This window comes from Tenebrio molitor, chromosome 1 (genome assembly GCF_963966145.1).
Source record: "Tenebrio molitor chromosome 1, icTenMoli1.1, whole genome shotgun sequence".
Lineage (NCBI taxonomy): Eukaryota > Metazoa > Arthropoda > Insecta > Coleoptera > Tenebrionidae > Tenebrio > Tenebrio molitor.
This window is the reverse complement of record NC_091046.1, coordinates 30,219,860-30,472,239: the sequence shown is the minus strand read 5'-3', so window position 1 is coordinate 30,472,239 and position 252,380 is coordinate 30,219,860. Positions and strand designations below refer to the sequence as shown.

General features: G+C 35.2%; 3 protein-coding genes and 3 long non-coding RNA genes across 12 annotated transcripts; 4 read left to right on the top strand and 2 right to left on the bottom strand.

Annotated features, from left to right (window-relative positions):
• The first annotated feature begins 11 nt into the window (after positions 1 to 11).
• Positions 12 to 1,984, top strand: LOC138141430 (uncharacterized). The gene has a single exon (XM_069062129.1). The coding sequence runs from the start codon at positions 138 to 140 to the stop codon at positions 1,914 to 1,916; it is 1,779 nt and encodes a 592-aa protein (XP_068918230.1). The 5' UTR covers positions 12 to 137; the 3' UTR covers positions 1,917 to 1,984.
• Positions 1,985 to 7,723: 5,739 nt separating this feature from the next.
• Positions 7,724 to 10,252, top strand: LOC138136841 (uncharacterized). Its single transcript, XM_069056167.1, has 5 exons — positions 7,724 to 8,613; positions 8,684 to 8,968; positions 9,021 to 9,228; positions 9,283 to 9,641; positions 9,702 to 10,252. The coding sequence occupies exons 1-5, from the start codon at positions 8,500 to 8,502 to the stop codon at positions 10,188 to 10,190; spliced, it is 1,455 nt and encodes a 484-aa protein (XP_068912268.1). The 5' UTR covers positions 7,724 to 8,499; the 3' UTR covers positions 10,191 to 10,252.
• A 557-nt stretch (positions 10,253 to 10,809) lies between these two features.
• LOC138130959 (uncharacterized) lies at positions 10,810 to 12,775 on the top strand. Of its 2 annotated transcripts, XR_011159680.1 has the most exons (4): positions 10,810 to 11,254; positions 11,306 to 12,275; positions 12,326 to 12,408; positions 12,485 to 12,775. It is a non-coding gene; the product is annotated as an uncharacterized lncRNA (long non-coding RNA). The 2 variants fall into 2 exon arrangements; XR_011159678.1 differs by having other exon boundaries at positions 10,810 to 12,275.
• A 14,289-nt stretch (positions 12,776 to 27,064) lies between these two features.
• Positions 27,065 to 203,990, bottom strand: Rcd2 (Reduction in Cnn dots 2). Of its 5 annotated transcripts, none has more exons than XM_069062235.1 (4): positions 203,661 to 203,990; positions 171,421 to 171,526; positions 41,441 to 42,556; positions 27,065 to 30,369 (listed from the first exon to the last, which is right to left on the bottom strand). In XM_069062235.1, the coding sequence occupies exons 3-4, from the start codon at positions 42,453 to 42,455 to the stop codon at positions 30,131 to 30,133; spliced, it is 1,254 nt and encodes a 417-aa protein (XP_068918336.1). In that variant the 5' UTR covers positions 42,456 to 42,556; positions 171,421 to 171,526; positions 203,661 to 203,990; the 3' UTR covers positions 27,065 to 30,130. The 5 variants fall into 5 exon arrangements, with proteins under 5 accessions (XP_068918336.1, XP_068918335.1, XP_068918334.1 ...); XM_069062234.1 differs by lacking the exon at positions 171,421 to 171,526 and adding an exon at positions 55,118 to 55,241; XM_069062233.1 differs by lacking the exons at positions 171,421 to 171,526; positions 203,661 to 203,990 and adding exons at positions 55,118 to 55,241; positions 116,393 to 116,465.
• Positions 78,391 to 80,608, bottom strand: LOC138141511 (uncharacterized). Of its 2 annotated transcripts, XR_011163179.1 has the most exons (4): positions 79,629 to 80,608; positions 78,897 to 79,459; positions 78,711 to 78,841; positions 78,391 to 78,660 (listed from the first exon to the last, which is right to left on the bottom strand). It is a non-coding gene; the product is annotated as an uncharacterized lncRNA (long non-coding RNA). The 2 variants fall into 2 exon arrangements; XR_011163178.1 differs by having other exon boundaries at positions 78,897 to 80,569.
• Positions 203,991 to 212,109: 8,119 nt separating the features above from the next.
• Positions 212,110 to 213,164, top strand: LOC138135025 (uncharacterized). Its single transcript, XR_011160858.1, has 3 exons — positions 212,110 to 212,304; positions 212,354 to 212,447; positions 212,505 to 213,164. It is a non-coding gene; the product is annotated as an uncharacterized lncRNA (long non-coding RNA).
• The last annotated feature ends 39,216 nt before the right edge of the window (positions 213,165 to 252,380 follow it).

Below are 252,380 nucleotides of genomic sequence, written 5' to 3'. Positions count from 1 at the left end.
CACAGGAAGAAATCATCACTGAAGTAGAGACAGCAATCCGTCATTTACCAAAGGAAGAAGCAGAAGAGATTCGTTTTGAAACTTGCAGAATCCTCAAAAAATCCAAACCACCTAAGCGAAACCTTAGTAGAGATGAGATGAAAGCACTCAGTGAACTCAGAAAAGATAAGGACATCGTCATCTTACGAGCGGATAAAGGCAACATAACCGTCATAATGGACCAGAATGAATACAATGACAAAATTAGCCAACTATTAGATCCCGAACATTACACCAAATTAAAGAAAGACCCCACACCTACAATAGAACGTCGAACCAGAGAAATTATTAAACAATCCTCAATCCCCCAACAGGAACAGCGCGCCCTTCTACCATCATCTACCAGACCACCCCGTTTATATGGACTCCCGAAGATTCATAAGGAAGAATGCCCTCTACGACCAATTGTGTCCACTATGGGAAGCCCTACCTACAATCTGGCAAAGTATCTTGCTAAACATCTTCAAACATACGTAGGACACACAGATTCTTTCGTAAAAAACTCATTACATTTTGTTGAATCAATCAGGAATGTGAGATTGGACACTACAGATATCTTGGTCAGCTTCGATGTAGTTTCCTTGTTCACCAACGTACCCGTCGAAGACTCGGTCGAGATAATCAAACAGAGTTTGATAACACAAGGACTACGGGAAGATATTCCGGAATTGGTACGGTTCTGCTTAACATCAACATATTTCCTATGGAAAGGAAATTACTACGAACAGAAGGAAGGAGCAGCAATGGGATCCCCACTATCTCCGGTCATAGCCAACTTATTCATGGAAACTTTCGAACAGGAAGCCCTTGAGTTAGCTCCACTTAAGCCGAAACTTTGGAAACGGTACGTGGATGATACATTTGTTGTATGGCCACATGGACGTGAATCATTAGATCAATTCTTGAACCACCTGAACAGCCTCCATTCATCCATAAAATTCACAATGGAAATAGAAGAGAACAACCAGATTCCTTTTTTGGATGTGTTGGTAACACGGGACAAAAACCAGCTTCGTCACACAGTTTATAGAAAGAAAACACATTCTGACAGATACCTCAATGCACAATCTCACCATCACCCACAACAGAAAAGAGCCTTGATGAAAACTTTATTCCATCGTGCTGAAACCATCTGTGATGAAGACAGTAAAGAACGGGAATTGAAACATATTAAGTGGGCGCTGAAATGCAATGGTTTCTCGGACAGGGACATTCGATTTGCAAGAAAAGTTAGACAACACACCGAACAACAAACTTACCAGAAATTTGCTTGCCTCCCATATGTGCAAGGAGTAACGGACCGTATTAGGAAAATTTTGGAGAAGAGAAACATTGGAACCAGGTTTACCACGGAAAAGAAAATCTCTCAGATCCTTCCAACACCTAAGGATAAACTCCCCCTGTTCCAGTCTGAAGGGATTTACAAAGTAGAATGCCTGTGCGGGAAATGCTACATCGGACAAACAGGACGTTCAATACAATGTCGATTAAAGGAACATAGTAGGGCCATCAAGCAGTATGATAAGGAGAAATCAGCATTGGCGGAACACAAATTCGAAGATGGAGACCACACGTTCGACCTTGAAAAAACAGTAGTTCTGGCTAAAACATCCAAATACCATCAAAGATTAATAAGGGAAGCAATCGAGATTAGAAAAAATCCAAATAATTTCAACAGAGACCAAGGGGTTGAGCTTTCTAGCACGTGGAATTCCGTCATTCGACCATGTACGCACCCCCCCACTAACTTCAGTCACCGAGCCACGCCTACCACCCCCACCACCAATCCCACGGGGACCACTCCCACCACCAACCATATAAATAGCCCAACACGGAATAGACCACACCAGTTTATTTACAAGCTCCGAAGAAGATAGCAGCATGGCTATTGAAACGTCAGCTACCCAGCAATCCAGACGACCGCGGCACAACCCGGAAAACAATAACCCTAATAAGCTACGGTGTGATCAAGAATGACTGAGTTTGTTGGTAACAATAAAATTTGTCGAATTTGAAATTTACCATCAAAGGTTCATTTTTGTAACAGCATAGGGATGGGACATCGAACACAAACATCGATGTTCAATATCGGTGTTGACATCGGTAGCGACCATCGATGGGTAGGAAACATCGAACAAAAAACATCGATATTTTGAAACATCGATGGTATTAAAAATTGGGGCGAAAATAGTCATTTGAACATATTCAATTAATAAGTTGATAAAAATAGCTATTTATGCACCAAGGGCGTTACAACGATGATTACGCCCGGAGAACGATGAATCCAGCTCGAGGGCTTTAGCCCGAGAGATGGATATCGTTCGATGGGCGTAATCATTCGGTGACGCCGTGGTGCATACAAGATTTTATTTTTCACTATACGTGTTCTTTAAAAAAAAAAAAAAATTGGCATCTTTGCATTACGCCCGCTTATTCTTATTACGCCCTGTTTTATTCCCCGGTTGTTATGGACATGTTTACGTATTTCGTATCCTAGGAGTTATCATGCAATTATACTAAAGTGAAAAATAAACATGTTTATCTACGGCTGCTTGGATAAAACCTTATAACCACATTCATTTATAGTCATTTGAGTTGCGTAATATAGTTCATTATCGTACTGGTTTCATTACGTAACGCATTTTTATTTAGAAGCAAACAGACAAAATTTATTGAAATACAACAATACAAAAAAAAAAAGCTAGGTACTTATTGTAAATACATAACACAGATCTTGCATTTTGTTCGCCCAGTAGCCGGCATCGACTTCGTTTCGGTCTTCAATCTCTGGGCTTGGCACAAACAGACTCACTTCCACTTTTAATGATATCATCTACTACTCTCTTTTGGGTTACTCGCACAAGAGATCACTTTGTAATACACGTCATACTGGAAAAACGACGCAAACTGCAGTGACACCTCCAGAGACGCTCGTCTCTTGCACTCCAGGTCGTCCTCGAAACAGGATCACACACGTTTCCGTTCCAAGTTCTGGTACTTTTCTCACTTGGCGTTGGGGTAACCCCAATGTACAAGTATGGCAACTATGTACGAAAATGTATGTGGCAACTGTGTGGGTAGAATAGAGCTGACATTTCTTTGACAGTTCATAGTCGCGCAATTTTGAAAATTGTCAAATCAATGTGCAATGATATAAAAAAAATCAAATGCACGCTATGAAATGTTTATACAAATGACAATTCTACCCCATCCACACGGTTGCCACATAAATTTTCGTACTATTGCGGGCAAAAAAAGTGGGACATCAAATTTCTGTCAGTTTTGAAAAATTCGATGTAGTTCAAGCTTTATTGTCATTTTTTTTGACACTATTCCAGCTGACAGTTTAAAAATTTATTTTATCCTCCTATTTTCCTTTTCCAAATGCCCTCTTCTTTTGATAAAGGTAGATTTTGATTGGAACTTTGCATTAAATAAATATTCACTACGTGCTTACTTACAATCGCTCCCTACAACGTACAATACATAATGACAACGTCAATCGATTCAAAGTAGGGTTAGAATCAGGTAAGGGTTATTTCACATTAAAAGTCAAGACAATGACGTTGATGTCCCACTTTTTTTGCCCGCAATAGTACATACTTTGACTCAAGTTGCAAAAATCCCAATTTGGATTTACAACAGCAATTTTATGGCATTAGTCCTTTGAAATTACTTTAAAACTGTAGGTACTTATATGGAAAATATTCAATCCAAACTATGATTTTCAGGTCCCTTTGTGCCTTTATTTGGTTCAAAAATATTGAAAAAATGCTGTTGCAAATGACAAGTGGTTTTTTGCAACTTGAGTCGACTATAGTTGCCATACTTATCCACAGTCATTTTGAATCACCCAATACTTCAAAGCTAAATAAATACAGTCTGATTTTGAATGTTGTGCAGATATTTTAACCTGAGGTAGTACGTGTTAAAAGAAGGCAAAATATTCCAAATTGCCTTATACAGGTGTTCCAGAACTTGCGGATCAAACTTAGAGTACGTTTTCCTTGATGGTAATGAAGGTAAAAAATGTTGAGAAAAATATTCAGGGTGCAACAGCTTTTTAGTTATGAATTAATAAAATTGACCAACAGAGCCCGATCTAATTTCCCTTTACAAGAAAATTGAGCACCTTCCTTCAATTGCCAAGTAACGTGTAATTCTTAAGAATAATAATAGTTATTTTTATACAAATGACATTAAAAGTGACGTTTTTATTATTATGACTGATCTGTTAGTTTGTCAAACTGAAGGTTTTCAAGCTGTTTGGCGTTTTCTTCGCCCTTTTCGTAACTTACAGATCATGACGCACTACCATAACCGATTTGTAGTACGCATTTCACTCTGGTGCATCCTTCATTTCCTAATTTTAACTTTGATTATCGCTGTCACGATGACAAGAATGACAAAAATCGAAAATGGGGTTAGTTGAATGTAATGCCAGCTTCACATTTTGATGTCAAGTCAATGACAGGCCAGCCTAAATTTATTGTCCACCATAGTACACCGTCACATTTTTCGTCGAATTGCTAGAGGAATTTCCTCGACTAATTCGGGCAAAACTTCGTTTAAAACAGATAATCGTCTACATTTAAACGGCGAGGTAAAATATAGGGCCCTACGAGGTAATTTTCAACAATCCCAACTCACACCTTAATGAATGATTTCGGGAGGAATGCCTTCTTCTACAACTAAAATGCGATCTTTTCCTTGGCGGCCAAGATTACGCTCATTCATTTCGAAACGCCCGAAATCGCGAAGATGCTGCACAACTTTTAAAAAGGTTCGTGCATTGGGAAGTATCCTTTGAGGGAGGCAACCTTTCACCGTTGATTTGGCGTACTAGCTCTGGAAGTTCACGGGCTTGGCCATGAATCAAAACCATATCGGTTTTCTCCAGGTTGGTGAAAGACATTTGTGATTTAAATTGAAGTTAAGATTGATGTTCTTGTCAAAGTGATTTAATTTTGAATTAAATGACAACAGAAAAAGCCTACTATGATGTTTTTTGACCCATTTTTTTCATTAAATTCAGTGGCTCCCAAACTTTTTTTGAATAACTTTTAGCCACTACCTCTCTCACGTGCGCCTTGTTCGTGGCTCTCTCGTTGAAGGTGCAGCCCAAGTAGTTGAACTCGCTCACTCTTGCTATCTTGCTTTCTCCTAATTTCCACTCACTCTCCTCACTCTTCCTCTTTCTCTTGTTAACACCATCATTTTCGTCTTGTCCACATTCACTTCCAACTTTTTTTTCCTCACATACTTTCCCAGGCTCCTCATCATATCTTTCCACTCTCTCGCACTCTTTGCCACAATCACCATGTCGTCCGCAAACTTTCGCCCTACCTACCACAACCTCCCTCTGCTTGCGAATAGCAGGGCCAGCCCTGTCTCACTCCCTTTGTCGTCTCAAACCATTCACTCTCTTTCTTTCCCACCTTCACCTTGCTTTTCGTTCTCGCGTATATCTCCTTGACCTTCCGCACCAGCCATTCGCTTACTCCTCTCTCTCATACATTCAAACATTTTCTCTGTGTCCACCTTGTCGAACGTCGCCTTCTTCACTTCGCTCTTTGCTAAATGGCCCAGGATGTACATATTGTCCATAGTGCCCCTTACCTTTCTGAATTCGGTTTGGCTGTCCGGCACCATTCCCTTTTCCTCGATCTCTTTCTTCATCCTTTCTCTCAACACTGACACATACAACTTATACCCCGTGTTCAGGAGAATTATTCCTTCGTAGTTTTCCGCTGTGTTTTTCTCTCCCTTTCAGATTACGCCCTCTCTCCAGTCTACGGGGAATTCCTCTCCTCTTCATACTCCTTTCATCAGTTCAACCATTCTCTCTATCATTCTTTCGGTCCCATACAACCAAGCTTCATTCTGCACTCCGTCCCTCCCCGGTGCCTTTCTATTTTTCTGCTTCCTTATCTGTCTTTCCACCTCTTCCGTTCTGGTTTCTGTTTCCTCCGGCGCCGTCTGCTTCTCCTTCGTTTGTGTTCCTGCCTCTCCTTTTTCCTTTCTCCCTTCCAGCAGTTTCATGAAGTACTCTTCCAATTCTTGCATTATTATTTTCTCGCTCACTGATTCCTTTTTCTTTCTCTCTCGGTTTATCTATTTTCACACCTGTTGTTCTGTTCTTATTTCCTTTATCTCTTTCTCCTCTCTCTCCCCCCTCTGCTTCTTCTTCTCTCTACATCTCTCTCTGTGTATTTTCTTTTTGCTTTTAGGAATATCTGCTTCTGTCGCTCTTGTTCATCTCATACTTTTATTGTCACCTTCTTCTGCTCCTCCCTTGCTCCTTCTTTTCCCCTTTCTTCGTGGTTCGTTCCTTTTATACTTATTTCCAACGGGAAACTCTACTCTCTCTCCTATTCTGAATTCTTCCACTCTTTCCCATGTTTCTTCGTTCACTATTCCGTAATCTATCACTATTTCGTCCCCTTGTTTGTTCCCGTTCAATACTTCCCAAACATTTTCTTCGATCCATTCCATCAGTCTCTTCCCCACTGAATTTTCCACCTAGTCTTTGGATTTTCTTTTCCCATCCCCCTCTTCTTCCCAATTTATTGGTTCTCTTTCGCCTATTCTCCCGTAGAAGTCTCCTCCCATGATAATACATTCTTCCCCGTTTTCTTTCATTGCGTCTTCGACCTGTCTTCTTGCTGTCTTCACCTCTTTGTTGTATATTGTCATTATCTGCCACCATATATTGCCTATTTGTACGTTTGTTTCCATGTATCCTTCTTCTTCTCCCTTTTCTTGTCGTTTTACTTTAATTCCCAATTTCACCCCGTTATTATTCTCCCGGCAGCTCTTCCCTTTTTCCTTTCTTTTTTTGCCCATTGGCCTTCCCATTTCTACTCTTTTGGTAGCGTCTTTTTTTATTTTTTTCCATTTCCGTTCCTCAACCCATATTTCTACCAGACCCACTATCTCGAATTGTCGTACGTAGTCCCAAAATTCTTCTCCTTTTTTATTTAATCCCGATATTATGTTCCAATATACCTAATCGCTGTTCAAAAATCAAAAAACCATTGTGGTGCAAATAACACACATTTTTCATGACATTTCCTATTACTTATCACAGTAACAGATAAGTCATTTGCACCACAGTGGTTTTTTGATTTTTGAACAGCGTTTAGTACTTTTGCTTCTCTCTCTTTCGTATCTTCTTTCTTATATGCCCCTTTGTGCTTCTTTTCCGTTTAACATTTTCTTTGTCCTACCTTTTTATTCACCTTCTCTTTGTACCTTTTCCCACCGGGTCGTCTTCTATTCTTCTTTCCTTCTTCTATTTTTTTTTTGCATATCGTAATGAAAGCGGCACTTTTTTACACGAAAAATCGTAGTGAAAGTAGTACTTTTTTGCATCATTTTGTTCCATCTCCTTGGAGATGGTTGTTAAAGCATACCTATTTTTTTTTGTCATTTTTCATAAATCCTTTTAGACCAAATTTCTCAACTTACATCGATATGCAAAAAAATATGGAGTGTGTACAACATGTTACAAAAGTCTCTTTTTTTCACTTGTTTACTTAATTAACTCGGGCTACGCCCTCGTTAATCAATCTGCGAATTCGTGAAAAAAAGTATGACTTTCATAACTAGTTGTACAAAGAACTATAGTAACACGATATTGTTTCTTGTCGTCATAGATCCACATTATGAAAAACAACTCATAACTAGGGCCCGGATTTTAGGCAAAATGGACTATTTTTATTTTTTAAGGCACATGTATGAAACTTGTCTATAAATGATTTCTGGCTTAATTAGAGTAATTAGAGCCATATTTGATTCTGCCTATTCGGCCTAAAATGCCCTTTAAATACCTATTTTACCTTTTAACTGCCTGAACATGCCTAAAATGACCAAAAATCAATTTCATTTTTGCGGTTTTTTCCCAATTTTCGAATTCTGGGAAGTTTACGGTATTGAAAATGTAAAAGTGGTACCTCAATAAAATTTACAATGCTTTATGATTTTAAAATTTAAGGAGATGTAATTACTGAAATGTACAAAGTGCAGTACAATACAGGAATTACTTTTTCGCTTTTACGGTTGGGACCATGATGTCAGCGGTAAATACTCCGACAATACCTAAGTACCACAAACCATTAGACTGGACTGGCATAAATTACAGAGTTTATCTGTTTGCCTCTGTTCGAAGGGGTGCAGGTATACGCGGTCTAATGTTTTCTGATACTTAGGTATTGTTAGAAGCTTTAACGTTTATAAAATGGTCCTTGCCATAAAAACGAAAATTAAAATCCCGAAGTGAAACAATAAGAGAAACCTTAAGGGTGTCATTTTCTAAAAATTTAAGAAATATAAAATTAACCATCTCCTCTGAAATTTGGTGGGAGACGTAAATATAAGCATTACAAATTTGTCATTTCTCGTTTACTTTATCTCCGTGCAGTGGTCGTGTTTCTTGTGAACCTGTTTAAAGTGAACATAATGCCGAAACAAAAAATTAGTTTACGCGAAAAAATATTACAGTGGACAAGCAAGAAAGATTTATATGAAATAAAATCAACCCGAGAAATGTTTTGTAAAGCTTGTGGTAAACTGGTAAGTTAAGCATAATTAAAAATATGTCATTTTATATTTTTTACTTATTTGAAAATTTTATTTTTTGTAGTTTATATGCGAAAAAAAATGTCACTTGCAACAGCATGAGCAAACGGCCATCCATAAAGAGAACATTATGACACCGCTTCGGCAAACGTTGCTGACACAGAACTTGGAGGAATCGGCAAATAGTACATTCAATATGGAACTTTGTAACGTCTTTTTAGCTGCCAATATACCATGGCACAAACTACAAAATCCTGCGTTTCAGAATTTTCTGACAAAATATTGTGGTAGAAAAATTCCGGATGAGTCTACTTTACGGAAAAATTATTTACCAAAATGCTACAAAGATGTATGAACATACTATCTTTTAATATTTAATTTAAAATTATTTTCACTTTTAGACTATTGACCGCATTCGGAATGAGCTGGATCCTTTTAACATATGGGTTTCAGTTGACGAAACAACAGATGCACTTGGGCGATATGTGGCGAATTGTCTGGTTGGGAAACTTTCAGAAGATGAACCTGGAAAATCTTATCTTTCGGCGTCTAAACAATTAGAAAGAACAAATCATGAGACAATAGCTAGATTCGTAAATCAATCTTTAGGTAAGGGTTTTTCACTTTTTTAAATTTATTTTGATTTAAAATTTCTATGCGTAGAAATCTTGTGGAGTACCAGAGTTGTTGCTGAAAAGTTTCTTTTGTTTGTAACGGATGGAGCACCATATATGATAAAATCTGGTAGACACCTTAAGGTGTTTTATCCAAAAATTGTGCATGTCACATGCTTAGCGCATGCTTTAAATCTAGTGGCTGAAAAAATTCGCTATCAATATGAAGATGTGGATAATTTAATTTCGAACGTGAAAAAAATTTTCGTTAAGGCACCTTTGAGAGTTGAAATGTACAAAGAAAAACTAAAAGAAATGCCACTGCCTCCACAGCCAATTTTAACACGATGGGGAACATGGCTTCAGGCTGCTATGTTTTACAGCGAACACTTTGATTCCATTAAAGAAGTAAGTATATAAAAGATAAGCAAATTAATTGATTGTTAAACTGTTTTTAACTACTCACAGGTTGTCATGTCCTTTGATGGAAGTTCTGCTGTTGCTATTCAAAAAGCACAGTCTATAATGAAGAAACCCGGAATAAAAAACCAATTAATTTATGTTCGCAGTAATTTTAAAATAATCTGCGAAAGTATTACTCAATTGGAAAAAAATGGGTTACCTTTAACCGATTCAATCAAAATTGTTGAAAACGTATTTACCTCCCTAAAAAAATCTCCAGGCCCTGTAGCAGCAGTAGCATTAAAAAAACTTGAAGATGTTACTGAAAAAAATCCTGGATACAAATTTCTTCTAGAATTGGCAAGAATTTTTAGAGGTGAAGATGTGCCGGAACATGACACCAAAATGGAAGAAATTTATTACAAATTTGCGCCCATTACCTCTTGCGAGGTAGAAAGAAGTTTTTCAAAATATAAGTCCATTTTGGTGGATAACCGACAATGTTTTAAAGTAGAAAATTTAGAGCAATATCTTGTATGCAATGTAAATACGTAACAATGTAAATAACTAACAAACTTGTAGTATTGTATATTAATTAATAAAAAATAATTAGTAAATATCTTGTTGTGTGTACCTACTTAAAACTTTAAAAACACATTTTTTAATTTAATTAACCACAACTTTAAGGACCTAGTATGGCTTATTTTCAGTTTTTAAGGGACTATTTGCAGTAGTTTAAGGGACTATTTTAGGCACCTATTTCCGACTTTTTAATTGCCTAAAATCCGGGCCCTACTCATAACTCTCTTGGGATATTTCAAATTTTTTCGCCCTTCCCATTGTTTACAACAAACTCATGAGAACCAAACTATAGCACCCATATAATATTCACGCAATCTTCCCTGAAATAGTTATTTGTATATCAAGGATGCGAAATCCTACTTTGACGAACCAAGAGAAAAATTGTCGTCAAGGCCGCTTTGCGGCCGAGACAAGACAATTTCGAGGTAGTCAAAGGATTTCGTAGCCAAGGTGTACACAACATTTTGTGTGCAACCCGAAAATGTGTAATTATAAAATGAAAAAGTAAAATTTCCTTCACTGTCAATAAAAATAAAGACGGTCTACATCTCGCTATGTCGCTATGGAAACGACATAAATAAAACAATTCATTTTGAGTAAAATTGGAAAAATGTCGCAAGAAAATCACAACGTTTTTGTTTCGTCTACTTCCCCGGAGTTAAAAAATATTGCAGATTGTGCAGTGTCCAATTTAATACCAGAAAAGTCCAAACGGCAGTACAATAAGTGTTACAATGACTTTAAAGAGTGGTGTAATAAAAATAATGTGAAAACGGTGTCGGAGAATGTTGTTTTGGCTTATTTAATGGAAAAATCAAAAACTGTGAAAAGTTCAACTTTATGGAGCACATATTCAATGTTGAAGCTCACGCTGAACATACGGGATGGCATTGATGTTACGAAGTTTCTGAAATTGGTACCTTTTTTGAAAAAAAAAGTCAGTTGGTTATCAGGCGAAAAAGTCTAAGGTATTGACACGAGACCAGATCAATTTATTTTTAGAAAAAGCTAGTGATGAAAATGATTTATTGTGGAAGGTAAATATTAAGTTCTGTTATGATAAGCTGTATAATCTGCCCTTTTTTAAGTCATTTTAATCATGGGAATATCAGGAGCCATGCGAAGAGACGAACTAACCAAAATGTCTATCGATGACATCAAGGATGAACATTCTGTATTAGAGATATTTTAATATTTGATGGCGGAAACAAAAGACTGAGAAATGTCACAAATTTGTATTGTCAGTGTCAAATTTCTCAAAGACGTTCGTGATTTCGACAGAAATGCAGCAAATTGGCAATAAGAAAGTTATTCATCGTCGAACTAGAGAAATAATTTTTAATACGTTTGATTATATGAGAATAACTTTTCCTTTTGAAGCACTGACAAAAACTGGTTTCCTTAGAATTTGTTTTTTCAATCTACGGGGTGATCAAATAGGACTGTTTAAGTTGGTAACACTGAATTGTATTTTAAATTGTATAACAGGAGTAACTTTCGGTTGTTGATGGCTTGTCGTTGTTAATGCTATACCTACATCAGCTATTTGTCAAATAAACCAACAAAACATACCCGGTTGCAGTGTTATAAATAACCGAAATATAAAATTTTCTTAATTGTACTGCCAACTTAAACAGTCCTTTTTGATCACCCGGTATTTAGCGAAAATTTAAATTTACCTAGACATTCCTTTTTACGGCGTTGATGAGAAATTTGACACTGACAATACATTTTTGTGACATTTCTCAGTCTTTTGTTTCCGCCACCAAATATGAAAATGCCTCTAATGGTGGCCATTCCTGACACAAAAACTGGTATAAAACGAACTTTTACTGTCACCAATCCAGAATTTGTAAGATTATACCGCAAATATGCAGCTCTTGTTCCGTGTACTCATCTAGAGTTAAAAAAATATTATAAATTGAGCAGTGTCGCATTTGAAACCTGAAAAATCGAAACAGCAATATAAAAAATGTTACAGTGACTTTGAGACTGATGTAACAATGTAATAATGTTGCATTGGCTTACCTATTTAGTGGAATTTATTTATTGTGACAGGTAATTGTAAAGTTCTGTTATGATAAGTTGTATCATCTGCTTCCTTTTAGGTTATTTTAATCGTGGAAATATCAGATGCCGTGCGAAGAGACAAATAATCCAAAATGTCTGTTGATGCCATTCAGGATTCAGGGTATGTTACTAGTTACTAGATATTTCCGTTTTTGACCGGCGAAATAATAAACCTAGTTCACACGTGTCTGTTCTAGATCGATAATGTGGATCTTTTTTACCGACTCGTCATTCATGAGGCGACCACTCCATTTGAAATTGGCGGGAACTTCAAACGGGATGAAAATTCTCTGCTAATAACGGCCGTTCCTGACATAAAAACTGGCATAAATCAAACTTTAACTGTACCCAATCCAGATTTTGTAAGATCACAACGCAAATACAGGGCAAGTCACATAAGGTTTATTTCTGAATTTATTTTGTTCGCAACCAAAAATACTGATGCCACTGACTCCTTGATACCGTTTATAATGTGATTTAATTTAGTAATCAACGTAGGTACTGTTACGATTTAAATCGCCGCGCGATTGTAAATCTTCGCGATTTTTCTAGAATGTTCTAGAATCCATCGCGACGGAAACGTACTCGGACTTCCGCCGAAAAATCTGCGCACAGAGGGGGTGGAAGCTATAAATCGGGGGAACCAGAGAGAGCGGGGATTTTTCACGACCTTTTGCCGGGAGTGTTGTCAGTGCCTGGGGAGAGTCAAGGGGACAGTGATCGAGTGAATTTGCAGGGCCGACGAGACGACGTAGTGGAGTTCACGAGGGCCGTTGGAGACGATTCGTCTAAGTACCACCGCCCACATCGCCAAGCGGATCACGGACTTCACTACGGAAGGTTCCAGACCGAACGCTTTTGCGGATCAGGATCTCGTCGAGTTCTGTCAGTCCAGGTCGTCCCCGGACTCACCGGAAGGTGCCGGATCTACCCACCAGCAAGTCGGGAGCAGTGGTGACACCCCAATTTTTACAGGCCGTAGCTTCTCAAAGTTTTCGGTTGTATTTTGTCACTCCGTCGAACTAATTGAGCGTTTGTATTTAACTATAGTCAAATTTCCATTGTCACTCATTATTTCGACGGGTGAAAAGTTCCATCAAATTCATTAATTTGTATATCGCGTTTAGGATTATAATTTGTTCCACTGTTAAAGTTGCAGTTTTATAATAAGGCGCGTCATTTCATTAATCGTACTAACTTAAGAAAAAAATTTCCTTATCAAGTCCGTCGGGTTTTTATATTCACGAACGATTATCAATCGGTGAGTGACCTCGCCAGGAATTGTGTATCGCGCTCACCGAACATTTTTTTGCGCGTGGTTCTTCACCGGTCCGTACCGGAGAAAAACATCTTAACTTCAATTTTTTTTTTGGAGCGAAGGAAGACTTGGAGGACCTCCCCGCTTATGCGGGCGGCGTAGCCGAATAGCGACGTTACGTAGGACCAGTCGGCCTTCCTCCTTCGCTAAAGAAAGGAATTTTTTTTACTGTTTCGCCGGTACTCGTTCGTTGAATATCTGGGACCCGGAGGACCCTCCGAGGAGTTAGGGTTATTCAATTTTGTACACGCCATAGGGCTAGTCAGGCTTCGTTGTTTTCTTTTTCATTTATATCATTATTTTCATTGTTTGACATCTGAATAAACGATTAGTTGGAAGATTGCGTATCATTTCCCGTACTCCGGGCTGTTCTCACCAATTTTTCAGCTTCGGTCGGCGTTTCTCGTGGTTCGCATTGTAAACCGAGTCGAAGCCACGACTTGTTCGTTATACCCCTGAACATTCCGGATTTGTAACCGGTAACAGGGTTGCCCAGTTTCTGGAGCGTAATTTATAACGTAACAATATTGGGGGCTCAACCGGGATAGAGCGAAACGGTACTACGATGCGAAGCGTCGGGAAGTTGAATATGCGGTGGGTGATCTGGTTTGGAAACGATCCTATCCGACAACCGATGGCACCAAACATTTTAGCGCCAAATTGGCAAAACCATTCGTAGGTCCGTTTACAATCACGGAGCGCCTCGGTAAAAATGTCTACGCCCTCGTGGACGATCTCGGTGTCTACAAAGGCAAATGGCATGTAAAGGACCTCAAGCCAGATCACACACGCGAGAGCGAGGACGATCATGATTCCAGTTGCCCGGAGTTCACTGGACGGGAGTATGAAGACTCCGACGGCGGTTCCGACACGAGCTGGAATGAATAACGTTCAATCGTGTTTCGCAGTCACCAGGACAATCTTCAGGTTTTCCTTCTTTTTTTTGAGTCTCACCGGACTTCACCGGGACCAACCGGAGCGAACGGCTAGCACGTGGCCTCGGTCCTACGTGTCGGGAGAAAGGACGGCATAAAGGGGGCTGCAAAGTTTTGTCGGGACCTGGAGTTCCCATTTTTTTTTTCTTTTTTGGATCGTGAATGTCGCCAGCGTCCTCGTCCATTTTCGATGTCGATTTTTGGAGTTTGGGAGGTTGGTTGGGAGTGCGGCAGGTCACTTTCGCGATTTTTTTTTTTTTTTCACCGGTTCGGCTCGGTGTCGAAGAGCGAACGGTCGCGTGGTCAACATTGGGGGTGACAAGTGAGTCGTTGCGTTTTGCGTTTCCGTTTTTCTGTCTGGTTGTTGCGTTTCGTGAATCCGAGGAGTTTCTGGTTCGCCGGGGACGGAAGTTGTATTTTCGGACGTCGTGTCGTCAAGGTTAAGGACCCGGAGGACGGTAGCGTGGTCGTCGGCGTGGTGCGCGGGCGGTCCGGGGCGAAAGAGGGAGAATCGTGGTGAGGTTCACTAGGGGCGAGTGTCCTCTGGAGGGCCGAAGTTGAACGGTCGAGGAACTCGGCGCCATAGCGCGGCGGCGGATTTGGAACCTCACGCACGGAAGACCAAGAGTGGTCGAACGCCTAGTTGCGGATTTAATTCCTTACTTTTGCACTAGATCCTCGCGCCGTCCACGCGACGAAGAAGACCTACCACCGTGATGTCGTCCCGTTCGGGAAATTGAATCGGTTTTTGACAAAGTCGCCAGTTTTTGAATTTTGCAACTCGGGGGAACGAACGCACGATCATCAATGTGGGACGCGGGCGAAGAGCGCGCCGACGGTTTCCAGCGGCTATTTCGAACTTGACCCACCAATGTTGACAGTCTTCAGGTTTTTCGTGTGTTGTTTTGAAATTCGTGCTCGGTTGTGGTAGCAACGGCTACACAGCCGCACATGGGTTATCAGTTTTGCAATTCTTTGGGAGGATGGAAGGGCGAGCGGAGGTCTCTCTCGGGGTAGCCAGACCATCAAGGCGCTCAGGAGTAAACCCCAAATTTCAGGGCAGTCCAGCAACCGGGTCAATTTGCACAAATGCCTATTGTTTCAAGCCGCTATATCGACGTGGCTGTCGGTTCCTTCAGATACGGTAAAACGGACCCCTTATCACTCCGAAACTAAATTTCAGCGGCTGCGGCTAAATAGCAGCAAGGGGTGTGGGAGAGTTTTGTTATTTTATGTTTGGGTTTTCAAGTTTTAAATAATTTGTATACGATCCTTCTGATCGCGTCAGTCTGGCAGGACTACAAACTGCTAGGTCTGTTCCAGAGACCTGGGGCTTCACCCCGAACAGAATCATCTACTGGACATTCATCTTGTAAGGTAATTTAACTCCGTGGTCGAGTTTACTACGTTGGGGGTCCACCAGTTTTCTCTATCGGTTCACGGTTTTTAAAAATTTCGCCCAGCTCAATTTTTATATTTTAGGGGGGGTCGCGTGTTACGATTTAAATCGCCGCGCGATTGTAAATCTTCGCGATTTTTCTAGAATGTTCTAGAATCCATCGCGACGGAAACGTACTCGGACTTCCGCCGAAAAATCTGCGCACAGAGGGGGTGGAAGCTATAAATCGGGGGAACCAGAGAGAGCGGGGATTTTTCACGACCTTTTGCCGGGAGTGTTGTCAGTGCCTGGGGAGAGTCAAGGGGACAGTGATCGAGTGAATTTGCAGGGCCGACGAGACGACGTAGTGGAGTTCACGAGGGCCGTTGGAGACGATTCGTCTAAGTACCACCGCCCACATCGCCAAGCGGATCACGGACTTCACTACGGAAGGTTCCAGACCGAACGCTTTTGCGGATCAGGATCTCGTCGAGTTCTGTCAGTCCAGGTCGTCCCCGGACTCACCGGAATGTGCCGGATCTACCCACCAGCAAGTCGGGAGCAGTGGTGACACCCCAATTTTTACAGGCCGTAGCTTCTCAAAGTTTTCGGTTGTATTTTGTCACTCCGTCGAACTAATTGAGCGTTTGTATTTAACTATAGTCAAATTTCCATTGTCACTCATTATTTCGACGGGTGAAAAGTTCCATCAAATTCATTAATTTGTATATCGCGTTTAGGATTATAATTTGTTCCACTGTTAAAGTTGCAGTTTTATAATAAGGCGCGTCATTTCATTAATCGTACTAACTTAAGAAAAAAATTTCCTTATCAAGTCCGTCGGGTTTTTATATTCACGAACGATTATCAATCGGTGAGTGACCTCGCCAGGAATTGTGTATCGCGCTCACCGAACATTTTTTTGCGCGTGGTTCTTCACCGGTCCGTACCGGAGAAAAACATCTTAACTTCAATTTTTTTTTGGAGCGAAGGAAGACTTGGAGGACCTCCCCGCTTATGCGGGCGGCGTAGCCGAATAGCGACGTTACGTAGGACCAGTCGGCCTTCCTCCTTCGCTAAAGAAAGGAATTTTTTTTACTGTTTCGCCGGTACTCGTTCGTTGAATATCTGGGACCCGGAGGACCCTCCGAGGAGTTAGGGTTATTCAATTTTGTACACGCCATAGGGCTAGTCAGGCTTCGTTGTTTTCTTTTTCATTTATATCATTATTTTCATTGTTTGACATCTGAATAAACGATTAGTTGGAAGATTGCGTATCATTTCCCGTACTCCGGGCTGTTCTCACCAATTTTTCAGCTTCGGTCGGCGTTTCTCGTGGTTCGCATTGTAAACCGAGTCGAAGCCACGACTTGTTCGTTATACCCCTGAACATTCCGGATTTGTAACCGGTAACAGGGTTGCCCAGTTTCTGGAGCGTAATTTATAACGTAACAGTACGTATTTTGACTAAAAATGTCAAAATGACGTTTTCCTGTTCTGAGTAATGAAATCAAAAATTAAATTCATTAACTGTCATTTTGACATTTTTAGCCAAATTAGATACCTACGTTGATTACTAAATTAAAACACATTATAAACGGTATCAAGTGGTCAGCGTAATTAGTATTTTTGGTTGCGTATAAAACAAATTCAGAAATAAACCTTACGTGACTTGCCCTGTATAGAGATAGATATGTTGTAATTGTGATAAATAAATAAATATTGAAATGACTTTTACTTTTACGGCCGTCGTCAAGGCAACGGCTGCGAAATTCAATTTCGCGGCCTGCTCTATGCACGCGAAGTGCTCATTTCGCGTACGGTTGCACACAAAATATTTTCAAGACAGTTTTAACTTAGCTTTTAAGTACAGATACTAAAAATAAAATATTGTATGCACCACAGGAAATATTCATGTTTTCCCCCTCGGTTGACTTATAACCACGTTAACCTCAGGGAAAAATCATGTTCATATCTCCCTTAATGCATAGGTAAATATCTACATATTTCAGTTTCTCCTCTCTCTCATCCCGTCTAAACCATTCCCCGTTTATCTGTATCTCCCTGTATCCTATTTTCACCCTTTTTCCTCTATCTCTCTCTTCTCTAAGTCTAACCATCTCTCTTACCTTCTTTTGTGTTTCCCTTTCTTCGTTTGTCAAATCGTCATCTACTGGGTGCCCCAAAATTCGTGGAACAACTCAACTGGGCAATGTCAACTCATGTTAGAAAATAATGAAAAAATTCTATACCTCTTAGATTTGAAGATATGGGGCCTCAAAAGATGCAACTTTGGTAACGTTTATTGTAAAAATATTAAAAAAGATTTTGACTCTTTGTTTTCTACTAGCCAGAAGCGTAACAATTCTGTAGGATTGTGATCAGGTTTGCAATTATTTTCTTCATTATTTCCAGTATTTCCAAGCGTATTACCGAAGTGGTACCATACACTACCATACACTACATACTCTACAAACGCTTGCAAGTGTTACCACCGGCCCTCTGGAGCGGTCGAACTGTCGAGTCCATCTTCGGGGCCGGTGTCGAGATTTGTTGACCGATGCCGTTTTAACGCCGGGGTAGCAAATGCACCCCGTCGAAGAAGATAGCCGTTTCGCAATCCAGCCGGTTTACCCGGACCGTCAGGCCCTTTGTGCAGAAGGAGAGGAGCACGGAAAAAAAAACAACCTTCTCCTCTTGGAGCAGGTAGAGAAGTGGCCAGTGGCCGTGCCGTTTCCGGCCGGCGTCGACTATTTTTAGAAAGTTGGGACCAAACGCGACAAAAGAACGAGCGGGGGTGGTTTTGGACCACCCAAACAGCCCACGGGTAACACACTCTCCCCCTCCGGAGGCCCAACTTTCATAATCGTTGACGCCGGCTTCAGCCCTCACCTTTTTTCTTTATTCAAATAACACAAAAAAGGACACATAAAACGACACGAAAAAAAAAGACAGAAAAATGAAAAAAAAAGATTTAAAAATACAACTAAAATTAAAAAATGGCACAAGATGGTGGTGCCGAGCGCGTCTCGGTGTCGCCGAACACTATGACCTGTAGGTCCGGGACATTGTGGGCTTCGCGGTGCGCCGTCTTCGATGGTGGTGGAGCCTGTCACGAGCTGCAGGGGTCCGACTTCTCAGCGGGTCCCTCTGAATCCCGGGAAGCCGGAACTGGCCTGGTGGACGACCTCCTCGATGGCGTTTGGGCGAGGATGCGGGAAGCGCAGCGACAGAGTTGCTCATTATCGGGCCCCCGGTCGTCGCCTCGGTGCACTAGTTGAGGGGCTGTCGCACGGCCCGGACGGCATCGCCACTCGGAAAATGACACGTTCCGCGAAACACGCACAAAACCGTTGTTGGGGACGCGCACAAAAGGGGGCACACACACCTGTCTCTGGCACGCCGGAGTCGATGTCCATGGGCGCTGTGGTCTCCAACCGTTAGCTCCTTGGGGCGGACGTGGGACCCTCGGTGGCGGCTGTGGTGGCTCGGGGACTCAGCGGCCCCGGGGTGACGTCCTAGCGGGGACGACCGACGGCTGGGAACGGCGGCGTCCTCACGGATCCTCTTCCGACGTGCAGGCTGGTGGTGGAGGAACCAGGTGTCTCGACGGTCGACCTTTGACACGCCAGCACCGAGAACTGTCTGGGCTGGCCGTCGGACTTGAAGGCCTGACCGGAGACGGAGTCGAACGGGCCCTGGGGTTCAACTCACCATCCTCTGGCTCCTTGGTGGTGTAGGTGTGACTCCTCTCCCTCCGGGCGACTCGCTTGACGATCCGGCCGAGTCCTGGACACGATGGGCAGCTGACTGGGTCGACGATGAACAGGGGCTGACCCACGACTTCTTCTTCACGTCTGGCTCTTGTTGACGGACGGGACGGCTTCCTGCTGCCATCCGGGACGTTGGCATCGGTCGGGGATTTGGGCTCTCCGACGCCTTGTCGGAGGAGAGCCCCACGTTGGGCGCCATTATGTTACCACCGGCCCTCTGGAGCGGTCGAACTGTCGAGTCCATCTTCGGGGCCGGTGTCGAGATTTGTTGACCGATGCCGTTTTAACGCCGGGGTAGCAAATGCACCCCGTCGAAGAAGATAGCCGTTTCGCAATCCAGCCGGTTTACCCGGACCGTCAGGCCCTTTGTGCAGAAGGAGAGGAGCACGGAAAAAAAAACAACCTTCTCCTCTTGGAGCAGGTAGAGAAGTGGCCAGTGGCCGTGCCGTTTCCGGCCGGCGTCGACTATTTTTAGAAAGTTGGGACCAAACGCGACAAAAGAACGAGCGGGGGTGGTTTTGGACCACCCAAACAGCCCACGGGTAACACAAGGAAGAATTTTTCGGAAAATTTCCAAATGACGACGACATCGTGGAAGCAAATTTAATTCCACAAATTAGAAGCATTGTGAATAGATTTGTGGCAACTGGAAGTGTTGAAAAAGGTAAAAGTGTAGGAAGACCGCCAGTGAATGAAGAAATTGTTGAAGATTTACGCCAACGAATGAACAAAGCTCAAAAAAATCTCTCAGGAAGTTATAACTTCAGGCTGATGTACCACTCTCCACTTGTCAGAAAACTGTTAGAAAAAAGTGAAAAAACCTGAACTTCTATCCATACAAAATCACAACACTTCAAGAACTTCGACCAGGTGATACTGAGAGGCGCTTAGAATACCTACTGCAATTGGTTTTTAAACGATTTGAATGATGACAGTTTCGTAATGACGAATGAATCAAAAAATTTTAGTATTAACTTTGCTTGCAGATTATTAGACATCAGTTTTTTTTTTTGGACGTAGCACAAAACTTTAGAATATGGAGTTCAGAATATCCACATGCATTTGTAGAAACCCGATTGCATCCTATAAAGTTTGGATTATGGATTGCTGCCTCACGAAGGCGTTTAATTGCTTTTATTGTAAAAATCAAAGAACCTGTCATTAATGAAGTTACATAACCTCTGTTTTTCTATTTGGTACCACAATATGCTACAAAGCGGCAAAAATCAAATAGGTATATTCAAGTTCCACAGGACTCTTGATATATGTTCTTTTATAGACACTCTGTATGTAAGATAATAATAAAACGATGTAATTTTTTGGAAGTTAAAACAAGTATTAGGGTAGCAATATAAAGTGGTATCGACGACTTTTGTATTCTTCTGTATTTCCAGGCTATGGAACCCATGCAAGTTTTTCTCGTCAGCTTTCGGATACCTCTAGTTTTGCATACTACACAAACTTTCCGCAGGGCTCTCTTTTGGCCGACTTCTTTCGGAAAATCGATCATGTCAGAGTTTTGAAGTTGATGGTTTATGTTGAATTGAATAACATTTGGTGTAACAAATGCATGCCAACTTTGGTGGAGCTTTTTCTAAGAGGGCTAGGAAGCTCAGTATCTTGGTTCACAACATTAACTGACAATTAAAATCACAAAAGTAATGGGTAAGTAGGATCATATCGGTTCTGTCATCGTTCGAAAACCTTTTCAAATACTAAATATTAACGAAAAAGGCAATACAGATATATCTTTCAAATTAATAGAATACCTACTTGGATTTCTAATTTAATTTTTAAATATCAAAACACAATGAATGCTTTGTAAAGTGTATTTTAGGTTGCATTTTTACCTGGTCAGGCTCCTCATCTTACGTGAATAACCTTGTATTTGTCAGAAGCTTTGGATTGTTGGAAGCTACTCTGTCCCGGCATTGAGATACCTGATTCACCTAGTTTGCAAAAACTTTGGGATGCTCCAATTATCAACAAAAAGTTTAATGAAATTTTGGATTCTTCTGATCATCGCAATAAAACAAGACTGCTAGCCGTTTCTGAATTGGATCTGGAGCCTGGTTAAAAGCTCTACCATCTTCTAATCTTGGTACTTTATTGGACAGTCAAATACTTCAAAATGCTGTTGCTCCTAGAATTGGATCTGAAATCTGTCATCCTCATATTTGCATATGTGGGTGGCTCTCAGGTGGATAAATGGGGGTCATCATTGTCTTTCGTGTTTAAAAAGTGCTGGTATAATTCCACGCTACAGTACGATATTTTAAAGCGTAGGTACCTTTTCTTCAGTTAACATTCCTTGTATCATTGAACCTCACGGATTGCTTCGTGAAGATGGTAAAAGACCAGATGGGGTTACTTTAATCCATTGGAAACGTGGTAGAATACTTGTTTGGAATGTAACATGTGTTGATACCTTGGCTGCAACACATTTAGATGGTCGTTCTAGAAAATCTGGTCCCGTTGCTCTTTCAGCTGAAAAATTAAAACACAGCAAATACTGTAGCATTAAAAAAAGTCAGACTTTTGTCGCCTTGTTTTTAGAGAGCTTTGGCTTATGGAGCCCAGATGCCAAAGAGCTTTTTAAGGATATAAGCAAGTTGCTCCTTTAAAAATCTGCTGTTTTCGAGTCCCCTAGCTATTTCCAGAAAAGAATAAGTATTGTTATTCAAAGAGGAAATGCTGCGAGTGTTTTGCGAATTGTGGCTAAAAGCTCAGGACTCGAAGAAGTTTTTTATTTGTTTAAAATTTAGTTTAGTCGTGTAATTTGTAAAACTTTACGATTGAAATTTATAAAAATGCGCTACATAATTGTAGCCTTGGCAGAGATAATATGGGCTTTAGTGGTGCAATGTGTGAATTTGCACGGGTATACAGATATTTCACGAGTGATAATGAGCCCGGCGGATTTGCAACTCTAACATTTTTGTATCTGTCTTTAAATCTAGTGTAACAACGGGTGAGTTTTGAGATGAATCAGTAGATTTTGGTTTACTGCACACATTCTCAATTTTGAAAAACCTTTCGAATTATTTATGAAGGTTGTCTGAAGAAATATTACAAGTGATAACCAGTTGTCTTGTAGCGGACCGATGTTCAAAGCACCGCCAATGATCCAACCAAAATGAGTCTTGTAAAACCTTTAACAATTAAGCTCCAAGATTGAAATTTGGATCTGCAGATCTGCTAAATTGATTGATTGTACTGATTCTGGCAATTTTAATGCCTCTAATGAAAAATTTGTCTCGGTAAACTTTCTGACCTTGTCGACTACCAAAAACTGCTGTCTTTTAGAAAAAATTGCCACGATAATTTTTTTTTCTTTGGGTCGGCTGCTGGCAATAGTCGCCGGTAGCTCAGTCTTGGGCCGGGGTCAAAGGGAAAAGTTAACTCGACCCAAAAAGAAAAAGGGTGCCAGGATCCTCCGGCAGCGCTGAGACGGGAGTACCCGGATCCAGTGATACTCCAAAGCCGGTACCCGCAATGAAACAAGTGCTTCGGTTAACACGTTTAATTACAAATTAATTCTGTGATACAGGTGATAAACATGAAAAATGAAACGAAAATTAAATGTAAAATTGTTTGATGTCCCCTTCAAAGATGTAAGGGGAAGGTGATGAAGGTGGGTAACAAGGTACATACAAAAATAAAAAAAAATGAGGTCCGGTCCGGTAATATAAGAGGGGTAATTTGAAACTAAACACTGACTTCTGAGTGAGTCGCCGACGAGACTTGTACAAGTTTTCGGTGCGACCGCATAAAAAAAATGGTATTCACCCCACGACACAAACGCAAATAATTATTACCGGAGGGGGATTTACAAAATAAAATGTGATAATTTCTAAAATTAAATGACGACACAAAACAAAAAAACTGCCACTAAAGGTGGCGAAAACACAAAACAGGAGAGAAACTGAAAAGTTGCCGCCGTAAAAACTTATTTTCCCGCAAAAGAACGGGCCGACAAGATGGAGGAGAATCGGATTGCTCTGGCCTGGAACCAGCGGGGTTCGTGGCGCTGCTGTTCTCCGGAGGGGTGAAGGGGTGCTCCAGATTACACTCCTTTTCGCCGGAACAACGAAGCAACGGGAAGAAAGAGTACGGCAGACGTGACGAGACGGAAGGTAGAAAGAGGAGAAAAAAAAGACCCTTTCGTGAAAAAGTTGACGCAAATTAGTACGGATCAGGGTTGAAAAACGTGACTTATTCAGTTGACGTGAGGTATTTTTTTGGAGGACGTGCAAGGTCGTGACTCCCAGAGATCCGGAATTTCCGCACAAGTTGGAGTTCCAAGGTACACAACAACTACGGCAACGGAACGGAGAACCACTCAACTTTTTTGTCGGGGTACGGGGTACGGGAGACTTCGCCCAGATCCCGAAATCGGTGATGTCCAAGCGACAATGGCGGCGAAGTGCACCCAGTGACGATACTTGCACGAGAAAGAGGAAAAATCGCGTCGAACCGAATATTTATCAACTACCCCAAAAAAAGCCTAACCAGTCTTGACGTAGGAAAACCGACCTTAATAATGACTGCCGACAAAAGGAAAAATCTAGAACCGGCAGGTGCGTTCTAGAATTTTCAACGCGCAGAAGTGAAACTGAGTATTCCAGGAAAAAAGGAAACGAGGGTCGGGAAAGTGAAGGGAATTTATCGGGTTGGAGTCCAAAAAGGGAAAAGGGACGTTCAAGCGACTTGCCCAAACTCCGATAAACTCTAGGTCGTGAAGAGAGAAGAAGATAGGAAAGAATTATTTTTTTTCTGGCACAGGGCCAAGGTTCGCGACCTGACAAACCCGACGGTATGTAGCTACCGTCCCGCTGAAATTTTGAGGGAAAAGACACCATTCCGGCCGCCTCATCGGTCGGGGCCAAACGTGAAAGAAAAAGAAAACCGGGAAAAAAAACTCAAAGGGAAGACTAGATAAAAAGAGGGATCAACGATAACGATAAACGAACGGGATGATGGGGGATAGGGAAGGAATAAGGACACGAACAAAACGGTCGCGGTAATTTGCGGTTACTCTCGGCCTAATTGTGAGCGAGCGTTTGCCGAGTTGGTTATTTTCGAGGTTACTTTCTAGGTGTTCGAGTAACGATGGTGCATCCCCAAGTGGAACCCTTGGGCCTTCCACTCCGGCCAAACCCGCAAAAAGCGATCAGCAAACGGAACGGAATTTCCGAACCGTGACAAAATATTAAATCGAGATTTAAACTTCCCGTCTGCTGAATCGATAGGTATGGTATTGCATGATTTATTGATCCTTTAGACTGTTAAATTTGTGTGGGTTAACGGTAGGTATGTTTAAAAGCTTGCATAACCCACTTGAAATTAAATTTAATAGCAAACCTACGTCTAATGCGCTCGACACGTGTGATATTTACCATGAGTGTCTTCAACGTAAATCTGTACTGTAGAATTCGTCTTACACCACAGTGGCACCAGTTATATACAATTTATAGATAATAACACATGTGGTTTCTGAAATTGGCAATGGTCACTATCGCCTGAAGGTTCCGCTGTCGGTGGTTCTTGTAGTGTGAAGTTACTCTCTTATAATGGAGAAGTGTATTGTGTCTTTCGTTGCATTCTTTACAATTAATGATTCCTGACAATTTATCCTGCGGCTACTGTGGTTTTTGACGATGCATGAACTCTAGGGAAGTAGAAAATCGTGTAGTGACACTTATGCGGCATCCATTTAATAATAAAGTTAATCCGGTTGTACCAAGTTCCTCCACTAAGTATATCTGACATAATCTATTTTCTTCAAAGGGTATGGATTAAGTCCGTAGAAGAATTCCTCCACTGAAAATATCTCTGTGCTTAAATCTTCTTATCCACTCTTTTTGAAATAAGGTTGTGCAGAGAAGGTCATTTTCTTACCTTCATTTCGTTTTTATAATTAGATTCAACCAATAGAATCTCATTTCTTCATAATTTAGGAAAGGAACGGGGCTGAATATAAATAGTTTTACCATTTTCAACGTGACAGCGTTCTAAACCTTGTTGAAATGGAGGCACAATAATTTATGTTTAGTGAAAAAAGAAAAAGCTTCTTGTAGCGAAAAAATTTAAATTTTTTCAACCACATCTGGCAAAATGTTAAAAAGTTATAGTTAAAGTATAATAATTTTTTAAACTAGTATACCTACACTTTTTTTTTAATGGAAATTCTTGTTTTACTTCTACCTTTTACGGTATCAGTTTAAATAAAAAAATGACAGAGTTAAGTTCGTTCGTAATTACTACATAATTACTTAGAACGTCAACAACCCGACTTCTCAAAAGCGCCTTTTAATCGCTATGGTCAACGCTGGTAGTGGAATTCGGCTATTGGGTTAAGGGAACAGGTCCAGTGGTGGAACTCGGATATGCCGAGTTAATCGTTTCATTAAATCGAAAGAACCCAGTTAGAAGATGTTACAAATATTAGGTATAATATGCTAGCGGTAGGTAGGTATAGAAACTTTATTGCTTTTTCATCTTTTAGTTATTTGTGGATAATAGGTAAGTACTTGCCCTTTAGAAATAATCTAGGTTCTACATGATTCTTGCCTAAAATTCTGACACCAATGGAAAATTTGCGTCTTTGACAGAGCTTCTTCCTCAAACTATTGGCGAAGTCTTATAGGAATTTCAACAAATCTAACAACTTCTTCTAAAGATATCTAATAACATTACTTTGCACGGAAGTATCGTTGTAAGCAGTAGGCAAAAGCAATTGTAACAATAACGATAGTACGCGGGAGCTTCAGGACAGTCAATCATTCAGTATCATCACAAAAAAAAAATAATAATAATAAGGGGCTGCTATTAAAAACAAAACTTCTGAAAATGTATGGCGTAGGATGATTAAACAATCGCGGTGAAGAAAGGGTTTACCGAAACTATACAAAGTTGGCACTATTTTCTTCGTTTCTACTCGTATTTGGAAAATAGGATTTTGTCATGAATATTTGTGTTTTCGAGTGAAAATTTATTTTTTATGTAAAATTCATACAAATGTGAAAATTGATAAGTGACAATTTATTAAGTTCTTTTGTTGATCATGTTGCATTATGGAAAAATTTCATTTTCTTTCTTTCGGGAGCAAAATTCATGGTTAAATTTGGACTCTCCTATATTTTTGTGGCATAAGAAATAGCACTTATAGCCAGAGGCAAAAAAAAGTTAAAATTCGTTACATTATGTTATCTATATTGCTTTTCATATTATTGTCTTTAAAAGCGTCTAATGTTTCACTTTTACTTACTTTAATATATTTTTTTTAATTTCTGAAATTGTAAACAGTTAAAGTTTATAACATTAAGGTATGTATATAATACATTAAGTAGTTTCCAGGTCAATTAACAAAATTAAACAGGAAAGATAAATTTAATTTGAACTTTTTACATTATAATATCGATGTATATAATATCTAATAATAATTTACATTTAACATATGATAAATAAGTGAGTTTACTTCCTGTTTAAAATACATGCTATACGTAATTAAATAGCCACTGTATCAACAAAAAAGATTAAAAGACTGGTGGAAATTATAACAAAATATACAATTAGGCGTTCAGTATATTTACTGACACGTGAATATGTTTAATAGCATTGCATACATTTTTATACATCATTTGAGGAGCAATTTTACATATTACTGTTTCAATTAAATAATATTGTAATAACTTTTAAAATTATCACTACCACAGGAACTATGATCAAGATTTGATAAAAAAATAAATTTGTCTCTATTCAACAATCGATGAATTTCAGCCTCAAATGATGTTCTCATCACTTTGCCTATAACTATTTACAAAACGGCACTCGACCATAGTAAATAAAAAAAAGTAAAAATTAAAATACTTCAATATAAAAAATACTTTTAAAATACTGAAAAATAAATTTTGCTAAAATTTAAAAACCTTAGAATTGGAAAATAAGTTAACTATAAAAATAATCTTATTTTTTAAATATAGGAACAACATTCGCACAGTTTACAGTTCTGATATCTACGTTTATAACTTTAATAATCGTTTCATTAATATCCATGGAAATGATTTTCCCATACAAAATATCTACATCTATACCTTCAATTTATAACAACTATTAAAGTTACAAACAGTACAAAACAATATGCCAAAAAGTAGGTATAAATGAATTAAGTTACATACTAGTGCCATTCATTGGAAAAGATATTGCGGTTATTACTTACACCAAGGACATAAAGTTACTCATTACAATTTTTCCAATGGATGACGGCAAGATAAAATCTACGTTATTATTATGTTCATTCAGTATAGGTAAACAGTCAGTTCTTTTCAAGATTTACAAGTTTTCTTTACAATTGTCAAAACCCTGGCTACCGAAAATTACTATAAAAATGAAGTTGTCATTAACCTATTACTCTACTGGACTTCAAGCATGTGAAGAAACATTGTTTAAGTTATAATTATTTGCACATATTTCTAAAGCATGTTGAAGAGGTACGTTTACCAACAATTGCTGATGTATCTACTACTAATAAAATATATATACATCTGATTTAGAAGCACGTATGTATTTTATTATAACTATAACACTCTAATAATTCTATCTTTACTATATTCACGCATTTTTGAAGTTATGTATTATTTAATAACTGAAGTTACCGGTATTTAACAACATATTTTAAAAAATCTTTTTTGTATAGAACTAGCATTGTAAATGCATCACTATTACAACAATAAAAAACTTCCTTTCAGCTAAGTGGCATAAATAAAACATAATCTAATTAAACAACATGTCGTAACTACATTATACAGTATTTTACACATGATCAGATTAAGAACTAGTTCGCTGAAACCCTTTTTGAGTATAATTTTCCTGATCCTGATACAATACTTAACAACGAAAAGATAGTTATAATAGTTTAGGAGAATTAGGACCATTTTGTGCGTCCCCATTTCGTGCGCTAATGAAAATATTCCCGATTCGGGCGTCTTTATCTGCTGCGATTGCCGTTTCGTACGTTGGTCCACTGATAATGCGAGATACGGTCATGTACCGAATACCTACCCAAAAACATTATACATATAGTGAAATTTTTTTAATAAACAATTGTCAGTGTCAAAATGAAGTAAAAAACCATACTGTACCACCCTAAAATTTGGACATGTGGACCAGCTGTATAACAATTTGACACCAAATCATGGTTAAGGTTATGTTCACTTCACTTCCCGTACCTTTCTTCCGTGAATTCATTTTCAAAACAAATTTAATTAGAAATCAGGAGAAACCTTTTCGAATTTGAAATAAACTCTCGCTCGTTAGGGCGCAGGCTCAGTTACATAAAAAAATGTTGACACTCAATGTAACCAATCGTATTATCATGAAAATCACAGTTTGGCTCATACCAACAAGACAAAGTTTTGACAATTGTTTATTAAAAAAATTCAACTATATATTTATTTACTATGTTTCGCTGTCAAATACTGTTATCCAAAACTCTTCAAGTTGGGACTGATTTCGTTAACTTGACTGTATACTTATTTTCTTAGGCTTTTGATGCTTGTTTGATTTCGCATAGAATAAGGTACTTTGCCGAAAAGGCTTTATGACATACTTCTATTTACTTTATACATACCTATCTGGAGTGCATTTAAGTACAAAATAAATGTGTTTTTCACATAGGACATGAAGAGGTTTTTAAAAACTTTTCGCTCAGCCAGTACCTATTCAGGTGCAGATATAAATTGGACTCCATTAGTATAGTGTTCCCATTTCTAATTTGGTTTTACTACCAGCCCTGTTGTCAGGGCGTTAAATACCCCGATAATAGGCAACTACCGCCATAAATCCTAGGACTGTAAAAGAAGGTCTGTCTGTTGTCTGACCAGGTTACAATATCTTCACTCTTGCCAAAACCACAACTCCAGCCCTTAATAATTACAATTGCACTGCCATAAAACCAAATTATAAATGGGAAAACTATACCATTGCAGAGAAATCCCTATAAAGGACGACGCACGAACTGGCACTACCTAAATGAACAGCAAATTTTTGGCGCCCGAAATGGCACTAATACAGGTAGGAACCCAAAAACACACCAAACGGGAAAAGACGGTTTAGGATAGGTGGTTCCACTGCCTTCCATTCATAAATTAGGAGAATTTTGGGTTGTGACAGTTTTACATTTACGACGTGAAATAGAATTAATTTGTTACCGTTATTCGACATCCCGTGGTGGAGTTAGTTACTATTTTTAAAGCTTAATCTGATCGGTAAACATATTTAACACAACTGCTTATTAGCAGTACCTACATACAATACTTCTTCAGTAACCTAAATTTAAATAGGTAATTAATTTCATCTATACAACAAAGCAGAGGTCTTGTTGCAAGAGATATCACAATAAAATATAGAACAAAACAGTACATAGTAAGTTTGACTATTTATACACCACCTTTGATATTCTTTTTGTTTTTATTATCGTTACCAATGTAGTTATTATTAAATAGTGCATCCTTTGTCAAATTCATTCTCTCGTAAATAGTAGATCCTGCTGGGTTCGTATTGTAGCTTCCTTTTTTTCTGTGACATACCCACCATGTAATCAATGCAAGAGTTATTACTGAAAATAATAACCCTCCTACCAATATCCATTGTATAGTGATATTGCGCGAACAATCATCTGTAAAATAATACAGTATATCAATAAATTATTTTTAACAAATTGCGAATAAAAAGTTTTCTTCACCAATTTGTAGATTAAAAAAATAAGATTTTCCCAGTCTGTCACATACCTACCCTTAGGCAATTTAAAAAAAGTGTGTCAATCTGTTAGCGTTTTAATCGTACGTAATAACCACTTTTGTCTTTTGTAGATTATTAAATTCTGAACAAATTTGGGCAGATCCAAAATTTCGGTGAGATTAATGCTGTTGAAGTTGCCTTATGCTGATAGGTGGTAACTGATTTTCTAGAAAGTCACCGATCACATTGTATTATTTATCGGAGATTCAACTACCTGGCCTAAACACAATTGTTTTCAGAAACCGGACCTAAATGATCGATAATTCAATTATCTCGAAGATTTCACAAGTTACAAGCGGTCAAATTGAGACAATTTTTTAAAGTTGTATACATTGTTGTAAAGCATATAATTTTTTAACGTCGGTCAAAAAAAGTGCAAGTTTTTTCATTCGTTAGCGTTCATAAAATATGCGACTTTTGAATCGGCCAAGAAGCGTTAAAAAAGTGTCGTAGCGTATCATTTTTTAACGCAATTATAAAATTTTTCATTCATAATTAGCAGTTTTTTTAACGAGTTTGTATGTAAATTGGGATTTTTTTGACATGAGTGGGCCAATTTAAAACGCTAGTAAAACGAGCATGTTAAAGGTCCACGGGTTCACACAGGAGAAAATTTTCAAATTTTGAGTGTCGAAAAAATTGTTATCTAAACTTACGGGTGCCAGAAAAATTTTGTATGCAACTCGTTAGTAAAGTATCTTTTTTTACGAGGCGGATTTGCGCACTCCTTCTCGTAAAAAAAGTATTACTTTACTCACTTGTTGCATAAATAACTATGTATTATACGTTACCTGATTCTCTTTCAATGATTTTAATTGGTGTTTTTTGCATCGAGCAATTTGAAGAAACATTTTTAGCTGCCAAATTTGACAAATGTCGTTCCCGTTTTAAAAGGATCAAAATAATCTGACAGGTTGTTTTGCTTTATATTATCGCTTTCATATACTCCTACTTAAGGTACAGTTAATTTCAAAATTATACATAGAGTACACCTAATTTTCTACAGTGCGAAATGCACTTACATTTTTTATCAATGGTCAATATCAATTTTGACAAACAAAATACATAATCTAGCCGAAAACATGAAAGTGCTCATTCTCTCCAAATTTTGTAGAAGATATGGATCTATTTGTAACACTAAATGTGGCAACATTTGAAAACATTCTATGTATCCCAATAGTCTGCAAATATGTATTTCATTTTTGTGGTATCCAAGGAAATAATGAACAAAAATCAAAGCCGTGTTGCCATACGTTATTTGAGGTAAAACCGACATAAAATCACTTCTTGGAAATGCTGGAAATAATGAAGAAAATAATTGCAATCATTCAAAATTATTATGGAATATGGAATTTTTAAATTATTTTTCTCATCATTTTCTAACATGAGTTGACATTGTCCCATTGAGTTGTTCCCCGAATTTTGGGACACCCACTATAAAAAATATGATGGTCGAATTTCAAAAAGGCATCTTTACATGTGGAAAAAATCGTAATAAATCGACTTCTTGATATCCAGATGTACTTCTATAATTTTGAACTCTCTACTACCCAATTTCGGCCGTTATCAAAATGCAAAGCGAGTGGCGTTAAATGTCCCATATTCATTTATTTATTATATGTATAAACTCGTAATATGATTAATAAGCGATGATACGACTCGTGAAACTGGAGCAGCACATTTAATTCGTCAAACGGACTCATTGAATTTGGTTTCATTCATCGATGAAAATTATACATACTACACTGCTCCCAGAAATTAACGCATCACTTTGGAAAATGTGAAAATAAATTTAACTCACGTTGGTGAAACCGGCCGAGTTTTACAAAAAAAAAAAAAAAAAAATTTTATTCAATCATTAAAAAAAAAGAAAATTGTCACAACTGCCTCTAAAAAATAAACCAGAGAAAATGGCTCAGTAGGGGGTATTTCCACCTCTAGCACGAATAACGGCTTCACACCCTCTACCCATGCTGTTAATAGTGGACAGGACATCTGCGATTATCTGTTCACCAAGAGCCCGGACTCGTTGCCCCATCATGTCCCACAAATTTTCTATCAGGTTAAGGTCCTGACTCCTTGCTGGCCATTGCATAGAAGCAATACCGACTTCGTCCAGATACTCGGACACAATTCTGACACTGTGCGGTCTTGCATTATCGTGCTGGAAGATGAAATTATCCCCGATAAATGAGGCAACTGGTACCACAAATTGTTCCAGGATATCTGTTACATGCTTTATTTTTGCCCTAGGGGCTTTTAGATTCCTTACAATTAAAAAAAAATATATTTACATAAACATAACTGAACAAAAAATGGCAATTCCAAAAACTTCCCAACATAACCTTTTTGAATTCGTATTCCCACCTCTCTCTTTCTCTCCTCTTCCACACCTCTTTCATCCATTCTATCCCTCTTCCGTCTTCGCTCAGTATTTCTCGCCGCTCCCTTCCCTCCCTCTCTCTTATTTCGTCGCATCCGCTCCACATGTGCTCTATCGTCTCACTCTCCTCGGGGCACATCCTGCACCTTCTCTCCTCTCTTTCCGTCCAATACCTGTTCTCTCTCTCTCTTCGTTCCTGCATCTTAATCACGCCATCATTTTCCTTTCTTTCGCACTCTCTCTCCCCAGATACACCGCAACATCCTCTGTCATGCATCTCTCGATTCTCTGATTCTCTCCCTTCTGTCTTGCTTGTCCGTATCTATGTCTCTCTCGCTCAGCTCAGCACACATCCATCTTCCTTCCGCTCTCAATCTTTCCAATTCCTCACTGGCATACCCATTCCTCCTGTAGCACTTCTCTCTCTCCTTCTTATCCGCATTCTTTTTCTTTTCTCTATAACACTCAGTCAGTATCCTGCACTCGTCCCTTCCGCCCATTCTGTCTTCGAACTTTGCCGCTCTCTTTCCCGCTTTCACTCTCAGCTTGTTCCTCTTACACTCTTCCCTCACTATGTACTCTGGTGTTTCTCTGTCCACTCCTAGCACCCATCTCAAATATTTCTCTTGCACTCTCTCCCTCCACCTCCTCCTGTTTCTTTCATCCAGATCTCTGCTCCGTACATCAGCACGCTCTCTACCATGCTCTCGAACATCATGATTCTCCTCCCGAACTCACCTCACCACTTTCTCTCTCCTATTCCCCAAACGCATCCAACTACCTTGTTCGCCTTCCTCACTACCTCTCCCACTTGCGCCTTGTCCGTGGCTCTCTGGTTGAAGGTGTAGCCCAGGTACTTGAACTCGCTCACTCTTTCTATCTTGCTTTCTTCCCACTTCCAGTCGCTCTCCTCATTCTTTCTCTTTCTCTTGTTGAACACCATCATTTTCGTCTTCTCAACATTCACTTCCATCTTTTTCTCCATCATATACTTTCCCAGGTTCCTCATCATTTCTTTCACCTCTCTCTCACTCTTTGCTACAATCACCATGTCGTCCGCAAACGCCAGGCTCCAAACTACGCCCCCCCCCCTTGCGCTTTCGTCCACGTCCGCCACGGATATCGTGAACAGCAGAGGGCTGAGCAGGCAGCCCTGTCTCACTCCCTTTGTCGTCTCAAACCCTTTGTCGTCTCAAACCATTCGCCCTCTTCTCTCTCACCTTCACCTTGTTTCCGCATATATCTCCTCGACCTTCCGCACCAGCCATTCACTGATTCCTCTCTCTCTCTCTCATACATGCAAACATTTTTACACTGTCAATCTTGTCGAACGCCGCCCTGAAGTCTACGAACAATGCGCACATCCTCCCCCCTTTCCTCAATTCATTCCTTGTTAAATGGTCCAAGATGTACACATTATCCATAGTACCCTTTCCCTTTCTGAACCCTGCTTGACTATCCGGCAACACTCCCTTTTCCTCGATCTCTCTCTTCATCCCTTCGCTCAAAACAGACGCAGACAACTTATACCCCCTGTTCAGAAGAGTTATTCCTCGGTAGTTTTCCGCTCTGTTTTTCTCGCCTTTTTTAAAAACTGAGCAGATTAACCCGTTTCTTCAGTCCACCGGGAATCCCTCTCTTCTCCATACCCCATTCATCAGTTCAACCATTCTCTCTACCATTCTTTCGGTCCCATACGTCCACGCTTCATTTTGCACCCCGTCCCTCCCCAGTGCCTTTCCCTTTTTCAAGTTCCTTATCTGTCTTTCCACCTCTTCTGCTGTGATTTCCGTTTCCTCCGGCGCCGTCTGCTTCTCCTTCATTTGTGTTCCCGCCTCTTCTTCTTCCTTTCTCCCTTCCAGCAGTTTCATGAAGTACTCTTCCCCTTCTTGCATCGTTATTTCCTCGCTCACTGATTCCTTTTTCTTTCTCTCTCGGTTTATGTATTTCTACACCTCCCTCTCTATTCTTATTTCTCTTATCTCTTTCTCTTCCCTTTCCCACTTCTGCTTCTTCTTCTCTCTAGATCTCTCTCTGTATCTTCTTTTCACTTCTAGGAATCTGCTTCTGTCGATCTTGTTCCTTCTCTCAACGCCTTTACCACTTCATTCTTCGATTGCTCACATTCTCTGTCCCACAACCCACTTTTCCTTCCTGTCCCTTTTGACCCCTTTACTGTCACCTTCTTTCTTGTCGTCGCTCTCTCGATCACTTCCTTCAGCTCTGCCGCCATCTTCTCCACTACCTGCTCCTCAAATGTTGCTTCTTCTATCCTCCTATACTCTTTCATTCCTTGTTCATCCCACACTTTTATTGTTACCTTCTTCTGCTCCTCCCTTTCCCTTTTCTTCGTGGTTAGTTCCTTCTATAGTAATTTCTAGCGGGAGATGGTCAGAGTTTACTCTTTATCCCACTTTGACTTTTTGTTGCTTCTTCTATCCTCCTCTACTCTTTCATTCCTTGTTCATCCCACACTTTTATTGTTACCTTCTTCTGCTCCTCCCTTTCCCTTTTCTTCGTGGTTAGTTCCTTCTATAGTAATTTCTAGCGGGAGATGGTCGGAGTCTACTCTTTATCCCACTTTGACTTCCTCCACTCTCTCCCATGCTGCCTCATTCTCTATTGCATCGTCTATAACTGTTTCCCCCCTGCTGCCTACGTAGGTCATTTCCCCTTCTTCGTTCCCGTTCAGCACTTCCCATCCATTTTCTTCTATCCACTCCATCATCCTCTTCCCCTCTGCATTTTCCACCTTGTCTTGTGTTTTTCTTTTTCCATCCCCGTTCTCTTCTTCCCAATTTCTTGCTCCTCTTTCCACTATTCTACCGTTGAAATCCCCTCCCACAAGTATGCATTCTTCCCTGTCCTTCTTCGCTGTGTTCTCGACCCGTCTTGTTGTTGTTCTCATCTCTTTACTATACACCGTTAATATTTTCCATCACTCGTTACCAATATAGACGTTTCTCCCCATGCATCCTTCTTCTTCTCCCCTTTCTTGACTCTTTTCTTTGATCCCAAATTTCACCCCTGTTATTATTCTCCCGGTAGCTTTTCCCTTTTTCTTTTCTCTTTTTGCCCATTGGCTTTTCCACTTGTAGTCTTTCGGTAGTGTTTTCTCTATTTTCTTCCAGCTTCTCTCCTCGACCCACGTTTCCACCAGACCCACTATCTCGAATTTTCGTATGTATTCCCAAAATTCTTCCCCTTTTCTACTTAACCCGGCCACGTTCCAGTATAGTACTTTTATTCCTCCCCTCCCTTTCGTATCGTCCTTCTTGTGTTCCCCTTTGCGCTGCTTTTCGGTTTTCCGTTTTCTTTGTCCTTTGTCGATTTCCGTTGTCTCCGTTTCCTCCATCCCATCTTCCTCCCTCGTCCACGCCTCTTGCTTAGTCATCTTTTCCATTTATCTCTTTCATTTCCTTTTCATCGCCTTTGTCATTTTTTATTTCCTTTCTCTTTTTTATTACTCCTTGGGGTTTTTTGTTGCTCTTGATATTGTTACCCACTTTTATCTGATGATAGTGTTCACTATTTTCCGGAGATCGTTCGGTTACTGTTCTTTTATGTATTGTCTTCCTTGCTTCTTCCCTCCCCTATTTCAAAGTAGTCTGTCCCGTAGACTTTACCCTCTATAGTAAGTTTGTCGTATTTCATCAGTGCTTTGTGTTCATCTTGCTCTGGTTGTTTGAAGTGAGGTATCAGTTGTTTCCTTTCTTGTTGTACTTTCTTCGTAAAATCCTCCGTGATCCATATATCTGTACCTTTTAGGCTTTTAGTCCTCTTAAGAATTAACAATTTACATTGCCTTGTTCTAAATTTAATTACGATTGGTCTTTTCTTTCTTGTTTCGTAAGAAGTGCCAATTCTTCTCACTTCGACTATTTCCGTGTTCACGTTGACCAGATTTTTCTCAAGACCTCTTGCACTTTTTCTCTTGTTTCTGCGTGGTCTTCTCTTTCTTGATCTACCATTCCTTGTATTATTATGTTGTTTCTCCTTATTTCTCTTTCTATCATCTCCAATCTTTCCTCTTATCTGTTATCTGTTACATAAAGTGTTCTATTCATTGTCCCTCTGGGAAAAACATGTAAATCGGTACGAGTCGTAGAACATACACCACCCCAAACCATAACCGAGCCACCTCCTTAAGGATGTCTTCCAAGAATGTTGCATTGGGCATTTCGTTCATTTGGTCGTCGAATTACTCTTACACGTCTGTCAGATGACTCCAAGCAAAATCTGGGCTCATCTGGGAACAGTATTCGTGCCCATTCATTATCATTCCATCTGGCATGGTTTTCAGCAAATTTCGAGGCCAATTTGAACGTTAGTTCCTCGGGCTAGCTGCATTTGCAGACGTCGGGTATTGGTGAGGCGTTTCCTGGCAGCGACCAATTTCAGATATCTGTCCTGTGCTGGTGTTGTGGCCCGATGTCTTTCTTGTCCAGGACGCCTAACATGGTTCTCCAGTCTCTCTATAACGTTGCATGACCCGAAAAATGGTAGACTGCGAAACATCAAACCTTTGCGCTAGCGCACGATGGAAATATCCTTCACCCGCTGATGTAGCCCATGTAGCCAATTTAAACGCACTCATTACGGCTTAAATTGTGAGAAATTTGGTTCATTGTGACCACAACTTGTGATTTTTTACATATCGCTAGCAAGACAATACAAATTATGAAACAGTTCGATCAAAAAGGACAACTGTTTACTGTTGTTACCACCGGCCCTCTGGAGCGGTCGAACTGTCGAGTCCATCTTCGGGGCCGGTGTCGAGATTTGTTGACCGATGCCGTTTTAACGCCGGGGTAGCAAATGCACCCCGTCGAAGAAGATAGCCGTTTCGCAATCCAGCCGGTTTACCCGGACCGTCAGGCCCTTTGTGCAGAAGGAGAGGAGCACGGAAAAAAAAACAACCTTCTCCTCTTGGAGCAGGTAGAGAAGTGGCCAGTGGCCGTGCCGTTTCCGGCCGGCGTCGACTATTTTTAGAAAGTTGGGACCAAACGCGACAAAAGAACGAGCGGGGGTGGTTTTGGACCACCCAAACAGCCCACGGGTAACACACTCTCCCCCTCCGGAGGCCCAACTTTCATAATCGTTGACGCCGGCTTCAGCCCTCACCTTTTTTCTTTATTCAAATAACACAAAAAAGGACACATAAAACGACACGAAAAAAAAAGACAGAAAAATGAAAAAAAAAGATTTAAAAATACAACTAAAATTAAAAAATGGCACAAGATGGTGGTGCCGAGCGCGTCTCGGTGTCGCCGAACACTATGACCTGTAGGTCCGGGACATTGTGGGCTTCGCGGTGCGCCGTCTTCGATGGTGGTGGAGCCTGTCACGAGCTGCAGGGGTCCGACTTCTCAGCGGGTCCCTCTGAATCCCGGGAAGCCGGAACTGGCCTGGTGGACGACCTCCTCGATGGCGTTTGGGCGAGGATGCGGGAAGCGCAGCGACAGAGTTGCTCATTATCGGGCCCCCGGTCGTCGCCTCGGTGCACTAGTTGAGGGGCTGTCGCACGGCCCGGACGGCATCGCCACTCGGAAAATGACACGTTCCGCGAAACACGCACAAAACCGTTGTTGGGGACGCGCACAAAAGGGGGCACACACACCTGTCTCTGGCACGCCGGAGTCGATGTCCATGGGCGCTGTGGTCTCCAACCGTTAGCTCCTTGGGGCGGACGTGGGACCCTCGGTGGCGGCTGTGGTGGCTCGGGGACTCAGCGGCCCCGGGGTGACGTCCTAGCGGGGACGACCGACGGCTGGGAACGGCGGCGTCCTCACGGATCCTCTTCCGACGTGCAGGCTGGTGGTGGAGGAACCAGGTGTCTCGACGGTCGACCTTTGACACGCCAGCACCGAGAACTGTCTGGGCTGGCCGTCGGACTTGAAGGCCTGACCGGAGACGGAGTCGAACGGGCCCTGGGGTTCAACTCACCATCCTCTGGCTCCTTGGTGGTGTAGGTGTGACTCCTCTCCCTCCGGGCGACTCGCTTGACGATCCGGCCGAGTCCTGGACACGATGGGCAGCTGACTGGGTCGACGATGAACAGGGGCTGACCCACGACTTCTTCTTCACGTCTGGCTCTTGTTGACGGACGGGACGGCTTCCTGCTGCCATCCGGGACGTTGGCATCGGTCGGGGATTTGGGCTCTCCGACGCCTTGTCGGAGGAGAGCCCCACGTTGGGCGCCATTATGTTACCACCGGCCCTCTGGAGCGGTCGAACTGTCGAGTCCATCTTCGGGGCCGGTGTCGAGATTTGTTGACCGATGCCGTTTTAACGCCGGGGTAGCAAATGCACCCCGTCGAAGAAGATAGCCGTTTCGCAATCCAGCCGGTTTACCCGGACCGTCAGGCCCTTTGTGCAGAAGGAGAGGAGCACGGAAAAAAAAACAACCTTCTCCTCTTGGAGCAGGTAGAGAAGTGGCCAGTGGCCGTGCCGTTTCCGGCCGGCGTCGACTATTTTTAGAAAGTTGGGACCAAACGCGACAAAAGAACGAGCGGGGGTGGTTTTGGACCACCCAAACAGCCCACGGGTAACACTGTACATGTTAACACCTTATCTTTTAGTGTGTTTTTTTTGACAATAAATACGAGTAAGCAGAGACAAGCTATCTACGAGTATTTTAGTTTCTGTATGTACTTTTTTAACAAATCATAGCATCCATGTTTGAAAATTTTTGTAGATTTTTCGATTATTACAGAAAATGTAAGTGATGCGTTAATTTCTGGGAGCAATATGTGTGTTATAAAGGTATTATTTCACGGGTGATAATAAGCCTGACGGAATTGAAAATGCAATTCACAATACATTTCAATCACAATCACATCACATTTGCATTTTTAGAGCACGACGAGCGCAGTGAGGAGCGCTATAAACCAAACAAGTGCGAAAAAATGGCTCATAAAACGACTGTAATTCAATCTTTTTTCTGTTTTGCCCCTATTTTAAATTTAAAAAAATTCAGAACATAACGCTAGGAAAATTAATTTGGTTGGGAAAACTAGTAAGTAGACGAACAATTGGAAGTTTTGAATTTAAAGTGTTGTGAATTGTAGTAATCACCTAGCAATTACTCACTGTGAGTCACTGTCAACATTAAAAATTTATGTAAATGTTTCTGAAACCGGTATCCAAAAGAACTCCTTTTCGAAACCCGTTTGAGTGTTATACTGACTGGTTGAAGGTGCAAAATAGAAAAAATAAATTGAAGTACAGTCTATTTTTTAACCAAAGAACCACGACCTGTTGATTTAGGTTTGTAAATATAAAATTTTACTAAATATAGGGAATTTAATGATATCTATTGGCTATACCAGCCAACGTCTGTCATTTTTAATGTCCTTGAAGGTACGCAAACTCGCAATTAAAATTTGAACGTGTTATAAAAAATGCCTCGCAAAGTAAGACATTTATTAAACTTTCAAATTAGTTGTTATTAGTTGTTATTAACTTTATTAACATGCTGCGCTACTAATATCTCTAATAACCTCAATTTTTATATGATGAGATTTTTCACCCTATGTCAAAAGTGTACAATGTTGTCAGCTCTATTTTGGGTGTAAATTGCGGTGTTGTGGTTCTTTGATTAAAAAATAAACTATACCTACACATAATGCATTTATACCATGCCAATCAGAGCATCAGAAATGTGCGTGACGTCTCTTCTCCCAATGGACCAATTCCATCAATCGGAACAATTTTTACAATTATTTCAAAATTTAACAACCACGGATGCGTCGGGTATAAATTGGTTGCATAGCATATACCCTTAATGCACTGATCTGTGCTTTTTAAAACTGAACATGGGGAATATGTTCAGAGTTAAAAAAATGTCCCGGGAGACATATAATTTCTAAAACAAACATTTCTAAACCCGTTAATCAAAATTTTGCTTGAATAATAAACTTTAGTTTAATTTACTTCGTAATCAGTGAGAAATAAACAATTACTTACTAACAAAAGTTTTGCTCAGTGCCAAGTGTACATTCGACGGACCAATATTCGTAACGATCATCATTCATCAGTATTATTTGATTGTAATTTATCGTCTTCTTCATCAATTTATCGGGAATTCGATTCTCAATAAATTTCATTTCAAACACCTCACATGGGTAACTGCAGGAGATATGACTGGTAAAGATAAGTATCAACTTTCAAAGTCTATAACTTTTGCAGATGTTGAGCAATTTCAACTGCTCTACCATCATTTTAAAGACAATTTAATTCATTTCAAAACAATATGTTAGAAATTAAAAATCTAACTATCTGTTTAATAATAACAAGCAGCTTCAAATGTGCGACGATATTTGGATTTATTCAGCTTTAACTTTAAGAAGCTATAACAAATATTCAGGTCATTCTCACGTGGGACTAATACAAATGACCCTTCCCCGGGTGTAGTGTGTGGCAGATCAAATTAGACTTGGAAAACATACGAGATTTTCATCCACAAACTGGACTATTATAGTTTTTTTTTTAAAGAAGCATTATTTTTATTATTATTATTATAGAACAGTAAAAGAATGTTTTACTAAAATCTTCTTACACTTACGTGTTTCACTGAGTGGTGTACTAAATTGATCATCTGAGGTGTTGGTGGTGAGAAGAGGAGTTGTTGGAAACATAACATTAGTCGTTGAATTTAACTCGTTTTTGTTATGGGCAAAATAATCATCAAGTATAACTACCAGTTTATTTTTGGTTATATTGTACTTTTGTAAAATATCGTCGAATTTGTGTGTATAATTGCATTTGCACTGTTTACATCCTCGTTTGTTCTGTTTGTATCCATTTGGGCACACTTTGGTGCAATTCAATGGCTGACACTCTGGTTTCTTAAGACGTCCTTCTGAAATTTCACACATGTGAGCTATGCATTTAATTTCGCCATTAAAACATGTGCAATTGGTGCAACTATCTAGCATCCAAGAATCGTTGTGTTTGTAAACTCTACCCTCTTTATGACAAGGACGAAAACTCTCTTCCTCATTTGGTTTTGAACAGAACGAAATGCCGGCTTGACATTTGCACGTTTGCGAATCAATGGTTTCCCAGGTATCTCCTTCGCCATAAACAATCGATTCCGCAACGCATGTTTTCTCCATAGCTTCGCATTTGTATATATCACAACAGCTGCCCGGAAAACTGTTCCCACGTTCTATTATCACAACTTTCTCGTTTGGTTCGCAGTCCTTATCTTTGCAAGGGTAGCAAACACACTTATTCTCGACTTCGTCGTCGCCGTTGTTAGTGACGAAACTGTCTTCAGGGCACTTGATGCACTTTGTTTTTGTGCAACATTCATCGTGCTCAGAAACGGAGACGTAGTTTTTGGCGCAGATATCGGGCAGCTCGCACCTGTCAGCATTGCAGACACATTCATTTTGGACCAAACTTTTATGAAGATCCACACATTCACATGCGCCCTTTGAATTTAAAATGGCGTCTGGTGCGCAGGGGCATTTGCCGTTAATGAGGGTGTCGTTGGGGCAACCAACACAGCTGTAAATTGTACAGCAACTGCCGGGGATGTCCGTTCCGTTTACAGAGACGTTAAGCTCGTACATGCAGGGTGGTTTGGAACAAAGCTCGGGGTTGCATTTGCAGATGTCTGCCACTTGGATGCTGTCGTGTGGGCATGGTTCAATAGGTGGGGCGGCATGTAGCACTGAAAAAGAAATAAATCGGTGAAATTTGTTTTCCGATTAATTTGACGATTGAACAATTTTTTTTTGTGAAAACAATAACCATCTCGGAGTCTTTTATCTCGGAGATCCGATAAAGAAATATTTGAAAACTTTCTTGAAATATGGAAATATAAACTTGCATGCGCCTAAACATCATCTTGAGACTGACTTGTACATTTAATTACTCGTACCTGGTACTTATTATTAATTATTTACAGTACGACCACTTTAAGAAAACTAATATGGACAAGTGTTTCTTCAATGAACCTTTTTCCAAATTTAAGGTTTACTGAATATGTCAAACATATTCATATTTAAAACATTAATGATTACATACGAGTATAATAAATTAACCTATTACATATAATGTAGATATAAGTATACAGCAATTATAGACAAATGAAACATTTTTTTGTTGTAATTTTATTTATTACAAACTCAAGTTGGTTTTGTAAAATGTTACGCCCACTGTCAAACGATTTAGACTTGTAACGTACATATTCGTAAAATATTTAAATTCATTAAAAATTATTTTCTTTTTAAACTTAACATACATACTTTAGGTATGAACGAACTAAGATGGTACAAATGTGCTCGAGTTTAATTTGAAGTGGAAAGTCAATTTTAATAATTTCTTTCTATTTGTTTAAAAAGCTATTATGTACTTTCTTTACGTAACTGGATGGGAGATAAACCAGTTCGATGTTTATGTGGTTCGCCCCCCTTTATTACTTATAATTAGACGTTCGTAGTTATTTAATTAAAATCGCGAACGCATGTAACGCGAATAATGGGAACTCAACTGCGATAATGAATACTAATAATTAATGTAAGAAGTTCCAAACGCGTTGTACTCTTCTAGACCGGCCATCATCATGTTCGTGGTCATGGAACGTGTTGCTGTGGTCTGCGAGGTCCCTCAGTTCCCTTAATTTAATATTTATACGTCCCACGGCACCGACTTCCCAACAAATAGCATTTGTGTGTCACTTCTAATATTGTGTGAACCAACACCAAACATCGGCTTATTTCTTCGCTTGTTTCTTCATGCCTGCCAAACCGACACATGAGTCGTGTCCACATTTTTTCTCAGCTAATGAAATCGTTACAGACGCTCGGGAAATCTTCTAATGCTTAACGTTAATGCATCTACTTACTAATTTTATAAAGATGCGATGTGCAGATGAACAATGGTCCGATTTATGCAGATGTAAAAATAATTCTGGCGAGTATGTTTATGTAACAGCAGTCCGATTTGTCAGTTCATCAAGAATGTGCCGCCAGCCGTTAAAAGTTTTAATTGCATTTTTGAATTCCTAAATATGTAGAGTTAAGACCAAATGACAAGTTAGGGGAATGCAAACCGGCATTTACATAAATAATTCAGAAGAAACTTTAATCAACCTTTTTCTCTAAATTTACCGCGTTGCCGTAACTTCAGTAATAATTAAATTGCTTGCAAATAGAATCTGTGTAAGATTAAAATGGTGACAATAGACAATTAAGCTTTTTCCGAAAATAAAGGATTATGGAATACGATAAAATAATGGGTTTATGATTCAAATGCAAAAACTGTAACTACATACATATATGTAAGTTTTTCTTAATAAAAGAGAACTCATGAAGATTTATGTTGAGTGGTAATGTGTTCCCAATTGTCTTCTATTAGTAGTGAAGTTATACACTACGTGCCAAAAAAATTGCACTTATTTCAGCGAAACTTTGACAAAATATACATTTTCGATTAAAGAATAAATGATAAATGTATATGGTCCAAAGGTCTTTAGATAGCATGAAAATATCAACAACGAGGAAAGTCTACGCTCTAACAGTTATTTCATCTCAATCTGATGTCGCATTTGTTCAACCATGTTGGGGGGCACTCTACGATCCATCTGGTCCCACACATGTTCTATTGGTGATAGGCTTGACCATTTATGATGCCAAAGTGGTAAGTTAACTTTATTGGCGTGAAAATATGGTAGTAAAACGGGTTGGACGAACTCGTTAAATAATAATAGTTTATTTGACGAGTTTGTGTGTAAATTGGGCCATTTTGGCACGCGTGGGCCATTTTAAAACGCGAGTGAAACGAGCGTTTTAAAGGCCCACGAGTGCCAAAATAGGCCCAATTTACACACGAACGAGTTGAATACAAAGTTTTTTTGTTCGACGAGCCTCTTAAAGGCCCCAAATCGCTTAAAATCTTTAAAATTAGCTTGACGTTTAGTTTGGACAAGTTGTGACATTTATCAAAATCCTTTCACATAGGAGAAAATTCTCAAATTCTGACAGTGTCGAACAAAAAACTACTATTTTGGCAAGTAATGAGTGATAATAATTTTCAATCGAAACAGAACAGCCTGCTAAGCATTGTGATGTAACAAGTGTTCAGCAGGTAGGTACGGCAAACGTGTCTGAATATTCATTTAAATTTAATTATTACTTTAGTTTTATCTTTACGATACTGGAGAGCTATAGGAAGGGAGAAAAAATGTCTGTCACAAAAATGTTGAGTGTCAGTCATAATGAAAATAAAGCTTAGGGTACATACGTTTATTCGAATTGACAGTAAAATAACTGACGAAATTCCGTGGCCGTAACTGTACGTACTATGGCGGCCAAAAAATTTTGGCCGTCACTTTCTTGACATTCAAGTAAAGTGTAAATAAACCTTTAGAAATCGTAACCCCACTTTCGATTCTTCTCATTTTGACAATCAATTTAAACTGTTTGAAGCTCAGATATTCCAAAAATCCGACATGAACGAACAAAATTAGAGCAATCGTACATAGATAACCTGAGGTAAACGTTCTGTGTAGTAGAAATGACAAAATAATTTTGAGTTTTGAAATTTACCACCCAAAAAATAACGTTCATAATCAAGACGGTAATCATGATGACAATAAAATACGGATTACATTTTTTTTTTGAATTGACAGACAATGACGGCCAAAATTTTTTGGCCGGCATAGTACATACTCGTATGCATACGTACATTTTTGTTTTCATACAAGATTTTTTTAATTTTAATCCTGTAACAAATAATTTTAGAACATTTTATTGGTTTCTGTTAAAGTTTATTAATAATAAAACGAGTAATCTGTTGTTTTTACCTTGGACGATTCTGACAAAATAAAGAACAAACTTCGACCAGTTACCTATTATGAAAAATTTTGTAATGTTTATGCTTGAATCGACAACTACAATTCTCATTTTCATTTACGTCTGTTGAGAAATGATTCTGACAGCCAAGGTAGGTAGCGTGACAATAAGAAAACGATGTAATCTAATCTTTTTCCCATTTCTGCTTTACGAATGAATTATTACTGAAAGAGGTAATTTGGAGAATTGCCTCCCCTCTGTCTGCAGCACCGAACGGGGTAGTTTATAAGTGATGTTCGTTCATTTTGTTCACTTTCCTCTGAGAGATGGTTACGTTATAATGAGAGTTCTTATACCGCTTACTTAATGAATTGGATAAGTTGGATATTATAAGAGTCAAACATGTGGAACATTTCCTAACTACAAAGTAGTTAATTATGTTAATATAATTAATAATTATGAATGGCATGGTTAAATGATTTAACTGAAACAAAAAAATATGACAATTAGGTTCGGAATGAACTTACACCCGTTACAGAGTATTTCTCGGAAGACTGCTATTGGGCCACTTTGTTGCAACATCGTCAAATGTTAACTGATTAACTGAAACGTTATCTTCACCAAATTTCATTTCAGCAGTACTACCGACGCACGGTCCAATACTTTACCAATTGTACAATATATTTCACGACATGACATTCAAATAGTAAGTATATGACACGAGTTGGTTGGGGCACGATCAACGTAGTGAGGAGTGCTCAACAGAACGAGTCTCACAGTGCGTCTTACCCTGCGTGAGCGACCAATCCGACGCGGTGCGGGCGATGCGTCCGGCGAAGCTTGAGTGTCCTACGTGCCGTTTTGCGGCGCGGCGAAAGAGTGGCGAACTGGCGATGGCGATAGGATCGTTGGTAACTATAGTTAGTAGTCACACAGTCTCGTAGAAAATGGGGTGGTCGAACAAACGTAAAATTTTAATGTGACAATGTGGTTTTAAAAATGCGAATTTTAGAACGTAGAAATCCGCCGAGGAAAAGAAATCCGACAACAGTTATTTACTTATTTGTATCACAAGGCTAGAAAATGCCATTTTGCAAGTGCAAGCACGGTTTGTGACGCAGAGGCGTCAGCTGAGGCGCCACAAGTGCGAGCACTTGCAAAACTTTTTGGGTCGACAATGTATTTAAAGTAAAATATAATAATTTTTGTTAAAATATCACCGGATGGGGTGATTTATTTTTCTTCCATTGGCAACATAAAGGATCCAAGAAGCGACTGTCACGACAAAAATCAACCAATTCCTCAAATATTCAAAACCGTCGTAGTCCTTTCTGTTATTCCTAATCCTAACTCATCGCTTGATACCCCCCTCGGCCTCTACTGCTATACACAATGTACAGCTTGCGATAAATGATATAAATTTGCCAGACATCAATATTTCACACTTTAAAAATTGTACAAAAATTCCACATGACTGACGTTTTGTGCTGCCAACCTAAAATCTTTCATTAAAAATTCCTGTTTCGATTTTCTTGCCTAGGCAGTGAAATGCTATTTTCCAGACAATTTAGACGAATGGAAAATCAGTTTTGCTAGACGGAGGCCGAAAAACTTCATTTTAGTGATTTCCATGGTTACAAAAGAATTGGAGCGGATATTGTCCAGCGAGAGATTGGTTGACATAAAAATCACTAAATTCTAGGGTGAGAAAGCTTAGCGCATGTAAAATTTGAAATATATCCTTCAAGCAGTAACATTTTTGCCCTGAAATTATGCTCTAAACAATGTATTCTAGTGCATTTAATACAATTTAAGATCTCCCAATCTCTCTCTGGACGAAGTTTAGTAAAAATATCAACGGATAAATTGTATTAGTCATTGAAGTGAATATTTTAAACAAATGAAAATCTTTGTTTAAACATTTTTTTTTTGCAGCGAAAAATGAACAGAAATATTATTTTCTAACAAATTAAAATGTACCATTTGAAAAACTGACAATAATGTAAGGAATTTTATTCATTAAATAGTCCTCCAAATACCATTCGTATTCATTTTTGCGGTGGTGTTATTTATGTCAACGACGCTTTCGAATTCGACTCGTGCTGCGCACTCGTCAAATTCATATCCCAGCACCGTTGACATTCGTAATAACACCACAAAAATATTCGGCGTCAGATTGACTACTCGTATTACAACTGAATTGTTATGACAAAATTGTGAGATCAGCGGCCGTGTCAGTTCTGCAAGGTAACAGTGCTTCGAATGTAATTCGATGAGATAATTTTATAACTTGATTGAACAATATGTACAAACATTTTGTTATTTTACAATATTCTTGAAATAAATGGTGTAGCTATAGTAAAGAACCAGTTTATTTCTTTAAATTGTAAGATTTGAGTCAGCGCACAGGGGGATATGATATAAGTTAGTATAAGTAATCGCTACGTCATTACTTCGCCCCCACTTCAAAATTTTAAATGACATCCTGTATTTTATGGTTATACAGGTGTCCCCAAAAAAAAGACGAGTTCATAACTCCCTTATTTATCGGAGGATAAAAATTAAATGGTTGCGAATAGCCTACAAAAGGGCCTTATAAATTCACGTATATCGCCAAGGGCTTCAAGGCTAAACTGTCAAAACATTTTTTTACATACCGGGTGTAGAATTGGTTTACGAGACATAGGATTTTACATGTAAAAATAAAATGTTTCAATTATTGGCTCCCCTAACAATTTTATGGCAAAATAGTTAAAATGAAAGTTAGAGAGAATTAAAATTACTGTCTAATTTCAATCTTAGTTTTATTCTAAAATCTTGTGGTACTGAAAAAAGGTAAGTAAAGAGTTAACACAAAAATACTGAAAAGTACCACTAGGCACGAAATTTTATTTCTTTCTTTAAATGATATTATGCAGGATCTTCTTTAAGAAACTTCCAAGCAACATTTGCTTCAGGTTTCCCAGACCGACCAATTTCAGCCATAGAAACAATTCGAAGAATTGGAGAGAAGTTTGAACATTTAATGGGAAGATACCTTTTCATTCGTCCTGTAGTCCTGTACGAGTTCATTTGAAGGGCAGATCAAAAGAAAATTAAATAATAGTGAAACCACCCGACAAATAGTTTTAGAAGTAAAATTTCATTACTAGTACTGCTTTTTAGTATTTTTATCTTAACACCTTTCTTACTTTTCTTTCAGTACCACAAGATGTTAGAAAAAAACAAAGAGTGGAATTAGACAGTACTTTTAATTCTCTCTAACTTTCATTTTAACCATTTTGCCATAAAATTATTAGGGGAGCCAATAATTGAAACATTTTATTTTTACATGTAAAATCCTATGTCTCGTAAACCAATTCTACACCCGGTATGTACGAACACATAATTTTTTTTTTTAGTAATTCTGATAAAAGATTTTTATTCTGAAAACAACAATGTATCGCAAGTACATACATACTTACGTACCAAAAATACAAAAATAAAAAGTAAAAAAAAAACCGCTACTGTCTATGCTCAAACTGCGCTTCATTTTGCGCTAAACATTGGCGGTATCTCTGCACAATCCCATCTGTTATTATTGGCATTTGTTTTTCTAGCTAACTTAATTTGGTAATTGTAACACAATGCATTTTGATAGCTTCTCGCCTGGTGTTCATCATTTGTTTCAAAAGGTAGTGTTATTAAAAAAAAATTATTTGAGGTTATACTTGTGATATATTGTTGTTTTCAGAATAAAATTCTCTATAAGAATTACTAAAAACGTATGTATTCGCATTTGAAAAAAAAAAAAAAAATTGACAGTTAAACCTTGAAACCCTTGGGACTTTACGTGAATTTAGTTTGTGTTTTCCTTGGCTTTCTGTAAAATTACCTACCTACATATTAAATTAACATTGAAAAATATTGGATAATAATTGTAAAAGCGACTACCAAAAATCGTATTACATACATTATAATGTATATTTAGTTCTACAAAATAGAGGAGTAGGTTGATGAAATATGCACGAAGCTCGGAGCAGCTTGTTCAGAGTGTCCCTTTTTGTGGATTTCGTCATCGTATGCGTTACCAGATTACCATGTTCTAAAATGGGCACTCCACCATGTTTACATACAATTTAAAAGCAATAAGAAGGAAATATTATACATTCTGCGCCTCGGTAGGAGATGTTTGTGCTATATACGCCTCGTTTGTGTCGCCTTGAACCAAGATAATAACTTTTACGCCTTTGATTTTTACACAAAACTTTTAAGGTAACGTAAACTTTTTATTATATTAGCTTAAAAGGTTTAATGACTTCTTGAAAATTTCAACAAAGAATCTCTAATTAGAAACTACTGACGCACAAAACATAGGTAGCCCACCTACCAAAACTAAATAAATCCGCACAAACCAAATCTTATATCATTTACTGTTATTTTACAGTTCAGTTCCTTTTCAATAGTATTTAGAAAAATCGACTACAGACCTATAGATACACGAGGGACGCTCAATTTAAAATTATAATTTAAATACCCCGCCCAAATAATGACACCTGCGCGGAAACGGCACTCATCACGGAATTCCTGCCATGTGCACAACAGCAACAGTTAATGTTAAACTCATCGACATATTATTATGTCGATGGTTAAACCGCAAATGGCGTGTTACCGCAAAGTTGGAGAGCAATGACAAACATGAGCCAAGAAATATCGGGTGTTTTTTAAAATTTCACCTTAAAGTTGGCGTTGAAGAGTCGATTGTGTCGTGTAAACGATTTAAACAGATGATCCGTCATCCGTAGTGCGTTCACAATCGACTCTTCAACGACAACCTTCAGGTGAAATAAAAAAAAAACACCCGATAGTTTATTTAGATAAACTATCGGGTGTTTTTTTAAATTAGAACAACGCATTGTTATGGAGTAAATAGAGTAAGGTCTTGAAGAAGATCGATGACTCGGCAATATGATACGCGAGGTGTTTTTATATTTAAATTTCCTCATAGAACGACGAGCAGTTCCTCTCTTACAGGAATAAGAGGTCCGTCCGCTTGCTACAGGACAATGTTCGGCCGCATACTGCAGCTCACACTAGTGGAATGTTTTCTTCCATCATTTAAACTTGCCCAACGGGATTTTCATTTATTTGAGTCCTCGAAGGAGTTTTTACAGGATAAAAGTTTATATGTACTATGTTCAAGAGTGGTAGCGCCTGCAATTGAACCAATGGCATTACACTGAAAAGTCTTATGAGGTAAATAGATGACTTCCATTTATTTTTCTGTATTCATTAAATTATAATTTAAACTATCCCCTTCGTACGTACAACCCTAATGGACAATTTGCTCACAAACTTGTTCTATGGAGAACATTTTGCTAATATGAATTCTAAAGCAGCCTGTTCCTTTTTGGTTAAATTTAAATTTCTATAAATGAATGTGGATAAGGGGTGACTATGACATCTGGTAATATTGTTGGTAGTAGCTACAGAAGAAATAAAATTCCTTAATAGAAATTGATAGTTTTCGTGTCAGGTTAATTTCAATTAAGGTTAAATTATCTGACGGAAACGGTAACATCGTTGCCTGCTTGAACGTATTTCGAGTTGAATCATAATAATTTGAGCATGAATGCCTCTGAAATTCGAACTTGAATATTTATAAAAACAAATGTGCAAGCTTTTTTTAATCACATTAAATTACACAACATTGTTCAAATTTGAATGTCGAAACAATCACGTCATATTTTTGACAGGAAAAAATAAACATTGAGTCAGTTTATCCAACATGATACAAATAAATCACAGTCACCCCTTATCCACATTGATCGTGAATCTATTATAAATCTAAACGAAAACATGTCATACATTATGTAGTGATTATTAGGGGTAAATTGAGTAGTGCAAGTTGTTTCAAGAAACGTTATTGTTGTTCGTTTTTTATGGCACGCGATCTCATCAAACTCTGTTCTAAGCAATATCACGAGGTTTCTTTAGTTCCAAAGCTTTGGGTCTTCTAGCTTGTTGCGAAATCAATAAAACATGGTTACTACCTTTTGATGCTTAACAGAAATCAAATTTTATCTAAGACGTGAACTTGGTTTTTAATAATAGTAGTTTATTTAACGAGTTCCTGTGTAGACTCCAGTCGCTTCGTGAAGGGACATTAGGTGGGAATGTGCAACAACGCTATTTCGTTCGACCGTTCTGTGGTAGGACCAGGTCCATTTATTCGTAAATAAGAGTGCTTGCTGTTGGTTGGATATTTGAACCGCGCAAGTTTCTCCCACCAATTGTTCCTTCAGCCGCTAACAGCACTCTAAATTGGGTTTTTTTTTGGAACGAGTTGAATTAATAATAAAGGCCAACGAGTTGAATACAACGTTTTTTTGTTCGACGAACCCCTTAAAGGCTCCAAATCGCTTCAAATCTGTACAATTAGTTTGAGGGTTCGTTACGACAAGTTGTGACATTTATCAAAGTGGGTTTACGCAGGATAAAATTCTCAAATTCTGACAGTCCAACAAAAAAAAATTGTAAAGTATAGTCTTTGCCAAAACCGAATAACCTAGTCTTTGCCAAAACCAAATAATAGGAAATAATAATAATAATAATAATAGGAAATCAATCGCCAACGTTGTGTACTTAGATTTGATTGGTCTAGAAACCTAGAAATATTAAAATTGCCATAACCACCAATTGTTGAATTAAGTTGGTTTTGGCACGGCTTATACACTGCGCCGCAAAATTATCGCATAAAGTAAAAATGAACCGTAGTTTTTTGTATTTTACTTCTTCTGCGATTTCCTTATGCTGAATCTCTTATTTTATCGTATTTCTTTTGTTTAGTAGAAAAAATCGCCATGTTGATAACTTCTAAAGTTGTTTATTATGAAAAGTTTGTATTAGTGTTATTGGTCAATTTCATAAAGCATTTTGATTGTGGATTTGAGAGACGGTTAGTAAGAAGTTTTGGTTCCTTCAGTCATAAATTTCGAAAATGAATCCCTACGAACGTTTAAGTTGACATACAACAGCCGAACAATGTGCACAAATTGTTGTACTAGCCGAAGACGGTATTAATCAACAAGATATTGCAAATGGTCTTGATCTGCACCAGTCAACGGTATCTAGAGTTTTGCGTCGTTTCCACGAGACAGGAGAATACTCTAGAAGACCTGGATAAGGACGCAGACGAACAACAACAGCTCAACGGGATCGTTTTCTGCTTTTACAGTCGTTGAGACACAGGACTCTGACTGCTCCAGCTTTGCAAGTTATGACTTTAGGAAGATATCAATTCCAAATGAGTGCAAATACTGTTAGAAGAAGACTTGCTGAATACGATTTAAGGCCCAGGATACCAGCAAGGGGCCCACAGTTAACAGCGGCTCACCGAAGAGTACGATTGCTGTTTACCCAAAATCACGTTGATTGGGAATTGGATCAATAGAGGTTAGTAATGTTCTCTGACGAGTCCAGATTTTGCCTGGATCAAAGTGACAGACGTGTCCGGGTGAACCGATGCTCAGGAGAGCGATATGCTCAATGTAACATTATCCCGAAAGTCAATTTTGGAAGAGGTTCCGTTATGGTTTGAGCATGTGTCACTTTCGACGCTCGCACAGAGTTGGTGGTGCTAGAAAGAGGAAACCAAAATGCGGCGACGTACATTACCAATATTCTGGAACCTCATATTGTCCCATTCCGACCATTTATTGGGATGACTTTATTTTTATACATGATAATGGTCGACCGCAGGTTGCAGGAATAGTGCAGCATTATTTCCGTGAGGTCGAAATTGGGCAAATGCAATGGCCAGCAAGGAGTTCAGATCTAAACCTCATAGAGTAATTGTGGGATCCTACAGATAAAACAGTTAGAAGGTTACCAAATCCACCAACAACTCTTCATCCGCTGTCTTTGTCTTTGGGTCTAACTCAAGTTTGAGAAGAAATTAAGCAAAGAGTTATACAAAACCTCATTTTAAGCATGAGACAATGTTGTGCAGCTGTAATAAAGGCACGGTGTGCCAACACGCACTCTTAAATGTTAAATTTCTTTGTTTTCTCCGAATTTGAATTTTTTTATTTTTTTGTTTTCTTGATTTCTTTGTTGTGTTCTGATTATTGTAGTGTTTACTTTTATAAATCTACTTCTTTAATACTTTACAGTTCGAAATGTTGTAACTGGAAATAAATTTGGCTCAAAAACACGAGTTTTGAAATTATGCGTTAATTTTGCGGCGCAGTGTACATAATAATAACTGAACATATGACTGACTGTACATCAAGATTTGCAGAGCACCTCCAAATTCGATTATAGTTAATTCGATTCGTAATTGAATTGTAGTTATACAAACAAGTATACATCAGGATCCTCAGGTTTCTTCAGGTTCTTCCTCAGGTGCGTTAATAATAATTATGAAGACCCATTTTAGTCTTTAGTATTTCATAGTACTACAACACAATCTTGTACATAATAATTGGAAGCAGACCGATATTCGCTAATACATACGTATTAGTTATACCGGGTGTAGAATTGGTTTACGAGACATAGGATTTTACATGTAAAAATAAAGAGTTTCAATTATTGGCTCCCCTAACAATTTTATAGCAAAATAGTTAAAATGAAAGTTAAAGAGAATTAAAATTACTGTCTAATTTCAATCTTAGTTTTATTCTAACATCTTGTGGTACCGAAAGAAAGGCAAGAAAAGAGTTAACACAAAAATACTAAAAAGTACTACTAGGCATGAAATTTTCTTTCTTTCTTTAAATGGTATTATGGAGGATCTTCTTTAATAAACTTCCAAGCAACATTTGCTTCAGATTTCCCAGACCGACCAATTTCAGCCATAGAAACAATTCGAAGAATTAGAGAGAAGTTTGAACATTTAATGGAAGATACCTTTTCATTCGTCCTGTAGTCCTGTACGAGTTCATTTGAAGGGCAGATCAAAAGAAAATTAAATAATAGTGAAACCACCCGACAAATAATTTTAGAAGTCAAATTTCATTGCTAGTACTGCTTTTTAGTATTTTTGTCTTAACTCCTTTTTTGCTTTTCTTTCAGTACCACAAGATGTTAGAAAAAAACAAAGAGTGGAATTAGACAGTAGTTTTAATTCTCTCTAACTTTCATTTTAACCATTTTGCCATAAAATTATTAGGGGAGCCAATAATTGGATCTCCCTATTTTTACATGTAAAATCCTATGTCTCGTAAACCAATTCTACACCCGGTATGTATTACCTTTATAACAACTTTGACTTACTATTATTTAATTTTATCCATAGATGTTCGAAAGTAATCAAACGTATATTACGCTATTATTTACTAGGTTTACCAACAATAAGTGAAGCTATTAAATCGATTCAAACATCATATTTTATTGGCGTCATGAGGTCTTGGTTAAATTAAGACTTTTTTATATATTATAAATGTTAAAAAACATACCTAATTTATTTTTTGCGGATTATTTTGTCCTGGTATTGAGGTTGTGCAAAAAATTTCTTCCAAGAAAGAACCTCGAGCTTGTAAATTTCAATAGAATCGCTTAGGATATGGCAGTAGTCAACACCTGTAAATTATGTTAGAATTTAAACAGCTGCCTCATAATATAATTAATTTATTTCATTATTTCTTTAAAAACTGGTAACATGCTAGAGTTAAAATTACTTTTTCCAAATTTGACGAATTGCTGTATATCTATATGTATCACCGCGTGCAACATTATTTCGTCAATGACCGTTTTCATACCTACAACAGTAGGTAAATTAGTCCAGTCAGTGGGGGATAAAAATGGTCGTTGCCTTACAACAGGTGGGGTAGTAATGATTTTAAAATATGTAATATGTTGTTTGAGTAGTGACCCTCATCAAAAATACAAGTTTTCGGCCTTGAGGGCGGTGAGTGGGAGCCGCCATCTTAAATGAAAGGTGCAAAAAACACGTTATCTCGGGATAACTCGATAACCGTTCATTATACAATGTGAACATAGTTTGGAACAAAATTCATAGTAGCGTTATGTGATGTTTTTTGGAAAATCGCTCGGATAGGTCGATTTTATTTTGAAAAATGCCATCCTGTGACGTACAACTTGTTTAAATGACGTCATTGGTTTTTGCGCAATGACGTCATCACTAATTTTTTTAAATGGCAATCCCCCACTTTTCTCTTTCTGATAGACCTTCCTACTACCTAAAGTGCTAAACGATGACTGAAAAAAATTGGTACTTTACATAACTATTTTTTTTGAAAAAATGGCAAATTTTATTTTAAAACATTAATTTGTACTTGCTATACACAGTCGTTTTATAGGTTGCCTACCTCTCGAAACATGTATTATTAATTATTGTTAATAATTAATGCTTTATACTCCATTCTTTATCTTCGTGAGTGGTCATTGGGAAATTTTCAGCCGTCATGTTGAATTTAGGGATTTTTGAAAGTTCCCATGGAAAAGTGCGTTGGTAGTTGTTAAAAAATATTACAAAAATGTACTTACAGAGACGCCGCAAAGTTTTTCTATTTATTATTTTCAAGTTAAATTGCTGATGATTCACATACACCGAGACATAACCTCAAACGTGTCATTTTTACATCGCATCGTTTTCTAAAATTAATAACTTGATTGGGAATTTCAAAATGTTCTAGACCGGCCACACTTTCCGGTCAAATTAGGTCCGGTTTATGGTTTAAGAATCCGGTCAATTTCTCAAACCTAAACTTCTTTGCAATATTGCCCGGCACGGACATAATGTTCGGTGTCGGTCTGATTGACCGACGACGGACGCCGATAATTTTCGGAACGGGAACGGTTAAATTTAAGAATCGGTGTGTACGGCTTATAAATTTACATTTCGCGACATAAGATTGCGAGATTTAGACATGAATCTCAATGACAGCGATGACAGTTAGTATGTAATTTACACCACAGAAAAATTTGGTGGAAAAAGTAAAACTTACAAAGCTACCCATTGCTTGCTTGATCGCATCGACCACTCACCAAGATAAAGAATAGAGTATATCTTCAATGGTAAAATCCATTTTACCAGTCGTTACAGGAAACGTCCGTAAACTTCGCCGAAATTGAAAACTTTTTTCAAGGTTAGCGACACACCGTTGCTTTAAAATTGACGTTGGCTTGACAGTTTGCCGCAAAATCTGCTTACCAGTAGCGTCGCGTTTGGCAATAAAGCTGGTAAATTACCTATTCTTACGAAAATAAATTGTTGCTCTTGTTATTTTATAAATTTCCACGTATAATTGCCCTAGTGATTGAGAAATTCCGGATAATTTTTTGTTGGTGATCAGTCGATCACGTGTGGCTGCTGTTGTAAAATTCCCGACTGCGTAGCACGTAGCACACCTATGCATTGAACGCTTATTTGTTAGAATTCAGCTACAACATGACCGATCATTTGCAACGCCTGTTCTGATTTGTTTTCTTTTTGATCACTTTGTACGGGGTCATTATAAATGATTATACCATCGTAGTAGGCGTTGGTGGCTTAGTTGAATGTGCCGCAAGTTTTATAACATGAGTGAGACTAGCAGCGCCCATAGGTAGCGTTGCTGACGGTCGGTAGTGTAAATTTGTCTACTAGTTTGTCTAACGTTGCCAAGCTAGCGGCACATCCCAAATTTGTGTGGGTTTTCAACGCCAGCTGCGATGGCACAATCATTTATAATGATCCTGTATATGTTACCAACAAAGAATCATGATTACATTATTTTTGTTACAATTGCGGCCATGGAATTTTGGCCGTCACTTGTCATTCCATTGACATGAGATGTAAAGCGCCCCTTACGTATTCGTAACCTCACTTTCTGCCATTGTAAGACTTGTCATTTTGACGCTGACTGACTTGCATGAAAACGCGCTTCCTCATTGCCTGCAACAAGTCAAGCACACACATATTATACATGTATATGCAGGAATAACGCAAAGAGATCCAGTCCCCTCGGATTCAAGACAAGACTTTCTTGGATCTTCTTGAATCTTAGCTCCACAGCTTAGCTCTCGGTAAGATTTGTGATCTGTGCACCCTAGCGGAGGTGCGCATGTGCTGCATCACGCCTTTCATTAAATAAGCACAAACATGCCTTCCTGCACAAAATGCGATATCTTGTAAAGCTACTTTAAGTGAAGATCAAACAATGATATTTTATTAACCTAATGTTGACAAAGAGAAAGAAAGCGTAAATAGGTACGGATGACAAATATAAAAATAAAATAAAAACATAATAAATAGGTAAAATAGGTATTAGAAACATGCAAAGAAACTAGTATTTTGTAACTGCCCCATTTGCGTCTAAAACTTTTCTTAGTCTATTGGGCATGGAAAGGCATAGATTTCTGATGTAGTCCTGAGGTAACGCGTGCCATGCATCAGTGATCGCAGTAAGGAGTTCCTGTCTATTACGATAAATTTGTCTCTGTTTTGGCAAATGCCTTACCAAAAAACCCCACATATTCTCTATCGGGTTCACATCTGGACTACGACTGGGCCAGTCGAGGACGTTTATATTTTGATCCTGGAACCATGTTGCTACCCTATGAGACGTATGCACGGAGCAGTTGTCCTGCTGAAAGATAAAGTTTTGATTGGGATAAACTCTAGTCACTGAAGGGCGCATCACATTTTCCAGGATCCTAATATAAACGCCCGAGTTCAGCCGCTCTTCCACATGGAGCATTACCCCAGGACTAACAGCAGAAATCCACCCCCATACGTTAACAGAAAAGCGACCGGATCGTTCAGTCGGTTCAACGTAGCGTTTCGTGGTCTATACACCCTAACACGACCATTGTGCGACGACTGGAAGACCTTTTCGTCGGAGAACACAACTTGGCTCCAAAAAGCATTATCTTTTGCTAAGTGCTCTAAAGCAAATCCAACTCTTGCCTCCTTATGCCGAGGGGTAAGGCGTGTTTTCCTAGCAGCTGCGTGGTTTCGAAGCTCACTATTCCGCAGACGACGACGTGAAGTTCTAACGGAGCCCGGGAAATTACTGATATTCACTGCTGCAGTAGCAGTAGTAAAAGGACTGTTTCGTATCACAGTTAAAAGTTGTTCGTCTTGATTACGTGTAGAAATTCAACGTCCCCCGGAACCTGGACGTCGTTCCACTGTTTGATCTTGCCTTCATTTTTTAACAATTGCGCTTATCGTGCTTCTTCCTATACCCAAACGTTCCGAAATTTTAGAATGTGATAGACCATCTTGGAACAGGGATATTATCTGCACTTTATTAAAATAGGGTATTGGTGCCATGTTCGCAACTATTTGAATGAAGTATGACATTGACAAATTTTTGGATGTCAATTCCAAAAGTCAATCATAATGACAATAAAGCATGGACTACATCCATTTTTTTTGAATTGACATGAAAGTGACGGCCAAAATTCCGTGGCCGCGATAGTACATGTATTTTTTTTATTAAATACACTGGTCAATGAAACGAGATTTAAGTATGACTATTGACTACTATTGTGAATTGTGTTAGAAGTAAAGGTAAGTACATAATTGCTTACTTTAGCTACTTGTGGAATTTTCGTGTTTTCTCTGGCGTCGTCCTACATCGTTTCCCACCACTCAAACCTTGTGCAAATGCCCTAGTTTTTCTCTCTCGTTGTGTTTCAAGGTCGCCTCAATGTCTTGTATAACTAAAGGGCAAGGAAAATTCATTTGCACAAGGTTTGAGTGGTGGGAAACGATGTAGGCGGACGCCCTGTGGCTGTCTAGCCAGAAAAAACGCGAAAATTTAACAAGTAGGCAAAGTAAACAATTAGCCAAGTAAAAAAACAAGCAAAGGTGCACTGCTAGAACAGTTGAATTAGTATCTAATTAGCTTTTATTAGGTTAATGAGAAATCCTTATTTTTAATTTTATATATACAAAGAGAAGCTTATATTAATAACATAATTACATAAACATTTTTGTTTTATAATACAAAAATTTCCGATAATATTGCGGAATCTGGAAAAGTGCCCCGAATGCTTGCAGCGTTTCCACGTTGAATGGCAAGGGAAATCCTCTCGAAAAGGAATTTCTTTGATTTTGAATCGCCTGATTCCGCGATAAGTCGGTTTCCGATGACATTAATGAAATCGATGGCTTCTTTGCACCAAGGGCCTAAGGTTTCAAATGCTAAACTTTTAAACACGTAGTTTGACGAAATGATTGAACTATATTTGCTATGTTTGCGTTTGCAAGCCATTTCAGCGGCAGAACCTGAGACTTCAGATGATTTCAATACGTAACTGTCTGCAAGTGTATCTACAACAGTGACGTCCCAAACCAAAGGTTGACCTTTAATCCACGGTACTAAAGTCATCCCATCTAGGCGTTTTCCGTCATCCCGAGACAGTCCGTTTGGTTCTAAAGTTGAATTCACATGATTAGAAGTTAAAGACCGGTTGATAATGGAATTAATTTCAGTGTGTCTTGAAAATCTACCACTGCTTTTGAAACAGCTTAGACCATGGGTGCTAATTTCGTCAACTTTCGCATTGCATTTGCAAATATGAGGTGTACAAAGATTACAACCCAATCTTAAACCAATACAAACTTGGAAGGAAGTGTTATCTAAAAGAGTACCAATATTAGGAGAAGGTATTGCATGTAACCAAGATCCTGATTCTCTGCATTGCAAAGCTTTAAAACGAGCCAAGTCTCGAGGTGAATTAAAGATTAAGTCATTGGCAATTATTCGTTTGATATTAATATTATCCCAATTCTTCTGAAATTCTGTAATTGTTGGTATTTCGTTCTCATTTGCTACACCCCAGACTGCTAAAGCTTCATCATAATGGTGAATATTAAGCTCATTATCCTTTGATTTTAGTAATAAAGAAACAAGCTTTTTAACCCCATTAATTGAAGATAGGAAAGCAGGGAGGCAAATATCGGAAATGCGACGAATTCCCAGACCACCAAATCTAATCGGTAAAGTGGACTGACGCCATTGTAAATCAGTTAAACGTAAATTAAGTATTCTCTCTAAACAAGACTTTAAAGAAGAATCAATTGAATTAACATAATTAGAACATTTCCAAAATGGAGTTGTTCTTAATAAAAAATTAAATTTTGGTATGAAAAGACAGTTTTTGATTAAAGTATAAGCCACGTGTCTGTTAAGGAGTTCAGCTTTGTTTAAAAGATTTTCAACTGTAATTATAGTTTTTTCGACGGTGTTTTTGAAACCTTGGTCAAAGATTGGAGAGCCTAAAAGAGATAAACTTTCTCGGTCACAGATTTTAATGCCTGGTGCTAAATTTTGAAATTCCTTTATGACTTTTAAATCTGTGTCTCCAGAACAGCAAAAGATCTCGCATTTGTTAAAGTTTAATTCAAGGCCAATTTCCTGAGATAAATTTATAACTTTTTTAAAGTCGGATAAAACTACTTCTGGGTAATCAGCTAAGGTTCCATCATCTAAATACCATATATTCATTTGAGAATCCAAAGATAAAATAATTGGTTGAATCGCAAGACTAAAAATCATGGGACCGCAGGGATCTCCTTGCTGGGCTCCAACAGAAGAAGAAATTAAATGATTACCGAAAAATAAAGTTGAAGGATTTCTATAGCATTGATAAAGATAAGGGTACAGAAGTGGGGTATGACATTGGACTTCTTTCAGAATACAATCCCGTTCGACTGAGTTAAAGGCATTTTTGAAATCTAATTTAAGAAGAACTTTGCCACGGTTTTGATCGTTATTAACAAAGGTTCGTGTGGTATGAATTGCTGCTTCGCATCCTAGTTTAGTTGCGACTCCAAGTTGGTGTGGAGATAAATACGAATTTACAATATTTCGACTTTGAAAACAGGCTAGCTTTGAGGTCAATCTTCGCAAACAGTTTCCGATAGCGATCGGTCTAAGTCCTCCATCTTTCTTGTTAAGGGCACATAAAGACGCACCATACAATAAATGGCAGATTTCTGAAGGAAGTTGCCCAGATAATAAAAAATTGCACAGTTTGGTTAAAGCTCTTAGTGCCTTCTGACCTGCTTTACCCGCTGACAAAGATATGATATCTTTCAAGTATTGTGGTCTCATGCCATCTAAACCTGGTGCAGAACCGGCAGGAAATGAATTTATAGCTTCTCGAACGTTTTGCTCATTGACTATTAAACTAATGTCTCCTGGTTTGAAAGGGTCTGGGAAAAAAAGTTCGCGAGATGGTGAAGGATGTTTTTTTTAAGTTCTTCAGCAACATCTTCGTTGAATGAAGCTAATGAGTCATCCGAGGACAATAATTTAACAGCTCCTCTGATATCAAAATCGGCTACTTTTGCTTCTACTTTCTTAGCTAATGATAAATTTGTACGTTTCTTAGAACCAGTTCGTATTTGAGGTTCTTCAAAATTAGAAAGATTTTCTTTTATATGCTTATTCAACGACTTATCAGATTTCTCTGCTACATTGAAAGCTCTATACGAAAAAAGCAAAAGATTCTCAAAGGATGATAATGATTTGGTCGAAACACAGTTATTAATAAAGCTAAATGTCTACAAGCTTTTGGAATTCGTCTAATAGTTGGTAACTGAAGTTTCAAATTAATTAGCAATTTTGTTATTGAATCGGTTGAAGAATAAGTAGAAGAAGTTGATAGATTATTATCGACATGATACTTATCTACGTGAATTTTCAATCTGTTGTTATCCTTAAATGATTTTCCAGGACACAGAGTACAACATAATCGTTGAGATCCATCAGGTTGACTATCTTCTAATCCGGATTGTTTCTCATAATCGATGAAAGTAGGTGGAGTTTGATGGATTTTTCATTTTTCCTTGTTTTATCAATTTTTGAGGAAAATGATTCACACAAAAAAGATTGTCCCATTGGTCCATGGATTCTTGTTTTATGAATTTTAAGACCCTTTTCATTTTGAAAGTTCCTGTTGCACTCTTCACATTGAAAAACTAATTTATCTTCATAAATTGTATTGTGACATTTCTTGACATTTCCGAATTTTTCGTCAAGATTTATATGTATTAACTTTTGAAGGACCTGCGTCGGTTAAATCCTTATCACTAATTTTCCAGTGAGTAGTTCGTAAACGAAATCTTGAGTCTTGAGGATATTTAAATTCAAAAAAACTATCATTTTCGTCAAGAGAAATATTAGATGATGTTGACATAGGCATGGCATACTTTTTTTTATATATTATTTATACAATGGAAAATTTCTTCAGATATTTTGTTGTAGTAAAACTAAAAATTAATGTACTATCGGTGGACATTAAAACTTGGGACATCCAAAATTTGCTCATTGTATATCAGACTTTTAAATTGTCACTCAAAATAAACATTGTCGGTATTTAAAATTAACTCTTTGAACGTAAGAGATGCTAGATCAATTGTGTTATATAAAATTATTGTCAATGAAGAGAACGTTAAGGAACTGAACTTTAACTTGGTGTTTCTGACAATATGTCATAATTTTTATAACCTTGTTTGTAAAAAGCCAAATTTACCCAATGTATATTTCTGATTTTTGACTTTATACAATTGTGACGTTTGTCCCAGGTTTTTATGTCCACCGATAGTACCTACTATTGCGGGCAAAAAAAGTGGGACATCAAATTTCTGTCAGTTTTGAAAAATTCGATGTAGTTCAAGCTTTATTGTCATTTTTTTTTTACACTATTCCAGCTGACAGTTTAAAAAATTATTTTATACTCCTATTTTCCTTTTCCAAATGCCCTCTCCTTTTGATAAAGGTAGATTTTGACTGGAACTTTGCATTAAATAAATGTTCACTACGTGACTTCCCTACAACCTACAATACTTAATGCAACGTCAATCAATTCAAAGTAGGGTTAGAATCTGGTAAGGGTTATTTCACATTAAAAGTCAAGACAATGATGTTGATGTCCCATTTTTTTTTGCCCGCAATAGTACTATGGCGGCCAAAAAATTTTAGCCGTCACTATCTTGACATTCATGTAAAGTGTAAAGTAAATAAACCTTTAGGAACCGTAACCCCACTTTCGATTCTTGTCATTTTGACATGCATATTGTTATTCTGACAATCAATTTGAACTGTTTAAAGCTCAGATATTCCAAAAATCCGACATGAATGAACCAACAAAATTAGAGCAGTCGTACATAGATAACCTGAGGTAAGCGTCTAGTAGAAAATGACAAAATAATTTCGACTTTTGAAATTTACCAACCAAAAAATACCAATGATCACCTTGAGTGATCCCCGCAGAGCGCTAGTGTACGGGCGCTTTTTGGGGATATTATTCATCTTAAGTTTTTGTCACCCAGAGTTTTTCTCGTTTAAATGACATTCGAAATTAAAATCAAAAACACAAAAATACAATTATATTCAGTATTGTTTTAGAAAGAAAATATGAACTTACTGTACTCAATCGTAACTCTAAAATCATGTCTAAACATATTTTTCCGAATTTTTATTCTTTACAAGCGCCTGTACTGTGGCGCCCTCATCGGCGAAAATTGGCTCTTTCTCGGAAACATTTTCGCAATGCTTTTTTAATGAAATGAACAGGCCGGTTATACATGGTTATTCTAAATGATTGTAGTCGAAGTAGGCCATGCCCATGATATTGCCTTTTTGCCGCTTTCATGTGAACTGTCAGTTGTGTCGCTGTCACTGTCATTTTTTAGGTGAAAAGTGCGGTGATGAGGATTTTATTTATTTTTGTTAAATTAACGATTGAATCCAGAAATTTTGAGTTGTTCTACAATCAATTTTAAAAATATTGAGTTGTTTTGCACCCAATTTAACACATCATTTTGATGATTTTTTTATGTGGAGCGGCAACCATAAATTTTACATTCAGTTTTCAAGCCTACTTCGACTACAATCATTTAGAATAACCTGTATTATACAGCAGGTCGTGCCAATGATTTTAAGTACTGTCGCGAGCAAAAAATTCTGGTCATCAATGTCATTTCAAAATTTGGCTAGATTGTCACAAATTAAAAAAAAATCCCTTTCTGATTATGCCCATGTCAACAAAATGTCAAAAAAATGAAAAACAAAAACCGCCAATTCATGTCACACAACATGATAGGTTATGATATTTACGATCGTTTTACAGTGGAGCATTTTCCATTGTGTCAAAAGGATGATTTTGACGACCATTTTTTTTTGGGTGGCGACCTATCCAATATCTGAACAAATACATTTTTCCATTGTACTTGAAGTGGCTGAGCAAAACATTTCAATAACCTGGTACCATAGAGACAACTAAGTTTTACATACGGGCAATTACTATAATACTAGACTAAGTGAGATGATGAAAAAATGTGGTTCGAGCGAGGACTACGGAAATTTGTATTTTCATATGAGTAGCGCTGTCAGATCACTTTTCAGGTATGAGGCCGAAATTTGAAGCACGAGGCGTCAGCCAAGTGCTGCAAAACAGGCCGAATACCTGAAAACTGACAAGCGCACGAATATTGTATAACACTTTTCGTATTCGTTTAGGCAAAGTCTTAAAAAACATTAATTTATTGTACATTTTGACAGATGTCAAGTTAGGTATATAACCGGGAAAGTTTATATATTTAGTTATATACCACTTTCCCTTATATACCACTTTCCCGGCTATGTATCTCAGGAAACGAACACGAAAACACATGTTTTGTTGTAAACGTCTCTTTTGAAACCTCACACACATAAAGATATTCAATTGCATATAGGTATGTACATACGAGTATATATGATTTCAGTTTTGTGGAACGCGTTATTTACATTTACTCTTCTGGAGAGTGCATCTGATAATCTATTTAAACACTGGTTAAATACACTCGCAATATATCTTAAAACAATGCATCACTATTATTTGATGATAATTTGTAAGTGTACACAACAGGCTGCATTTCACAACATTCTTATTTACATGTGCAACGGTGTAATAAGACAATTGTGAAGGGTTCTTATAATACTTATCTATTTAAACACGCAAACTACAATCTACGTGTGAGAAGTTTTTATTTAAAAATATCTGTGGCATATTTTATTGTCAAAACATAAAACTTCTGATAAGCTGTATTTCTTCAAGATCAAAGAAAAAATAAAATAAACAAAAATGTTTACTTGCTCAAGTTTTAACGAAAATTTTTGATGGTTTTGAATAGAGACCTGGCAATTATTACTCCCCGAGGAAATCGTAAATTTTCTAAACGAGGTGTGATAATAGTACGCCGGACTTTATCTTTTATTGCAGATTCATCTCGTTTCCGGGTAAAATCTTCAACACAGAATAGCGCAAGTCAACAGCCCGCCGTTATCATAAAAACCTATGTCTCGTATTTCTTAAAAGCCATGGAAAAGCGCGTTTGGACGCCTACGCTATTAAATATTATTCATGGTCTCAGCAAAAATGACCGATGAAACGAACTTTGAGAGTTTAGGTTTCTAACCGAGCTACAGGTGTACGCAACTAAATCTTGAATATTGGTTTTGTTGCGGCCATATTTACTATTAACAATCTCTCAACCACATCTACGAGTACAACCGAGATTTTTCGAGAACACAGTGGGAATATAAAATTGATTCGGCAGGCGTTATAACTGCTGCCTGTAATTTTAAAGATTTAGAGAGAATAAATGGGGAGACTAAGAAATATCTTAACTCAATTATCTTTGCTTCGATGTTAATGTATTTTGAAATCAACCGTTGCACGCTTTCATAATTTAATTTTTGCTATTTATTCCGTCTGAGTCAAAATTTACTTATTAATATGTTACTTTTAAAAGCTTTGTAATTGCCTTGGAAGATATATATTTTTGAATTATAATTAATTATCCAGTTCTTAACTCTTAGAGTTTGTTCCACTTTGGTTAGAACTTAACTATATTTTACGAGAAATAGATACGAGTATAATCTAAAAATCTAAGAAAAAACTGCTGTCAACTTGAATTACAAATACCTAGTATTTATAAAAGTAAAAATTCGGAACAACCATGACTTCAGTACATTATTTAGTAATACACTGTACCGCAGTGAACATACAAATGCAACTTTTGCATTCAGAATTCATTAAGTTAAACATAAACATGGAACACATAGAACGCCGACCTATTGTTTGAAATTGAAATTAATGAAATCGTTGCGTGGAATGAGGAAGTGCAACATTTTAGCTCTAAAGATTTGAATTGCAAATTTCTTCCTAAAAATACACTGGTACGTTACCTTAGAGGCCATCTACATTTATATAGTCAGTACGTTTGTGAACAATTGAATGTGAGATTTCACGATTTCGGATCTGAAAAACTAATCTATTAAGATTATTTTTTGAAATGAATTAGTGCTTTTTATTTTCTATAATTTAACAAATAAAATATGCAGGGACGAGCCTGACCAAGTAAAAATGCAACCCAAAATACAATTTATAAAGCTATCTCGATCCCTCTTACATTATCATAATGCACATAAAACACAGATTGCTTTAAACGTCAGCCTAATGAAGGTCAAGTTCTGACAGAAAAATACCTCTCAACAAAGTATGGTTTAATAACAATAATAAGCAATTGAAATCACAAAAGTAATGGGTAAGTAGGATCATGTCGGTTCTGTCTGTCATATGCAATGACATATATGTATACCGTGAGTTTTTTATTTTACTGAGAATATAATTCACCTGTCACATGGTACTATTGGGGACAAAATACTTTGGTCATTATTTTTCCGTCACTTCAAAAAAAAAAAAAAAATGTAAACCAAGCATTAACGTCAAGTCAACATCGATGACAATTTCGAATTATTGACTTTTCTCTTGTCAAAAATATGCCACCTTCCACCATTCAAAAATTTAGAATTGTCTCCCATTCTGAGGAATGTCCATGAACCAAATTGCCTTGTGGAAACCTTTTCAAGTTTTCCTCCTTGGAATTTCTCATTCAGTGGCCCATTTTTCGATATTTAATATTTTGCAATGACCAGTCTGACAGTGACAGTCAGTGACAATGGTTGACAGTAAAAGATAAGGTTTAACCATCCTAATGCTTGATTTACAACTTTATGTCACTCAAATGACTTTGACGACCAAAGTAATTTGTCCCCAATAGTACATTTTTATTAATTTCAGTTGTTAAAATACAGAAACAAAGACGCAAAAAAGGCTATCAGATCGATGATAATTTTATCACCGCATGTTGATTCTCAGCTGTTTTTAATGAATAAAATTGGTTAATGTCAAAGTGACAGAAAGTTTCAATGGACGCGTTGAAGTCAGAAAATAGTGCTGTTAACCAGAAAACGTTTCAACTAGTAGTCCAGTAGATCACCATCGATGGGGAGATGCTAGCGAGGAAGAGATTCGAAGAAAACTCAAAAAAAAATTGTATTGAGTATTCTGTAACTTAACTATTTACTGTCAAACTGATAGAACGTTTAAAATTTTTGACATTTAAAAAAATATACTTTCTGTTAGCGTTTACTATATTCTCTCACCAAATATAACACGTGTTATGACTAATCAACGATGATTACCACTGGTTAAAACCTACACAAAATTGAACTCGTGCTACGCACTCGGTCAATTTTCATCGGTTTTAACTCGGGCTATCACCGATGACAATCATAACTCATAACACTAGTTATACAGGGTCATTAATAAATGATTGTCCCGTCGCGGTTGGCGTTGAAAACCCCCACAAGCTTTGGATGTGCCGTCAGCCTCGCAACGTTAGACGAACTAGTAGACAGATTTCCACTACCGCCGGTAGCGCCACCTATCGCCGATACTAGTCTCACTCATGTTATGAGGCTTGCGGCACATTCAACTACGCCACCAACGCCTACTGCGATGGAACAATCATTTATAATCAGAATGACTCGGTATTATCCCCGAATATACGCCTAATGCATTTGTAAGTTTGGTTGCCTATCTCAAATGAACTGACTTGTCCACTTTAGAACTGAACATAACCATTTTTACATTGTATTTTCAGTGAAATAAAAAAACTCACTGTATGTATACCTTTCAAACTAATAGAATAATAGAATACCTACTCATATTCCTGATTTAATTTTTAAATACCAATACACAATGAATGCTTTGTGCATTTTTACCTGGTCAGGCTCGTCATCTTACGTGTATACTTAACTAAAACTAAAATTAAGACAATTACACTGTTGCGAAGGTTTAATATCCCTTAAAACTAAATGAAAGTGTGCTGGGGCTTTACAATTTGTGTGTTGTAATTATTTAGAATATTTTATTTAATATTTGTTAGTACTTACATACTATTAAAGGTAGTTCCAGGGGTGAGCATGGCAAAGGAAAAGTTGCTACAAATCTTAAAAAAATTTTAGACAATTTTTAGAAGTTGAAAGAAGTGTGTTGGAAAACTGTCATTTTCAATGTACTCGTAAGTACGAGTATGTGTAATAAACTAGGCAAAAATGAATAGGGAATTTTTCCTTTTTTGAATTTTTTATAAATACCGTTTAAAATTTGTAATGAAATGTGTTACAAATATATTAATATACACATTAAATGTAATGTTTCAAGTACTTGTAACATTTTAAATTTATCTTGTGTTTAAGAATATACGTGGGAGGATTGGAGCAATTATTTTGCTTTCCAAGAAAAATTATGGAATTCCCTATTCATTTTTGCCTAGATTATTTATTGAAATTGTTTAGGAACAAACTTAGAATTCATCACGCCTGCGCCGATCTAATTGTTAAGACGAAAGCTGGTCAACGAACTGACTAATTACTACTTATATTATAATAGTAAGGCAAAAAAGTACTGATGGTATATTGCATGTGCTACTTATGTGATTACAAACCCTAACAAAATATAAATTATTAGTATGACAGCGTGTCGAGTTCAAGATGTAAAAACACCCCAGAAAAATCCTTTCGGATCGTGAATTGCTTGATGTTGATTGCTGAATAAGTCTGAGATTTACTACTAATAATGGATATCCAAAGTTCATCACTTGCTCTTCAGCTCATTTGTATTCCAGCAAAGACGATGTTTTGGGAGCGAATGGCAACCAAGCACTTAATTAACAGAAATTCCACAGATTGAGTCCTATTAGTCGTGCATCTTATGTAGTCATACCTGTCAGGACAGGTCAAGTCAGGTCACTCTATTATTTATGGACCGATTTTTGTGAAATTAAACAAATAGATAATTTAAAAGGTGGAGATTAATCTCGCGTTAACCAAATACCTCCACTCTTAAAGACGCCATTTTAATTCCATTTATTTGTGAATAAAATCGTTAAAGTGGTAGGGCTAACGGCTTGAACATTCTTTAGTCCGGTGTTCTGGGATCTTTTCAATACGACAAGCTAAAAAAAATGATCCAGTGAAATGAACGAGAGACAATGGAGTGTGGTACGAAGAGCCCAGAGTAAGCAGGAGGGCACGCGTAATAGAAGGGTTAAATGTGTGTTACAAAAGTGGTTCGAATGTCTTTAAAAAACTGAGTTTTATTCTAACCTTGAGATGTTGGTAGATCAGAAAGTGACCCTTCGAAATTATCGTGTGGCAGTACAGATGGCAAACTAGCGCAGTAACGATAGTCTTCATAGTTTACTTTGGACTTGTTTCCAAATTAATTCGGTACATTCTAATAATCGGTGTGTTGTCTGATATATGTAGATAGATAGAAAAGAAGTGTTAAAACGAAAAACCTAGTTTAAACCTAATTATACAAGCAAATCAATGTATTGGTGTTCTTGAAAAATCAACGAAGTGGGAGAAGAACAACAAATCTCTCGTCGACCAAGAGTTTAAATAGAGAACAGAGCACATCACGCTACCAGCGCCAGAAAAACAAAAGGAAGAGCTTGGGCCATCGTGACAGCCGTAGGTCCTGATGGTTGTCAAAGAAAGAAAGGAAAGTATTGGTAAATATGATAGAAGACCCAATTCTAGAGTGGGAATCAAGACAAAAAAAATGAATTATTCATGTTTGTTGATATTTTGGTGGAGGATGTCTAGTGCTTATGTATTTGTGAGATCAGAGAAGAACGACTCATTTGGAACTATAATGTTAGAATAACCGTAGTTGGAGTATTATTCATTTTTGATCATTAAAATTCTGGGTATTAACAAAACCCTTTAGAAACTATCCAATTCTACATATTTGAAGTGCTAAAACCTTGCTACTTGTTTGTTTGTATCAAAAACTCTACGCGGCTATTGTAAAATCATGTTAAATACATAGTTGTAATATTTAGAAGTTATTTTATGCCCTTGCTATTTGGCATGTTTACAATTTCTAAGCCACGAACAAAAAAAAGAACATATACTACGTTTGTCTGCAATATAGTGACACATGTAATTATTGCATCATCTTTCCAAAAGCAGTGTAAAGTAGCTGCCAAACTTTTGGAAGAAAAATCATCATTATGGTCGACAAGGAGTAATTTTTTTTAAATATCAAATCACGGCCTATAGTAGATTTATAGTTATTTAATAAACTAGTTTGTTAATGAAGACGATTAATAATCGAAACTGTTTAAAGCACGAACGAGTGTAGCGAGTGAGTGCCTTTAATAGTTGAGATTATTAATCGCCCATTAACAAACGAGTTGATTAGAACATTTTTTCGTTGACCGCAAACTTTTTTTTTGTGACAAAATTTCAAATCAAAGCCAAATCAAAACCAATTTCATCTTTTTCGATAAAGATGAGATCTTATAAAATACCTTCATCCTTTTTTGTCCTCAAGGTAGGCCATTTTTAAATTTTTCAACACTTTATATTCGCTTTTCCACAAAGAATATCAGAAGACGTCAACTCCATTCTCATTCAATTTCACGTAAAAATCACGGTTGCTAAGAAAACCTAGTTACCTTTGAAAAATATGATATGCGAATTATAACCAAAAAGGTCGGCTTTTGAAAAAGTGAATTCGTAATTGTGCAGTTATGGAGGTATAAAATATAGAAAACCATGCTGCACTACCTGCTGCAGTGTTGGTAAGTGCAAACAATGCATTTTCGAGGTTGTTTATACATCAAAATATCATCAAAACGTCAAAATCGCAAAAATCGTTGATTAATGAAAAATAGTGTATTAATGAAGTCCATTAATACACTATATTTTAGACAAAATAATTCATTAATATTGAAATTAACAAGCGGTCAACGGAAAAAACTATTAATTAATGAACAAACAAACCATGCTTTAACTTGAAACACGTGTGTTTCATTTGAAAAGCCAAATCCTGTTCATTTTGAAGCTCAACAAAGTGGGAGTGTACACTTACATTTAGCGAAAAAAAAAAAAACAACAGTTACCAAAAAACCAAAAGTCATCGTCGGTAGCTCGGTGGCCGCATGGCTGTGGCTAGTGGGTTAGAATCTCACCGAAGGGGGAGGATTTTTTCCAAGGAAGGAACCTCCGTCGGGCCATGGATGTGTGTGCATGTCTTTCAGGGGCTGACGGTTGGGTGGTGGAAGGAAGAAAAACACTCTTCCGACCACCACGCGAGGTCGGCAGGGTTCGAATCCCGGCCGGATGGGCCACCCATGGATGTTGTGTTGTGTGTGTGTTGTGTTTGTGTTGTGAAAAAGGAGTGGAGAGGGTGGGCGTGGGTGGCCGGGGAAAGTATCCCGGAGCCCCGCCGCACCACCTAAAAAAGGAATTAGCCGACCGCAAGGACCAAGTGGTGAAAGGGGAAGGCTGTAGAGAGAAAAAAAAGTCATCGTCAATCCGAAATTGTTTTGGAATACATGACGATGTTCAGAACAGGCAGCAATTGAACACTGTCGTCTAATAACTTTCACAACTCAATCAACTCATTAAGCACATTTAATTTATTGATAGAGATCTTGCTGCTGCTGCACACGAAGATGACGTCCATTTTCAAACTTTTAAAGACAATGATAAACTTGACATGCTAAAAATTAAATGTAACTGAAATATAGAAACACGTTTATCCAGATTAATTGGAGCACAAAAATAACAATATGCCAGTAGAAAATGGAGAAGGATATTGTCACAATTTTTTTCCGTGGACTAGACGATAGATTTCGCTGTGAGAGAAACGAATGAATGCAGCGGTATAAAAACGTATGGTGTAAATTCCTACCAATGCAATATGGGATTCGAGTTTTTCTGACTATAAAAGCTTGTTTAATAAACATCATCAGAGAAATAAATCTAAATAGAAAGTGTAAATATACAGTGTGGAAACTACTTATGGAATAAATTTAATTTTAAGTTGCTTCACTTGTTCATGACTGTTAGGAATGTAACCCTTTTTTTTTGTCTACTTCTGTTGAGCACTTTATTCGTCTCTTACTGGTTTATAGTTATTCTCTCGTTCTATTTATAAAAATATTCCTCTTATATCTATACTGTGCTACTACCTACTTCTACGAAAAATTAGGATGGGGGTGTAAGCAGTAAGCACCCGTCCAGAAATTCGTGGGTACAGTTGGACGTAACAGAAATGCAACAATGACGTCATCCATTTTTGACTTATGGCGTCGTCACCTTTTTTCTTCTTCCTACTCCCCAAAACGATGAATCAAAACATTTGGTGCCTTACATTTTTTTGAGAAAATGACACATTTTATTTCAAAAATTTAATTTAATTTTTAATGTAAGTATTTTTTTATGGGGTTATTTAAAATGGCGGGTTTATTTTAATAGACCAAACAATTTACAAGGATTACGGCTGAGAATGTGCGCTGAAATAGAACAAACCGCCCCTGACATTATTGAGCGCAGTGTACAAAGTGTTTACACTCGTGTCACCTGGTCAGGCTCGTTATCTTACGTGAATAATCCTGTACATTATGAATTAACCGACTGCAGCAACTAAATACGTGTATGTTACTACGTTGCTTATCTTCAGGGTCACATTAGCAATTGTGGGTTACTGCATGTTACAAATACTGCACTGAGTGACCCTTTTAAGTGGTATAGATGGGAATAGACCTGCAGTGATACCTTAACGTCCGCTCTTCTAAAAAAATTAAAAGTACGGGGGAGAATTGACTTTTTGTGTGCCTGTTTCAGCCTATTTCCGAGGCAAACTGCTACGTAATGTGTTCATTACCGGAGCCCAAATATATTGCGACATGTACGATTTCAACTGCTTTGCAGAAATTTTCATGAAAAGAAATTTACGGAAAAATATGGAAACATCAAGTGCTCTACTTTCTGTTAATTATTTGCCCAGGTCTAAGCACACTGTATTGCTTCCTTTCTATCAACTTTACAGTTGTCAGTCGAGTTGTGAGTGAGTCCACATTATCCGCCTTCTATGTGTGTAGCTGTAGCACTCGAAATAGACAGTGCAAATAAGGAGAGGGTTCAACTCCGATAATCCTGCCCGAGTTAAATACTAATGATGTGCAGATTGCCTGGAGCTAGCTTATATTAGTCGAGTAATTAACATGTATCCAGAAGCAGGCGAACTAGAGAGGATCCGGCCGAAGCACCACTACGTTCCTTTGATGATATCTATACTTCCAACGTGGAAGCCGGAATGCTGTCGCATTGGAGAAATGACTCGGAAGGTTACCCTCCTTCAACGCAACAAACCGCTAAACAACTACTTACACACCAATTTTCTCCTTAACTGCGTTTTAACACGTATAAAACTATTATAGCCACTATTACTTTCAGTTACATATTTGTAACACATTACCCTTATGTAATAACGTTATACACTGCAGGTTATAAAATAAAAATATGTAGAGTTATGTTGGATACATGTATTTATTTCTATTAAATACAATTCGGAACTTGAGGGTGAGAATAATCGACACGGAAAAATTATTTCAGCCATATGTGGCTTTAACATTTAGGCAGTTATGTAAATTTGGGGGATTTTGTCTCCGTTAAATTTATTGGTCGGGCTTTTACCGTCAGCTGCATAGCGTCAATTGAAGATAATTACTACAATTACAGAACTTTAGTCGAAATTGTTAGGTGTAAGATGAAAATTGCTCATAAACAGGGAGAAAGTTGTGATGATGTGGAAATTTTGTTTTCAGGTTGAGCTCATTTTATATCGTTGTACTAACAATTATTTTGCGAACAGAAACCGTTTAATTAACTTTTTTGTGGGTCAGCGTGATAAGGCATGTTTAGAGTAATTTGCACAAAAGCACTAATCGATTTTTTAACGTAATACAAACTGCATATTTAATTATGAATCAAGTCGATTTAACATTTACATAAGTGACTATAATAAAATACTATGTCGGCAATTTGTCTATGCTTCATGAACGCGGACATAGGGCCAAACCACTGAAGAGGACATTAGGATACGCTCTATCTTAGTCATCCTAGTAGTTATGATAATTTTTAGTAATATGAAATGGACAGTATATTAGAAATTGACGAAACATCCGTGCCTTCAAATAAATTCGGAATTGGAGTAGGCTATGATTTATATATTTTGTCTATTAATGGTTGGTAGACTGTTTAGAACTGACAGTTGAATAGTCACGATCAGAATAAACACGTGTATTGTACTGTGCTGTCCAAGGACTCCAAGGCCACTGCTGTCTTTAAAAATTACATCTTGCCAACTTCATAATAAAATCACAGCCTACTCTAATTTCGAATTTATTTGAAGGCACGGTACTTGAATTTATTTTCATTGATTTGGTATTGAACAACCCAACGCAGTATATAAATTTTACGATTACCCCATTAAATTTAGAGGATTTTTTTTTGTACCATCGTTGCCGTGGGTCGGCCCCAAAAAATACAATTATCAAAAAGCAAAGCTAGTGGCTAGCGATATCGTGCCTTCAATTAAATTTATCCTCAAAGTTGGCGTTGAAGACTCGATTGTGAACGCATTATACAGATAACGGATCACGGATCAGATGTATAAATCTTAAGCTTTTACACGAGTGGTGCGTTCTCAATCGACTCTCTAACGCCAATTTTGAAGATAAATTTAAATGAACGCACGATAGTACTAAAACTATCGGGTGTCATTTAAAATTTTCAAGTGGGAAGGCTGGGGGCAGCTGGGGGCGGAGCAATGACGTAACATTTACAATACCCCCCTATGCGCTTACTCACATCCTAAAATTTCAAATTTGTACGCTGAGATGTACAAAAAACCAAAAATAAACTTTTCGCCGGACTTCCGGTAAAATATGTACATATACACATATCTCTATAGTCTTTGCCAAAACCAAATAACCACCAACACTGCATTCTACCCCGAAAATCAACCGGCAACGTTGTGTACTTAGATTTGATTGGTCTAACATCCTGGTAATATGAAAATTGCCACTTAGTGCAATTTTGTTTTCACCAACTTAATTCAACAGGTGGTGGTTATTTGATTTTGGCACGGCCTATATGTCCAACTGATTTCAAAAAAATAACGTACACCTAATACCGTGAGATCGAAAAAAAAATGAGAGTGGGCTGTGACCAAAAATTTCAGTTGGCAATTCGTTAAGATTTCAATTATCAGATGTCAGTTTTAAAAGTTAGGTTAGTGATTTTGATAACGTCGAAATCTTGATTTTCATAAAGGTGTGAATTATGTGTGACTTGTCGGTTGTAAAAGAATTTCCTCACCTAATGAAACAATTAGATTTAAAACTCCCGCGCCTTTATTCAACGATGAGCACGCAGCTTGTTTATAAATCGAAACTAGCGATCACTAGCGATCCAACGATCAATATTCGGAGAGATTATGTCATGGGGCTGTCAACTGTCTCTATCTGAAGTCAAAAAGACAAAAAGCTACGCCGTAAATGACTGCAATACGATGAAATTGTGGTAAATATAAATATTGTTTCCAGGATCAAGATTGAGCTAGTTAGTAATAAACATAAACATTGTGAAAAGGGTTATACATGAGGAGTTCCAACCGTATTCTTTACAAGAACTAGAGTAAATGTTCGAAATGTCTGCCTTCAGTTTCCAAACATAATGTTACTCTTCGCTTCATGTTTTCAAATGACCTTCGCAAAGTCGGGATATCAATTAAATTGCAGTTATCACTGTTATCAGTAATTACTTGCATTAATTCGGGAATTGTGCCAGGCCTGTTTTTGAACACGTTGTTTTTCAGGCATGGAAAAACAAAATAATCAAGGTAAGTTGTTCGTAAGTGCCTTGAAAGTCCGGAAACTTTTGTTGAAATTCCTCAAAAACTTGAGGTGTCGAATAGGACTATTCGCCGTTCTCAAGTTTTTCTCCATTTCTGAAGTTACACTACGCAATGAAATTTTTTTGCCCTAAAGTGAAAATATTGTAATATAGGAAATTTTAATAGTCAATAATTAATAATAACAGTTACTATTGTAATATATCTGATGACATTTGAATTGAATTTTTACGTGTTGCCAACTCAAGCGTATTAATCACGGCCTTCTCGATTTTTTTAATTTTCGATCGCACGGTATTTCCCCATGTAATGTTAGCTTTGTTGCCATGGTTACATTAAACTAGAAGGAAGGAAATGTATGAAATTCATGTTGCCTAGAAACAGTCTGCAGCGCGCCATTTACACTCGGAAAATATTATAAAAATCGCTCTCAGGACTTGTACACTTGATTTCAAAAAAATAGCGTTCAAGTGCTGAGAGTGATTTTTGTAATATTTTCCTAACGTAAAGGCCCGCTATAAACTGTTTCTAGGCATCACGCTACCTTCCTTCTAGTTTAGTGATGATTCGGGCTTTTGTCACTTTAATGTAACCATGAAAACAAAGCTAATATTACGCTATTTTTTTGAAATCAACTGTACTATGGCGGACAAAAAATTTCGTCCACAACTGTCATTCCACTCACGTATGCTGTAAAGCAGCCTTTAGGATCGAATAACCTCACTTCATATGTTGACATAGTGTGCCAATGTTCTTAGGGGTGACAATTTTTTTTTTTTTTGAATTTGCAAACGTCAATCATAATGACAATAAAGGTTAAACTACACCCAATACAAGTACAACTGACAGGAAAAGGGTGGACGATATTTTTTGGCCAACATTTTTTAGACATTTCTAAAAAAAATAATGTAAACCAATCATTAGTGTAAGTAAATGACAATTATTAAAAATCACTTTGAAGTTTTTCTTGTCACATCAAAAAAGCAGGGAAATGGCATTATCGAGTCAAAAGTTGGGTTATATTCAATAAAGGCCAGGGGGCCTACCACCGACTTCGGTGAGATTTCTCATCAGTGAGAAAACTCACGTGCATTTTGTCACTCATTTCTTAAAAACGCTACTATTGACATTGCGTGAGATGAGAAATTCCACCGATGAGTTTTGTCATCTGTTAGATATCGCAACGTTGCAATTCGCGTTCGTTGCTTAGCAACATATAGGTTTTGGTGGTTTTGACATTTAACAAATAATTTTTCACGATTTTTGAAACTTTATAATCAATCATAAAAGTGACGAAAGAGCAAAAAGAATTTTTAGTCGAGTTTATGCGGACTCACCCAGAATTAATTTCTGAAAAATTCTCCTCAAAAAGAGTGGAAAGCGTGGAGAAAGGTAATTTTTGATATTCGTTACTTTAGAATTTATATATATCTACATCGTTCAAAGGGTGCAAAGTGGAATATAACTAAATATACAAATTTGACATCTACCAAACATAACATCAAAAAATTAGAACCGATTTTTTGTCAATAGGTAACTTTTCAGGTGCTCAGCCTATTTTGCAGTACTCAGCAAGCTAAGTGCTTCAAACAGTCAGCCACGCACCTGAAAACTGGTGGTGACAGCTCATTTGTGTACTATTAAAATATCCAAGGCTTAATTTCAACATTTTATTTTAATTTCTACAGATCTGGCAAGACAATAAGAAGATGCTGTGAATAATAGAAAAGCCAATAAAACAGGAGGTGGAGTGAACAGTTTTGCAATTTTCAGTCATTGTCACAAACTGAAGAATTTATTGCTGCAGTGTTGACACCAGTTCAATTCGTTCAGTGACTTCAGAGCCTGCCAGTCCTAATAGTTGTTCAGCACCAAATCCTTTTCCTCGTCGATCTCCACGTCCAAAAAACCCGACCATTAGAAACTCCACCTGTAAATAAAACGATAAATAAAAAATGCATAAAAGTTACATGTGCTCACTGAAACTGATGAATTTATTTGTGTCTGACACTTCTAAGGGCTTCCAAATTGTTAGGATACTTAATATAAGCAACTGTATCCAACATCATCCAACATAAGCCTGATAGCTGCTCGTAGCATAGAAGCGTGTGCTGCCAACAAATAAAAAAATAATGCAGACAAAAAAAACCTTATTAGCTTAATTACTTGAGTATGGATAGATAAATCACTGGGTCTTCTTTTCAGACGCATATAAGATCACAATAAAATTAAATAACTCCAGCAGCTCGCCTCAATAACACATCTACTTCTTCTCCAAATTCTCAATTAAATTGAGCATCATTAAATCATCCATTTTATGCACAAGTTTGATTGCAGACCACTGGCAAAATAACACAAAAAATATTGTTGCGAATTGTACCTACAACTGAAACACACAAAGCTGACAAACTGAATTTACAAAAGGTAACACTTTGAACGGTAAATTATTTGATAGCATTGATTACAATACAAACGGATTGAAATGGATTAGAATTGAAAACGAACAAAAAGCGAGACAACCGGCGTCCGGCGTACTCACACCACGAACGAGGATCTAGGAACGAGGGGCGAGGGCAGGGCCGCAGAACACACGCAGGGCGCAGGGGGGCTGCCTACCACCGACTTCGCGCCAGAACTAGATCTACTGCCCATAGAGGCATAGATGGAGGGATGGTTCACTTTTAGATGAATAATTCCAAACAAATATAATCCACAGAGTCCACTTCAACCTAAAAAAACACGCAAAACACGTATTGTAATGCATATTTTACAATTTACAAGTATAAAAACTATTGGGCACACTATGGGGTGTGTTAAAGAAAGAAACGTAGAATTAACAGTGCAAGTAATAATAGTCTCATCAAGATGTAGAAAAAGAGCGTTTGGTTGGTTACCTACCTGCGTTTTTCTTCAAATTTTATCTGATATTTAATAATAATACACCAAAAATATTAAATATTCACTTTGTTTAATTAAACATTTCATATATTATTCATTATAACCAACTAGTATTCTTCATTTGAATTGAACACACTTCAAATGTCAAATCTCACCATAATTCCACTCATAATAAAGCGATCGAAAAATCTCACGCGTTTTCATTCGACTTTTGTCACCGGTGAGAAAAGTCACAGCGTCAATAGTAGGGTTTTAGCACTTTTCATTAAAATGACGTCATTTTGGTGACAAAACTCACCGGTGAGAAATCTCACACGAGTCGGTGGTAGGCCCCCAGTTCTCACATATTAGTCAGTTAAAATGTCAGTTATGGCCAAGATTCCGTGTCCGGAATAGTACGCTATTTCTTTGAAATCAAGTGTACGTACACTTGTTTTCAAAACTTTGGCGTACACCTATTTTTCGCTGTTTTAAATCAGGGCTGTAATTAATCAACTCTGACATTTAATAAACTTTTAAAAAGTCAAAATGACTCGACTGACAGAGCAAGACTAAGTTTTGATGCTTTCCAAATTAGAAGAAAAGTGGTCCACAAGAAGGGTTGCTACTCATAATGGGCTAAATAAAAGCACTGTTCTACAGGTAATATGTAAAGAAGAGGTGGAAAACAAGAAGGAACCGTGAGTAGAAGACCGATCATAATTTTTTAAATTGCTGTCAATGTCACCTTTAACCTAATCTCAAAATTACCCGTTCACACTGCTTAAATTTTGCAAAATCGTTGTTACTTGATTTTGAATGTGTACGCGAAAGTTTTGAAAGCAAGTGTACTTACCAAGAAAGTTGGCACCACATGCAATATGGCTAAAAAGAATTATCAGCGATTGTCGGTATTTGTCAAATTTGCTATTTATAAAAAATCCGAAAATGGGGTTTGTGTTGAATCTACAGACAAAACTTATAGGAGAAATTAATTATATTCATCAACACCTAAATTTCATGAAGTTAGAAGAAACTGTATAAAAGAATTTTTGCTTAAAGCTATAGCTAAATATTCCCCATTTTTTTTACATATAGTATAAAAAACACGAATGTAACACGAATTATCTTAAAAGCAATTTAGAAAAATGTGGCATTAAATGATACCATTTAACTTGAAAGAAACCTTACAATAACAAATTTGCTTAATTAAAATGTCTAATTAAGATGAGAGAACCCAAATTTAAATCATTTTATTTAAAATAAACGGCTATGTCCATGTCGTGTCGTGAGAAAGTGCAAGCCGCAAGTGTAATTACTATTGCTCTCTGGGAACGAACTCCGCGAAGTAAGAATTCTGGTTTGGTAGTATGTAATAAAATGTAATGCAATGTAATCAAACCATATTTTTTATTTTTGTTTTCATCAAATGTATACAGGGTGCGTCCTAAAAAACGCCGCAAGCCTAGTATGTACTTACACTCATGCCCAACAACCTACATAATTAATGACAACGTCAATCAATTCAAAGTAGGGTTAGAAACAGATAATTGTCATTTCACATTAAAAGTCAAGACAGTGACGTTCATGTCCCACTTTTTTGCTCCCAATAGTACATACAATTGAGCGAAATCAGAGAATTGAAGTGTTAATGATGATTGGTTATGGCGACAGAGCTAGGATACATCAAGAAGTGTGTCAACGTTTTAGAGAAAAATACCCGGACCAGCCCATAAATCAATCAACAATTAGTAGGATTGAAAACAAATTTCGGGAACATGGCGTTGTAAAGAATCTTCTAAAAACTGGACGTCGGGCGACATTAAATGAAGATGCATAACTTGATGTGCTACTAGAAATTGAAAACCATCGACATTCAACTACACTCACCGGCAGAAAAAGCGGAACACCATTATTATTTAAAAATCTATCGTCCCGGTGTGTGGTTGCTCTTTTTCGACCAGATCCAGGTCTTCTTGTGTACTGACCAGTCTCTTGAAACCTTCTAACAGCTCTGTGACCACTAGCAAGAGGAGCCTCAATAGCATTAGCTGCATAACGGAAACAACAACAGTCTTCAACCAAAGCTACTGCTCTGGCAATATTTACACCAGCTAGAGGCATTTTTTTTACGTTCTGCACTTAAATTCGAAGTCAACAACAATAAAAAAATTACAAAAGTTAGAAAAATCTAACCAGGTTGCTTGATTATTATAAAATTGGTAAATTTAAGAAAAGAAGATTTTTAAGCAAAAATTTGTTTTTTTGCGAAATTGCTAATAAAATAGCCTATGCTAATGCTCAAGGTTATGTTTGTTTGCTATCATCGCCTCCTGGTCAAAATACATAAAAATAGGTATAATGGGAATAAATTTGTTGTTGACTAATTAGTGTTCCGTTTTTTTTGCCGGCGAGTGTACTATTCCGAACAAAAAATTTCGTCCACCCTTTTCCTGTCATTTCACAAAAATTGCGTGTACTTTAGCCTTTAGTGTCATTATGATTTACGTTTGCAAATTACAATTTGAAATTTATTAGTGTCATCCATAAGAATACATATAGAGACAAATTGATTGACACACATGTCAATATGTGAAGTGAGGTTATCCATTCCTAAAGGCTGCTTTACGGCATACGTGAGTGGAATGACAGTTGTAGACGAAATTTTTTGTCCGCCATTGTACAGTTGCGGCCAAATAAAAGCGACTGGAACGCCTTGAGTGACGAAATTGTAAACGCATCCAACCCCAACATCTTTAAAAACAAACTTGATGCACATTTTCGATGACGAAGCAGATGCGATCAATTGAAATTGAAATTACGGAAATAGTTATTTACTTTTCCGTTTTGATCTGGGAGCTAAATAGACTTCGGTCTCAGCTTCTATTTTGCGTAATAATAATAATAAATTGACATTTTATATCATCTTTATAAATTTTGGTAATTCAGGCTTTTAAAATGAAAGTTTCTCTGGTAACCAGATACCCATACCTGTGGCACAACATAACAGTGAAGCATGAAGCCAATTTGAAAAATAGTTTTTTATGTTATCTCCTAGGAGATGATTTTTCAGGTGGGGATTTAATATTTAATTCCGATTTACAATAGAAAAAATTGCTGCCCAGTTTTATTTGGCCGCAACTGTACCCAGTAGAAGCATTGCTTTGGATCACAATATCGGGTGTGGTAGGACTGATACCCCACAGAAGACTGGTAAATTCGTGGATTATGCTGAAATGTAAATTAAAAACTATATTTTTTTTTTAATCTCAAAATAAGCGAGAAAAGACATTGGTCAATAGACCAATCAGACAAGAATACCATCGAGGAGAATACCATTGGTCGCTACGCAATCGAATATTACCGACCCGCGCGAAACTTTTTATAATCAAATCGGCCACTGTTTTTTTAAAGATGTTTGTGTCATCTTGACAATTTAAACATTTTAATTCGTCATTGTGTTTTCGCAAGATATGAAATCGTGTTGCAAAACTTTGCCGAGATGTATTCAGTTGTTGATTATGTTGAGATGTTGATTATTATCTTTGGAAAATGCGGGCGGAACGCTAGGGACGCAGCAAGAGTTTTCTCTGATCGTTTCCCTGACCGACCTTCTCCTGACCACAAAACAATTGCTAGGGCTTAAGAAACAGGGAAAGTTTTGCCGAATCGAAATGAAATTGGCGGAGGTGCACGAACCGCACGGACCTTGGCTAATGAACAGAATGAATAGTATGGTTGGGGAAGATGGAACTAGGAGTATAGGAGAAATTGCCCAAGAGTTGGTTATCTCCAGCAGATCGGTACATCGCGTTTTGAAAGATTACCCTGTTCGAAGAAATTTTTGTGTTTGGTTGCTTAATAAAGCGGGTCTTGTTTTCGGACGAATCAAGTTTTGGTCGGCAGAGCTATTTATCCGCGTGCATTTCAGCGTCGATTTAGGTACTCTTTATTTTCAGAACGGACCTTTTGAATTCCCTATGCGTTGAACAGGAGCAGTGCACGCAAACTTTTTAAACATGGAACTGCCTCATTTACTTGAAGATATTCCATTGATTTTTCGCATAAATCAGTTACAACATGACGGGGCTTCACTCCATTTCAGTCACAATGTGCAAGGTATTTTGAATCTAATGTACGAGTATCCTAATCGTTGGATCGGACGACGGCGACGGCGTGGTCCACGCCATTGGCCTGGACGATCTCCGGACCTCAATCCTCTGGATTTTTTCTTATGGGGGCACGTGAAAAACGTTGTTTACAATCGACCCATTCATAACGAGGAGGATCTTCTAAACAAATTACAAGAAGCTTTTGCACAATTCCACCTGAAATGGTCAGAGCCTCTAAATTAACCTTACTACGGCGTGCACAACTATGTCGCGAAATGAATGGGGACATTTTGAGTATCTCCTTTTGTTCTTTCTTGTTTTGTTGGTGTTTCGCTTTGTTATTATTTGCATTTGCTGTTTACTTTACGACTTCCGCCCAATCATAAATTTGTATTAATAATTGCGGACTATACGAAGACAACTTTCATTAAATTTGTTGACATTATTCTTAACCTAAGTTTTGAAGTGAAACTTTTTATGGGAGGGTTTTGAAATTCTGATCGGCAACCTTTTAGTGTGACGAAAAGTGGTGGGGGTATACACTGTCGGGTCGAGTGGGAGCAGTGTCTCGCACAACGGTTGCGCCTTATATTTCCATTTCACTTAAATGAAAATCTTTGACACGATACAAACATCCCTTAAAATTGTGTATACTTGTGTCTTTGTCACACTCACGGCATTTATCGATAATGTCCTCTCTTTTAATTTCGAGGCTTAAAAATGAACAATGAGTTACGCATTTGGATATTGTTTAATTTTGTCGTTGTTTATAATTTATTTCCTTCATTAAAATATACAATTTTGTTGTGAATATGCTATTTAAAAGTGATTAATGAATAATTACAATGGTTCCCTGTAATACAAAAGTTTCACTTCTGTCGTGCGTCTTTAAGACACACTCTGTTTTTTTTTTTTTGACAGTGCAATAATGTGCCAAATTTGACAATAAAATACAGTCGACCAGATACTTCGAGTAGAATGATCGTATTTTTGGAAACCAAGCATCAACGGCCCCATTCGTTCTGTTCTTCCCTAGTTCATCCGCACTTGATTAACTGGATTGGTGGATTTGATGTGCTTATAACTCGATTAAAAAAGCAGATAACAAAAAAGAATCTATCGTTTCTGTAATGTTATTATAGCTGTTAGCACAAGTCAGTTTCCTCTGGGGCGTGAGTTGTGCCACACCCTGTATAAGCCACACTTCAGTTCTTGTTAAACTTCATATAAGCTGCAATTGGTTCATGAGTTGGCAGAAGATGACTTTGATCGTAGGCAAGAATTTTGTGAACTAATAATGGAAATTTGCCTTCACGATCCAATGTTTTTCCAACGTGTTTTATTTTCGGATGAAGTAACATTTTGTTTAAATGGAACGGTCAATAGACAGAATTGTTGATATTGGGCTAGGGAAAATCCCCATGTAAGACATTCATACCCAATATCCTCAGAAAGTTAACGTTTGGGCAGGAATTATTGATGACAGAATTCTAGGTCCATTCTTTTTAGCAAACAATTTGACTGGAGATAGATACCTCCAATTTTTACAGTTGGAATTGATGCCTGCATTAGCTGCATTATTCCCGAATGCAAATAACCCTGACCTACCAAATAATACCATTTGGTTACAAAAAGACGGTGCTCCGCCTCATTACGGAATTAATGTGAGACGTTACGTGGACCAAGTTCTCCCAGGAAGATGGATAGGAAGAAGATGGAATGTAAAGGATTCTACACGAGATTAGGTTAATATCCAGAATGTTAGAAATTAGTTTTATAATCGTCTTGGGTATTGTCTTAGTATTGTCAGATGGTACAGGGTCGTCACTTTGAACATTTAGTGTAAATGTAATTTAAAAAATGTTATTTATGTGCTAATTTTTGTGTTTAATGTTAGTTAGAAATAATAATCTGGAAATAAATTCACTGATAATATAGGACATACTCGTACTTCCAGCTAAACATGGAACATTAGTCTAAAACGACCAATATAAGTTATATCTCTAGGATGCAACGTCAAAAATTTGTCAGTGCTGCAGTTACTAATCAACGCATAATATTCGTTTGTTCTCAGATAAATAATTGACGACTTGGATGTAGAATTATCACCTTTGTTTGCTTTTTCTCGATATAAAAATTTGTTGCCAGCAAGAAAAGCGTTTTGTTGCAGATATTTATTTGGCATGGACTTTAATAAAAAAGAGAGTAAATGAATCTTGACGTGTTAACAGGTTAGTTGCGATCCGCAATAAATTACTTATTGTATAAAATATTGGCAATTTAGCGACCATATACCACAAGAGGCGAGCGCAATTTCCTATGGTCGTCTTTATTTTATTTCCAGCAGTTTCGCAGTCATTGCCTCCAAAATCGCAATATCTCTAAAATATGTCTATTCTGGTAACAGCCATTGTTTCGTCCTGGACGTATATGAAACATAAACGAGATAAACCGAATTTTATGGTAAAGATGTCTCAACTTAGCACCGTCAACAGTGTCAGTCACATACCGACTTTATTTTATCAATACGGACAGTTATTTCAGATAAAACCACCCCAGAATAATATGTAAACTGAATTTCAAATATACGAGGGCTGTCCGGCAGAAAGAGGGCATCAAGAGATTTTTGTTGTGATTTATTTTTTTATTTGGTTTTCGATATAGCACTCCCAACATTTAAAACTATCATGAACTTTTTGCAACCCTTGAAATATCAAATCAGATGATTATTTATCTGAAAAAGAATCAATAACGATAAACTTCTTTCATTTTCAGCTGAAAATATTGGATTCCGTAGTCCTTTTCTCAAATTTTTTAATAGGAAGTAGTCTGTAGGTGCTAGGTCAGAGCTATGTGGCGGATGATTATTGATCAATTGCTTTAAATTTTGTTTGTAATGCATGGTTTACGATTTGAGCTGTGTTAACTAGGGCATTGTCGTGAAGTAGCAAAACCTCTCTGTTTCCGGTTTACTATTTCGTCTAAGCGAAAAATCAGCTGTTGTCATTGATTGCGGAACGTTTTAGGATATTATAATTAATTAGCAATATTTCAGTGGTGCCACCAAAAGCATTGCATCTTAAATTTACTTGGTGGTTTTCGCCCTTTTTTGAACACCGAATTCTGGATTATCCTGATATATCCAGATTTCATCACCGGTTACTATTCTACCAAAAATTGCGTTCGTATTACATAGATCAGGAAATTGGGATGAAGATTTGATTAGACGTCCTTATTGGGCGGAATCAATATTTTCAGCACTCAGCAGGTATTCTCCTGGTTCGTGAGCATGCTCCTCAACTTATCTCACCAATATGATCTTTCCTAGCCTTCAATTTGGTGAAAGCGAATGAATTTTTATTGTCTAAAAATTCGAAATTAAATTAAAATTAGAATAGCTAACAAAGATATATAGCTAAGCGGATATATTCTTCACAAGATGTTTTACCAAAAACAATCAGTGCAAGTGTCAAAATAACTTCAATGAGCTTGCACAGCAGTCTTCCGAACATACTCGTACATATTGCTATGCGTTCCAAAAAACCCGGACGCCAAATAGTTATTGAACAATTCTAACGAAACTGTCTGTTGGCTAAACTCAATGAGATATAATGATTAAAATTTCAACTAAAAAACAATACAAACAACAAATAACCAACAATTAATGATATCACCAAGATTTCCAACACACCCGGCAACATACTTGTACAGAGGCATACAGGAAATCAGGCTTTTTGAATTCAACGTTGGTGTTCTACCAATAGATGTTGAGATGGTATCTCAACATCTATGATACCATACGTACATAGGCGGGTGGTTTGGAGAACGAGATGGTTATGAAGCAAAATTGTATGAGTATTTTAAAGAGACTCTCTTGTAGTTGTTGCCGTATGTGGACGAACACTGTCTGTTGGTACTGATGAAAATGGAGTTCTGCAAGTCATTTACAAATGGTATTATCACTGGCCCCAAGACATTTTTAATGCAGCAATTTGTTTAAACTTCATTCAATAAAAACTTCCGACAGGCTTCCATATTATGTTGTCGCACCTCAAACGATAACTTGATGAGTAGGGGTGCTAATGAGCGATGTCTACTAATCGTAGAGGGATATGGAGGGAGCACTGCCTATGCTGGCAATGTAAAGAAAGCGGCACGTCGCGAGACCTGTGCGGAGACCTTTTATGACGCCTTTTAAAATGACCACCAGTACTTCGTGACATTTTGTGACGAGGGTCGTTGGGCATCAGATGCTTCATAGGCGTCGGTGTTCCGTCATTTTACTGGGATTTGGTTTTTTACACGTGAACCGGTTGGTGAATTGTCTTTGTATTTTTTCAGTTGTATAACTCTGATCTGTTTTTATTTTGAACTAAATATTTACCGTCGTCTTCCTACAATTCCTACAAAAATTGTCCCAAAAAAAAGTTAAAGGGACGCCACTGGAAAGATGAAATATCTGCGTTAACTTCGGTTTCTCTCGGCTCATCTGGAGACCTTTTATTAGGTCTACAGAAAAGCGCGGTCGTAACCACTTTTTTGAAGAGTGCTCCCTCCATATCCCTCTACGCTACTAATAGTGAACTGAAAATTCTAATGTTCACACAAATAATACCGAGATTTGTCACGATGCCCTTCATTGGAGCAGTGGTGTACATATTATCCAATTCGAATCACCAGAAGATATGAAGAATAGAACCACTTGAAAGTGTGCGAACATTCTCCTAGAAATATTCCACAAGTGCTTATAGAATGGTGAAATAAACGTTTTAAATATTTGTTGAACTGGAACGATTATAAGAAGTCCACAAATACCACTGAGTGTGCAGCTAATGAAGCATTCCGTTACATTGGTCATAATATCAGCCTACAACACAAGTGTCGAGAAAAAGAGAGGAAATGCATACGTGGGACTTTTTGGTGGAAGAGTTTTCTGACGCTGACGCGTAGACGGTTTAACAGATCTAAAAGTACTGCGAGTGGGGGAGGCCACATTCCCGACTAAAATATCGCGCGTTCAAATGAAATCCTGGGCTGGGAAGGCGTTGGAAACCGTTAATTGTTGTGCTTTTTTAAAGCGTAGATTAATTGGAGCATGTTGACAGCTAACCTAAAATTTAGAGCCAAAAATTTTTTCTTTTTTTTTCTTTCTTTGCAATGTTTTATATCAAAAATCGAATAACGTAACGATTCCTATTTTCGAAGCAAATATCTAAGGGCACCCTTTGCTGAAAACAAACATGTTCAATTATGTCCCGATTAAACATAAACAAATGACATTCGTGTCAAACGGCGGCAAATTCAAACTTTACACTGTTCTAAACGGTTTAATTTTTCCAACGCCTACTCAGCCCAGGATTTCATTTGAACGCCCGATATATCTATGTAAGTAGAAAGCCGAAATATCTATGCAAGTAGAAAGGCGAAAGAGGAGTCTTGGAGAAAGTACTGTGGAAAAGTTGAAAACACTACCGAATGTATTAGACTCTTAAAGGCACTGCTAAAAGTAAACCATGGAAAGTGGGCAATCAAAAAAAAGGCAAGGGGAGGCACAACAACCGCAGAGGAGACTGGAGCTTTTACTTAGGGCTGTGGTCAGAACTGCAAAAGATGACAATCTAAACCTACCATTCATGAGGACGGATGCAAAATACCTGGCCGGGCAAATAAACTAGTCAACAAAAGAAGACTTGCTGGGGCGATAAATTCGTTTAAACCATTCAATATGGTCGAATTTGAAGACGGCGACCTCTCCGGGCGATCCCTTTGGATTATGATAGCGATATGCGCAGTAACGCCCCTGCATTTCCGCTGCCAATTTCGCCGATTGCAGCAAGATTAAGTTCTACTTAAACTCTACGATTTTCATACCCTAGCGGTTGGGCCGTTGCTCACCTGTTGAAATATCCCCCCGTGGGATGTTCCTAGTCCAAACATGAGAGCTTTCAACCACTACCACCACCACCCCGAGTTCAACCCAAGTTATCCTGGGAAGATGGCGAACTATCCGGATCCGCAAGGTACGAGTACCAATACAAACTAGAGAATCCGGTGAGAATAGGTTCTAGATATCAAAGAATTTGCACTAGGTGTCTTTGTGCATATAAAGTGGGCATGTTACAATACCTCCTTTGATTCAATAAAACAATCTGTGGAGAGGCGTGAAGTTGGTTAGGTCATGGTAAAGTGGATTCACTCCATGCTAAGAAATAAACTGACAAAACACAACTTTGGACTGGTCGTCGTTAGACGGTTCTCTCCCTACGGTGCTGTCCCTAGTGTTGTGCTACCTGTTAGCGGACGAGATTCTCAGGAAACTAGAACGCAGAGGTATATATAGTCTTTCTAAGTCATTACCGCAAGTGCCACCATCCTCTTAACTTTTAAATAAAGATGGGTTTATACCGAAAAGAAGCCCGGCCTGTTGGGCCCGGTGTACCTGGAAACCATCGAGAAAGAGCAAGAAAAACATCTGTCATTTAAACCATAAATTCATCTTCATTGTAAAGCTAAGAGGAAGTGGCACTTGCGGTAATGAGGGTGCGCAGTTTATTTTTATTGCTGGCTCAACCTGAGTTAGAAAGACTATACGCGCAAAGTTACACAAACGACATCCACTGTTATGACAAATGGGAAATTTGATACAGTTATATCTAAAATAATGTAGCAAACCTTAGAAACTGTTGAAAAGTGGTGCCCGAATGACTTTTCAGTTAATATTTCCCAGATCTTAACGAATGCTTTCACAAAAATGTAAGTAACCTCTAAAAGAACTTAAATAAATTGCAGAGGACAAGAACTATAAGGCTGGAAACCAGTGTCAAATATGTGGTTTTGATCTTTGACACCAAACTAACATTTGATTCCCACTCGTAAAATGCTCGGTGGGCGTGTAAATGCCTCCTTGTAGTAGTAGTACTAGGGGTACTTGCCTATTCTAACATATGGTTCACTATCAACTTTAAAATTTGACAAACTACAAAGACTAGGGTGTCTAGACGTCAGGAACGCGTTGATTTCTATACGCTGTTCTGGAATTGGAGCTTCTTTTGGTCGCCAATAGGTGGAAAATGGGAGGTCATGGAAAGAACTTGCGGAAACGACAATATCATATGGAGATCTTTAATCTAATGGAACAAAACGGCATTCTGAGCATGCAGTTACATAGAATAAATGTGGAGTACGACTTTGGTAAACCTTTTCGAGTGGAGATACCAGAAGAAAATTTAAAAAATGCAACTGTATGGTATACAGATGTTTCCCAGATGAATCGGATTACTCAAATAACAGAAACAGCACTATAAGCTCTGGAAAACAAGGATTCAATGCAGAGTAGTTCAAGAATGTTCAAGATGCAACTCACAGAGGTCTAATAGGACCAGAAACACCAGCAAATCATATACGATCTCGAAGGTGGCAGTAAAGGATTTAGTTACAGAGCAGTACCGTGATCTTTGGTCCAGGGTCCTTGGATTTTATAAAATGTAACGTGTGTATGTAATGAAAAAGGTATAACACTAAATTATAGATTTATAGGCATATTGACAAAAAGCGAGCCCCTTATAAGTAATCATCTCTTGATGTTACCGTCGTTCTTGGTAAAGGACTGTAGATACATTTTTGTGAGACGGCTGTTAAAAATATTTTTCTAATTTGCTGTTTTAACAAAGCTGTTGGCGCATTCGTTTTGAATGCGTTAATAAGCTATTAACACATCCGAAATCTAGGAACTTTTTTCAGTTGGTAACACACATTGCCGGCAGCAAACTGACTCTGGTATTCTCTGTTATTTGCCGCATTTTTGGATAATTCATCTTTAATTGCAATTTCACTTGCGAAAAATGACAATTATGCTTAGTCTAGATTCAAATTTAGAATTTTACTTTAAATATTAACCATGAAATAAATGTGTCACCAAAATTGATTTTATTTGTAAGAAAACATGTATTTAATATGCAAATTAGAAAAAATAGCATAAAAAATTCGTTTTATAAAACTTAAGAGCACTCGTCATTTACAGGCACTCCTGCCTGCGGCAGTCGTGCTGCAAATCTGACTCGTGTCTTAATACAGTGGAACGTCGATAAGTCGAACTAGCATCTGCCACAAAAAGCATTCGACTTATCGCGACTTCGAGTTACCAAACAAACACCAAAAATTTGTAGAAATGAACTGTTTTATTAACAACATTTCTTACTTGCTTACCCAATTAAATTGACAACATAAATTGTGTCTTGTCAGATTTCAGTATTTTCGAAATGATTAATCGTACTGTTATATTTTGGGGTTCCAATGTTAGAATTGGTTGACAAAAAAAAAGTCCAGCGGCCGTTTTCGGATTTCGTCAAAAATACATATACCAATAAAAGTATCTTGACAAAAATAGAAATAACATAACACATTAACATTTATTACTGTTAAGAAAGCACGTCGAAGATTGCACCATATATTGTGTGCAGACTGGAAATAAATGTTATCATTTCAATTCTCAAGAACCATTCAGTAATAATATTTTCAAAACAAGCCTCAAAGTATTGTTAATTAACAGAGCTTTATTTTATTGGTGAATACTAGTATGAATGTATGTAAGTATACCTACAGCATTCACGATTGTTTCAAATTTGGACTGTCTATGGAACCTAACATTTTAGTTCGAAATATGTATTGTGATTTGGCATAATACATCTATTTTAGCTTATAATTGAATTGCACTAAATCAGTTATTACGGAATTGACAATAAGACGAATATTTAACAATAATATGAAAAAAATGTTCAAATAAAAGTTGTAAAGGATAAAATTTGGCAACTTCTTTGTATTTATACTTTTCTTGTAAGTTTAATAACGACTGAGATACAATCGACGAAAGATGCAATTTAATGAAATTTTTATCTCAAAAAATGTCAAACTTTATTGTTAGTAAATTTTGCAAATGACTATTTTTATCTCCCACTGACTGGACTAGAGTTATCAAAAAGGTTTATAATTAGAGCAAGACAGATCTCTGGTTACATGTTAGGCAACATTGAATACAAAACCTCTTCATTTGACCAAAGTCGCAGCGATGTGTAATCTGTAAAATTTTAGGTTAGATGTGCTTTTTATGTTGAAAGCTAAAGCTTGATGTGCATTTAATAATGCACACCAAGACATTATTGCCTACGTTGTCGACAAGCCAATTGCAAAAATGTAATCTTCTTGGATAATCTGCTGGCTTGAATTCCTGCACTGCTGTGATACGGTAGGGATAAAGATGTAAATTGTTGTGTAACATTGTGTGCGTTTTTCCAACAGATAAATTAATTTGCTGACTCAATTGTCGGATACATATATATTTTTGGTGCATTTTCCATTATTTCTTGAGGATTAGCAATAATTTCGTCTGTAGACACTATCTACCAGTTCCACGAAACAAATGTACAGCTCTGTTCAAAGTTCTCTTAAACTGTATGTAATCTACGGCAAAATTTGGAAATTCAGTTTGAGATTCTTCAATACAATTTTGCACCGAATAAACCCAAACTCTCCCGATTTTGGTGTCGTTTCGAAAATAACTTTCGATTAAAGAAGTTTTATGTTACGGTGAAAATCGTCGTGAGATAGAAAAAGCGAATGTTGTTTACTTGTGAAAGCAGTTCATTTCTTATAATTCCACAGAAAACGAAACTCAACTTAAAAAACGACGTTAAGTACACTCGCAAAACACAAATGACATCTGTCAAAGAAGGCATTATCCCTTTTTCGTTCTATCGTCCTTCATGAAAAAATCATAGCCAACTTGATGAACTATTCAATTGAACACTCGTTATTACTTATTAGTCTTATCCAAATGTGATATGTTCGTAAACAAAAGTATTCTGTATTTCTTTGGTGTTTTCTATTTTGTGTTTATGCTCACAGTATTTATTTAACATACAGGGGATGGTCCACGAGTGATAATGAGCTCGACGGAATTAAAAATGTAACCCACAATACATTTTCGAAAAAATCCCGGTATTTTAATTTCAGTAGTCAGCTTTTTCTGGAAATATAGTGTGGGTTGCATTTTCAATTTCATATTCGTTATCTGAAAGTAACAAAGCATTATTATCATGATTATAATTATTATTGTTCACGATTTGAAAGAAGATACATAAAAAACATTTTTCATTTTTTAATACATATAGGGTTATTCTAAATGTTTGTAGTCGAAGTAGGTCATGTCGATGTTATTACGTTTTTGCCGCTTTCATGTGAACTGTCAGTTGTGTCGCTGTCACTGTCATTTTTTAGGTGAAAAGTGCGGTGATGAGGATTTTATTTATTTTTGTTAAATTAACGATTGAACCCAGAAATATTGAGTTGTTCTACAATCAATTTTAAAAATATTGAGTTGTTTTGCACCCAATTTAACATATCATTTTGATGATTTTTTTTATGTGGAGCGGCAACCATAAATTTTACATTCAGTTTTCACGCCTACTTCGACTACAATCATTTAGAATAACCCTGTATTACAGCATCATTCTTTATCATTAGCACTTTTATTACTTATACAAAAACTTTTGATTCGTTTGTGCATTAACATAAGTAGAAACGGAAGCTGAGATAAATCAATATACGTAACATGTAGATATAAAAATAGAAAAAAAATTCATTTACCTAAATTATTACACCTCTTTTTTTTATTCGTTACGTTCTTATTACAATTTATATTAAAAAAGTTAATTGGATTAACATGTTCATTTCTAGCACACATCGGCGCCTCTCATCTGCATACGATAAATGGTAATTTCTTGCAACGTTGCCTTGGATTATGTAATAACACACAAAGATAACTTTTCTTGGTTTATATATTTGAGATTCTGGTTATGTAATACTGCCGTCTAACAGTTGTTTTCAAATGACAATGTCAGTGTCACACCTTTCCACTCTACAATACTGATTTGTAGTTAATTGTTCAACCCACATTATGGTTTATTTACTTAACAAATTAGCATTGCATGTAAACCGTATAGTTGAGTTCTCGACAACGTTAATGGTATTTGTTTAAGAAGGTATGCACAAGTTGGCAGAAGTACTTACTTCGGGTATGGTCGTGGGAGAGAATTTCATATTCAAAGTCAGACTTGACCTACGAACTTGAGCATAAAGCCGCCGCGATCGTAATAATAATAATAATAACGCAAGGACACCATGGTGTACTTCAAAATAATAAATCATTGAAAGCATAATCTATATAACATCACAGACAAAGAAAACTACCGAGCCAAGACCACGACAGAAAAGGAAAAAAATACATGTCCCCTCAGTTTCATACATGGTGATTTACTGGCGATAGTATAAAAAATGTACTCCTGAAATACAAACAGTTTTCAGTAAAAATCTACATATCCCAGAAAAGAGTGATTTTAAGTTTTGATTTATGGCGAAACGGTTCAACACATAAGAAAATGTTATTCAAGGATTGAGTTTTAGAAAAGATCAGCAATTTACACGGTGAACCAGAAAAATTAATAAAATCGAGGTAACTAGAAGCTGTTCTTCATAACGTCTAAGAAATATAATTTCACAATAAGTGACGTAGTAAAATAAATTAAAAAAAAGTGTAAGATATGACTTTTTCGTTAGAAATAAAAACAAACTTAAATAGGAAGTGTTTTGTTAGATCGTTAGTTTTATTACTAAATACATTTACACAGATATCTAACTGTTCAACAAGTTGCAAATGTGCTATCTTACACTTATGAAGAAGACGTTTTGCTGTCAAAATTAAAAGCAATTTCGCATAGAAACATTTGTAACACTTAGGTACAGTTTTCTAGAAGTCACAGATAGTTTATTTCTAACCTATCTCAAACTTGTCAAACATTTTTAGTATTGTTGAAAATAATGTATTTAGCAAATTTTCCCGATGTACTTTACTAAACTGGGCTAAATTTGATTAATACATGTTGCCTTATTTTGGCAGCCATAGTTACAGATTTTTGTTTCCAATTGGGTTTGCTAAATAGAACATTTCCTGAATTTCTAATATTTACGTCAAGCACAACAGGTCTGGCCGTATTACTTTTATTCGTTAGAGCGAATGTATTTCTCCAAGTCTGAAATAGCTGTCATAAATAATATTGCACGTCGCGTTATGTCTATGTAGTACATGCATTTTTATGAAATCAAATCTGGACGTGTAGAGGTCGACGTGTATTTTTTATGAAGTAGGGCGATCTAGCGCAGTGTTTGTCGTAAAGGAACGGGGACTGTGCCTCTGGGACTTGACAATATATTACTGCCCTAACTTTACTTACTTTAATCCGAATCCTGTTGCTCGGTTGGCTTCATAGGACCCATTCCTTACGGCAAAAGCCTAGTGCTGTCGCCTAAGTCACGTAGTTATAATGTTGTTATGACCGCACAAGCACTACTTCCTTACAGTCGATGATAATAAGCTATAGAACTTCTGCGAAGCATCTCGTAGCTTGAAAAAATGTATAGGAACACGTTCGGAAGAAGAGAAAATATCACGCACTTTGCAAAAAAATTCCATAAGTTACTTTAAAGAGCTGAACTTTTTTGGTCAAAATTTATGTGGTATGTATTATACTTCGATTAATATTTGCTCATCAAATGAAGTATGTATGTTGTTATTATTTTCACCGTCTGCGTCTTTTGAATTTTGTGATAAAAACTTCAGCTCCCGCTTTGGTCGAAATACAATTGTAATTTTTAATTAATGATAACTTAAAACATCATCTGAATGACACGCGTTATAAATTTAATTAAATACATATTATTTTTAGTAACACGATATTGTTTCTTTTCGTCATAGATACACATTATGAACCAAACTATAGCAACCATATATTCATGCAATCTTCCCTGCAAAATATTTTTAAGAAAGTTTTAACTTTTAAGTACAGACATTAAAAAATAAAATATTGTATGCACCACGGGAGATATTCATGTTTCTCTCTTCGGTTGACTCGGGCTAAAGGCCCTCGGTTTATAACCACGTGAACCTCAAGGAAAAATCATGTTCATATCTCCCTTAATGCATAAATCATAAACATCTATTACATATGTTTAATAGACAGTGTCGATAAATGAATCTGGGATTCAAGTAGCCGTTGAAACTTTGCCGACTCTTTCACCAGAAATCGAATTATGTTAGTCTAATCTACGATATGCAACCTTCAGAACAAATTGGTTTTATTGGTTGTCTATTGCCTAGGTTGACAAAATTGATGCAACGGAATGTTTACCAAGAATTTGATAAAGAATTTAGGTTAACTTCAAAAAATATTAAAGTCTTCAAATGATGTAACTTTATTAAGCACATCAATTGAATCATCATCAATTTTCAACCCCAAGGCTGATTCGGTTACAAATTTTCTTGATTACACCATATTATATTTATGTATCAAAAAATTATTTTTTTTTTTAATTAAATGATACCTATATGTAATAGATTTAGTGATTCGTTCGACAGAATCTTAGGAAAAAATTAAAACTTAATTAAAATAAAATGAAAACACGAAAATGAAGCAGCATTTAAAATCCGTCAAAAATGAGAGATAACCAAATTTATTATATCATTTAATTCTATAAAAAAATAAGCTTTTTAAGGATGCCCCATTTAATACATGTTATCATTTAAAAAAAATCAAGTTGGATTCGTATTTTGAAAACTTATGGATAAAAAAATATTTTAAAACATTTGAAAAGTAGCTTTCAATGAGTTATAGCTTAAACCATTTTAGCAGGACGGAGCCGGTTCCGTACATAATCGATTCATCGTAACCTGTATGTATATGTATGCAAAAACCTGCCCTAAATTACCTTATAACTACTTAGATTAGAATGAATTGAATGTAATAGAATTATAACAGATTCTGGGAGATAAAAATATTTACACAGTTTTACAGATTTCTGACATCAGGTACCAAAAACCAACAAGTAATTAACCAAATACTAGTGTCTGCAGAAATAACATACGCGTAGCATTGCTGTTCTCACTTTGTTTCCATGAATTTTAGAGGCAATACGATATTTGCCTCGTAAAATGTCATTTACGTCAGTATGTACTCATCAAACAAGAAATCGCGTCCTTTTAACAGTCCATTTCATTTTTAGTTAAACACACGTTTATGACAATACACAGCACTTTCACGTGTAACAAAAACAAACACAATAAAATACACCGGTGATGGATCCTATATGATACCACAATACAAAAGCCTGTTCAGTGTGACCTCAATTCAGGACAAATAGGGCTGAAAGCTCCTAGACGTTTACGACGTCAAAGAGCAAAAGTAAAGAAGCGAACATTGGGTGCAAACGGCATAATGCATCAAGCGGCACCTACCTATCGACATTACAATTTTCTGGTCAGCATTCTCCAGAAAATGTAGTTGGTACGTTGCGTATTTTACTGACAATATAATTAATGTATTACGTGATCAATGATCATGAATGATCCAATCAAAACGCGTAAATTCCTTAGTTGCATGGCTATCACAGCGATAATAAAAAAAAAAAAAAATATTATCTTGTTTACTTTCGTCGTTACAATTTTTGATTGAAATAAATTTGTCAGTTTGACAAATAAGTGAATAATTTTGTATTTCATTCATTATATTGTGTCATCGAATATAACACGTGCTATGATTATTAATCATCGATGATATTAAATTCGTGAAATTGAAGCAGGACATTTCACTCGTCGTTCGGACTCGTGAAATATCCAGCTCAATTTCACTCATAATATCATCGATAATAATCATACCACTAGTTATAATGAGGCCTATTCTGTAAGTAATATGTTAATTTTAAACATCATGTTATAAAATAACAGCCATTAAAATCGCAAATCGTATTCTGTAAAACGATGTTATGTTAAAAAATTAATCGACCCTGTTAATATGTCCTGTTACTATTAAAATTTTAACCACTTCTCCTTATGTGCCTTTAAAATTTAAATCTTGTTATAAATTATTATCAGGTCGACTAAAAGAAAGATTTAGATGTCTCTGAAAGACAAAACTTTACATTAATTTTTATATTAGGTTGATACATTAAGCAGCCAAAATAATTTACAGTTGCGGAGTGCTTCATAACATGTGTCAACATTTTCGAGTTCCTTGGCCTGATCATCATATAAATGAACAAGAAAATGGTAGAAATTATAACTTTGCAAACAATTATGATAAATAATGCTCAAAATAATTTTTCTTCAAGGGCGAAGGAAAAGAGATGCGTTTACAGATACATGGTTTAATTGAAAAGAAGAAAAAACAAATAAATATTATTAATAGGTATACGATGAAAATGAGTTAACATTGATTTACAATTTGTGGCGGCATATTTTATAGCTTCGACCAAGTCACTGATGGCTTCAGCTAAACTTTTCGTGGATGAAGCCAATGTTTCTTGGCTTTTTATAAGACCAACTGGATTAAAATTGTCTTGCAGCGACACTTGAGGCAATTCCCATTTTCTTTGTCTCTCTGGTACCTGTTGTGTCATATTAGGTGCATCCATTGTTATTGACTCTGGTTCTGTTATTTAGATAATTTAATAATATGTTTGAACATCTTCATTATCACTTCCTTCTGCTTCTATGTCTTCCACAAGTTTAATTATATCTCCGCCTATGTTAAGTCCAGGTTCAGAAACGTTTGGTGCATCGTCAATTACAACAATACTACGTATGCTGCATGTTTAAAATTGGTTCGTCGATATCAGTCAGAGGTTTCTACTTGACTGACCCACCAGCATTTCTTCTTCTGGTATTTGTTTTTAGATCTCCAAAGAGCTTAAAAGCATATTTTTGTTGATACTATTTTGTCTGTATAATTCTTCAAGACGAATAAGTAGTAAAATACACGTTTCCACTCTTCTACTGAGCGCTTTGGACCTTCAAGATCATTATTTAATATTGCTTTTAAATTTATTCATTTGCTTTCTACTATCCCAGCTTAATTTTGTAACAGCTTTCTGTTTTCCGCCAAATTCTCCTTATTGTTCCCCAAGAAGGCAACAAGAGCTTCTAGTTGCCGTGTTGTAATCCGTAGTCTTGAACGCACGCTCATTTTCTGAATCTTTTAATGATGAAAATGAAAAATATGATGACAGACGTCAAAATTAAATATCAGAACAAGGAGAGATACTATGATATGATATGAGATAGTAAAGGAGAAACGTATTTGTATGATATGACAACATTGTCAGTGTTAACATGCGTGTTAAAAAAATTAACTATAACAGTTGCTTTAAAAATTACCTTACAGAATACACATCCATGTTAAAATTTTAACATTTCTGTTATAATTAAACTTTTAACATCCCTGTCAATTTTAACATAAAAGTTACAGGATAGGCCTCATTATAGCCGAAAATGACAAAAAACTGTGGTTAGCTAAAACTTAAGGTTTCGGTTATATGTACGTACACTGTTGATTCTCCTCTAAAACTCTATCAATGGGAAATATGCATTATTATGTGTTAAATTTACTACTATGTATTTTAAAGCATAAAATATACATACTCGTATCTAGTTTTTGCCATATAAGTTGAATGGATTTAAAAAACAGAAGGTATATGTCCTTGTTTGGTCCGTTTAGTGGGTACTGCATTAAAAACAAAGATAACTGAATACCTAAGTGAAAGTTAGTATTCAATTTATATTATAACAGTTAATATAACAATTACATAATAACTATAGTAACTGCAGGTTTTTTAGTTTCATCATGTTACCATTTATTTATTTAGAGCGATCGCAAATTTGAAATTAAATTCTAAATATTGTAGATAGATTTATTTTCATAAACTGCATTATTCAGGAATTAAAGTAGTTAGTGTTTCGCTGTCGTATATATTTCAGAAGGTAGTTATGTGGCCAGCAAACGTCTTGGAAACAAAATATCATAAATCTAACCGGACGCAATCACAAACAGGAAGACTAAAAAGGGTAAACCACAGGGCGGAAGAAGACGAACGGCCGCATTGTCTTGTGGGAAATCTCACCACCAGCCTTGTAACCATCATTCAAATCTTTGCACCTTTTTACTCACTTTTTTTGTAAACAACGTCGACGCCGACGGTGGCAACGAAAAGCAACAAATGATACACTTCTTGCTGACAGAGTTAATATATGAGTATGTATAAACGCATAGCCAGTGGTTAGTAAGTAAATCATGTAAAATTAATTTCATTACACCATAATGAATACAAGATGTGTGCATATCAAATTATTTATTTTTGAGAGAACAAAAGAACAATGTATTGTATAAATAGAAGAACCGAAGGGTTTTATCGAAAGACTTCAATTAGAGAGACGAATTTAGCCTCGAGGAGATGTTCGAGTTTCCCGTTGTTGTAGGAAGTGTAAGTAAGCAACTCGGAGATATTTCTGTTCAGAATTTGCAATAGTTATCTTCGTAACGGATTCTTTTTATCATATACTTACGTATTTACGGTGTGTCGTAGGGTGTGAATACTAAAAACACATATGTACATAATATAAAATGGATGAGATTGAAACAATAAAAATCAGCATGTGGTGCAGCGCGTCTTTATTCTAAAAAGCACACATGTTAACTATTCTTGAAGTGGGGGAATGTCCGTTTTGCTTTATTGCTTTGCTTCCATCATTCATGTACGCGACGTTATGGACCATTTCAAAAATTGAGTCTCTTTTATGGAGTCACATCTAAAGAGCGCTGGGGTAGAGTTTGTCAGTTCCCTTATTCTAAAGAAAATAGCCCCTATAGTTTATAGGCAGCTCTGATATACGAAGGTAGCGTGCACGCCTGTACATTGTCGGTAATGTCATTTAGGAAAATTCCTTATCGAAAATATCATTAAATGATGTCACATATTTCAAAACTTATCGAAAGACGTAGCTACCTTTCGGGCACATTATTGTTGGCCGCATTCAATAAAACAAAAATAATTTCCTCTTTTATACCCTGAAAAGTGATACATATGTGCAACTTTGAAGATTATGGCGATTTCTTTAAATCAATTTTGTTCTTTATTGCCGTATAGAACTGAGCTGAATACAGAGCTGTTAGATTGAAAGTTGTCGCTGTTTTTCTACGATATAAATCGTACGGAAGATTTTCCCAAAACTCACAAGTAATAAACCATTAGAGGGTCGAATTTACCTTTTAAAGTAAAATAGCGAAAGGTGAAGTTGGAGCTTCGCCAACAAATAAAGATGGTCTTACAGATAAGAAGCTTTTCTATTATTATCGAATAACCACGTCTGTCCTGGAAAGAACTCGACCATTCTCGAATGTTTCATTTCATGGCAACAATAAATCAATAAAATTGAAATTGAATTGTGATTTATCTACTATGGCAGAAAACTAATTTTATTTTCATTACCTTTTATTGTTATATGAAAGTCCCGATTTTATTCATTTCGCTGAAATAGCTCTGAAATGTTTATTTTCTAATTCAAGCGTACCAACGTAGTTGCGATTAAAGCTAAAGTTATAAACTAAAAATGGCGGGATGATACATACCCATTTGCATTTTACAATCATTGTTTATTTTAAAAATTCTCAACAACTAAATTAGCTTTTAAATTATTTATGAAAGCGATTTAAAAGTGTAACTGTAAATATGTACATATACTTACATATGTATATGTATTATACACATGTATAATGCATATATTACCAATAAAACAAAAACAGATATCTATACAAATAGAAAAGTTAAACAGTTCAGTCTACAATAAAGCACACATCTTCACCCGGACTGAATTTTTTTTTGTGGATTTCTAAATGTTACGGGAATGATGGTAGACAACTTAGAATGACTGAAAACAACTACAATGTTTTAAATCACTGTTTATACAGGGTTTGAAAAAGACGGGAGTTTACGATACGGGATCCAACTTTAGTTAGTTTGATTTTGTTGTAGAACGAATCAGATTGTTGGTCTTGCCCAAGAGAATAGCAAGAAGAAACGATTCCAGTTAAAGTTTTGCTTCAAAGTTCTTGTTATGTTGTAATTGCAATTTGAAATGTAAATTAATGACAATTTGTGTAGGGATAATCACAATTACAGTACGCAAAATTTAAAATAAGAAAAAATAAATTAAAGCATGTAACTAACCAATAACACTACTGTTTTGTGAAATATCAACGCGTTCAATTTCAGATATGCACCATTTAACATAAAAAATGTTAGAGCCCCCAGCATTTTGTATTCGCGCTTATTATCCTTATCGACCTACATTTTACAGTCGCAATGTTCTGTTTTAATTTTTTACGTTGTCCCTATTAATTCACGTTAAAATATTATGTTTGTTATGATTATGAAACACACAAATATCGAGAAACCTCACTCGTAGCAAGTAAATTTTATCAGAACTAATAAAACAGTCATTCTAATATGGAAGACCCAGCATATGAATTTGTCACAGTGGCAGTTAAAATCTTATGGGACAACAATTTATTGAAAAGAACGAAAACGTGCTGTTATATTAAGTCTTTGATCAAAAAAACAAAAATTAATCGGTATTCCCCGGGTTGAATACCTGCTTCGCTACACTTGTTGATATTCAGCACTATTTACACGATGTTTTGACACTAGTTGGAATATTTCCAAGTATTTGGGTCTCGACATACAAACTGATGAACACCTACATCTAAAAACCAATATGAAACGAGTTGGAGTTTTATGATATTGTAATATATTTTCGGAACGGTGCGAAATGTATTTTTAAAGGAATGTATTCCGTGCTTAAAATACACCTCTTGTTAACGTTGCATTCTGTTTTTATAACCACAATGATTATACACTCCCTGCGTTGAGAAGCATTTATTGAACTAAAATGTTTAGAATTTTCAAGACTAAAATTAAATTTTCTTTATATGCATTCGTATCTATTCGCATAATAAAATCACGTCTAAAAATATATAAATGTACTTTTTATTATACCTGAATCATAATCCCTGTGTTTGACACTAAAATGCGTGCGAAAAAGGGCCTTTAAAACACTAAAGCTTAAAAGGTTGCTTAGGTAACAACAAATTCATCTACAGATTCGACAATGATAAATAAACATTTATACACAATTTATAACAAATATACATGGCAACGAAACAACAACAAGTGACCATTTTTACTCGTATACGCTTTAATCCGTCGCGCGTGCTTTAAAGGCTTCCTTATAAACTTGTATCATAATATACTATGGCCACACTGAACGCGCACAGTGTCAAAAAATGTATGTTGACTATTAGGATCAATACTTCGCAGGCGGTTGTTTTTGTAAACTTTTTATCCCAATTGAAACAATGGATACATTGCTTAAAACATTGACAGTTCGGCGTCTGCCCTGGTTATTGTCTACTAAAAGGCATTCAAAGACAAGCTACGAACTTGCATGAACATCTAAATCGACGATAATATACCACAATGACCTAGAGATAGGCAGTGTCTCGATAAATGATAAAACAGTATGAAATAGTATAACACTGATGCTGCAGGAGATTGTGTATGTCTCGGAAACTGCCTCTAGGAGTCCGGGAATATAGGGATCTCCGGCGTCACTCAAACCGGGACCCAACATAAACAACAACATTTCTAATTAAAGTTGGATGAGAGAGTATGCTGTTGAAATTCCTTTGAATTCGATCAAAATTGTTTTTTTGCAGGTGAATTTTATTTTTTAAACTGACAGACGCCGCCGGTGAAAGATCGTGTGTTTATGTTAGATTGAAAATTCAGTGCAGTGATAATTTTCTTTATCTTAACTTAAAAATATATACTTGGAAATTGATACTTGTATCCAATCACTATACTTTAAACTGATACTAAATTAAAAGGTTATGCTACACCAATTAATATAAAACCAATGCCCGGTTTTATATTTCAGTTTCAAGCCGGTTTAAACCAATGTTTTTCAAGTGTTGCAGATAACAGGGAAAAATCATCTACTTCCATACCTCTTCGTCTGTTAGTTCAAATAAATTCCCGACAATTTTGTAAATAATTAAGATAACACTTAATCATTTTTCCGACACCAAACACATTTTTTTAAAGCTGACGCACTTTTCGCGGGCAAAGTATCTTTGGTGTCAGCGAAATCATTAAATGTTATAGTGAACACCTAGAATCAAATTGAAAAGACAACTTATGAGCTTATGACTTTTCAATTTTCAGTGTTAAATAATACCAATTAAAATTACCTAGTCAAAGTATTTGATCAAATTACGCATTCCCCCTTGATGCGTTTAGTATAATAATGTATGATGTTTAAACAAACAAAAGGAAAAGAATGGTTTTATTAATTTAAATAAAGATTTCAATCAAACCAAAGCCAAGGATTTTTGTCCAATTTTCATACATTTTATTAGGTATTCTGAGTGGATGAATACATAAAAATCTAATATTGATATTTTGTTTTAAAGAATAATAGTTATATGTTTAATACACAGATGTTCCAAAATCACCGAAAGAGCTTGTAGTACTGGGTTGTTCACAATAATCTGCAACAAAAATCTTAATACAATAATGTCGAAGCTCAAATCGTTTTCAACTGCCACGCTGTTAAAATTTCGCAAAATACAGGTGCGTCCTAAAAAACGCCGCAAGCCATATCTCCGTTATTTATGGCTAGATTTAAATAAAACAAAAACTGGAATATTTAAGTCATTCTAGGTCAGATGATAGTAAACTTTGTTTTTTCAAATATGTAGCTTGGTATATTTTTTTATTCCGATTTTGAAAGAGATTATTTTTCTGGATCCATGTTGTGCTTATAGCGCTTTTAAAGTGATTTATTTTAGTTTTTGTTTTATTTAATTCGAGCCATAAATAACGGAGATATGGCTTGCGGCGTTTTTTAGGACGCACCCTGTATACTGGGCGCAAGTGAAAGCCGAACAACCAGAAACAATTTTTTTTTTTTTTTGTAATATTCAGGGTTTACAGTCCTGCGTTCTGCGAGGCATGCTGGCAATGGCGTTGTCTATGAACTTCTGAGGAGTAGCCTCCCATGCCTCGACCACGGCACCCTGAAGTTCTCCCAAAGTTGTTGGAGGATGTGGTAAACCGTCGATGAATTTTCCCATGTATCCCACACCTTTTCGATGGGCGATAAATCGGGGGATCCAGGAGGCCATGGCAACAATTCGATTTCTTCCTCTTCCAAGAAAGCCCAAGAAGCTTGAGTAATATGTGGGGATGGGTCGTCTTCCTGGAAAATGCCTTCTTCTATGCTTCTTACAAGGCACAACAATGGGTCCTAGTACTAGTACTTAAGCTGTCATAGTGCATCGAATAAACAGTAAGCGAGATCTGCAGCCGTGAGCACCCCATACCATTGCTGCAACAGTATGGTGTACATGGCGCTCCACAGCGAACGTTAAATTGTTGCGTTCACCTCGTAATCGCCTCACTCTCTGCTGTCCATTATGGGCTTCCATACAAAATCTTGATTTATCGGAGACGACCACATGATGTCACTGAAGAGTTCAGTGTTCACATTCTCTGCACCATTCCAGACGTTAATGGAAGCACCAAACGCGGGCAGTAAGAAGTTAGCCCCATTGAACGTACACGGTGGTATACAATACGCATATGAATGGGGCTACCTACTGCTGCATACCACTGATCCGCAACAGCGATTTTCTCTCCTATTGTAAAATGATTTAAGTCAAAATTGACTATTTTTCGACGAGGACTTTACCAGCCTCTCTCTGAGGGCCATGATTCGGAGAAGACGATCCTCTCGTGGTGTGGTTCTTCTGCGAGCCCGAGCGCCTTCACCACAACGTGTACGGTGTTCTTCATCCCATGCCTTCCAAGCTTCCATCCCACTAGCTACGCTTCGATACTTTGGCGAAAAGAAAAACCACCTTCACGAAGCGCCCAACAATACGTCCCCGTTCAAATGGTGTTAACTGAGAAAAATTAGCGTGCCTCCTTCTGCGAGGCATTTTTAATTGAAATGACGTTTTCATGGTAGGATAAAACTGGCGTTTTTTCACACATAAGTCACATAACGTTATCAAACGCAATAAGAATATAGGTATGTACTTTAGTTTTCAACATGACGTTGACAACGACCGTGAGTTCTTTGTCCGAATTGGTTTAAATTTTAATCATTCATTACTGAGTGTTCTGTATTGTACGGTACTGAGAGTAGAATATTGTGTAAAATGTTATTTAAAAAAACGCATTGTTTCTAGGTGTTCAGATTTTAGTTGCGAGCAGTATACAATGTGTTTAGTGTAAGAGTAGGAGCCTGACGAACTTATAATGCAACCCAATATTCAATTTTCATTAGTAACTAAGTGTAATACATAATAATAAATCATATTTTCAAAAAAGTAGTTTTGCCATCCCTGAAGTTTTTTTGAATTCCTCCTTCTCACATTTGCGGAAAAGCTCCCCAGCGATAGTGTTAGTTAATGATGTCCAAAATTACAATTTACAATTTTTAATGAATCTAGTTCCCATTGTCAAATGTATTTTGTGTTGCGTTTATACTTCGTCCGGCTTGTACTCTTACGTGAAACACGTTGGCGCTGGATACAAAGTAAATTACGATAACTGAATTTATTAATGACGTATGTCAGTTGGTTGTCAGGCACCTTGGTATTTTTGCTATTATTAAGTTTCTTAATATCTTTACGGCTTACGTTTTGCATTGGTTCAAAACATAACATAGTTTTGGAAAATCTTCAAAACCGTTGTGCAGTGAATAAAAAATGTAACTGAAGACAACAGTTTAATCAACTATTGGGTGATTCAAAATGATTGTGGATAAGTATGGCAACTATGTACGAAAATGTATGTGGCAACTGTGTGGGTGGGGTAGAGTTGACTTTTGTATGACATTTTATATGCGTGCATTTGATTTATTTTATACCATTGCACGTTGACTTGACAATTTTCAAAATTGTACGATTATGAACTGTCAAAGAAATGTCAACTCTACCCCACCCACACAGTTGCCACATAAATCCATAATTTCAAAGCTAGTTTGAGAATCTTATTGTTTAAATGGTAAACGGTGATAACGGATCAGTGATCATATTAAAAATCTTTTTTAGCCTCCGTATACAAAAACTGATTTTCCATTCAAATCGTCTGGAAAATAGCATTTTCATGCCGCCGGCCGTTATCGACGGTTTTGCACGATTCAAAATCCGCCGGGAACGTAAAATTCCCGGCCTAGTACTTACAAAAGTGACCTTGCTAGATAATGGGCAGGCAGCATTGAACGGACTCCGTTTCGGCGCAGGGACGCGAGGGTCGCGGGTTCGATTCCACTTGTGAAACAAATTTTTTACTTTTTAAAAATGATTTAAATTTGTCGGCATGAAAAATTTTGTGGATTACACGTCCAGAAAATGTTTTGCGAGTGCTCGTGTTGCTTCGCCTCGGCTACGCAATATATCACTCACACTCGCAAAATATCATTTTTTGGACTTGTGATCCAAATAACTATTCCCTGCCTAGGCAAGCAAATCAAAACAGGAATTTTTAATCAAAGATTTTAGGTTGGCAGCACAGAATATCAATGGCATGTGGGATTTTTGTACAATTTTTAAAGTGTGAAATACATATTGATGTCGAGCAAATTTGTATCCTTTATCGCAATTTGTACATTGTGTAGGTATACCAGTAGAGGCCGAGGGGGGTATCAAACGACGAGTTAGTTTTGTCATGACAGTCGTTTCTTGGATCCTTTATGTTGCCAAAGGAAGAAAAATAAATTCCCTATCCGGTAATATTTTAACAAAAATTATTGTATTTTGCTTTAAATAAATTGTCGACGGAAAAACTTTTGAAACGATGTCCTCTTTAAAAATTCATCAATTCATCATTTAAAATTTTAAAGTGGAGGTGATTGGGAACGGCTGAGCGCATGGTAACGACACGGCAAATATACTAGTTTACGTCCCTTTAACGGCTGATACTCATCTTAAAATTTCAAACTTGTAGAGATTAGAGATAAACCCATCCAAACTTTTCGTGGGGACACCTGTGATGACTACTTATACATAGTTATATTTTTTTATTATATTATAAATAACTCAACTAATAATGAGCAGATTATATAACGGATCAGCTGTTTAAATCTTACGTTTTACACGAGTGGTGCGTTCACAATCGACTCTTCAACGCCTACTACGAGGAAAAATGAAAAAAAAATACCCGATATCAATTTATATGTACGGTCGGTGGACAAATAAAACTGGGACACTTAAAATTGAATCTGTGTAAATCAGACCATTGAATTGTCAATATATTTGTCAGTGTCTATATAATATGTCATACCAAAGTTAACCTATTTGTGATAAAGCTGTAGTTAAACGATGCAAATTTGTAAATTTTGACTTATGTGATTGTCATTTTTGTCCCAGTTTTATTTGTCCATCGACTGTACTATCGCGGCCAAAATACTTTGGTCGTCACTTTTTGACACTTCAAAAGTAAATCAAGTATTAATGTCAATATACATGACAATTTCAAATTATTCTTGTCAAAAATATGGCACCTTCAGTTTTTAATAAATATAGAATCGTCTTACTTGCTTCTGAAGGTTGTCTAAACCGCGACCATGTTGATCTTTTGCTTTTGAACCCTGCCTCCGCAGCTGGGATTTACCCCACCCGTATGACACTGATAGATTAAAATAATTCTGACAGTAGTAAAAAATAAGGTTAAACATCCTAAAGTTTGCTTTACAATTGAATGTCATTTATGTCACATTGACGACCAAAGTATTTTGGCCGCGATAGTACATACAGTCTGTTTTTTAATCAAAGAACCACAACACCGCAATTTACACCTAAAATAGAGCTGACAACATTGTACACTTTTGACCTAGGGTGAAAAATCTCATCATATAGAAATTGAGGTTATTAGAGATATTAGAAGCGCAGCATGTTAATAAAGTTAACAATAACTAATAAGAACTAACTTGAAAGTTTAATAAATGTCTTATTTTGCGAGGCATTTTTAATAACACGTTCAAATTTTAGATGCGAGTTTGCGTACTTTCAAGGACATTAATAATGACAGGCGTTGGCTGGTATAGCCAACAGATATCATTAAATTTCCTAAATTTAGTAAAATTTTATATTTGCAAACCTAAATCAACAGGTCGTGGTTCTTTGATTAAAAAACAAACTATACAGGGTGATTTACGAGGAATAATGAGCCCGACGGAATAGAAAATGCAACCCGCAATTCATCAGGAGAAAAACCCGGACATTTACCGCTTCGATGTCCGGCTTTTTGTTGCAATGTATTGTGGGTTGCATTTTCTATTCCGTCGGGCTCATTATTCCTCGTAAATCACCCTGTATATTAAAATTCTCATTTTTACGGAAGAAAAAGGATCAGTCGCCGAACTGATTATGGGCAATGAGAGTTAACCAATTATTGGTTAATTACTACTGTCACAAAATGATTTTTGTACAGCAAAGCCCACAACACTGCATTTACAAAGTGCAAGGTAAAATAATATCTAATAACAGATAAAAATAAATTAACTTACGTGTAGGTACCGGAGGCCAAATATGACAAAGGAAAACTTACCTGCAACAGAAAAAATAGTGTTAATATGAGTAATTATTTATGTTTTAATCGTTTCGTTCAACAAATTCAGATAAATATTTATTGCAGCATATCTTGCGTTAATCATTAAATTCTTTATGTAATAAAAGATTAATTACCGCATAAAACTATACTGCATATTTTGTAAAATTGTTTACATAACATTAAAACGACTATTTTCAATTCACGATTCTATTCTGAACAAGAATCATCAAAAACTGACGTAACGCCGCGTAATAATTTTTACAAGAAATTAAAATTCGGTAAATTTACACCGAAGTTTTACCACCACCACTACCACCACCCCATTACTTTAAAAACAGTTTGATATTGAGACTATTTTTGATTTATGAAAATCGTTGCCTAGTTAGTACATGATCGGCAACTTCAACAATGTTCAAAAAATTCTTTAATTTTTTTATTTATAACTTGTATTAGGCCAAAAATAACGAACTGAATATAAACAAATGTTATTCTTTGATTTGGACAGGTAACCATTACAGAATCTAAGAGTGGCTCGTAATTTTGCGTTGTCTAAATATAGAGTCTCTGATAATTAATTCTTCCTCGTTCTGTTCTTACCTTGCTGGGGCAAGGATAGAAACATTAACCAGTCATCTACTAAGGGTACTTTGTAACTAAAATTGATAATTTTGAATTTTTGTGGTTCTCTTTCAACAATCGTAGAAAATGTTACTTGAAGATATGGATAAGTTAATATATATATTTTTTTATTTATATTGTTCTAATTGTTCTATTGTTTAATTGTTCTAATGGGAAGCAAAATTTTTAACGAAGTGTTTCATTTAATAGCAATAATTATTTATTTCTTAAAGCCATGCTAAAAAATTACACTTCATTTATTAATAATTACTCCTCAAGTACCAAACTAGTTATGCCGAAAATTAAATAGTCAACTAAAATCGATGTTATCGGTACACATCACAGTGTAATTGTTTTACTTCTGTTGTCTCACTCTTATCGCGTGAAATTACTCCATCGCGTGTTTATTTTCATTCACAAACAAACGCCAGTTTATTTACATAAAGGACTAATTTACAAGTAAATAAATACGCTAATGCAATAAGAAGTTCATTGTTACACTGACATTAACTTAAGAATCACGTTGGCAGTACGCCCGTGACAATCTTTAGTTATTCGCTGTTCCTGCTTAACAAGAAGATTAATAAAAAATTTAGTCTGTATAAATTTAAAAGTGATAAACTGCAGTAATTCGATACACCCATTAGTCAAAATCGTTTAATTATTAATTAAAACTAAGATGACTGCCAGTTTATAAATACAACAACCTGTAATAATTCTTTCTGGCTGCAGGCTGCCTCTTTCAGTCCATTGCAAATAACGTCATCTTTTACTTATCTTATAATACACAAATGTACATATATGTTCATATGCAAAACCTTTCCTACTTTACCACCAGAGTTCACACCGAAATCCACATTTTATATTATATTAATAATATGTATTATGTTAATTATGACATGTGACGTTGATTCAATTAACTAATTAATTTTTCAATTATAGTTAGCTACGGAGGCGGAGGAACAATTTCGTAAAAATAAATAGAAATGATAAATAAATCTCGCATCTGATTGTGAGAGAATAAAATATGAATCACAAAAGACTATATTTAGACATTAACAGTTAACTTCTCACTTGTCTCCTTTACCTCAGTATGGAGTAATTTAATTTCTTATTCAAGTTCTACAAAATGCCTTACTTATGTTCATAGAAGTTTGCATCTTGGCTGATGTCTGAACTTTAAAGTAGACTAGTGAAATATTTGTTCGTGGTTAGGTGTATAATATTCATGATTATGATTTCATCCTGGTACATATTTTATGAACCGCACAATTTGCTAATAAGCATTAATTTAAAGCATATTCTAGCCTCACAATTGCAGGACCCGTTTAACGAACCGAAAAAATCCCGCCTTCTATACATGTACAATTTGCTTTTTTTGTATATCTCTCAGGCAGGAGACATCAAAGGGAATCAATAGACGATATGAATCATGACAGACGTACACATAAACCCCCTCTCACTGGGCCCAAACCGCAAAGTGTTATCGGATAAAACATCGAAGGGGGTTATTTTTCACACAATGTAATGCCTGATAATCTCTTTAGCAGAGCTGATAGATTCCGGGCGAGTTGAAGTTCGCTGTCAGAGCCATAACCTATACGAAGCGAATGGGCTTTGAGGATATTTACTTGGCAAATACAAATGGGTCTGGCAACACGGTGAGAAGTGCCCCTACGTTCCAGAGGTTGTGGCACAAGTACAACTCACACGCCTCGAGCTCCCGCTAACTTTGCATTTATACACCACATCAAGTCAGACGTACAAACGTACTTTCATATTATCAAGTGATGCCGTTTGTAATGGAACTTTTCTTACTTCGCTAGGAGCTAGCAGCTTCCACTCGATCGAGTTCACTCAATTTACTTGTTCGAGGGAGCTGAATCTAAGTCGGATATGACTGCGGGTATTCATACACAAGAACATAACTCCAGGTAAAAACTTCTTAAACCATCGTAAATGGATTAAAGGTATGTATATATTTTTCGATAGAATCTTTTATGCTGAAATTGTCGTGGATAAATGTGTTGGATTCGACGTTTTGAAACGATTTCCAGAGGTAATCAAAAATGTCACGTTGGTATTACGAACCAAATTTTGTGTGTAACTAACTAGTGCAAAACGAGGAATATCTCTGATGTGTCGTTACGATAGATTACTAATTACATATTGCAATCTCACATTAACGAAAGCAGATACAAATCACTTTGTATTTTTTTTAAACGCTTTGTAATGGTGCTTCTGCCTTTTTGATTAAAGCTTTTAGGAAAAACCGCCGGAGCTGTAATTAATATTGATTTTGATACCAAATTAATTGCAGTGGTTAATCTTTCAGTGAAATTTTTTTCAATAGATGGATGAAGAGGCCTTTTGGGAAAAGAATTTCGCTGAATGTGAAATACAATAATTTATGAATAACAAGAACATCTTTCCTAGTTAGTGGTTGTAGGTTTAAGGCAATATTAAACTTTGCGTTAATCATAAATTATCAAGCAACGCAGTTCAAATTCAGTGCGTATACAGGGGTATTTTACAAGTGATAATTGAAATGAAAATGCAACCCCCAATACATTTCCAAAGTGAACGTGACTATTTTAAATATCATATTGTTTTAAAATGAAATTATGAATCCACGATGGCTTTGCTTCCAATAGTTTTATTTGTCACAACTGACAATTACGAAAAAGGAGGAGAAAACAGACAGGATTGTGATTTATGGCGAATGTAATAAAAATGCTTCTGCCGTTGCGTGTTTATGCAGACATGACAATGGACATTTTTCCCAAAACTCCTCGTTTTTTCACAATTTCATTTAACCAAGCCAATGACGTTTATGTCAAAATTTACGAAACTGTATAGCTAACCGTTTTATGTTTTTTAAATAAAAAAAATATCCACGTTTACTTTGAAAATGTATTGTAGGTTGCATTTTCAATTCCGTCGGGCACATTGTCACTCGTGAAATACCCTATATAAATTTGGGGTGAAATGTAAATAGATATGTACAGATCATTATAAATGATTGTCCCATCGCAGTTGGCGTTGAAAATCCACACAAATTTTGGATGTGCCGCCTGCTTCGCAACGTTAGACAAACTAGTAGACAGATTTCCACTACCGCCAGTAGCGCCACCTATCGGCGATGCTAGTCTCACTCATGTTATCAAGCTTAGGGCACATTCAATTTAGCCACCAATGCTCGCCAAGGCCTACTACGATGGTACAATCATTTATAATGACCCTGTATATGTATTCGTACGTTATAGAGCAACACCTAAAATCAATACTTTTCGTGTTACAATAATTCTGCAGTAAAATTAATACAAAACAGAAAAAACAACATTTTTTGAAACATCACTGTTTATTTACATGTGCATGTCGTCTTGACATAAGTACTTTACTCCACTAGTATTGCAAGGTGCAAGGTAAAATTTCTGTACTTTTGTACTTTTGTCGTGATTTCGCTGCTATCAAAGTTGTAGTGCTCGCATTTGCTACAATTTCAAGATCTGGAGGAACTACTTGCTTGGTCTGTGTTGTCTGTATTTTAGTGGTGCTGAAAGAAGAGTAATAGAAATGAAAATCGTCTCCAACCTTCTACTTTGGTTTGTATAATATTACTTTTTCTATTAGGCACCTTTAACACAGTCAGTATAACACTCAAAACGGATTTCGAAAAGGAGTTCTTTTCGATTTCAGGAACATTTACTTAAATTTTTAATGTTGGCAGTGACTCACAGTGAGCAATTGCTAGATGATCACTGCACTTCAGGACACTTTAAATTCAAAACTTACAATTGTTCGTCTATTTACCAGCGTTACCAACCCTTATATTTGCCAAATATAATTTTTCTAGCATTATGTTTTGAACTTTTTTTTAATTTAAAATATAAAATTAAAATAGGGGCAAAATAGAAAAAATATTGTATTACACTAGTTTTACAAGCCATTTTTTCGCACTTGTTTGCTTTATAGCACTCCTCGCTGCGCTCGTCGTGCTCTAAAAAACGCGTGCAACAAAATGGTGTTTTATAAAACTCGTATAATAACTAATAGTAATTAAAACGTTGTATGATATCCGTATCGTAACTTCATATTCCGATATTTGATGGATTAAGTTTGTCGCCCGCTTGGCCAAAACGAGCCTAACCGAACCGAACAGTTAAAATTATAAAGTAACATATAAATCAGTGTCCACACATTTATCCCAACCGAACTTAACCGAATAATTTGGTACTGTTGTGGGCGTTCGGTTACCTTCGTTAACTCTTTCACTGTGCAACATGCCATCTATCAATGCAAAAGTGTGGGTCACGGAAAAGTTTAACGACGAAATATTGTATCACAAAGTGATCTTACGTTGACACATTTAAAATAGAACTCATTTAATAAATTTTTGTGTAATAAAGATCTACTTACTTACACACTTCTTCAATAAATTTTTCAATCTTAAACATTTCCCATTTAAAAATATAAAAAATAAGAGAAACTGCTGGTTGTGTAGTATGTGGGGAAAATATGTAGTTGTTTTACAGCGATTACTTCAACAGTTTTATGAAAGGTAGTTACGGTTTCAAATGGAATGTTTAAGTTGAATCTGAATGCACCCAAAACATTCTCTTTTTTGTTTTTCAGTCCTAAGCTGTTGCGACATAAACCTCTTCAGAGCTGAATATTTTCTGGACTGAATTAAAAACTCAATTCCTACCTACCGGAAGATTTGCTCCAACGTGCGTAGGCCAATTCGATTCGGTTCGGCTACGGTGCACGGCAAGCTTTACGGCCTCCTTGGACATTTTTCCCATCTTGTATCGTAATATGACATGTTATGATACTTTTATCGTAAATAACTCTTATTTATTTATTTATTAATAATTGTATGACAAATTTGTAAGGTAAACATAACAGTAAGGTTATTCACAGAGTATTAGAGGCAATCCGTACGGTACAAAACATTATTCTAGCGTGATTCAGTTTCTAATGATACCTCATTTACAGTGAACTTTACGTATTTTGGCACAATGCCAATGATGTGCATTTTATATTGTAATTATAATTGTTTCACATTTGCTCCCATTTGCACAGTTTAAGACGTTCTTTTACAAATCTCTGTTGTTTCAATCGTATCCTAACAACCAGGTGGAAAGTAGACAACCTTTTCGTATTTTGACGTTTTTGCCATAAGATTCAATAGCGACTAGATTCAACTCATAAATCAATTAACACCTGTCCTTTTTGTTGTATGTACTTATGTATACAAACACTAGTTTAACAAACATTCAGCAAATCTTTCGTTATTACAATTATCCTTAATAAAAATATAATAAAGAAAATGATCTCTAGTTACTACGTTATTCGAAATCTTGCGACAACTATTAAACAAAATATCCATACAGGTATAGATAAATAACCTGTGACTACGATTGTTCAACTTGTTACGGAACTTTGACGGTTACTTGAACTAAATAGGAATAATATTAATAAAAATAACCTACTCACATGTTAGTGATATGACCAAGATTTTTACCGACATGTCCTGTCGTCTTTGGTTTATCGCACCAACTGCCTGTGCAATGTTAGAAACGACGATACACAACTCTGATAAGTGTTATCTTTATAAGATAAACTTGCAAACGTTCCAGGGAGAAATTGCTAATTTAAGGTAATAACATTAAGAATTCAGTTGTTTAGTGAAAAACACAAAAGACCAACAATACAATGAGTTCGAAATGTTTTGCATATATGTAGGTATTTAGATTAAATAGGTACATTAATTAATTGTACATTATGTATATTTAAAGTAACGTACCTACACTTTTTTTTCAAATCAAAGATTTATTCCGTTTCATTTTTATACCAATTAAGTTGTAATTGTGTACGTTCTTTAACAATACGCAGCAATTACACATGGTAAAGCGACAATAAACTGTAAAAACACTTACATACGAAAATAATACTATGTATATTATTGAACGAGCGGATAATGATGGCTATTACTCGTGAGGATGATTTCGTGTCACGAGGCGCAGGCGAGTGGCGTATTCATCCGACCGAATAATAGCCATTATCTGCGAATAGAATAACATACTATACTTTTTCTACGACAATGTAATGAAACTGATAAATAAGTTTCATTATTAGACAAACTGAAACTGACGTTTTAAAACTATTACTCTGTATACCTGATATTTGCAGTGAGTTTTGAAATTATTATTCACAGGCTGTGGGTAATTCTGTTATCCAATGAAAAGCACTTTAAAAATTACAGTATTATCCAATAGGTGTAGAAAAAATGGTTTTTCGAAGAATTTTTTTAAATTTATAATGTGATTATTATAAAACGGAAGATTTTAGAAACTTATCTTTAGTAATGGTAACTAAGTTAATAACCGGTTTCAGTTTCAAATTTCGTTTTTATTAAAAAATAGCAGACATAAATCTCTACCACATGAGCGACCTATAACTTAACAATTGTCTGATTCGCGTGGCAGAAATAAACAAACTCTTTTATACCGGCGATTACATACCAAATCGTTTCAATGCAGTCGATCGTTTAAAAAAGTCGGTTTTAAAGAGTTGCCTCTAGGCTAAATGTCGTTAATTTCGCGACTCTCCAAAGCGAAACAGTATACACCAGAGTCGTTAATTAAGTTAATTTAGTGACCAGCGTTGTCGAATAATTCCTGTTGAAATGCGAGAAGAGGTCTTCTTAATCTGACTGAAGTATGTTTACTTAGCGTTTAATTACAATGGACTAAATCCATGTGATGCTGACCTATATATATATATATAACGAAGATGAGAGAACACTGTTTACAAAGAGGAGAAATCCGAATTTCGTTCTTTTCACCGTTGTCTGTTTTCATGCAGCATTAATAAAATTACATTATTTTCGTGGTGTTTAACAAGGTTATATTCGAGAATTTTTTTGAGCTTTCACGTAACTGTTAATTATTGAATGCAAAATATGCCTGCTGCTTTATTTCGCTTCCAAGCAAATACATATACACTGCGAGTGTAAGGTATAAAATTCTTTAAATTTCAGTTGATATTCCGCAAAAATCAATCACATCGAAATGTACTGACATCCTTTACTGTTTTAATCGACCCATTTCAAAAATGGTTTCACTACTAGATACAGGTAAAACTTCTCAAAAAATATAACATTTAATCCCTGTTGCATCGATTGACTAGTTGCAGGTTCCAGGATTTTGTCAGAAATAAACAACATAAACTTAGAATTTTATTTCTTACTTTAAACTCGCACTGTAAAATACATAATGTTTCTAGGTGGAAATCAAAGGCTAAGTATGTGAGAAATCTCAACAAACAGCAAAATATCGAACTATATATATACAGCAATAAATAATCTTCTTATGAAAGCAGTTTCGAATCGGTGTTTAAAGGTGGGAAATGTACTAATCGGACGTTTGGTCAGTATGGTAAAAATCTTAGGAAAACAAACGAGTGTTTGTAAATTGTATGGAGCCCGAAGTTTCGTGGATTCCAGTGATCTGAGCTCGTTAGTCCTAATATGAGTGATTAGCGAGTCGTGGAGCATGGAAAACGCTCCCGTCGAGACGGGGTATACCACCAAGTCTACCCTTGATTTAAAGGGCGATTATGTAAGGGAGGTTACCTTATATCTAAGGGGATTATAAGCGCATATAATACCACGACAAATTTCATGGTTGGCCCTCGGCTATATAAAATCCACTTTCCTAAATTTCCGACAAAATTACATCGATTTTCCAACAACCGGTTAGCTTGTACTTATACCTAATACTTACGGATATCTTGGTAAACAAAGCTTATCATGTGATAAAAAAAATGTCACGATAAGGTCGAAAATATTGTTCGCATAAGATAAAAACAGTAGGAAAATCAGCAATTGATTGTAAACTATAGGAATTTAACAGCAGAGAAAACAATGAATAAAAATTTCAGCCATTTCCGTTTGAATAAGCTTCCATATAAATGAATTTTCAAGAACCATATTACATAAATCTTGGGTTTGATTAGGGAGTCATTTTCTGTGCAATTTACTCCAACTTATTAAATGTAAATAACATCGTAGTTTTCCTCTTTTGCGGCATCGATTCGTAATGACCATAATTCTCCGACGAATCAGGAACGACAGGTTAAAAACTTATCTAAAAGCGAGAATCAGAATCCAAATTACAAAAAAAAAAAAATGCAAAGTATCCGAAAGTAATTACGATTCCAGATTATAATTAATCAACTTAAGTACATAACATTTTTGTTTTATAATACAAAAATTTCCGATACTAATGCGGAATCTGGAAAAGTGCCCCGAATGCTTGCAGCGTTTCCACGTTGAATGGCAAGGGAAATCCTCTCAAAAAGGAATTTCTTTGATTTTGAATCGCCTGATTCCGCAATAAGTCGGTTTCCGATAACATTAATGAAATCGATGATGAAATTTAATTAAATTCTTAATGTAAAAACCCATTGGAAATTAATTATTTTTCGTAAAATTTATTTATTACTACTTCGGGTTGGTGTTTTGTAAAATGTTTTGTTTTAAGGATTTTTCAAAAGTTAACGTTTGCGAATACAATATCGGACAGCGCATTGCTCAAAGTAAAAAACTTCTGCTTTGAAAGCTCTAAAAGTAATAGTTGCTGGACGTAAAACGATTTATAAAACTTCTTTGAAGTGTTATTGGCATTCAATACGTAAAAGTTTCACTTCTGCGAGACAGTCTAATAAAATAAATGTAGATTTCCAACAAATTTCGAAGTATTTCCATTGTGTCGTTGTAATGCAAGGAAAACCGCACCGTACGCATATACCTACAGGCTGATTCACGTAACCCGTTCATTAGAAACTTTTTGATTTCCCAAAATCATATTAATATGAAAATTGGTAGTTGACTATAATCGACTACTCCAAGTTCAAATGAAATATTTTTAAAATGGCGACACTTCCGGAAATACCGGAAATCGATGCCATCTTTGTTTTTTTTTTAATAGAAAGGCCCCATTTTGACTTCACATTTCGATTCTACTTTAACTTTTGAGTTTAGTATGTCTTTTTGTCAAAATAATAAAAAATAAGCAAATTAACAAAAAAATATGTTCAATTAAATCATTTAGCTTAGTTTTGGAGATATGAACAGTTTTAGGAAAATCTTTCCTATTTTTTTTAAGCCACTACGCAACGTTTTTCGCCAAAATGGCAGAGAGAGTTCTATTACCAGTTAAAATTAATGTATTTATTTCAGAAACATCCTGTATGTATTTAGTTATACCTACATATACATACCACTTTTCACGTTATGTATCTCGGGAAACGAACACGAAAGAAATGCTTATTTTAAAGAGTCCTATAGGTGATTAAATTTATTACGTGGACTTCCATAACACCCTGTATATGTATATGTAGCTTTTTTTTTACTATACGTACAGTTGTAGGTACTTACGCGGCACACTTGCAATAGAAAACTTAGATGATAATTGAAAATATTTTCCTGTGCTAATTCTACCGGGTGATCAAGAAGGACTGTTTAAGTTGGCAATACAATTAAGAAAATTTTTATTTATAACACTGTAACTGAATATGTTTTGTTGGTTTATTTGACAAATATCTGAAATAGGTATAGCATTAACACCGACAAGCCACCAACAACCGGAAGTTACTCCTGTTATACGATTTAAAATACGATTCAGTGTTACCAACTTAAACAGTCCTTATTGATCACCCCGTATACTTACATTATAGTCTATACTTATTTTGTTGGTTGTGTTTTCAAAAATCCCGATTTGTAATAGTAATTAACGTTATAAGTCCGGGAACTCATAGTTTACAGTATGAGTGAGACGTTTAAGGACGAGGCGACGAAGGAGCCGAGTCTTGAAACTCGAAACGAATACTGTAAAAAGAGTTCACGGACGAATGTCGTTATGTATTTTATTTCATCCTGCCTCAAATTTCCTTTGAAAGAAACACTGAAATTAATTTCAAAATAATTTAACAAATGCTCCAAATCTAGTCACATTTTTGGAACATGATTAGCAACGGCTGTTTGGCAATTGTTTATTTTGTTGAAATAATTTGGTGCGTCAAAATGACTTCTAAAGCAAATCCTCCAGAAATTGTAAGAAAATCTGCAGAAGCCTGTGCTGAATTAATACCTAGCAAGAATAGCAAGTCTGGTGAAAGGTATCAAAAACAATGCAGCCATTTTTGTAAATGGAAATCAGAAAATAATGTGAAGAAAATTACCTACGGAAGAGGTTATGCTGGCTGGCCTATTTTTTAGATTTGGTTTAAATGGTTGTATTATTTTATTTGTGAACTAACGTTTTTAGTCTGAGAAAGTAAGTGCATCATCTTCTTTGTGGCCGAAATAGTTAAATGGTTAATTTGTATTTAGATCTAGTTTTGAATAAAACATTTCTTAAACCTGAATAATTGTTATTGCGATTTGTACGATTGTTACTTTTGTGTTTCCAATAGCAACACTTAACCGGCGTCCGGCCGTTTTTTGCGTTTTCCCGGATTCAAACTGATGACGTAAAGTATTGAAATTTGACACAGGATGAAATAAATTACTGTAACAGTATTGTATTTTTCTAAAACAAAATTGGTCGTGCAATTGCCGATTTAAATTTTAATGCGCCGATACTGAGTGACCACATGAATACTATCGGTCCTATTAAGCTGCTTCATTACCAGATATCTGGCGATGTTCCAACGGGGTAACCACTGATCATGATTATAATGGTCTCGACACATGTAGGTGTCCACGACGGCACCTATATCTCAAATTCACAGACATTTGATGTTATGTTGTATGTACACGGTGCATTATATTCCACGCCTGCCAACCGTCGTTGCCATCGCTATGTTGAATGGAACAAGTAAATTTCGCCATGTACTGTCCCGACAAATTAATAATGCGCGCCCTTTCCTGACTTACTGCCGCAAAACGCGCACAATATGCTCGAATGTCTCTGATGGTCGTGAGTAATTGGAGGTCTTTTATATTTTATAACTTTTGTCGGTATTTATTTTTCGCTCGAATAAAATGGTTCTTTTCGTCAACACATTTTTTAAGCACGGTAATATTTTAAAACAAAATTACAATTTACCACGTACGTGTGTTAATATCTTTGTAATTGACTTTCAAGTATCTTTATTTCATATTTTTCAAAGCAATAAATCACAATAAAATACAATTTTTATTATTGGTTTATTGCAATTTTGTTGTGGCAGATTTTCGTAGATATATCCATATGTACTATTGCGTGCAAAAAAAGTGGGACATCAAATTTCTGTCAGTTTTGAAAAATTCGATGTAGTTCAAGCTTTATTGTCATTTTTTTTACACTATTCCAGCTGACAGTTTAAAAATTTATTTTATATGTACTTCAATTTTCCTTTTCCAAATGCCCTCTTCTTTTAACAAAGGCAGATTTTGATCGGAAATTGCATTAATAGTTATTTATTTAACGAGTAATGATGTAATTTTGGCTTTTTTTGGTATGAGTGGATCAGTTTAAAACTCGAGTGCAACGAGAGTTTTAAAGGTCCACGAGTGCCAAAAAAAGCCCAAATTACACAAGAACGAGTTGAATACAACGTTTTTTTGTTCGACGAGCCCCTTAAAGGCTTTAAATTTAAAATTAGCGTTTCGTTTTGACAAGTTGTCAAATTTATCATAATCCGTTCACACACGAGAAAATTCTCAAATTCTGACAGTGTCGAACAAAAAATAAATATTCACTACGTGCTTACTTACAATCATTCCCTACAACCTACAATACTTAATGACAACGTCAATCAATTCAAAGTAGGGTTAGAATCAGATAAGTGTTATTTCACATTAAAAGTCAAGACAATGACGTTGATGTTCCACTTTTTATGCCCGCAATAGTACTGTCGCCAGCAAGAAATTCTGGTCGTCAATGTCATTTCAAAATTTGGTTAAATTGTAACAAATGAAAAAAAAATCCCTGCCTGATTATGCCCATGCCAACAAAGTGTCAAAAAATGAATTAATCATTGTCAGTTAATGTCATACAACATGATGATAGGTTATGATATTTACGATCGTTTTACAATGGAGCATTTTCCATTGCGTCAAAACATAATTTTGACGACCAGTTTTTTTTGCTCGCGACAGTACATACAGTTTGCCCATTGTAGCTTGAGATGTGAGGGATGCGCAAAGTTGAATAAAGAGGTCCTGGAAGCAACAAAGAAATGCCACAAAATTAGTATTAGACCACTGCGCATCCGGCTCTCACAGCTCAAGCTACAATGGGCAAGCTGTACATATAGTTGACTCAAGTTGCAAAAGCATTTTTTCAATATTTTTGAACCAAATAAAGGAGGATTTTAATTATTAATTAAAATTAATTAATTGGTTGTGAATAGTCTACAAAACGCCCTAATAAATTCACATATAGCCCCAAGGACTTCAAGGCTAAACTGTCAAAATATTTTTTTTTCAAATGCTAACACGATTTTTTTTAACAATTCTGATAAAGATTTTTATTCTGAAAAGAACAATGTATCACAAGTATACACTTACATACCAAAAATACAAAAAAAAAAAGTTAAAAAACGCTATCGTCTATGCTTAATCCACCCGCAGTGAAATCCACTCCAAGAGGGAGTTTATTTAGATTTTAAAAAAATCTTCGGAGTGAAATACATAATTCTTTGACTATTAGTGGTTTGCCGCTACATAAGTTAGTATTGAAAGTTAATTGCATCGTTTTACTGATCAGAAACTTAAATACAAAGGAAGCATTAGTCAATGGAACAAGAATGCGCATCAAGTTTATCCATCGAAATGCTATTGATTGCGAACTTTTAACTGGAACCGCACGCAATAAGATAATTTTGATTCCACGTATAACTGTAACATATTCCGGTACTATTTTACCATTTAACTTTCAAAGAACTCAATTTCCAATTATACCTGCATTTGCGATGACAATCGAAAAAAATTGGAATTTTATTGAGGCAACCAGTTTTTACACATGGTCAATTGTAGGTCGCAAACATCGTCTACGCAGAAGTTTTGACTCATTAAATTAATTTTCAAACCATTTTAAGTTCAATGGACAACATTTATTTTTTTAACCGCCCAGTTTCTATAAAAAATATATATAAAAAAATACGAAGCACGTATTCTTTATTTCATTTTTTGTATTAATTTTTTGAAGTGAAACTTTTTATGGGAGGGTCTTGAAATTCTGATCGGCAACCTTTTTGTGTGACGAAAAGTGGTGGGGGTAAACACTCGGGTCGAGTGGGAGCAGTGTCGTGCGACGGTTGCGCCAATATTTCCATCTCACTTAAATGTAAGTTAATCTGTTTGACACGATACAAACATTCCTTAAAATTCTGTATACTTCTGTCTTTGTCACACTCACGGCTTTTATCGATAATGTACTCTCATTAATTTGGAGGCTTAAAAATGAACAATGAGTTACGCATTTCGATACTGTTTAGTGTTATAGTTATTTATAATTTATTTTCTTCATTAAAATATACAATTTTGTTGTGAATATGCTATTTAAAAGTGATGAATAATTACAATGTTTCCCTGTAATACAAAAGTTTCACTTCTATCGTGCGTCTTTACGACACATTCTGTTTTTTATTTAAATTTTATACATATGTATATGTAATTTGAAAAAGATAGGCAAATTAACTTTGTAGCCTTGGCGAAACCAGTATATTAATAAAAAAAAACAAGGAAATGTCAAAAAACCCGTTACTGTTTTTTAAATATGGCTTAGCTAAGCTATACCTCATTTTTCCTATCGTTCGTAATTTTCAAATAACTCGAAAATTAATGCATAATGACGTATTTGTACACGCTCGCAGCTGACGTAATAAAACAAAATTCAAAAAAATTATATGCAATGATTGTAGAGGTATACTCTTTGATAAAAAAAAACCTCAATAAAGTTCAAACTTAAAAATTTAATGGGCTGGGCGACCTCTAGTAACTATTAATTTTCCTGCAGTTACATTAAAACTACAATTTTTAAATTTGCAGTTTTCAAATTTTAAGGCACCAGTAATTCTTGCTTCTCTTGTAATATTATTGGTACTTAAAGTTTCGACAATATTGGTAAAGTCTACAACGCTATCTAAATTATCCGATATACTTTGTCCAAATTTCCAGTTAAAACTTTCCCAAAATAGTGAATGATCGCGATTTGTAATTTTTAGTATCCTGAACTTTTAGTAAGATAGTAGAGCCCAAATCTTCCGATATCTCCCATTGTCAAATTGGTGATTTCATCGCATCGACAAGCCCCGGTCACACCTAGTAATAATATAACCTACAATAATAATAATTATTATTAATTAATAATTGATAAGCACTGCAATATTACTTGATAGTAATATCCGTAATAGTGTATGTTATAATTTAATTAATCTGAACCCTCCACCATCGGCGGCACGGCAAGTTTGCCGGAGTACATACACTATTACGGATATTACTATCAAGTAATAGTGCAGTGCTATTCAACATAATTACCGGCGTCTCGCCTCCGCATTTTGACTTTGTTCCTTACGATGTGACTTGAGTATAATAATATACCTTTTGAATTTCAACTACCAATGTGTTACCTAAATCTAGAATTTTAAAATTTTTAAAAAGAGATTGCGGTACTATTCCCGTTGCTGAAATTATGAGTGGTAAAATCGAATTTTTTTTCTAAACACCAAAGATTTCTCATAGCAACGGAGAGCTCTAAATATTTATTAATTTTTGTGTTATACGTCTGTGTTATATTATGTGAATTTGAAACAGCTATATCTAAAAGATAAATAAATAAATTATTAATTATTATATTACATATAATAATAAATAATTATAAATTATTTATAATTCTACCTCTAGGAAACTCAGAAATTTTACCTTTGTAGCCAGATACTTTTCATCGGGAGCATTATGTAAGAAGTCATACACTTTTCGGGAATTTGATGGAATTAGATCCTGCATAAGGTTTGTTGCGATCTGCGTCAATTCTGGAGGATTACAATGCATTTCCTTCTCAACGGCATCGGACGTACTTCAGTTATTCGCTAAATATTTTGATTTTGACATCTGACATCCATGCACACCATAGTGGAACGGGTTAAATATTAGATGAACATTTCGTTATTTCGCTTTTTTACAGGCTTTTTTTAATAGGGATAATTTAATTATTAAATATTTCGTGTAATTATTGATAAATAAATCGTAAGAAATGCTCCAAATTTCAAATAACCTTACATTTGATTCATCAATCACTTTTAAATAGCATATTCACAACAAAATTGTATATTTTAATGAAGAAAATAAATTATAAACAACGATAACACTAAACAATATCGAAATGCGTAACTCATTGTTCATTTTTAAGCCTCCAAATTAATGAGAGGACATTATCGATAAATGCCGGAGTGTGACAAAGACAGAAGTATACACAATTTTAAGGGATGTTTGTATCGTGTCAAACAGATTAACTTACATTTAAGTGAGATGGAAATATTGGCGCAACCATTGTGCGAGACACTGCTTCCACTCGACCCGAGTGTTTAACCCCACCACTTTTCGTCACACAAAAAGGTTGGCGATCAGAAATTCACGACCCTCCCATAAAAAGTTTCACTTCAAAAAGTTTCACTTCAAAAAAAAAACACTTCAACCGTTTCTATAGAGATACATAAAGGCGCGATTTTTTTTGTACTCGTACTTGTTCTGCAATTGGATAGTACCTGCGGAATGACGACACGGTCAAATATTGGTAATTGTTCACTTTAACTACTTCTGGAATTTTCGCGTTTTTTCTGGCTAGACAGCCTCAGGACGTCCTCCTACATCGTTTCCCACCAGTCAAACCTTGTGCAAATGAAAATTTTCCTTACCCTTTAGTTATACTAAGACTTGGCGCGACCTTGACGCGACACGATCTAGGAGGAGGCCCTGAGGCTGTCTGTCCAGAAAAAACGCGAAAATTCCAGAAGTAGTTAAAGTGAACAATTACCCAAATATTTAGTAACGGTGGCTTATTTATGCAAGAACCGCTCTCAAAAATCATTTCTCATCTTCCTACAAATGCTGAAACACGTGCGTACCACTATTTCTTATTTTGTAACAGTTCGTCGTGATAACTGTTGTAATATTGACATTTGACATTGGATAATTTAAGTTAGCAAACTATTTTTTCATTTTTGAAACATACGATACTTGTCTCACTGCAAACAGATAAAAGGAATTCTTTATTGTATATTACATTTCTGCAAACATCAAACATATTTTATGTTATTTGATATTTCTAACCATCACTTTCCCAGAGTTGTAAAATATTCTCTTCTTTTTCATGTGTTTTAATAAATTACCAAAAAATAACAAAACAAAAATCGGCTTCCTTAGGGTTGGTTATATTATACCTAAATTAATAGACTTCTGAAATAAAAGTATTGTTATTTAACGATAAAATTGTATTTTATCTTTGAGAGCGTTTTTAGCGCCGAGTCTAATTACGCTCGAAAGATAATTAAATTTTATCGCCCTGTATAATATTCTACTTTTTCTATAGCATTTGTATTTGATTATTAAAATTTGTTTTTTTTTTAATAATTATTCATTACTAAATAAATAGTAGTAATAAATAGTATATAAATAGTATATGGAGAACTACTTTAAATTTATCAATAAACAATACTAAATTAAAATCCGAGCCTATTCAAATTAAACGGGGAATTTATCAAGGAGATTCTTTAAGTCCTTTATGGTTTTGTCTAGCCATTAATCCTTTGACAAATCTATTAAATAGCACTGGATACGGTTTTAATATTAGACATAATAATACCACACTATCAAAATTAAATCACCTTCTTTATATGGATGACATAAAACTTTATGCATCTAAAAAGAATCACATTTTATCTTTATTAACAATAACTGAAAATTTCTCAAATGATATTAGCATGAGTTTTGGTATTGATAAGTGTAAAACGCAATCAATATGTCGCGGTCATTACGAAAATTTAGAATATATAACTAAAGAAGGAGAAATCATTAAAAATTTAAATAAAGGAGAATTTTATAAATATTTAGGTATTAATCAATCAAATCATATTCAACATTCAATTATAAAAGAAAATTTAGAAAAACAATTTTATTTAAGAATTAAATCTATTTTAAAATCAAAATTAAACGGTAATAATTTAATTAAAGCAGTTAATACATATGCTGTTCCATTGTTGACCTATTCTTTTGGTATTATAAAATGGTCCAAAACTAATTTACAGAATATAAATATTCAAACTAGAGTTCTCTTTACAAAATTTTGTAAACATCACCCCAAATCTGCTATTGAAAGATTTAATTTACCACGCGAAAATGGTGGCAGGGGTTTTTCAAATCTAGAAATTCTACAACATAATCAAATTGCTTCACTAAAAAATTATTTTCTTAATAGAGCTCGTGATAACACTTTTTTTAATGCTTTGGTTTCAGCGGATAAAGGCTACACACCTTTAAATTTAAGTGATAATATAATTTCAGATATTGTTGAGCCAAATATACCTGACACTATAGCAAATATAAAACAAAAGTCTTTACATGGGAGATATTTTAAAGAGCTAGAACAGCCAGAAATTAATATTCAAGCTTCTCATGCATGGCTTAAAAAATCAAATATTCATCCTGAGACTGAGGGTTTTATATTTGCAATACAAGATCGTGTTATAAATACAAGAAATTATAAAAAACACATATGCGGTTTACAATCGATCATTGATAAATGTAGGATTTGCGGAACTGAAGGGGAAACCATTGAACATATCATTTCTTCTTGCACCGTTTTGGCTCAAAGCGAATATAAAAAACGTCATGATATATTCGCAAAAATTATACACATGAATTTAGCAGTTAAATTCAATTTATTAAAGGATACACAACCACATTACATTTATAAACCAGAAAGTTGTTTAGAAAATGACAATTACAAATTATATTTTGATCGGACAGTTTTAACTGACATTCACATTCAGCATAACAGACCAGACATTATTATTTTAAATAAACAACAAAAGCAAGCATATCTTTTAGATATAGCTGTTCCAAATTCACACAATATAACACAGACATATAATACAAAAATTAATAAATATTTAGAACTCTCCGTTGCTATGAGAAATCTTTGGTGTTTAGAAAAAAATTCGATTTTACCATTTATAATTTCAGCAACAGGAATAGTACCCCAATCTCTTTTTAAAAATTTAAATATTTTGGACTTAGAGAACACATTGGTGGTTGAAATTCAAAAAGGTATATTATTATACTCATGTCACATCGTGAGGAAATTCCTTAACATTGACACAGAACATAAAACACAAAAAAGTCAAAATGCGGAGGCGAGACGCCGGTAATTATGTTGATAAGCACTGCACTATTACTTGATAGTATTATCCGTAATAGTGTATGTACTCCGGCAAAATTGCCGTGCCGCCGGGTGGAGGTGGGTTAGAAACGTATATTATACACCAAGGTGGAGAAGTTCATGATTATAGCCAGAGCGCCAAGATTATGCTAGGTTTACATCTGACACTTATTGTATGATATTTATGTCGGACAGTAGCTATAGCTTAATGTAAACGGGGTAGAATTTCTGTCCGGTACATTTGTGGCGTGTGTCTGCAATATCTATCGACACTTCTAGAGGCATAGGTGGAAACGGGTATTTTTTGCAGACACATGAATGTCGGGGATAAGTTTTTAAAGTTGATTAGCGGTCTACTTTTGTGTCGACTGCCGAGCAATAAGTACTAAGTGCATTTCACTGCAATTTGTGAATGATTTTTATTTTCATTCTTGCTATTGTATATTATTTATCTGAAATGAGTGAAAAAAGAGTGGCTAAAAACAGAAATAGACGAACTAATTGACTTGTACCACAATAAACCTGTACTATGGGATGTATATCAATGTAAATACAATAAAAATGTTTTCTGATTAAGTAGGACTGCCTGTTCACACTCTACTACAAATTTACAAATTGTAAAAACTGTATACAGGCTGTTTCTGAAATAAGTGCGTTAATTTTAACTAGTAATAGAACTCATCAAAAGGAACAACTTTTCTCTCTGCCATTTTGGCGAAAAACGTTGCGTAATGGCTTAAAAAACTAGGAAAGATTTTCCTAAAACCGTTCATATCTTCAAAACTAAGCTACCTAAAAACGTGAAACAACCAGATTCTTACGAAGTGGACTTTTTGCTATACGGGTAGACTTATTTGAATTTCGATTTCGGCGTTAAAACACGTTTTCTGGATAAAAATGGATGTTTTTTTCATATTAGCGCTAATCTCAATTAGCCATTCCAGTATTTAGTGGCGTAGGGCTATTTTAGTGAAAAATCTCTCCAATTTTTTTTTGGAATTAAACATCGTTTTTCGGCAAAATGGTAGATAGAAAAGTTGTTCCTTTTGACGAGTTCTATTACCAGTTAAAATTAACACACGTATTTCAGAAACACCTTGTACATGGTGTTTGAAAATTGCTAGTACAAAAAAATACTGGTAATTGGTGATGGTGAGTTAAAGTCATCGGCAAAAAAAATTTTTAATAAAAGTCCTCTAGTTTTCGAGATAAAAATTACTAAAAATTGGGTTAAAATTGTTAGTACCATTGTTAGTTGCCAAAATCTTGCAAAAAAATATTTATTTTTCATATTGTTGAATAGTCCTTCATTATCACGCTTGGTTACCAAGGTTTAAAAAATACTGCCCCGCCTGAGGCGTAAAATATGCTGGGATAGGGTTACTTTATCCCTTTTGTTTAAAAAAATTAAAAATTGGTTTTTTGGATTTCTTAGGGCTTCTAGATGCCACAGTTTTTATTTGTACTAGCAATTTTCAAACACCCTGTATAGTGAGAAAGGAGCGAGATGTGTAGCTACATAAATCGCTGGTCTAGATCTAAACGGCTTTGATATTTATTGCAATCTTGGACATCGACAAGTGTCATACGCTTGTTGCCGACATTTATGTCATGTAATTTCTATCGTTTATTTCACCTAATGTAAACTGTTCTTGAAACTGTGTGTCCGAAACTGGACACAAATGTCCGGATACAAATGTCACATGTAAACGTACCATTAGATCGCGTGGCGCGCCGAGGGATGTAAGGCGTGAAGGCTATAAGGGACTTCTCCACCGTGGTTTACATACAATTTTTTTCACTACTAGATACGTTAAAACCCTTTCTAATAATGATTATTAATTAAATTATTTTGTCCGATGCGACGATCCGAGTTCTCATTTTTCAACGGTTGCTATGGAAATTGAAAATCGCCTGTCTACTATCCGTTTATTAAACTCCCGCACTGTCAGTGTCAAATTTTTTAATTTTCTTTGGAGTGTACCTATGGTGCCATACCTTTTCAGTTGCCTGTACACAAAATCTAGTTTATAAGAACGTCAACAACAAAAGTGTGGTTATATTAATGGAATTAATTCTCCTCTTTCCAAGCAATAATTAACAATACCCTGCTTCTCTCTGGCCGTTAACAGTATTCTTTTACATTTCATATCTACTTCTTGTGCAGCCACTTCGTGTAAGTAATATTTTAAATGAAAGAAACCGAATTTATTAAACTTAACTTCAAATTTGAAATTTCTAATTTTTGCACCAAAGTTAAAGCAAAAATTACTAGTCTTTGAACGACAGTGCGGCAACTTGCAAACACTTTGACAGTGCGGGAGTTTAGTAAATGGATAGTACGTTAACCAATGAAATCAACGAAAATCTTTCGTTGCTAGGTGACGGCTGTTCATTATTAACCAGTGGTTAATAATGAAAATTTATTAACCGTTACTATGAGAAATCTTTGGTGTTTAGAAAAAATTTCGATTTACCACTTATAATTTCAGCAACGGGAATAGTACCACAATCTCTTTTTAAAGATTTAATAATTTTGGACTTAGAGAACACATTGGTAGTTGAAATTCAAAATGGTATATTATTATAGTCATGTCATATCGTGAGGAAATTCCCTAACATTGACACAGAACATAAAACACAAAAAAGTCAAAATGTGGAGGCAAGACGCCGTTAATTATGTTGATAAGCACTGCACTATTACTTGATAGTATTATCCGTGATAGTGTATGTACTCCGGCCCGGCAAAACTGCCGTGCCGCCGGGTGGTAGAGGGTTAAAACCAGGAGGAGAGAAATTCCGCTTCTGGGTTCAGTTCGAGACTCAATAATGACGCCTTCTAAGACTAGTAGTGAAGAAAAAAATAAATTACATTTTAAAATCTCGGTAGTATGAGCGTTGTTAGGGTAATAGAAAAAATAATAGTATATTATGTTATGAGGAGCAAAAATGAAGTTTTATGTGCTACCGTTGATAGCCAAAGCACATAAAACCATTTTTGCTCCGAATAACATAGACAATTTTTTCTTCAAACCTTCATAACAAATTATTTAAGACATGTTACGAAACCAGGTAGATATTTCAAATGATTTTATTAGTTCACTTTACAGCCGCTCATCAGCGGGGATAATAACTTCACGGACGCCCTCAGCGGAGATAATAACTTCACGGACGCTCCTCAGCGGAGATAATAACTTCACGGACGCTGGTCAGCTCGTTATAAATATAAAGGGTTGGTAACACTGGTATATTATAACTGGACGAACAATTGCAAGTTTTGAATTTAAAGTGTCGTGAAGTGCAGTGATCATAGCAACTACTCACAGTGAGTCACTGCCAACATTAAAAATTTAAGTATGTAAATGTTCCCGAAACGGTATCGAAAAGTGCTTCTTTTTGAAACCCGTTTGAGTGTTATAATGACTGTGTTAAAGGTGCAACATAGAAAATAGTGTATTAAAGAACAAGATTTATAAGGGTTGATTTGGCGCACAAGTCCCAGGTGTAGAAAACGAGCCGTAGGGGAGTTTTCTATGGGATGAATGCGCCAATGCCTTAATAAAACGAGTTTTTTTAAGTTATTTTTTCGAATTTGCACAGTAGTTTTAATTTTTATATAAAAAAATTATGTATATTTTCAAATTCTAGGGAATTTTGTATTAATTGGTAATTCAAGGTAACGGATGCAACTACATCTGCAACAGATGGTAAAAAGTAGAGTTTGAACGTTAATATTGGAAGTTTTTTGGTGTAAATGACAATAATACACTGAAATATTGATAAAAATTTTCTTAGAACCATAAACGACTCCAACTTGAATACAGTAATAGACCTATTAAGCCCGTATTCACCAACGCCAGTTAAAGTTAACTGTAGGTTAAAATGTTTCGTTAGAATAAGATATGCATGTATTACATCACTGAATTCACAAAAAATACTCTTCAAAAATATTAAATTTCACCACCATACCATTAAAAAAATCAAGTTAGCCTTGTATCTACTGTAGGAAATTGAAAAGAATCTCAGTTTTTGTTCAACATCTTCTAAGGTATGAGTCTCATAGAAAAAATTGAACTTACCTTTTTTAAACTTGATTAAAATTCACTACAATTTTAGGCCTAAGTGAGCTCTATGCCTCCAGTAGTTTCCGAGATACAGCTCTTATTAGGTCTCTTATTTTGTTAAATATCGTCAAAAATACTCCTCCCATGAGAAAAGTCGTAGGTAATGAACTTGAAGTATGTGTACAAGTGACTTTGAAGGTTGTGCAGATATTTTAACCTGTGATAGAACCCCACGAAAGGTAACGATTGGGCCAATAATGCCTTATACAAATGTTGATATTTTTCGAGAAAAAGGGGCTAAAGTTTTTCGAAAAAAGTTTGGGAGCCATTGAACTTAATGAAAAAATGGTTTAAAAAAATCATAGTAGGCTTTTTTTGTTGTCATTTAATTTAAAATGAAATCACTTTGACAAGAACATCAATCTTAACCTCAATTTAAAGTCCTTCAACCTGGAGAAAACAGATATGGTTTTGATTTATGGCCAAGCCCGCGGACTTTCAGAGCTAGTACGCCAAATCTACGGTAAAAGAGGTTGCCTCCCCCAAAGGATACTTCCCAGTGCACGAACCTTTGTAAAAGTTGTACAGCATCTTTGCGATTTCGGGCGTTTCGAAATGAATGAGCGTGATCTTGGCCACCAACGAGAAGATCGCATTTTAGTTTTAGTAGAAGGCATTCCTCACGAAATTCAAGAGCGTCACTTCCAGCAGTCATTTTAATTAACGTGTGGGTTGGGATTGTTGAAAATTACCTCGTAACGCCCTATGTTTTACCTAGCCGTTTAAATGTAGACGGTTATCTTCAATTTTTAAACGAAGTTTTGTCCGAATTAATCGAGGAAATGTGATGGTGTATCTACCTTCCTCAATACGTTCAAAACGCTGCTCATCAAATTCATGAAAACAGAGGCATTTCGATTCAATTTCGGCTTTACATCGTACTGAAGCTTGCATTGCAAACGATGGCAGGCATTTCGAGCAACTTCTTTGATGTTTCATTTTACGCTCATTTTTACTCACATTTACAGTATTTTTACTTTGTTGTTTAGGCACTATTTTATCATCACATTACAAATTTGAAACTCAAAAAACTTAAACGATAAAAGTCAAACATAACCTGGAATGACATAAAACCTTGTTTTTTAGGTTAGTCGTACGTCAAAACTGCCCGTCAAATCTGAAAATTTTCAGCGTTTCCAAACAAAGTGATTCCTTTGATTCTCTAATAAACCATTAACGTTTGTACCGTATATTTCAAAAAATTTCTGGTCAAGTAGGTTCTGAAAAACAAAAGCATTAAAAACGTATGGCGTAACTTGAATAATTCAGGCGGAAATGTGTTTATTAGAATAATTGTTTTGAACGAACTGTCATAAAATGGCAATTTCAGGAAAACCTTGAGAACGGTTCTTTTCCCCTACGATTCTACGAGAATTGCGGTTGGCGCCAGGAATGCCAGGATTTCATATTGCACTACCGCGTACCGCACCGCAGTACCGCGGACTCGCTTCGTATACGTAAAGGGCAAGGGCCCCATAGACACCGTTCTTTTTCGACCGTTTTAACCGACGGGTTAGTCGGTTGGAACGATAAACGAAGCCGGACGATGCACACACACAACAGTTTAGTTCTCAACAGTTTACAGTGATGAACCGCATGTATTTGTTGGCAGTGGCGGCGGTTTTGGCTATAAAGCAAAATTGTATTGTTTCGATGCATGCACGAACACAGTATCAACTACCGAGCCGACGCCACTGAAAAAACACGACGGTTTTAGACTTTTAGCCCATACACATCATGTTTACCCGACCGGATGGCGGGAAACCGGACAGAAATCAAACTGATTTGATATTTTGGAACGACGGTTAATCACTACGGTTTTCGCACATACACTCCGCGACAACTGATTAGCCTCACCCACAAAATACAGATGTTTTTAAAATTTTGATGTCTAGCATTATTTTGGATGAGGTAGACTTGACTGAGCAGGAAAGAGCCGAAACTGAGAATAAGCTACGTGAGAGTGAGAGGTCTCTCATCTTGTTTGCAAAGAAAAATGAGACTTACCAAAGCCTTAGAGTCAAATCAAAAGTGCATTGCATAAATTAGAAGATAATGATCCCACATCAAAGCTGTTTGTCCAATATTTTCGCATGTCTCCTCTCGTAAAACCATCCAGCCATCTAGGCAGAGTGTGCGGGTGTTTGGAACCTTCACCTGTATACTGTGTCTATAAAATGCTACGTTTTTTTCATTCAGCTGGTCACTAGACAAAGTTAACAACTCTCAGAGCAATCGTGGATTACTGTTTTATTTTTATTTTTTTTTAATTACAGATATCTAGTGAATATGCTGGAATTAGTATTTTTGGTTGCATCAAAGACAATTTCAGAAATAACCCACAATTGACTCATACTGTATAAACTAAAGACAAGTAAACAAGTATGTACGAGGAAATAGTTATTTACGTTATAAACCCGGTAGGTTACTTGTAACAGTACGAATTAGACATTATGGACGAGGCGACGTCAGGAGCCGCGTCAAGAATGTCTAAACGAGTACCTGTTACAAGTACTACTAGTGTATCGTAATGTATTTTATTTCATACTAGAAGTCTGTTTTCTATCACAATTTTATTTCAAAAATTAAAAAATCACATTATATTGTGAAAATCGCACCACCTTTTTTCCCGTGGCAACGGCCGTTGCTATTGTTTTTTACATTGAATATTTTTTGACTTTTTCACTTTTCAATGTCAGATTTGATTTATAAAAATAAAACAGTCCGGTAGGTGTTGCTTAGCGACACTTTCCGGCTCTGATACTGTTATAATTCACTTACCGGACTCAAATTGATAATGTAATCTACCGGACAATATGAAATATGTATTGTATTGTATTGTATTGCATGTGTTACAAGATACGATTGAAAAACCAGTTATATTTAAGTAAGCATTGAAATTGAATAAAAAAATTGTCTTTGGAAATCTTGTCAGTTGGTTGATATTCTAATTAGTGCATATACTATTTTTTCTGCGACCGCGTAAGCAGTAACTATGAACTGTAAAAATTGATACATTTTAGATCTGTCAGATGCTCATGGCAATATTTGATACTGACCGCATATCTGTATCTTAATGAATATCATTAAAGTACAGAGAGTAAATGTCTGATAAATCAATTAAAGTATAGGAATAGAAAAAAGTTATTAAAAAATTATTATGCCTAATTCAAAAATAGGTACAATGAGGGACATGGAATCCTGGGCAGTCTGTTATTGTCATTTCAAAAAGTGTCAATGTAAATGCACCTTTACCGTCATTATAATTGATATTTTCCAAAAAACTGTCAACTTGGTTATGAGTAGCTAAGGTATGGTTTAGAAATTTTGACAACTGAATGACACATCTGCCCAGTTTTCCGTGTCCCCAATAGTACTGTTGCCATCATTAAATTTTGGACATCATTTTTCTGTCATAAGTATAAAAAAAATTACTTTAAATCACGCTTTGTTGAAATTGTCACACATGAATGATGAAATATTGTTGTCAAATTTATCTACAATTTGTCAAAATGAGCGATGACAAAATATGTATTAAGTTTACAGTTTTTATTTATTTATTTTTTATTAATTAAAACCTCGTTCTATTCGATTTGTCTGATTTTTAAAACTTCTTGAATGTTGTCGGTAAATCTGACATTCATATTTTCATTGTTGACACAACAATCAAAATTAAGGTTATTAATACATAAAGGTCGTTTTAGAATGTATGACAGCACGATGATACTTGTGTCCAAAATTTATTGATCGCGACCGTACACCCCTGTCTGCAGAAATTTCTTGTTATCAAAATTAGTAAACCTACTAACAGTTTCTTTAATCAACAGGTCAATCGAGTTATTACCTGTTTACATAAAAGGTACGTACCAACTTTAAAAACGCTCTCTGGAAAAGCTTGTTGGGTGGTCAACTATAAATACACAGCATTAATTGAACTTTGTGTAATTTATCTTCCGGATTGCTACACCAAAGTTGCATAAAATGAGTTGTGTATAAAGGGGAGTGCAACTCGAAAATCAGTTGTCAGTTTTGTATTTACTGTTGTGTTATAAATTATAATATTCATATAAAATTACATTAAATTTCTTACCGTAATTTGACCCAATGTCTTAAATAAGCGATTACGACTAGTAATGAACAAAGGTTTACCTTGTTTTATTGTTGTAAAATTGAAAACATGTTTAAATATATGTAGTTGGTTTTTCTCAGTTCATATAACCAGCTATATGTGTCACGTATAGAAGAAAATAAGTGACAAAAGTCTTGTGAACAGTCCGTATAATTTGCATTTATATAGGAACTGTTCTCGAGCCAAAACCATTTTCGATTTTGCTGAAACCGCTGGAACACATACAGGCTGTCTCAAAATTCGCGATTTCCGAATTCAGAGCGTTGTAGGGGATCACTTCAGTCCAAATTTGGAAATTAAAAAAAAATCGGGACTCCCCCCACAAAGATACATTGATCTGAAGGTGCACTCTTTGAACTGCGTTTTCTTCAAATACAGGCTGAAAAGTTCTGTGTTTATTGTTATTTGTAGATGATCGTGGAAAACAACAACGTAAAACCATTTTTTGAAGAATAGCTTTACTTTGGAGCAAAAAATCTTAATTTTTTGTTATTTTTCTTAAAAATGGAACGGCAACGTAGCTAGAATAGTATATCTTGTCACTGTGGACATGAAGGCTGCTATGTATTGAACAAAATTAAAGTACTTATATCTTCTTCAGGAAGAGCGATTTTTTTTCTAAATATTTTTCGAGCTTCACTGGGTCCTTCCCTACCACGCTCTTAATTCGGAAGTCGCGAATTTTGAGACACCCTATATATTCGTATCTACATACGTATATATCTATCTATGTATACCCCTTTTCGTTATTTTATGACACTTCGTTCATGATAAGTATCGTAATAATGACATTTATGGTTGTTTGATGATTCAAGTTAGGTCATTCATTTTCATTTTTTCATTCATTTTTTTGAAATGTACGCTCACCATAAACGGATACAAGGCCGCTCTGACCAGATATTTTTTGAAACATATGGTATACTTCGAGAGATTGGAAGATTTTAAATTGTAGACTTGTAACCCAACACTACAAAATGCACTAGAATAGAGCATAATTTCAGGGCAAAAAATTTTACTGCTTGAAGGTACTTTCTCTGCGTAGAATTTAGTGATAATGTACTACAGGGTGAGCAACAATAACTGTTACAGTTGGCAAAAAAAAATTTTACATAAAATTTTCAAGACTGTGAATTGTACCAATTTCGGTTTGTTTTCGCAAGAGATAAAGAGAGTCGGAGTAATCGTATTTTATGTAGCAGAATCACCATTACTATGATACTAAATAATATGTAAATTTAAGTTCGCGATCTATACAATAATGTTTTAAAAACTAAATAAAAATAAATTTTTATTTTCAAGATATTTATTAATAAAATCTTTCGATTATTTAAACAAAATCCTGAGCTGGCTTGAATTAAATGCTCGAATTACGAGAAAAAAACAACTTACTTAAATAGTGACTAGAAAGTATTATATTTTATTGTAAACAGTGAGGAGATTAACGCATTGCAATTATGTACATACATATTTAATTTACGAAAGATTATTTTGCTACCGTGGAAAGACATTAATAAAGAGCTAAGGGCCGGTTGCACCAACGTGAGTTAAATTTAACTACAGATTAAAATGGATGAAAAATTGTTACAACAATAGGTGGTAACTAAAGTAACGAAGCATTTTAACCTACAGTTAACTTTAACTGGCGTTGGTGCAACCGGCCCTAAGTAGGTACGAGTATATGAATGTTTTAAGGTAATATAAAATTAAGATATTTTCATCAAATTCCGCCACCGATTGGGTTATCACTATGTGACCGGTAGAACACAATTAGATTAGATTAATACAGAAGATTTATAATCCTGCTTTAAATCTTTGTATAAGTTTGATTGAAAGCTTATTTGGTGCGGTTTCAACTCTAGCAGTTTCAAACTTTGAAACGCATAAAACAAATATGTTAGTTGGTACTACGATTGAGGAAATTCAGAAAAGTTTTTAACGATGTTTAAATTTATTTTAATGGAACATAGAATTTTCTTAATTATATTGGTAACTGCAGAGATACTCCACGCATAAATAAATCAAATATTTCAAAATCGACTTCGGCCGGATGTTTTTGTAGGTTTAGTTATTGACCGCTTTCTTGAAATAAATGCGATTGGTGACGTTTCCTACAGCAGCACATAATGGAACATGTGTTACAGTCTCACGGGGGTCAAAGAATACGTGGACACTAGTCAAGGACAAGGACGTTGGCACTATTGTTCGCAACTTCCACCGTTACGGGCTAACTTCACTTCATTTTCTTTTCTCCTGTTCCCCTAAGTAATTCGGCCCCGTTCGCACTTTGCCGAGGCAGGCGATTATTCTTATCTAGCATCTACATATTTTAAGAATAAAAGGACAATGGGATTTTTCTGTAACCTTAAAGCAAAATCATTTATGCATGCACAGCGTGTTTAAAAAAATTAAACCTTTTTGGTGACGGCAAGTAACTATTATAAAGTCGATAATGCCAGATTTACCTTTATTTCATTTACCTTTAAAATTGATTTTCTACATCTTCCAATGTACTTCTACTTACCTATTAAGAGGTAGCCACTTCCGTTCTAATTCTGAAAACTTTAGCTATAGACAAACAACTTTTTCTTTGTTAATTGTTAATAGAGCGTCTTAATTTCAGCTGTTTTAATTCATGGATGTCAACTTTTGAGGTACCTAACAGTATTTTAAATACACGTTCAAGTTATACATAGAATTTAGAAACATTAATTTCCTTCTTCCTTTATAATAGGTACATACATATTTGTTCAGGGATTGATTATACTTACTTGATTTTTATTTATTCAATTCAGGATATCAGTGTGCTTAAAATTTCTGATTTTCAACTTTAGACTAGTGAATATATAATTTTCTTATGCATCTATAAATATTCTAGATAAGAGCAAACCTCACCAGAAGAGGTTGAGCGGACCTCTTGGCCCAGGTCTGGAGCTTTAGGACCGCCAGTAGTATAGTACTGTAAGTGATGATGTAAGTGATGAAAGTGCCTGATTTTTCAACGAGCAATTCATGATATACTCTCGAGCGCCTGCGAGTGAGGATAGTATTGCGAATTGAAAAATCGCACTTTGATCACGAATTGTGTATACTATTTCTCTCAATTTGAAATTTCTTTATAATTATTTCACTCCCCAATTTTTTGAATCCTACGGATCTGGAGTTTCAATTAATGCAAATAATAGTGTTTTAAATTTTTATATTAATAAGTAGGTAGTAGATTGTTAAATAAATTTTCCTCACTAGTGAGTTTACTTTCTCCATTTTCCTCACTAGTAATGCAAACGCCTATTTTCCTCACTAAATTGAGTGATGAAAGTATCATTCTCATAAGCGATGTTGGAAAAAATACTTTTCAATGCAATACGTATTGCAAAATATCAAATTTTAAAGTTATACGGCAGCAGAGTTATCTTAACAACACAATCATGTACAATACTTTACTAAGTTTTTTTATTAACCCTTATTTAGAATAATCGTTTACCTATGGATTCCTATTTTTAATCTTCTCGCACTTTCTTCGTACCACTGGTCTGAATCGATTGGTGCGACTACATAAAATAATAATATAGCATGGAAAAGGAACTTCTCAGGATGTCTAAAAAATATTACGAACACTTCATTTTATGTTACATACTTAATATGAGGAAATTTAAAATTCCTAATCTTAATGCAGCGTACCTATTTAAATTTTTATAAGACCAGTGCTAAGTTTCCTTGATATAAATATGTTTTGATAAATATTAGGTGCATCACATAAACTTACTGTTTTTTGAACGTATTTTTTTTTAAGTTTCACTTTTTATTAAAAGGGTCTCCTTAGTATAAATAAGTGGTTCGGACTCAGTTCAGTTTTGTGAAGCATTAAAAGTTTCAAAGATCTTGCTGCGGCAGTGACCAAAAAATAATGGAATTTATGCCTTGATGATTGATATATAAATTTACAATCTGTTTTATGGAAAACACAAATTCGACTTTTATTTCCCTATAGGAGAGATATCGCAATTTACCAGACCAATTATCATGTGGTTGTCGTCTGTACGTAGTCGGAAGAATGCTCTTCTTGTGCCCATAGAAGTCGCACAGTTGTTCTTCATTAATATGACAACAGTGTTTACACCTTTATTGAAGAACTAGTATTAGAGTAAGCTCCAAAATGTCCCGATTTTTACAAAAGCACTTCAGACCACTTAGCATCAGTTCGTTTATTCCCTATCGGCAAGAGCAAAGAATGGAGGCGACAAAATTTCATATAGCTATAATAAGGCGAGACGTTGCTATAAATATTTTCAACAAAGCTTAGCTGCAGGTATTCTTAAACATTGATGAGTTCAGACATAGAAGAGAATTCACTTGATGAATACAGACAACCCAATTATCTAGAAGAGTGGAGAGTTTGCACGCACAAAGTTTTGAAACCATACGACCGTAGTACGCGACAAATGCTCGAGTTGAAAACTTGTTTTGTGGAACGAAAAATGCGCAGAAATATGGCAGGGAAATAAATATAATTTGTACAGTTGCGGCCCTTGAAAACTAGGACATTAACTTATGACTTTTTGAGTTTTGACAAAACCTATGATTTTTTGTTTCTCTTTTACATCAGTCATGTTAATCTCATTGTCAATTTTAAACTAAAGAGGCGGACAAATATATTTGGTATTTAAAATGCTCAAACTGTTTCCCAAAAACGCTAAACAGTAACCTAATTAGCCTCGAAAATTGTCGAATAATAAAATTAACAAAGTTATTAATATTATAATAAAAAATCAAAATTATCCAAAAATATGGACTACCAAAATTCCTGCCCATAATTCACATTTTGGGGCCATTGTTTCTTGAAAAAAAAAACACCAGAACCTGTAAAAAATTAAGTAAGCTAAAAGTGTGCGAAAAATAACGCAAAATAAAGTTTATATAAATTAAAAAATATATATACAGTCGAACCTCGATAATCTGAAGTCAAGGGGAAAGGCCAAAACTTATCGAAAATTTAAGTTACCGAAATTAAGAAAACAAGTATTCAAAATACGAGTATTATGTATTATTTTAAGGCAAGGTAATAATTGTTTTATCCTTTTTTCTTGATCTGTTGCAGTCGTTTAATGAAGCACTTTTGATTAAATCTTGATTTTTTATTATTGTGGACAGGGTGCTTGGTGGTATATCAAACTAAAAGTCTTTTGTTCGTTTCGTTCCTTTTTCAAAATATTGAATTATAAGCAGTTTTTTTACGCATGCTATAATTTTAAATTTTTTTTCTTAGCCTTTATAGAAAATATAACGGGTGACTATTAAAATTTTCACTTGGAGTTGGCTTTGAACGAGTTTTTATTTTTTCTGTCACTTTAGACACACGCAAGAACGAACGACAAATGTCAGTCAGTACAATTGAAACATAACCAAATTAAGAGAAAAAACATTTATTGAAATGTCAAACTTGTCAGTGTCTAAGGTGCAACGGAAAACAAAGAATGATCCATAGCCAACCCTAAGTGAAAATTTTAATAGTCACCCGTTAGAAAATAAAAAGGACAACGTGGCAAGTTAACCACCTAAACCAAAGATTTGTTTTTCAGCTAGAGTTTCACCTGAAATACTGATGATGTGTATTATACAGAGTGAAACTGAAATGCATCATAATCTGTAAACCATAGTATTTTCATTCAAGTGAATAAACCGAAAATATACTTAATAGTTATTTAATAAACTAGTTTGTCAATGAAGACGATTAATAATCGAAACTGTTTAAAGCACGAACGAGTGCTTTCGTGTGTAAATTGTTTTACCTTTTTTGGCATGAGTGGGTCAGTTTAAAACGGCGAGCGTTTTAAAGGCCCACGAGTGTCAAAAAAATCCCAATTTACATACGAACTCGTTAAAGAAACTGCTATTAAATACACAGAGGCGCAAAAACGTGTAAGAATACTATGAATGAAAACCAAAACTATTCTTCCTAACGTGATATCAGTGGCATACTCGGTGGCATATTCAACTTTTGTGCTTAAACCGTACATGGCATTTCTGCCCTCATGCGGATGTATAGCGCAAAACTGAATGTACTGTTGTATCAAAAAAAAATCGCGTACACCTATTATTTGCCTGCGTAATTTTGTTGCTCTGACGTCTATTAACGTCGTACTGTGACACTAAAGTTATTCAAAAATTCCAATACCAAAAGTTTATGAACAAGAAAAGTGGGAATTTAGTGGTCTAGGCCACGTAGACTAAATGCGGTTATAAATGCAAACGGCGCCACAACCAAATATTAATGTAATATTCAAATAAAATTATCTAAAAATTAAGACAAGTGTACATGATGGCACAATTAGTCTGAAGATCCTAGGGTTTTAATATTCTGATGTGTCGTGCGTTCATTTAAATTTATCCTCAAAGTTGGCGTTGAAGACTCGATTATGAACGCACTATACGGATAACGGATCACGGATCAGCTGTTTAAATCTTACACTTTTACACGAGTGGTGCTGTTACGGCCAGCAGGCCGTCACAAAAGACACCCCTACCAAAGGGTGAGTTAGGGCGCCTGCGCATCTGGTAAGACCAGAAATGGTAAAAACAACATTGCACATTCACCCACCAACCACTCCAACCAGCAAACTGTACCATTTTATTAAAATAAACGTAGTTATTTAAGGGTTCACTTTCTTTGATTGAACTTCGAGTGTTAGCGTTCGTATAAAGTCGCATCCGCGGACAAACAAAGCTTTGCGGTGTGAACATTGGTCCTTCGAGCCGGATTATCAGAATCCTAATCAAAATCAAGGTACGAGCCACAACGAGGTCAACCAGCAGAAGGAAGCAGCCCTACCAGCAGGAGAAAGGTCAGTCCTAATTTCCTCATCCTACAATTACCATTACACGTTTCTATCGAGTCAGAAGAGCACTCATTTTCATTGTTTATCATTATATTAATGTAAATTATCACATCATCATGGTGGGAGGTCAAAGTAATTCCGACAAACTCAAGCGCAAACGCGAAGAAATCAAACAGCGTTTAGCCAGAACTTTCAAATTTGTTGAAGATTTCACATCAGACCAAAACATAAATTCAATTAAAACGCGAGAAAACGCCGTTCGTGATGCCCTTGATGAGTTTAATAAGGTGCAAGAGCAGATTGAAGATAACGTTTCAATTGCAGAACTCGAAGCTCAGACAAATGAAAGAATCGAATTTGAAAATATATATTTTGAGACGATGACTGCGATTGCAACCGCGATTGAAAGTTACGACAAAACAAAAGTAGCCGCGACTAACAATAATCAGAATTCGACCGCGATACAATCACACCAAAACTCGAAAATTAATTTACCGGTAATCCAAATACCTGAGTTTAGCGGCCATTTCGAAAAGTGGTTATCGTTTCGCGATGTATTTCAGTCGTTAATACACAATAACAACAATTTAAACAGCATCGAAAAAATGCACTATCTCAAATCATCATTATCAGGCGATGCACTTCACACAATCGAAAATCTCGCCATTAGCGGAGCGAATTATGATGAAGCATGGTCTCTTTTAGAAAAGCGATATGGTAACGAACGATTAATTGTACAAGCTCATATCCGAAAAATACTCAATTCGCCGGCAATAAACAAATGCACAGCAGCTTCACTGCGGCAGCTGTCGGATGACGTTCGATCCAATTTAGCAGCCCTTAAGGCGTTAAATAGGCCTGTGCAACATTGGGATGATATTCTTGTCACAATAATACCGGATAAACTTGACTTCCACAGCAACCGCGAATGGCAAGGCAAATTAGGTAATGAAATGCCCGACTCAAAAACTTTGTTAGATTTTTTAGAAAGTCGGTATCAACATGTAGCTTCCATAACGGCAAGCAGCGCTAATCAAACTTCACAGGAAAAATCTGGTCAAAATAAATCATCTAAACATCAGTCGTCTTCAAATAGCGTAATAATAAACAAACAATCTTGCGCCTTTTGTAAGAAAACTAACCATTCGTTACACCAATGCACGTCATTTTTAAGGCTAAGTACGGATGAGAAATTAAAACAAGTCATCAGTTTAAAACTTTGCGAAAACTGTCTCCGGGGCAATCACAGCACAGCTAACTGTAAATCAAATAATACTTGTCGCGATTGTAAGAACCGTCATCACACGTTATTACATGGGACAAAGACCCAGATTAACGATTTAGTTCCTTCAACCAGCACGGTGAGCCATTGCAACGCACAACATTCCGAAAATTTGTTATTAACCGCCGTGGTCTTAGTAAAAGATTGCCACGAAAAATATCATCAGTGCAGAGCTTTGCTGGACGCAGGGTCTCAATCAAACTTTATAACGAGACATTTAACAAACAAACTAAAACTGAAAACAATTCCGATCACACACAAAATTATTGGAATAAACGCTCAACCGAGTAATGTAACGGAATCTGTAAATATCAACATAAAATCCATCTGTAGCGATTATGGCTCAAACTTAAATTGCTTAGTTCTGAGTAAAATAACAGGTAACTTGCCGCTAGCCTCGTTTTCAAAGGAAGGTTTAAGAATTCCCCAACATTTGGAGCTTGCCGACAAAGCGTTTAATGTTAAGGGCCCTATAGATTTATTACTCGGTACCGGATTATTTTTATCACTCTTGAAAGATGGGCAAATTTCATTGCAAAACGGACATCTGCGTCTGCAAAATACCCACTTAGGGTGGGTTCTCGGGGGCCAACTACACCTTCAAGGATTAGGCACAGTCTCGACAAACAATGTGTCCATAAATATGGACAATCTTAACAGCTTAGTCGGCCGATTCTGGGAGGTAGAGGGCTATAAACCTCTTTGTTCAAACAATCTTACCAAGGACGAAATAAAAACCGAAAATCATTTTATACAAACATTTCAAAAAGACGTTACGGGAAGATTTATCGTCAAATTACCAAGTAGAAATAACGTAATCGAACTGGGCGATTCTTATAATCTAGCAAAAAAACGGTTTCTCAATTTAGAATCGAAACTAATCAAAAATAAACAATTTCAAATTGATTATGGGAATTTCATCCGCGAATATTGTAATTTAGGACACATGGAGAATGTACCATTAATCGAAATAAACAACCCTGATTGCTATTACCTTCCTCATCACGCAGTATATAAGAATTCTCTAGATTCAAAAAAAATCCGAGTGGTGTTCGACGCCAGCGCGAAATCCAATAACGTAATTGTAAAGTCAATTCAAAAAAGGTCGTTCGCTGAAGAATATCATCAACTGTCCACGGGCGGCGGAATTGAGAAAAACAGCACCATACGTAATCTAAGTCCATTCCTAGACGAAAATGGTGTAATCCGAGTTGGCGGTAGAATTCGAAACGCAAACTTAGCATACAATCAGAAACACCCGGTTTTAATACCAAAAAATCATAACGTCACGGAAGCCATCATACGTCATTTTCATGTAAAAAATTTACATTCAGGCACACAATCAACGCTAGCATCCATCAGACAGCAATATTGGCCCATCGCAGGTCGCAACAAAATAAAACAAATTATACACAAATGCATCTCGTGTTTCCGAGCGAAACCTATTATCGCACAACAGAAAATGGGAGATCTTCCTGTTAAAAGACTAGAACCGGCCAGACCGTTCATAAATTCCGGTTTAGATTATTGTGGTCCGATTCTGATTAAGACACATCGCGGGCGCGGAAAGCAAAAAACAATTAAAGCTTATGTCTGTTTATTCATTTGTCTGAGCACAAAGGCTATTCATATTGAATTGGTTTCAGACCTCACTGCTGACACCTTTTTAGACGCATTAAAAAGATTTGTTTCTCGCCGCGGTACCGTCAAATCTATCATTTCCGATAACGCCACAAATTTTATCAAGGCCAACAAAGACCTTATTGACCTCCACCAGTTTTTTCAAAATTCTGAAATCTCACGTAAACTTGTAACGACATTGAGTAACGAGAACATTCAATGGAAATTCATTCCTCCTCGAACACCGAACTTTGGGGGGTTGTGGGAAGCTGGCGTCAAATCCGTCAAATATCATATAAAAAGAGTCGTCGGAGAAACAGTTTTAACTTATGACGAGTTATATACTCTTCTGACTCGCATAGAAGCATGCCTAAATTCCCGCCCCCTCGTCCCCATGTCCAACGATCCCAACGACCTTACGGCCATCACACCGGGGCACTTCCTCATTGGCGAAGCGCTAACAGCACCGTTGGAGCCCGACCTCACCGAACTCAAAATCAATCAGCTGTCTCGACACCAACTTTTGGAGAGATTAAGGCAACACTTCTGGAAAAGGTGGAGAACAGAATACCTGTCCTATCTACAAGGCCGCACAAAGTGGCAGTCACCATCGCCGTCCCTGCAGCCCGGTGATTTGGTCCTGCTAGTGGAAGACAACGTTCCCCCGCTCTGCTGGCCCTTAGGCAGAATCCAGCAGGTGCACCCTGGAAGCGACGGCAACGTTCGAGTGGTCACCGTCAAAACCAACAGAGGGACATACAAACGTGGTGTGAGAAAAGTGTGTGTGCTTCCAATCGAAAGTCATTATTAATTACTATCAGTGAAAAGTGTGTGCTTCCAATCGAAAGTCATTATAAACCATTATCAGTTTCGTGCATGCCATTCACATAATAGTGTTAGACGTATCATTATTGTTTTCAATCATTTTTTTTTTCCGTGTAATCTAATGTAATTTATCCCCCCCATTTTTTTGCTTTGCTATATCTGTGTACACATGTATAATACTTAAGTATCTGTATATGTATTTTGAACCCCCTACGGGATTTCAAGGGCGGCGGGATGTTACGGCCAGCAGGCCGTCACAAAAGACACCCCTACCAAAGGGTGAGTTAGGGCGCCTGCGCATCTGGTAAGACCAGAAATGGTAAAAACAACATTGCACATTCACCCACCAACCACTCCAACCAGCAAACTGTACCATTTTATTAAAATAAACGTAGTTATTTAAGGGTTCACTTTCTTTGATTGAACTTCGAGTGTTAGCGTTCGTATAAAGTCGCATCCGCGGACAAACAAAGCTTTGCGGTGTGAACAGGTGCGTTCTCAATCGAGTCTCCAACGCCAACTTTGAGAATAAATTTAAACGAACGCACGCATATTTCGATTTCAGTCTGGGTTTCTAAAACAAAACGTTCTCATAAAATCCATTTGTGAAACGTTTTCATATTATCAGTTCGGCGAGTTTGAGTTATCAAAATAAAATACCTTCAATTTAGTTGTCGGCAACAACACAATGCTTTGACATATCAAAACATTCGAGTTATCGAGGTACTGACATACACGCACAAGTACTCGTATATGATTTTGATTGGGAATATTGGTTTATGCATATTATTAAAAAAATAAAATCTATTATTATTTGACAGTACAGAAAACAGTCACATCTTCTGTTGTCTGCTGTTCTATTTACACCAATATTGTTTGTTTCAAAGTTATTTGGTAAATATGCAATCCGATTAACGCAAAAAGGGATAATGACCATTTTCTTCGTACTCATTTAGAAAATTGATTTCTCTAGGTAATAATAAATATTTCGTGTTCTCGAGTGAAAACCATTTTATAAAATAAACTTTACGTTAAAATTGAAAATGATAGTTTAATAAGTTACACATTATGTTTTCAGAAATGTTGTGTTTCATAGCCATCTCTTTTTTTCTTGATCGTACATTCATATACATACCTCGTTTATACCTCAATTATATCTAATACCGTCAGATGGAAAAAAAAATAGAGTTGGCTGTGACCAAAAATTTCAGTTGGCAATTCGTTAAGATTTCAATTATCAGATGTCAGTCTTAAAAGTTAGGTTAGTGATTTTGAGAACGTTCAAATCTTGATTTTCGTAAAGGTGTGAATTATGTGTGACCTGTTGGTTGTAAAAGAATTTCCTCACCTAGTGTAATGAAACAATGAGATTTAAAACATAATGTTACTCTTCGCTTCAAGTTTTCGAATGACCTTTGCAAAGTTATGGAAAAACGAAATAATCAAGGCAAGTTGTTGGTAAGTGCCTTGAAAGTCCGGAAACTTTTGTTGAAATTCCTCAAAAACTCGAGATGTCGAATAAGACCATTCGCCGTTCTCAAGTCTTTCTCCATTTGTGAAGTAATACTTCACAATGAAAATTTTTTGCTCTAAAGTGAACATATTGTAATAGCAAATTTTAATAGTCAATAATTAATAACGACAGTTACTATTGTAATGACATCTGATGATATTTGAATCAAATTTTTACGTGTTGCCAACTGAAGCGTATTAATCGCGGCCCTCTGGATTTTTTTATTTTCGATCGCACGGGATAATGCATACAGGGTCGCTATTAAGTATGGGTACAATTGATTATTTTAAAAAAAGTATTTTTTTTTCAACTTTGTACCGTCATTTGTTTTTGAGATACAAGGCCAACTTGATTTTTTTAAATGAGATGATGGGTCAAATTTAACATTTTCGAATTTTTTTCTGAATTCTATCATATGCTACATGCATATCTTTGTTTGTTTTAAAAGCTAAAAAAAATATTTTCAAAAATTTAATTTTCAAAAAATAAAACCAAGTTGGCATTGATAATACTGTCATTCTCCATTAGCAATCTGCCACTTGCACATTAACCAATATTAAACTTGTATGCAATAATTTTGACCACTTTGAGCATCTTTTGTAGAATAAAACAAGTTGTATTTCTTGTTTATGCTTTTTATAATTTTTTTTATTAAAATGCGTTAAAAAACAATTTAAAAAAATTGTGCCATGCCTCTGTCACATCATTTGATAATTCTCTTGTAGAAAGTAATAGTTATCTTGAGTTTAAATATCCTCAAGACGCAATAGATTGGAATATCAGTGATCAAGATTTAATTGATGCAAGTCCTTCGAACGCTAATATTAATCTTGAACAGAAATTCGGAAATACCAAAAAATGTCATAAAATTAGAAAGATTAGTTTTTCGATGTGAAGACTAAAACAGGGATTTCAAAAAGGAAAAGGGCCTTAAAATTCATAGGTCAAGAATTCATGGACTAATAAGCCAATCGATTTTGTCAAAATCATTTTCTTCAGAAATTAATAAAACAAGAAGGAAAACTGAAGAAATCACTCCACTTAATTCCATTTAATTCCACGGATTATGAGAAGCAATTCGGATCTCAAGATAATCATTCTAGTGGACCACAAAGATTAAATTGTACTTTATGTCCTGGAAAATCTTTTAAGGATAATACCAGATTGAAAATTCACGTAGATAAGTATCATACAGTATCCTACCAACTTCTTCTACTTTTTCTTCAATCGTTTCTATCACAAAATTGCTTATTAATTTAAAACATCAATTACCAACTATTAGAAGATTACCAAAAGCTTGTCAACATTTAGCTGCAGATAAATTAAGTTCAATTATTAATAATTGTCTTTCGACCAAGTCAATCTCAAGTCGTCAAGGCAACGGTTGCGAAATTCAATTTCGCGGCCTGTTGTAGGCACGCGAAGTGCTCATTTCGCGTACGGTTGCACACGAAATATCTTATTAACCGCACTTCGATTTCGTAGTTCACTCTCTTTAATTCTTTTTCGACTGGTTCTTATGCAACAGGGAAAATTGGTTTCCACTTTTGCTCTAATTGCGGTACTAAAAGGTGCTCCCTTAGAAAATTAACTAAACGCATATCTTCATCAAGGTTTGATATTCTCTGCCGCTCTGAAAGAGTTACAACATTTTAAGATAATCTAGTAACATTAGCAAAATCCCTACGTTCCCGTTGTCGCTTTCAGTTTCCTCAATTTTTCGTTTTGCCAAAACAAAAATATCGTGTTTTTATCAACGTTTATTTCATTTACGATGTGTCTAATGCTCATACCGTCCTCTAGTCTAGTTCTAATAATAATTATCGACTTTTGCAGTTCGTTTAATTGAGGCATTTTAAAAATCGTGCACGCTTCTAACTTATAAAAAACTGACAGTGACATTGCCACACCGGATAAAAGTCAAATTTACACATTACAAATTGTTTGAATTTGGCAGAATGTGTCAAAAGTCGATGTCTGAGTGTGTAGGGGCCGCAATTGTACCTTTAACAGTGTACCTAAGTTCAAAAAGTATTGATGCACCATTTTGAAAATATTTAATTCTATCCATAGTTAAATGTTTAAAACATTTTTTTTTTAGTTTTCTTCAAAAATAAAATATGCATGTAGCATGTCATTGAATAAAAAAAAATGCTTTATACAAAAACGTTAAATTTGACCCAATATCCCATTTAAAAAAAATCAAGTTGGCCGTGTATCTCAAAAACAAATGATGATACAAAATTGAAAAAAATACGTTTAATTCTAATTTAGATCCTCCTAAGGGTATACCAAGTTTCACGGAGATCCTACAAAGGGTTTTCAAAATAATCAACTGTACCCATACTTAATAGCAACCCTGTATAATGATAAATAATTGTCTGGTCCAGCTTGCTATGAAAACTTCTTGAATTTTGAATGTGCTGGTTAATACTCTTAGGTTAGGTTGTTTCTTTTAAACCTGACACAAGTTTCAACTCTGTTTTGCTCCTGCTACTCGTAACATTAATATACAGTGAGCGGCAAAAGTATGGAATAAATTCATTAAAAATTAAACAAATTTTTTTTCAAAAAAATCTTTGGACAGGTCAATTTTAGTTTATAAAAATACATATTTTAATACAAAATAAAATTCCAAGCAGTCATTTGATTTCGAGTTAAGACGTCATCGATAGTTTTTTTAAATGGAAACCTCCTACTTTTTTTCTTGATTCTGTTAGCCCTTTTAATTGTCTAAATGCCAGTATAAAAATGTTGTTACCTTACATAAGGAAATTTCTGAGGAAAAAAATAATAAAGTTGGAAAAAATAAATTTTATAACGAACAAAAACAAGTCAAAAACTGTGTTAGTAAGTACTTAAAATTATGGAATTAAATGTTCTAATTGCCATCCCCCAGCTTGTTGACAATAAGCAAGTTTATGAAGAAATTCCCCCTGTTTTAGTTTTATCTAGTTTTATCCCCGCACCCAATCAAAATTAAAATTTCTATACGTTGTGTTTCTGTTAACGAAAACGTTTTGTAAAATAAATAACTCATACGAATGAAATTGACAGTAACATTTGACTGTTTGATTTACCTACTTGATTTTTTGACTTGTTTTTGTTCGTTATAAAATTTATTTTTTCCAACTTTATTATTTTTTTTCTCAAAAATTTCCTTATGTAATCCATACTTTTGCCGCTCACTGTAGTTTAATATCGACACAATCAACAGGAGAACAGTCATCTCCCCATCATACTGCCACATACTGTACCTATATTCTATAATTGGTACGAAACCAAATCCATAAATGTTGAGAACATCTTATCCCTGTGTGCCACTATACAATACTGCCTTTTTATCTGATTTCACATTTCTTGTTTTAGACTAGTGATAAATGCGACCTAGACTGAACTGTCGAATATGTTATTGACTTCCATTTTTTCTTCCTATACAAATAACAGTGTTTTTCAGGAGGTTTATTTAACAACATACATAACACAGATTATACACCAGATTGTTGAGGCTACGGATCAGGTGTATCTGAATTACGTGTGTTAATTTGAACCAGAGAAAAAACTCGCTAATTCATTAAACTTATCTCTATAACATTTTTACGAAAAAGCATTACAAATTGATTTAAAATTTGGAATAAATAAGTCATGAAAGTGTATATAGTCCAATTTTTACCCTTTTGAGGTGACGTCATGATTTCCTTCCTCGCTTTCTCTTTGTTGAAACGACAGAAACAGAAAAAAAAAACAAAAAAAAAGGCACGTTTATTTATTAATTGTCACTTTGAGGTTATTTTATGGTCCTGTCAATTTGACAATTTTTAATTTCTTTCACATATTACATTGATTACAAACATAACCTTTCGAAGCAATTGTCAACAAATTTGACACATTTATAGTTATTTATGATCAATTTAAATTTGTTTCTGATCCTAGCTCAAACATACGTAAAGTTACTAGATAATGACGTCATCGCAAAAGGGTAAAAATTGGACTATACCCGCCTGTGGGTAAGGGCGAAAATTTTCAGTTGTGATAGAAACGGAGCCTTGTCAAAAAGTTACATTGTTATAGAAAAAATTAAATAATTAAAATTAAAATTTTCATGGTTACAAAAAATTGAGCCTAGTTAATCACACAAAACGACTCGTTTGGTAAAAATTGGGGGGGCAAAAAATCTTAGAATACTTTTGCGAATTTTGCAAAATGTTATAGAAAAAAGTTTCATTGGCGAGTTCTTTCACTGCTTGAAATTAAGACACGTATTTCAGATACACGCTGTATTTGTGGAGTGTCCTCCACCCTCCTCTCAAATCCTCGACAATTTCATCACCTACTGGTGGCCATCCTGATGATTTAGCGTTGCTAACTGTGCCACTTGTTAAAAAAACCGGTTCACAATTCGCCCAATTTGAGTTATTAAAGAACTATCCTGAATGATATTTTGCCCGGAATTTATTTTTATAATCAGATAATGAATATGTCCATTCACCATTAATAACGCTTCCATTTCGAAAGTAAGAAACAACAATGAACGTGTTCTGTTCAATAGAATAATCCATCGTCAAGAAAATAAAGCCAAAATAAAACTTAAAGATCAAAACCTACCCTCACAAATGTTGCCAGTCTGTTTACTTCTAAAACCGAATGTATTTGCAATTTGTATTGAAAAATACAGATTTTTGGCGTTTATTCTGATTACTGATTAACTGCGACAAAACGTCAATGTCTGAAGTGACAGTTAATAAGGAATTAAAATTAGGCATCTGTTTTAAAAAGGGGGCACAATAATATTTTTTTCCAAAGCTGACGCGTTCATTTAAATTTATCCTCAAAGTTAGCGTTGACTCGATTGTGGACGCAACATACGGATAACAGATCACGGATCAGCTGTTTAAATCTTACGGTTTTACACGAGTGGTGCGTTCGCAATCGACTCTCCAACGCCAACTTTGTGGATAAATTTAAATGAACGCACCATATAATTTAATGTGTAACATAGCAGGCTTGACCTGAATTAAAAAATCAAATGATACTGAGAATGAATGAAAATCATGCATGGCGATAGCTCTAACGAACAATTTTGAAGAAAAGCTATTGTTAGCGAAATGTTATTCTAATTTTAAAATCTATGGTAATACTTCGTGTTCGAAGATTTTTATTATGCCACCATCATGAACAACAAGAGATTTTATCAACGTTAAACTAAATTAAAATGGACTGCATACCAAGAGCGGTCATCGAGTAAATTAAATAAATTCATGCCAAGAGAGGATCAATTACACGAAATTCACCGCAATTATAAAATACCACGTCTAAACAGCATGGCAAACAAAATAAGGGTGTTAATTGGATTCCAATAGATACAGTCTAATTGAAATCCTTGTTTAAGCTAATTAAACCGTCGCCTTTGTATTCCTTCATCTGGTTAATTTACGCTTGGAAGTAACAAATATATTTCAAACAAATTGTTTATAAAAAATTATAATGGGCAATTTAACTTGAAATACTTGTATCTTGTACTAGCAAACTACCATTACGATCTCTTAGCCAATTTTTTATTTGAAATGTCATTTCATTACTGTCATTTAATATGCCAGAATCCTACTCTAAAAACAAGTACTATTCCGGACACAGAATCTTGGCCAACATTTTTTAGACATTTCTAAAAAAAAATGATGTAAACCAAGCATTAGTGTCATTAATAAATGACAATTATTAAAAATCACTTTGAAGTTTTTCTTGTGACATCAAAAAAGTAGGGAAATGGCATTATCGAGTCAAAAGTTGGGTTATATTCAATAAGGCCAGTTCACACCTTTTTGTCAGTTAAATGTCATTTGTGGCCAAGATTCCGTGTCCGGAATAGTACATATTTACATAAAAATTGCATAAATGAAAAGATGCTGAGTTTTGTTTCTATAAGTAACTTTGATAGCACTAGCATATGGTAGTTATTAACCGCGTCAAGTTTTAAAATTATAAGAAAACTTTCGCATAACAAAATGCGAAAGCTAAATATCAGTGAGTCGTTTGTGTTACCGAATTTGAATATGAGTGGATCGTAAAACTTTCCACATTGGTTGTCTTACAACATCCGTTTAGTTTGATTAGAAGATAAGAACTGATCAGAGAACAAATTTAAGTTGTAGTACTAAATTTATAATAAAAACTTTTTAAGCACACTAACAAACCACTAGATGTACGGCTATCATTTTAAGAGATCAATTCAGTTGCAAAGTTCATTGGTTAAAGTGGCGGTTAAAGCTACATTGAATGAGATTTGAAAAGCGAGCGCCCAAGTTTCCTCTCTTTATTGAGTTTGTGACTTAGGGTATCTCTTCCTCCTTCCCCAAGAGACAACAACCCTTCACGTCGCATCCTCAGCGATGACGAAATAACTTAGTTTTCAACATTACTTCCGTCATAACCTGACCGCAATGTAGTAAATGCTTCATCACATGTAACGAACCCGATTTTTCACATTCCAATGACACTCGCAATGACATTAATCCTATCTTACTTGTCGAGGAAATGAGTCTGACTAGTCTAGCGTTAATTTAAAATTAACTACGTACTTTGGAATTAATTTTGGAACTTGTGAACACACAAATGGAGTAAATGCAACAAATAAATGATCAACACAATATTAAGAACGTATTTCTTCCATCTGTTCTAAGCATCGGTTACAACTGCTTCGTTGGATTCAATAGGTAAGTATGTGAAATTTTATTATTTTGCTAAAAGTAAAAAAAAAAAACTAAAACCATTTGTTTTATTTTTTTTTAATCTACAGTGTGCTCACGAAAGTGGTGACAACTTTTACGCTGCGTACTAATAGGTGGCACTATTCAAGATACGAATCAAATAAGTGTTGCAACGTTGCTTACTACTTATTATTTTTTCATAGGATACAAGCATATCGATTTTGACTTTATCAAATATCATATTTGTCATTATTTCTTTTCAAGCTCTTTACCTATGGATTTAAGCTTAGAACAAAGAATAGTTATTGCTAAATTTTAACATTTTAAATACATTTTTGAACTCACTAACTTCAAAATGACATTTCGCAAAGGCAACAGTTAGCCGCGAACGTAGATTTCGCTTCAAAATCATCCAAAAATCATTGGCCTTTTAGAGCATTCTGAAAATAATTTGACTTGATAATAATAAAATCTGGTTTACAAAACGTCATTTCTCCAATTTGGATGTTGAAAATTTCGAAAGAATGAAAATAAATCGCGTAGAGGGATATGGGAGGGAGCACTGCCTATGCTGGCAATGTAAAGAAAGCGGCACGTCGCGAGACCTGTGCGGAGACCTTTTATGACACTTTTTAAAATGACCGCCAGTACTTCGTGAAATTTCGTGACGAGGGTCGTTGGGCATCAGATGCTTCATAGGCGTCGGTCCGTCGGTGTTCCGTCATTTTACTGGGATTTGGTTTTTTACACGTGAACCGGTTGGTGAATTGTCTTTGTATTTTTTTAGTTGTATAACTCTGATCTGTTTTTATTTTGAACTAAATATTTACGGTCGTCTTCCTACAATTCCTACAAAAATTGTTCCCAGAAAAAAAGTCAAAGGGACGCCACTGGAAAGATGAAATATCTGCGTTAACTTCGGTTTCGCTCGGCTCATCTGGAGACCTTTTATTAGGTCTACAGAAAAGCGCGGTCGTATCCACTTTTTTGAAGAGTGCTCCCTCCATATCCCTCTACGATAAATCGCTATTAATTCGATTGACACTTGGACAAGCGCCGTCTGTTCACTAAATTGGGAACTATTGGGTAATAATTTAATAAAAATGCTAATGTTCGTTCAAAGCTTGGCACATTCGCGCAAATGAAGCACTCGCCCCTTCGTCGCTTGTGCCTCAAATAATGCGCTCATGTGCGAAAAATGTCTTCTAGCACTCGGTTCGTAAATAACTATGGTCATTGTTCACTTTAACTATTTCTGGAATTTTCCCGTTTTTTCTGGCTAAGCAGCCTCAGGGCGTCCTCTTGCATCGTTTTCCATCACTCAAACCTTGTGCAAATGAATTTTCCTTACCCTTTAGTTATACTAAGACATTGGCGCGACCTTGATGTGACTTTTAAACACAACAAGAGAGAAAAAAAAAGGCATTTGCACAAGGTTTGAATGGTGGGAAACGATCTAGGGGGACGCCCTGAGGCTGTCTATCCAGAAAAAACACGAAAATTCCAGAAGTAGTTAAAGTGAACAATTACCAGGTTTTGTAATGTTGCCATATATCAAAAATATGTTCACTTAATAGTTCCATCTGGTGGCACTAATGGGAAAACTTGCCACCACTTTCCTGGGCGCACTGTATTAAAATCTTACAATTATAAAATGCGCACTTCATATTTTTCTAATGCGGTTAGTTGCCATGGAGGTTTTGATACAGCATATTTCGTTAATTCCATTTAAACGAAGTAAATTTACATGTTAACTGGCTTCACAAAAAATCAAACCATTCCCTTACAAGATTTATTGCGTTTTTAACATGCCATCAACATCGTAACAATATATTAATTGAAACGTTGTATGCATGTAAAATATGTTTTTCACCTTTAAGTAATTTTTTTGTTCGACACTGTCAGAATTTGAGAATTTTCTCCTGTGTGAAGGGATCTTGATAAATGTCACAACTTGTCACAAATTGTCAAAACAAAACGTCAAGCTAATTTTAAAGATTTTAAACGATTTGGAGCCTTTAAGAGACTCGTCGAACAAAAAAACCTTGTATTCAACTCGTTCGTGTGTAAATACACGAACTCGTTAAATAAACTACTATATTACATACTTTTTTCACTACTAGTCTGAGAAGGTGTCATTATTTACTCCTGAACCGAACTCAGAAGTAGAATTTCTCATCACCTAGCAACGAAAGATTGTCGCTTATTTCATTGGTTGACGTAGACGATTTTCATAGCAACCGTTTAGAAATGACAACTCGGATTCCGATTATCAGAAATGTATCTAGTAGTGAAAAAAATAGTATATAAACCACGGTAGAGAAGTCCCTTATAGCCAGAGCGCCAAGATTACATACCGAGGCGCGCCGAACTTCTCCACCTTGGTGTATAATATACCTACTATTTTCTGTCAAAAAATTTAAATATAGAAAATTACAATTCAAAAGGCTTCCTGAGCATTGCGACAATTTTACGAATGAAAAAAAATTGTTTTGTCACAGATTTGTTTAAAATACTTAATTCAATGAGATCCTCTTAAATTTTTACATATTTTCAAATCAGAATGTTTCTATAGTGTCTCCGCGTGTTCGTTATACTGAACAGGTATAAATTGCAAAAAGATACTCATTAAATGTTACACCGAAAACTAAATTTCGTACCAGAATATTGGTAGTCGCTGTCCGTAGGGCAAAAAGTGTAATACAGATACAATTTTCTAAGCTGAATCATAAATGCCGTAATACAACAATCCATCCTGTTACGAAAAAACTTTGTTTTCTTGTGTTTCCTATTTTAATAAAAACAACATCCAATTTTACGAAGTCCGTGAATTGCAGTTTTAACCATTGCATATGTGACTGATGCCTTGGTATCGGTACGTCATGAATGAATCGGTACAAGAAACTCGCAACGTCGAATGCATAATTCATTTGCTTCACCGATTGCAATTTGTCAAATATTAATGAGACGGAACACTTGTACATCAGAAAAAACGTTCTGCATTCATAACAAACTGTGAATGCACGTTAATTCATTTAACAACCATTGTCGATTCCACACATAATGGCATTTACGTACATAATTCGTTTTCTTTAAAAAATATAAGTACATACATATGTACCTAATTATCATCTTGAGAAACAATGAGTATGTACACTTTGTAAATTAAAAATTAACAAGTAATCATCAAGAGTTCAAACTATACGTTGAAATACTGAATGTTATATTAAATTCAATTAACTGTGAATGATTATGTATAATAAAAGGCGATCATTAAATACCTTTCCATCAGCTGTTACAGATGAGTTTAAAGGCGCCGGCACCAAGAAACTAAACACATGTCCAACACGCGTGGGTGGAAAGAATGCTTGGAATTTCATTAAGATCTGTTTTTTGGCACCAATAATAATTGTTATAAATTGATCCATTATCGTCACTGTTGCGTCAAATTTTGTTTCGAGTGATGACGACCATCAGAAAAAGCGTCATGGATATTTTCCTGGGATAAATTTGAATATCATTTAATCAAAATAACTATACATATTATTAATACGTTACTTCCTAAACATAATTGCGTTACCACAGGCTGTTTGCTTTCTGCCTGCTTCAGTAACAGTAACTTGTTTATTATTAAGACAGCACTGTAATCACTAATCAGACGTTGATTAGTCGTCCAGGTGATTTTCTGAACAAATATCGAAGAAGAATTTGATACACCAGAATAAGACGAAAGAGTTCTCTGTGAACAAAAATATACGTAACATTTAATATACAAACAAAAAATATCGTTTCTGCCTGGACAATTTTGTGTTTACACGAAACGAGAAAATTCTCTCGTGAAAAAATTTAATCGTTTCCAATCAAGTTCTTTTTGACACAAAATCCAATATAATTCGTCTTTACGAGATATCGATTCTAAGCACTTTCAGCATCAAAGAGTCGAATTACAACTTTGAACCCTTTAATTCCAATTTCTTCACATTTTATGTGTTTATTCGATCATTAAATCAACCTTCTGTCAAGAATAATTCAACGAAAAATTGTAATTAAGAAAATGAGAACCAGACAACTGGCGTAATCTTTTCATTCCAAGTACCTACATTATAAATAGAATATTTCTTCGTAGTTCCTCGAATATTTGCGTGTGGCGTTCAAAGTAAGCATTGTGAATGTAAAAGAAACCAAAATATTTGAACAGCAAATATTCAATAAACCACAATTGACGTGTTTCATCCAAGTGGATGCACAAAATCAATTTAACAAATTTACTTTTATATTACCATTAAGCAGAATTATGAATTCGTTCATAACGAAAACAATTTATTTCATTCGGATGTACCTAGATACCAAGATACAAACTTACGGTATAGTGTATTGTCGTACTGGATATTGAAAATGTTTATAGAGGATCTACATATTTACTCTTATTTAATATTTATAGTTCGTTATTTATGAGTATAAATTTTCCATAAGCCATTAGTTATTTGTGTAATGGAGTGTCTGAAATTGTTTCATCCAGTTTTAATTAGAAATTATAAAAGGCGTTTTAATTCGCTCCCCAGACATGACAGCGAATAATGAAGAAAAATCAATCAACATTGTTCTGAAACTCAAAATCATTCCTGCGATTAAATATCTTGGGACTGATTTTTTATTAAGACATGAATTTCGGGTGAACACGGTAGGTTTTAAATAAGCGTTCAATTCACAAACAGAACTTCATTATTTAATTCTCAATTTCGGTTAAATACCATCATTAATGACAACGTAACCACTGTTACCCTCACATCTACCTCGTTTCCGACGCAGAACAACGTAATGCCACCACCGATTTCCTTTACGTCTAGTTACTAACAATGGTAATTGATTGCTTTAATTTTCTGTTTGTAATTCGGGGAATACACTCGTAAACATTCCAGACATTACTGACACAACATTACTTTGGGATTCCAATACACAAACCAATGTTTCTTAAAATTCTCTTTTAGCGAGCATTTCTCTCTGTGTGTTTAAAAACATGTAAATCTTGTTTTTAATTTGGGAAAAATCTATAAAAAAGCACAAAACTGAAGGCAAAATTTTAACATTCTGTAACATTCATTTACACACTGAACTGAGCTTTCGCTTATTGTTGTCATGCATCGACATGGCGGCTTTATACTACAAATATTGTGTTTAAAAAATAAGTTGTTCATTTTATTACAAACGATTTATTTAAAGAAAAAGCAATTTAAGGCAGTTACACAATTGTATATTGTTATACGAGTTGCACAATACAGTCTATTGTCGAAGGAGAGGGTTTAGAGCACGCCGAACGCAGTGAGGAATTCGACAACATGTTAATTCATTAATTTAATTTTTTTAAATATGAAAGTATTATCTAGTGACTTTTATTTTAATGGAATTGGGTTGGTATTGACGAAGCAATGTCATTTCATTGAAAATTAAATTTTAAATTGTTTCTCAAATGTTGTTACAATAATAATCTACCTCCTTAATACTTTATTTTGATCCAAAACATGGATTCAGGTTCAAATGACATCACATTTAACACTGAAATTTACTATCAACACCAACCCCACATTCAATAATCCCTAAAAACGATGCTACAGGGTTATTCTAAATGATTGTAGTCGAAGTGGGCCATGCCCATGTTATTACGTTTTTGCCGCTTTCATGTGAACTGTCAGTTGTGTCGCTGTCACTGTCATTTTTTAGGTGAAAAGTGCGGTGATGAGGATTTTATTTATTTTTGTTAAATTAACGATTGAATCCAGAAATATTGAGTTGTTCTACAATCAATTTTAAAAATATTGAGTTGTTTTGCACCCAATTTAACACATCATTTTGATGATTTTTTTATGTGGAGCGGCAACCATAAATTTTACATTCAGTTTTCACGCCTACTTCGACTACAATCATTTAGAATAACCCTGTATAATCTGTTTCAAAATCAAAAATCCACCACCTGTTGAATTATGTTGGCAGAAAAAAGAAATCCCTAGAATAAGTTTCATTTTATCGGGTTGACCAACCTCCCGCCAAAATTTGACTGAGAACTGTTGAGTTTACTTATGTAATACAAAATAATTATTATGTACAAAAGGTGGTAGCTACCATATCAAAACGACTGTCAACAGTTTTCTTTCATAACCTCACTTTTTTTGTCATTTGCAGACACACTAAAAACAAAAGTTGGCGACCAGTGTTGGTGGATTTTTTATTTTGAAACAGATTACATAATATATAAAATAAAATTAGTATATTAAAGAGAGTAGACTCTATCCTGGTTCCTAGGGGCGTTTGTCGATTGTTGATTGGCTGCACTGTTATTGTCAAAATTGTTAGATATGACTATGATATGACTGTTCTGTGGATATGACAGGTGACATTTCAAGAGTAGGTGCAAAATAAACACAATTATGGAAGAAAATAAATTCAATTACAGTGTTCAACTACAAACTTACAACTTGTGGAAAAACTTTGCCATTTGTGCTGTAAATTTTCCGTAATGTGATTTGCTAGTGATGTTGAGCGAATGATTAGAATTTTTTTTATAATGAGGTGTGCAAGTTTACAGCAAGCTGGAATTATGATGTGGGAAGACATAGACAATACTATAGAAGTGTATGTTGTCTCAGTAAGATGATTGGAAAGTAAAACTTTTGTATGGCGATTAAATGTTTCTTCACATATTCGAATAAGTGTAAAAAAGCAGCTACTTGGAAAATGTAAACCTCCAAAATTTCGCTTTGAACTATACAGGGTGTTTGAAAATTGCTAGTACAAAAAAATACTGGTAATTGGTGGTGGTGAGTTAAAGTCATCGGCAAAAAATTTTTTTAATAAAAGTCCTCTAGTTTTCGAGATAAAAATTACTAAAAATTGGGTTAAAATTGTTAGTACCATTGTTAGTTGCCAAAATCTTGCAAAAAAATATTTATTTTTCATATTGTTGTATAGTCCTTCATTATCACGCTTGGTTACCAAGGTTTAAAAAATACTGCCCCGCCTGAGGCGTAAAATATGCTGGGATAGGGTTACTTTATCCCTTTTGTTTAAAAAAATTAAAAATTGGTTTTTTGGATTTCTTAGGGCTTCTAGATGCCACAGTTTTTTTTTTGTACTAGCAATTTTCAAACACCCTGTATATCTGAACATTGTCGTCACAGTAATTGTTGTCCTCAGAATGAAGCTAATTAGCACATTTAGTACACATGCTCTTTTTAGGTAGGGAGTTGACTATTGAGCTTGCAATGTAGTGAAGAATATTTTCATTTGCTAGAGAAGAATTATGTTCAGTGTAGGTGGAAGAACAAGTAGGGAGTGTAAGTGATGATGTTGAAGGTGCATTCAAATTTGGAGGTTGTTTTATTTATTTTTTATTTCTTAAAACTTTGTCATTATTTGCATTTAAATTAAATTGCTCATTGTTAAAATATTCCAAAAGTGAAAATAAAATGTAAATTTTATGTTAACTATTTAGATTTGCTTGCATTTACTTCACAAAGTCTGTGGCAACTAGGTTGCCAATTCAATGGTTTCCCAATATTTTGGATCCACAATTGTCTGCGTGACGCATCGTTTGGGAACGGAAACATTTTAATACCTCTTTCTGATCTGGCAGAACAATAAGGTGCCGTGCAACCAACCATTTTAAGAATTTTTTCTGTTTTGAATTTGGCGCTTGATCGAACTGACAGATATTTGAAGCTTGATAGTAAACAGTAGATGCTGCCAACAGAAAATGTAACTCTCAAAAACTCCCCTAGGAACCAGGATCGAGCCTACTTTCCCTTATATACCACTCTAATATAAAATTGATCTTTGTGAAACTGTTTTCGGTGTCACAAAATGCTCATTGTGACACCGAAGTAGAAAATAGTATATTGTTATATCCTGTTCACGTTGGATTGAACATCAGTGTTGCAAATCGCACACATTTGGCATTAACTGTCATATGAGTTGTTATAGCAACAGGTCAGGTCATTTGCACCACTGATCTTCATTCCAACGTGAACAGATATTATACGAGTTGCACAAGACAGTCTATTGTCGAACGAGAGGGTTTAGAACACGACGAACGCAGTGAGGAGGAAGGAGGAACGAGTTCGACAACATGTCTTGTGCAACGAGTGTAACATGCTATTTTTTCTACTTCGGCTTCATTAATTTAATTTTTTTAAATATAAAATTATTATCTAGTGACTTTTATTTTAATGGAATTGGGTTGGTATTGACGAAGCAATGTCAATGTCATTGAAAATTAAATTTTAAATGATCTCCCAGATGTTGATACAATAATAATCTACCCCCTTAATAGTTTATTTTGTTCCAAAACATAGATTCAGGTTCAAATATCATCACATTTAACACTGAAATTTACTATCAATACCAACCTCACATTCAATAATCACTAAAAACGATGCTATAAAATTGATCTTTGTGAAACTGTTTGCGGTGTCACAAAATGCTCATTGTACCGAAGTAGAAAACAATTTTTTCTAGCTTGTAATGATAGGTTCCTATTAACAAGTCTTTGAGTTTTGTTGAACTTTGTGTTAAACTCCACCCACTTTGATTCTGGTTTAATCGATAAATCTACTTGTGGCCTGAATTCAAAATTAAATACAATCAATTATATTACTTAATTTAAGATGCGGTCAACTAGCTAACTAGCAACATTGTCGTGAACTGGAACTGATTCGTACTTGAAGATTCATGTGTTAAAAAGGAAGAAGTTCAATTGATCCTTTTAAGTGTATCTACGTTTATTAACATTCTCAAATTAAGATTGACATTAACTTTCTTATCTAAACAAGATTCTTAACTGTAGACGTAACAATTTTTGATAAAAATTATTATTCATATTTTAACAATTGCTTTATACCATTCAACCAATTTAGGGTGACTTCAGTGCGACGATTTTACTGGGCAATAAATATGTGGCGATATTACCTAAAAATTCAACTCTTGGTAAAATCATACATTACGTTGACTTTACTTCTGTCTGTATAAAAGTTCAATCGATTGAAGTTCGGATTTCGTCTATATCGTCGACTATGAATCGGTAATAATCAATATCTGAATCTACAAAATAAGAACGGAAATGTGAAGGTAGAGGAAGAATTACTATCAATAATTGTATCTATTTATTTTGTTGGACATATTTGTGTATGTGTTCAGTGACGCGTTTATACATAATTATTGATCTGTTGAACCTTCCAACGCACTGAATTGAATTTTGCTTGTTTACGTGATACTTTCAATTCGATTGAATTGATTTCAATCGGTTTGAAATTTCTGGTATAAATATTGCAATCAGTTAAAACGTAATCAGATTGGTAGGTACAACCTACCATGTAACTTGTTGTCAATAAACTCCTTTAGCCAATATCCAGTCTTTAGCATTATCTATAAAATGGCGTTCAAGAAGCTCTGGAACACTACTTGTATGAGGGCTCGAACCATGTACACAGATCACGTGCTCGAAACTATTCCAAACATGTTTATTAATTGGTTCGCATCTCGAATGCTCTCATACGTGTTTTGCTGGGTTTGCAATTGGAGTTTTGATACACATTTGCTCACCTTGTCCATCAAAATACCATTTTTAAATGAAGGAAATTGTTGGTTTCTCAATTCAGTGCTAAATTGATGTGAAGGTGACCCCAAAATATTTGCGTCTTTATATCCAACTCCTCACCCAAACCCGTCTTTTTAAAATTCTTTTCTTTTCTTTGCTAGGATAAAATCTAATAGATGTAAAATACAATTGCAACACCGTTATTCATTGAAACCATTTTTACAGCGGATCCGTGAAGCATGCTATCTGTGGACTTCTGTGCACCACCATTAACTACTCGAATCGAAAATTAAAAGCCCAGGTGTCCCACAACTGCTTCATCGGAGAAAAAAGGGAATATTTGGGTAAATGTGACAATCTGATTAATCCTAAACTTGACCAATCAGAGTTGAGCGCATCATCAAGGTAGAAGACTGCAATTTTGCGTTGCCGGGTTTTCGAATTTCGAACTTTGTTGCGATATCAATAATAATTTGGGTAATTGTTCACTTTAACTACTTCAGGGCGTCCTCCGAGATCGTTTCCCACCATTCAAACCTTGTGCAAATGCCTTTTTTTTCTCTCGTATTTCAAGGTTGCGTCAAGGTCGCGCCAAAGAAGTAGCTCGGTGGCCGCATGGCTGTCGGAGACAGTGCTCCGAAGTCGCGGTCCCGGTGCTAGTGGGTTCGAATCTCACCGAAGGGGGAGGATTTTTTAGAAGGAAGGAACCTCCGCCGGTCCATGGATGTGTGTGTATGTCTATCAGGGGCTGACGGTAGGGTGGTGGAAGGAAGAGCGACACCCTTCCGACACCACCGCGAGGTCAGCAGGGTTCGAATCCCAGGCCGGATGGGCCTCCCATGGATGTTGTGTTGTGTGCGTTTCGTGTCGTCCAGAAAAGGAGAGGAGAGGAGAGGGTGGGCGTGGGTGGCCGGGGAAAGTACCCCGGAGCCCCGCCGCACCACCAAGGGAAAAAAGGGAAAAATTAGTCGACCGCAAGGTACCTGATAGGCCAATATGGTGAAAGGGGAAGGCTATATTAAAAAAAAAAAGAAACATCGAAGAAGTTGCTCGAAATGCCTTCCATCGTTAGCAATGAAAGCTTGAGCACGATGTGTGATGAAAACCGAACTAGATTCGGAATGCCTCTTGTTTTCACGAATATCCTGAGCGACATTTTGAATGTACCTAATGAGGCGGTGCACCATCGTGAAAGTATCACATCTCTGGTCGAATTGCTAGAGGAATCTCGTCGAGTGATTCGGGTAAAACTTCATTTAAAAATTGAAGATAACCGTCTCCATTCAAATGGCCATGTAAGACATACGGACCCAAAGTCCATTTTTTAATTATAGTCCCCTGGATCAGTTACATTAAAAATTGAAGACGCAGGTCATGTCAACTTCTTAATTCGGGCTAAGCTCATCGGATTATAATTTAAAAATGGACTGTACGAGCTACGAGGTAATTTTCAACAATTCCAACCCACACGTTAATTGAAATTGACTGTTGGAAGTGACGCTCTTGGATTTCGTGAGGAATTTCTTCTTCTGCAACTAAAATGCTATTCTCGTTGGCGACCAAGATCAACACTTATTGCGAGACCCTCAAAATCGCGAAGATGCTGCACAACGTTTACAAATGTTCGTGCATTGAGACTATTGAGAGGTTTGAGAAAACTTAATTTTGAATTAAAGGATAACAAAAAAGTCTAATATGTTTTTTTTTTTGACCCACTGTGTTCTCGGAAAATATCAACACTTTTATAAGGCATTACTGGCTCAGTCATTATCTTTTGTGAGGTCACAGGTTAAAATACCTGTACAATTTTCAAAATCACCAGGTACATCTTCATGAAAAATGCAAGTTATATATTTTTTGTTTGGTTTCTCCACCATTCCAGGAAATGAAATAAGCTTGTAGGGGTGCTAGTTCTTTTTCAGACCTGTTAGTGCAGCAGTTGCCAGTTACCTTTAGTCTTTACTAGCACGAAAAAGCGAGCGAAAAAGTTTCACTAGATCTATGCTAGCATCATTGCGTATTTAGATGTATTATTTTTCTGTTAGTTATTTGCAAGTGAAACATTTGGCCGAGTTAAGTAGCAACTGTGTTGACTGTAAACGCGCCCCTGCATGCTACTTTCAAGATACGATCCCGTATGCTCTTCACGAACAAGATTTCTCTAATTGTGTACACCCGTAAGACTACACCCATAAGACTACATCGGATAGATCTTTCTGACTGAATGAAATATTCTTTTTTTAAATTAGATTCTGACAGATTCCGTCCTGAAAGTCCTATATTTTCAAATACTATTTCAATGTTGGCTAAGCATGTCAGTTTATACTGCTTTGGCAAGTCGCGTCAAGATGTTTCATCTCTCCAATTCTCTAAACTGGCTACTTTTTTTTCTTGTAAAAACTTTATTGAACCATGTTAAAAACCAATCCAATTTAAATCATTTATTCAAAACAAAATATCCATTATTAAATAGAAGCATACACTTTCACACGTTAAAATTTAAATTACTCGTAAATAGTAAGATGAGAGGAAATTTAGTTTGACAATTACCTTCAGATTATTCAGCCTTGAAACTAAAACACAGTAAGTATAATATGTACTCGTATATCTGTAAAATTTTTCGTAACGTTTTGAAGACAATCATTATTCAGTTAAAAGTCGATAAGTAAAAATTGTTATTGCTCAAAATGCGGTACAAATATAAAAAATAAGTTGGTACGGATAAAAATAGCAACTCGTTAAAAATGTATAAAGGTGTTTGAGTCAAAGTATTTTTATAAAACTGATTTATTTTAATGTCCATTATTAACCTGCAGTTGGTATGAAACGTGAGTTGGTAGCCATTACTCAAATTACCACGTATTACCGCCCCCACAGTAGCAATAAAATCAACCCACAAGAAATTTGAAAATGTTTCAGATCTTAAATTCTTTCCGTTTAGACAACATCCAAGACAATAGAGAAAATCAACCTTGGGTTTGGGCCAAACCCATAAAACGTACACTAATATTGCTATGGACATCACACACAGAACGAGCAAGCAGTTTAGATTTGCTGCACAAAAAACTGACCTAACATCCGGTCAAGACCACTTCCACACCCATATAGATAGATCGTGTTCTGTTCCGCCAAATTATAATTACAACAGAGACCAGCATCGCTTATCTTTGGACGAAATCAATCATAGAACATCTTTTACTGAAGTTATCAGTTATCACACATACTCGTATATCTGCCTCAATGTGGGCAACAATGGAATTAGAATATACATTTATCATCATGAATACCTTATAACAATTATTACTATTTACTCTATAGACATCGACAAGTAGTGATACCACTTATCAATTAAACATGAAAAAGTGTAGCATATAATCTTGTACATATTACGAGTATATTGACTGCAGACTTTACCGTTTTGGGTTAAAATTAAAAAGGACGTGAGTGTTTACTTATAGATACATATTATTTATATAAATATGACTTTGATTGATATTTTATGTACGCAGTGACCTCATTTTTTGTCGGAAATTGTTTAATGTTTACGATACACCAAAATTAAATAGACAAATGAATAATCTGCGTTAAATAATCCAAATTACTCGCTCAAATGGAAGAATACAGGGTGTTTTCGAAGTTGAGGGGTTCCTTGTAACACCAGATACTATACGTTATTCTTAAGAATTTTAGCCTAAATCTTCTTAGTAAAATGTTTGTATTAAGCGAGATAATTGATTGTATATTTTTATTGTTTTTTAAAATTTTGACTCCGGTCCTGTCTATTTCTCCGCTGTCCTAGATTAATAACTGACGTGGCCCAGGATGGTGTCTTTCTGGAAATCGCTCTGCGTACTCTCTGGACGCCGCAGCTGCATTCTGATAACGTGATAACATTTCCCATGCATTAGCAACATATCTGTGAGCTCATTATTTTCGTAATGATAAAGCCATTCCGACTAATTAAATGACAACTCTGACAGTATTTTTGATTAACGTCCATGCTCATTTGATTTTTTTTTTGTCAATTCTCATTTCTAACAAATCAGCGCAAATTTGAGCAGGACCGGTTTCAAAAATTTCAAAAAAATTAACCCTGGGTTAATAATGAAAAATTATTATTAACCGTGGGAGACAAATTCTACTTCTGGGCTCGGTTCAGGAGTAAACAATGACGCCTTCTGAGACTAGTAGTGAAAAAACATATTTTGACAGATTAACCTTGAAGCCCTTAGGGCTATATGCTATATGTGAATTTGCCATTTTGCAGCCTATTCACAACCATTCAATTTGGTGTATAGATAATTAAAATCCTCCGATAAATAAGAGAGCTATGGACTCATCTTATTTTTTGGGGACACCTGTATGTATATGTAATTGACTAATTGATAAATAAATGTTAGAGAACTTCAAAATACTGACAAATTACTTTCTAGTCGACTGCAGATTTGAAATACGAAAATAATTGCCAAGTGAAGTCAGATTTGAAGGTAAATATCCTATTTAATAATTATGTTGAAATATTTTTAATAAAGTAATTTAATGAAACGTAGATGCACCAAAAACGTTTTGTCAGTCGGCACTTCAGGCGAAATCGTGACCCTCAAAAATGCGCCTGAACGCAATTGAAGATCAAGGTCATGCTTGAATGGAACGTAGGTTGTTGCGATATTTCCTATCTTGTTCCGAAAAACTCAAAATAGTCTCCAGCCGTCGTATTTATTTATAAAATTACACCCACATATTTACGTCTTTCACCGTATTTCTCGCGTTCACGTCGTGAATGCTTTATTTCGTCCCATTTACAGAGATTAAATTGTTATTTTTTAAATAACATCCAGTTGCTATTCATGACTACGTCAACGAACAGCAATTCAGCGGAATATTTATAAATGACTGGGAAAGCTTTGTTTTAAAATTGATAGCTTGGTAAATGAAGAGAGTCGTTCGCCGTCTTAAAAATATTAACAACTTTATGATCGATTGTCTGACTTAATAAATTATTAAATGGCGCAAATCACTTTATTGACGAAAATATAACATGGCGAATTACAAGGCGACGTTAAGATTTTTCAATCCTTTAAATTTTGTACAAAATATGAAAAAGAAAATGTATCTATCGTAATACAATGGAAAAATAGTACCTATATAAAACATAGGAATCCTTTACTTTGAAAAAAAAAAACAACAAAAACTGAAGATCCTTTTGATCATTGTGTTCGTTTTGTCCACGGTCAATAAAATAATATGTATAGCCCTTTGACACATATGCATACAACACGTATTCAAATTTATTAAACTGTTTTATGCTTTTGGCAAGAAAACCATCTTATTTGACAAATTGTCTGTTTACCCTGTCAAGAGACATTATACCAAATTATCTCCCTACTAACGGGTGTTCAAAAACCAACACATTTGGAGTTGGCTGTGGTTTGGAACAAGCCTGTCGTTACTTAACCTACATAACCTAAAATTAAACTTACGTATATGCAGTGGTGGCTCGTGTCATTTTTAGATGGGGGGCACAGTAAGAATGTAGTTACTTGGGTGGTGTCGGAAAATGTCGGGCTCCGTAGTCGTCGTATGGCCCTGAGAAGTAGCTATATGAATTTTTTTAATGGTTTTAAACTTTCTGAATTTGGTAAATGCTCTTTTCGGCCTCCCAAACTGGGAAATACACCGTTACCTTACACTTTAGATCAAGGGAGCTGCGATTTCCCGAACGATGTCAAAAATTTCTAGTGGAGTGAGGGAGCCATGTCTGGTGAAGTACGGGAAAAATGTTACCGTACCGTTAATTTGTTCTTTTCACAGTTACTTTAAAATTAAAGTGTTACTTTCATTTTGTGTAAAAGAACACATTTCCCTGTATTATTTTTCCGATAGATGTGTTTCTTTCATTTTTAGTGACCAATAAAGAATCATAATCATAACAGGGAAAAATACAACCTATCGGGTAGGCAGCTCTGTATGTCAAAAAATTTGACGACTGGTACTGCATCTGGTGTCACATTTAACTTACTATCTGAACTAGACATTTTTCTCAGTCGATTAACACAATTTGAGAATTTTCTCCTGTGTGAACGGATTTTGATAAATGTCACAACTTGTCAAAAGGAAACGTCAAGCTAATTTTAAAGATTTTAAGCGATTTGGAGCCTTTAAGGGGCTCGTCGAACAAAAAAACGTTGTATTCAACTCGTTTGTGTGTAAATTGGGTCTTTCGTGGGTCCACTCCTGCCAAGAAAGGCCCAATTTACGCACAACTCATTAAATAAACTACTATTTCAAGCACTAACAGTGAACATTTGGGTTAATAAACACAGCAAATAATTTGTTTGGAAAAAACATATCAGCGTCACCGTTGTCAAGGGATTGACTCCACAGCAAGGATCCTTTATTGGTCAGCCGAAAAGTCTAATACAAATGTCGTACGGGAGGTATTTTTCAGCACTCCAATTAATCAGCCACTCGGCTTAGCTATCGTGCCTGAAACTTAGTTGTGTCGGAAAATTCACCTCCCGTACTATAATGTGAATAACTATGATCATTTACATCTGGCGCGACGCGACCCATGCCAATGGTCTTAAAGTTACATCACAACGACGAAAATTTAGCATAAACGTTGCCTCTATCACTCACGGTTTTCTTGATTTGTGTGGGTCTCTTCCTAGTGCTTTTGCAGTTATTTTATCTTCACTGGAATTTAACGTTCTTCAACTTTGCCACGAACGTCAAATACATTTAAAAGACTGAATAAAAGCTTTAAAACAAGGATGACTCTCAACCTTGTCGGTTTCGTCTCACACCTACAGCCAACAAAATGTGATCAGATGCTGCATAATGTGACTGTCTGGACATATCGTTGCCATAGTATCTATTACATATACATAACTCTATAAAACATTTCGTTCATGACGGTGCGTTGTAAGTCTCCGACTTGTCACGTGCAAAATGTGTACGTCATCGAGAACGACTGTTGAGTTCGTACAGTAGTGAGCAATAAATTTTGCTTCTCAATGTTATTTTCGGACACAATGTTACTCTAGTGTTAAAAGCAACATATTACGATCGCGATCAATAAATGTTAGACACTAGTGTCATTGTGCTAAAACGACCCTTGTGTTAATAACCTCAATTTTGATTGTTGTGTCAATTTTGAAAATGTATGTCAGATTTACCGAGAAAACGTTCACGAAGTTTTAAAAATCAGACAAATGGAATAGAACGGGGTTTTAATTAATATAAAATAAATAAAACAAAATTAAAAACTTCATATTTTAAATGGGTGGCATACTGACAAATTATAGACAAATTTGGCAACAATTTCATCATTCATGTGACAATTTCAATAAAGCATGATTTTTTTTTATGTGACAGAAAGGGTTATGGGCCCAGATGTTAAACTGTCAAAAGAAATGTGTCCAAAAACGGAAAAAGAAAAAGAAGAGATGACAAGGTGTTGAAGATATAATTGGTTTTGCAGATGCTGACTGGGGAGCGAATCCTGACGACAGAAAATCTTACACAGGATATATTTTTATTTTTGCAAATTGTTCTGTCAGCTGGGAAACAAGAAAGCAACAAACAGTAGCACTCTCAAGTACAGAAGCATAATATATGGCTTTATCCGATGCAACAAAAGAAGCCATCTATTTACGACGATTTTTAAAGGAGGTGTTGGACATAGATAAACAAATTCAAATAATGAACGATAATCAAGGTGCAAGGAGCCTCGCACAAAACCCAATTCAACATTCCAGAACCAAGCACATAGATATCAGGCATCATTTTATACGAGAAATATTGCAAAGAAAAGAAATAGAAATTAAATACATACATACAAACGAGTGAAATGCTCGCCGATTTTTTAACGAAACCCCTATCAAAATGCAAACAAAACTATTGCTTCGAAAATTCCGGCATTAAGAATATAGAATAAAGAAAAAATAAATTTAAGGGGGGCTATTGTAATATTAAATTTATATTTGATATTAATAAATATTTATTTGAATAAAAAAATATAAACAAAAAGTCTGTTAATAGTTTATTGAATTAAAAGGATTCTTCTAATAATACTACGGAATATAGTCAAGCAACTGTGACAACACGATGAAATTTTAAAATGACAACCATAATTTATTGCTCGCCACTGTACGTACTGCTCTTAGGAGAAAAGTATTCTTAAACGAGCTACATGTAAGCATCTTGTTGGATAACGCAATGAAATTAATTTTATTATTTTCCATTATTATACATACTTAATTTGCACTTTGAGAGAGGTCATCCTCCTGTGCCCCGCTGCACCAGTCGTCACTGTGTATAAACAAAACGTCATTTTGATGTTAACTCCGTCTTAAACAGATATACGAGTACGTTCAAAAATGCGAACAGCGAACTCCAAACACTTGTTATTTAACAGTTGAACAGTTTCAAAACTTTCGCGTACACATTCAAAATCAAGTAACAACAATTTTGCAAAATTTTAGCGGTGTGAACGGGTAATTTTGAGATTATGTTAAAGGTGACATTGACAGCAATTAAAAAAATTATGATCGCTCTTCTACTCAGGGACCCTTCTCGTTCCCACCTCTTCTTTACTGTTGAACAGTGCTTTTATTTAGCCAATTATGAGTAGCAACCCTTCTTATGGACCACTCCTCTTCCAATTTGAAAAGCATCAAAACTTTGTCTTGCTCTGTCAGTTGAGGAATTTTGACTTTTCAAAAGTTTAAATGTCATAGTTGATTAATTACAACCCTGATTTAAAACAGCGAAAAATAGGTGTACGCGAAAGTTTTGAAAACAAGTGTACCAAATCAACAAAGAATATTTGCATTGTTGCACTTGTTTATGTCAAGTTATGAAATGCTACCATATTTTCATCGGACAAATATTCACAATGCGGATATTTGTGACAAACTGTACCTTTATAACAAGAGAGGTCAAAAGTCATCGAACTTAAGTTATACAGAAACAGAATCAAACGATGTCTAAAACTCAATTATTTAATAGTTAAAAACAAACTGTTATTACAATTTAATATGAAACTTCTATTTATTGTTAATTTTGTCAAATTTCATGTTAACTGAAATATTATAAAGTATTTATATCCAATAACCATCGACATATTGGATAGTAATAAAACAGTCACTTTAGTACTTTTACTTTCTTAATATGGTATTTTAATAAATAGCACGAGCAAAAAAAATTAAATTTGATGTTGATAAATGTATTATGTATGTATAATGTATATTATGAGTCCTACATGATTACAGGCCGTAACTTTGACAGTTAATCGATGTTGTGTGATATAACTCCAAAAATAACGCAGTAGAATGAAATTAGAGGACTTTACTAGTTATTAACGTTTGATGCCATCTATGACCCCTTTACTTCTGTTTGTTGCGTACAGTCGTACAAGTCATTATGACTTTTTCTCTAAAATGATGATAAGCAAACTTTAAGGTGATCCAGTTAGAAAACATACATTGCTTTTTCCATCTAAACCAGTGACTATTAGAAGCAAACTACATTTTTTTTTCGTATTTCTGAATATCATCTTTCGAGATTCATTCTGCATGCTGGTTAAAGTTGAACTGGGGGAAAATATCCATCATTTATTAGCTACCCATTTTTATGTTTATTTAATTACATGAACACAGAAAAGATATCCGTTATTCGATTAACTCCATCGTACCGGTGACACTCAAAAGGTTTATAATCCACGAACAATATGCTACGGAAGTAGGTCATAAGTACAAATTTTGTTCTCTCATTCTACTCAGAGATCTTAGATACAAAATGACTTTACATTAACGGCATCATGTTACCCCTGGTGATTGTATATGTACCTACATATGTAGATACAGGGTGTTTGGAGTATAAGGTAACAAACTTCTCCTGTGTAAAGAAATAGACAAAATAAAACTTGTATTCTAGTAACATTTTTTAGTATGTGTTATAATTTTCTAGTAATCATTTTTTCAATTTGAAGAACTACTGTGTGAGATCCACCGAATTTCTAAATTATAAAGGCGGCAGCTAAGGCATTTTCCTTTATTAGCTTGGTATTAATAATTACAGATACGAACAGTGGCTCTCAAACAGTGGAAACAGAGTTTAGTCAGTTTAGTTCAGCATAATAAAAAAAGCAAATTGAAAAAAATGTCACTAAGGAAAGTTGTTCATTTAATCTAGCTGTGCATCTAAGACAAGTTTGTTACCTTAAACACCAAACACCTTGTATGTACAGCCGAAGGATCGAAAGCTTTATTCACTCTAGAGACCGTAGGTATGTTGGATTGTTGTTTCAAAAAATTTTGCTCAAGAGCGACTGTGAAACACAAAAGATTTGAAGTCCTTTATTTGAATAATCGTTAATGTCATTATTACGAAAATTGTCATGAATGAAGATTAAAAATATTTTTGTGGTTTGAGAACTGTTCCTAGATCGTTACCAATATTTGAGCGAGTTATCGTTTTGTGTGTACAAAATTACAGTCCAATTCCAATTCACAAATGCAAAGTTAGGTTATCTGAATCTTAGTCTGTAGTTATGTCTATGCGCAATAATGTAAAGCTGCACCACGCTTCCATACTTTTGTTTTTCAGAACCGCTCTTGACCATACATTTTTTAAACATATCATATCAGTTCTAAAGTCCTTCAATTCGCAACACATTGTAGTATACTTACAGCAGTAGCTCTGAGGCACGCCGTAATTTTTTTTGGCCCATAAACTCTTACAGAATTGCTGCTGATTTTTTTGTGGTTTTCCCTAAATTCATGTGGATTTATATTACGGACAAAAATTCACGTCGTAAAATCTGTAAAGAGTTAGAATTTCAATTGTTTGCAATTACTAACAAAAAAATTCTCCATCGTAAGACACAAAGATATACATAATTCAAAGACATCAAAGTGGTCAGATTGAGCACAATCTAAAAAAATCTAACATAAAAACTATTAACGATTAAGCTTTATTTATTAAAATGTAGCACATGAAAACTATTTAACTTATTTTTTCAAAACATTGTAACACCAGTTAGTAGCGAATACTTCACGATACTTTCTTAAGAATTATTTTTTGTAGATACGTAACTATTATAAACAACTGATGCTGGTTGAAAGGTACCGTTTTAATATATCTCAATAAAAATTTCTGTGGACAATGTGACATGAAAAGATCAATGGCATTTAAAATTGAAATAAGCTTTTGCTAAATCAAGAACTAAAAATGCTCCCAAGAATGTAGGTTTAAAAGCTTTCAAAGTGACAATAACGTTACCATCATGCATACTATGTATTTTTCAAGTAATGTTTATATAAATTTTAAAAAACAATCGTCTGGTAGCCTTAATTGAATTGAATCGAACTAGTTTAATATTTTGACCTTCCTCATCAGAAATCAGGTTTATAATCAACAAATATAAGAGTAAAATGTAGCGACGGCATTATGATACTTGCATTTAAATCGTGATCGATCAGGATGTATTGAAGCTATTATGAAGTTATTTAAATTTTGAATTTGGGTCACAAAAAAGTTTAATTTAAATTAAAACGTATATGCCAACAAAAATAAATCACGGAGTTTGTTTACTGTTATGTTGTTGCAGTTTCGTAATAAACTAATTACAATCCCACATGACAGCCAAGGTTGTTCATTTTCGACTTCTTAATTTATTTTGTTAACCATTCTTAGGCGGCACACTGGCCGAAAATTTGTTTAAAAAAAATATGTGTATGCGTTCCATTCACAATTAAGTGGCCTTTACATCCTGTTATAGGTTAGTGGTTATACTAAAATTAAAGATCTATTTATTTTCCTTGGCGCAGATTTTGCGCTGCAAGATCCACCAATGGTTAAAAATAACATTTTATGGTACGAAAATATAGCCAGATGTACATTTTAGAGATAATATAAACCAACAATGCTGCAATACAGGTGGTGTTCATAAAATGTTGGCAACGGCTACTACTTTTTTCATCGTAATATATGCAATTTTCGGTTTTACATAGCTACCTGTTCCAACAACCATTAAATACAAATTAAATCAACAATCTGTATGCTCTTGATTTTCTCTACCTAAACTAAAAATTAAATTTGGTTGACTGAACGTACAGAAATTAGTTACATTCATTTTCATCGGCAGAAGAAATTCCTATACTTAACTGATTTATAATGGTCGTAAACCAAAAATTATCAATTATTATTATACCGGGTAATTCAGATTGGTATTCCCGTCGCTCTAGCGTTTTTATTTTAAGAAAAAAATATAGCAGACCTTATATATCTTTAAATGGCTTGTGAAGCTGCATACGTTGAGGTTCTTAGATCATCTCTATCCGATGACAAATGTCAAAATTACGAGTAATTTTTTTTTTTTTAATAGAAATACATTTTTCGGCATATGTCTAGAAAAACTACTTTTCCATTTGTCTAATTGCATTTCCCTGCCTAGGCAAGAAAATCGAAAATGTCAATGTCATGTGGGATTTTTGTACATTTTTTTAAGTGTGAAATATTGATGTAGGGCAAATTTGGATCCTTTATCGCAAGCATTGTGTATAGCAGACCGAGGGGGCTATCAAGCGACTCGGCGACGGCTTAGAAATAACTGTGAAGACGACTACGGTTTGGGATATTTGAAGAATTGGTTGATTTTTGTCGTGGCAGTCGCTTCTTGGATTCTTTATGTTGTCAATGAAAGAAAAATAAATTCCCTAAAATGTTGTGTATTACACGGCTAGAAAATGTTTTGTAAGTACTCGCACCTCGCCTCTGCTCCACAAACCGTGCTTGCACTTGCAAAATGGCATTTTATAGCCTTGTGATACAAATAACTATTCTTAGTCTATTCTTGCAAAACTTTTTTTTTTACATTTGAATGTGTAAAAAAAGTTGACACATCAGGAAAAAATCGAGAAAAATAGTACATAACATATTATTTAACTTAATTGAACGTTTTATTTTGTAAATCGATCTGGATACCCTTGAAAATAACTGAATTTTGACATTAATAACGCCAAATATTAAAATATTAAAATAAGAACATTTAAATAAAAAACGATGTTATATAGTCCAATTTTTACCCTTTTGAGGTGACGTCACGATTTCCTTCCTCGCTTTCTCTCTATTGAGATGATAGAAACAGAAAAAAAAAGCGGCACGTTGATTTATTGGGGTTATTTTATGCTCCTGTCAATTTGACAATTTTTAATTTCTTTCACTGATTACATTGATTACAAACATAACCTTTCGAAGCAATTGTCAACAAATTTGAAACATAAAAAAATAATAATTTGAAACATAATAGTTATTTATGGTCAATTCAAATTTGTTTCTGATCCTAGCTCAAACATATGTGAAGTTACTAGATAATGAGGTCATCGCAAAAGGGTAAAAATTGGACTCGTAACATCTGATGGTTTCGAAACATAACTTCTTCCTGATTATAACGATTTGAATGCATACACGTTGGAGGACTTATTCTTTTCTTCTTCATTCATACTTTTTGTGTTTTTTCTTTTTTTATTTAATAAACAGTTAGAAATGAAAATACAGGGTTATTCACGAGAGGGGTACTTTTGAATTTTTATTTTGTCGCAACCAACAATACCAATGACGGTAACTACTAAATCAAATGTGTTATTCTGTTAATAAATTAGAAATCAAAGTAAGTTGGATAGATTTGTGAGAAATGTCAGATTGGCAGATAACCTCTATTTAATCAAAATTCAACAAATAGATTAACAAATTAAGTTAATGTAAAAGGTGTTCGAAGTGTCTACGATCGGCTTCTAAACATCCGCAGCAGTGACAGAATTATTGTAAAGACAAATTTTTCGAATTGACAAAGATTGTTTGGTTTAACGTCAAAGAGACAGGAGTAAGAGCCATCGTGGATTCAGTTATAATTATTTTCAAAATTTGAAATCAAGATATTGTTGCAATGTGTATAATAGGTTGCGGCAAAAAGAAGTTCAGAAACACCCCTCTCGTGAATAACCCTGTATGTGCATATCCAAAAAGATCTAAATTTAAAATAGCAATAAAGCAACATAAAAGACAAATTAACAATAACCCAAACTTTTGATGTTTTGATATTAAATGTTCAAAGCCACCCCCGGCAGCTTCGAGACATAATTGTCCTCTGTTTATGACGCCTTCAATACGTGCTCGCAGTAGTACTTCTGGGTTCCCATTCAAACTTCGACATTCATTTCGAATTCTGGTTTTAAGGTCATTTTTGGTTGGTCTGATTGGTTTCCCTCAACCAATGCGCATTATGTTGTGAACAGTAATGACAATTATGTCGATTGACTAAGTTTCTAACATGAGTTGACATTGCCCCACTGAGTTGTTCCGCAATTTTGGGGCACCCAGTATATAAATTATTCTTCAAATTGATTACTGTGTGCAAATTATGCAAGCTAAACATAAAAGATGAAACTTATTATTCTTTCAAAAAAGGCAATGATCACTGTTATGGCAGTTTGCATCGTCCATTGCAAGTTTTTAATTAACATTTGATTTTAATTAAAAGTGGTCAAGCTATCACAACCGATAAGTACCATGTCCAAAAATGTTCATTTAAATTTCTCGTCAAAGTTGGCGTTTGAAGAGTCGATTGTGAACACACACTCGTCAGTCTGCAGAGTAAAAACACAAACACCGCAAAAAGTGAGGTTAGATTTAAACAGCTGCTCCGTGCTCCGTAATCCGTGGTGCGTTCACAATCGTCTCACTTTGAGGAAAAATTTAAATGAACACCCGATGTAATTGAAGTGTAGCGAAGAGATAGCTGTAAACATTTAAATTATAATTAAGAATAAGCGACACTAGTGTACAATAATAAATCCTAAATAGTGATGTTGGAGATGCGGATGATTAATTTGAGAAAATAAAAATAATCGCGCACTATAACGCCTACTATCAGGGCCAAAATACATTGGCCGTCACTTTTTGATACATCAAATGTAAATCAAGTACCGTGAGATCATTTAAATTTATAATTAAAGGAGGCTATGACTTTAAAATTATATTGGCAACATCGTTGACACCTTGATTTGAATTGTCAAAGTGACGTTTCAAAAGTCAATGTGTAAAATATTTCACGGCGAGTTAACAGTTGTATCCATGGACCTAGTATTCGATACTACTGTTAACTCGCAGTTTCATATTTTTGATTGAATTCTGAAACGTCACTTTGACAAACTAAATCAAGATGTCAATGGTATTGCTAATCTAATTTTAAAGTCATGACCTACTTTAATTATAAATTTATATGATCTCGCGGTGTTAATGTCAATGTACATGACAATTTCAAATTATTCTTGTCAAAAATATGGCACCTTCATTTTTTGATAAATATAGAATCGTCTTACTTGCTTCTGAAGGGTTGACTATGGGGCAAATTGCCGAAGTAATGGATATAGCAAAAAGTGTTGTTACGTATGTAGTTAACAAGTAACGAAGAACGAGTTTAGTAGAAATTTTGACAACAGTAAAAAATAAGGTCAACAATCCTAAAGCTTGCTTTATAATTGAGTATCATTAATGTCACATTGACGACCAATGTATTTTGGCCGCGATAGTACTAGAAGCACTGAAACACTGTTATTGTATTTGAAAATAAAAAAAAAATGTAGCAGAAATCTAAGCAGCAGCAGATGTGGTGGGGTGGTTGGAAGTTGTTTAGGTTATTACCAGAGACCGGCGGAAAAAGGTTTTCGCCTCCCACCACTCTAGTGCAGTGGCTTGGTAGTTTTGAGTTCGCCAAATGAATTGTTTGCGTGTCAATTGCGAATTCGAAAATTATATCTCGGACGAGTAAAACCAATTTTTGATTTTGTCAACACAGAATTGAACAATGTTTCTTGTTTATATAAGAATGAGGATGACGAAGAAAGTATTTAAAATAGGTAAATTTTAGCAAAAATACAAAGTTCCGGGTTATTTCTTCTCGTCGAATAAAAAAATTATTTTCTCAAAAAGTACACGGGCTATCGACTTAATTCTTTTTTTAAAAACTTTTCCAATATCTTAGTTACATTTGACTCGCTGCATGTGTATAGAAATTTTCAATATTTCACATAGGTCCCAGCAGAGTGAAGTTTACGATGCGCATTTTTGATTAATCGAAATTCATTAATTATTTTTTTCAAAACTATCGATATTTCCGAAATTTTCAATTCACTGTTGGAAGCGCTCTACTTTTTAGTATAAATACACAGAAAATCAAAATCATAGCTTCAGTAGTTGAATTAACACAGCGTTAAATGTTACGAAAAACGTAGTTTTTCGGACTACACCTCAACTACGTAGTTATAAAAGCCGTTTTCAAAGTTCGGTCCTATTAAAAAAAGTTGTAGATGACCATTCCTTATGCCCCAAAATGTCCTCTACAAGATAGGATATGTCTCATTTAGTTATTATACCTTTGAATCACTAATTTATAATTGCAGTCCGATTTTACTCCACTAATAGAGCGCGCCGACACTGAGGGTATTGTGGTGGGAGTTATTCGCTAGAGTTTGACCATTTTTCGCCGGTCTCTGGTTATTACTTATTATTTATGTTAGATGATCGTTGTGAATACCTCGCGAAGCTATATGCGTTGTTGATGTTAAGTGAACATCTTAAAAGACTTTTCGTGTACGAGCACTAATCAATACATTTTTGTAAGTCCTATAAGTTAAAAAAAAACGCTATTAACTAATACTGCAAATTGAAGAGGAGGTCAATAAGTTAAGTCTTGCTACGTCGTTTCATAGCTGCGGCAGCAGGAACTTCAGCGGTCGATTCAGAACCTATCAAAGACGGGAGAGTTACATATTTCCCACGTAATACCAAACAGTTATTATGAATCCTAAGAAGGTATCCTTTTTGTAGAAAAAAGGCTTTTGTAATTTAATTTATAATCTTTCGTTTCATACCTGTATCAATGATATTGCTTACAAGCACGTTTAAAAATGTTAATGTACTCTACCATCTGATTCTTATAGTTATTGGATACAAACCTTTAATGTGGATAACAGCAAAACTTTCCCTAAAGTCTAAAGCATATAGAAAGAATAGCTATTCAAATAAATGTCGATGACAAATACAGACTGATTCACGTAACTTTCCGACCCTAACGAAAGTTAAATGCAGCCAGTAATATCTGGACACTCCCGGATTATTGACAGTTCCTTTTTGTATAATTATTCTGAAATAATTTTTGTTAATTAAAATGTGCTCCAATGACGAAAGGATCGATATGATATTGATATGTACGAGTATATGATGAATTGATGAGTCAATTTCTTAAATAAAAAGAAATATTGCCATTTTAAAATTTTTATAGGTAAATAATTGAGACTTTTGTGAGGGATGTCCAAACCATAACAAATTATTCACAATTTTGGATCAAGTTATGAATGAAAAACGTATTGCTGGCTGTATTTAAATTTCGTTAGGGTCGAAAAGTTATGTAAATCAGTCTGTAAGTATATTAAATAATTTTTTTACAATTTTGAATTAAAATAGTGTCATTATAGTTGTCATTTTGAATTTCGAAACAGCCTTCTTTTTTGCACCCTACACAAAAAAATAGTATCGAAAAGTCTTCGACATCGTATGTCGAAGTTGGTTACTAGATTCCAAAAAACATGACAGCATATAATGAAAATTTTCAAGAAATGTATTTCAAATTATTGTGGGTTCGATTTGTGCTATTTTAATTCAAAGTTGCAAAAAATAGCGTATAATATACGTAGTAAAATGAGTGTTTTTTTCACACGTCGTATTGTCCAATTCGGCAAAACAAACTTACGACTAGTGAAAAAAATACATTCATTAATCGTAAGATGAAATGTATTTTTTGCATTACATTATACACTATAATTTACTACATATTAATACACTAATCAAAACGAAAAAAGAGCCACTTCTTTGTTATGTTAAATTTTATTTCTGATACAAAAAACACCGATGAAAGTTGTTGTCCACTTAGTAAACAGCGCCGAGAATAGAAGTTTAGAGAAAAACAGTTGAACAACAGTGATGTATTGAAGCCATAAAACTCAAAAAGTGCTAATTTTTAAAAGGAGATAAATCGATTTTCTTCTTTAATTTCGTTGCTAATGTGAAAGAACCAACATGAATTGATGTAGTTGGTAGACCACGAAGATGTAGAGTGTACCTATTAGAGATTCAGATTGCTAGAGCCGTCACTCCATTTGAAGAGAGCCACTCAAGACGACAACTAGCCTGAATCTTAAATATTATTCGCGCTGCCATAAATAAGGCCTGGATAAGGTACCAAATCTTAAATTTATGGTATTGTTAGAATATAATATTATCCGCCTCATGTAGGGGCAAATTGCAGGAGAGAAGACCGTTTAAAAAGGATTTGGGCCACCAGACTACGTTGAAGTACTGTTGCAACGTTCCAAAATGAGCTCGTAGAGATGACAGAAACCAGAATATGTACCCAAACAATACGGAACAGGCTACATAAAAATGAGTTTAACGCGAGACCAGCTAAAGCTTTTAAGCCCTGAGCAGCGTAGAGCAAGAAGGTTATTTGTTAAATAACATGTTGATTGAAACTTGGAGCAATGAAGCAACGTACTGTTCACTGACGAATCCAGATTCTGTTTATATAGACGAGTTCGACTGTGGGGAAGTCCAAGAGATCGGCATTTAAACTGTACCCTAGAAGAAACGGTTTCGTTTGGAGGAGGGTCCATAATGGTTTGGGATGGGATAACTTTGAATAGACGCACGGACCTGGTGGTAATTCGTGACTGCTCGGAGGTACATAGACGAAGCTATAGAATCACATGTAGTACCATTTGCAAAGAATATGGGTCGAGAATTCATTCTGTAGCAGTATAATGCCCGTCCACACGTAACCAGAGTAGTCCAAAATTTTCTCAATACCCACAATATTCAGGTAATGGATTGGTTCACCACAGCCAGACCTCAATGCAATCGAACACGTCTGGGGCACATTTGAGCAGCGATTGAAGGAACGTCAACCACTCCGGAACCTCCAACACGTTGAAGAAATCCTTCTGGAAGAATAAGAAGAGATGGCTCCTCAGGATATTCGAAATTTAATTGAAAGTATACCCCGTCACGGTGCGGAAGTTTTGCGGGTTAGAGAAGGTCATTCCCATTATTAATTTTTTACTTTTGCTTCTTTTTCAGAATGTTTTCACTTGAACAATAACGAACGTCAATGGACATTTTTGCATTTAATTTTTTTCCTGCGAGCACCACAAGCAGATTACAATGGATTGTATGTAGTAATTTTTAGAGAACAGTCTCCTATAAACAGATTATCCTAATAAATAATTCCAGTAAAATAATATTCACTTTCATAAAAGTGGCTCTTTTTTCGTTTTGATTAGTGTATCTATCTTACACAATGAATTTATTATTTATAGCTACGATAGTACGATTTCATAATGCATTCGCTATCCCATTGTGATTAGACTTTTTTTAAATTGTAGGTAAAGTCCGTGCCAAACCCAAATCACCAGCACCTGTTGAATTCAGAAGGTGAAAACAAAATTACTTATACTAAATGTATAATGGCAAATCAAATCTAAGTACACAACGTTGCCGGTTGATTTTCTGGGTAGAACGCAGTGTTGGTTGTTTTGGTAAAGACTATACCTACTAATTTTATAGCGGGTATCCGTTGTCACTTTCATATGACATTTGTTTATTTGATTTTTTATTTACTTCGTTACAACCATTTGTTATGTACATACTTGCATATATTCGAACTTCGAACGTTATTATTACAGAAAAAGAATTCCATATATGGTTAACCTAAAAAAATGCTTATCAACAACTTTCACTGGGAATATATTTTTGTAACATGAGAAAGAAGATAATATAAAAGCTGCCGCCGCAGATCAACGTAAACAAAATTACTGAGCATCATTTTGGTCTGATGCATTGCATTGTTGCGTATACAAATGACGGATAATGTATACTTTATTAACAAAGAAAAATGTTTTCAAATAAAAATCTTTATAAAAAAGCATTATGAATCAGCTACATATATGTACATCCCAATATAATTCATAATTATAATTAAAAGACAGAATTACTAATAACTACGTAGTGTGTAATTTGTTGAATATTACGTTACTACAAGCATAAAAACCAAGATTATTATTAGCCATAATTAAATACAAGTTGATGCTACAATATTGTGTTTGTAGTCACTGAACATGTACATCCATACCTACAAATTGGAGGATTCAACAGTAAAATCAAATTATGTGCATGGATAGTTTTTAACAGCGACAACACATTTTCCTCAAAATTGCCATTTCGTTATACATCACCTTTTTTAAACAATCTGTGTGATAAATTGATAATATTGAAATAAATTTCAGTTAAGGAAAAAACCAATGATTCACTAGGTTTGTTATATTCGTAGAACTGGTAATTAGAATACCGTAATAATCTTATTACGTACAAAAGTAGATACACTTTTCTGTGGTGCAATTCAGTTATGTGCCAATATTTTCGAGAATGAATATGCGCAATAGACAGGTATTTATGTTTTTATATAATCGGCATTCAATAATTAATCAGTCTTTTTCAAAGAATGATCAATTGGTTAACAAAATGATTGGGATTCTTTGAAAAATCATTTGGCACTGATTGTTTGATAAATTACTGTAGGTACGAGTAAAATAAAATAACCACACATATGTATAAAAATGTGTTTGTTCAAGTTTTCAAAATATTCCTCGAACGCAATATAGGTACCTACATACATTAAAATATTTTTTTGAGTAAGAATAATTTGTAAGTATAGATTGTTTCTTGATTACAAAAGAACAACAAAAAAACATCTTGCGGCATCACGTTAAGAAAAAAAGACAACGGAGACGTTGTGTTTGTAATGCAGAATCAAATTTCGAGCTCTCAATTCCATCAATCAAATCAACGACCTTGAAAGTCACAGTCCTTACTCGGTTGCTAAATTTATCAATTGATCCAGTGCTGCTGATGCCACACGCCAGTAGCATTTTATGATACAACACAAGCGCCAGATGAACTAGTGAATGCGGATGCGGATGTTTTTTACACATGACGCCACTTACAGGTAGAAAAACAAGACTAGCAGTAGGTACTCAACGTTATAATTTTTAGTCGTCACCACAGGCTGTAATTCGTGAATACCGTTTTGATTGCTGGCATATCTTTAATCTAGTAACAAAAAGATCAGTAGATTAAAAAATGTATTTCCTACTGAGAAATATAGACAACTTGAAAAATAATTCTAAATTTCATCATCATATTATACTTTGGGGAGGATGTCACTTTTCTTAACTGTTGCCTTAAGAAATAAATTTTAAGAACAAAATGATAAATGAAGAATGTCGAAGTTGCCATAGTGCAGCTGTTTGGATGGTCTTAACATTCTTAATTTTAATATTCTTGAAATTAAATTAAATAGACTAACAGGATTTTCTCTTAGTGTGCTGTTTACAGTTTTATGACATATTCACCTCAGGTATTTTGAATAACTCGCCAATAATGTATAGCTTTCTTTTTGTTTGGAATCCATATTGTATGTAATAATTATGTCAGACATAAATTTGTAGAATGTGTGTTGCTTTCATCGTGTCTGAAGGAAACATGATCTTTCTTTTTGGCAGAGGACCGAATAAAATTATTATTAAATCCACCACTACACATTTGTCACATATTTAGATACTTAAATTAAATTAAACTTGGTTATATTACCTACGGTTCTCTTTTTAAAACTTTAATAACTCAAACATTAGGCGATACCTGGTTATCGTCTAAATGAAAAACATTACAAAAATTTTTATTGGTTAAGAAATAATCAAATAATAATTATACAGGGGGATCTTTAAAATCATCAACAGGCACAAAACTAATTTGTGTTTTACTAGGTCGGTTTGATTTCTAAGTACGGACGTCAATAACTTATGATTGTTGTAAAAAATTGTTACAGTACTAATATTAAGCTACAGGGTTATTATAAATGATTGTACCAACGTAGTAGGCGTTGGTGGCTAAATTGAATGTGCCGCAAGCTTGATAACATGAGTGAGACTAGCATCGCCGATAGGTGGCGCCACTGGCGGTAGTGGAAATCCGTCTACTAGTTTGTCTAACGTTGCGAAGCAGGCGGCACATCCAAAATTTGTATGGGTTTTCAACGCCAACTGCGATGGGACAATCATTTATAATGACCCTGTATATTCTATCATTTATAATTACTAATTCATCACATTCACATATCACGTGACACAAGCTTGTGAGTTTTCTTTTTGAATATTTTGCAGATTCAATAAGGCCAAATAAACCCAAATTTCTTGTTCTGTATTTAATGTCTAGCTAATATTTACTCATTTTAGAATCTGAAGTTTTCACTCACAACTTGTACTTTACTCTGAGATAATAATCACTCTTAACCGTTAGGGTTCATTTCATTTTTCATTCCGTTTACTTTAGACTTTCGACAATAAGAACCACACCAACAACTACAATTATATTATACACCGTGTTATGATAAAATAACGCACAAAATTCATAAAACGCACAGTACATATTAATTTTTGAAAAAAAATGCAAAAACACCACAGTTTTTTAACGTATATAGGAAATAAATTGGGTCAAATTTGCCAAAATTATGACGTCATTACTATCTTTTCCAAACGGGAAGCTACGATTCCGATTAGATCGTTTGATAGAGCTTATTTTTCTAGATTATAAAAATCCAGTTTAAGTAGGGATTACATAAAAAAATACTCAAATTAATAAAAAACAAAATAAACTTGATTTTAATAATAACTAATAAATAAAGTAAACAATACTTTAAACCACGAATTTACTCTAAAAACTGTTTGACGTGTTTTTGCATTTTTTTTTTTCAAAAATTAATACTGTACGTTTTCTGAATTTTGTGCGTTACTTTATCATAACCCTGTATATACAATTATATACATATTACAAAGGGTGTTTTTTTTAATTTGGCATCGAAGTAGGCGTTGGAGAGTCGATTGAGAGCGCACCACTCGTGTAAAAGCGTAAGATTTAAACAGCTGATCCGCGATCCGTAACCTGTATAGTGCGTTCACAATCGACAGTTCAACGCCTACTTCGGCGCCAAATTTAAAAAAAAAACACCCGTTATATTTATTATACTCTCCGTTGTCCTATATTCGAATTTTGAGAAATCGTGTTCATTATATCTTAATATAATATTAAGATCCTGTCAAGTCTTTGAAAATACCGGTAACAAAATGAAGAAAAAGGTAGAGGAAAGATGTCAATTTTTTTCTTATATTTTTCTTCATTTTCTGTGAGTTGACTGAGAACAGATATTTTTTTTATAGTTTGGTTATATGCTTCTTCCAACAGTAAATTAATTAAACTGTTGAGTCGGTATCTTGTAATGTTGGGTGTAAGTGTGGCAGTACCTTAAGCGTTATTAATCATTAGATTAGTTCCAACCGAAGTGGGGGAGTAAGTAATTTATACAATGAAGTTAACATTATTCTATAATTCTGCTTACAGCCATAAATATTTTGTTTTAACAGTAAAGATTTGCTCACATAATCCCGATTGAAAAATCTCGAGTTCGTCTCGATTTTTCAAAATTTTCCTCGATTCTGTTATTATGCACTTACTAACCTTATATCCCAATATACTATTATTATTTATATGTAGTGGCCCTTCTGTTTTCCAGTCACAAATTCATAGTTTACACGATAACAAAATTATAGATTATGTAAGCGTAGGGATTTACTTAATTATTGCGGAAGCTTTCCATTCAATTAAAAACATGATAAGCACAATTATTGAAGTTCAAGTAATCCCTGCAATGTACACATGAGTAAATTAATTCGAGATCTGAGAAAGCACTATTTTTAACTGCATTTGAACAGAGTGGCGATTATTATCTGCATTGCGACATAAATCTGGCCATTAGTTAAGACCGTTTCAATGGTGTAAAAACAAACCACATCGCATCGCATTTCCGTAACACCCATTCAAGTTAATTAGAACTACGTCTAACAAGATTTACTGTCGGAATAATTCATAGGTATTCAAAAAATGTTCCGACTTCCCCGAGCACATATAGACTTTATTATGCAAAGAACGTTGACCTCATACCTATTATAAATTATTTATCATTGTTTTTGTTGCCCACTGACCACATAGATCAAAGGAAGGCGTGTTCCGATCAATAACATTATAAATAAACATTCCAAAATTGCTTATAAAATTTATCTAGTTCGGTTTAACGGCACGATATTTCAAAGAAAATATACAGATTTCAAGACGATTTTGGTAAGGGCGAAATTGCAAAAGAAACAAGAGCTTTGCACGAAATATCCCTGGGTACTGAACGTAATACTATACATGATCCCACTAAGTACATATTATTCTTGAGCGCTGGCTTGCACCCCAAAAATATAATAATTTTGTCTTTTATTATAAGCATGCCTGCTTTGACAATGTTTTATGACGTCCTAAGTCGAGTCCTAAGTAGAAGTTTTATAGAAGATTATTTTGGTTTTCCTGAAAATATTTTTTTTTTGTACTTACCTAATATAAATTCATATTCCTTGGAATAAATTACATATTATTAAATTTGGGAATAACACCAATATGTATTACCAGAACCAGAACATACAAAAATTTAAACTTAACTTATATAAACGATACAAATTTAAGAAAAGCAACCGGTGAAAAACGAATGTTATGTATTTCTTTCAGTTTTTTGCGAAAAGCAGGCCAATTAGTAATGATACAATCCTGACGATTACTACTCCTGACGATTACTACTCCTGAGTATCTTTGCATGCTTAAAGAAACCAATTAAAATCGTGTGCTGTCTGTATGAATATAAATGAAACAAGGCCACCGCTCGAAAATAAGTAGAGGTAACCGATGACCGGTTAGGTCATTATCTCCAGCTTACTTTGTTGTTTATCTCGGTCAATAATTAATTACGTTCAGATTTATGCATCACTCATGTTACACAATCGTTTAGTGTATTGAACTCCGCCGAGTCAACACATTTTCCACTCCACTTTGTATAAATGATATACAACAGAATTTTGTTAAACTTGCTAAAAAGTGACCTTTAGAACACCAGATCAAGTTTAGGTTGTTATAAAACGAAGTAAAAAAAACACAAACCAACATTTTTACTGTCCAACCAAAATTAAATTTACATTTAAATGTACCTGACAGGTACGGCGCCAACAAATTCTCCGTATATTTTATGGAAGAATAAAGACATTTACTAGTAGTATAACGTTACAAAACTGTCCGTGAATTAAAATTGTACGGGATTATCTTGGAATGTTTCTCAAATCATGGCGCCATAAATTAGACTTAAGCCGATTTTCGTCCTCGTTCGATTGCACGTGAAATAATGATGGTCTAAATTATGTCGAGATGAGGAAACAACACTTCAGTGTGTACAAAATGATTCATAACAACAGCTTTCACAAGGTACGCTGTGTTATCTTAGTCCTAAACTATTTAGACTTGCAAATTTACTTCATTGAATGCATGATAAGAGGAGTGGATCAAAAACACACTTATAAAATTTTATTTTTGACAATGATGAAGAGTTGACCTCAATTATTTATGACAGAGTGCATATTGCAACAAATATGGAAATCAGTTTCGTCAAAGCTCGAAGTTAGATGTTCGAATGTAAAATGTTTGTGAAAAATGTTTATTGAAATTCTCATCCACATATTACTTTTGCAACAACAAGTAACCAAGAGTTGCTGCAAACACTGGTATGCATATTGTTAGAGATGACAAAATGTACATCATGTACTTGAATCTACTGTAATGTTTAATTCAGTGAAAATTTTTAATTTAAAAATTTACTAAGTGTCTGTATGTTCCCTCTGGTTAATTTGTTAGACTGTTAGCAAGTAACATGTCTTTTATGTACAAAAAGTACTCTCATTTCGTGACGAAGATTATGATTGGTTTTAATAAAAATTGTTGTAATTAAGTAGGTACATATGTACATAGAAAAAAATTTTAAATACAAAAATAACTTTGGATATGTTAACCAATTTTTTGATATAAACGTATGCGGAATTTTTTTCGGAAAAGTCAAATTTATTTATCCAGACCGCATAAAGTACCTACTTATAATAAGATTTTTACGCAGTGTAGGAGTGACGTAATGTTCACGTTAGTAGAAGCAGAAAGTGTTTAGTGACTATACATCATGGTATTCAAAAGCATTACGAGTGTTGTTGAACAGAAAACATTCCTAACATCAACAACATTCTTTTATTTAGTTACATATTCACAATCTGCAAATGCAATGACACGGAATTACTATAAACATCAAAATTTAAAAGATCGTACTTGGTTTTAAATTGGAATTCTCCGGCCCACTTAGACCATTCTTGCAAATATTTCAACAACTACCATTGTACCTAGTTTGATGTTTGATTCAGAGTCCCACAGCTGGATATTCTTACTAATATAATAATAATATAACATAATACACAACAAAATCAAAATGCGGAGGCGAGACGCCGGTAATTATGTTGATAAGCACTGCACTATTACTTGATAGTAATATCCGTAATAGTGTATGTACTCCGGCAAAATTGCCGTGCCGCCGGGTGGAGGTGGGATACGAAAAAATTGCAACCCTCACTGCAGTTCACAAGTTATGGTATGGTTGCCAAAATACGTAAATAACATGCTTTCACATGAATATATTAAACTGACATTTTCGATAATTTTAGCAAGAAGCTATTTTATTAGTTATTACATATCATAAATAATTAATTTTACCAATTCGATATAAGTTCTAATTCAAGACTAAAGCATAATGCAATAAAAATATTTGAAATTTGCGTATTTAAATTTCGTTTTTTACTCACAATAATCAGATTAAAATATTTTCAAGAATTTTTTTTAAACAACAATATTATCGGAAAGACGATATGTTCACAAATTTTTGTTTTTATCATTTTTTATTAACAATATGATGTATAATCATCTCACTTCTTGTAAAAAAAAATATTTTCTGATATTTATGTAATTTTAAAGTGTGAATCTACTATAAACATATACCGACTTATAATTAATCGATATTATTATTCTATAATTAGGCATGATTAAACGGTTTGTGATAAAGTAATGCTTATCTCATAGTTATGACTACTGTCATTGAAAAAGAATTTTTGAGTACTTACGATCAGAAGGCATTGTTCTTTTATTTCCGATTTTGCTTCCACAATGTGGATTGACTCATTTTGTTGTAATAAAATCAGAAATCGATTATTTATTTTATTTTAAATTCTATTAAAGTTTTTTACCTACACCGGCTACATAAATTATGAACGTAGGTAGTAATAAACAAAATATATCAACTAATGTGATTAAAATAAAAATCATTAGTTATATGTCGTTACATTTTTATGTAGAAACAATAAATCAATCGTTGTTGTGTTTTAATTAGGACGTATATTTTTTAATAATGGGCTACAAAAATGCAAGGAATGTGCAAACACACTTATAACAAACAGTACAACTATCACAATTCAAATATTACCACAGACACCTCATAAATAATAGAACATACATACCGACTACAATGAGTAAATTTACAACCTGGTGTGAATCTAAAAAGTTTGTTACAGGTTTTGCAGAAAACCACCCTTGACTGCTTTTCTCTTGATAAAAATTGTAATAATCACGTTGAAGCGACGAAATGTTATATTATTGCTTCTACAGTTAATTTTGTTAACTGAGAATTCCATTTTAAATCTGTTGTTTTTCACAAGCTAGAAGTTAAAATAGATTTTCTTAAACAACAGTATAACAGAAAATTTCTTTGGTACGATAAGTTAGACATCAACATATTACTCATTGTTATGCACATGAGTACATGACCGAATTGTTAATGAAACATTCTATAAAAATGTTCAATTTATACGAGCAGATTCATGTCTTTAAACACACCTCCAAGGCGCCACTCGTTGCAACATTTCTGTAAACAAACGAAAGCAATTTAAGTAATTTATTTGCAATTAACACAAGAGTTACCAAGTAATTGAGAAAAAAATGCACATTTTATGTACCACCGTTAACGTTTCTTTACAGTGATGTTTTCGAAACCCGGACGATTTATTGTTTTTGTTAAAGTGGTCAGGTGCGGTTCTTGAAAAAAAAAGGGAACATGCAAAAGCCGCCAATTTGTACAATCAGCAAACAATAAGAAACTACTAGATCCTCTTAATGATTTCAGTATTTTGAAATAAAATATCTTCATTGTTTTACATATTCGTAAATGGTGGTTTATTTTAAGTAAAGTACCTACGTAGTACGTATGTGTTTTAACAAAATCACTGTAAAAACATGTGACATACTCGTATATGAGCATTTTTATCTTTAAATCTATTTTTAGTTAATAACATAAATATTTACGAAAAACATTGTCACCTATGGTAAGTTTCCTAGGTTGTAACAAAAACAAACATATTTATATGTATTCTTTAACTATTATGGTAAAATTATTTACATATTTATTTATGGTTTTTCGATAGGGATATTATTCAAGGTTAAAAATATTAAAATTTAGTTGTATCTGTGAATTGCATCGGTTAATTAATCTAGATGATTTTACATATAATGTATATGAACAATAGCAATAATTAAAAAATGATATCTACGTGTATGTAATTAATTAATTACCGATGTCGAACATTTGAATCACCCGCCTCTGAAGAATTTATGTGTCTAAAATAACTCCTTCATGGACATTTTTATGAAGAGTTTATAAACATTCGGTCTATGTAAATTTACGAGACCTAACATCATGACCCATTTACGTGGAAAACTATTTCAAGTACTCTTTGCACAGTTTAAGGTAAAGGTTGAGACTAAAAAATGTATTTTAAAGGAAAAACACGTATTTTTAAATTTGTGTATGTTTATAATTAGTAGATACTATCCTTGAAACTGATTTTAAACTTAATAAATGTGAAATGATTGGGCTTGGCTGTGGTTCAAAAAAACTGTTTTTTCTAAGAACCGTCGATCAAAACCAAAATCAAATATGTAGTTGACTTGCGCTTGTTACATTATTAAGGTTAGGAATATAACTGAACTTTAAATTAATAATTAGGCTCCCCACATTATGCGTTCTAAATATACTTATACGTAATCTTAATAAAGGAAACAGTAAATTATCAAGTGACAGTTGAAATCAAAGCATGTCGTTGAAAGGGAACTATTAATTAAATAGAAACTAGTACAAAAGAATACTTACTGCCCTCAAAGGTGACAATGATAAATAAACAGATACATATGTGATGGCGTTTTAACGTGTTACAAACTTCCTGTTAATTATTTACCTTGATTTCGTCATAGTCTACGTTAGCTATCGCAGGTGACATTTGAGGGTCTTAAAACCTGAAAGTTTTTTGACAGAAGATTCAGTGAAATACCGAAAACTTAGTAATCCTAATTAAAATATCAATTTGAAGAAGCAGAAAACTGCAAGCAGGTACGCATTTGGATTACGCAGAGGTGCGCAAGCTATGAAAGAGTCACTTTTTTTTATTGTAAAATAAATACCGGGTATATCTTGGTAAAATATCGGGTGTCGAAATACAAATTTTATATTGTAGATTGTAGCTTATAAACTGTTACTGCTGTCACTGTTGTCAAGTTCAACATACGATTTGTGATTGGCGTCTTTGTTTTATATTTTCTGAGAAATTTTTATGACAAAAAAAAGTTTTTCCCATAACGAAATGAAACACAAAAAACATAGTTTATGAGAAAGTAAATCTTTTTTTCACAAAGATAAATGTAACTTATTACGTCAGACATGTGTTGATTAAATTTATTAAAGCAGTCTTGATGAGATTTTTATTCAGACACCTGACGTAAATCAAAGTTATACAACGCATTTTATAGTAAGTTGGGAGTTGGGTAGAATGTTTGTTTAAAAAACGGATCGCACTGGGCTACAGTTATAGATCCAGCTTTTTCTATTTGAAATATATATATCCTACCTGCCCAAGGGCAACGGAAGTTATTAGGGTTTTTTGTGGCTTTTTAAAGTCAAGTTACACAATTATTTTTATACTTTATAAAAAGTAAGATTGACAGACATCTTTTAGCACTTTCTGCTTTATAAAGTTGGCAGTTTTAATCTTTTTCTGCAGGGGTATTCAATGAGTTTTTGTATGATTCAGAGTTCCTGCAATTGCATTTACACGCTTTAATTAAGTATAACTACATTTTATATAAAAATACAAAATAATAATTTTAAGTTTATTCCAGCTCATTTAATATTTGTCAACTTACACCATAATTTTATAAAATTTACGCTAGGGAGTGGACGGATAGTAATAACCCAGGTATGTATGTACATATATGTCGCAGGCTTATAGCAGAGTTAGGCTTTTTGCAAAAAACCTAGGCGTTTTGCAAAACAGCGTCACTTTGAATAATAACATTCAATTATTCAAAATGACCTGGCGTTTTCAGTCATTTTGCAAAGTGCCTGGTGGCAGTTATTTAACTGAATTTTGTTATATTGAGGTCCGGTTTATTCACCTTCAAGTAAATTTATCTGGCCAGTAGTTGCTATGATTTAGAATTTGCTATTGGTAGATCCATGGTAATTACCGTTCAAATAAAGATACTTGAAGCTGAATAAGTCGGATCTAAAATTTATAGATTTTGTTATAATTTTCAGATTGTAGTGCATGTATAATAAAAAGTATCGTTTATACATGTTTATAACGGCCTTTAAAGTACTTGTGACGTTAAAAGCACTCCTGTTGTTAAACTCATCGCGCGTGCTTTAAAGGTTTCTTTATAAACTTGCATCATAACATACAAATTTTCTACTCCTATCTTTAAAACGCCATTTATCGCAAATGTTTCCATGACGCTAAATAATCTTTTTAATTCTGCGCTTTAGTCACGAGGTGAAGTTAGCAACGGGCTTTTTAATCACGCTCTGGTTTTTTAATATCAAAAATCATGTGACACTCAAAATTACGTTAGTTGTCACTTGTCAATTGACGTTTATCAAGTTCGAATTTTATGTTTAAATTAACGTTGAATATGGAAGTTACATGTTATATTAGCATTGTTCATTTGGTCGTAGAAAAAGTATAGTATGCAACTCGTTATAAACTTCTCTAGACACTCGTTTATTAAACACTCGCTCCGCTCGTGCCTTATTAAACTCGTGTTCAAAGTGCCATTTACAAATCGTGTTGCATAATACAATACTTAGTATGTACATACTACTGCGGCCAAAAAATTTTGCGCACCTTCTGTTAATCAATTGACATTGCCTGTAAAAATAGGCTTTAAAGTTTCTTAACCTCAATTTTGCTGATCAAAATTTTATAACCGCAATAGTGTCGTTTCCAGTCGTTTTCAGTGAGATCTGTGCTGTCAATATGTCAGTATGTTGGCATCAGTTGCTGTTTCAGTTTAGTAATTTTGAATTTCCTAATTTGGCAATTTACCTTGACGAGGTAAATTGACAAATTATAATTATTATCTATTATTTCCGACAAATCAAAGGCAATATTTATGTAGTCTAATTCGGATTCCGAGGATGACTTAATTTAATCATGTTTCACACCATGTTAAAGATTGAGTTTTACTGTTTGTTGTTGATGTTTCATGAAATATAAATTTTCTTTTACCATAACCTCAATTTCTTGCTTGACATTTTTTTAACTAGTATTTGCTTATACATACATACTCTGAATACTGGTTATGAATTTGTGTGTACAATCTGCTACAACATATGTATAAAAAATGACACTGACAGCACGAATGTCGTTGAAAACAACTATACATATACAGGGTGTCCCAAAAATGGCGTATTAACGGGGCACTACGGTGTAGAAGAGATTACCGTAAACGTCAGAAAAATGTTAAAAAAATTCTATTCAACTTATTTGCTGATTTGGCGGTCTTTGAAAGTGGCACTTAACAAGTCAATTATTTTGAAATATATACAGGGTGTCCCCAGAAAAAAAGACGAGTCCATAGCTCCCTTATTTATCGGAGGATTTTAATTATTTATACACCAAATTAAATGGTTGCTAATAAGCTACAAAACGGCTTAATAAATTCACGCATAGCTCCAAGAGCTTCAAGACTAAACTGTCACAATATTTTTTTTCAAATGGGATTACATACTTTTTTTTAGTAATTCTGATAGAGATTTTAATTCTGAAAACAACAATGTATCACAAGTATAACTTCACATAAAAAAAATAACACTAACTTTTGAAACAAATGAGGAGCACCAAACGAAAAGCTATCAAAATGCATAGCGTTAGAATCGTATTAATCTGTAAAGGACCTGGGGCGGAGCTTAGCTTGCGCGGCCTTTAACACGTCAGTGGCGTAGGGAAAATGAGAATCGCTGGGAACCACGACAGTGGCGCATCATGTAATGGGAAATTTTCACCATAGAATAAAACGTTTGAGCAGTTTGTGATATAATCAATAATAATGAATAGGGGATTTTTGTCAGATTTGAGGGCGAAGTCTAGCATTATTATTTTATAATTCTAATATAATACCTAATTTATGCATGCAGAATTGTGAATAAAAGTATTAAACGTAAAATCAACTTTTTATTAAATTATATAACTCCTGATTTTTTCTAACACAGAACTCACTCTGATTCGTGTTTTATAAATGCGATAACGTTGGCGAAAATTTCGCAAGCTCGACTATGTAAAGTTTTCCCATGCTGGCCAAAAGTTTGATGCGAAGCCATTCCAATCAACTGCTTAAAAAAATCTACAAAATTCTAGTGGTGTTAGTTAAGTTTTCATTTCATTTCATTTACAAGTCAATTGTTATTGAAAGTGAGGTTATAAAATTAATTTTCCTATTATTTTTTTGTACTTACGAAAACACTGTAAAGTTATCTTCAGTTGTGTCGAGAAGGCAGATTTGAAATCTTGGGTGAATTTGGTAAGCGTATAAAGCAAAATCATAAATAAAGTTGCACTATATGAACATGTAAACAACTATCTGACAAATCTCCCCTATTTTCCGGCGAATGGACTCGACCACACAAATTGGTTTTGCGCGCAGATCACGTGACCGTCCCTTTACACTTTATTACAAGTCTACAATGTAATAACTAAATTAAGGTAACTGGAAAAACAAATGACAAATAATAGCATGTGGGATTGCGCAGATATGCCGCCAATGTTTAGCGCAAAATGGAATATAAACGACAGTAGCGTTTTTTACATTTGAAAAAAAAAAAATTTTGACAGTTTACCCTTGAAGCCCATGGGGCTATACTTGAATTTATTAGGCCATTTTGTAGCCTATTAACAACCATTTAATTTGGTGTACAAATAATTAAAATCTTCCGATAAATAACGGAGTTATGGACTCGTCTTCTTTTTTGGGGACACCTGAATATGAAATTGTCATGACAGCTACCTCTAATCGTAGATATTATCACAAAGTACAAGATCACTCACTATCAATATCTAATCCTGCATAATAGAGAATTTAAAAGCTTTGGAAATCGAAAAAAATATTTTAAATCCACTACGGTAACATTGCAAGATAATGATGTACGAATATATCTTTGTTTACATTGTATTACCGTTAATAAGAATAATAAAAATAATTTTTCCGACGACCACTATGAAAAATGCGTAAATTCGCACAAATAACTATTATTGAAAGTTGGCTATTGCATGCAAATAGCGAACTCGTGTACAATGAAACTGGTTAGCCAATCAGATACCTTCTAGCCTGTGCGCAATGAAATCATTGCACACAGTTGTAGTAACCATGGCCACCAATGTATGTTTTATCCGCAGCTCTGTCGAATAATATTTGAAGTTTGAAGGAATACCGAATATTAGGGTTTTTTTTTGTGGTCGTCGGAAAAATATCGTGTATACCACGTGTTGAAAATTCGATTTCACACTCGTTTGCTTAAGCCACGCGCCTACGGCTTGTGGCTCAATTCTGCAAACTCGTGTGAAATCTTTCATTTTCAACTCTTAATATACAATATACTAAATTTTTTTCTCGGAAACATTTTTTCCATGTACATTTAACCATCCTCGATAAGTTAGTAAGTATGTGTTTGTACGCCAACTTTGGGACACCCAGCATATTTAGAAATTATTCATAGTACATACATAGAAAATAGTCTACATACTTAACAGTGTTTCATTTAAAAAAAAACGTAATTAGTTAAACATATTTAACTAATAATTACATACAGGGTGACTGACGAAAAACCTTTGATGCTGTACCTTGCTTATTTTTTATCCGATTTGAACAAATGACACATCAAATGAAATAATTTTGAAAACACTTCAATACAAACTGAATAAAAAAAATATATTGCGTCCAGGTTTTGACAGATGAACATCAACTTCTTTTTTTCAAATAGCACTGTACATTTTTTTTTTATTCAGTATTGTAGATTTGTCTTCTGAATATAAAAATACAAAGAACTACACCCATTCATTAAACAAAAGTCAAGGAATTAAAGAGTAAATGTACAAAATTTAAAAATCAAGTGACCAAAATAAACAAGAGAACGAAATAAGCAATTTTCTGGATGAGATACCATTAGCAGTGTTGAATAGAGTCGTGTTTCATCAGGACGGCGCCATACCACATAATGCAGGCATGAATTTTGTATTTTTAAATCATTTAAATCATTTTGGTGAACAACCAATGGGTGCTCACGGAGCTATACGATGGCCCGCTAGATCCCCAGATTTGAATCCATTGGATTTCTTTATATTCATTCAAAACCTTCGAGACAATGTTTATTTGACCCCACCCCAGGTATCCAAAAAGAGTTAAGAAAAAAGATAGTGCGAGTGTGTCAGGAAAAACCCCGACATTTTTTACTGAATGCAAAGGTGGACATTTCTAGAAGGTATCGACAGTGTCTGCAACAGCATTGAGGAAATTTTGAGCAACTAGAATAGATTTTGTATTGTTTACAAATTTGATTACTTGATTTTTGATTTTCAATTTTTTTCATTTAAAATACATTTTTTATTTTTTCTTTTAATGTAAGAATATTCAGAAGAAGATTCTTTATAAGAACGAATAAAAAAATATATAGAGTGTAATTTGAAAAAAAAAAGTTGGCTATCGTCTGTCAAAAAATAGATGTCGAAAAAAATATCGAATAGGATAATAATGAACTATTTTTCGAACTATTTCATTTGATATAAAATGAATATTCATTCATAATAATATTCATTTTATCGTGAGGAAATTCCTTAACATTGACACAGAACATAAAACACAACAAAGTCAAAATGCGGAGGCGAGACGCCGGTAATTATGTTGATAAGCACTGCACTATTACTTGATAGTAATATCCGTAATAGTGTATGTACTCCGGCAAAATTGCCGTGCCGCCGAGTGGCGGAGGGATAGTATTCATACCTAATATGTAATTAATAACGTCGAGCATTATTTTCATACAAAGTTTGACGTTCTAAATTAGACGAATTTTTGTACTGAAATTCCCAAAGTAACCTAGCGACTGTTTTTCGTCGTCGAATTCCACAAAACTGCAGCATAGAAGGCGCACAATGATTTCTATTTGGCCATGGTCTTCTATGTTACTGTTAATATTTAAAAGTATGTACATCAAAAAAAAAATCAAAAATTTGTTGGCCACTCTTACCCTATGCCTAGAGTACGAACAACATTCAATGAACAACATTCACCGAGAAGGAGAATTTGAAGTAGAAACACATGAGACATCTAAAAAAAATCCATACACATGATTTAATAAAATGTGAAATGCGAAATGTTGCCTCATATCAACTGGACCTGTTTGCATCCGCCTAGCTTTTTACATTGTACACACGTTCACATTCGTGAGTAATAATACATAACAATAATAACTTTTGGATATATTTTACATATGCTTCACCCACTGTTATTTGCCTAATTGTGATTTTCTAGAATGTATATTCTAAAGTGGTACATTAGTATACGAGTTTAATAATACGCCTTATTATCTCATGGGTGCTTTAATGCAACGGAATGTGATACGTCTTATTAAACAAGTGTAATATACTATTTTATCCACTTTGTTTTACTAATTCCTGAAATTTCGGCTGCTCAAGTTTTCATATTAGACTAGGGGCTTTCGCGTGGGTTGGTAACAAACATTTTTCACAAAAATGTAAGGTTATATTTACTAAATTTACTTCGTAGCTTCACACGTTACCTTGACACCTAACATCAAACGGCTGATGTTGCCAAATATATAACAAAAGCTAAAAGTTACTAAAAACAGTTTAATAATATGATTCATTATTAAGGATGAACTGGAGTAACATTGAAAAATGGCGAAATTTGCTTAAAATTGGTACAATAGTCCTTTCATCCATTCTAAAGTACTGTGCCAAATTAAAAAAAATTTGGTCGAGGAATTTTAAAATTATTACCTTTTAAAGTTTCGGGATATTTTACACGTATTCTTATGAGAAATGGAGCAATGGTCGCATAAAAATTGATAAAAAACATATTTCAAAAAGGCCAATTTTTCTTAAATTTTTCACACATAAAGTATCGACATCGTAGAATTTTCTAATGAATTTACAAAAAAAGTTGGTCGAGGATTTTCCTTGTAATCGCTAATTACATGTGGAAAAACACGGTTTTTGAGGTTATGTATCTGTTTTAATTTCAATAAAAGTGAACAAAATGCATATAATTGACGTCGGTATGCAATATTACACTCATATCGCACGTTTTACTGCAGTTACGTTAAGAACTTTAACAGAAATCAATGAAAATTGAAATTCAGTGTGCTTTTGTTTACTTTCACGTACAGTCTCAGTCAAAAGATTGTAAAATCACATGTAAGTAATTATCTAAATATCAAGAAAATAAACACAAAATTTACTTGTAACTCATTACAATTCGTTTCCAAAAATTAAAAACTATTTTTTCAAATATTGATTTCTCGTAATAAACGTTTCATAGCATTATAAGAATTCCGCAACTTTTTGCTGAGATTGTTACTCCAGTTCATCCTTAAACTGTTTTTGATACAATAATGAGCCCAATAGTAACGTAAAGTAGATAAAAATATTTTAAATCTGGTTGATAAAACACATCTTAAAGCATACGATACTTTGACAACACGTACACAAATATTCAAAACCAAGTTTATTAAATTAAATGTAAGTCGTAGACGTCTACGCATCTTTAAAGCAAAACTGAAATGTCTTTATAACTTCAAAACAACAATTTATTGTTGAAATGTTATTTTGTTGCAAAAGAAACATTCTTGCAAATTCTGCACATACCTTACCACAAAGCGGTCCGTAAGTTTCAGTATACAGTTAATTGCATTATTTTCAACAGGTGTCACTGTACCTTGATTAGACACCTCCGCTCCATGTTCAATAAATCAAAAGCTTACAAGTGCTAAAACTTTGGAACAGACGCAGAACACTATTTTCCAACAAGTGTGTACTATCACAACTGGAAACGATGACATGTCACGTGTACTTAACTTAAATTTTCATAATATGTACTTGTTGACAAGGTTGTGACAGTTTTGACTAATCGTTTATTTGATTAGAATTTTTAGCAAACGACTAAAGTTCGTCGATCGCCTAAAATAACAGCGGGAAAAACTTACATGTGTGTTGCTGCAGAAAAACAATGCAGGTGATTGTGATTATTTCCTTCATTTTGCGTGTTACTGGGTAGACAGTCATAAGGGTACAACTGATATTAAACAGAAAACAAAATCACAAAAGCAAAATTGGAAAGTCTGTCGATTCGCGTTTTGGTCATAATTAATGTACCCCCTTTTGCAAAAAAAGCAAAAAGAAGTCGGGCGCGCAAAACTTTGAGGTTAGAAACACCTGGTAAGATAACCGCTCTCGCAGCTTACACCGCGAACAGTTGATTAGCGACTAACTAAAACAAGGCGACTAGGACTACTTTCGTGAACAACACAGCCGAGCAGCGGGACCACAACTATATCTGAATTGAAATGATGAATGGGTTGCAGTGCATCAGGCGTCTCTAATGGCTGTTATTTTTAGAAACTCGTTATTCTTCAATTTGGATATTGGCCGCCCGCATTCACAAATTAGATGCCTAACTGGCCATTATATGGACATACCCTTTTCAACGCTCCTTCCAAAACTGTCGATTAGGAGCTGGTTCTGTGTAAAACAATCTTAATGACGTATACGCACCTATGCCTGTTCACATTTCGTCCTTGATATTACTTACTGTTCTAAATATACCTAATGGTTGTGTAGCCACCAAAATTAAAAATAATCAAACAATTATTCAAGATTACGCTCATCCTTTCAACTAAATTGTTCCACAACCGCTACATAGGGGCACTGATGACAGACGACGGTTGATTTTTTAAAATAATTTACCATAAAACTACTGTAGAATATTTGAATACATATGTTTGTTATTGCTTAACTTGACAGCAATCAAAAAAGTATGACAACATTTTAAAGTGTGTAGTGTTTTACAAAGGCATTTATCTACTGGGGTTTAAGAAAGGACAAAAAGAAAGAAGTGATAAGATTCTTAAAATTTTTATAAACTATATAAAGTGTTTTTTTTTAATTTGGCGTCGAAGTTGGCGTTGGAGAGTCGATTGAGAACGCACCACTCGTGTTAAGCGTGAGATTTAAACAGCTGATCCGTGATCTGTTATCCTTATAGTGCATTCACAATCGCCTCTTCAACGCCTACTTCGACGCCAAATTTAATAAAACACCCGTCATAATTACAAATGCAAAATACGCATCATATGTTTAAAAAAATTACGATAGAGAGCGTTTGTGAAAAATAAAAACATGGAAAACAGCCTTATATTATATTACATGTACAACCCAAGGAGTATAGAATAATAGGGAGGGGACATAAGCTAGCTTATGGGCCCGGTAAATTGAAGCGGTGAGGGACAAGGAAACGGGCGCAATTTTATGCAACCCGTGAGGTACGCCCCAGTTAACACTACTTGAGATGTTGGGAATTAACAATAAAACTGCAGGAAAATAAAACACTATAATTTTTTTTTGCATCACAAATGTATTCCGAGTATGAGAAACTAGAAAACCACATTAAATATCACAACGCAACTGATTTTATTCACTTTCTTGGGGCGTACTAATAGCAGACATGCGCATTAAGGCGGCTTCACTCGACCGGCCGTATGTCCCCTCCCTATTATTCTATACTCCTTGGTACAACCTAAGATTCCATAACCTAACTTTACACAGTGCTATTGGACCATTCCTAGGAGACAGCGGTATGGTCAAATGTTATTATACTCTGTTTCTGAGCCCGCTAAGCCATAAAACGACCGAAGCGCTGACAAATTTCAGTGTGTCCAAAACATTTCATGAATAATAAATAATAATTAATCATACTTATATAATCTGTCTCAATTCTAAATTTCCACCAACACTGCATTCTACGTTAGAAGACGCTAACTTTCCTCTAAATACGTTTTTTCGCTCGCAACTGTGTAGGATCACGAAAAACTAAGTGCGAATCGGAATTTCGTCGTGGAACTTGTACATTTCGAAGTAAAACGACGCAAGAACTACAGAATTCCAGGTTAATAAGAAATACAACCGGCAACACTGTTTGGTGAAAAATGCGTGAGGTTGTATTTGTGAGGTTATTATTCTCTGTCTGACAATTGCCGTTTTTACAACTGAAGATGTTAGAATATTAGAATTTTGTACTTGCCGAAAAAATATTCCTACATTTTCATCAATTTGTCTATTACTTAACTCGGGTGCCAACCTTTTTAAGTCTTCGAAACATTTTACTTTAAATTAATTATGTTGCCAACTGTGGTTATAACAATCCCCAATTTAGAAATATAGACTATAGTCTGTCCCACCGCCGTCTTGATGATTGACATATTTCACTATACATCTGCCTGGGCGAAGCTTTAGTGCCTGTGATCTCCACGGCGCCACTTTAGGGGGGAATGTCACTAAATAATCATAACCTCACAAACAAATGTAATGAATTCAATGAAGTTGTCAAAGTGCAATGTCAAGAGTCTCACAGTTTAAAAGTAACTTTAATAACAAACATTTTATTAATTTAGTTGCTGCTAGTTCTGTTTGGTGTTTCTGGTTGTTAGTATTTTGCTGTTAGTGAACTGGCTTTTTTATCATATTAGAACTGATATTGCGGTAAATGCAGCAACAAGTTCCGTTAGTTGTAAACCTATTTCTGGAATAATATTAAAATTATAATCTCAATCTTGAATTTGCAGTAGGTAGGTACTATGCCGGCCAAAAAATTTTGGCCTTCATTGTCTGTCAATTCAAAAAAAAAATTGTAATCCGTACTTTATTGTCATCATGATTACCGTCTTGATTATGAACGTTATTTTTTGGGTGATAAATTTCAAAACTCAAAATTATTTTGTCATTTCTACTACACAGAACGTTTGCCTCACGTTATCTATGTACGATTGCTCTAATTTTGTTTATTCATGTCGGATTTTTGGAATATCTGAGCTTCAAACAGTTTAAATTGATTGTCAAAATGACAAGAATCGAAAGTGAGGTTACGATTCCTAAAGGTCTATTTACACTTTACTTGAATGTCAAGAAAGTGACGGCCAAAATTTTTTGGCCGCCATAGTATGTACTGTGGCGGACAATAAATTTAGAACGGCAAATTTCTAAATTTTCAAAAAACGCGACGGCGAAACATTGTTCCTTCCGCACAACCGAACCAATGCGCAACATCTTGCTTCTGCCAATTTAGAATATCCAAACTGTAATTACAATTAAAGTAAAGTATCATTTATCACTGGACAACTACGCATGACTGCATGCATCATGCAGATACATGTGTGTGGACTGCATAGCTGCGTTCGTTTTTATGCTAATTTACGTCAAAATCGTTCGGTTATTGTAAAATGAGCAAATTGATGTAAATCTAAATCGTTCGGATATTAGACGTCAGAGCCATTAGAGGAAGTTCGATTTGCTACGAGTATTTCGACCGAGGATGTTGAGATTTTGGCGCCTGTCACAATAGTAGGGTTATATCTGGTTATGTTTATGTGGTATGTGGAACAAGAGAGAAAAACGGGCATTTGCACAAGGTTTGAGTGGTGGGAAACGATGTAGGAGGACGCCCTAAGGGTGTCTGGCCAGAAAAAACGCGAAAATTCGGGAGCTAAAGTGAACAATTTCGTTCGTTTATTTCAGATTGATCTCCAATCAGCTGTTCAAGTCTATTAAATATGTGCTTGCATCCGAACGCACCTCATGTCTACATTGTCCCGATGCACATGACAGTCAGTTGGTAACAGCAACCCCCGAAAACAACCCCGAATATCAGAATCATGAGAACAATAGGATTTTTCGGTCTACGCCCAGGCCGCTGTAGACACTCTGACTATCTAGCAGGTCGTGGTCTGTCCAAGGTCTGACTCAATTCTAAATTTCTACCACTTGTTGAATTATGTTGGCAAAATAAAAATATTTCTAAATTGGGGATTGTTATACTTAACCAAAGTTGGCAATATAATTATTTTAAATTTAAAATTATTATAAACATGATTCGAAAACAAGGTAAACTCGGTACAGGTTGCAAAGACACACTTGTGATTTGCAATAGTATTTTTTTCATATTTCTGAACCAAATAAAGGCACAAAGGAACCAGAAAATCATAGTTTGGGTTGAATATTTTCCATATTAGTACAGTTTTAAAGTAATTTCAAATGACTAATGCCATAAAAGCGCTGTTGCAAATGACAAGTGTGTCTTTGCAGCCTGTACCGAGTTTATAGTCTTTGCCAAAACCAAATAACCACCAACACTGCATTCTGTAGAAAATCAACCGGCAACGTTGTATACTTATATTTGATTGGTCTAACATCAGTCGCATCCTGATAATATCAAAGTTGCCATTATACACTTAGTGTAATTTTGTTTTCACCAACTTAATTCAACAGGTGATGGTTATTTGGGTGTGGCACGGCCTATAATTTACTTTTCCGTTGACCGTTTGTTAATTTCAATATTAATGAATTATTTTGTCTAAAATATAGTGTATTAATGGACCTCATTAATACACTATTTTTCACTAATCAACGATTTTTGCGATTTTGACGTTTTCATGATATTTTGATGTATAAACAACCTCGAACATCCATTGTTTGCACTTACAAATACTGCAGCAGGGTTTTCTATATTTTATAGCTTCATAACTGCACAATTACGAATTCACTTTTTCAAAAGCCGACCTTTTTGGTTATAATTCGCATGTCATATTTTTCAAAGGTAACTAGGTTTTCATAGCAACCGTGATTTTTACGTGAAATTGAATGTGAATGGAGTTGACGTCTTCTGACACTCTTTGTGGAAAAGTGAATAGAAAGTGTTGAAAAATTTAAAAATGGCCTACACTGAGGACAAAAAAAAGGATGAAGGTATTTTATAAGGTCTCATCTTTATCGAAAAAGATGAAATTGGTTTTCATTTGGCTTTAATTTGAAATTTTGTCACAAAAAAAAAGTTTGCTGTTAACGAAAAAATTTTGTAATCAACTCGTTTTCAAAATGGGTCATTAATAATCTCAACTATTAAAGGCACTCACTCGCTACACTCGTTCGTGCTTTAAACAGTTTCGATTATTAATCGCCTTCATTAACAAACTAGTTTATTAAATAACTATTATTCCATTTTGATGTTTAAAATTGACTTTATTAACGTCATGACAGCAACGACAATATCATCATTATTCGCAAGTGAATTAAAAATTTTTTAATTAACTTGCGATTTTAATAAAAATTCAACATCTTTCAAAACACAAATTTATTATCAATACATGATTCATAAATAACTAAATACATACATCAATTACAAAGTTACTGTTCTTTACAATCAAAATGAAAATGGCAATTTTTTAAACCAACAAACTGAACTGGAACTCAATCGCAACAATCCATCAGATGTTACAAAATTCGTGCTTTCTTCTGTGTTTGTTTTATTCGTTGAGGTTGAAGGCTTAGACTCGTCTTCAAATGTTTCTTCTTCTTTAATTCCACTGAGAATTTGTTTCGATATGGCGATTTTATTCTGGATAGAATCTTCGACATAACCTTCAGCAACCGTACTGGAACGCCATCCTCCATGTTTGTTAAGTACGAACAAATCGGCACCTGCGTCAACGAGTACAGGTAGACCAGAACAACTTGGCGAGTGACGCAGTGGACTGAAATCCCTCCCACTAGCGGAGCGCACTTGTCTGTTGGGTCTGGAAGTGTTTAGTTCGTGTACAAAAGGGCGAAAATCAGCGCTTCAAGCTTCAAGTGAACAGCATGTCCGGGCTGTTTTGAGCAGATTTGCTTCATTGAGTGTACCGTACCTACAACCATAGGCATATCCTTGTCTTACAGAGACTCGCTTGTTTCCTCTTGTGCGCATCTCATACGCCAAGCTATTCTGGTCAAGCTGTAGAGTTGCTGAAGAACGACGGAAGCTATGCCCCGTGTATTCTTTTGGGTTAGAAAGACTTAAGAACGTAGCAATCTTTTCTGGCATTTTTGAAAACATTTTCAGCCCCACGGGCTGCACTGTACATTTTTTTCTTTGATAGTTTAAGAACAGTCGCTTGTGGGTAACATTTTCTGGCCTCAACTTTCTGCATTTATGATAAACTTCAATTGCATGCACAGAATTATTACCATTGACGACAGTAAACGTTCTTTGCTTATACGTTTTGGTATCTGGGACCTGGACCACCAATACATTGCCTCTGTCTTCTACATCGCCAATAGACATCTTACATAGTTCAGAAATTCTGCACCCTCCAGCAACTCCCATAATGAACACAATTTTTAATAGCAAGTATTTCTCGTCAAGAGCACTATCGAGAAATTTCTCCAAATCTTCTCGAGTGAAAACCTTCGATTTCTTGGGTCTATACACTGCTGCTTTAAAAAGGCCTTGACTTGATGGAAACGGTAATCAGCGATCAATTTAATGCCAATATATACATGGTGTCCCAGAACTCGCGGATCAAACTTAGAGTGCGTTTTCCTTGGTGATAACTGAAAGCAATAGCGTTTAAATAAAAGTACAGGGTATAATAGATTACTTGTAATGAATAATTAAAGTTGTCCAATCAGAAGGACGCTGTTAATTTGAATTTCAGGCAAATTTTCCAACAGTTTGAATTGCCTAGCAACATAATTCTAGTAAGAATGGTATGGAATTTCCAGTAAATGTTTGGGCAACTGTGAAGATTTTGACAACGTCAAGTTATAATTTAATTCGAAATTGTCAAACTTTGTATTGAAATCATGTATACAGCGGCAGAGTATGCCGAAATGCTCATTCTTTATGGAGAGCGCGGGCGCAATGCACGTGAAGATGCAAAAGAATATGCAATACGTTTTCCAGGACGTTTGCCATAACGTATTTCTACGGTTGGTGGTCCCCCGCGAGAAGTTAGAACGCAAGAGACTGAAGATGCTGTTCTTCAGTTTTTTGATGACGACGGGAGAAGAAGAATATTTGAAGAACTGTATTTACCGCGAACCTACCAATATTTTAGAAGAACTGAATGACCAAATTCACCAAGCATGGCTGCTGTTATTCCAAGGAGGTTAAAGTAAGAGGAGGGAAAGTGCCCTATGCTGGTAATGCATTGAAAGTGATGCAAATCGTTCCTTCTCCAGCAACCTTTTATGACCGCGAACGTCCTTTAACGGCCCACCGGGTATCGCATCGCTTTGGCGCCAGTGGCGTTCCTTTAACCCCCGCAACAAGGTGTTAAACGTTTTTATGTTACAACAAATGCTCCAGTGCGCCCCGTCATGTACTTATAGTTTTTTCTGAATTATAAATTTACTTCTTTTATTTTTGTAAATTTTTTTCATGTACTTTATGTTACAAATTACAATAAATGCATCTGTGTGCCCCGTCTTTTATACGCCACTGATACCATCCCCACCAACCACCCTTGTTTAGCAACCTTTTATGGCTCTGCACGATTTGGCGGGTGGCATCACTTTTTCAAACTGGCTTTCCCTCCTCTTACTTTAACCTTCTTGTGTTATTCCTAATATGCTTAGACTAGCAAGGGAACATTTAACAAAACGAGTCGCCTATTGCTTCAGATGAAAGGTGGTCAATTTGAACACTTGTTATAAATTATTCTTTTTATTTTGCATGTTTCATATTACATTTATTTCATTCCACATCGTTTAAGTTATAAAATTTGATCTTAAATTTTTACTAATAATGATGCTAAAATAAATAGGTTAGTTCAATCCAGTTTTGTCTTCTTTCTTTTAGAACTACCACTGTGCTTGATCTGTTGTTCAAAACCTACGTGTAATTCCATCTTTTTGCAATGTCAAGAATGTTCCTAAAAGTCTTTTCTTTCATTTCGACGATGACGCGTCCCGCTGGTGTAGCTGCGCTAATACGTTGTTAATGCAGTGCACAGAAGATTCCGATTCACTGCATATTCAACTTTTTACTAAGATTTTTAAGGTAGTAATATTACTCACTTAACGCTACGTCGCCATTTTACCTTCCATCAACAACAAGAGCGCGTTCATAAAATATGGGCGAAGATAGAGTGTGGGGAATATCACGTGACTGCAGTGTCACTCCGGCATTATGAACGGAATCGGGTAAACGCGTGTTTTTTGTTTTTGTAAATGTCAACATTGTCAACTCACATTTAATTGTCATCTATTTAACCACCTGCTTAAATGAAGATCAACAGATTAAAAATGCAATTTGACGAAAGAAAAAGAAAATTAATTGTTTCTGGGGCAATTTGTTCTGCAAAAAAACGTTTTTTCCCTGTAAATTTGTTATCACCGGATTCAATACAGGAAGGGGAAGAAGAGAATATCAGTGTGGTTGCACAAGGAATGCCTTTAAGAATTGGATATGTTGAACGGATTGCACCGGGGTTAACCAACAGATAATTTCAAATGCATTGCAGAGTCTGTCACCATTTTTTTTTCTATCGTTTGGTTTTTGCAACATCAAGAAATCCATGGTTAGCAACGGACCTTTTTTTTTTTTAATTTGTTATTCTAAAAAAAATCTTGCCTGTCAGAAAACAGAGACGCTAACCTGTGCCGTATCTGAATTGGTTATTTTGGGCAAGCTTTACCATTAAATTGGGATTTCCAAAGTACCATAGTCTTCAAGGGTCAAGGTATACCGTCTGTTTAGAATTACCGCGCCTTGTACCCTGCAGCTCCATTTGGAGGATCTTACGGATATAGGCATTAGAGGTATGTGTCTCTCGCATAAAATCACCGCGCCCTCACGATATGCTTTTAGGCATTGACCATCACCAGCAGTCTTGGGCACAATAGAGCGAATATTCTGGTTTCCCAGTCGATAACTACCCGTTGGGTATTTTCTCTGCCAAGAGGTATATGCGGATCATGTTAGGTATCGCCTCTTTACAGCAGTTTTTTTTATTTTGTAGAATATCTCAGTCCAACAAATTCCAACTATCTTAACAAGTCCAACAAGCTCAACTATCCCAACAACCTCATCCCTACAACCTCAACTCAATAATCTCGATCATCTTGACGACTTACGAATCTCGCCACGACCTGCAGCAATCGCTATAACCGAGAAGTTAAGTTCACCTGCACTAGGAGGAACGGCAAGCAAACAGTTCCCATAATTTCAACTTTGTCACTACCCTTTTTCCAACCGCTCCTTCAGAGCAACCTTACCGTAGCCTTTCATATTTTACTGACTAATCATTTCGTTATACATACTAATAATTCTGTAAGAGCCTTGATAGCTATCAACCTCCGCGTTTAATCTATAATCATTAATTGTGCATACCAGTAATTTAACGCTTAGTAACAACTAATTTACTAATAAATCCAAGTTCGAGGACCCCCCTCTCCAACTACGTTGTTTATTTTTTTTAGCTTTACAGTAATCTAACATCATCTGGCCTAGTTTGAGTCCCTACCTGCGGAGGTACCTCATCGAACCCAGCTCTACCGCGGGTGGCGCCCTAACCATCACCAAACGAACTAGCCAAATTATGCCCTTTTGGCCAGATTGTACCGTGGCAAGTCAGCCATTCCAGTTTCGAAAATTTTGTCCCCATTATTGAAAACATAATTAAAAAATGTACACAAAGTGTCTATAAAAGAACATATATCAAGAGTCCTGTGGAATTATGCGGCTCTATATTTTTTTTGGCCGAACTATGTCGAATAGTTGAAGCTGGCAAATTAGATGTCAAATGACAAATGTCAAATTATTAATAATTAAATATTAGCGATAGCGTCAGTTTGTGAGTTCGGCGTCTTAGTTGTTTGTAATTTTTTTTCGCATAAGTGTGAACTGTGAATACCAAAAACAAGTTAGGAAGTAGCGAAAGTAAGACATTTATTTTCGTATGTTTACTGTAAGTAATAAGAAATCTTTTTAGTAAACCGCAATGGTTTTATCGCTAGAGCAAAACACCTTCATTGTGATGTCGTATTACCGAAATGGTACCCTGCATTATCTCTGCCCTGCAGAATGGAGAGTGGATTTATTCTATAGAAGCTTACAAGGAAGAATTTTTCGCAAAATTTCCCAATGACAACATCGTGGAAGCAAATTAATTCCACACATTAGAAGGATTGTGGATAGATTTGTGGCAACTATTGAAAAATGTAAAAGTGTAGGAAGAGCGCCAGTGAATGAAGAAATTATTGAAGATTTACTCCAACGAATGGAACAAAGCTCAAAAAAATGCCTCAGGAAATTATTACTTCAGGCTGATATACCTACCTCTCTCCACTTGTCAGAAAATTGTTAGAAAAAACCTGAACTTGTATTTAGACAAAATCACAACACTTCAAGAACGTTGACCAGGTGATTCTAAGAGGCGCTTAGAATACTGCAATTGGTTTTTGAACAATTTGAATGATGACAGGTTCCTAATAATGAATTTGAATTAAACAATTTAATTTTTTAACTTTGCTTGCAGATTATTAGACATCGTTTTTTTTTTATGAAGCCCAAAACTATAGAATATGTAGAAAATCCACATGCATTTGTAGAAACCAGATTGCATCCTATAAAGTTTGGAGTATGGATTGCTGCCTCACGAAGGCGTTTAATTGCTTTTATTGTAAAAATCAAAGAACCTGTCATTAATGAAGTTACGTAACCTCTGTTTTTCTATTTGCTACCACAATATGCTACAAAGCGGCAAAAATCAAATATACCTATTCGAGTTCCACAGGACCTTTATACCTAGCCAGAGTATTTATGAACGCGCTCCAAAGGTTCAACTCATCATAACCCTCCCGTCAATTTCCCATACCCCTCAAGGTTACAATTGCTCGGAAATTTTCGCTCATAACAAACCGTATTCCATTTATTGCCGGAAGAAGAAACTTCTTGCGTTCCCTGATGAAAATTCTATTCATTTGTTCGCCTGCCTTTGTCGAAATTATCCCATTTTTGGTTATTTCAAAAGTAGCTGTCACTTTTGACGTCTGTTCCGATAAGTCGACCAGATACTCGTAAATATTGAAAATAAAAAGCAAGCATATCTTTTAGATATAGCTGTTCCAAATTCACATAATATAACACAGACATATAACACAAAAATTAATAAATATTTAGAGCTCTCCGTTGCTATGAGAAATCTTTGGTGTTTAGAAAAAAATTCGATTTTACCACTTATAATTTCAGCAACGGGAATAGTACCGCAATCTCTTTTTAAAAATTTAAAAATTCTGGATTTAGGTAACACATTGGTAGTTGAAATTCAAAATAGTTACATATTTATATAATTAGTGGGATAAAAGCAATATTACAGGACTCGAGTGTGAAGATTGCAGATGACGAGGCCGTTAGCCCGGCGTTTACAAAAATATATTTTGACAATCGTTAAATGTCAGTTTCAATCGTTTTCATTCAAAATCAAAGCAACAAGATTGAAACAATTTGCTCAATACCAGGACAACCAGCTAAATCTGTTTATAAACAACGCGTTGTTTTTAATTTTTCATAAATGAGAACCGTTTCGTTTACGTCTTATCGCGGCTCTCGGAAGTGAAATGACTTCGAAAAATGTACATTGGGGTTATCCCGACGTCTAGTGAGAAAAGTACCAGGACCTGGAACGGAAACGTGTGTGATCCTGTTTCGAAAACCACCTGGAGTGCAAGAGACGAGCGTATCTGGAGGCGTCACTGCAGTTTGCGTCGTTTTTCCAGTATAACGTGTATTACAAAGTGGTCTCTTGCGGAAGCAACAAAGAAAAGAATAGTAGATGATATCATCAAAAGTAGAAGTGAATCTTTTTGTGCCAAGCCCAGAGATTGAAAACCGGAACGAAGTCGATGTCGGCAACTGGGCGAACAAAATGCAAGAGTTGTGTGATTAATATGTATTTATAATAAGTAGCTTTTCATTTGTATTGTTGTCTTTCAATAAATTTTGTCTGTTTGCTTCTAAATAAAAATGCGTTACGTAATGAAACCAGTGCGGTAATAAGCTACATTACGCAACTCAAATGACTGTAAATGAGTGTGGTTATAACGACTTATCCAAGCAGCCCTAGATAAAATAAATATTATTATACTCATGTCACATCGTAAGGAAGTTCCTTAACATTGACACAGAACATAATAAAACACAACAAAGTCAAAATGTGGAGGCGAGACGCCGGTAATTATGTTGATTAGCACTGCACTATTACTTGATAGTATTATCCGTAATAGTGTATGTACTCCGGCAAAATTGCCGTGCCGCCGGGTGGTGGAGGGTTCAGATTATTATTCATTCGAATTACACGTTGCTTGGCAATTGAGGGAAGGTACTGAGTTTTCTCGTGAAGAGAAAATTAGATCGTGTTCTATTGGTCAATTTGATTAATTCATAACTAAAAAGCTGTTGGACCCTGAATATTTTTCTAAATATTTTTTACCTTCATTAGCATTACCATCAAGGAAAACGCACTCCAAGTTTGATCGGCGAGTTCTGGGACACCTGTATATATGTATTAGTATTTGCACAAACCTGCCTATATCAATGTTTTCTTTGACCAACAACATTTTCTTAAGTTGGAAAAAATAGGACCACAACGACGAAGATTTCACACGTCTGGAACGCTCCAACACGTAGGCTAAGATAATATTTTCGTCCACCGCTTTGGCCTTTTGATTTTTTCTCCACTCACAATACATTGCTCAAAAAAATTAGGGGAACACTTTTTTCAAAACCTGTAACTTTTTAAATATTAGTTCTAGGCAAATCAAATTTGGTATACTTCAACGGCATATATTTAACTAAGGAAAATTACAAAAACAATTTTACAACTCATAGTTACTTCTAAGTTACACTTAAAAATGTAAATTAATAACTCAAAACAAAATGGAAAAAATGTCAATTATGCTTTGAATTTACGTATGAAAGCCTACTAAAGATGACAAATGAATTCAGTTGCCAATTTTCGTTGATTAGAAGCGTGATTAGAAGTAAAATGAGGCATCTAAGTGAAGTACAAGTAGCTCGTGCTGTTGCCCTTATTCAGCATGGCCACTATTTTCGACATGTTAGCAGGGACCTTCGAGTTTCCCCTTCTGTTATTCAGCGTTTATGGAATCGGTTTCGGGAGACTGGTCAATATGTTAGAAGAACTGGACAAAGTCGAAATCGAAAAACTACTCAAAACCAAGACCGATTTCTTGTCCTTTCCTCTTTACCTAAGCGTACTGCCACAGCACGAGACCTCCTAAACGACCTAAGACGAGCACATGGAATAGAAATTTCTGATCAAACTGTTAGAAACAGATTAAAAGAAGCGAATTTGAAACCAAGAAGACCTGTCCGCGCACCACGCCTTACGCAGCATCACAAAGCAGCGCGAATGAGGTTTGCTCTGGATCACAGAGATTGGCAACTTCGTCACTGGACGCCTGTACTGTTTATAGACGAGTCCAGATTTCGTTTAACTCGTTGCGACGGTCGAGTACGTGTATATAGACGTCCTGGTGAACGCTACACAGCCGCTACTGTACAGGAAGTGGATAGATTTGGTCGTGGATGTGTGATGGTTTGGGCTGGAATCAGTATAGACAACAGAACTGATCTTGTTGTGGTTCCTGGTAGACTAAATGCCATGAATTACATCGAAAATATCTTGGAGGACCATGTGGTGCCTGCTGCATATGGCGTCGGTCAAAATTTCATCCTAATGCAGGATAATGCAAAGCCACATACCGCCGGCATCACCAGCAACTTTTTACAAGAACGTGGAATGGTCGGCGTTAAGTCCTGACCTAAATCCTATTGAATACGTGTGGGATGAGCTTGACTGACGTGTTCGCAAGCGCCGTAATCTACCACTAACCATACAGGGGCTGACACAAGCCTTGATTGAGGAATGGGAAAGCATACCCCAAGAATCTCTTCGCAGACTAGTGCGAAGCATGCCACGCAGCTGTGAGGAAGTGATTCATACTCGTGGAGGGCATACACATTATTAAACCTCACCAATCCAAAGAAAACCCGAATATCATCGATACTATGACAGTCGTTTCCATTTTGTTTTGCGTTGTTAATTTACATTTTTAAGGGTAACTTAGAAGTAACTATGAGTTGTAAAATTGTTTTTGTAATTCTCCTTAGTTAAATATATGCCGTTGAAGTATACCAAATTTGATTTTCCTTGAGCTCTTATTTAAAAAGTTGCAGGTTTTAAAAAAAGTGTTCCCCTAATTTTTTTGAGTAGTGTAGTATATTATACACCAAGGTGAAGAAGTTCATGATTACAGCCAGAGCGCCAAGATGCGACGATTCGAGTTCTCATTTTTCAACGGTTGCTATGAAAATCGTTTACGTTAACCAATGAAATCAACGAAAATCTTTCGTTCCTAAGTGACGGCTGTTCATTATTGACCTTGGTTAATAATGAAGATTATTATTAACCTAGGGAGAGAAATTCTACTTCTGGGGTCGGTTCGAGAGTTCGAGAGAGGTTCTGAGACTAGTAGTGAAAAACATAGTTTGTACTCCTTTTCGTATAATAATTTTGATTTTGGAGGTACCATTCTTTCGATCGCCTCTTTCGCTTGCGCTAGAATGGCGTTGGGGATAATGACTTGGTCTCGTTCATCTTCCTCAGAACTCGTAGAATACGACATCTTCTTTCTCTCAATAACAGAATGACGCGCACCCAAATGGACCTTTACAAATAAGAATGCTCTTTGTCGCACAGTGACGTCACTGCGCAAAGGAATTCTGCGTCCTGTGAGACAACAAAGATGTTGACCGTTAAGTAAAATAACTTCGACGAGTTAAACCAATGGAAATAAGTGTAGCGGTCAACTGTTCTCTCACAATGCGCAGATCTCATGCGCATATTTTCTATCCCTATCCCTCCGCCACCCGGCGGCACGGCAATTTTGCCGGAGTACATACACTATTACGGATAATACTATCAAATAATAGTGCTTATCAACATAATTACCGGCGTCTCGCCTCCGCATTTTGACTTTGTTGTGTATTATATTCTGTGTCAATGTTAAGAAATTTCCTCACGATATGACATGAGTATAATAATATACCTTTTTGAATTTCAACTAACAATGTGTTCCCTAAATTCAGAATTTTTAAATTTTTAAAAAGAGATTGCGGTACTATTCCCGTTGCTGAAATTATTTAAAATAATAATGTCTGGTCTGTTATGCTGAATGTGAATGTCAGTTAAAACTGTACGATCAAAATATAATTTGTAATTGTCATTTTCTAAACAACTTTCTGGTTTATAAATATAATGTGGTTGTGTATCCTTTACTAAATTGAATTTAACAGCTAAATTCATGTGTATAATTTTAGCGAATACCTATATCATGACGTTTCTTATATTCCATTATAAATGTAAAGGTTCATTCAGGGTTTGTTTGTAAAAAAAACAAAAACACAAGCGGTTACCAAGAAAAGTAATACGAGCCGCAACTATGATGTCTATGTTTTTTTTTTTATTAAAAATTTATTGAAATTACTTCTAATGGTCCTATTTTTTCAAAATGGAATAAAGCATTGTATAAACCACGTGAATTAAACCTGTTTATTCGCTTGAAGAACTTGTTGTTTTTCTCGCGAATAAACAATGGTTTAATTCACTTGGTGTACCTATAAATAACTATGACGCAAAAATGAAAAATGCTCTAGTAAAATGTTTCGAAGAGATAAAAAGTTTGGCACCGTTCTTTTCCTTTATTGTAAAATCTTGAATTGTAAAAATGACACAGAGAATGATAACCTCATAAATACAACCCGACACATTTTTCACCAAACAGTGTTGCCGGTTGTATTTCTAACGTTGAATGCAGTGTTGGTAGAAATTTAGAATTGAGAAAGACTATATAAGCAACCTAGACCGTTCTACTGGTATTAAAATGTTACAATTCACCTTTTTGGATTTCCTGCTCTAAAATACTATGCCTTACCTAGTATCTTCCAAACATCATGTTTTCTCACTTTTACGCCCGCACACAGCTTTCAGAAAAAGATGGCCAATTTGTTAACGTGAGCCGAGCGCAAGTATCTTCCCGACAAAAGAAATTTTCGTGTTCATTTCCTGAGATATATAACCGGGAAAGTGGTATATAACTAAATATATAAACTTTCCCGGTTATATATACTTGACATCTGTCAAAGGTAACCTCAAAATTTACAACAAATTAATGTTTTTTAAGACTTTGCCCAAACGAACACGAAAAATGTTATTCAATATTCGTGCGCTGTCAGTTTTCAGGTATTCGGCCTCTTTTACATCACTTGGCTGACGCCACGTGCTTCAAATTTCGGCCTCATACCTGAAAAGTAATCTGACAGCGCTACTCATATGAAAATAACTATTGCATGTGCGCGTGTTAAGCGGAGATTAATGTTCGTTTATGACAATTCGGTTTTACCGGCATCGAACTCAGAAACGAAGTATATGTGACTCATTAGTATAGGAGCCGTTTTCAAATCAAAACAATTTTTGATTTTGTTGAAAGTATTGAACACATGCTTGCCTCTAATTATTGTTGTTTTATGTGGTTCAGTTCATGTGGAATGACCTAAGGTGAGCCATCAGGTTTCAAATAATGTTTTTCATAGCCACTCTTGCCAAATATTTTTTGAAGCATGGTTCGCTTATAGAACATGACCACATCTTATGCTGCCTTAAATTTAAAGTTTTGGTCTTTTGAACTAAATTACATTTAATTAATTAAATGCTACAGCAATGTACAAAATATTACACAGATATGGAATTATAAATACATATTTAGTACATATTTTAATTTTCTAAAATCATGTTTTACCATTATTAAGCTGTAAAGATTACTATGTTGACATTATTGACTATTAACTCTAAATAAAATAAAAATAATAATAAGAACAAATCGTTTGGAAAGCAGCTTACAATGTTTTTACGACAAACTCTTTTTTGGAAATCAGTCCCTATCTACCCACTTTTTATACGTCTGCCAATAGTTATTTGTACAACTAGTTATGAAAGCCATACCGTACGATCGAAAATAAAAAAATCGAGATGCCCGTGATTAATACGTATCAGTTGGCAGCACGTAAAAATGTAATTCAAATGTCATCAGATGTCATTACAATAGTTAACTGTCATTATTAATTATTCAGTACTAAATTTTGCTATTACAATATGTTCGCTTTAGAGTACAAAATTTTCATTGTGCAGTGCAGACTTGAGAACGGCGAATAGTCCTATTAGTAGAGTGCATTAATATGCTTTTTGTGACTTCCGTGGGGGTTTTGTTGTTACAAGCTGAATTATATAATAAAATATACTCCATTCTTTATCTTGGTGAGTGGTCTTTGGGAAATTTTCAGCCGTCAAGTTGAATTTAGGGATTTTTGAAAGTTCCAATGGAAAAGTGCGTTGGTAGTTGTTGAAAAATATTCAAATATTATTATTATTCAATACTGTACTTACAGACACGCCGCAAAGTCTTTATATTTATTGTTTTCCAGGTTAAATTGCTCATGATTCATTATGCACCGAGGCAACAGAGACATGTTTATGTTTAATGTTTAATAGTTTATTCACGCCAAGAAAGCAATTACAAGAAAACACACATGGAGCATTAGCAAGAACAAAAAGTGGGAACAAGATGCATCACTTGCATAGAAGTCTCCTACAGTCACTCTTGAACTTATTTGTCGAGACTCCACAGAAGTCTAACTCGTTACAGTAAAGGTTGGCCAGGCGAAGGGCACTATTCAAGGGTGAATTGTAGGAGTAATTGTGTTTATGGCAGTAAACATGACATAACCTCAAACGTGTCATCTTCATATCGCATCGTTTTCTAAAATTTTAATAACTTGGTTGGGAATTTCAAAATGTTCTACACCGGCCACACACTTTCCGGTCAAATTTGGTCCGGTTTATGGTTTAAGAATCCGGTTAATTTCTCACACCAAAACTTCTTCGCAATATTGCCCGGCACGGGACGGGAATAATGTTCGTTCGGACTGACCGACGACGGACGGCGATAATTTTCATATCGGGAACGGTTAAATGTAAGAATCGATGTGTACGGCTTATATATTTACATTTCGCGACATAAGATCGCGAGATTTGGACATGAATGCTTGACGAAGATTCTGAATCTGCATGCCAGCGATGACAGTTAATATTTGATTTACACGACACTCAAATTTGGTGGAAAAAGTAAAACTTACAAAGCTACCCATGGCTTGCTTGATCGCATCGACCACTCACCAAGATAAAGAATGGAGTATAGAAGCTATGTGCTGAGGTTTCAAAATCCCAAGGCCGTCAAAAAACGTCCTGTCCTAAAGGGCATTAAACTTAAAAAGCGAGTTAGATAGATGATCATCAAGAAGAATAAATGACAAAATTTTTGGTATATTTTTCACAAAAAGTTTTGTACAGCAAATATTTTTTTTAATATTTCTAAAATGGTCCGTGATTAAAGTTAACATTAGTCTCTTACGGAAGAATAAAATCGAACAAAACTTTAAACCCCAATATCCCAGTTTCAGATGGTTGAAAATCTAATTCATTTTACACAATTTTTTCGTTTCTATCGCGACATCTCTAAAACAAAAGCTCTAATCAAAATTTTGTATTCTTTAGAAAAGTTTGTATTATCTTTTCTGTTCATACTAGTATCGGTTTTATAATTTTGTGAATTATAATAAAAAATTTATATAATTTAATGCAATGCAATGTAAATTTTCGGCGATTCACTGTAAGTCACTAGTAGGCGCCCCCACTCCGATGAACCATCTTTTATTGCAGTTTTCTCTCCATTGCGCTTCCACACATTACAGATATTATCACCGAATATTATGTATTAATTATTACTATTATTTATGTACTCATAACAATACCAGTATATAACTAGTACGAGTATATTATAACAAATCTATCTTTATACAATATTTCAAATTTAACCAAGGGGTAGATAGAAACAAAATAAACTCGCGTAGAATACCAATCAATAAAATATAAACATATTATAATAAATATTTATATAGCCTAGTTATGATACTGTTAAATACATATCAGAGCTTTCTGAATCATAGTCCAGTCAAATAAGGCGAATAAAGGGGTAAACCTCGGAATGAAAGATAATAAGCTGCAAATTTGTATAAACCTTTGTTTTGACATTTTATAAGTTGGCTCAAAAGTCTCATAGAATCTCGTGTACGCGAGTCAAGATATTGAAGGTCAAAGGTCGCAAAAATCGTTTTTTTGTAAATATCTCGTTTCCCTTGCTCTAAATGACATTTGGAGTTATTACAAAAGTTGTAGAGCATAGAATTCTCTACAAATTTGGTCTTAAGGAATATTTGATACATTTAACCGTTCTTGAGATAGAGCGCCAAGAATGGGGAGCGTTAAGCCGTATGTATGTATGATGATAACGCTAGGTCAACTATGGACTCCAATACATTTATAAAGTTAATTACTTACTAAGAATATTATAATTATGAAGAAACCTTAATTATTTACTAATTAATATACGTATTATACAGGGTGTTTTCGAAGTTGAGGCGTTCCTTTTAACATGTGATAGTATGCGTTGTTCTAAAGAATTTTTGCCAAAATCACCTTAGTAAAATATGTACGGCAATGAAGATACAATAAGTTAATTTTTTTGAAATTTTTGAAACCGGTCCTGCTTAAATTTGCGCTGATTTGTTAGAAATTGGACTTGACAAAAGAAAAATCAAATAAGCATGGACGTTAATCTAAACTACTGTCAGAGTTGTCATCTAATTAGTCGAAATGGCTTTATTATTAGGAAAATAATGAGCTCACAGATATGTTGCAAATGCATGGGCAATGTTATCACGTTATCAGAATGCATCTGCAGCGTCCAGAGAGTATTGCAAAGCGATTTCCGGAAAGACACCATTCTGGGCCAGGTTAATTATTAATCTAGTACAGCGGAGAAATGGACAGGATCGGACTTAAAATTTTAGAAAACAATAAAAATATACAATCAATTATCTCCGTTAATACAAACATTTTACTAAGAAGATTTAGGCTAAAATTCTTAAGAATAATGTGTAGTACCTCGTGTTACAAGGAATGCGTCAACTTTGAGAACACCCTGTATTAATAGATACCTATCTATTATTCATAACAATCAGACATCCTTTTATAGCTATTAAGACAACAAGGGTTTTATAGACGATTTAAAAATCGAGATCGTAGTTTAAATCAGAGCGACCGCAGGGAGCGAGGATTTAATAGATCGAGATTTTTAAACTATAAAACACGCGTTGTCTTCAAGATTTTTTCTAACACTAACATCTTATCAGAAATTTTAATAAATTGTAAATTCAGAAATTATTCGAGGCGCGTCACAATCTACAAAATGCGGAGGTTGCCGTGGGTACTATGCACGATATACATATGGTACTATGGTAATAATATCAACAAATTTGGAAAAAAACAATTTTCATCGTTGAAATGTGCCAAAACGTTCCAGAAGAAATAAGAAAAAAGGGGCAATTTGTTACCAATGAAGTCTAAAAGTGCATACGAAAAGGTGTATGTTTCGTTTCAAGGCCGGAACAATAAAAATAGCATCACGGAGGTAACGGAAGATGTCATTTTGGCTTTTCTTGATATGGGGTAAGTGTGTAGAACTTCATTAAAAGTTCATTCACACTACGGCAAGAATCATTTGAAGAAAATATAAAGATTGTCAGTTTTCGATGGGCGGACACTTGCATTAGATGAAACAGCAGAAGTTGAAAGAGAAGATGTTAGAAACAAGAGCACGAAGCTAATGTGGCAGTTCCAATTCAATAATTGTACTTTTCACTTTTGTGATAATTACTGTAAAAATGATGAATAAAATGTTACTTGAATAATATGTGTGAGCGTATTTTATGACTCTATAAGATACGTTGCTATTGACGACGTGTCTTATAGAGAAAAGCGTATTTTATGGGAAACATAAGGTGTGAGCTCAAATGCACCATGGAAACAGTATAAGATATTAGTGTTAGAAAATAGCTATTAAGACAACAAGGGTTTTATAGACGATTTAAAAATCGAGATCGTAGTTTAAATCAGAGCGACCGCAGGGAGCGAGGATTTAATAGATCGAGATTTTTAAACTATAAAACACGCGTTGTCTTCAAGATTTTTTCTAACACTAACATCTTATCAGAAATTTTAATAAATTCAGAAATTATTCGAGGCGCGTCACAATACACAAAATGCGGAGGTTGCCGTGGGTACTATGGTAATAATATCAAAAAATTTGGAAAAAAACAATTTTCATCGTTGAAATGTGCCAAAACGTTCCACAAGAAATAAGAAAAAAGGGGCAATTTGTTACCAATGAAGTCTAAAAGTGCATACGAAAAGGTGTATGTTTCGTTTCAAGGCCGGAACAATAAAAAAAAAGCATCAGGGAGGTAACGGAAGATGTCATTTTGGCTTTTCTTGATATGGGGTAAGCGTGTAGAACTTCATTAAAAGTTAATTCACACTACGGCAAGAATCATTTGAAGAAAATGTAAAGATTGCCATTTTCGATGGCCGGGCACTTGCACTGGATGAAACAGCAGAAGTTAAAGAAGAAGATGTTAGGAACAAGAGCACGAAGCTAATATGGCAATTCCAATTCAATAATTGTACTTTTCACTTTTGTGAGAATTACTGTAAAAATGATGAATAAAATGTTACTTGAATGATGTGTGTGAGCGTATTTTATGACTCTATAAGATACGTTGCTATTGACGACGTGTCTTATAGAGACAAACGTATTTTATGGGAAACATAAGGTGTGAGCTCAAATGCACCATGGAAACAGTATAAGATATTAGTGTTAGAAAAATAATATTTAGGTACTTAATTTATATTAATTATTAATATGAAATAGTATAGAGTGCGTCTGTCAACATCATTTGATAATTCTCTTGAAGAAAGTAATAATAGTTATCTTGAGTTTAAATATCCTCAAACCACAAGATTTCGTCTACGAACAACAGATTGGAAAATAAGTGATCAAGATTTAACTGATGCAGGTCCTTCGAACGCTAATCTTGAACATAAATTCGGAAACGTCAAAAAGTGTCATAAAATTTCTGGAGAAAAATTAGTTTTTCGATGTGAAGACTGCAACAGAGATTTCAAAAAGGAAAAGGGCCTTAAAATTCATAGATCAAGGATTCATGGACTAATGAGCCAATCGTTTTCGTCAAAATCATTTTCTTCAGAAATTAATAAAACAAGAAGGAAAACTGAAGAAATTAATAACACTTCATTTAATTGCACGGATTATGAGAAGCAATTCGGATCTCAAGATAATCATTCTAGTGGACAACAAAGATTAAATTGTAATTTGTGTCCTGGAAAATCTTTTAAGGATAATACCAGATTGAAAATTCACGTAGATAAGTATCATACAAATAGTAACCTACCAACTTCTAATTTCTCTTCAACGGTTTCTATCACAAAATTGCTTATTAATTTAAAACAGCAGCTACCAACTATTAGAAGATTGCCTAAAGCTTGTAGACATTTAGCTGCTGATAAATTAAGTTCAATTATTAATAATTGTCTTTCGACCAAATCAATCTCTTCATTTGAGGATCTTTTGCTATTCTCTTATAGAGCTTTCAATGTAGCCGAGAAATCTGATAAATCATTGAATAAGCATATAAAAGAAAATCTTTCTAATTTTGAAGTACCTCAAATACGAACATCTTCTAAGAGACGAACACATTTATCACTAGCTAAGAAAGTAGAAGCAAAAGTAGCCGATTTTGATATCAAAGGAGCTGTTAAATTATTGTCCTCGGATGACTCATTAGCTTCATTCAATGAAGATGTTGCTGAAGAATTAAAAAAAAAGCATCCTTCACCATCTCGCGAACTTTTTTTTCCAGACGCTTTCAAAACGGGAGACTTTTCTTTAATAGTTAATGAGCAAAACGTTCGAGAAGCTATCAATTCCTTTCCTGCCGGTTCTTCACCAGGTTTAGATGGGATGAGACCACAATATTTAAAAGATATTATATCTTTATCAGCGGGCGAAGCAGGTCAGCGGGCACTAAGAGCTTTAACAAAACTGTGCAATTTTTTATTGCCTGGCCAACTTCCTTCAGAAATTTGTCATTTATTATATGGTGCGTCTTTATGCGCCCTTCATAAGAAAGATGGAGGAATTAGACCGATCGCTATAGGAAACTGTTTACGAAGATTGACTTCAAAGCTTGCTTGTTTTCAAAGTCGTAATATTGTAAATTCGTATTTATCTCCACACCAACTTGGAGTGGCAACTAAGCTAGGATGCGAAGCAGCAATTCATACTACACGTACCTTTGTGAATAACGACCTAAACCGTAGCAAAGTTGTTCTTCAATTAGATTGAAAAAACGCATTTAACTCAGTCGAACGAGATTGTATTCTAAAAGAAGTCCAATGTCATACCCCACTTCTTTACCCTTATCTTTATCAATGCTATAGGAATCCTTCAACTTTATTTTTTGGTGATCATTTAATTTCTTTTTCTGTTGGAGCTCAACAAGGAGATCCTTGTGGTCCTATGATTTTTAGTCTTGCCATTCAACCAATTATTTTATCTTTGAATTCTGAACTAAATATTTGGTATTTAGATGATGGAACCCTAGCTGATTACCCAGAAGTAGTTTTGTCCGACTTTAAGAAAGTTATCAATTTATCCAGAAAAATTGGTCTTGAATTAAACTTTAACAAATGCGAGATCTTTAGCTGTTCTGGAGACACAGATTTAAAAGTCATAAAGGAATTTCAAAATTTAGCACCAGGTATTAAAATTTTTGACCGAGGAAGTTTATCTCTTTTAGGCTCTCCAATCTTTGACCAAGGCTTCAAAAACACTGTCGAAAAAACTATTATTACAGTTGAAAATCTTTTAAATAAAGCTGAATTTCTTAGCAGACACGTGGCTTATACCTTAATCAAGAACTGTCTTTTCATACCAAAATTTAATTTTTTATTAAGAACAACTCCTTTTTGGAAATTTTCTAATTACGTTAATTCCATTGATTCTTCTTTAAAGTCTTCTTTAGAAAAAATACTTAATTTACGTTTAACTGATTTACAATGGTGTCAGTCCACTTTACCGATTAGATTTGGTGGACTGGGAATTCGCCGCATTTCCGATATTTGCCTCCCTGCTTTCCCAGCTTCAGTTCATGGTGTTAAAAAGCTTGTTTCTCAGTTACTAAATTCAGTGGATAATGAGCTTATTATTCACCATTATGATGAAGCTTTAGCAGTCTGGGATGTAGAAAATGAGAACGAAAGACCAACAATTCCACAATTTCAGAAGAATTGGGATAATATCAATATCAAAAGAATAATTGACAATGACTTAATCTTTAATTCATCTAGGGACTTGGCTCGTTTTAAGGCTTTGCAATGCAGAGAATCAGGATCTTGGTTACATGCAATACCTTCTCCTAATATTGGTACTCTTTTAGATAACACTTCCTTCCAAGTTTGTATTGGTTTAAGATTGGGTTGTAATCTTTGTACACCTAATATTTCCAAATGCAATGCGAAAGTTGATGAAATTGGTATTCACGGTCTAAGTTGTTCCAAAAGCAGTGGTAGATTTTCAAGACACACTGAAATTAATTCTATTATCAACCGGTCTTTGACTTCTATTCATGTTAATTCAACTTTAGAACCAAACGGACTATCTCGTGATGACGGAAAACGCCCTGATGGGATGACTTTAGTACCGTGGAATAAAGGTCAACCTTTGGTTTGGGACGTTACTGTCGTAGATACACTTGCAGACAGTTACGTATTGAAAACATCTGAAGTCTCAGGTTTTGCCGCTGAAATGGCTTGCAAACGCAAACATAACAAATATCGTTCAATTATTTCGTCAAACTACATATTTAAAGGTTTAGCCTTTGAAACCTTAGGCCCTTGGTGCAAAGAAACAATAGATTTCATTAATGTCATTGGAGACCGACTTATCGCGGAATCAGGGGATTCAAAATCTAAGAAATTCCTTTTTGAGAGGATTTCCCTTGCCATTCAACGTGGAAACGCTGCAAGCATTCGGGGCACTTTTCCAGATTCCGCATTATTATCGGAAATTTTCGCATTGTAAATTAAAAATGTTATTTTATGTTTAAATAGGTACATTTTAATTATATTTTTATCTATCATAAATATATTTTAAGTAGGAAAGATATTAAGTATTTTTTCTTTGAAATGTGTAAACCTAGGTATATTACTATCAATTATTAAAATGTCTTTTTAGAAATGTATAATGCTCCAAAATCAAAACACAATATTGACAATTTTCGATATACGCAATTCATCAAATCAACAAGACTCAACAAACCGATGCAGTTATCATCTCTTCCACCTACAAGTGCAGCCGCTCAATCATGTTTACTACCAAATCCAAACTTGGTTAGGGAATAATTTAGAACCCCAGGAATGGGGGTTGATATTGCAAAATGACATCCTGGAACCGACAACAACATTATTACCACCAGCACCAGAAGAACTGTGCTATAGGATATTTTGCAAGCAAGAAAGGCTGTGGTTCGAGTTGCGGATGTAGAAAATTAGGCTTGCAATGCTCCTCAGTTTGTGGTCAGTGTAATGGACAAGCATGCCTCAATGCTTCATCTTATCGAGATGATCTTAAAGAAGAAAGTGGTTATGTCAGAATGTAACAAACAACGAGGATGATGATAATGAATTGGAAATTCAAGTTGAGCGACCAGAAGAGGAAGACGGTGACGAACAAGAGGAATATTAAGCTGCATGCTTGCTATTAATAATAAAAATAACAGAAAAAATTCCCCTCACATTTAAACTTGCATCGTAGTAGATTTATGGTAAACTGTTGGTAAATAAAAAATATAATTAAAATGTAGTTAAACTATTTCATTGTAATATCTTATTATGTATTAATTTAATAAAGCAGATTTATAAATAATATCATTAATATCTAGAAATATGATATATTAATTAGTAAATATCTAAGGTTTCTTCATAATTATAATATTTTTAATAAATATGAAGCTTTACAAATCATAGTATGTAATGAAGCCTAGCGTTATCAGTATCACACATACGGGTAAACGCTTCCCACTCTTCGCGCTCTATCTCAAGAACCGTGAAATGTATAAAATATTGGTTAGGACCAAATTTGTAGATAATTTCATGCTCTACAACTTTTCTAATAACCCTAAATGTCATTTAGAGCAAAGGAAACGAGATATTTACGAAAAACCGATTTTTGCCACCTTTGACCTTCAATATCTTGACTCGCGTACACGAGATTCTATGAGACTTTTGAGCCAACTTATAAAAAACAAAAAGAAATACTACTTAAATAGTATGGGTGTGAATGATTTCTCCGACGAGATTTTCGGTAATATGCATGACTTTGTCCTTAACCTGTACTCAAAAAATGCAGATATTACGTCAATTAATACCTTGCTTGGACTCATGGCAGCTTCGACATCATTTCCTAAGCTACCACCAACGAAGGACGCTCTTAAGCACATTGCTTAAGAGTGCATTATCAAACTAAAGTGTGGCTGAATGCCATGGTTCCTTGTCCACAATTACCTCCAATTGAAGAATTCGGTTGGTATATGGACGAGAAAGGCGAAGTTTTACCTGTTTTAACAACATTGCCTCCACTTCCAGAGAAATTAACAGTTTTAACTTCTTGCGGGTGCAAAAAAGGTAAGATATTGTTTTCCTAATCATTCATAGGTCTACTAATAATCTGATAATTTCAGATTGTGCAAGTAAAGTGTGCACATGCAAGAAAAGTACATTAGGGTGCATAGGTGCTTGTAAGTGCATGGCCCAGAAGTCCTGCAGGAATGCATTAACAATAACAGCAGCCGCATCACTTCCACCAGTTCCACAAAGTGATTCAGAAAGCTCTGATGACGAGTGAAATTTTATCAACTTTAAACGTTTCATTTAGAATTCAATATTTATTTAACAGTATCATAACTAGGCTATATACATATTTATTATAATATGTTTATATTTTATTGATTGGTATTCTACGCGAGTTTATTTTGTTTCTATCTACCCCTTGGTTAAATTTGAAATATTGTATAAAGATAGATTTGTTATAATATACTCGTACTAGTTATATACTGGTATTGTTATGAGTACATAAATAATAGTAATAAGTAATACATAATATCCAATATCCGGTGATAATATCTGTAATGTGTGGAAGCGTAATGGAGCTACGGAGAAAAGTGCAATAAAAGATGGTTCATCGGGGTGGGGACGCCTACTAGCGACTTATAGCGAATCGCCGAAAATTTACATTGCATTGCATTAAATTATATAACTTTTTTGTTATAATTCACAAAATTATAAAACCGATACTAGTATGAACACAAAAGATAATACAAACTTTTCTAAAGAATACAAAATTTTGATTAGAGCTTTTGTTTTAGATATGTCGCGATAGAAACGAAAAAATTGTGTAAAATGAATTAGATTTTCGACCATTTGAAACTGAGATATTGGGGTTTAAAGTTTTGTTCGATTTTATTCTCCCGTAAGAGACTAATGTTAACTTTAATCACGGACCATTTTAGACATATTAAAAAAAATATTTGCTGTACAAAACTTTTTGTGAAAAATATACCAAAAATTTTGTCATTTATTCTTCTTGATGATCATCTATCTAACTCGCTTTTTAAGTTTAATGCCCTTTGGAACAGGATGTTTTTTGACGGCCTTGGGATTTTGAAACCTCAGTACATAAGCTTCTATTTTATATATAATTCAGCTTGTAACAATAAAACCACCACGGAAGTTATTTTTATGCATATACAGTGCATTTTTTTTAACTGTTGCCATAGGGAATTGCATGGTAAAACTTATACCCCCTGTTAACTTTTGTTCTGATGAAAATATTCAAACCATTTTTGGAACAAAGTTGGAAGATTTTTTAAACTATCGGATAGATTACAATTCAATATCCTAAACTGTCGAAAAAGTTGTGAAAAAAATATTTGTACCACGCCGGAATAATAGTACGTCGAGCGGCCGCCAGAATAGCGTCCTTGTCGGCTCAACCAGCAACTGCCTATCCCCACTTTTGATTTTTGTCAGTTTCATTTAAAAATCAAATAGCGAGATATTCTCGTGGCTATGATTAAATATCTTTATAAAAAAAACCAAACGTGACAACGTTAACGCACAAATAATTTAACAAATTAACAGAAATTATCAAAGGAATTGTTCGAAATGTTTTTTTTTTCTTCGACTATTTTGTAAGTGTCGCACTGTAATGGAATTTGGTCAGGTGCTAGTTGAGTTGAGCCGACAGGGACGCTATTCTGGCGGCCGCTCGACGTACTATTATTCCGGCGCGCTTTAAAAATTTTTTTCACAACTTTTTCAACACTTTAGGATATTGAATTGTAAACTATCCGATAGTTTAAAAAATCTTCCAACTTTGTTCCAAATATGGTTTGAATATTTTCATCAGAACAAAAGTTAACAGGGGGTAAAAGTTTTACCATGCAATTCCCTATGGCAACAGTTAAAAAAAATGCACTGTAGATTGAAGCGCCGAGCACTCTACTATATTCGACACCTCGAATTTCAACAAAAGTTTCCGGACTGTCAAGGCACTTAGACTTACCAACAACTTGCCTTGATTATTTTGTTTTTCCATACCTGAAAAACAATGTGTTCAAAAACAGGCCTGGCATAATTCCCGAATTAAAGCAAGTAATTACTGACAACTGCAATTTAATTAAAGTCCCGACTTTGCGAAGATCATTTGAAAATTGATCGGTAATTCGCTAGGAGTTTTAAATCTCGTCGTTTCATTGCACTGGGTGAGGAAATTCTTTTACAACCGACAGGTCACACATAATTCACGCCTTTATGAAAATCAAGATTTCAACGTTCTCAAAATCACTAACCTAACATTTAAGACTGACATCTGATAATTGAAATCTTAACGAATTGCCAACTGAAAATTTTGGTCACAGCCAACTCTAATTTATTTATTTTTCGATCTCACGGTACTTTTTTTCATGAATTTGCAGTTGCCCGAGTTAATCAAGCAAATGAGTGAAAAAAGAGATAACGTGTTGTACATGATATTTTTTTGCATATCGTTGTAAGTTGAGAAATTTGCCGTAAAAGGATTTATGAAAAATTAAAAAAAAAGTAGGTATGGTTTGACAATGTGTTTTTTGGGGAAAGACCAATCCTGGGGCGCAAAGTCCAGGTAACAAAATCATTTTCCGGAAGATGGAATAAAATGATGCAAAAAAAGTAACGTGCGATCAATTTAAAAAAAAATCGAGTTACCTGGATTGTGCTACTCTGATGCTTTAATTGGTTCAAACCACCATTTTCGCTTACTCTAATTTGTTTTTTATTTGATCGCACGGTACTACTTTCATTACGATTTTTCGTTTAAAAAAAATGCTACTTTTATTACGATTTTTCGTTAAAAAAAAGTGTTACTTTCATTATAAGCGACTGGCTGTGTGTTAATTCTTGCTGGCGCTATTATAACTTGTTATAATAATTTTGTACAAATAGTCTGTTCCGTTTGGAAGGGTGTTGCTAGTTTCAGCACCTCGCTAGCTTTAAGGTTGCCAGACTATCCAGTATCATGGTTCGTAAGAAACCTCCTTTAGTTGCGGATAATCCTAAGGATGTTTTGAAATCTGCGTGTCCTGGGTGTAAAATGGAGGTGGATGAAAGTACAGGCATTAGATGTGATCTTTGTAAGTCTCACTCACACATCAACTGTATGGATGTTGCACCTGAAGAGGCTCAACTCCTGCTTCGCATTCATAGAAGATCTTCTCACTTGAAGTTATTGTGTTTGAACTGTGAAAGCGTTTTTCAGTGCTCTCCTTTGTCTCCGATTGATCCGACTATTCCTTTAGAAGATAATATGTTTTTGAAGTATGTTAGGAATATTGTTAATAATGCTATACAGCCCCTTCGAGAAGAAATTTTTAAATTACAGAAATCTGCTGCAATACCACATGAGGTACAACCATCGATGTCTTATGCTGCTAAGGTTCAACAGTCTTCTGAAAACAATGTCATCTTCAAGCCCAAATCTGCTAAACAGTTTGTAACACAGACGAAGTCTGAAATCTTGAAATCAATTAATCCATTGCATGAAAACATTGACATTACTAGAGTAAAGGTGGCTTCAAATGGTGGGTTAATTATTGGTTGTTCTGGGAGAGAAGATGGAGATAAACTTATAAAAGTTGCTGAAACGAAACTGTCAGCTAAATATGGCATTAAGAAGTTGGCTCCGGTTCTGCCTCGTCTTAGAATTGTGGGCATATCTGAGGATATTGGTAATTCCGAATTTCTTGACTACTTCAGGAAACAAAATTCGAGTGTAATCACTGATGGCTCTGTCGTCAATTTGCATAGATTTTGGGCTATAAAGAAAAACGGTAAAATTTTTCAAGCTGAAATTTCTGTTGATTTGGATACATATAAATGTTTGCTTGAATGTGGCCATGTGCTTGTTGGTTTGAGTAGTTGTTCTGTTTATGACGCGGTCTCCGTGACTAGGTGTTACAGATGCCACGGTTTTAACCATAGTGCTAAATTTTGTAAGAACAATCCATTGTGCCCTTTTTGTGGTAAATCTCATGAAGAAAATGCTTGCGTAGGTGCTGATAATGAAACTAATCCCAAATGCCGCAACTGTAAGAACATTCGCATGTCGCAAAAATTAGATATTGACTGTAATCATGCAATATTTGAGCATGAGAAATGTTTTGCTTTCAAACTTGCCACGGCGAAGTTCAAAGAAAATCTGTTTGGCATCACAACTGAGCTGCCTGTGAGCAAAATTTCTGATGGACAGCACTCTGTGGCTGGTGATAGCTCTAATAAGTGACTAACTAATCTTTCTTCCAATCAGTGTGATAAAATAATAGACACTTTTTCAATATTTTATTAAAATGTACGTGGCCTTAACACCAAATTGGTGCAATTTTATAATGCTGTATCTGTTCTTGATGTTGACGTGGTTGCTGTGACGGAAACATGGTTAAAAGACGATGTATTATCTACCGAATTGTTTTCCTCTGATTATATTGTGTTCAGAAAGGATCGTAATTTTAGTAGAACTTTTCAGTCCAGAGGTGGTGGTGTTGCTCTGGCTGTTAGATCTACATTGTCAGTGAAGCTGATGGATGTAGATTTAGCCTTTGATAATCTACCGGAAATTGATTTCATTTGTGTTAAGGTTCATAATGTCAACTCCACTATCTACATTTGTCTATATTCCTCCTGGTCTGACTTTGCATAGATATCATGAATTTTCTTATGCTTTCCTTTCCTTGCGGTTTCTGCATGGTTCTAAAATAATTTTCTTGGGTGATTTTAATGTCACTGAATACATTACCTTTTTGAATTTAGATCAACTTCGAGGTAATGCAGTTCCGATTTTTCATATTTTAAGTGAGTTATCTATTCAGCAGCATAACTCTATTACTAATGATAATGATCGGCTGCTCGATTTGGTTCTGTCGAATTTACATTGTAGTGTGACCAGGGGTGAGGAGGGTCTTGTCCCTGAGGATCCTCATCATCCATCTCTTTTGGTATCCATTGACGTTAGAATCAAGATAAGGAAGTTCATTTATGGTGTTGATGATGGTGATAATTTTAATTTTAGGGCAATTGATATGGAGATGGTGCGTAACGAACTTCTTCTTATAGATTGGTCTTTTCTTGAGAGCTATGAGGATGTCGATTTGGCATGTCATGGTTTCTACAATAAGTTATTTGAGCTGTTTGACTTAATTGTTCCAAAGAAAAGAAAACGTAGGCATAATTATCCGCCTTGGTTTTCGTATGAGCTTATTAAGAAAATTAAGTTGAAACACAGAATATTGAAGAAATTTAGGATATCTGGCAAACTGTGTGATCTGGAGAAATATAGAATGTTACGTCGAGATATTAAAGGTGACATTAAAAGGCAGTATGATCAATACGTTGCTAAAGCTGAGGCTGACATAAAGAGAGATCCTAATAAGTTCTGGCAGTTCGTCAAATTCAAACAGAACGGTACTGGTATTCCTCTTAATATGACTTTTTCGGGAGCGGAAGTTTCTGGCGCTGATGAGATTACGGGAGCTTTTGCTAATTATTTTGAGTCTGCTTATTGTGAAAAAGCTTCAGTCATAGAGTCATCTGTTGAAGAATGGAGTACATCTTGTAAGTTCTTCTTAAATGCTGTTAACGAACAAGATGTTTTGAATGCAATATCCAAACTTAAGTTGAAATTCACAGCTGGTCCTGATATGATCCCATCATTTCTAATCCGTGAATGTGTTGAGGCTTTCGTTTCTCCTTTGGTAGTGATTTTCAACTTGTGTTTGAAGACTAATGCGTTTCCTGCAATTTGGAAAACTGCAAGGGTTGTGCCGGTTTTTAAGAAGGGTGATCGCAGTTGTATTGAAAATTATCGGCCTGTTTCGATCTGTAGCAATTTTTCTAAAGTATTTGAATTCATAATATCAGATACCTTGTCTTTTCATTTTAAAAGTTATATCTCAGAGTCACAACATGGCTTTGTGAGAGGTAGGTCAACGATATCCAATTTATGTACTTTCACACAGTATGTAGCTAATTCAATGGATCTGGGCCTCCAAACTGATGTGATATATACTGATTTATCAAAAGCTTTTGATAGGCTGGACCATGAAATCCTTGTCAGAAAGCTGGAGACATTGGGTTGCTCTTCTAACTTTGTAAATTTTTTGTATTCTTACCTGAGTGGTCGTAAACAGTTTGTTAGCGTTCATGGACACCGTTCTAATGTTTTTGATTGCTCCTCTGGTGTGCCTCAAGGATCTGTGTTGGGACCGCTTCTCTTCAATATTTTTATTAATGACATAATTGAGGATCTTTCAGTATCCTGTTTGCTGTACGCAGATGATATGAAGATTTTTACGTCTATTAAAGAATTTGGTGATTGTGTCAGGTTGCAGGATAATATTGATTTAATCTCCACTTGGTGCATACGAAATAGCCTTCAGTTAAATATAACCAAATGTGTTGTAATGTCTCTTAGTAATAAAAAACAAAAGATTGAATTTGATTATAATATTGATGGTGCTGTTTTGGAGAGACCTGAATTGGTTTCTAACTTGGGAGTGCTGTTTGATAATAAGCTGTCTTTTACAGGCCACATCAACTCTGTTATAAAAAATTCCTGGAAGACCTATGGCTATATTATTAGGAATACCAGAGATTTCTCTAATATGTATCTCCGCATTAATACACTTATTTCAATCATTTGTCAGAAGTAAACTTGAATATGCGTCGATTGTTTGGTTTCCTCATCATGCTGTTCACATTGCTAGTATTGAACATTTGCAGCGTAGATTCTTAAAATACTTGTGTTTCAGAGAGGATGGACGCTATCCTCCTATTGGATATCCACAGACCATTTTATTAGAACGTTTCTCGCTTAAAACTTTATCTGAACGCAATAAATTAATGAATTTATTGTTCTTGTACAAAATCCTTCATAACTTGATTGACTGCTGTTCTCTACTCAGTCAGATTAATTTTTGTGTTGGTAAGCATTCTATTACTATTCGTAGTAAAAACTTATTCTATTTATCAACTCCAAGAACGGATTTTCTTAAATTTTCTCCTTTGAACAACATGCTCAATATTTCCAACTCTGTCGGTGATCAAATTCAATTATTTCCTTGTTGTCATAAAATCGGAACATGCTGCCATTTTGGCCAATTTATTCTTATGTCTATCATAAAGAATCAAAATACCAAAAACCATTTTGTTACAACAACAAACTTGAATTAAACGGTGTTGCTTCTAATTAGAAAAGGTAGACCAGATTTACAAAGGGAAGATATAATTTATTGTTAATTATTATGATAGTTCTAACTGGCAATAAAATGTATGTTTTTGTTATGAACTCATGAATCTTAACCTCGAATTGAAGATATTATATTAATCTAATTTCATTTAGCCGAAATTTACACAGATTATTTCCATCACTATAGCAACACAGACAATGGTCCAAGGAGAATTTGACTTTTGAACCAATCATTTTTGTTTATCTCGGATAAAAATTCGCTTCCTCTTGTCAGTGATTAAAATTTTTCTTTCCTCTTGTCACATTTGACCGTTCATTTTATAATTTAATGAAAATGACTTCTTCGTCGATAAATAATAAAATATTGTCGTTGTTTGTTGTTTTTTTTTTGTTCTGGAAATAATCTCAACAAATACCGGGACATTTTTTTAACTCTGAACATAGTCCATACTTATTCCCTATGTTTAATTTTAAAAAACACAGATCAATGCATTGCGAGTTGCTGTGCAACCAACTATACCGAACACCAGAGATTTTGAAATAATGTTAAAAATTGTTCCGATTGATGGAATCGGTCTATCATGTGTTGCATTGGAAATGTCACGCACATTTCTAATGCTCTGATTGGCATAGAATAACTGCATTATGTGTATTTCTTCTTCAAACAACTTGAGCATTTTGTTAAACTGTCAAGTACTTATTTTCGTTACCTTGGTTACGTGATTACATACATGCATTGACCTGTGTTTTTTAAAACTGAGCATAGGGAATAAGTATGGGCTATGTTCAATGTTAAAAAAATGTCCCGGTATAACTCGACCTTGTTTTTTTCGATCGGATAAATTTTTTAATTTATCTACTCAAACTTTTTGTGTTTGATAAATTTGCTCATTGGATTGGACATTTTTCTTCAAAGATTAAAGCCCTCCAGCTACGCTGTCGGGCTCTAATCAGAAGAAAAATGTCCAATTCAAATTCGTAAATTTATCACCAAAAGTTTTTGTGAAATAAAAAAAATTATCTATCTTCAAGCGGTCGAAAATCGCGCCTTTGTGTATCTCCATAGAGACGGTTAAAGTTTCATTTTTTTTCTGAGCGGAGTAGAAGTACTTCAAGTCCTAGGAATAGAAGTGTTCCACAGGCGGCTCGACCGGGTCAGATGTAAGGTCATTTGAAATGTTTGTCACGATTTATTTATCAATTACAATTCTCAGTTACACGAAATATGTAATAATTAAATTATCCCTATTAAAGAAAAGCCTCTAAAAAAGCGAAATAACGAAATTATTATCCAATATTATTTAATCGATTCGACTGTGATTAAAGACGAGCCGCCCGTTGTGGCGTTGTGGGCTTGGTCACAGCGTGGATGTCAGATGCCAAAATTAAAAAATAACGCAAGATAACCGTTCACTGTTGAAATGTAAACAGCTATAAGTTGTAATCGTTTGCTATTCACGTTTTGATAATTTTTGTTATATTTAGCAAATTACTGAAGTCTGGTGCCGATATGAATTTTACTCCCCGAAGATTGACGCAGATCGCGGGAAAATATATAGGATCTAGTCCCACCAAAGTCCCGAAAGTAGAATTATAAATTATTGTAGGTTATGTCCATAGAGTTGTGTCTGACCGGAGCTTATGATGCGATGAATTCACCAATTTGACAATAAGAGATATCGAAGATGGAATATCTTCAAGTAAATGAGGCATAGGGAATTGAAAAGGTCAGACCTAAAAATAAAGAATACCTAAACACGCTTTCTTTATTTTTTACAATCTTGACTTAAGCTAGTGTGACACGGTACTAAATTTCACAGAAAATTGAGTAGTAAATTTTCGAGAAAATTTAGAACACCGTGTCATACACAAAATTACCAAATAAATTTACTACAAAATTTTTGTAGAAATTTACCAGTACCTGTTCTAAATCCAACTAAAAATGTACGAAAATTTGCACAGAAACCACAAATTGAAACAGTTGTGCCAGAACACATGCGCTATCTTTGAAACTTTGAATCCGTTCAATTCTATTGGGTCTTTCGCATTGTGTACTCATAACGATCAGCTGATGCGTGTACCAATTTGTGGCTTCTGCGCACATTTCCTGACATTTTTACTGAAAATTTTAGAATACGTTGCAAACAGACTACTTGCCAGTTTCTGATAAATTCACTACTAAATTTTCTCAACAATTTACTACTAAATTTTCTGTGAAATTTAGTACGGTGTCACACTAGCTTTACCACTGAATCTCCCACTAATCCTGACCACAAATTCACGGAAAATCGACACTGAAATGCACGCGAATAAGTAGCCCTTGGATTATCGTACGACCAGACATGCAAATTTCGATGGTTGAAACATCGTTGCATACGACCACACGAGTATAGTGGAAAGGATAAAATCTGTTCTCCTTCAAAACATGATGTACCGATCTGGGCAATTTCTCTTATACTCCTAGTTCCATCTTCCTCAACGATATTCAGTATTGCCTCTTCATTAGCCATGGTCCGTGCGGTTCGTGCACCTCCACCAATTTCATACCGATTCAGCAAAACTTTCCCTGTTTCTTGAGCCCTAGCAAGTACTCTCAAAATTGTTTTGCGATCGGGAGAAGGTCGGTCAGGGAAACGATCAGAGAAAACTCTTGCTGCCTCCCTGGCGTTCCGCCCGCATTCTCCAAAGATAATCAACATCTCAACATAATTGGCAGCTGAATACATTTCGGCAAAGTTTTGCAACACGATTTCAGATCTTGAGAAAATACAGGGTTATTCTAAATGATTGTAGTCTAGGTAGGCGTGAAAACTGAATGTAAAATTTATGGTTGCCGCTCCACATAAAAAAACATCAAAATGATGTGAGTACACACCGTTCACATTTTTAAAATTGATTGCAAAACAACTCAATATTTCTGGATTCAATCGTTAATTCAACAAAAATAAATAAAAATCTCATCACCGCACTTTTCACCTAAAAAATGACAGTGACAGCGACAAAACTGACATGGGCATGGCATACTTCGACCACAATCATTTAGAATAACCCTGTACAATGACAAATTAAAACGTTTAAATTGTCAAGATGACACAAACATCTGTCAAAAAAAGCAGTGGCCCATATTAATTATAAAAAGTTTGGCGCGGGTCGGTAATATTCGATTGCGTAGCAACCAATTAAGTCCTCGATGGTATTCTCGTCTGATTGGTGAATTTCGCAATGTCTTTCCTCGCTTATTTTGACAGCTTCAAAAAATATAGTTTCTAATTTACATTTCAGCATAATTCCACGAATTTGCCAATCTTCTGTGAGGCGTCAGTCCTGCCATTCCCTGTGTTATGTGTATGTAGATTTCACACTACTAGGTAGTTGATCAAATTCAGTCATGTTTAACTATAGAAAAACGACAAACTCTCTAGTAACATTGCGGATGTTAAATCAACAACTGTAATATTTGTGTGGCGGCAAAAAAATAGTTTGTTAGCTCCTGTTTTTCCAGGATTTCAAGAGTTGATTATACCACCCTCGCCAACTTGTGTTTGTGTTGTGTTGTGTCGACAAATATTCGTTAATTCATAAATGTTCGTGAACGGTTATTCATCAAATGTTCTTCCTTCACATAATTATATTTGTTACAGGAAATGAAAATATTTGTTTAAATTCCAATGTTGCAAGGTTGTGATAGTAAAGCAGTTGCAATTTTTTTCATTCTCATTTCGAAAAAATTGTTACGTAAGGTATCAATTTTTTTCATTCATTGTTTAGCTAGTAGGAAGGTCTATCAGAAAAAGAAGAAAAAAGTTGCGGTTGTCATTTAAAAAAATTATTGATGACGTCATTATTAGGAGATGAAAGGCTGTCAACATAAGCAAAGTACTGAAGAATATGCATTTTTTAAAAACAAAGTTGATCTCTTCGAGGATTTTTCCCAGAAATTAATACTTACAGTTTTATCGAATCGTCGCACACTAGTTCGCTCCCGCGGTCAAATAACCACGTTAATCCAATGCTAGTTCGCTCCGGTAGCCGTATACTAATTCGCTCTCATGTTTTAAGAGGAATTAACTAATTCTAGGAAATAACCAACCAGATTTTGAACCAACCCATGATTATCTTCAGTTTATTAATTAACAAATTGAAACACAATGCAATGTCAAATCATGTATGTGTATTCAATTTTTACATTGCATACAAATTACTGAGTAACATTTGGCATAAATTTATAGGACGTAAGTTTTACAAATTAAAATTGACGTAATATATTTTGTCTAAGTAAGGCTATTTTCTCATCTACAAATTGGTTACGAGTATATCTTTGTCTGTTGATTACTACTACGTATTTTAATAGGTATAAGTATCAATTTAAAGCAGAAGTGTGAACTCGAACTGATATTTATACTAATGAAATGTAATAACTCTAACCTCTAGATAATACTTAATACAACCCCACCCCACCCGCTCCTGTGGTTATTATGGGTAATAACCTGCTTTCCTAGAAATAGCACCGGGAGCGAACTTACCTAGTACCCTTTTCACACAACAGATTAAGACCTGACTGCCGGAGCGAATTAGTATATACCCTATCGAATTTATTCCGAACTTTACGAACGCACTGTATGTATACAGCGTTGCGATTATGTGTGGAACCGACTCCGTCCTGCTAAAATAGTTTAAGCTAGAACCCTGAAATTTCAAATGCACTTAGGACTCGTTAAAAGCTACTTATCAAATTAGAAACAAAGAAAAATATCCATAAGTTTTCAAAATACAAAGCCAACTTCATGTTTTTTTTAATGGGAACATGGGTTAAATGCGGCATCGTTAAAAAGCTATTTTTTTTTTAATTGAATGATATAATAGGTTTAGAGGTTTGTTCGACATTTGAAAAGTAGCTTTCAATGAGTCCTAAGTCTGTTTAAAATTTCAGGGTTCTAACTTCAACCGTTCAGCCGGTTTCATACATAATCGCAACCCTGTATACCTACAATAAAACGAAAAGCTGATTATGTATTAAAATAAGAAACCCATATTTCAAGAGATTATTTAACGTTTTATTACTTGATACAGAGTAATAATGAATGTTCATAATGACCATCATATACGTCAATTAGTAACAGTTTATTAGTAATGTCGATAAAATATTGACACGATCTTTTATAACGGCTTTTGAATCACAGCCTCAAAAAATCAGTTTAAATAATTGTTCGTTGATTTTTTTGCACGATCTTTTAGTGTGTGTTTGTTAAAAGATACTTTAATATAAGTTTAAGTGCAAAAACAAGTTACAGCTGTTGTCAGCCAAATGGGCCTTACAGACTCCAAATAAATAAGTAATGTTAGAGTGTTTTCGTTCCCCATTAATTAGCACGAAAACATTTTCAGCGCGGCTTTCTTTGCATTTTTCATCAGTTTGTTGGAAGTCACTAAAAATAAAAGATGTTAATTGGCCATTAAGTTGACTCGACTTGATGCATTTAAAGTATGTAACATGTTGCAGTACTTAAAGTGAAATGAACTAAAACCAAGTACATATACATCACCATTGCGGGGAATATTTCGTTGTCGCAAAATATAAACTAATTAAAAGATTTCTAAAAGAAGACTTGCAGGTAGGTTTTTGCGAGTTGAAGGTTCTAGACTTATTTAAAAGTGTAATTTTGAATAGGGTTTTCACACACTATCAATATGCCTGCATTTATTTTGGGATACACCGTGCCATTAGGTATAGAATATTAATGAAGTTAAAACGTTTTACACAAAAAGGAGATTACGTCACAATTATAGATTGCACACCGAAAATTCACTTGCAAGTTGTAGACACAGTTTAGATTGAGACATTTTACCAGATAATAATGATAATAAATGTTCCAAGATTTCTTTATAACAATCGAAAATGGACTTAAAATGAAAAGTTGTTTCAAACTTTTCTGCGAAGTTATATATCGATATAAAGGAAATTTGACTTTAAATAAACAAGATACAATAGTTGGTCACTGGTGAAGCACCTTTAATCTGTGCCGAGCACCTTTTGAATTATTTGGAAGTAAATTACTTTGGTTAGGTACACGTAATAGGCGGTGAGGTAACTAATATATCAGCCTGAATCCGACTATTTGTTCACCATTTTAATGATTGTCACTTCTTGTTTAAAGGACGATTTATGTTATACATTTAAAACTCAATTACAAGTGCCATTTAAAACATCTGAATTCCGACGATTTAGAAATTGGTAAAAATTAATGATTCTCACTGGTGCGACGAGTTTTCAACAAACTTTTTTAATTAATGACTGTAATAGTCTTATTTAATAATGGCATACACGTTTTAAATTGCTCATTAATTTTTTAATTAAATCTTATTCTCGCATAAGTTCAAATTTTATTGAATTATGCAGATGTCTGAAAACAATACTTGATGATAATGTGAATGCAGTATTTATTTCTTAATTAATTTTTTACTACCATAACAGCGTTTGTAAAGGTTTTCAGACGCTTGGATGCTTATTCTGGAAATTTACAGTAAGTACATACCTACGTAAACGTAAACACACTACAGGTAATGTTACTCCGAAACTTTTGTTATTAATAACATGAATTTCAAATTTCCATTTTCGAAACGTATGATGTTGTACAATATGTAGAAAAATCAAATAAAGTAAAAATTGATATTCCTCGTAGGTAATATATATTGGGTGATTCAAAATGATTGTGGCCAAGTATGGCAACTATGTACGAAAATTTATGTGGCAACTGTGTGGGTAGGGTAGAGTTGACATTTCCTTGACAGTTCATAGTCGCCCAATTTTGTAAGTTGTCAAATCAATGTGTAATGGAATTGAAAAAATCAAATGCACGCTTATGAAATGTCATACAAATCTCAACTCTACCCCATTCACATAGTTGCCACATAAATTTTCGTACATAGTTGCCATACTTGGCCACAATCATTTTGAATCACCCAATATTAGACAAAGTGAGAGTATACGCCAAGCACTATGTTAGACAGAGACAAAACAATTTAACGACGTTCTTTAACTTTAATGAAAGGGAAATCATACGGCCCATTGAAATTAAAATATTAATTAGTAGACAATACTAAAATTTCCAATAATAATGCGGAATCTGGAAAAGTGCCCCGAATTAGTAGACAAATTATCCAGTATTATGTTTCACAAATTGCACGCAATATTTAGTGCATCGAATACCAATTTATAGGATATTGAAAAATTGAAGTTAATGTAGTAATGTAGTTGCTTGATGGCGCACCCAAAAGGTGACAACAAGCATGAAGACTTGTAACTTGAAAAATCCCCAAAATATCTGCAACGTTCTCTCTACATCAAATATGTTATTTAAAGTTAATTTTGTATTCATGGCAAACGAAAAAGCTCGATTACTTTCCAACATGATGGTTAGTTAAACGCTATTCACAAATCAAAAAATCATTGTGGTAACAAAATGACTACTCTTTCACTGTGAAGATAAGTAATATGAAATGTCATGAGAAATGTGTGTAATTTGCACTACAATGGTTTTTTGATTTTTGAACAGGGTTTATATCGTGTGTTTTCTTAAATTTCACTTCAAAGTTGGTGTTGAAGAGTCGGTTGTGAACGCACCACTCGTATAAAAACGTAAGATTTAAATAGCTGATCGGTCATCCGTAATCCGCAGTGTGTTCACAATCGACTCTGCAACGTCAACTTTGAGGTGAAATTAAAAAAAAGTACTCGATAGATATACAGGGTGATTCATATAAGATAATGAGATCGACGTTCTGGCGATGCAACCCAAAAAAACAAATTTCATTTACGCCTTGATCTAATTTTAATTACGATTTGCATTTGCAATCCAAGTTATCTTATGTTACTCTGACAGTACTTTGACATCAGTGCTGGTCTTTATTGTCACATTGTACACTGCATTGTACCGTTCATTGTTCATACCCCTGTTAAAAATGGTGTCGTATACCAACAACGAAAAAACCGATACGGTTTTAATGAGGCCTATTCTGTAAGTAATATGTTAATTTTAAACATCATGTTATAAAATAACAGCCATTAAAATCGCAAATCGTATTCTGTAAAACGATGTTATGTTAAAAAATTAATCGACCCTGTTAATATGTCCTGTTACTATTAAAATTTTAACCACTTCTCCTTATGTGCCTTTAAAATTTAACATCTTGTTATAAATTATTATCTGGTCGACTAAAAGAAAGATTTAGATGTCTCTGAAAGACCAAACTTTACACTACTTTTTATATTAGGTTGATACATTAAGCAGCCAAAATAATTTACAGTTGCGGAGTGCTTCATAACATGTGTCAACATTTTCGAGTTCCTTGGCCTGATCCTCATATAAATGAACAAGAAAATGGTAGAAATTATAACTCTTTGCAAACAATTATGAATATGATAAATAATGCTCAAAATAATTTTTTCTTCAAGGACAAAGGAAAAGAGATGCATTTACAGATACATGGTTTAATTGAAAAGAAGAAAAAACAAATAAATATTATTAATAGGTATACGATGAAAAATGAGTTAACATTGATTTACAATTTGTCGGCGGCATATTTTATAGCTTCGACCAAGTCACTGATGGTTTCAGCTAAACTTTTCGTGGATGAAGCCAATGTTTCTTGGCTTTTTATAAGACCAACTGGATTAAAATTGTCTTGCAGCGACACTTGAGGCAATTTCCGTTTTCTTTGTCTCTCTGGTACCTGTTGTGTCATACTAGGTGCATCCATTGTTATTGGCTCTGGTTCTGTTATTTAGATAATTTAATAATATGCTTGAACATCTTCATTATCACTTCCTTCTGCTTCTATGTCTCCCGCAAGTTTAATTATATCTCCGCCTATGTTAAGTCCAGGTTCAGAAACGTTTGGTGCATCGTCAATTACAACAATACTACGTATGTCGCATGTTTAAAATTGGTTCGTCGATATCAGTCAGAGGTTTCTACTTGACTGACCCACCAGCATTTCTTCTTCTGGTATTTGTTTTTAGATCTCCAAAGACCTTAAAAGCATATTTTTGTTGATACTATTTTGTCTGTATAATTCTTCAAGACGAATAAGTAGTAAAATACACGTTTCCACTCTTCTACTGAGCGCTTTGGACCTTCAAGATCATTATTTAATATTGCTTTTAAATTTATTCATTTGCTTTCTACTATCCCAGCTTAATTTTGTAACAGCTTTCTATTTTCCGCCAAATTCTCCTTATTGTTCTCCAAGAAGGCAACAAGAGCTTCTAGTTGCCGTGTTGTAATGCGTAGTCTTGAACGCACGCTCATTTTCTGAATCTTTTAATGATGAAAATGAAAAATATGATGACAGACGTCAAAATTAAATATCAGAACAAGGAGAAACACTATGATATGATATGAGATAGTAAAGGAGAAACGTATTTGTATGATATGACAACATTGTCAGTGTTAACATGCGTGTTAAAAAAATTAACTATAACAGTTGCTTTAAAAATTACCTTACAGAATACACATCCATGTTAAAATTTTAACATTTCTGTTATAATTAAACTTTTAACATCCCTGTCAATTTTAACATAAAAGTTACAGAATAGGCCTCATTATACGGAGAATGCAGAAAAAATGCTGTTGCTGCAATGAATTTGTATGTCCAACGTTTCCCGAATAGACGACATCCTAGTAACACGATTTTTAAACGTTTTGAGAGGGAATAAATTGGTCTCTTCGTAAAAGAAGAAGACAACGCACTGCTAAGTCTTTGGAAATGAATGTGATTTTTTTCATAGGTTGGTAATATTATTGTTGGTTATGCTGCTTTTTAATGTAATAGTTGACATAAACATAGGCGTCCTCGCCTATTTAATACAATTTATTAATACATAAAATGTCAAAATGACGTACGTACGCCAATGTGTTGATTAAGATATCAAGTTTGCCAAATTAATTTATGAAAAATGTTCCCAACTTAAGAAAAAAAGTCACAATCATTTAAAATCACCCGGTACAAGAACTTAAGGAAACTGATTTTAAACGCAGATTATATTTTTGTCACCTTATTAGAACCCAAATGCAAGTTGACAATAACTTTATTCAGAAAATTTTATTCAATGATGAAGCCAAATTTTCTAACATTGGTAGTGTTAACAAGCACAACTACCACTACTATGCTCAGGAAAATCCACTGTGGATACGTGAAACACATTTCCAACGAATTGTTTCGATGAATGTTTGGTGTGGCATCTTCGGGGATCGTATAATTAGGCTCTTTTTCTTCCAAGAAAATTTGACGGACGAAATCTACTTAAATTTTTTGCAAAACATATTAGGGCCAATTTTGGAAAACTTAGCATTGGCTGTCTAGCGTGGTTTGTGGTTTCAACATGATGGGGCACCACCACATTACCATAGACATGTTAGTCAGTACCTACACCATATTTATACTCAGCAGTGGATTCGTAGAGGGGCCCTTAATGCTTGACAACCCCGTAGTCCGGACATGACTCCTTTAGATTTTTTTTTTATGGAGTGCTGTTAAGGAGCGACACCCATTCACATCCTCGAAGAGCTACAGGAACGCATAACCGGGGCAATCCATAATGTTTCGCCGGTACTTTTACAACGTGTTCGGAGGTCTTTCCTTAATGGAGTAGCGGCTTGCGAACAAGCAGAAGGCCAGCATTTTGAATACCTTCTTCGCTAAAAATCATTGTCTTGTCTCCCTGTTTATCGTTGCAATTTATGATTTATAAAAAAACTGTTTGCCTACCTTTAATGTTCCATTCTTTCATATATTTTGGAATATATATATATTGGAATTATCATTCCGCGAGAACTGAATGGAACTAATGATCGTTCTCTGCGCTGATCTTAAAGTGACATAAGATGATAACTTTGATTCAACTTGCAAATCCTAATTTAAATTGGATCAAAGACGTAAATGAAATTTGTTTTTTGGGTTGCATCGCCAGATCGTCAGGCTCATTATCTTATCTGAATCGCCCTGTAGTCCAATTTTTACCCTTTTGGGGTAAAAAGAAAGTTTAGGCCATTTGGCTAAAGTCGTTTAAAAATTAAATTTACAAAATCTTTATCTTTAATACTATAATGCTAATAGGTGTCCGTTTCGTGTCACAATATGGCGGTACCCACGAAACTGTGTTGCTATGACACGTCCCTTTTGACAGTATAACCTGTCATTAATATTATAAGAAAAATATTACAATAATGGATAATTTAGACGAACTTGAGCGACAAAGAGCAGAAAATAGAGAACGACAAAGACGTACTATTGGGGACAAATTACTTTAGTCGTCAAAGTCAGTTGACTGACATAAAGTTGTAAGGCAAGCATTAGGACGGTTAACCTTATTTTTTACTACTGTTGTAAGACTTGATTTTTGCCCAAGGGCGTTATCCCTCAATATTTGATAATTAATCGATCAGACTCATCGGTACACATTAAATTAGACAATCTCAGCTACAGTCATACGATAATCTACAATCGGACTCACCTCCACCTCATTCAGTCATTCAAAGGGTAAAGCACAGGTCCGGACTCGGGTTTGCTCAATGGGACGGTACAAACATGTAAATGATAAACACCTGACACATCTGTCGCGAATCAAGGTCATACAGTGACTCACCCGGGGGATTCCTCCCCCTAGCTTCTAACATGATGAGGGGCTCGAACCACTGGCGTCGTCTTCAGAGCGCTACATTCCGGGGTTGCGTTGGATGGTCTGGCAGCAGCTGTAATAGCCCCGTGTGCAGTTTGGGGTGCACAGCCCGCCCGCAGTCTCCACAGAGGAAGCCCGCCACGGCCAGAGTATGAGCCTACAACCCACTTCCATACGTCACTATGCCCCCTCAATACCTGGGAACCGGGATGACCTCATTACCTTTTGACCAGCAACGTATGATCGGTGCATTTGGTTGCCACCACCAGCCATCTCTACGAGACGCGCCCGGTCAACGGCCTAGCCGTGTCATGAGCCAAAGGTGCCCCACCCGGACATCCGGTGCTCAGGAATCATACCATGGTATAGGGAGGTTTTACGCATTAAGGTACTGATTTATAGCCCAGGTTGCCCAAACCTGCTATCACCCAGTTACCAACACACCTGGTAACTGTATCTCTATTCACTACACCACTTCCGGGTCACAATTATTCACCTGCCGTCACTCTCGTACTCGTACCTTGGACAGCCCGTCGGTCGCAGCTGCCAAGCGACACTGACTCTGTCTCGCCTGTGGAACTGTTAAAAATCACCCCCGAGTCAAGGACCTTTCAGAACATAATTTATGAGCCACATGTTTGGGGTGGAAGAGGTAGTTTTTCTGTTTCGTTTTTAAAATTCTCTTACACTGTCAAACTCATCATTGCAAAATGTTAAATACCGAAAAATGGACAACTGAAGGAGATATTCCTAGGAGGAAAAATTGAAAAGGTTTCCACAAGGCAATTTGGCCCATGGACAATCCCCCAGAAACAAGGGAGATAATTCTAAATTTTTGAATGGTGGAAGGTGCCATATTTTTGACAAGAGAAAATTCAATACGTAATTTGAAATTGTCGGCACTATTGACTTGACGTTAATGCTTGGTTTACATTAATTTGTTTTGAAGTGACAGAAAAATGACAACCAAAGTATTTTGTCCCCAATAGTAGGCGGGAACACAGAAACCAAGAAGAAAGAGATATCGAAAATGAGCGTAAAATTTTCATATTTTATTGATTTTAGTGCGTAAGTTCCACTGGTTTTATTAAAAAACAAAAAATAAATTATGTTTTTCTACAACCGTCAAAAAAACGCAACATTTATGCATCATTATCAAGTCGCAAAGTATGTCATTTTTTGATAGATCAAAAATAGTTGTCAAAAAGTTAAATAGAAGTGGTAGAATGCTTATTAGTTCTTAGTTCTATTCTAGAGTGAAAAATATTAATTTTGGTTATTTATTTATTACGTATTTGTGCATTATGTGTTATTAAATCATAAGAAGCTGAATTCATTTATCATAACACCTGATTAATATTGATTAATTACTATGGCAAATTCTATAAACTCACAAAACATTTATTGTTTATTTATTTTTTATCTTTAATATCTTAAAAAAAAATACGTTTTAGTTTGAAGTTTGTTAAAGTTTTGTTAAAAAGGAAGATTTCATGATAACATTAATTTAGTATAATAAAAAAAATGCCTACTGATATTAACGAATCAATGATTAAAAGTATTTTAAGTTTAACTGTTTATCAGAAGTGTTGTTTCGATGTAGGTTTCAGTACGGTTTTAGAATAATTACGAGTATGTGATACATTTTAGAACCCTATTTATTTTTGAAGAGTTTTCACTTCATTTAGATTGTTGATGCTGATGGTTAATACGAGTATATAGTTAGTAGTGTAGTAGTAAACGCATCAAGAAAGAAATGAATATAATAATAATACATATTTGTATTATTGGTTGCCTGTTAGATATTTCTTTAGACTTAGAAGTACGTACATACATACCTACTAAAGTGGACATCAAAATAAAATATTTATATAAATAATGTAGATTACGTCTAAGCAGAAATAAAGATAATAATCCAATTCAATTGAAAGTGTCTTTTGATCGTTTTCTTTAGTTTTTCAAAATAACATATCAATGTTATGTTAAATTTTAATGATATTTTAATTAATTCTAACGATATTTATGTTTAATGCAACACGAACATGTAATAGTTAAGTATTATTTTTTGAGCTTAATAATAATAATAATAATCATATGTTAAAAGTAAATAATAAATTAGCATTAGCGCCACGGAGTGCCACGCTAGAAAATGGTGCGCTGTATCGCCGGGCTGTGGAATGGCGCAGTAGAGTAAAAATATAAAATCCGCTTCACCCTCGGGTGAATCCAGGCAAAAAAAAAATACATGCAACTTGCCTTCGCAATAAAAAATCACTGGAATTTAGATAAGATTACGATTTTGCCTCTGATCATTTCAACGACTACCTACGCCGAAGATCCTAAAACAAAATTTAAGTAAACTATAAATGAAAACGTTTTAATTCAAATTGAAAAAGTGCAATAAGGTGACAAGGTAGGTACTCACGCTAGATATATCGCGGAGTGGGGTGGTATTACAAGGTGTTGGATATTAGTTGTACTTACACTCAGTATTTATGAATTTTATCATTCCTTGGTAAAAATATCCCTAATGATAAATTAATCTGTCCTGAATGCCGTGTCACCGGGTGTGTAGTGGGTCAGCATATAATACATAAATAATGGATGGGTGGCGGCCGGGGAGCATGTTCCTTTGTAACTTCAATAAGTACTCCATAGCGTCATTAGGTACTTGATTTCAGTATGTGTCTGTAATTCGTAATGTCATATGAATATACTCTGAAGTGGATGCGTGTACAAATTGGGGGTATAACCAAAAGAATGATAATTGATAATATACGGCCTGTCCCAGAACCCATAGAAGACAGGCATGTGTCGGTAGCAAAAGAGACTCCAAGAGGATTAAAATAAATTTACCTGTAAGTCATAAAGTTTTCAATTTCACTAATTCCAGAAGCTCCTGCTCAGGTATTACTAAAAAATCGGACAGATTGCTAGACAGCAAAAATAATTATTGATGTTGCAACAATCAGCGAAAAGTTTACTTGGAATTTTGACGTTTTCTGATGTGGAATCCAGATAACGCAAAATTGCGGTCATCCTACCTTGATGGTGCTCAACTCTGATTGATCAAGTTTAGGATGTCTTTTCAAGATTATCACTTGACATAGGACTTTTTTCGTTAAAATTCAGATATCACATTTACCTAGGTAAATACTCCTTTTTCTCTGGGGAGGCAGTTCTGGGACACCTGCATAATACAGGCTGTATCTGAAATGCGTGTGTTAATTTTAACCAGTGGAAGAATTTGCCAATTTATGAAACTTTTCTC

Excerpts from the sequence above, each read along its gene's own strand:
- LOC138141430 (XM_069062129.1), top strand. The coding sequence starts at position 138 with ATGAAAGCACTCAGTGAACTCAGAAAAGATAAGGACATCGTCATCTTA.
- Rcd2 (XM_069062231.1), bottom strand. The coding sequence starts at position 203,739 with ATGACTGTCTACCCAGTAACACGCAAAATGAAGGAAATAATCACAATC. Across the intron at positions 42,557-203,660 it reads TTTTCTGCAGCAACACACAT|TGCTACATGCCGCCCCACCT; the intron begins GTAAGTTTTTCC and ends TTTCTTTTTCAG. Across the intron at positions 30,370-41,440 it reads TACACCACTCAGTGAAACAC|ATGATTGTTCGCGCAATATC; the intron begins GTAAGTGTAAGA and ends ATTATTTTACAG.
- LOC138136841 (XM_069056167.1), top strand. The coding sequence starts at position 8,500 with ATGCCGAAACAAAAAATTAGTTTACGCGAAAAAATATTACAGTGGACA. Across the intron at positions 8,614-8,683 it reads GTAAAGCTTGTGGTAAACTG|TTTATATGCGAAAAAAAATG; the intron begins GTAAGTTAAGCA and ends TATTTTTTGTAG. Across the intron at positions 9,642-9,701 it reads ACTTTGATTCCATTAAAGAA|GTTGTCATGTCCTTTGATGG; the intron begins GTAAGTATATAA and ends AACTACTCACAG.